A 288,358-nucleotide genomic window follows, 5' to 3' on the forward strand; every position below is an offset into this window, starting at 1 on the left:
ATCCCTGCTGCTCACTCTGAGGCCACATGGCTGAAGACCTGGTGGTGCCAGGCACAGCACTACAGGGGGATGATAGTGCTGCACTTGGGGAGCCAGAGGGGGAGCCGCCTGCCCCAGAGCAGCACTGGCCACTGTTGCCCAGGGATGATCCTGCCACCTACTAGGGTCTCTGTGGCCCTCAGACCCACAGGGGAATGGCCCACGCCTGGGGTGCAGACTGCCTGTCCCCAGGCTGTGCCTCCTAAGTGCCGTCACCCCATGGCCCCCCACTTTGGGACTCAGACAGATACTGAGATACTGTATAGTTTTCACTTTGTGAAGAGGGTTTTTTTGGTGGGTAGGAGGGTGCCGGAGAGGCTCTGTTTGTTGGGGTGCCCTGGCAGGTATGTGGTGCACCTTGGGCCATGCCGGGGTGGTAGGGACCTACCACTGGTGCTGGCACTGCAGGTCATGCCCCTGCTGCTAGGCTGCCTCAGCGTGGCATGCCTCCTCTGCCCAGCCTCCCTGAACATCTCTCCCTAAGCTTCACAAATATTGTGCAGCACGTACCCTGTGATGATGACCCAGGGGAGGTTTCTCTCAGTCACCTTGAGGCGGGCCTTGAGGGATCACCAATGAAGGTGCACTCAACCTGCCAAAAAATCGGTTAATGTGAATTAAGCTAATTCACAGTAAATTTAGTTGCGACTATTTGCACATGTAGACACACCCAATGAGAAGCAAATGTAAACCAATACAGTGGTATCTGTCTAGTCTGCAGCCCCTGGCATGACTGTTTGGAAAAGTGAAACTTTCCCAGTTCAGTTCTGTTAAATGCTGAAGCCAAATCATTTGTACTGCAGAAATAGCAACACTTGGCATGTCTTTACTGGGGGGACACTGCCTTCCTTTACCTCCTCCACACCTGGCCAGCTCAGCTGTTTGGTGTATGTTCAATGGAGCTGTGGGAACGAAGCCACAGCTTCATCTTCTGACCTTCTCTCCCTGTCCTGGCGTTGGTGAGCGATTGGGGTGAGGAGAAAAAGGCAAGATAGAAGGAGAGGTAGCTTTCGCTTTGCCCTGCCTATATGGCGTGAATTTTTACTGGCCTCTTTTTGCTCCTATTCCCTGGCTGGGTGATTATGAAAGGAAAGGGAGACTGTGGCAGGAGTGAGATCTCATATTGACTTCAGGAGTACCCCTGAACAGGCTTGAGCTGTGCTAATCATTTGAATGGGGGTGGGCGGTAGCAATCACCGGAAAATAAAAACAAAAAATAGAAACATTGGCTGAGACTGAATCAGCCAAAAAGAATTCTTTTGTTCTTGGTCATCCCCTGTCAAAATGTGCCAAAACATCCCTTTTACCCCAAATGAAAAGTTGATTTTTCTGACACTTAAGAAAAAAGCAAAGGCATGAAGATGGTAAAGTTTCTGAATGGGGAGACATTCCTGGATTAGAGCATGCATCAAAGATGTGGGAGGCTGACATTTATTTCCCTTCTCTGCACAGGGGATTTAAGTCCTCTTCTCCCTTAACCAACCTATTATAACTTTTTTTGGGTGGCAGGGGGGAGATCTCCATGTCTCCCATCGAGGCAGCTTCCACTTTGCATAAATGATTAAGCATTCACTGGAGCAAGGTCTGAAACCCAGGTGTCTCTCACCTCCTGGGTGAGCCTCTAACCACTACTTTGAGAAGCATTCATGCATGCACTCACTTGCTCTCTGACTGAACAAATACTTAAATGTTTTATACAAACTGAAACAACCACAAACAGAAGCACTGTGGGAGCCCCAGAATGTCCTACAGTCTTCTGGTCAGGGCAGTTTTCTGGGAGGTGGAAGGTGTAGCCTCAAGGCCCGTCAGTCCTCTCATCCATGGTGAGTGCTTTGTCAGGCTTATGCAGGGGAGGGAGGGACTTTCTCTGGCTTTTAAATTCCCTTCATCCCTCATGTCTAGGTGAATTTAAAAATACAGTATTTCCTGTGTGGCCACAACTTCAGTTTTTAAGATTTGACTGGGAAAAAAAGTGTTCAGCTTTACTGCTGATTATGACAACCAGGTATTCTTGTCTTGCTCCAGAGATGTACAAGCAGCAAGGGCACACCAGCATTTTAGGCACGAGGATAAAGTAGAGCTGTTTAATGCATGTTGGAGGAACCATGATGTCAGCTTCCTTACAGGAATGTTTAAGGAGTTGGCTGGTTACCTGGGAAGAAACAGGTCATTTGGGCATGGGCATATAAAGTGCTAAGCACCTTACTCAGCTTTGGATCCTGATCCTTAAAAAAGCACTTATGCACTTGCTTGCTTTTTAAGCATGTCAGTTGTCCCATTTAAAGACAAATCAGTTTGTACCCCAAATGTGTAAAGTTTGAGCTTGTATTTATGTGCGATGCTGGATTAGGGCAATCATGTTCAACAACCTTTTAGGATCAAATCCTTTCTAAAGAAGGCAAGATGGGGGTGATTTCTTGTTTTGGGGAGAAGGCAAGAGGAAATCAGCCTGGTTTGCAGATCATGAATTCTTTATCTGATTTAAAATCGATAGGAAACTCTATAGCAGTGTGTGTGTGTGTGTGTGTGTGTGTGTAAACACATGTTCTAAAAATATTTAAAACAGCCAGCCCTGCTCCCAGTAACGTTGTGGGGAAGGGGGGCAGAGGGAGGGAAATCTTATTTAAAAGGAATGGAGAACAGAAGGATCAGAGAAAGTGTCCTTCCTTAGGACATGTGTAACATCTTACTATGGGATCTCTAAAAAAAAAAAAGTGCTGATCTGTAAAGTGTTTAAGCGGCACAATGTGCCTTTGATGCTTCTGCAGCTGAAGAACCGTTGCCAATTTGATCAGCATTAACTTCAGTTGCAGAGGTCTGGCACCTCCTAGAGCTATTGCCTTCTCTTACCTCACTAGTAGTGGTCCCTATTTATTCTCCCCTCAACCTTATTTCCTCCTGTCTTGCATGTCTTTTCCCTCCTGCTCTCTGGTGTATTTCCCCTCTTGTGACTGCTGCAAGCTCCTCCTGCAATCTGCAAAAGGGAACTTCCCTGCATTAGAGGCTTGGATCTCCTCTCTGATCCCAGGTCCCTTTGCCTCAAACCCCAACCTCACAGAAACACCCCCTCCCACCTCCCACCCCAAACTGCATAGCAGCTCAGTGCCACATCCGATACTCCTCCTGAGCTGCGGCTTCAGGCTGTTGCTGTCTAGTCCAGGCTACTGTATATCAGTCTGGTTTGCTGCTTTCTTCCCCACTCGGCAAGGTAAGTGGTTTCTTTTGTTTAACTCCCTAAGATTTTTTGACCAGTAACTGCATCATCCCTTCGCTGATCTGCTTTCAGCATGATCTGAAGCGTGCTGGCGTGGAGCAGGCAGCCTCACTGCTGGCTAGTGCTTGGAACGATTACATTTTTCAGGCAATAACTTAGTCCCGTTCTGCAGTAGGACAAACCTTTTGAGCCTGGAGGTTACAATTCAAGCATGCTAAAGGAGCAGCACCGGAGGGTTAGAAGCAAAGGTTTCGGTCTTCTCCCTTCTGAACTTTGTGACCGGATGTTTGGGAAGGGGGCTCAGAGCAGCTGAGGACCAGACCCAGGGGTTCATATAATCTGGTATGACAGCTGTGAGAGTTGCCAGGCTCAGGGATGTATACTGACTCCCTAATAATTAGGTAATAAGGTGCACATAGGGGAATTTCTCCCCAACCCCATGCTGTCAGTGGTTGTCTGGTGGCCTGCTGAATGAGAATTTATAACCTTTTAGAAACGAGTATTGTAGCTATTATAAATGCTGGTGGGATTAGGCATATAAATGTCTAAACCATTTCTTAATCTTCCTGAGGTCTTGCCCAGTGAGTTAAAGCTCATGAAATGATAGTCAAGGAGTTATATGGGATTATCTCCTGTTTTAAGCAGTTTCTAATGAACTAATAAATGGACACAGATAAAACACCAAGGTCTTCCGGTGTCTGGATATAAAAACAGACAGGATTTCTCATGTCTATAAACATGCTGGCTAAATAGTAGTTTCTAATTGCAAGGCATAGGTTCTCCCGGTCATTTCAGCTGTTCCTGTTCTGTTAATGGGCTAGTGAATGACTTGATCACAAAGGTAATTAATAAAGTATCAAAATAGCTTAAGCTCTAGGGACAGGCCAGTTAGTGCTTCTCTTAATGGAACAATGTTTTGCCCTTTTTGATGTTTAACTTCACAAAAGCGCGTGGTAAAGACTAGGGTTTCTTATGTTATTTTTTTAGAGGACTAATGTACAGTAATTTCTGGCGTTATGCTTCCAAAACTTTCTGAAATCAGCTTAACTAAAAGCAAAACCTGCACTCCTCTTCAGGGTCCATATGTCAAAGTACTTTAAAGATGTTAGTTAATAAGAAGCTATAAAGTGTTACATAACAAATGCTCATAAAGGATATAGCAGTTGACTTCTACAGTTGCTGCTGATTGCTTCAATGTAATGTGAGGACATCACAATGGGATCCTCTTTGATGGCCATTATCATAATGTCAAACATCCCAGGGGCTGGTTTTTTAGTTCATTAGGAGAAATGAGGTACCAATTCTCGCAGCTGCTTTTTGCTGTAGCGAAAGGAAAGTGCCCTTCCCACAGATTCCTTGGTCCTCTTCTTCCCCCAAAGAGAAGTTTTAGCTTTGAAAAGATTTCCTCTTTTTGCTTAGGATTTGCATGGACTGCCCAGGCCATTCAGTTTAAAGGCAATGGTAATAATCAGAAGCGCTTTGTTGCCTCATTTCACTGAGATTTTTTCAGTCATGTGAAATATGAAATTAGGATTCCAGGGTGAACCAAACATCTGGAATGGACCCTGTGATCTGAAATGTCAGGAAAATCCCCAACCAAGCTAAGGTGAGTTGAGTCCATGTTATTCAGGCCTAACTGACAAAAACATGCAGTTTTTAACTTTTGACTTCAAACTGATTTAAGTACATGTTTAAAGTTAAGCTTTTTTGACATTAAAGTTAAGCTTTCACGTATTCACGTTAAAGATCATTAAAGTTAAGCTTTTTTGATTTGGGCCTAAGCTTGGATGTGAATTGGTGGCTGGAGGATCTCTAAGCTGTGGAGACAAAAAATAAAAAGTTAGTCCTATATTCAGGGAAAGTGGAAGACAGCAGGAGAGACAGTAAGCCAGTAAGAAGTAATCAAGGAGGGGGGGTGTGTGTGCAAGTGCAAGTGTGCATGTAAATCTGCTGTCTGTTTTTCTGTGTAAGAAATTTATATCAATTGCAGATGAATAAATCACACTCCAGTCACGAAACCTTTCTTGGAAAGATACCTCTCCTCCCTTCTTTCCCTGTTCGCTTTCACGTTCAACTCACTGTGCACAGTAGTTTCCTTTCCAAGCTGCAGTGATCAGACCCTAGCCAGTGCAGAGTCTGATCCTTTGTGTGGCCCCAGTCAACATTTTTTTTAGTGTGAAAAATGATCTAACACTTGTCTAACTCATACTTTCTGTATAACCACTAATGCCTCTTGTTCTGCAAAGGGTTTCTTATGCCTTCTAAATTTCTAAATATCATTTGCTGCTATTTTTTTTTGTGCTGCTCTTTCTGTTTTTCTCTCCATTTTCTGTCCATTTGCCTTCCATGTATTGCTTCTCCATACACTGCCACCTCTAACTTCAGAACAATTTTCATCCCTCTGAAGAATGGAATACAGTTGTAACTATTTAGGCTCTAATCCAGTAGTAGTTACTTAGGCACAGGTGCCATTGATCTCAAAAGGGACAGTGACTAAATAAAGGTTTCAAGATCATACCTATAATCTTCTTCAACCAGTATTTCACGATTTCTTTTTTGTATGCTTATATGCAGAGCTCTGTCACTTTTAATTGAACCAGCAATGTTGATTTGGCAAGGAACCTGTTAGCTGGGTTTCTAGTGGGCACTACCAAGAAAAAAATACTTGCATTTTACTCTGAAATGTAATTTGAAATATCTCAGTCTCCTTCAGAACCTGTCCTTTATGGCAGAATTTCTCTTCACTCTTCCATGGATTACACATACATCATATATCTCTTATTTTAATTTTCATGCAGTGTATATTGGGAGCAAGGGAAGTGGTATAAGAATAATTATGCCATAATACAGATGTAATTTTATACAATATGTATGTCAATTTGCAGACAGCAGAATATAATTTAGCACTTGTTACTGATGGCAAGTTGTTGCTTTTCTCATTTTCTAGGACATACAAGCAGAAAGTACCAGAGATCAACGGAGTACAAGCTCGATTAACATTTACTTTGTCTCTCTTCATTCCAAGATGATGTAATTTCATTAGAGGTGTTGGCAAAATTCACTATGGGTGCAACCACCTCCAGCAAGCCACCCGTCTTCGAGGACAATGAAGAAGGTAAGAGAATGCTGTAATTGTTACCTCTTGGGAGAACAATATTCAGCAGGATTGCTAAGGCCTACAACAGTGGACACAGCAGCACACCCCAACTGTTACTTCACTGCTCTTCCTAAACACCAACATGGTTAATACGTGTGCATCCTATGGATGGGTATTGGGAGACCATGTGAACTATGGTTTTGAGAAGTGATAAGGTCAATGGGAGCCTGCGGGTGACCTCTTGTGACTGTCAGTTTTGAAGATGGAGAGTACCTGTTTGGAGTTTGGAAATCCAACCAAGGAGTGATGTTTTTTAGGCTGGTGGGAGAACAGCTTGGGCATAGGGTATTTCCCTGTCCATTCGGTGCTGAAGGTTCTTGGAGATGCCAGCCAGCAGCAATGGTATTAGAGCTTCTTGATAAATTTGCCCTCCCAGGCTACCATAGAAGCTATTGTTATGAAACCAGCATTCAGCACCGATAGCTCAAAACATGAAAATGCAAATGCATTGCCATAGTATTAGCCTTAATACTTAGTGTCAGGGTCCAGTCCTGCCAAGGGTACAGATGCAGAGTTAGAAAAATGCTTGTATTTCCTATCATATGAGTTGATTTATTAACTGCCACTTGGGATGCCACATGAAAGCATATATAAATAAACACATAAGATAGTCACTCGTCATTATAAACTACGATTGTCTGAGACATTTAAAATAATCAAATACTGAAAGATCTTGGCACTTAAATGGATAAATATTGTCTCCTTCTGTAAGGCCTCAGTTGTGTTCAGTGACATGAAATATAATTGATATTTATCAGTTGCAAAATGAAATCTTTACGGTAAATTTCCTTCAACCTTCATAATCACCTTCCACATTCTTCATGCATGATGGGAGGAAGCAAAACATTATATGTTAAAAAGGCAGACAGGCAGGAGTTTTTGAAGCTGTACATGCACTGGAACCTCCAAAAATGTAGGACCCAACTTTCTGATCCATATGTAGGGGGGGCAGTAGTCATGGGACCAGCTATGGCTTCCTGATTTCCTTCTTTGGTTTGATTATGTCTTTTATTGGACCAGCTATATAGTTAAGAAAGATTGTAGACAAGCTTTTAGACACAAAATGGCATTCTTCAAGTCTGGAAAGAAGATACAGCCTAAGCTAAATACCCTGGAGAATAATTGTTTTTATTTAACTCCAGTATGTAACACAAGGCTGTTCAACTGCCGGGCTACAGGTAGCCTAAGAGAGGTTAATTTGTGTGTGGTCCCCACCAAGTTCCCACCCAGCTGCTCTCCAGTTTTCTGTCTGCAGGCTCCCCGCTCCATCCTCTGGCTTCCAGTTTCTGCACCGAGGAGCAGGGAGGAGTGGCACAGCACAGTGCATTGCAGCCCACGGTGCCAGGGGAGCCTGCAGCCGGGGGGACCTGAGCATCATGATGCTGTGTGGGGGTAACCAACACAACACGTAGCCCAGGCAGCCCAAAGCTTGTCCTGGTGTGGCCCACGTGGTGTGGAGCCAGTGGCCCTTAGATGTTGGGCAGCCCTAATGTAAATAAAAAGGGGGATATCAACTTGAAAAATAGGGGAAGTGGGCAGTAAACCTGTAGAGCAAAGAGGAGTGGCAGCAGAGCTGGTAAAGAGCAGCTGAAGTGGATAGAACTAATTAGACCATTCAAAAAGGAAGAGAGTCATTATTACCTGTGGAGTAAAGATAGGCTAGTAAGCATGGATCAGAGCACTGATCTGTTATTACAATGGTTAAGGACAGTACCTGCCTCTGGTACCTAGTGGTACTCCATGTTGAATCCTATATTGCTAGAGGTTAGTGCAGTGTTTCTCAGCCAGGATATAGGGAAACCCTGGGATGGCACTGCATCCTTTGAAGGGTACCAGGAGGTGTGAGGAGACAAACGAGGTGTGTGGAGATAAGCAGATAAGTATATAACTGAAGGCTCAGACTTGTCCCTGCCTGAACAATCCTCCACCCCTGTTGCTCAGCTCCTCTTCAAGGGGGAAAGCACTATACAGTAATATATGAATTAGTTTTTGAAATTGGGTGATATTCAATTCTTAGAAGGGATGGAGGGTGCCTTGAGTCCAATGAAGGGTGCCTCGAGGCAGAAAATGTTGAGAACCACGGGCTTAGGGGCTGCAGCAGATGAGTGGGAGTCAGGAGCGTTGAGATTTATTCCTGATTCTGCCAGTGCTGTTTGACCTTGAACAGCTTGCTTGGCTTGTCTGTGCTTGAGTTTCTCCTAGTTTATCTATCTGTAAAACAAGGATTATAATACTGCTTACCCACCTTGTCCTTATACCACTTCACACACATATAACACTCCAAGTGAATTTATTTTATTGTTATGACCAGGTTTGAGATCTACATTTGGATAAACTGGTGTTTTTCTCAGTGTTTTCACAGAAGCAGCTTAGCAGTGATCCGCTCTTCCTAGTGATGTCTTTGCTGATGCTGCAGTTTGGGTCTTGGTCCAGTTTATTACAAGAGGACTGCTGGGGGGGAACCACATGTCAGAAACAAGCTGTGCTCACTTAGACACTTGGTCATCAACTACAGTAACAGCTCAGAAAGATGAAATGAGAGGTCAGTGCAGTGATCTGGATAGGGAACAGTCAGGCAGCCTATGAAGGAGCACATTGCATGCATCTCAGCTGAGGAGACAACTCAGTAGTTCCAGGGTGACAGAAGATGGGAGAGTTATAGGGGGTTTCAGGTACAAAGCATTCCTATAGCACTCTTACCCCCAACCTTCAGGAATGACATTGATGGGCTTTTTCATAAGCCCAGTTCACCTCTCCATGGTTAGTGGATGTGGAAATGGATGGCTAGTGGACTGACTCGAAGCAATGAGCAAAAGGCTGGCCCAGCCTTTCGCTGTGCTGCTGTGGGGAAAAGAGAACGAAGGCAGCCGTTTACCCTTCTGGTGCCACCATGGAGCAGAAGGGCAGAATTCGAGCCTGGTAGTCGGGACATCCCTCTCAGAGAGGCCAGGATTGAGCACCATGGTTGCAAGGGAGTATCTGGCTGGCCTCTGAGTATGCTTGTTGCAGTACACAGCGCACAGTGGTTGGTGAAACATGCTGCTCTTTTTTCAAAGGAGACCCAATTCTGTGTGGCAGGGTGTGTCCACCGCTATCTAGAGCCATTTTATCCCGATTCTGTAGCCCCAGTTCCATTCTCCCCTCCAAACCCTGTGCTCATGAGTGACTGGTGCCTCCTGAATCCGGGGGGGCTCCTGCAGAAGCTGCTGAGAGCAGTGGCCCTGTCGGGGGGGCACCAGTCCTACCGACAGCATCAGTGTCAGCCGTCGGGGGGAGCATTGACCCTGTCGGGGGGGTACATGCACCCCTGTGTGCCCTCTACCAGTCGCCTGTGCCTGTGCTGTACGTTAGACAGGATTTTGTACCTCTGAGCTTATTCGGAGAATTAATTTATGATGATATCCTCCAAACATAATGAGAACATGATGCACCATTTCCATGACTACATTGGGTTGCTAGACCTGTAATAAATGCTGAATACGTGCATGGACAACAGTAACCTCCACTTTGGCTAAAGTGGCTCTTGGCCTTGCTCCCAAATTATTAGTGCAATTGTTTGTTATTTCGCATTAAAGTAATTGGAGAAAATGATGGACAACCTACTTCGCAATGAGGTTTTCCTGGAGTTTGCAAATTTTAATCTTTTATGTTCAAGCACTTGGTATCAGCATCTGCCATAAATAAGTAGCAGCACTGACTCAGCAGTACAGATGACTGATTTTCCCCTTTTCTTCCTTGGAGTGATGTGGTCTGAGTGGGAGATTCTGCCTGTCACAAACAGAGGTCTCCTCCTGCTGGCTCTTTCTCACTTGGGTGGATTTCACCTTTCTTAACACCAAGGGTTGATTTTAATGACTGAAGAAATTCATACACCTATAAGAAATGTAGGTTTTCTTTTATGGCAAAGGGAATGGGGCCCTTTTCAATGGTCAAGCAGTAGTACCCCACGGCCAAAAAGTTCACTAGGTTTGCAGACGGTTTCTTTTTTATCTGTTGACAAATTAAGAAAAAGGGACTTCCCCTCATTACTGATCACACCTCAAGGGATCAAATATATTGGAATTACTTATAATCACTGTGAAGGGGTGGGACACCAGAGGAAGCCCAGGGACTCCCTCCCTAGGGGATTATTCTCCAGACAAAGGGCTCCATCCTGAAAAGCATTAAGCATGTTCTAAAATCCCTCCCTTTTCAGGGAACTATTTTCATATGTTTGTAAATGAACTGGAAGTTCTTGCATAGAGTTGAACACGTAGAGTATTCCTTGAATTTGTTTCTGTCTTAGATCACGCTATATTCAGGGCTGGACTCAATGATCTTGCGAGGTCCCTCCCAGTCCTAATGTCCATGAAATCTAATGTCTGTATTACATACCATAGCAGTATAAAAACACTAGTTCTCTAGCACTGAGGTGGATGATTTCAAAAGGTGGATTCTGATCATGGGACCTTTGTATCATGGTGGTCATGCTAAATACACTGACAAAAATCATTCATCCACAGTTCTTGGTGCACTTGACACGCCACATAATTATGCCTGTTATACAGTTAGGGGAACTGAGATAGATAGAATATAAGTGATCTGCCCAAATTCAGTGAGAGCTGATCTTGTATCCATTTGGAAACGTCCCATTCACTCCAACAGGACAGGATCAAGCCTATCACAATCTGTTGGCAGATGCTGAACTCAAAGCCAGGTATCTTTTTCACATTCCTAGCAGGCTGTTGTGTCCAGTATATCCCAGTGTCTCTCTAAAGTCAATTTAATATTCTTCTACCAAATATGGGAGCTAGAAGTGACTGCAAAATGAATAAATCATTATTCCCATGTTTGATTGTCCAAGACAGCTAAAACCCAGTGCTTTCCCCCCATGATTACAATAGGTATCTGTGGTGATATTTTGCAATGTGTTTTGTTCTTTTTTTATCATAAGTTTTTGGGCCACACTGTCTTAAAGCATGCTTAAAAGTGGGTCACACAATGGTGTTGTGATCTCTAATTTGGTCTGTAGGTATTACTACAATAGAAATGGATAGTAATAGGTAACATGCAAACATGTAGGCATTTTCTATAAATCCTGTAAATATGATGATCAAATAAAATGAGCATATTTATTCTTTAAAGGCATGGTTCTAGCTGTGAAATTAATTTACATTTGATAATGATTTTTAAAAGACGTTGTTTTCCTTAGCAGGTATTTTCAGTGGGTCTTGTTTTCACTAAATCTCATCAAAGGCCTGATCTACAGTCCTTGGAAGCCAGAGGAAAGATGTCCATGAGCTCATAAGTAGCTTTAGGTTGCTTTATAACTATAATTGTTGCTCCATGTCACTCTGTCCTATCCATGCTGACTATCTTTATCAATGCCCTCCTCTTTGTTGTAACCCCATCTGGGTTTGCCTTTCCATTTGTGCTGTAAGGAGAAGAACGGGTCTTGGGCACTGTAAAAAACCGTAACAGCAAATCCTCCAATCTCTGGAGTGCTAAAGAAATCAATGCAAGTTCAGGGCACTCAGTTACTACTGAGGGGAGGACTTCAGCCTCTCACAGAATTCATCCCTAAGTGTATTTTCAAATCAGATAATTGCCTGCTCAAATATATTTTCTTCCACATGTTGTTAGACTCAATTAGCAGGGAAGCACAAAAGCAGTTGCAAGATCCTGAATGTCAATTGCATGATAAATTACTCTTGACAAGTAATTAGATCCAATAATTTCCTTATAAAGTAATTAGACCCTATAATTTCCTTATTTAAGGCCAAACTCTGCCACCCTTAGTCACATGGAGTATACAGCTCCCTTAATTTCAATGGGATTATTCCTGGAGGAGGATCCTACACAATGTGAGTTAGGCTGTGGACACGAGTGGATTGATTTGTGACAAGTCAAGCTGTGTGCTAATTTTAAAAAGCTAAGAACACATGATACAAGCCCAAAAAGCAGAACATCTTACTCCATTGGGATAAATTGGGGCTACATTTCTCAGGCTTTCCAGTGCCTGCTTTTCAGTCCCTCCGTGCTGAGTTCAAAGCCAGACTGAACTAAATAATATTACAGACAGCTTCCTAGTGAAAGGAGGTTAGGAGATCTAAGTTAAACCCAAGTAAATCTAGCTAGATATGAGCAATGTGAGAAACACAGGATTTGAGCCAAGAGCACAAACTTTAATGAATTAAAGGATAAAGCCATTTATCAATTTCTAACCAATAATGTAGAGGGCCTACTATGACCTCAGAGCAATCCCTGCATCCTACAGAGAGTTAGAAATAGAAGGATAAAAAATGACTGATACCATAACTGGTTACTTCCATAATCCTTGGAGGTCTGGAAAGGAAAAATTGGTGAAGTGGAAAAGGAGTGAACAGAGAGGTAGATAGGAGAGAGTTAGTTAGGAGATTATGTTGGGAAGCTGCAATGAAAACTGTTAACTATCAATACTATGCAGTTGTTATTAGGCAGGGAAGCATTATGTGCTGTGGACACTCACAAAACCTAGTCAAATGTTTGAACGGCTTCTGGTTGGAGTTATTTAAAATAACACCATTTCTCAATGGAGATAATGTAAGGAAGGTATAGCCAGAGGAAGGAGGATATGGTTTGCTTTCTCTTTTTGTTGTTGAGCTTCGGGATTCATTCAGTAAAAAAGAACTGTTTCTCTCTCCTAAGATGCTCATTCAGTACATTGACTTAATATCATCAATAATTAATCCTTCATGTTGTTGACCTGACATTAGCATCAACATTAGTGATATATGTCAGCTAAGAACTGGCAGTAGGTACCAAGACACTGAAGGAAGAGAGATGCTGGTGAGCCCAAGAATAAGATAAAATGGAGGCTACTTTTACCAAGACATTCATTGTGCTCAGTGGTCTGGCAAATTCCATATTTGCTGATCTAACGGTTAGGAATAATCATTTCTGGATCCCGTTCCTACCCAGTGATTTTTCTTTTATTTGACCTTTGGAGGTCACTGAACTCTCCCTCTGACCCAAACTCCACATCTATAAAACTGAGACCAAAATATGTATGTCAGATTATTTCTGAGACATCGGAGGTAGTGCATGAAAGGCATGTTGGAAGTACAAACTGGTGAGGCTTATTGTTGTTTCAGGTATATAAGAAAATAGGTATTCACAGCCAAGCTTCTGGGGTTTGGTCAGCTCAGCACCAAATTAATGGGACCTTGATCCTAACTAGGCACACGGGGACAAAACCACTATAAATATTATGCAGTATTTGGGTCTGGCTCTCCAATTCCTGCAGTTTCTGCCCAGTTTCAGGCACACACATAGCTAATGATGGGTATGACTCATTCTGTATCCGGGTCTTCTTTAAAGTAATCTTTAGTCCCATTGCCAAGCTGCTGTGACAAGCAAGGATTGTGCTTGATTTTTACTCATTTCATCAATATATACCATTTTGTTAATATATTCAGGGCTTGGTTTTTTTGCATTGCTTTCAAGAGTACCCAAGCATCCGCTGTGCTGAGATAGGCATTTTGTATTTATAGAATTTGATTAATGGCTGGAAACACTGGCCATTTCAGTAATGGCCATTTCAATAATTGCTAATCAGTGACTAAAAATCTTTAATGGCTTCTCTCTGCTGGGGCTGTAATTCATAGAAATCTTTTAATATTTCCCATAGGGAGAAATTTACATTTTTTTCAAGTGATGCTATAGAAATGTACCCTCCTCTATTTAGGAAGCAAGCATTTAAGAAAGGTGTTAGGAAAATGAATAATGTGCATACAAATGCACAAACCCTTGAAGTTGCATTTACTCATTCACTTAGCAGAGAATGTATATTATAATAATTAATGATTTAAATATTCTGAATGTTTTTTGTTTAATTTGCTAAATAAGAATGAGTTGATCTGCTTTCCATCAGTACTTGTTACGGCCTTGGAAATCTTTGAAATTGGGGAGTGAGAGATAGCGGGGTCTCAGCTGCCTTTGTCCCCTGCCCCTTGGTCCTGTACTAGGTGTAGCTTGTTTGTATCTGATGACTGGACCTGTAAATGCCACTCCTTGTACACCATTGAGAAGGGGCCTGGGTTATTCTGTGGCTGTGGGAACTTCTGTGTTGAATGACAAGGAAAAAAAATAGGATGACATTAGTCCACCAGGTGATGGTAAATGGTGCCCAACTGACATAAAGTTGAAGGGACAGAAGAGCCCGTCCTATAAAGTGTTTTCTCTGGGATATTGCTCTCTTCTTGCTCCTGCTCATTTCAAGAGAAGCTGAGGCAGCCCAGTACCTTGCAGAATGAAACACTGAATGCTTTCTTCCTTATCCACACAACTGGCACAGCATAGACATTGCCGCACATTGCCCCACACAGTGCATCTCCACTGTGACCTGGTTAGTGAGAAGATAGTTTAGGGTAGGATTTTCAAGGTGGCTCAGCAGTGGCTTAGTTCTAGTCCATATGATGTTGAAGATAATTTTACCACTGACCCATGTGAAGGCAGGATTAGGCCAACAGATTCTTAAATCCCCTTCTTCTCCCCTTCTTAAATTCTTTTAGTCCTTAGTTTCTGTGTTAACCATTGTGTTGGTCATGGGTTTTATTTCCTCTGTAGTGCTGGCATTTATAGTTGGAGCTCATGTCGTTCAGTTGTTAGAGCATCAGATCCTTAGGATTCACAGCTTTGATTCAGATGACAAGTTGTAATTTGATGATAGAAGGTTCTGAAATTTATCAGAGAAAGGTATAACAAAAATCAGTGATTGGAAGTTAAAGGTAGATACGTTCTTACTAGAAATGAAGGGTAATTTTTTTACAGTAGCCCAAGCTAATTATTGGAATGATTTACCGAGGGTTACCGTGAAGTCTCCATCACTGAAAAACTTTTCAAGCGAGAGGGAATGTTTTTCAGAGGTATGCTGTAGTTCAAACACAGCTATTGAAATTGAAGCGAGCAAGAGCTGGTACTGGATGTCAGACTATACATTTGTCGTGGTCCCTTTTGACTTTGGGATCCATGAAACATCTGTCCAGTAGGAATTGGAGTTAACTTGGTTCAGGTCTTCAGATTGTAACAGCTTTTTTCCATGACTGACCTTGGGCTGGATTCAAGCTAGCAGCTAGAATTTGGGGAAACGTTCCAAATGAGTCAGAAATAAAGTCATGATATGTGCATAAAGAGAGTGTGTTTCCTCTAGATACATAGTTTAAGCCTGTTTTTCACTGGTGCATCCACAAAACTCTCAGTGATGTTAATTAAAAGCAGGAATATATTTTTATGGAAGGAATGGAAGCCATTACACATCGTGTCCTTCTTTTGCAGTAGTGGGATGGATGACTGGGTGATGGATATTAGATAATATACACCCATTCGAGTAGTGACTGCTACTTAATAGATGGGATTTTAATGAGGCTTTTGACAGGGTTAATGTGTCCTTCATGAGGCTGTTTCTCAGGCTTCCTTAGCTCCTTCATTTTTATCTGTATCATGCCCCTTGAATCTGTATTCAAATACGATATACTACAAACCCTTGCTTAATGTTTCAGGCATATCATTCAGCGTGCTCTTAACTGTATACACAGCTGTATAGCTGTATATTTGCCCGAGCTTATCTGATCATATGAATTCTTTCTTTGATGAGAAGGATTTATCCAATTATATCTAAAAAGAACTGGATTAAGGTTTGCATTGTGCATGGGTCCAAATGTAATGCTTTAGGTTTTATTCCAGATTTTTAGCAATGCAAAGCTTAGTAGCATTTAGGAGTGAGGCTTTTGGATTGACCCACTGTGAAAATAATATGAAAAGGTAGGTAGGATGGAGAGATAGAAAGGATGATCGTCCCTAATGAGATGTTCTACAGATCAAAACTGTCATGTTATTTACAAGTCATACCCGGATTAGAATCTATTTAACAAAAATCAAAACTACAATAAGATGAAAGAAGGGCAAAGCAGCTGGAGAGTGTGCATGTGTGAGTGCTGTGGTTAGGTTTAAGAGGTTCTTAGACTTTCGTATGTTAAGGCCTGATGGGACCAAGCTGAGCAGGTGGCCTGACTGTGCATAACCCAGACTGTAAAATTTGAGTGCACACCACAGAATTGTGCAAAGCTTTCATGTGTTTGGGTCACAGTCTTTGACTTACTCATTTCCATTAAGTAAGCAGTAAAAAAAAGTGTGCAGTTAGACCAAGATACTCTAGAAGAATAAAAATCAGCAATGGAAAATACCACTGGACTCATCTGGTCTATCTGGTTTATAGACTGCTTTCAGCACAGATTACCTCCTTATGTAGGTTCATTTGGTCTCTTGAGAGAAGTAAGAAATTTCAAAATGAAAGAGTGACCATCTGTTCTGTGTGTGTTTTCACCTTCCTCTGGAGCTATGTATACCGGTCAGTGTTGGAGGCCAGTACCAGTCTCCACAATATGGCAGGGTAAGTTCTCTAATGTGGTTTATCTTCAAATAAGATCAGTTGAAATTATTGCCATGTTTTCTTTCCATGTGATCTTCTTTTTAAACAGTGTAAAGTCCAGTTAGGACTTAAATCCTGATGCTGCTCTGATTTGCTTCTACTGTTATATACAGGGTATGCTGCATGTTCTTTAATGCACTGCAGTTACTGTACATTAAGTTTAGTACTTGGATTACCAAGTACTAAATCAATGTGCAGTAATTTGTGCTTCTGTACAGTAGCACCAGTACACAGGTTTTTAGTGACGCTTACTTCACAGTAGCCTAATATTACTGTACAGTACTGTATTAGCACACTTTTTGCGTGGCACGCTACTGCACAGTGTTATTGGGCTACTGTGCAGTTAGCGTCTTGTGTAGACGTTCCCACTGTGAAGCTGTAGCCTAATGTCAGTCAGCATCTGTCATGGTCATTATCAAATGCCCTTGTTTTGCGTCACAGACCAAACATGAATTTGGCTGTGATGCTGTATGAATCTTCGGTGAGGGACAATGTGTTTTTTGCGGTGGAAGTGTGAGTTACAACAGTCTTGCTGAAAAAATCTCGGTTGATAAAATGTTTGGGGAACAAATGGCTCTTGGTTTCTGTGTAGCTCAGTTCAAGGTTTGAACTATATTCATTACGGATGGCAATCACAAGAAGCTGGATTTCCCAAAGCAGCCTTTGATCTAGGAGGCAAAGGAGGAAGAAAGTTTAGTAAGACATGAACAGAAGGTATTCACACACCAATGCCCCCATGAAAACAAGACAGTGCTTAAGTAGTCTGCAGCGCAGACTAAGGGATGTTAACTAAGAACCTCATCTATGGCATTGTAGCCAGCCCTGTTCGTTCTCCTGTGACAGGTTTGGCTGGAAACCCATCTGGGAAAAGAAACAGTAAAGGATGTCCTCAAGGTGTTGAACTTGGGTACAAAGAAGGCTTCTGTGGTACCATAAATGACACCATTTTACACTTGGTATAAATTTGCTGAATCAGACCTTGATTTCTGGGTGAAGCCCAAGAAGACAGACACTATTTTCTCCAGGGATATTTGGGATTTTGTTTTGTTGCTAATCTCTAGTTTTAATGAGACACCTCAGAAAAGATTTCCGAAGAACTATAGGGAATTTGACACCTAATCCCCTTAGGACAAATCTCAGTGCAAGTACGCAAAACGACTTAACCTGTCTGCACCAGACAGATATGATAGATATGATATGGGCATCCATTTGTTCTGTTTTGTGAAGCAAAGCCTTTTCCTTCTGATTTCCTGTAAGATTTCAAACAAAATGCAAGCGGGATGGTTATTGTGAAGGGCAGAGTCCTTTGGTTTTCTACAAGCATGAAAGGTCAATGTGACACCTTCCCAGGTGAGATTGCTCAGGTGTTTTCACAATCTGGTAAAGCACTGTACACCTTATACTAAATACAAGCCACTAGTTGTATCCGGATGATGACACGATAATACTGGCTTGCAAGAAAGAGTTTGAATCCTTTGAAGTGGAAGCAAAATCCAGTTTTATTTGTGTCTAAAACCTCACTGTGTGAACTCTCAGAGAACGGGGGATGATCACTATGGAGAAAGCTGTCTTCTACAGTAATTAATAAAATGCTAGCCTCACAGCTGGCAGTCTCAGCAGAGAATTCAGGGATTGAGCATGGAGAGAAAGCTAAGCCAGTTTTCACCAATTCCTATGCGTCCCCACCACAACAGTCAACACTAATTGGCTTTCTTCCTGTTACTCTCCACAGAGAGGCCACTGACTAAGTGGCAGCATGGAGTACTTCTCCTCCGGGGCCCTGGGGGCCATCGCGGTGGCACAATGGTGGAGCCAGTGGGGAGAACTTGCCCTACTGCTTCCTCCACTGCCTGCGCTCAGTGGGGGAACAGAGGCTGTCAGTGTCCAGCGCTGTCAACCTGGCACTTTTCTGCAGTGTGAAACTCGCTTTATAAATAAAATATTTTGAAAGTGACTTTTTGTGAAGAAAAAAAGTCGTCTGACCCCAATGCAGAAGTTTGGTATTGTTTCTTTTAATGTGCGGAACAATTTCGAATGCAGCCTGCTCCCCGGCTAGTGGTGCAACAGGAAAAAACTGGCATGAATGAGTAATCAAGTGTCTTGCTCCCTGTCAGTTTGAATCCATCATGGACATCCTCGCTGGGCTGTATTGTTCCATTTAGAAAGGGCTTTCTGCAAAGCAGGTCAGGCACATGGTCCTCTCCTGTCCAAGCACTAATTGATTGGAAATGAGTGGATGAACAATGCAAATTAACTCTGTAATTTCAGGCCCTCTACATCCATGGTGCTTGATCATTTGGGGGCCATGCTAATTAAATCTGATGCATTATTAGAAATCTATCAGCAGCCTTCATTTGGTGCCTCAAATCAGCCATCTAATGAGGTTTAAGTACCTTTTAAGTAGTTATCAGTAGCTGCTGTAAGGAATGGGTCTCTGGTTTGGCATGGACTGTTCTTAGTTAATGGCTACATGGTCTAGTGCCAGATGGGGTCATGAACACGCCGTAGCAGGACCCTATGATTTTGAAATTAGTGTTCAGTTTCTTGTCCTGAAATGCGCTTATGATTGCTGTTCACCCCAATTTCCAAGACGATGGGAGGTTGAGTTAATTTGTCTCTTCATATGCTGCCCATCTAGAAATCCCATTGTCATTTCAGGTGACAAACACATTGATATCTAGGCTGATCACAAGCACTCAGTCTATATGCTTCATTCTAGTTACTGCTATGAGAATCACCTGCATATACTTCCTGGAGGCAGCTGGGGAAGCATGGCTCAGTACTCTACCACTCTTCAGAGGCCAAAGAGAGACATGAAATGGTCATTAGGTTTTTCTTCTTTTAACTGTATTTCACGTTCCATAAAGCCGTGTAGAGTAGGTCGGAGGCTCCTGGCTATGCAGAGACCAGGCATACTTAGTGTTGGGTGACAGCAAAGTTTGAAGCTTTTGGTGTTGTTGCCTTCTGCTGTGCCATTAGCATAACAATTACCTAAAGCACAAGGACCCTCTGAGCTCAGGCTCCTATGTCGGGTATTTGTTTCATAATCATCAAACTCTATAGATACTTAATGACATGGATGGTTTCATATTTGGCCTCAGTGGAAGCAAATCCTCAGTGGGAGAGGTGGTGTGAAAAGGCTCGGGTGACGGTTTCCTGCCTCATATGCCATTAAAGAGAGATGTGTAAAAATCCCAAGAAACTCCCTGCTTTCACAGGCGAACAGAGTACAACATAATCAATGCAACTACTGTGAGTGACAAAGAGCCATCTTTACATGACTCCCGCTGTCCATTATCAACTAGAGGAAAGAATTGCCTAGAAATTCTTTTCTTTTTCACAACAGTCTCTGTTCAGGGAAAAAAACTAGAACAAAATCAAATTGTACATCAGATGATTAATGTATGAATATCTGCTGTTTCTTGCAGTCACTTTTGACCATTTTGAAATTTTGCGAGCCATTGGAAAAGGCAGCTTCGGAAAGGTAAGCTTCTTGAATACAGAAGTAGTGTTTGCGTGCCTAACAAAGCCTGTAGCAGTTCAAGGAATACACACATCAAAAAGGCTTACTTGTGACAGCTCACTGCAGATATATGGAATATTGCTCTGTCTGACCTGAACTTCAACTCCTAATAATGCAGGAAGAGAGTAAGGCTGACTTCTCGACTATTCAGAATCCCCAAACTATATTACAGGATATTAAGTTTTAGTTACTGATGAACCAAATCAGCTGAATGGGTGCATATCCTCAGAAGACAGATTACCATGACATAAACTTGAATGTGGTGATGTCTCCTTGGTAAAGAATTGAGCAGTACTGCAGTGTGTGGTGAATATTGAGCAGAGGTGTGTTTGAAATGCCACGCTTTTTATTTAAACACTGTATTAGCTTTTTTGTCCTCTCCCCCTTCGCCTTTCCTGTTACAGTGATTTCTGTAAGGAAACCCATGTCTGGAATTGCCAGAAGTTATGATATTGGTGGGTTACTTGCTCCGCACAAGAAAAGGTCTGTCAGTCTCTGTAGAGAGATCATGCCTGACAAGCAGGGAGAGGTGAAATTTTCCAGGAATTACATTAAAATGCCATGTCAGGTTGGCCCAAACTTTCTGCTAAATTCTGCAAATAGTTTCAGCCAAAAATCAAAAAAGTTTGTGTATTACATTTTAAAAACTTCTTAATTTTTTTGTTTGGAAAGATGCTTTGTTTGAAGTCAGTCTACATCTGATTTTTTCAGTTATTTACACATCTCACAAATCCACCTTCTCTGAGGGGCAATGACGTGTAACACAAGGAAAATGGATGATTTGGGGATTCTTTGAGACTCCCTGACCTCCCAGCTTTGTCCCCAGCTAGAAGAATAACAGTTATTCTTCTATAAAGTAATGTGGAAGATCAAATCTTAATTGTGCGGAGCTGGGATTTAGCAGCATGAATCTCATTATAGCAAACAGTAGGGTGCTTCTAGGACCACATTTTACCTGTACAAATGCGCTACATTGTTTTCTCCTACCAATTCTACCCCGTCTTTGTGTCTCGGTTTGCTTCCGCATAGGTCTGCATTGTGCAGAAGAATGACACGAAGAAAATGTACGCCATGAAATATATGAACAAACAGAAGTGCGTGGAGCGTAATGAAGTGCGAAATGTGTTTAAAGAGCTGCAGATTATGCAGGGCCTGGAGCATCCCTTCCTGGTTAATTTATGGTAAGTCATTTCACTTGTTATTTTCACACTTTTGGTTTCCTAAGCGTCCTTTGCAGAAGTGCTGAGCCCCTACATTACCATTGACTGCACTTGAAGAGGTGGTAGTTCAGTAGTTCTGAAAACCTCAGGGTTCTGCTTTTTTAATATAAATCCATGTATTTAAAAATGTTTATTTTTGCTTACTTTTGCTTATTTTTCTTTCCCTTGCAGCTCTTTTTTGCTTTTAACCCAGTTTTAACACAGATTCTTGATAAAAGCAACAGTTTCCAGTATGATGTGAAAATACAGTTGGATTCAAACCGTGCTCACATAATGGGACCCCTCCCCTGTCACAACCTACTTCTTTTATAGCTGAGTGGATGCCCACTGACTTTACACAGTGAGAATCGACTCCATTTATCTTTATTCCTTTCACTATAGAGGCTGCCTGGCAGAAATAGAAGTTGCCCTTGGCCTTCTTTTCCTCAGGAACATTTACCTTTAGTGCCAATGGCTTTGGCAAACACCAAATAGGTTAGATTAACTCTGGCCTCCTGGGTGTATCAAATAGTCTACATCAGCAAACTCACTGCAGCTTTGTCATTTAAAATGCACAAGTTGACAAGCATGTGAAGCCTCTGTCTGCGAGGTGTGAAGTGCCCACAGTACCTTGTGCCAAGACTGGCCCTTTTGAACTGCTTAAACAGGTGCAGATCCCAGAATGGAGACATAGTATTGCCTTTTAACACAACACACGTTGATTTTCTGAGCTATAATGATTAATAATCTTGGTGAAAATAACTGGATCTTGTTCAAACTGGATCCAGCTTGGCAGGAGGTGTCCAGAAATTTCATATTGAAGAGAGCGGGTGGAAGCATGCATCACCCACTAAGTACTTCAGGAGACCAGTCTTCATTTTAATCAATGTTGCTTTCCTCTCCCTTTCTTCTCTGCCACTTTCCAGTTCTGATTGTCTGGTTTATCTTGTGCTATGAGAGGCCAGCTTTAAAACCTTATTGATATTTTCCAAAGTAATGCTAATCAACAAAGATAAAAGGACTTTTGTCATGGAGTTAGTGATGAGGTTGAGGGGAGGGGTGAACCTTGTCATCCAGATTTTATTGCAAAACCCCAGCTATCTCTTTGGAAAATGTGTACATAAAATTATGTCTTTTCTTAAGAGGACCTGATACATGCAGCCTACACAAGCTGTTTTCAGTAGTTTTCCAGCATCAGGATTGATCAGCACAATGATAAAAGGCATGCTAACCTCTCCATCTTCATTTGGTCCAGCATGTTTTCCTGCAATGGAACAGGAGAAGGAAGCTTTAAATAATACTCTGCTAAATCCAGACAGTAATTTTATTAGGACATCGGTAATGTTTAAAGAGGCATGTGACTTCTCTTTAATTACATGGCAGCTTAGTAGGGTCCAAGGTAAATAAGATCTAATTATGACATCCCTGCAGGGTACCAGGTAATTAGGTTTATTAGATGTAAGGATAATTTTAGAACAGGGCAAACTTTTCAAACCAAAGCACAGCACCATAGGAATGCTACTGGATTAAATCCTCAAAACTCCACCGAGGATCACAGGTTGTTGAATGACGCTGGGTCCTTGGTGGTTTTTTATTGAAATCCTCTATGTGGATTGAATGCTTATTTTGACTGCATATCCATTTTACATTTTATATTCATTTTAATTAAAGGTTAGGCCACAGCCAGACCCCTGGATCCTGCCACCCCGAGCTTTGGGAGTGGTTCCAGAAAGCAAAACTTGGAACTATCTCAAGTTTCAACAGAAAACTCAAAGCAAATTCACAATATGATTCTGTCCAGCTCATAACCAAAGATACGTGCATAGGCAATGGCATGTCTTACTGTATCTTATTGTTACATCACCCGCAACTCTCCCATATGGTCTTTAGCTTCCCATCCCGAAAATGAGAGAGTTAATCTTTGCTCTTGACCTATTGACAATGCTGTTTAGTAGATTTTTTTTTCTTGTTGTTGGTTTGTTTTGGTAATATATGTTATCCCATCAACAGGATGGGTTGCCAACATGAAAAGCCATTAAAAAGATGCAGCCCATAGGTGATCAATAGAGCTGTCTTGTAGGGATACTTAGGAAGCTGTTTACAAGATAAATGAAGACACTCCATGGGGCTTTTAAAAGTGGAGTGGTGAATAATATATGCATCCCCAAACTATCTGGGCAATGGGCAGAGCGCTAGTAAAAAGCTGCTGGCAATCTGTACAAGAATACACATTATAATTCCTGCACAATACTGGCTTCTAGCTGTTTTTCTCCATTTCTGATTGCAGCTGCAGTCAGTTTTTGGGATTTCCCTCTGTGTCATCTCTCTACACTCTCTTCCCGCTCCTGATAGGCTTCCTTGGACCTATCTGGGGCTCCAGAAAAAGAGAAGTCATGTGAATCCATCGTGAATAGCAGAGTGAAATCTGTCCAGACACTCTTCCCATGTCCTAGTGGTCTCAGCTCTAGCCTTCAGAGCAATGTTTCCACAACACATTTGGAAATACCTGAAGAGGTGGCTCATCTCTCTCTCTTTTTTAAAGTAGCTTTTCAGGCTCTGCTGTATTGTGGCAGTTGCTGGAAGCTGCCATATGAAATAGTGTTGTAGTAAAGGCTAGTAAAGGCTTGTTTGTCTCCCCCAAGGGGATTTTTAAGTTGCTCCTTAAACCTTCTAGCTTGATAAGGGTTTAAACAACACTTCCTACTGGTTTGACTGCTGAAGTTAGCGCATTCTGCTTTCCTTTTAAGCAAAGGCATAACCTGATTTAGCATCATATTGCTTATGCTGTTTCCCGTGGGAATCTCTTGGCAGAAGAGCAAACACTTTTCATCTCTATATTGAAGGGCCTGCTGTGAGCACTGAACATTCAGAGTCCAGGGAGTATTGATTATTTGAGTCCTCATTTTGATTTGCCATTTTGACTGAAGCTGATAGACTTGCCTACAGTTAAAGTAGTCTGACATTTCCTATTATAGTCTTATTTTCAGTCTGTGTTCCTATGCTAGGTGGATACCGGAGCATACCAGAGGAAATCTTGAGAAAATTTTAGGGAAAATGTTCATTCATTTCTAAGAATGAATTTTGGGAAAATTCATTATTTTATATACACTAAATGTTCTTAGCTTATATAAACTCAGCTGTTTCTTTAAGAAGCTTTAGTGCACCCATTCTTTTAGCAAGGACTTGAAACTTGACACAAGGTTGGACTTTGCCAAATTCAGACAGATTTTCATGGAGTGGGATTGTTTTCCCACTTTCCCTATGGAAATCCATAACCTTTGAAAAGTCTTACCAAACTGAGACTTGCTTGAGTTTTGGCACCTAAATTCTCTGGAGATCTGATGTATATTTTAACATGTTCCAGCCTGGAGATGCAGGTGTTGAACAGGATTTTCTCATCAGTTGCTACTCCTGTTTAATGTGGGCTGCATTATGAAAAGTAGACATCTCTTTTAAAACCTGCCTGATGATGATGTAGGAGTCACACAGGGTCAATGTCTCTTGTATTTATATTCCTACAGTGAGCTCACCAGCAATGGTTTGACAGATGCTGGTCGTAGAGTCTCAGCTGACTTCATTATTGATGCTGTTGCACAAATGAGAATAAATAAAGTCAAGCTGCTGGGAAGTTACAAGTTTGGGAAGCATGGTTGGGACTAGGTTTTAGAGGCAGATAGGAATGGGAGGAAAAAGACAGGAAATCAGAATCTATCTAATGAGAAACTTAAATTGTTAAAGAAAAAATATTCTATTATTGATCCCTTATAGCACCATGCAAATACTAGAGAAAATAATCTTGAAAATATACAAAGCATGTGGGAGTTTCTTTTCTTTCTATAAGGGCAATAGTCTGATGACCCTGACCCTAAATAGGACTATTACAGTTCATTCTGGCCACTTTTAAAATTAACATAATTTTATTCCAATGAAAAAGGAACTTTCTATTGCTTAATATGATCTTGCTCCCCAAGTGTTGGAAATGTCTTTATATCTAGAAAAATTACCTTTAATGTTTCTCGTCTGTGAAGCACTAAACGAATATTTACTAGTTGCCTTCAAAATACCTTTGTGAAATAAGCAGGAAGGAAGATCAGAACAGTTGATGTAGCTATTCCAGGCAAACTTTTTAGTGTAGATGAAACCTTAGAGTAGGGATGGCTTTGATTTCCATGGTCAAATATCCCACTCTTTAAAATGTGATGGTTATGAATCTTGGGGTGGGTGGGTCCTTAAGCTGGCAAGTTATCCACTGGAGTTTATAGAGACTATGGGAAGTACACAGCAAACCATGAGGGTACCTCTTGTTTTTGTGCCAGTATTTATTCAGTACCACCTGCATCAGGTGAAATGCTACAGTCTTGGTCTCTTTGGGATTAGTTAATTGGATAAACAAACAGATGTGACTAGATCAATCCAATCATGACTTTACCACAGAAATGTAAATATGAGTGTTTGATTTAGGCATAATTGCAAAGATTGGTATGCAGTGTGCCTTACTGATATTAAAGAAGACACTCCCCAAATTACAACATTGTCAAGGTCTCTTCATAGGTCTTTAATACTTTTTTCTGTTCTTCTTTGTAGTAACTCCTTAGAAGCTTGAAACCAAAATCAATTTTTAGGGCTCTTTGTCAGAGGACTCTAAATATTCTTCTTTCTGTTTCTGCATAATATTGCTAAATTAGTTCCTTGCTGTATGGTTGCTTCTGAGCACTGAATGACTGACAGAGTGGTGTTATCTTTTGTTAATAACTGTGAACCAATTACTTTTTAAACATAAGCGTATGCCGATTTCTAAGAAGATACACCAAACCTGAGCTTTTAAAAATATATATTACATGTCTCCTTCCAACGGTCTTATAATCAGTACATTTTTTCTGAATTTGATTAGTCTTAACACGATGAACATTTTCAACCTTATCAAACAGTTGCTGATCTGTTTTGAAAAATTGTGGACCCAGTGGCATGTGAAGCTGAGAGCTCTCAACTTGGAGTTGTTTTAGAAGTCCAAACATTATAAGTGATGCTGACAAAATCCCGGGTAGATCTGGGACCGTGACAATTTTGGTCTTAAATGATGCAGTTAAGCTTTGATAACAGAACTTGAGGACAATATATTCTATTCCTTATGTTGGTGCTCCTCGAACTGAGATTTGTCTTTAACATGTTGTTTGTACCCTTCCAGGTACTCATTCCAAGATGAGGAGGACATGTTCATGGTGGTGGACCTTCTTCTTGGAGGGGACCTACGCTATCATCTACAGCAAAATGTCCGATTTCAAGAAACCACTGTCAAACTCTTCATCTCTGAGCTAGTGTTGGCTTTAGATTATCTCCAAAGCAGATACATCATCCACAGGTCAGTCACAGATTTCAGAGCTGGATTGAGATTGACTGTGGGCTATTGTGGGTGGCCCTGTGTTATCACTTGAGCTGGTCAGAGCCAAGGGAGGAGTTATATTTTAAACTATAGACATGATTAGAAGTCATTGTATTAATGAATGCTGGCATCACTGCTGCTTACTTTACTGAAACAAACAAGTTTTGACACATGCAAAGGTGTAATCCTTTCTTCCTCATGCATCATGGCCCCAAAACTAGTTGCTACATTCCAGTACATACATCTTGATGGCAAATGATGTAGGAAGCAGAAAGAATAGAGCTTGGTTTTATTTTACAATTAAAAACCTTGTTTGAATTTGAAAACAGATACACTGATGAAGAAATCACTGTTGGAGAATAGGTAAGATATGTTCAGGTAACAGTATCCATCACTTGTATGGGTGATTTCCTAAGGTAACTATGTGTGTTCCCCCCTTTTAAACATGGAGAAATTGAAGAACAGCGAGTAAACTACTTGCCTTAAGCCTCACACAAGTCACTGGTAGAACTGCATCTCCTGACTAGAGATTTCACAGTCCAGCCACCAGACTGTATCAGTATCTCAGCTGCCATTTTCACCGTTTTTAAATTGGTTTGGCTTTGCGTGTTCACGTCTCACTCAGGATTTTCCAGGTTCTTGGGCTGGGGAATACTTTTGAATAAACATTGAAAAGAGGTGCATCAATATCAGTCCACCTCAGCTGTCGTGGAATATGCAGCCTCTGGACTGTCTCATATCAATGAACAGTGAAGTCTTCAGGATACTTGAGCAGCATGGGTAGGTCATTAAGAAACTCCTGTCTAGGTTTCCTTACCTGGACGCAGAGTTTCTACCATGTGACGCATAAGAAAAGTAGAGGTAAAGCTGGAGAAAATAGAGAATCCTTTAGTCTGTGTAAGTGTTTGAAGATGGCTCTTGTTTCTTGACTAATGAAAGTGGATTTACTAGTGATTTACCTTGTCCCTCATCATGTGAAAGGAGAAGCAGTTAAGGAGTGGGAAAAGTTTCCCACACACAGTTGTATCAGCCTGAAATCTTTCCTGGGGAATCTCAGGGGTTTTAAATATTTCTAAAGTAGAAAGCATATTATTGCATTTACTTGGAAAGATTGTTTTTCTTTTCTGCAAAAAGTCGTAACTGTTAGGTTTCATTAGTAGCAGTTCATTATGACTTATTAATCCAGTGAAGAGAAAGCATTGCTATCAAGTATTCTGTTGTTGTATTTGGAGGCGTAGTTCTTTTGTCTGTCACAAATGGAAAGAAGAAGAATGGAAATAAATGCTAATAAATAAATGCTGAGCATTGTGAGAGAGGCATTTCTTCTGTATGGCAGTGCCATTAACATGAATGGGAACTCAAGTTGTATGCATGGCAGCCGTATAAAGCTGAAGAAAAAACCTTCAAGATTCTCAGTATAGTATCTATTTGTTATTAGTTTTCTCCAAAGGGGAAAAAAAGACGTGCTAACACATGGTCTTAAAAAGAACCTTGACTTTCCAGGTCTTCTGATCTTTCTTTCCCATAGAATAGATAAAAGGAACTTACAAAATTTGGAGAAAGCGATCAGTTGTTTTTAAAATACTCACAAGAATAACAGAATTAATTACAATCAGCTCTTGGATACAATTCCTGCCTGATGTACTATTGATTGCAACCATCTCTGAGAAGAAGAATTTAATGGAAACTAATTATTGTGTTACCAAAGAAGAATGCATGTGTTTTTTGATGTCTGATTTCTTTTTCTTTTGTTCTCAGTTGAATTGCTAACATGTGAGAGAGAGTTTATACTGTAAAGAGCAGTGATAGGTCACCTTCCATCATAATTGCATCATGACAGATGTATGGTCTTTCTTATTCAAAGAACTAATAATATCAAGTTCCAAAGATGTAACTCATGCAGTTATATTGCAATGCATGGGGAAAATGATGCAATTTAGTTACATGAGTTATAAAAAATGCAGTAAATTTGATGCTGGGGAGGCTTCTGAAACTTTTGTTTTCTATGTAAACCTGATTATGTCAATTGAAATAATAGGAATTGGTTAATATGCTTCATTTGCACAACGTGGCCTGTATTCCCTGCTGATCTTAGTGGGCAAAGCTCAGTGAAGCTTCACGCAATGCTACTCCATTTTTCTGTCATAATATATTTCCTCTACTCCTCAGTGATTATTAATAATGTCACATGCTGATATTATACACTAGGCACAGTGTATATTGAAGTCATTCTATATTGCAATGCAGCTATAAGTGGGGAAAAGCACAGCAACCCAAAAACTTTACTGTGATTATATGCAACAGTTTGAAGTCAGGAAGTAAAAAGTACCATGTTCAAGTCTAATTGCTTTGGGAGTGTATGTGTTGCTTAGATACTACAGTGAGTTGGGGAGGTGCAGAGCATAATGCTTAAATAGAAAAAATCAAGTTAAATCAAGTTAAGTAAAGACTCACAAATTAAAGTTAGCAGAGAACTTTGGTAAACAAGTCGCCTTTGACATCACAGAAAGGATCCCCAAGCAGGGCATGGTTCGCTTTCTTCGGCCTCCAGGAATTTGGATCCGGTGCACTTTAGAATTAAGAAAACCACTTACTGTGAGTGTCAGGGTTTCCTTAACGACTGCAGTTGATCAGAGTTTTGCTCCTAATAGTTTATCTAAAACCTACAGTGGCCAAACCTCTTGGTAAGACCTTGTTTCAGTACTGCTTGAAAGGGAAGAGCTACATCTAGTGGATCACTAATGCCAACCCTGTGGTGTTCTGAGTTTTTTAAATTGGAATTCTCCATTTCCCTTTAATAGAGGAACAGAACATCCTAGTGATAGCTTAATTAAATGTCTTCTTTGAAGCCTCTTAAGTTGCTTGACCATACAAATTAGCTCATGTCACCAATGGTAAACAGCAGGGATGCTGAAATCCTTTAGCTGTAAAATGATCCCTAGGGATACGTAGGCTCTTCTCTTGTTCCTCAGTGTGATCTTCTTTTATGACTCGATCACTTATTCCACATAGCAAAGTCCCATTACTTGCTTACTGTTTCAAATGAGTATCAGCTGCCAAACCATTCATTTGGTTGGCATTGGTAGTACATGGGTCCATGGTGCATAGTATTATTATGAGCACAAATTCAAGTTTTGACTGTAGGATTTGATTATTTTGTCAAGCTGTTGCTCCTTTTTCTTGCTTCTTACTGCTTGATTACAAGTGTAATATACCTGAGCCCCTTTGAATTGGGGTCTGTTAATAAGGAAGAAAGAAGGAAAGAATTAAAATTTGGCATGAAAATGACTTTTATTTATAAAATCAGCCTAGCAAGGGATGTGATAGTATGAAAATTTAAAATGCAGTGGGTGCATTTACACAAGATGTTTTACTGTGCAGTAGAGCTAATAACTACCCAGTATGCATCCATGTCTACATATGCAAATGCTTACTGCACAGTAATTAGCTCTAATTGCAAGTTAATGCAAATACAGGTAGCAAATTTACTTGAGATTACTTACTATGCTCCTGCCCCCAGGAGCTGCCTGCTGCTGGGGCAGGCTCTACCACCAGAGCCCAGGCAGGGACAGCGTCCCCCTACCCTGGCAGCAGGAAGCTCTCAGCTCCCACTCTGCGATTATGGGGCTGAGGCTGGGAGATCCTTACCTCCCAGCTTAAGCCCAACAGTCAGGGGGCCAGGGCTAGGAGACCCTTCTCTCCCAGCACCAGCTCTGTGATCATGGGGCCAGTGCTGGAAGTTCCTTATCTCCCAGCTTCAGCCCTGCGGTCATGGGGCCTGGACTGAGAGATCCTTCTCTCCCAGTGCTGGCCCCGTGACCGCAGAGCTGGCACTGGGAGAGAAGGGTCTCCCAGCCTGGGCCCTATGATTGTGGAGCAGGGACTGGGAACTCCATGCTGCTGGATCAGGGGGACATTGTCCCCACCAGGGCTCCAGTGGTAGAGCCTGTCCCAACAGCAGGCAGGTCCCAGGGGCAGGAAGCAATGTCTCAGCTCCCGCCAGATGACAGCTGTCTCCTGGCCCCTGAGCTAACACCAGGGGAGCTTAGGGTCCCCCCACCTTGCTGCTGCAGGGGCCCATTGCTGGGCCTCGGGGAGTCGAAGCAGTCTGCTGCTAGGAGCAGCAAATCTGCTTCCATGTCCCTACACGTGTAGATGCATGCCCAGGAGAGTTTACTCTACTTGAGAGTAAACTGGACCTGGATTATTTGCACATGTAGATGTGCCCAGTGTGATTTAATACTCCATGTCTACATATGCAGATGCCCACTCCACTGTTTTAATGGAAGTAAGGTGATGTAGTATCAATAAAAGGGACAGGAATATCCTAGAATGGGACTAAACATGCTTGAAACATTTTTGAGTCAGACTCCAATATCTGATGTTTTTGAAATATCACAAACAACACAAAAAGGGCTGACTTTCAGTACTCCCAGAATGGCATTTTCTCCCTCTACCAAGAGAAGTTCCGCTCTTTTTATCTAAGACTGGCACTGCCATGTTCTAGCTCCTGGCTTCTCAGGAGTCTTACCTTTCATGTTTTGTTTCTTGCATGATGTCTGCTTTGTGATGAGTAGATCACTTCACTTCAACCAGGAAAACCCGACTGCCCCTTTCAAACCTAACCACAAGCACCACTATGTTCTGGGAAACAAAACTGCAGCCCGGTAATGAGGGTATTGGATTAGCTTTCCCTGCTCTGCACCTGGTCACAAAACCACCAAATAATGAATGAGGATGAATTAAACATTGTGAAATAAGAGGCTAAGGTTTCTTTATCCTAGGAACTAAGGGGCAAGGCTTCATGCAAACACTTAGCTTGAATAGCTGGGCTAGCCCTGGTCACAGGCAAACAGTAGAGAAAGCCTGATCCTCAAAGTGAAGTTGTTTACTCTTAACATTTCCAGTACCACTTAGAGACTCCGATCAAGTGCTCCGGAAAATATATAAAAATAGGCTGTTCTGAAGAATTTTCCATTTAAATATATGATAAGAGGTATGGGTTTATCCAATAGAAAAGAAAGAACAACTGTAAGGCTATTATGATTTGGGTAGTATACAGCAAACTGCTGCTACTCGACTTAATCCATTTTTATGAGTTATGCTGACTTCTGAGCGTAGGTGGGTTTTAAGGGAGAATGAAACCTTGTAGAATTGAAACCTTGGCCTTGGAGAATTTTAGAGCACTCCGTTCATTCCTGAGTTGTATTATGAGAGAAAGCAAAAACCAGCCTTTTACTCACTTATGTGTCCCCATTGTCGAATAAGGGATCAAAGAATCCTTGCTTCAGTTCTGCACCATCCCACCAGCTTCCATGTTCCTAGGAGCCTAGGACTGGAGAGGGCCTCCAATAACATTGAGTCTGTCCTCTATGTTTGCTGGCAGTTGTTAACTCAAGGGCTCCCCAAATGTGTCACTTCAATTTGTTATTTGCAGCTACAAGGAACATCCAGAACATCCTATAACATGTCATAGGTAAAAGCAGGGAAGACAAGAACACTGCCAATACTTTTCCATTGCAATGACATGGAAATGGATTAATATCTGCTTAAAAGACTCTAGGATAAGGATCATGTCACAAGTTATAGAAGGCAAAAATATTAAATATAAAATATAAATATTAAATATAGTTATAGAAGGAGAAATATTCCTTCCTGATTTCAAATTTGGTGACCATTCATGAGTCCTCCTGTGGGCATTTCATGATTGGTTAGTCCACGGCTGTCCAACTGACAGCTTGCAAGAGGTTAACACCCAGCCCATGGGCTTCTGTCCAACCTCTACCTCTCCCACCACTCCTGCTGCTTCTGGGGTCTCTGGGCTCCCCCTTCCTCCTTCAGCTTCTGCTTCCTGCCCCTGTCCCTGGGTGCAGGGCATGGGGGCCTGTGGGAGCCCATGAAGTCTGTGATGCATGTAGCACAAGGGTCCACTGCCCCAGCAGTCCAGTATTTGGACAACCCTGGGTTAATCTATGCCAACAGTTACCCTGAGAATTCAATCTGCCTTCTGTAGGCAATGGAAGCAAATAGCAAAACTGATCCAGAATGACATTATTCTGTTATTCTGGAATGAGGAAAACCCACAATTCAGCAGGAGAAGGTGGACCACTGCACATATACATGCAGTGCGTTACTAATTAGGAGACGATAGCATATTGGGAGCCATTTGTTTGCTAGTCACTCTCTGATCTCTAGTAGGAGGATTTTCTCTGGGATAGAAAACAGATAAAATTAAACTGCAGCTTTCCTCACCTACATATTTTTTTTCTTTTCCAAATATACTTCGGAGCATAACTCAACAGCCTGTCTGACTGTTCAATGCTGTTTGGCAATACTGAGATTTAATCCCTAAAGCATGAGTTGTTAAAGAAAGAAAACATTTGCACAAAGTAGGCTCTATTATAATTTCATGGCAACTTGCCAATAGTTATTTGATTTGTGTGGCGGGGTGTTTTTCCTGCAAATGCAATGATGAGAATACATGCAACTCGCTTATGTCAGGTCAAAATGTAGCCTAAAAGCAAGAACATGACAACAGGAGATGGACTTTTATGTTTATTCTCTTCCAGAACAAATGTGGGTCCTTTACATATCAGAGGGTTTGGGTTGTGATAGATTGATATGTGGGCATGGACACCCATCTTGGTTACTCTCTGCTCCTTTTTAAAGGAGCAGCGGCATAGGTCAGCCCAAGATGAGTCTTCAAATATATATCAAGCTCTGGACAAATATGTGTCCTCATCTGTCTAGTGTTCAAGGTTAAGTAAAACATGCGCCCCTAAACTGGGGAAAAATTCCCACAATCCAACTCTTCCCCGTCCATCTTCTAAGCTCACAGCTAAAGCTAAGTTGGCTGGCATTATTATACCGTCACTAATTAGAGGGTTAGGAATGTCTGGCCAGGCAAGTGGTTGTGCTGCTGAGCCAACAGTTTGTATGGCTTCTGCTCTTTCAGCCCATAAAACAAAGACGAAATATCCAAGCCCAGAGGAAAAGAGCCTCAGCCTTCCAGAAACAGTCACAAAAGCAGAAGCTAGTTTTTAGGGGTGCAACGTACAGTACACGCTGTAGTCGGGTCTTTTTTGAGGTATCCCTAAGACGGTAAAACATCTTTAGCCACCTGCAGTTAACACTGTACCCAGAGGGGAGGACATTAAATTGATAAAATGACTTAGCTGAGAAGTATGACATCTGTAATTGGAAACCTCAGGAGACAAGCAGGCAATTGTTTATTTTGTATGAAGTTTTGCAGAGGCAGCAAAGATGAAGACTGATGGCTGGAATTATTGGTGCCCTTACTTGTAAGGAAAAGGGAAATTATTGGCGAACATTCATGTGCTAGGGTACATAAGATATGAGGGACCTATTCAGATCTCTGTAACAACACTGGTGTCACACCCTAGGTTGCATGCCATGTCACAGGGAGTAAGAGCAGAACTGGCTGCAACGGAATAGATTGACAAATGGCAACCCAGTTTCATGAAAAAGTTCCGATTTGGAAAGTGTTTTGTCTCAAAGCATTAAAAATGAACCCCTTTTTCACTTTTTAGAGGATTTTGTCTTATCAAAAGAATTAGAGAAATGGGGTCAACGTCTTTCATTTGCAATTAATGTCTATTTTGACAATATGAGTATTTGATTTAATCTGTGATATAGCATCACTGTGCTCTGTTTAAAAGAAAATACCCAGTTGCTGCCACTGCTCAGAAGTAGAATTCCAGTAGCTGATGAAGGAACATTTGTATGTCTCTGGCCTGATCCTCATGGGTATTTCAGGACTAAGTGAATTGGGGTTTGTGAATCATTCTGAATTGCTTAGATGAAAAGATGCCATATAAGGGCAAACAATTATATTATGATGATGCACATTTTCTTTTTCCAGACTCAAATGACTCTGTGAATTCTATTTTTATATGGAGAGATTGCATGTTTAAAAGGGCTAAATCTTACATGTGTAAACTGTTCTCTTTGGAGCCATGAGCCTGGTGGAAGGCACTAAGCAGTGAAAGGGTTAGTTTTGCTGTGCCTGCTTGGTGTTTTTCACAATTTCCATATGCTGTATTAAATTGCAAGGTGCACATCTCAGTTTTGTAGCAGGTGCTGGGAAGTGATGTAATTAGCCTATTAAAGCCAGGTAATGTCTTGTTAAGTCACTCAAGTGCATACAGAAACCATATCAAATGTATGTTTTCTGCCAGAGTGGGAAGTGTTCCCTTTCCTCACTGGTTACATAGCTACTTCCTCATATTTCAGTGCATGCATTGTAGGCAATGCATTTGTGCTTTAAAACAAGGTGAAGTAGATCATGTATAAAAATCCCTTCTACTGGGGCGCTTCTGTGCTTTTTTTTTCTAAAGAAAGCAAATCTACGTGTGACAGCAGCCTGTGTTTTTTTCAATGGCAAATGAAAGATCATATTTCTGCACCGACTGTACAGAAGTGACCTTCAGTAGTTTTGTTCTGTCAAAATTTTGGCTTCCATTAGATTCCCTATGGTGGGTCAAGGATTTCTGTGACTTCTGCTCAGATTGTTTTGTAATTTTTTCTTTCCACAGTTTTATGTTTCCTTTTTCAAGTTGTATTTCTCTAGTTAGCATCTCTACTAGATCTCAGATTTTGTGTTGTTTCCACAAGTGAAATGTATTCAGTAATATATCCAAAGTTGGTAACTAACATGAACATGGAGAGATCTTTTCTTTCCAAGCAACCCATAGTTGTAAGAGGGTAGGAAACTGGTTGGAATGGCTTGCAGATTTATACTGTCTTTTTCCCTTTCCAAAAAAAAGATAGATAAACATCCAGGTACCTATGTTACAGCTGGTGCAGAATACATAAATGAAAGACTGAAAATACAAATGGCAAACTACTTAAATGGTGATTGAGTGCAGCATTCCCCCTAAAACATGAAACCATGCTTTATTTATTACAAAATTGACGTTCTTTGGAATCAGCTAATCCACGCAAGGTGTCTCAACATATCTCAATCAAGAATTGAACATAGTTTATGTGCAAATTTAGTGTTCAACTGGGAGGCGTTCTGCAAAAACGGGTTTTCGCATGATAGAAACTACCACAGTAGTCTTAGCAATGTGTTTATGGACTTGTCTGGCCACATTCCTGTAGGCAATCTGCTGAGGACAAGGTTGAGACACGCGGCAGGAAAGCAGGTGTCAAAACTGTGTTGACTCTGTGATTAACCTGTTTTGTTTTGTTGACATCAGAGAATTTCACCCAATATTGCCATCCATTTCTCAAGATCTTTTCAAGATGCTGTGGTTATTTATCACAAAGTCCTTAATCTAACTTAAGTATGGGTAATTACCTTGTGCCTTCCTAGATTTCCTCTGCAGATTCAGCTGGATCTTTCTATGCATTCTTAAATAGCACCAGAGTTATATCCCAAAAAGGGCTTCATTGCATTGGCAGAAAAAGCGATCTCTGTGTATTTCACGAGTATACGTTCACTGCATTAAGAAAAGTGTTTTGGGGCTAAAGGCTCAACATCATTGCAGATATGGTAATTTTATTGCTTGTGTGAACTTTGTAGGAACCGGAATTTCATTGACTTCATAACATGTGAAAACAGAAACATAAAACCACTACTTTAAGAAATGTACATTGGAATTTAAGAGTGACGAGCACTTCGTAAAGCCTATTCATATCCTTTCGTATACAGTCTTCATAGACACCATTTTAGATAGTACCACAGAGTTACCAGCAGTTTCCCTGCAGCTGGAAAGCTTATGCCACTTGGCTGGAAGTTCCCTTTTGGCTATTTCTCTTGATAAAGGAATTTACAAACAGCCAAACTCCTGAGCTATAAAAGAAGCTGTAACACAGCTGGAAAGTTCAATCTCTGAAACAATTCCAACTACTTTTATAGGTAGAGCAGTAATTCAGCTAGCATCATGAAGATAACATGGTCCACCCTCAAACTTTGTAAACTGTATGGACTGCTTCATTGCCTCTGTATCCTTTCTCTGCAAGCCACTGCCACCTCTGTTGTTCTGTCTGTTGTTGGTAAAAGTAGAAAGTGTGTTGATTGTATTTACTGTATAATAAGAGTCAGTAATCAGGCTTCCTGGTTAAGCGTGTTCTTTTCCATATGGGGAAAATTCCCCTTTGTAAAGGAACAATTTAGTTCAGGACTAAAGAGACTTAAGCTGCTCATTAAGGGGCAGATTTTACCAGTGAAGAGGGATGCCATGTATAATTGATTCCAGATGACATGTCCTTCCACTGTTATGATACATGTATCTTTTTCTTAGATTTTGTCCCATAACACTGAGTTCAGACACAAATTCTCTGACAGTTTGGAATGGTTTGACTGGAGTTTTATATGATTAGTGTTTGGCTTTACTGATCCAGAGGAAGGCTTCTTTATGCCAATCAATATAGTTAGATATAAACAACCCTTTTTTGTCTTTAGAGCATTCCTAACCTTGCACTTTACATGATGGAGGCTTTTTATCCAACAGCATAAAAGCACCTTCATTGGGCTAAGCATGGTCTGAGATGGGTTCTTTGATGCTGGGCATGAGGACTTTGATGATGCATTAGGGATAATAGCTGAAAGCTGTGGTGAGTTTTCTGCTTCATTCCCAAGCATGATTCTCTTCTGTGCTTAGGGGATGGTTCCTAATACAACGCTTCGAGCATGTATATATGCAAGTATGATTTTGTTTCATCTTATGAGTGTTATTTTTAATGGAAGTCATCTTTGTGAATTATACACTTAACATAGACTGGGGAAGTTACTCTACAGAACATCAAGGGCTATAGGCACTGAGCAGCTGTCCTCTGTTGAAACAGTGGGGTTATTACGGCTGGGCCATTGACTTTTGACAGAAACCTGTCTAGGAGTTACTATAGGACTGTAAGTTTCCCTTACACCTCTAATACTTCAGTTGAGCTGTTTGTCCACCTGTCCAGAGAGAAAAGGGGATACTTCTCTATACTGAAGTAGGGACAGGGAGGACTCTGCTTTCTTTAAGGAGTTCAGGAGTTTGCTATTTTCCATTGATATTTTTCTAACTTCTTTTTTTAAGAGAAAGGTGTTTGTGTTCAGTTATGAAATTTCCTTTCTCATCCTGTGTTTCCTTGCTTCATTGGTTACATGGTCCATGAAGAGTTTAAGGAGCTCCCACAGCTACCTGGTCCTGGGATGCCTTGATGTGTCCAAGCAATTAGAGGGCTGAGGCACTGATTGTGGCACCTAGATGACAGAGTTCAGGGTCATTGCCAATTGAGGTCAGAGGTGGGGTCTGCACCTGTGAGCTGGGAGCCGTGATTAGCAGGGCTCTGGCTGGTGGGGTGAGGGGCTGTGGGTCAGGAGCGAGGGGCTCCAGTGGGGATGGGGGCTGTGGGTTGAGAGTAAGGGGCATCAGCAGGGATGGGGGCCTGGGGGCAGGAGTGAGGGGCACTGGCAGGGCCAGGGGGGCTGTGGCTTGGGAGGGAGGGGCACTGGCACTGGCTGCTCAGCACCACAAAGGCGGGGGGGAGAGGAGTACCACCTGCAGCTGGATCTGTGTCCTGGGGAGTGAAGGGGGCGGGGAGAGGTCTGGTTTTCTATGATAAAAAACCCCAAAATCAAACATAAAAATATATACGTATTTAGAATTTATTTTATTGTAAGGATTGAGGCACTGGTAGCTTTCCAAATTGCTTTCAAATGGTAAATATATTAATAAAACATTATGCTCAATTGATACCCACATATATAGTAACGTTTCATTTTAATCACAGAAAAACACGGATTGGAGGTGTTTTTTAATGAGAGAATTTTGAATTTTTAAAAAGAGGAAACCAGGATCCTTGTTCATTAGTCACTTTCCAAAAAATAGAAATTTAGGGGCATTGGCAGCCAGGGGCCAAATCCTGTCAAAACAGTTGAGTGTCCACCAAGAACAGTACTGGTGCAGACAGTGGTAGACAGTTGATCTAAACCTCCAGCACCCTGGTTGTATTAACTTGCTCAGGGCATGGCAAACCAAAGCCAAGAGTCATATCTCTGTTATCATAATCTTTCCTTCCCTTGTTTATCGTCATTTATTTATAGCCAAATTACACATCCCAGAGGAAGTATTATGGAAGGACCATGCTCAGAAGGTCTCCAAGGCAGAATGCCTTGAGGAGCTTGTTTGTACTTGCCATCGAATATAACAAAAGTCTTGCTTCCGCAGTTCTGCTGCTTATCACCGGTCTTTGTTGACATCCCTTTCTCCTCTCTTTGTCTTTTTCTAGGGACATCAAACCTGACAACATTTTACTGGATGAACATGGTAAGTACCAATGGTTTTGTGGTAATTTGGTAATGTTTGTGAACCTGGGAGCACAAGGTACATGACTAAACTAGGAGTGGTCTTAATTGTATTGTCTTTTGTGCTGCCCCATCTATTGTAGACAGGGCAGCACAGATTGTAATGATATACGAGAGTGGAATTGTCTTTTGAATTTTGCTTGAATTTAGCACCATCCTGCACAACACAGTGCAAGTCCTGTAGTGTTGCACTGACACCAGACTGTCTTCTGCATCAGTGTCCCATTTTACCTAGTCTTTCGTTAAATGCCACCAGTGACTGTAATTCAGTGACTACTCTGGAAGTCATTATTATACACAGGTTTTGCTGACTGCAGTTAATGTTGTCTGATGCTTTCTATTATGAGACCTTCTTTTCAGTTGTTTACAACTTAGACTAATCATTTGGGCTGAATTTTTTCATGCCACATCATGTCAGAAAAGTTGCATGATAATGCATACAAGCAAGCAGAATGAATTTTGACCAGGAAATCTTATTTCTGCCCTTTCCTCTCACTTTTAAGTGCTAAACTTAGCAGCCTTAATGTCTTTTAATCTAATTGTGTGCATGTGCGTAATACAGATATCACTAGAGTTGTTACTTGATTCTGTCTCAGCCATGGCTCAAACTGAATTCCTGCATTACTCTCTGCAGTTTTTTTTTTAACTCTGACAAAACTCCCAACAAAGGCTTATCTGGTATTTATTAGCTTTTAAGACGTCAAAAAAGTACTTTATGCTCTTTATTACCTGCTGCAAATCCATGTAACTGGCTCATTTGTGAGAACTCTTTATTAGCAATTGCAGTAAGCTGCTTGTATTGAAAAAAAGCTGTTGCAGAGATCATGGGATATATGAAAGTCATTATCACTTTAGACGGTTTGATCATTTTTTGTACAGAGGCTGAAACTCCTAGAGAATTGCTATTGTTCTCATTTGTAACTAGGTTTGCCTGGCACCACCTGAGCCCACACTATACCTATTTTGCATATGACCTCTAATTTCAAAGTGCTGGGTAATTATTTATTTAAGAACTGTCAGGAAAGCTTTTCCTGGCTTCCTTTGCAAAATGCACATCTCCCCTTGTCTTACTCAGTAGACTTCCTTCTCTGCCAAGGATGTAAATAATACAGCAAGCCAGATTTTCTCCTCTCCCTTTCCGTCCTCACCTGCCCCAGTTCCTCAGGTGGCACAAATGGTCATAGTGTCCAACCTGCGGATTCTAGGAATGGCTTAAATTCCTCAGGAAGCTGTGCCTGGCTCCAGAGTTGCTTGGTGCCTTTTATTGTACTGAGCAGAACTTGTTCCCAAGAAGAATGTGGCTTAGTTCACACATCCACATAAGTACAATATTTTCTAGATTACTTATATGTATTAACTTACAGTAACATTTCAAGGCGCATTTGGTTTTGGTTGAGTGATTGACTAGATCATTATTGCAAAGACTAGTAAATTGCCCATCAAGAATGATGAGGAGAAGGGAAGGGGAAGATGGAGGGAGAGTGGGAAACTTGCTAGCTCTAACCCTAACCCCCGCCCTGCACTGCTGCCACTGCCACCTCCCAGGAGCAGAGGGGAGGGGGGAAGGGGAAGCTTGCCCCACTGTCCCCTCTGTCTCACCCCTCTGCCAGCACCCCGCACCACCACTGGCTCCGAGGAGTAGAGCTGGGGGGTGAGGCCAGCTGGCCTTTCCCCCCTGCTCCATCCCCACCATCACAGCGGCGCTCTGCTGCCTCCAGAGAGCAGGGTTGATGGGAGGGGGAGGGGCAGCCCCCCCCTCTGTCCCCACAATCATGGTGGCACTTCACTGTGGCACTGCCGCCTCCTGTCCATAATGGTCTTGGAGCACTCTGATTGGTTGTTTTAGTAACCAATCAGAGTGCTCCAAGAGCATTACGGACAGACTGACAAGCTAATTCAGCCTAGGGAGAGAGAAATATTTTACCAGCTCATGCAATTGAATTTATTTCTTGCGTTTTAATGCTCATTTTAGAAGGGTCACACCAGTATGGATATAAGAGTCCGTTCGAGTCCCCGCACCAAGCAATTTTAGTGGAAAAAAATTTGTAATTTTGTTAGTTGTTAAGAATTTTCTTCAGAAATATTCCCTCCCTTTGCCGCTCTGCCCACCTCCTCCAAAATGGCCATACTGAGCATTTCCTGTTTCTGCTTTAACAAAAAAGCCATTTTTCATTGTGGAAATGTTTCAGAAGAAACCTTTTAACCAACTAGATTAAATATCATTAAAATGAATTGATATATGCAGAAAGATTTAATTCAATTCCTTGTGTACTAAGAAGCTCTTTGAGCTAGCAGAGAAAGACATAACAAGAATAAATGGCTAGAAGTTAAAGCAAGATATACTCAAAGTAGAAATAAGGCAAAAAAAAATTAACAAGAAGATGATTCAGCATTGGCACAAACTCCTGAGGGATTTTATTATGCTTGTCTTCCGAGGGCTGCCCTTCAGAGAAAGACGTGCTTTAGCCAAATGCAAGATTTGGGGCTCAATACAGGGGTGTGTAGGTGAGATTCTAGCCTGACCTCCTGTGTAACGCTGGCCATAGATAATCTAATGGTTTCTTCTGGTTTAAGCATCTATGAATAATTAATATGGTATTTTTCCCATGAATTTGAGACTGCTGGTGACATCGTCAGGATATTTGATCCATTTCCTTTAGTCTGCGACTTACTACTGCCAAGAGAAGGATTCCTTTAGTCCATTTTCTTGCTAGATTGCACACAGGTGGTGAAGTCCATTTCTCATGAGCTAATATTGTTATCCTCTCTTGCAAGAGTGATGGGATACTTTGATATTCCATTGCCTCAATACTGCATTAGGGAGTGCTGCAGTGAAGCATGAAGTATAGATATGCCCTAAGTGCCATTTGGGATGATGATAGGGTCTAAGCAGTTTTTATATTTTTCTCAGTTGTATGCAGACCAATCACTGGGGTTTCCTTCTCTGCCTGAGCAAGGTGCTAGACTTCCATGTCCTTTAATGAAATTAGGGAACTTTACCACACTTCAGGTTTCAATCTTCCATGGTTAATTTAAAGGGAGGTTTGAGCACCCAAGCTTAGGGCCTAACCTGGGCTGAAGACTTCTCAGAGGCAAACAGTGCTTGAATTTGGGATTTTTTTCTACCCACTTTACAGAAACTTTTAGCTGTCCTCAGTGTCTCTGCAGTGGAGAGTAGTGTTTTGACCAGGCTCTCTAATTCAGTCTGAGGTTTCAGCTGATTTAAGGTGATGACTTGTTGGCTTCAGAGTTATTTTCTGCAGATGTGCCCTTGACTTCAGTGTCCTTCTGGCGGTGACTTTTCTATGCTCTCTTCCTCTCCCTGCGGGTCTTCCTTCACGGTAGCTAAGGTGTGTAATTCCATTCATGCGTGTAGAAAGCTTTTTACCTACAGTTCAAATTTTTCTTTTCCCCTGAGCAATTATTTTTGCAGCATCTGTAGCTATATTTAGGCTGGTAGATTATGTTTGTTTTTCAATGTCTGCTTCCCTTTGGGATGGAGCTGCAGATGCCTGTTCCATGTCATTTTTTTTTGCCAGATTCGTGAAAAAACCTATCCGGAGGCAGTCCAAGAAAGCTTTGTCTTTTTTCATGTTGATTTTTTTATTGTTGTAGGCTCTTGAATAAAGCCTGTGGGCTAGATTCTTAAAGGTATTTGGTTCCCAGCCTCAGACTCTGGCCCTAAATGCATTTCCTTACACTTTGCTTGCCATCTGTCTAGCTTGGGGCATCCAATCAGCCAAGTTCAGCCTTTGGCCAAATTTTACAGCTGTGCAATGTGTTTCTGTGACTTCACTCAAACATCCCCATGTGCTTGTACCAGAAGAGATTAGTGTTCATGTTAGCAAGCAAAGCAATTGTCATCGATATCTCTCATTGACTAGGTCAAGGAAGTTCTGGGTAGCCTGTGAGTATCACGTCATCCTTGTTTATCGTGCTTTTCTTTGCAGATCTTTCCAATCAAGCCTATATGGAAATAGCACTACAATGTTACTCCACAAAATAATTCTAGATAAGGACTTAAGTGGGGCATAAATGGCACAGGCTATTTGCATAGGGGAGACATTTCTCCCTGTTTAATAAATCAGGTCTGATTCTGCTTCCACTGAAACAACTAGACTTCAAGGGAGTTGGAAAATTTGGGCATAAAAAAAAAATCCTGCAGTACTTGGACATCCTTAAATGATCATTCCAAGCATGAGATGCTTTCATTTTTAATTACAAGCATGTTGCTTTTGGATCAATGACACCACAGGCTCATCTGAGAATGACAGAATGCAATTAATGTACTTTCACAGGAGTCATGATAATCATTTAAAAAGATTTGTTCAGTTCACTACACTAACAAACTGAGACAGTGGTGATGGCCTCTGTTTACATGTATTTCTTTTGTTTTTTTATGGCAGTTATTGTTCATCCCGTCCCATCACCGATACTGTTCATATATGTATACAACCAAGTAGATCCTAGTGCGGGCGATAAGAATATTTCTTGGTTACATCACTCTCGGTTTTATCTGTAATGTGAACTACGCTAGCAATTGTGAAGACTAGCTAGAATTATTAGGTTTAAGTTCTTAAAACCTTTGCCTTGTACTCATGAGGTTCCTTGGTCTTGGAATCGTGTACAACTGACCGTGGCTTCAACCAGCGTGCATGCAAGCCAAGGGTAGAATTCAGCCCAATACATTTATTTCTCAATCAGAGTTGACACTGGTAGAGAGCGTTGTGGTTAGTGCATGGGACTAGCTGTCAAGCCTCCTGGTTTCTGGTTCTGGTTCGACTTGTTATTTAAATCTGGGCATTGTAAGTGTCCTTAACCTTAGGTGTCTCTGACTTCAAATTCTCCACAATAATGGTAATAGTTAAAGCAAAGGAGTTTTGTGAGGTTTCATTAATCAAAGTGGTTTTTTGTCTTAAAATGTTGTGGGTGAAAGAAGCATTGGAGGGGCAAAGGGACTGTTATGTAATAATGGGGTGGTTACATTTGACTGAAAGGTGAAGTTCTTTGCTTTAACATGCGGCACAGGTTTAATAGTTGCAAGCTACATTCTTTCACCGGCCACTCTTATTTAAAGGTCATTTTCAGAAGAGCTGAGGCCTAGATCTTCACGAGGTCTGCCGGCCAAGTTCTTTGAAAGAGTTCAGCACCCAACTTGCTACACTTTTTTGAGGACCTGCCCTCATTTGTAGATTCTGAATTGTTTTGAAAATGTTGGGCACACTGTAACCTCTCACTCCTGCCTCCCTGCAGGTGATGTCTTTTCTGCTCTATTCTAGTTCTCCTAGCATAACCATTGCTATTTTACCTAACTGCATGCAGCTTCTGACAAGTTGTGTTACATGTTTTCCTGCAGACAATTTATTGACATCATTTGACAGAATTGTTATGTCAAGTGTTACAGAGGGGACATCTTTGCCTCACAGAACCCCGCTTCCGAGTTGATTTCTCCCCTGATCAGTCCACATTTTTCAGTAGATAAAAGTTTCTAGAAAAGTTATGATTTGTGTAAATTGTGCACAATTATGTGCATTATGTAAAATAAATGTTACATACCATTATGTAAAATAAATGATGCATCCACAGGAGCAAGGGTTCTTGCTTTGAATATGAAAGACTAATAACAATAACCTCTATCATTCATATTTATTAATGTAATTTCCTTCAAAGAGGAGATGAGAGTTAGAGAGAAAATGAAAGCTGACAAAGGATGGGAAAAGGACCATGCATTTGTCTTGGCTGTACTCAGCGTCTTCCTTCAAGTGCTTTCCAAGGATTTGGTGCTGTGGTTTTTTGTTGAGAGTCAAGTGTGCAGGGGACTGTGGCCTGCCTGTTTTTGTAAGGCTATCAAAGTAGAAAGGGTAACACATGTACTGTCTCTCAATCAGTCGGAGGCTGATAGATGAGCTCTGACAGCTCAGTCATGTTTTCTGGCAATACAGATAGCAGATTAGAGGGACAAATGTTCCTTGAGTTTTCTTTTTTTCTCTCAAGAGGGACTTGAAACCTCACAACATTCAGAAGTTACTGCCTCAGGCAGGATTACCCCAACCAAGGCTACGTACAGACAGTCAAAAAGCCCAAGCCTGAGTTGATTCAATCTGCTCAGGTTAGTCGAAACTTCATAGATTGAACCGATAAACAAGTGAACAGACATTCACCCTTGATTCTGGAAATGCAACCACATGCCTCCAATGGCCCAGGTGCCTGGAGCATGCTTCCCTGCTCGGCTGGAGCAGACAGCTTGAGCCAAGGCTAGTTTACCCAGCCTGCGAGGAGGGGGTTTGTGGAGAAGGTGCAAAGCATCCTGGGATGCTGGGGGACTGTGAGTTAACTTGAATTTGGAGGAGACTTAGGACAAAATTCAATAAACCAATTTAACCTAAATCAGTTAAGTCTGATACTACATCCAAATTTATCTTGAACTGGTTTTAGCCATTGAAAGCAGTTTATGTGCACTGAACTTTTGTTCTCGTGCTGATTTGAACCTGTTTCTGATCACTCATGCTAGTTTATGTGTAATTTCTGACCCTAGCCCAAATGATCACTAAACAGCAATCTGGTCTTAATAAAGCTGTTAGCAGAGATGCATTTATAGCAATCAGCATAGACACTTTCCAGCTTCAAACCAGGCAGACTGTCGGTAGAAAGTACAGTTGTAGAAATGCTAGAAAATTACTTAGCCAAATAACTTAAAAACTGTCAGCTCCTAATGGCGCCAAATGAGTTAACCAATAAGCTCTGATCCCAGGACATTTATTCTAAGATATTTTCTGGAATAATATTTTAATATTTTCTGGGGCTATACTGCTACTTAGGGGTTATAGTGCTATCCATTCTACTCAGACCCCCTCTATCCCAACCCCCCCAAGACCTCCCCGAAAACCAAAAAGAAGTGAACAAAACCCTGCTGCATGGGAGTTTACTGTCTAATCAGTCATTATGGTGAGGTAAGATAGCATAATGTTGTCCATTTAAGGCGTGGTAGTGATTCTGCTCTTCAAGTCTGTGGTGAAACTCTGATTTGTTTTTTATGTTCTTCTGTCCATACGTGTGTCTGTATTTTATATACGTTCTTATGTACTGTGATTTAAGTTGGCTAGATAGGGGATAAACTTATTACATGACCTTTGAATGTCATTGTCGCGGGGCACTCCCGCGCCCCGCTCCTAAGGAGATGCCCCAGGAAGAGGAGAGGTGTAACAGGGCACCAGGGTGTCTGCTACTAGCAGGAGGAATAGGGCTGCTGAAACACCCTGGAGCAATACAGATGGGGGTTGCTAGGGCAACCAGGCAGGTCATGTGGCCAGGAGGGGGCAGGGCCAGGCCCTTATAAACAGCTAGGCCGAAGCCTAGCTAGCAGTACCCTTCTGGATGCCACAGGAGCAGGAGCTCTGTGGCTGAGCTGAGCGGCCAGAGTCGGGGGTTGCAGCCTTACCTTACTGACCGGTTGCGATGATGCTAGGGACAAGAGCACCCTGATAAGAGGTAGGGCTGGGAGCCCGAGAGGGGCTGAGAGTTGGCTTTACGAGCGGGTAGGCTCTTTGTTGGTTTTGTTACAGCCGTTCGGGCTTGGCTTGAGTTATAGTTAACCGGAGGACCGGGTGAGGCTGTAGGGGAGCGAGGAGGCCTCAGCGGGGCTCCCTAGCAGTTTGGGGGCTCCGGGTGCCCAGTAGGGGCACAGTGCCAGGGGGGCACAACGGTTTGTGCCGGAGTGGCACGGAGCACGGGGTTGGACCCCGGCCCGGAAGGGCGGCACTTTGCCCAGTGGGGCAAAAGACCCAAGAAAGGGTCAAGGGGGCCAGGCACGGCTACGGCCACCTGAGCCCCAAGCGCGGGAGGCGCGCAGCGCGGAGAGCGCGGTACAGGCCCCAGAGAGGGCGAGGCCCGGAGAGGGCGCAGCGCGGAGAGCGCGGTACAGGCCCCAGAGAGGGCGAGGCCCGGAGAGGGCGTAGCGCGGAGAGCGCGGTACAGGCCCCAGAGAGGGCGAGGCCCGGAGAGGGCGCAGCGCGGAGAGCGCGGTACAGGCCCCAGAGAGGGCGAGGCCCGGAGAGGGCGCAGCGCGGAGAGCGCGGTACAGGCCCCAGAGAGGGCGAGGCCCGGAGAGGGCGCAGCGCGGAGAGCGCGGTACAGGCCCCAGAGAGGGCGAGGCCCGGAGAGGGCGCAGCGCGGAGAGCGCGGTACAGGCCCCAGAGAGGGCGAGGCCCGGAGAGGGCGCAGCGCGGTACAGGCCCAGAGAGGGCGAGGCCCGGAGAGGGCGCAGAACAGAAACGACCCAGGAAAGGGTCAAGGGGGCCAGGCACGGCTACGGCCACCTGAGCCCCAAACACGGGAAATCCGCAAGCGCGGAGGACGCGGCAGAGACCCTGAGTGGGGCCGCAAGCGCAGAGGGCGCAGCGGAGACCCTGAGAGGGGTGAGAGGAGCAAGAGAGACCCAAGGGCGTCAGAAATAGGCCGGTGGGTGAGAGCCTGGCCCAGGGGCACCAGGTGGGTGACGAGCCCAGGGTGCCAGAGGGAGAGCACCAGAGGGGCAGGGGACCAGACAACGTCCCCCGGGACAGCTGCGAGGCTTGGGGCGTGCTAAAGGGGAGGTTTTGGAGGCACGCATTTGCCCATAAGGCTGGGGTGAGAGTACCCCCACTTTGGAGCGGAGGTGATACCATCAAGGTGCCGTTAGGTGTAAGTAGGCAGCCTCCCATTCTGAACCTCAACAGCAAAGACGTGGCGGGCGAGTAGAGGGTGTCAGACCACCCTAATTGGCACGGCAAGGGGGCGCTCGCGAGCTCACGGCCGCTCGCGGGGCCATCCGTGACAGTCATCAAGGCCCTGCTTTTGTTCTTGAATTTAGCCAGGTATATTACAAAATACTTGTGATGAGCAAAATGTGCTTTGGCTTTGCAAGAAATTTTTAGCTAGCATTGTGGAGATGCACTTAAACTCTTTGTCATTGTCCAGCCACAAAACAGTAGCTAATTACTGGAGGTTTTGTTCTTTTTCATCAAAAGAGGGTGGCCTTATTTTAACATATTAAATAAAAACAGCTGGGAATTCCTAGGGATGTGTAAACTATGAGATTCAACTTTCATAAGCCATCTTGTTTTGGTGATTTAATATCTTTGCTGAAGAAAGGAGAAACGATAAAAGTTTTTTTTTCATCTAGCAGAAAAGAGGTAATGCATCTGCAGAACACAGTCCATACCCAGAGCCTTGGTCTGAAGCACGCAGCTCTTGAGAGTGTAATCCTGCTGAGTGCTAAGCATGCTCAACCCCCATTGAAGTTTACAGGGGCTGAGAGTACTTATCGCCTTACAGGGAGATGCATGAACTCACCATGAAGTGGGGACACTCTCTAAGTGCTGACTGCTTTGCAAGATTGGGCTCTATGTATTTGAGGATTGGGCACAGAATGAATTTCACTGCCTTGTGTTGGCCATCGACACCAGTCTGCAAGGTGGTCTGCCCAAGTATAGCCAGCTGAGGTGCCTATGCACTCTCTTGTATACTACAGGAGGACTCTAAGGATCTGTGTAAACTGCCATAGAAGACCACCTTTGGGGCACAAGGGTGTTACACAGCTGTATTTATATGGTTCCACTGGCCCCAATTGTTATCAAGTTATCCAAAAATGTATTCAACCAACTTTGCATCTCTCTAGTTGGAGAAACTGATCCTATCTTAAAGCCAATGTTGTCAGGCTTAGAACGTTAAGAAATGAGAATCGGATCAACACAGAAAATTACCATTCATCAGTGTTCAGGTTATGGAGCAAGTATACTCAGGATCATATTTCTAACCTGTCAATGTACTAAAAAATTATGTATACAGCTCTCTTTGGGCCAGGTGTTGCTGGCCTCATTATAGACAGCCCCTGCACTCATCTCTGCCTAGGAATAACTCATAGAGTTTCATTCTTGCCCTTACTTTTGAGGGTCAGGAAGAATTGCCTAGTTTATAATCCCATAGGAGACATCGGTAATCCAGCTCCCTATCCCACCGGTCCCTGTGCTCTCTGTCTGCCAGTCCTGAGTTCCTACAATCTTGTTTGAAGCTACCTTTACCTTTTGGGAAGACACATATTTCCATTTTCTCTCTGTGTAGCCCTAATGAAAATACTGTGTACTGATGTTTCCCACTCCCTGCCCCACAAATGGATTTCACAAGAATTAGTAAACACATCATGTCCAACTCCCTAATTTTGTTGCTAAGATTTCATCTAAGCAAAAATATTTGGGGCAGATCTTATGTCTTTCTAGAAACAACTTGGGGAGTAGTATTAAATGCATGATATTACAAAAGAGGAAGATATTAGCTCAGGTAGAACGTTGTTTGTTGCTTGAACATGAACATATCTGAGAATTGTGGAACTTTCTACCTAGAATAAATGTTCTGTCCTGGGATGTGCTGAACACCTGGGAAAAAAGTCATCTTTCTGGCCTTGGCAATTGAAGGTCACTAGGATAGGTAGAGACAGCTTCCCTGTAACAAGATCTGGCTAGGACAGGATTAAGTTCTTTCTTGATAACACAGCACCTCTTGGTTGTCTTCTTTAAGTGGGTGGTATTTGCTGTAGCAGATCACTTTATTTGGAAGCCACAGTGACCAACCCTAATATAACATGGCAACAGAGCATATGAAATGTATAAAGAATACATACCTTCAATCAAATTGTCTTTCAACTGGAATGGCCAAAGGGAGAGTGGAAGGGTGAAATAATCAAGAGGAATATATGCGTCATACGGGGTCAGTTCTCCCATTTGTCGGAGCTATCCATATGCATACGTACCAAGATAAAAACTCTTCTATAAATTGGTGGGTGTTCAGGTGCTATATTTACTTTGATTACTAAACATTGGAAAAATATCACATTAAAACACACTTCCCGTTGAAATTCTGCCTACAAGGCAGGCTGTCTCAGTCACCATTTCTTCCTGGCATTCTCAGCAGTAGTGATGGGGCTGAATGAACTAGTCTTGCCACTCATTTGGTTTCTATGGGCTAATACCTACCCAGAATTTGACCACAGCTCCTTGGCTTGTATAGTCCAAAGCGATTTCCCATCCCAGTACAAGGCAGGCCCAGGATTTCTTCCCTTTGGGATCAGAGGGGGTTTGTTTCAACTCAGCATAGCTGATTTTGCATTCTGCACTGGCTTTAATTTTTGAGTGGTTTCAGCAAGTAGCCTATAGCAGAACACATGGTAATCCAGTGCCATAGTCTGGCTATTAAATTGATTGGCTCCACTTGGTGTTTGCAGTTTTCCCCAATTATAAATAACATAGCCTGGTGCACCCCCTGCCTTGCAAAGTTTTAGAGGCACTGGGCTCATTTGGAATGGCCATGCATTTGTTCTCCTTCTCTATGGGCCGTCACTCTTAAATGAATACTTCCAGGAAAAATCCTGATTCATTTGAATGGGATGATTGTGGTATTTAAACAGTATTTTAATTAGCCTTATTTCTTGAGATTTAATAAGAATATAATAATTCAGCCATCTATTACACTATTACCATGGTCTTAGTAATGACAGTTATGCTATAAGATACAAATTTAAAAGCAGGGCTTTGGATTTGAACATTTGGATGTAAATTCTCTCTTGTTGAATCAATATTTCCTCCAGCTTTTGTCCATTACCAGCATAGCCATTTTTTCTCTTATGTTCTTACCTCCTGAATGCCTTTTTCTGTCTCTTTCCATCATTGTCTTTTATGTCGCATGTTCAACTGACTAATATTCCATTGACGTTCTTTATATTCCTTTGGGGAGGTGTTTCATGGCATGCATCAAGATAAAACTACTGCTAGGAGACCAGAAAGCCTGAACTTCTCTGCATCACTTATGCTGTTTAGGTGGAAATTGTAATATTTTCCTCCTTTAAGGTCTTAGCCTAAGCCTCTTCTACTTGACCTCCCATATTATGTCTTCCTGAAAAGGCAATAAATTGGTGCCATTTAGGAAATTAGCCATTGCTTGGATTCCTGGATAGTATAAAGTGTATATCATTTAAGAGCCCCATTCACGGACCCAAAGCCCTGCAGTGCTAAGCGCAGAACAAAAAGACTGTCTGTGCTTTGTTTTCCAGTCTGCAACATGTGCTGTTCATTTTGGGCTGGAGAGTTAAGCCTTATATTTTTACCAGCAGAATAGTATTTTGTTTTCTTATGCGCTTTGAATTCCTTGCTAAAAGAAATGCTAAGATAATGTACATATTTTCTATAAAAGTATTTTTCTCCTCTTCACCTTCATATCACTGATGAACGTAGGTTAGGTCTGGACTTAAACTACCAGCAGCACTAGAACGCAAAGCAAGACAGATAGTAGAGCTGCTTGAACATTTTCCAACAGAATGATTTTCATCTGAACAAAAATGTTTGATGTCGATCTAAAAATGTTCTCCTGAAACAGAGTGCAAATTATTAAATGCATGAGATCACAAATGGGCAGGATTTTCACCAGGCTAGGTGGTCATTGTTCATTGCTCAAATACATTTTGGGATAGTGGAAGGTTTTTCATAGGAAATTTTTATTTTCCTGTGGGGAAAATCCAAGTGACAGCTTCTTGCCTCAGAAAGTATTCAATTCCTTTTTTACCTGCAGAGAGGCATGTGAACTCATGAGACCGTGCCGTAGCCTACAAGTCAAAAACATTCTGCTCCTTTCCCAAAGCGGAATTTTTCAGGAAATCCTTTTTTGTAAAAAGGGTGTTGCTGCTTTTACTTCCATGTTAATTCTGGATGATGATTATTTTTCAAAGTGTGAACATTTTCCTGGAAAGAGATGAGTCATTTATTTGTTCAAACTTTTTTTTCTTTCAGGACACGTGCACATCACAGATTTCAATATTGCCACAATGCTGACTAAAGAAACGCAGGTCACAACGATTGCTGGCACCAAGCCATATATGGGTAAGAATTTAGAAAGGTCGAGGCTACATAAGTAGCTATTCTTTGTTAATACCCATCCTTGAACCAAAGACTGGGCAGGGACTGAAGCAAAATCCTTTCGGAAAGTTTGAGTTCCTTTTGTTCTTTTTAAGTAGGAAAAACGTGTTGCAGTTTTAAATGAGTGGATGGGAATGAAAAAAAAAGCAGGAAATCTTGATTTCTAAGATTTTTCCCCCTCATGTCACTGAAATAGTTTCTCACTGGTTTAGAAGTAAAACTAATGCTTTACACAAAGGAAGAGCCTAGCACAAGTACTAACATCAGTTTTGTACAGTCTGTTCAGTTTTCGTGCGTCTTCATTCAGTTTTCTTGTATCAGTTGGTTGTAAAATAAAATCATTAAATTCTTTTTAGGCTCTCAAAGCATTGTATGTAGATTAGTCAGGCTTTACAATATTTCAGGACTCAGATGCTGTACTATATTACCCCAAGTTATAAGTGGATTAGCTGGGGCACTAAGGGCTGTTTCTCAGTTAAATCAAAGTAATGGCCCAAGCCTGCAAGTATTTGCTGGGAGTTGCGGATGAGTACCTGCATGCCCCCATGAAGGTCTAAGCCTCCTTTGAACTCCGTTTTATTACTCTGGGTTTAGACCAGTTGTAAGTGGAAATGAGAATTCGTCTTGAAGATTTACAAGTAGAGATCACACTGAATGCCGGGGAAAAGATGGGCCCAGGGTCCATATTATCGTTCGATGCTGGCGTGAATTAGGAATAACTGAATTCCTAGCAATGAGCTTTACAGGAAAGAACGGGCTCCAGCTGTGTGTTTGACCACTAATGCAGCGTCCTCTGCCCTGAACTCCATTCTGCTCCAGGGATGAAATGAAAAGGGAAGAATAAAGCCACTTTAGCTACATGCTGCTGTATAGATGTTATTTCAGGTGAAAACATGCTCTGCGTACATAAAAGAGAGCAGTAAATTGATGCGAACTGGGTTTCAATCTCACACGGAAGACCCTCATCTTTGCCTTCTGGCTGTCAATGGGCTTGTCACCACCTATCAAGCAATCAGCTGGCCTGTCATCTGGGAATCAGGTGCACAAGGGAGAGAGTTTGTAAAGGATCAAAAGGGAAATGAGGACCAGCAGGATGCGTCCATTCCTCAGTGCATGGTACATTTGTGCACTGACCTTCTGCACTTCTGTGTATTGAGTGTAATGTTCTTGTTAGGAAAAGGTGGTACAAGTCTCTGGGTTCCCACTGAGCAAGTAACAGGGCTGGTTGCTATAGTAACAAAAAGGAAAGGGACAACCGTTATTTCTTCTTTTATTGGTTCAAGAAAAATCCAGTTGTTGTGTAAATGTGTCCTACAAGGTAATGCCACCGATGGGCTGGTGCCCGTTGTGTTAAAGACTCAAAAAAGAGAATGGATGAGCTGCTACCCCCCAACCACAGGAGCTTCTTCGGTTCAAGCAGAGCCCTGTGTTTTTGAAGTTGAAGGATCAGAGTTGTGTTCCTCATGCCCTGGACATTGATACAGTAACAGTGAGGGGAGGACTCTGTGGTTAAGCCAGACTTGGTGAAGTCAAGCCAGACTCAGTATTTAAATGGTAGGAGAGGCAGAAAGAAATCTTGCTACTGATTGGGATATGGGGCGTCGCTGAACCATCTTTGGAGCACAAATGCTCTTTCTTGCTTCCTCTGAATGCTGTTTCCGAAATGACTAACTTTTTGGCTTTGAAATGCTTTGCCTCACCCCAGTGACACAGAGAGCATTGTATGTGTTTTCTTAGTGTGGAAGGGTAATCCAGCTCTTAGTACAAGGGCAACCCCTGTTACCTCCGAAGCTGCTTTGCCCTCACGTGGGCGCATTGCTGCATTTGTATGTATGGAGAAAAATGCACAGTCCTTTTCAAACAGAGCTTGCTTGCCTGCTGCTCTCGGTGCTGGATATGGTCCATCTATTGATTTTGTTTCCTCTTTTTTCTCTGGACACTAATGCAGAAAACTGTTAGTTATGCTCCCTTAATAGTCAAATCATTAAAATAACTAGTTATGCACAAGGAAAAAAAGAAGCCCATCTTGTTGTCTCCCTCACTGGCAAAGGCAGTGGAGCTACAGCAAGGTAAAACCTGTGTAAGCAAGAAAAAAATCAGATCAGGAGCGCAGAGGGAATGGATCAGAGAGGAAGATTCCCAACACTGAGGTTGAGAAAATTGAGAGGTTCCTAATTTAACGATAGAAAAAAGTGATGGGTTCACTTACAAAAGACCTTAAATCTGGCTAACAGTAACAGGCAGGATGAAAGCGTTCAGAGCATTTCAGTGTGGACAGCACAAGGAACAAGACTTTATATATAGTAGTGTGGTTTTATAAAGCTGCATGAACTGGTGATTAACCAGGGTTTCTCCTACAGATGCTATTTCACAATTATATCCGTCTTCATCGGGAATCTTATTTTTTGTCAGAGTAACACAGCTGGTTTGTTTTTTAACCTGATTCAACCCTATAGTTTAAAAAGAAAACTATAGAAATAGCTGGTCCCACCTTCAGCTTCCCACCCCACTTCATTAATGACAGTCATCTCCATGTCATGTCCATTAATGACAGTCATGACCACCCCACATGAAGTCACTGGCCTTTTTCCTTAATCTTCACAGCAATCTTAGCTGAAGATCAGCTTGTCTTTGCCTGGCAACCTGCCCCAGTGAAGGGATGGCTATCACATTAGTGCTCACATCAAGTCACTTCTTGCTTCCAGGAAACAGCCAGAATCCCATCTGTGCTTATGCCGCACAGGATTTACTTTCTGAGGCTTGGGTTTCTTTTAGGTATCCTCACACTTAAAGGAGTTTTAAATATAGATGAAGGGAAAATGGTGTAAGGGGGGAAATCAATCCACTTAAAAAACCCACCCAAATCCACCTTAGTTTTGAGAATGGGGAAGTTTCCTAAGGGATAAAATGGTTCAGTAGACCAGGTTTCGGTTCTGTGCTCAGGCACCATATGTCACCTGGGGCAAATCATTTAGTTGCTTAGTTCATCAGTTCTCCACCTGTGAGGAGGATAACATCACTGGCCACTTCAGAAATTATTCTGAGGAAAATATCTTAAAGATTACGGGGAGCTCAGCTATGACTGTATGAGTTGCGGGGTGTGTAAGAACCTAAAAAAGAGCGACTTCTCAACCCCCGTTCTGGGAACATGGGGTGTGTTGACAGGGTGTTCACAGTGTCTGCAGAGGTGTGGGTCCCATCTACCCAGCTGCAAGCAGGTACCTGGTTACTTGATATGGCGCTATAGCCACATCACTGTCTTGTGTGCCATTGGCTGTAGAAAATGCCATCCCTAACCATGCTAATTATTTTTTCATCCCTAACCTAACAATTACTTTGCCAAATAACTTTAAAAAGTGCTAGCTCCTAAATGCTAATCCTCTGGGCTGCTAAGCTCAGGAAGACCTTTGAGCTTGTGATCAGCCTTATGTAATACAGGAAATTAGTTCAAGTCAATGCATTTCAATGTTCTTCATATTTTTAGGAAAGGCAGCAACCACTTGGTAACTTTTAATGAACAGTTTTTATGCACTGGGCATTTATGTAATGATCCCTGTTCCTACAGTATGCTTTTCATTCAAGACTCTACATACAGTTATGAATTAAGTCTCATACCAAGCTTTCAATGTAATGAAGCTATGAATTGTCTCATTTAAAAGATAGGAAAAGCAAAGCCTGACATATCTGAGAGGAGGAGGCTTCACACTGATCCTAATTATAACCACTGCTCTCCTGAGATGGCAGGACCCAAATACTAATCTGTGCTCAGTCCTTGGTGTCCATAAAAATATTTGTCCCACTGACTTGCTATGATCCTTGTCAGCTGCTGGGTCCATACTGAAAAGCAGCGTTTTAGTGACTGATGGGAATTAGTATCAAGTAATAACCCCTGTTTAATTACAAGCATTAGCAATGGGCCCTGCTACACATTCGCATTAAAGCTGGATAGACACCAGCTATGGAATCATAGAAAATGAGGGTTGGAAGGGACCTCAGGATGTCATCTAGTCCAACCCCCTGCTCAAAGCAGGACTATCACTGACTAGATCTTTCCAGCCAGGGCTTTGTCAAGCTGGGATCTAAAAACCTCCAAGGATGGAGATTCCACCATCTTTCCAGCTAACACGTTCCAGTGCTTCACCACCCTCCTAGTGAGAAAGTTTTTCCCAATATCCAACCTAAACTTCCCTTGCTGCAACTTGAAACCACTGCTCTTTGTTCTAGCTATAGAGTTTTTGCATGTTTTCAAGCACCAGCTTCATAGTTGGTTGGCTTTTTTTATTGTGTGATAATTACTTTGGAGGTGTGGCTGGTTTAAATTTATTGCATGGTTAGCCAGTTAATTGTGTAACATATGTAATGTGTAGCAGGGGCCTTACATACTTTATGATCTCAAAACATTTTGCACATGAGCACTTTCCTTAGGCCCCTGTCCCTGTTTTGCAGCAGTTAAATGTTACTGTCCCTTGTTCAGAGAATGAAACTGAGGCAGGTTTCTCAAGGGTCAGTCAGCAAATCAGTGGTAGATCTGAGAAGAGAATGGAGGACTTCTGATTCTCCATCCCTCTCAGCAGTATGTGGGTGATGGGAAGCTTAGCCAGCTTGTTACTATCATCTTGTTAAAAAAAAAAAACAGGAATAATTAAGAGAAAGACAAAGCAAGGGGGAAGGAACACATTAAATATATACTAAATGCATTTGACTGGAATGGTAGCGTTGGAGTGATGTAGCAGTCGTTAGATTACAATGTCTTTCATTCCTAGGATGAAAGCTTTAAAGACTTCTGAAAACAGTAATTTCCGTGTGAGACTGAAATAAACTATTTCTCTGTATTTTACAGCTCCTGAGATGTTTAACTCAACAAAATCTATCGGCTACACCTTTGCTGTGGACTGGTGGTCATTAGGAGTTACTGCATATGAACTACTTAGAGGCCGGGTCAGTGCAGTACAGCTGTATTCATGTTCTTCGTCTCTAACAATGCCGTGGTGAAAGTGTACATGCTTTATAACAGGGATGGAAGAACTCAGTGTCATTCTAAAATTAAAAGTTTATTATAATAATGCGGACAGCAGAAATCAAATATCCATCCAGGTTTTGATGACAGATCCATATGATTTTGAAAATAAACTATTGCAGCACAGAGTAATTCAGCACAACAGGTTCTCAGCATGTCTGAGGACCTGTCAGTTAATATAGCTGGGCACTGGAAACTGAGCCTAATTGATGAATAAGAATTCCTAAACCAGGGACTGTAATATAATTTACTCTGAGCTCAGAACATGCAAAGAAAAAGATTTAAAAATCATTTCCCCATTGTAATAAGACCCTGTAGGTTGAGCATAGCTAAACTACTGTGTGTGAATTATTAATAAAACACAATTCATGCCCTGTCATGTCTGATACTTTGACAGTAACTCAGTTGCAAAATTTAGTGCTTCTTGGATTGATTCTTGGATAGCTCCTTTTAAAAGGTTTATAAAATGGGTGGACAAAAGTGAATTAAAATAAACACCATTCTTCCAAGCAAAAAGATTACCTGAAAACTTGTGAGATTAATTTTTTTAAACCAATAAGATTTATAGTAGATATCACTTTTTAGGTTACTGTAGGTATGTCTACATGTTTGTTATTGTAGAATAGTTACTGCGCATTTAATTAAGTACTTGCTTAATCGAGTACTAAGTAAATGCAAGGTAACTACAGTTACTGCGCAGTAGCACCAATGCATGGTTTTTTAGTGACATTTACTGCGCAATAGCCTAATACTACTGTGCAGTAGCATATTAGCACGGTTTTTGCCTGGCACGCTACAGCACGGTGTTATTAGGCTATTGTGCATTAAGCGTCCTGTGTAGACATGCCCTGCATATGCTTTAACTACTCATTCCTCACAGAACCCTTGTGAGAGAGAATGTATTTTAATCCACACATATAGATACCAATTTTTTCAAGTGATCTTAAGAATCGCAAAGTTCTGGTTGACCAACTTGGTACACATTAAAATATTGTTGGAAGGGCTAAGTACCCTTTCTGAAGCTGTGCATCCAGTTGCTTTTGTAAATCTAACTTCTATCTTAAAGTATATATGCCTATTTTATTGTTAGAAAATAAAACAGATTGCATTGCTATTATTTACTATTACTGTCATGTACTGTTCCACAGCTTTTGATTTCACTATGTTATTTCCAAGCCTAGATATAGGAAATATTAGAGTATACCCATATATCATGGCACAGCAAAATACTGCTAGTGGTAACTATGACGTGTAATAAATTTAAAGGAAGGTTTGCTTTTCACCTCTTGACAGGTAGTCAGCGTAATACACTGTGGTGCGTCTGTGCTCACATATTTTCTTAAACAGCCTCTTAGTGTTGAGAAATTGCAAAAATCTGGGAATTACAAGCTAGGGCTGTGCCAAATTTTGCTGGGTGTTTCATTTCGAAGCTGTTTCAACGGGTTTCGAGCTCAAAACAGCGAAATTGAAACAAAACTAAAGGCTTTGAAACAGCTTTGAAATGAAATGAGGGCACTCGAAATGTTTTGAAAGTTCTGAAATGCTTTGAGTTGAGAAGCCCAGCTTACCTGGCTTCAGTGCTGGTACCAGGTGGTGGCTTCAGTGCTGGTACCAGGTGGTGGCTTCAGTGCTGGTACCAGGTGGCAGCAGCAGCCTCCTGTCATCATCTGGTGCACAGATCCAGGGGCCAGCACCCTTGGGAGGGCTGCGGGGCTGTGCTGGACTCCTCCTGGGGGTGTGGGCCCCCAGATCTGTGCGCCAGATGACAGGAGGCTGCCGCTGCCACCTGGTCCGGCACAACTGAGTGAGTCTGGCACAGCCCTGCAGGCCTCCTGGGGGTGGGGGCCCCTGATTTGTGCGCTGGATGAGAGGAAGCTGCCGCTGCCACCTGGTACCAGCACTGAAGCCACCACCTGGTACCAGCACTGAAGCCAGGTAAGCTGGGCTTCTCAACTCAAAACATTTCAGAACTTTCAAAACATTTTGAGTGCCCGCATTTCATTTCAAAGTTGTTTCAAAGCCTTTAGTTTTGTTTCAGTTTCGCTGGGGCAGCAATCTTCTCGGCACCGGGGTCAGGATGCACCCAGCGATGGTTGCAGGCGGCAGTGGCAGCCTCCTCTCATCCCATGCTCAGATCCCGCACCCCTGGGAGGAGTCCAGCACAGCCCAGCAGCTCTCCTGGGAGTGCGGGCCTCCAGATCTGCGTGCCGGAGGAGAGGAGGCTGGCACTGCCGGCAACTGTCACGAGTTTCGTTTCGAACAGTTTGAGGTGCAGTTTCCCAGAAACCTCTACACCTATCTCTTTGAAACATGGGAGGCTTCATGCCCTCAGAAAGGGATACCATCCCTGCAATTTTCATCTGAATTAAGGCAAGAAATGACAAAGTTTTATCCATTTTCATGATTCCCCATTATAGCCTACGGGTGAAAAGTTGAAACTGTTTCGATGAAATGAAACAGAACGGTGGTTTCAAAATGAAATGACGAAACAAAACACTGTCCCTTTGAAATGGTGAAATGGCAGTCGAAAGGAAACAAAACGGTGCTGTTTTGCACAGCCGTATTACAAACCATCTGCTGAAATGGAATATTGCAGCAATCTTGTCTTTTCATGCTCTCCACTGGCTACTGTCAAGTTAAATTATAAGATTCATGGGGCTGCATGCATCAATTAAATAAGTGAGTGGTGTCCACTTGCATGAGTTGTAACTGGGTTGTGCTTTGCAAGCTCAGCTTGCACAGATGGCAGATTAGACCTAGACCTCTCCAAATGCCACGTTACATCAAAGCTGTTGAATCCTTCCCACCTTGCATGTGCACCTTAATGTACACAATTCAGACTGATAGCTGAAAGAAAATTAAGAGCCTGTTTATTCCTGCCTTAGGACAACTGCCATACAGGAAGGAGGAGTTACTTTGCAGCCTAGGAGTCACTTTACAGGACTTCGCAACCATGTTGCGTATTAGTCTGAACAAGACTGCTGCATTACTGTATTGCTATACTGCTTCTGGTACTGGACCTAGCTGGTTCAGGGCTAGCTCCAGTATTTCTGGGTGACATTGTTTTGTGTCATGCAGACATACTCTGTTCAACTACCTTTCTCTAGGGAGGTTGAACATAACTGTCTTTTCTTGTACTGTCTTTTTTCTCTTTTTACTGGAGTTGTCACCTTTTCCAAGGAAAGTCAAAGGGGGGCAGAAAACCCACTAGCTTCTGTTCTGACAGTCCCATATCAAACATAAGAAATTAACAGAAAAACGCTATTTAAAGTGTGCAGAGAATGAGGAATAAATACTGGCCCTTACACTGCTACTAAATTAATTCCCTTTTAATGGCCTTCTAGGGTATAAATATTAGCTGAGCCAGGGGAAAACAGATTGGTAACAACTCTACCTTTGCTTTTCCTTCCTATTCATCTTGCTGCTCATCTTTCCTATTGTTGTTGTTGCCATTATTATCATTATTCAGTTTGTAGTAACTATTCACTTCAGTCTAGTTAGTCTCCGCAGTGACAGATTTTCAATGGTTCAATCTAGAGCAGCAACGGGGGGCTGAGAGAATGTATAAAGAAACTCTGTTTGGAGACTTCTTGCCCTGCAAAGATTTCCAATAGTGGTTTGGGGTTTTTTAAAAATAATTATAATGATTTGCTTGTGTTTTCAGAGACCATATCATATTCGCTCCAACACATCAACAATGGATATTGCTCATGTGTTCAAGACAGCAACAGTCATGTATCCTGCTGCTTGGTCTAAAGAAATGGTGGGCCTACTAAAACAGGTGAGAGCAAACTGGGAGGAGGGCAACTCAGTAGATGCCATGTCCAGGAGCCTGAACTAAAATCCACTAAAGCCAATAGAGTCTTCCCACTGGGATCAGTCTCCTTTGAATTGAGCTGTATGTGACCACTGCAGATTCTGTCCCCTAGGGCTGTGCAAAGCTTTGGTATCTGATTCAATTTGGAGGAGATTCGGCTCGATTTGGTGGCCAACTCTCCAAAGCTGAATCAAATCAGGAGGCCCATTAATCTCTCCAAATTGAATCCAAAGCCTCTGAATCGGTTTGGAGAGATTTGGAGGTTTGGCCGTAGACCGTACAGACAGGTACTAGGCAGTGCCGGCAGGAGCAGCTGAGGGAGCAGCCAGATGAGGAGTTTCTCCCTGGCCTGCCAGCTCAAGCCTGGGCTCATCTGGCTGCTCCCCGAGCTGCTCCCACCGGCACTGCCTGCCTGTATCGTCTATGGCTGAATAAGATTTGGTACCAAATATCTTCAGATTCAGATTTGGCTAAATCAAATTGGGACAGTGATTCAAATCACTGAATCGAATCACTGTCCCTCTGAATCCAAAGCGAATACTTTATGCTTCGTGCAAGCCTACTGTCGACATCCAATGCTAACAACCTTTTCATGACTCATGGTGCCATATCTAAAATATTGACAATCCAGTTTTTAGTGGGAAGGCATCTACATTAATATAGAACAGCTGGGAAAGTCACCTCAAGGTCAGGTACTTGAAAGCCCAGTGGTAGAAGAGCATGGACTGGTAACACAGTTGCTAATGTTGTGGCTGCTCTAAGGAGACATGAAGTGTCAATCTTTGGAAGTGTCATTTTAACTTGTATTGACTCTCTGAAATAATGATCTGTTTCATTGTTACTGATACCTGTAAATATCAATAACAATGAAATGGTCACTTCCATTGTCATTGTTCCATACCTATAGGCTATAGGTATCAATGACAATGAAACGGACCATTATTTTTTTCCAAAATGAATACCCACCTCTCCAAAATACTGACTCTGTCAAAATGTTCCATTTTTTTCCATGAAATGTTTGATAACTTTCTGCAACAATTTTATTGAATTTTGAGGAAAATAATTTTCAAAATCATCATCATTTTTGATGATCATAACTGTGATCCAAAGCAAGGTTTTTATTGAAACTGGATTTGCAGCAAGCACAAACGTCATTTTGTTATGGAAATCATTAGACTAAAAGCAGGGACTGAAAAAAGATTGTGGATAATGGGGTCACATACTGAAACCTTTTAAGAAACTTTCCTTGGTTTTTGACTAGATATGGCTGACAAAATACCTTATGTTTTTATCACACCTTTTTTTTCTAAAGGCTCTGTACAGTGTATAGTATGTCTTTCCATCACTGAAACACATTCACTTGTGCTGTAGGAAATGGGCAGAAAAACTGTACTAAAAACCACCACAGCAGATGTAAGACATTTACTGCTTAATTAGAATGAAATGGAAAATTTAGGTGACAGGAATAGTTAGCATTGGGCTGGAATTTGACCTTGAAACAGTAACATAAGGATATTTGTTGCAGGTGTCCTTTACGTTGTATGTATTTTTATTTTTGCTGAAAGTTTTATCTGAACCATGACATGCTTGTAAATCCTATAGGCTGCCTCATAAATGAATAATGCAATGTCATGCTTATTTAAATGTCCATGTGCCCTTTGCATCTGGCTTAACAGCCATATGTATTATATATGAGACCAACTGGGATGTTAAGTTTTGTCCTGATTCAAATATCTGCAATGACTTTTTCCATTAGTGTTTAATGTATTCAATCATTCAAAACAGACCTAATCCACTCACATTTGGGCTCAGATATCAAGCTTTTATGAGGAAAATAAAGAGTGAATGGTGTTAACACTCAACTTGCCTATCACTGTTACTCTCGCTACATTGCCTTTGCACCTCAGGGTAATACCATTCACACCCTGGTTGCAAGCACTAACAATGAGCAGGTATTTAAAGGTGTTAGTTTGTTTATTAAATTTGAGGGTGGTTTTTGTGGATTTTCTTCTCTTTTTTTCTTTAAGAATAGGCTGCTAGAGGTTTCTTCAATACAGAACTATCAAAATTAAAACTCAGAATTCAATAATCATTCTATCATGTTTCAGATGAAAAATCCCTAATTAAAAAAACTGGAATCAAATAGCACAATTTCTATGGTTCCATAAAATCTCTGAAGTCAGAAAGGAAGAATGGTCCAGTGAATAGGATATTATACTGGGAACTGGAAGATGAATTTAATTCTCTGCTCTGTTACAGATTCCTTTTCTGACCTCAGGCAAGTCAGTTTTTGCCACCCTGAGCGCCTTAGTTCCCCATTCTAAAAATGGATTATAACACTTTCCTCCTTCACACAAATGTTGTGAATATAAATATGCTGAGGATTATGAGCTCCTCATATATGTGGTAATGGAGCAATTTAGGTAACTTAGTTTGAAGGAAGAGAAATATTAGCCAGCCCGCTGCTTACCTACTTGTGTGGGATTGTTCACTATCTGTATTGCTCAGAGCTCTATCCAGTGTATATTCCACCACTGGTCTTGGGAAACTGTGCTACAGTCTAATAAATGTCACAATTGGAAAGTTGTCTTGGTATCTTTCTCCACATTTCAGGAAACATTTCAGTTCTAATTATACCCCCTTGCTCCAACACTAAACAATCCCTTTTCTTATTAACTTGGTTTCATATCTTATGTTGAAATATCTGTTTAAAAATACGTCTTTTTGTGGTATAAAGTTGATTTAATTTATTTAATGCAAACAAACTCTCTAGCAACAAACTATAGAAATGATTCCCAGACTTATTCTTTGAAATATTAGGGGGGAAATTCTGGTGCAAAGTCCAAAGAAATGAATATGATTCTGGTCCAGCTGGAATTTTATTAAAACTGGATGACTGGAGGAAAAAATACTGTTAGAAAAATGGAACAGATTTTACAAGGTTTCCATGCGAGAGAAAAGGACCTATTAAAACAAAACCTTTCACATGATTTGTTCTCACTCAAGGACAAATGGTGACATTCAGCTAGATACTCGGCTCCACTTGCTAATAAGAAAGACCTCACTGGATCATTACTAAAAGGAAAGTCTTCCTTGTTTGCAGCCAAGTAAGCATCCCAGTGGAAGAAGTCATTAGTGATGAGGTTATCTTGGCTCTGATTTGGAGTCTGTTTGCCAGACACTAGCCTGTGTGATGTATAGGACCAGTGAATGGGTTGAGGTCTCTGTGCTGTAAGCATTAGGACAGCACAGGTTAAAACCACTCAGCTTTTGACAATACGAAAAAAAAGGATCCCAAGCAAATGTACATTAATTTCTGACACCAGGCTGCTGAACCCAGTCCTGTGGTTATGGTGCTGGTATATTTCTCTGACAAGGAGGACTGTTCCTAACAGTTTAGGAGGGTGGCCAGCCACCAAGGGTAATGGCAAGATTGCACAACCCTTGCACCATCCTCCCAGCAGGAGGGTTAAGGTTAGGTTGGTTCATCCAGGTATCAAAGCCAATGAGGACCACCCTGAAGAATGGAGTCTTAACTGAGAAAAGGTGAAGCAGAATGAAAAGAATGGAGGTGAAAGGGCTGGAATGGATCATTTAGGTATGGCCTCAACAAGAGAACCAGTGCATACATTTCAGAAAATCAGGAGTAGCCCCGAGATGCATTGCAAGTCAGAAGGTGATTCCTGAATCCTGCTCACCCACTTCCCTTTTCCTCTGGGAATGAATATGGTGATGTGCTACCGTTCAGTAGCAGATTACAACAATCCCCATGAACTCAGCCGGGCTGACCGGTATACTGAAGAGCGAAGGCTCGTGACTCCACCCACTTCTGTTTCTCTTCATCTGCTGTACTCGGCTCTGGGTTGCAGTCACTATTGCAATCTAGCCCAAATTCTATTCTATTAAACTACACGCTGAAAAATCACACGGCCTCCGGTCAACCCTTGTGAGCAAATACACTTGAGTGTCCTTTAAAACTTTTCACTTGCCTTTTGTGACTGTGGTTTTATCAGAGTATTTGAAAGCTCCCATAGGAATTCACTGAATAAAGGGAAGAGGGTACATAAAAGGAACACCATCTAATTATCAAAGGCATAACTAGTACATTTTAAGGCATCTGCTATATTAAGTAGACAGATAAAATTTCACAAATCTTAGTATTATGTATGTGTCTTATAGCCTTTTTTGTGTCAAAATTTGCAACAAATGCATGTCTACAGACTATCTATTTAGATCGTCTTCCCCTGGCTCTGTAGCTAAGTGCTGTCTCTTTCTCTTTAAATTTTCATTGCCAGTTGCTTGAGCCAAATCCTGAGAAACGTTTTTCTCGGCTGAAAGATATCCAAGACTTTCCATATCTGGCTGATGTGAACTGGGATGCAGTTCAACAGAAGAGGATATTACCAGGATTCATTCCCACTGTAAGGCAATTTTATTTAAAAACCCTTTAAAATGCCCTCACAACCAGGACACCGGTCTACACATTACCCATGATCCTTCACTCCTATGTACCCAATCAGAATGGCAACATGTGACACACACTTAAAACAAGAATGCACTTAAAACTAAAGGGGAAAGGCAATGCAAAATGTCCTGTATAATATGATCAGGGCTATTTAACGGAAAATTATGACGTTTTGGATGTCCAGACAAATGTTCTGTTGATCTTATGTGAAATATTGTCCAAGGTGTAGTGCTCTAGCATGTGTACCCACTGTTCATGAGCATTCCTGCAGCAAACAACTCAAGTGAACAACCATGATCATGATCATGACCCATTTTACAATTAGAAGAGATGCATGTCATCCCAGGCTCACAAACATCCCTACTATAATAGTAAAGCATGTAACCTTGTGGTTACCAGCTGCTTTAGAATAATAGCTTGTGCCTGGCAAATGATTTGTCATAACAGACCCTGCATGTGTGCAAGGGAAGAAATCATAATTAACCAAAGGACTACTCTGGATTTCACTTTGAAGCATCCAACGGGCAAGTATAAACAACAGGCAGTGAAAGAGAAAAAGATTTTTAGAATAATGTGAAATGCACCTTGGCAATGTCCTCCTCACTGAGGGAGCTGATAAAATATGTAAAAGGTGCAGCAGGAGCTCTGGCTGTCATTGTAATTGGTTTACTCATGACAGAGTTCAATTCCAAAGCACTGTCCTATTGGTAAGAGGTAGGCTGAGTTCAGCTCAAGTGTCCTTTTTTTCCCCTATAGAAAGGGAGACTGAATTGTGACCCAACCTTTGAACTTGAAGAAATGATCCTGGAGTCCAAACCCCTCCATAAAAAAAAGAAACGTCTGGCTAAGAAGGAGAAAGACACCAATAAATGCAGTTCTTCACAGGTGAGAGCAAGAAAGACAAGGTTTTTGCACAAAAGCTAGTTAAAGCACCCCCCACTGCCATTTTTCAGCATGAGGATGCTGATACACGTGACGCTTCAGGTGGTTTAATTAGAGCGGCTCTAATTAAAGTACCCCGCTAGCCCCTACTCCCAAAGCTCGCGTATAAATGGCTGATGTGCTGCACATCTAAACTAAGGAAAAGGTTGTGTTTAAAGCATGTTAGCTAGCGGTGATTGAAAGGAGTCTTAACAAAGTCCTAGGGCACAATCCTGGCCCCACTAATTTCCTTTCTAGAGCACAGAGAGCTCTTGGGTTTTGTTAAAGCTAAAGCTTCTAATTAAATAGACAGTATGGTGTCTCTTTTATATTAAGTTATTTAAAGGTCAGCTGCATTTGAACATCTTAAATATTTTATCATAGCCTAAGTTAACAGCTCTTTCAGGACCAAAATTGATTCTGTTCCATCTGTACCAATGGCAACAGGCTCAGAAAAACAGCCTGCCCTGCCCATTGCAAGTCAGCTGCGCAGAGCAGGTGTTGCCAGCAGACTGAGTCCTGTCAGCAGAACCAGGACAGCTCCTGGATATGGTTTTGTGCAAGCATTAGGGCCTGTGAAAGTTGTTGTGTAAAGGAAAATGTATTCAGGAAAAGAAACACAATGTTCTAAGGAGGCTGGTTGCTCTGACTTCCCCATCGTTAAAAACTACTGTCTAGATTTGATTCTGAATCCTGCTTTGGTCTTCACTTGACACTTTTTCCACTTCTAGCATGCCCTATCTTGTTTGTGGATTGTCTGCTACCTGTCCTTTTCTTATGTGACTGGCTTACCTCATATTCATTTTGAAAGGCCTCTCTTTCTTTCCTCACTCCAACTCCTGTACCTGCTTTGTATCCCTTAACGGTAAAGATCCCATTCTTAAATGTTCACCACTATAAACCTGATTTTGTAACACCCTGGAGGTTTGCAGGGGGGATGAGGTGGAGGAGTCTGTGGTATCTGATCTTATCATATCAGATCCTATTATTTTTTGATGGGGAGACTCTTGTGATTGACAAGGAGCTTCCTGTTTAGAAAGCCCTCCTGAGCTCTTGAAGCATCCTTACAAAAAATCAGTTTATAGTACTTGAAATGCTTGAGTCTGTTGGTTCACATGTGTGCACTGCACATGTGTGTAATGTATTTAGAACTGTAGCTATTGGTTATGCATTATTTTTTGTGTCTGCTTCTCTGGTTGTCATTGTGCATGTAGGACAGGTGTTTACTGACACTAGACTTCATTGAGGGAAACCTTCATGATTAAGGGCTTTCTAAGCAGGTAGTAATAGAGCCTAGCATCTGCAATGGTCTCTTCACTGCCTCTTGTGTGAGAGAATGGTAGCTCTGAGGAACACAGATGTGTAAAGAAGCAACAGTTGAGTAGGGTACTCAGGTGGCATTAAACATGATATGGATGGCTATGAATTCTGCTGGCTGCTGTTGGCAAAGCTGGAGCCTGTCATAGAAGAGTGAAGCATGTTGACTTGCAGCTTTGGGGAGCATTGCACAGTGACAGCTAAATGGTGCTAGAGCAGTCCTCTTTAAGAACTGCTGTCAATGCCTGGCTCGTACAAATGGTTCAAAGAAGGGATCCGTCACTTTGCATTTCATCATGCGCAGGTGACTGGCGTGCAAGTGGCTGCTGGCAGCCCAGTGGAATACTACCTCTGAGATAAATGAACTAGCTGAACTTCAGAGCTCTGAGAGCCAATCTGTCTGATCAGGATTAGGGTTTTGATAAATGTGTGATTTGCTCTTTGCTGTTCTTGGTCTGTGAATGCATGGATGCTGGTAGATGGTGATTGTGCAAAACTGATCCTAGCCTAAGCTTTGCTCACCTTGAAATTGTTTCCAACTTCAATGAACTCAGTAAATATGATAGATGCTTGGTCCAGATCTTGGCATGTTTGACCTGCCTGACCATGGCATGAGGAAATCCAACTTGGGGTTTGTTTATAATACTTTGCCTTTCCAAGCACTTTACTCTGCAAAGCAGGGTAGGGATCTGTCTGTAGGCTCTACAGGCTGTGAAACACACTGGGCGCATCTACATGAGACACTTTACTGCACAACAGATTAATTTGCTGCACAGTAAAGCATCACTGTCTACATGTGCATGGCAATTAAAGTGCAGTAGATTAATTTACTGCGCTGCCAGATAGTCCCATCAGATACAAGTGGTATCTGTCAGCGTAGTAAATTACTGCACTTAAAAACAGATGTAGTTGGTGATGTTGCGATTAGTTTACTCTGGCTCAAACTGAGCCAGACTACATTCAGTCATATTAATTGCATGTGTAGATGCGCTCACTATGATCAAATAATACTAACAATAACCCCTAGCTTCCTGCCTCCCAGTTCTGTGTTGTGACTACAAGCCAACTCTTCTCATCTAATGAATGAGGAGACAGACTGTTTCAGACAAGATATATTCCAAAGGCAATTTCTTACAGGTATACTTAGAAGCCCAACTGTCTTGGTGAAATTTCAGGTGAGAATTTAGTATTTTGCCAACTTAAAATGTCTCCTGTGGTCTGGTTGAAATATTTATTTCTCACTTCCTGCTCAAAGTTGTGCATTTCTTGTGCTGGTTAATATTATTTTCCTCCCTAATGTGAATGGAGCGAATTTCAGTCACGGGTGAAGAGGTGACTCTGTATGTTCTGTATGGGTCTGTGGGTGTCTTCAGCATACAGTTACCATGAACAGTCTTTGCTCAAGTTATTTCTCATACTGAGTTCAGACAAGTGAAATAACACTTGAATTACTGTAATGTTAGCTTTCATGCTGGTGCTGCATGTAGTCCTGTCTAGCACTAAGACTGATAGGGGCATATCCTATGATTCAGAGCACTACAGGAAGGCAAATTGTTCTATAACCTTAGATTTGATATCTCCTGCAACAGCCAGACACTGTAGAAGTGTGGGTGTCTATGTGTGTATCTATATCTATACAGAAATATAATTAAATTTTCATTAACATTCTTGTAAATTGAGATACAAACACATTTATGCCTCATGAGTGTGGACTTGGTAATAGTTTCCTGTGTCAATTGTGAACTTTAACTGTCCCCTCACCTGTCTCTCTCTTCTCCTCCCCCTGAATTTGGAAGGCCTGCCAGCTTCAGAAGCACCTAGAGATACTCCAAAGAGACTTCATTGTTTTCAACAGAGAAAAGTAAGTACGGTAGAGCAGAAACTCTCTGAATTTCACCCAGCAGCCACAAGTTGTAAGGATCCTCCTGATGCAGAGCCTTGTTTCGGGAGTAATTAATAGTCCCTGTTAAACAAGGCTGACTTCAGAACCCCCTTGCAAAGGGGAGAGTAAATTGTAGAAGTGACTCTGAAAGGGGATGGGGAAGCCTGTTAATGTCTCTAGTGACCATGCCGGTTACACTAAGATATAAGCAAGACTACAGAACTCACTAGAAGAGAAACCTGCTGTAATCCGGCTTGCGAATATGATAGCAAATACCCACCAAAATAGCAGTGAAGAGAATATAAACTGTTGCATTATGTTGGCTTTGTCACTTAAGTTTGAATGTTTTCTTCTTTTTTTGCAAGGATGAGACATCACCATAATGAAATCCAGGAGAGTCTAATGCTGGCACAAACCAAAGACCCAAAAGAAGAGGATGGCCAGAACAACAACCTCTGAGACTAGTTTATCTTCTGCGCTGGTGTCTTTCCCTTTGAGTTCAATGCACACCTACACATGTTTGTGAAGCTTGGCAATAGAATTAGCCCACTGCTACAAGGACACTACAGATACCCCAGCACAGGGCTTCTGAGATAGGAGCTTATATGGCCTTCCATTCCTCCTTCCTCCTGCATGCAGGTGAATACTAGGGGCAGTGATGGTACAGCTTTGATACTGCCCCCTGGAAAAAGCCTGCCACAACAAATAAAGGCCAGCTTTTCCTCCCGTTTGGCCTGGTTGTAGGAACTTGACCATGAATGAGAAAATGGATGAGACCTTTTCAGGACAAATCCTGAGTGCAGGAAATAGGTGCTTCCTTGGGACAGGATCCTTGCTTGCACAGCATTTGGTACTGAGTACTTTATCTGGTATCAGAATCAGTTGATTACCAATGGGAAGTTACAGAAGGGTATTTAGTGCATAGATAGTAGGTCTGTCACATAATGTTGGTAGTAGCGGTGGATGAGCACCAGAAACAGCCTCAAACTGTAAGTTTGGATTCTCATGTGGGCTTCTTAGTTTGGACTTGCCTTTAATTGTTACGAGCAAAAGAGGATGCTCTGAGCGGTAGACTCAGAGCAATATATAAGAAAGGTGTTTTTGGAACTTGGAGTCTTTCTAATATTCTTAGTTTGTGTTGAGAAAAACAATTCAGTTTCTTCTAGCTTTAGTCTGTTTTCTAGAGCAGGCAGCAATACTTTTTCTCAGCCATCCCTGTTAACATCCTGACTTCCCATTAAAATAGTGAGAGATTCATCACACTTGCCTATTGACGATAATGTAAGTAAGAAACAAAGTGAAGAACCTGATAATCAAATACACAATCAATCCTTTAAAGTCTTTTTTTCCCTCGAAGATTTGGCAGTAGCAGCCAGCATCTTTAGTGAAAGTTGCTTTTCTTTGCTTTGATACACATGAAATTGTTTGGCACCTTTTGAGATTAGTAGTCTCTGTGGTTAGACTTTTTTGAAATTAAAGCAAGACCCCAGCAATGAGGACTGTGCCATCATCTGATGTAAATGTCTTCCCAAACTTAAGCTTTGAAAAAACATGTTCTCTACTTGCAACACATAAAATTGATGCTAATAGACTCTTGAGTGTGATGGATACATTTGGAAACAAGGGTAAAAATGTATTTTTGCACAGAAATTCTAGTGCGCCTTTTGGGTATGTTTCAGGTTAGAGTTGCCTGCTGAGAACTTGGTTAGTTGTGGAGACCCAGGGGATTTGTATCAGAGATGTCTCTTCACCAGACTGTTGGCATCTTCTAATGGTTTGCTTAACATGATGCATTATTGCTGTAATTCTTGGCAGGAAAAACTATGATGTTTCAGAGGCATCATTAAAAAAAGTGAAATAGTTTATGATTCTTCTCACGTTTGAAAAAGTCTTATTCAACTATGGTAGAATTCAAAGCCTAATGGGAAAAAAATGACTTTATAGTTCTTTTCTGGCCAGTTTATGTCTAGCCTCATAGTTAAACATTGTTTTTTGGTTCATTCCTTAAATTGTGTTTCTTGCAGGAATCTGACTTGGAGTTCTCCCTTATCAGCTCTCCCTTACCAGTTCCTTAGCATCTGTCGGGACGCTTGTGAATCAGACTGGTAGTTTACAATGGAATATATCCTGGCTTTTAGATGATGTGCTGTTTGTTTAATATGCACTTTTGCTTCTTGAAGCATTTTACTTATGAAGTTGATTTCATAAAGGATATCGTGCCAAAGTACCACAATGCACAAGAATTTATTGTTGCAGGTTTTGAAAGCCAGCAGTTCGGCATCACTTCAAGATTTGGTTCCCCCCCAAGTTCTTTTGGCTTTGAGTCATTGGCAATTAAAACAAAAGGATCACAGACTTCTGACAGTTGTTAATATATGCTGCTTGCACCACTTTGTCTTTCCAATCATTATGTGCGGGTTTAGGGAACAGACTTCTCATATATTGGTGTGATAGAGCTGAGCACTGAGCTCACAAAAAAGGATAAACCCTTTGAACTATGAAGAAATCACAGCTTTAGTGCGATGATCATTGAGAACAAAGTGCAAAGGATGTGCATTGCATGAGACAAAGAATGCTTTTTCAAGTCCTGAATTCTCTTCTGAATGCTGCTGCCTTTGCTTTTCATATTTTCCCCATTGTTTTCACCTTGACCTCTCATATTGCAAAGTGAGATTTCCACATCTTTTAACTGCCAAAGCATAGCTTCTTTCATTCTGGAGTCAATAGACTCTGTCATATTCAAAATGCCAATGAAGCGATGTTTCTAGTGCTGCCTTCTTTCACCTCAGTTGCTGCTTGTTTCTGAAGAAGCAATTCTCACAATCATTGTTGCCGGCTCTTGCTAACTAATGTCTTTATAAACAAGTCAAATATAATAGAAAATACTTTGCAGCCTTGAAGGCAGAAATAATTTCTTTGTTTGTATTCCCAAAACTAATGTTGTTTTGAGTATTTTTGCTTGGGTACTAATGATAAAAGTCCTTCAAGGTAATTTGTTGGAAATGTCCTTTCATTAGAAGGTCATATTTTCCAAGACGTGCCACAAATTTAAAGAAGGTCCTGTCGTGGGATAAATAGGATTCATCTATTGCAGCCAAGGGAATGGTTTCTATTCTATATGGCCGGGTCAAATCAAAAAACACTTTCGAAAACAGCTTGACAGTATTCCATCAGAGAATTAATTTGGCCTTAGTTTTCTTTACTCATCCTATGATGTTGCTTTAGACTGCTTACATGTGTTCAAATCATCCAGGACAACTCTCCCAGGTTTGTTTTCCTGAGAGAAAAACTTCCATGCAATGAATGACCTGTACTGAAGTTCAAACAGGGCCTGTCTACATGAGACATTTATTGAGGATTAGGCTAATTAGCTTAGCAGTAAACATCTTGGCATTTACACGTGCGAGACTATTAGGCTGGAGTAAACTAATAAACTCTGCAGCAGGGTAGCACTTGTAAATACAAGTACTATCCTGCTGTGGAGCATTTACTCTGCAGTAGCGTACATGTAGACGCTGACACGGCTGGCAGAGGCATGAGGTTGCTACAGTGCGGGGGGCTGCTTGCCAGCTAGCCCCACACTGGAGCACCCTTGTGCCCCCACCAGCCCATCGAGCCAGGTCAGAGCAGCCCCAGGCTGGCAGGCTGACCCCCTGGCCCCCCTGCCAGATGGGGCACTCTGACCCAGCTCAATATGCTGTGGTCCCAGGCACGCACACAAACAATGTGCCTGGGAGCAATATACTTTGGCGCATTATGGACTAGCGTTTATTGCTGCCATGTGTAAACACGCTCCTAGAGAAGCAAAGAGACGGCAGTGCAGACACTGGGCAGCCATGGGGCCCTAGAGCACACAGGTATAGCCTGGGTCTCAGGGTGGGAGGACTGGCTGGGTCAAATGTGGGCAGGGATCGGCAGGAAAGGTCGGGGTGGGGGGGAATCTGCACCTGTTCTATGCACAGAGTCCTTCTGCCCTCCCCTCCCGCATGCTGTGCTGTAGCCCAGCTGCTGCCAGGCAGAGAGTATGCTTCCTGGCACCCAGATGCTGCAGTGTGATCTAGGCAGGGAACAAGCCAGGAACAGAACATGTCCCCTAAGTGCTTCAACACTGGATGTTTCCAGCCCAAAAAGCACTCTGCTCCCTGCTTGGCTGGGACTGCCTCATACTCTCTCTGGCCCTGTGTGAAGGGGAGAGAGGAAGCAAAAGTTGCTGGGTTTGTAGAGGATTCTCTGGGCAGCCGCTTCACTTGTATTGTTCCAGAGTTATTTTTTTCCCAAAGTGGCCACTTGTACTTTGGGATAAAAATTACAAAGCATGTACACTCCTGATTTCTCCAGACAGAGTAGGGACTCTTCCCGGCGAAACTGAACATCTGTCCAAGCCCTTGGTTGACATTTTGGTATACAGTACCTGTTCATATGACCTGCCAAGCTTTGGTTTAAAATTCATAAATGATGCCACATCTTTAGGATCATCTGCTATTCTTTTATCATAACGTCTAGAAAGAGGCTTCCCTTTTTTGTAAGAGACCATAGTTTCAGCCAGGACAATTTACAATATGAGTGAAGATCAGTAGCTAATCTAGGAACTTCAGAACCGCCGAGTATGAGCTGACTCATCCAAAGACAAGTGCTGCCTGTTCATGGCATGTTGCACAGCATTGCCAATCTCTACAGAAAACAGTTGTTGCTGTTAAATAATCAACTTGCTTTTTAGCCACCCCTGACGTCTTCTTAAGGTAGGAAGCTGCCTACTTTACCTACCCTTAATTCTGGCCTAGGTAATAGCAGGTGGGGCTGGTAGGGACACAGCTGATTGGGACGAGGCAATGTGGAGGTAGCAATCCATCCTAAGCAGTAAAAGGCAAGTGTGGCTACTCACTTAGGATGTACTATGGATTAGGTATGCTGCTGGCATAAGCAAACACAACTGCGTTGAATCCAGTGGGGTTCTGGCCCTTTTGCATAGAAGTAAATTTTAGCTTTCGTATTTAACTATGATTGAACCTCAGCTTCTTAGGAATAACATTGGACCAAGTTTGATATCGGTTTAAGCAGCCACACATCCCATTGCACTTGTGTATGCCAAAACTGAAAACTAACCCAAGCACTTACTTTATAGTAGTGCTATGAATTACATACTTTAATGCATTGGCAGCCTTGAATGTTCACCTTTCTTGACTTCTTTCCTGTTCTCATTGAGTGGTGAGCAATTCATGTCCTCGCTGCAAAAGCCATTCTTTGCCTCTCCCTGTGCTTTCCTTTCCCCTTCTGTCTGAATCTGATCAACCAGAAATCCGAATAAAACAAAATCTGTGGCTCCTTCCCAGACACTCAAAGGCCAGTGTTGTTTCTGAGGTCACTTGCATTTTGAGCCAAAAAGTGAATTTCCGTTGCTCTGAGCCAACTAGATCTCTACTTGACTTTTTATTTGAAATGGGCTTTTCTCCTTCATGTAACTAAGCTTTCAAAATCTTTCAGCAAATGACATCTGGAAACTACAACCTGAAGCAGGACTTTGTCCCTTTTTCTGATGTATTCAGAAAACTTGAGGGGGAGCCAGGTTTATTTTATCATGGGATGACGTGGCAAAAATGAACAAATAATGGACAATGCAAGTGACTGATTAATATTATTAATAAACCATGTTCCAGGGTTTAAACAGTGGCTGTACTATTTGCTTGTGAAAGAACCACTTCATCCATATGCTTTAGTAAGCAGCTGTCCCTGTGGGTGCTAAAACCTCTCATCAGACCCTGTATGAGGTTGAGTTAAGGTATCTCATTAGAGCAAGTAACAAGATTTTGAAGCCATTGTCTTAATCTGTCTGATGTCACCCCCCCACCACTCCACTATAGAGACTATTGCTGAATCCTCTCCAGAGTCTGTCCCATATTTGAGTACTTTCTCCAGCAAGCCTCACTCCATGAGTTCCTCCTGTTTTCCTTGTGCCAGTAACTTTACATTCATAGTTCAACCCAGGCTGGACCCTTCTGATGGAGGCAGGTTAACGAATCTGCTTTCTACAGGCACAATAAGGGTAGCTGGGGCCAGGGAGGGGGTTAGCAATCCAGGCATGTCGGGAGTATATGGAGGCGTGTACTGTCATCTGTTAGTCTGCTTCTTTTTCATGATGTTATTTAACACTTATGTGTTATCAGAATGAGCCTGTGTTTTACAGCACTAAAGAAAACCAGCCCCGTGATCTCAGAGCACTGAAGGCACTCTGTATGTCCATTAGTCACAACCTCCTGCTGTGAGCAACTGAATGCAGTTCAGGAAGTGGCTGGGGCTACTCAGACGCTGTGCTTTGATTTGCTATAGCACGGCCTGAATTCTTGATGCCTCTAGATGAGTACCATGGCTCGTCTGCAAGGAGCACAGCCGCATCTAGTGTTGAGGTGCTTTGGACAACATCTTGCCCTCCCCACGTAGGGCCGTGGTAGCCATGTGTGTTCTCAGAGGTTATGCTTTGGGAACAGTTACAAGATGGTGGGTGTTCGTGCTGTGTCTTTGCACACTCCTAGCATGACCCTCCACTCATTTCAATAAAGCTGTCAGAGCCAGCAAGGAATTATTTCATCATTAAAATTGGTCCTGTCAGGACATGTCTATATGGCAAGCTTGTTGGGTCCGGCAGTCACATCCTCGAATCTGCTGTGCTGCTCTATGTGGCGTGCTTGCTTCCCAAACCAGAAACAGCATTACCGAATCTGTGCAGTGTTTTAACTGAGCTAATTAGCAGTGCCAAATTATATTGCTAGTTAGCGTGCTACCATACCAGGGTGTCACACGGATGTGGCCACACTGGTTCTCTCACACTGCAAGCTGGTGACTGTTGTGAGGGTGCCATTCATTGCCCGGCACGGTTAGCTTGCTACATGGAGCTGCCCTCAGGCAATTAAATAGATCATGGTTACTGGAAAATGTCATCTTTCTACAGTTAGTTTTCTATAGTCATTCTTAGTTTAGTACATGCTTAATGAAGTACTAACTAAATGCACAGTAATTACAGTTACTGCACAGTAGCACCGGCGCATTGTTTTTGACCAGCATGCTACTGTGTAATGTTGAGCTACTGCACAGTAAGCGTCTTGTGTAGATGCACCCACTTAGGAGTGTCTGGTTCAGTTCCTGACTCTACCAACATTTCTCTACAACTTGCTATATCTCCCAGTTATGCAGCTGTATGAAGGGGACTGCTCAAACTCTAGAGGGGTGTGGTGGGATTGTCTGCTAACATTTGTGAGATGTTCTGATACTGTGGAAATGGGAGATCGCCAAAAGTACTTTGAACAAAACCCTAACAGCCGGTATCAACAAGTGCCAGGCTTAGCGGTCAGTCCTGTGGTTTTCTGTCTTATACGTGCTACAAAACTGCTACTGCATCTTATGAACAAGCCCAGGTAGGATTTGGGGTCAGGTTTGAAACTGGTTTTGGCAGTGCTTCCACCAAGGCATTATTAAACCCTTAAATGTAGGGACCTTGTGTCAGGAGGTTGATACAAATCAACAGGGTTAGGTGCTTCATGATGGAAGATTGCCCAGCTCCTGAGCTTGAGGTATTTCTCGGGCTAGTAGATGTTGTCGAGTCCAGAGCTGTTTTGAGACCTGGAGGCTTTTGTCCTTACAGCACCTTCACTGCTTTATCAAACCTTTTTTTTTCACTGGGGGGAGACTCCTGACAGAAGAGACTGTTCCCACGACCCCAAGGCTGAGCCCTCTACCAGACACTGGACAGCCCTTTTGTGCACTGATTTCTGATCTTGGAGCTGCCAAGAGCTCCCATTCAACCTGAGAGAGGATAGATATGCTGCTCAAGCTAGCGCCCTAGCTTTTCATCCCTGACAGCTGAATCAGTTGGTTTACACAAGCTGATGCATTCAGTGTTTTAATCTACAGATGTTTGCAACAATTTACAATGCAGCTGGTCACTGCTCAAGCAGAACTTCTAGTTACATGCTGTACCCATTCAAAAAATTAGTTAGCATTGGTCATGTCTCCGTAGGTATAACCTACCTAGCTGTTGCATGTATAGTTATGGTATGTGACGATTATCCTTAGCCTTTGTTCCTCATCTTCCCTCACTTTGTAGCAGATGTTTCTTTTCCTAGTCTCATTGTGTATTATACAGTTCAGAAACCTTTTGCCCCAGAAACTGGTGTACTTCTTAAGTTGACCATTCCAGGGTCAGCTCCCAAGAAAGCATTGCCTCCTGCTTTCTTGTTGTCACTGCGAATATTTCTCCTGAATACAGCTCCTCTTTTTGAAGAGCAGGGCGACCAAAGAGTTGCTGTGGTCCTGACCTAACTGGATTCATGTCTTCGATGATAAAAGTAGAAGTCTGGAGCATGACAGCACATGTTAAATGCACAATGTCTCTGGTTTCTATCACTTCCAGTTTCTTCAAGAGTTTCAGGTTCTAACTTCAGATAACATGAAGCTCCTGGATTTTGCAGTGCAGGTATATTGCAGGTTTTTCTTTCTTTTAATAGCCCTTCTGTAGTGGGTGCTATATATCTTATATACCATGACCAGCAAGCTGTTTCCTACACCTCAAAACTGGCCTGTAGGTTCTACTGATCCATGGCAAGCCTAGCTGAGGTGGGGTGTGCTGTCTGGGGTAGACACCTTGATGGTTCTTTTGCAGCCTGTGCTGACCTCTGTGGCAGTGTAACTCTGCTGGGAACAACGCCTGAGGTAGTTATCCAAAGCTAGCTATCCAAAGCTAGCTTCTTGTACATATAAGTCTAAGCATATGGTTGTTCCTGGACTTGAAGCCTAAGGCCAGTATGCTATTTCATATTACATGCCAAAAATGATTGTTAGCCAGCCATTTTAATTGCTAGTTTTTGGGATCTTTGCACACTGAGTGATCCCAATTCTTTCTGCAGTAGGCGCACATTGCCCAATAGGCTGCACCCTCACTAGGTGCTATCTGTGTGCACCTGGGTGGGCACAATTATTACTGTAACCTGGTAGTCAGAAGGCCAAGAACAAGCTAAGGGGGATGTGGCTCAGTAAGATGGCTGCTAACCTGGAAGGAAAAGGACCTTAGGTTAGAGCCTGGATCCTTGCACCTAACTGAGCAGAAACTTCCCTACCATTCTCCATCTATTTTTACATGCAAAGTCCAGTGGCTCATGGGTTAATTTAGTTGCATTAGTAAACCACACAAATGCTTCTGGTTTCTCCTGCTCTGCAATACAGAGTATAACAAGTCCTGTATGTTGGCTTGCAGCTGTTCATTTCTGGTAGCTCAGTGCCATCTTGCGGTGGCACATTAGTACTGCTAAGTCTTGCTGCTGGCATCCACGCTACATCCCGGATGTGGAAGCTTCTCTAGACACAATACAGAACTGTTCTCAGAATAGCGCTTAAGGGGTCATTGGCCAGTTTTGCCTGTCTCTTGCTGTGAAAGCAGCAGCATTAAGGTCATGCATGAAAGCAGCCAGTCACCCAAACCAAATAGATAGAAAAATGAGAAGGGCTCCTTGTTTGCTCATTAAACCCATAGAGATGAGAACTCCAAAAAAATTTTGCAACGAAAGCCAGAGAAGACTGTATTTCTCCCTACTGACTGTTTCATGGACAGCAGCGATGAGATGAAGTTACTGTTAATCCTCTACACAGTCTTACACTGTCCTCATCATTATGGCCATCTTCATCTTGCAATACCCACATCCCATCTTGGACCAGAGTTATCACACACTTTAGCAGCCTATACCACATTTGTTGTCTGGTTCACCCCAAAGTCTTTCACAGATGAGAGGCGCTTCTGTGGTTTATGCTTAGGACAGAAAGTATAGTTGGGGGTGGGGGGGAGAGAGAGATCTCCCACCACAGTACTGGTATCAGATAGTAACTGATAGTATGGTGATGGTTGCAATCACTGTAAGACAAGAACTATTATTATACCTGACAGTGGCATGTCAACCACTGGACCACCTGCTGCTGCACACACTCCAAAGATCAGTATTTTCAGAAAAAGAATTGAGCAATGCCTGGAAAAGGGCTCCCAGCATGCTGCATGAGTGGACCCATCATTCAGTCTTTCACAGCAGTCTGGGAATGTCCCACATTCAGTTCAATGCCAAAAGGCTTTGGCTTAGAGCTCACCATTGTCAGTTCTTCCTCTCTCCTGTGTGAAAAAAAGTCCTAGCCAAGGATTTCTAGACCAACAAAAAACAGATTTGAACACAAAAAGTGTATAGTTAAAGATTCCAAAACACCCCGTGTACGCTGACCTGATGCTGCAATCACATGCGGAGCAGGTTATTTAACAATGGAAAAGCCTTACTGTTCCTGGGATATGCTGCGGTTAATATTCTAGCTGTACTGCTGGTGAAACCTAGGTTTGGTGAACACAGTTAGATCTACAGAGCAGTAAGGAAGCAACCTTTAACCTGCCACCATGCGGAGAAGGCTCAGCTTCACAAAATAGCCATCATCTCCGTTCTGTGGCTGATGCTGGTTCCCTGCCATTGTACAATAAGCCATTAAATGAACATGGACAAGACCAGACAGCAGCAATTGGAGGATGTGAACGCGTGTGCTATTTAGGGAATGTATTAAAACCACCAACTTTCACCTGACGAACTCTGCAATATCAGGGAGACAGTCCTACCCTGCACTGAGGAAGACAGGGCGCAAATCAAGAACCTAGCTGTGAAAGGCTGAGACTGCAAACAAACTTCCAGGAAAAGTGGCCAAACACATGTGTATTTACTGGGAGATGAGGCAGGTGTAGGAGGAGATCAGCCCAAGTGCAGCCTGCAGAGCCACAGAGCTCACAAAGGAGGATTGCTCTTAGTAGCTGCGACTCCCTCAGATCCCAGCAGGCACTTGAAAACTGAAGGTTGGGGCATAGAGGAGAAGGCACAAGCTCTATCTGAGATGACAGAGGCAGGTTTGTCTTGGATTTGGTAATCCTTGGACTTCCTTACAGAACAGAAAGGGAGTCAGGGACCGAGAGAATTTCCCTTTTCGTATTCTAGAGACGGAAAACAAACTACCATAGCCAGTCATCTGGAAGGAACAGCTGCTTTCTGTTTTTTAATAAAATGTACAAAGTAATAAAATCTCTTACATGAGGCGATGCAACAGAGGTGTTACAGAGATGACTCCAGGCTTCCCAACAGGCCTCAAGGCATGACGCCATGCCGACTACATCTGACCAGTACCGAGTGGCAAGAGAACACCGACACAACACAGACCCACCTTGTCCCTACTCACCTCCCACTAACCCGCCCCCCCGCGACCTTCCTCCCCACCCACCCCGCCCCACACTAAACTCCACGGCTGATTAGTCCCACATAACCCGCCTAGCTAGTTTCTTCATGTCACGGTCGTCCCAGCTTTCTCCGTCCCCTTCTTACGATGCGGCATCACACAAGTGTTCAACATGTATATTACAGACTCTTAACTTAGTGACCGGTCTGATTTGCATGCATGTAAAAATAAAAACAACAACAACAAAAAATTAAGGCTATGCATAAACAAAAAAACCCCAAAGCAATATCTTTAAAGCTAGGTAGCAAGTAGCATTTGTGAAACATAAGGCTTGAGGCTTATTGATTCTTCAGATCTGAATGGTTTCCATTTGTTTTTCCTTCTTAAATACCAAGGTACCATTTTTTTTTTTCCTTCTCTTGAATATGGATTTTCCTTCCTGGCTTGGGTGCTTAACTCAAGGACGTTATATTGGAACGGCCTCCAGGGGGTGCTACAATGCGCTTGCTTGCTGAACGCACACCCTCATCAACCTGGGTACCTGTAATTCAGACCAAAACAACAACCAAAGAGAGGGGAGGCAGGCAGGTTAGAGGGTTTCCTTGAGGACCATGCCATCAGGAGGTGCAAGGTCACTGCATACCCCACCGGAGGCTCTCCTCCTCTCCATTTGCCTGCTCCACCCTAAACAATCCCTTACTGCTGCCCGACAGCCAGCAGCGGCACTGACTTCCCCCTGGAGCTCCCTCCTCGACAGAAGCCGCATCACAAGGAAGGAAGGGGCTTGGGGCCAGTGAAAAGGCCTTTAGTAGGTGCGTCAGGCTTGTGACCAGAAATCCAGTTACTTTAGGGCAAAAAAGGGTTTAAGGTGTGCAGATACACTGTAAGCCCCCAGGCTTTCCTTAGGCTGGGCAGCTCTCCTAGTCACCTCCACCACCATTTATGCTAAATCCAACTAAATCCCACCTTATATATCCTCTGGGACATGGTGCTGTGGGATAATTCAAGCAGCAGCACCTTTCAGCTCACGCTCACCTGACAGACTAAATCCAGACTGATGGAGATTCCTGACCGGAGGAGTCTGTCGGGTGGGGGATCCCTTGGTGGAGCCTGCAGGGGTTCCCCCTTTAGGTGTGGCAGCCAGGTCGAACACAGGCCCGTCATACATGCCCCTGGGTACAGCATGCATCTCGGCCATCTATTGCAAGACAAAGCACAGAAGAAACAATGACACTGTTTCTCTTAGGCTGATGAGGACCGTTTCTCTTAGGCATTTAGGCTGCAGACTTCAAAGCACTGAAGTTAGCTCGGACAGCTCTGCAAACAAACTGGCTTAGGAGCTAGAAGCAATCTAGTCATGGTAGCACGTACCTCACCTCAGGACGGCCTAGTTTGTCTTGCTTCTTGGTCACTAACTGGCTTGTGGGGTTTACAGCACCTTCTCACCCACCTCAGATACCTTCTAAAGACCTTTAGCCTGCCATGGATGCACACACATACCCCTTGTCTGTTGACAGGCTTTCTATGGGACTTATGCCTCAGACTTACTATGCCTCAGGTCCCCATTTATAAAGAGTTATAAAGTGACCAAGAAGCAAGGCAAACTAGGCTGTGCTGAGGTACATGCTACCATGATTAGCTTCTGGTTCCTAAGCTGGTTGGTCTGTGGAGCTCTCTGAGCTAACTTTAGAGCTTTGAAGTCTGAATGCCTAAGAGAAGCGATGAAGCACAACAGAAAAGTTCTTCACTGTGGAGTAATGTCACAAGAGGTAGTTTGAGGTCTCTCCTGCACCCCTGCCTTTAGACATTTTTTGTCTACTCTGTGCCCTTCAGCCTGGCCTCCCGGAAGAGCTGTTGTACATAAACAGACCAATGATACACCCTGTCCAGTTTCCTTCCTTTGGGGGTGACACATACACCATTACATTCAGATGTCTGGGCTGCTGGTTTTAAAAGTGTGGCCCTTCCAGCACAGTTACTATGGCAGGAAATTCAACTACCAGGGAAGAGAATGATTCAGGAAGGTAGGTCTGCTGGTGCCACCCATTACGTCTACATGAAGGCCCTCAGGAAGTAGTAATTTCTTCCCACACCCAGCGGCTCAATCTCCCATGTCCTGGGCTTCCCCACTTCCTTACCTTCCTCCTGGCTTTAATGCGTTTGTAGACATAGTCTGGGAAAGGACTGCAGGGGATGAAGCGCCCAGTCCCCTGTGTCACATGCAGGTTGCCATCCTCCAACATGATCTTTCCTTGGCATATGACAACCAACGGGACGCCATGCAGCTCCATCCCTTCAAAGATGTTGTATTCAGCTGCCTGTAACACACAACCAAAGACAACAGGAGCAGGAAATGAGGCACCAGGAACAAGAGGAACTAAACCATGTAGCAGGCTGTCCAGCCTCGGGCATTAACCAGCACTTGCTGCTTCAGAACTGTGTAGGGCCAAAGACTGGAATGAGCCCCAGCCAAAAACAAGAATAATGGGGGATAGGATGTGTTCAAGCTGCACGGGCAGAACTATGTGAGGAGCCCGGTCCTGCATTATCAGATGGAGGTCAAGAGAAAGTTGCACCAGCTGAGCTGTGTCAGGAAGCCTAATGCGGGCTGCTTCAGATCAGGATAGACAGTTATGTGCAGCCCTGGACTAAATGAGCAAGAGGTGGTGCCAGCCTGGATTCGCTGTTAGTACTGCCCACCTCCCAGCGCTAAGCATCTTAACTCTGCCATTTTGGTCTTTCTTCAGCTGCTGACATTCAATTAAAGGCATGCAGGGACCTGATCTGCGATTGCTACAATTTTGCCTCCTACCATGTCACACATACATGGCAGGATACCCCAATTTTGTGATTGGGGATCAGACCCCCAGTTGTGCCCTGCTTGCCAGTAGGGGGAAGCCAGGGATCATGATCCTGGGCTCTCTCTGCACCTGCAAAGGTGCCTAACAAGTAGCAGGTTGCCAGCTGCCTAGATCCACCAGGCTAGTCTGAGCTCCACCAAAGCTGGCTGACAATCAGTGGACCATCGGCTGAACCAGAATTGCACTGAGGCTTGAACCAGCCCGTCAAACCACGGTGCCGTGTGCACACATTCATTTTGAAGTGTGATGGAAACCAGCCACAAAATGATTACACATTCTTTAATAATTTGTGGCCGGTTTTGCTTTTTGTCATGCTATTAATTGCATGAACATGTAGCTGGGTTACACTTTAAGATGCGATTAACTGGTTAATTGCATCTTAAAATAATGTCTGCCTTAGATTCAGGGCCCTTAGATTCAGCTCTCCTGGATGGAGGTACAGAACCACTGATAGTTAAGCTACCCTTCTCAGACATGCCCAGTCCAAGTACTCTCCTGCCCAGCACAGGACTTACTGATTGGTGGCTTTTAGCAGTGACAATCTTCACTGCATCAGGATCCCATATGACCAGGTCACTGTCTGACCCCACTGCTATTCTCCCTTTCCGTGGGTATAGGTTGAAGATCTTGGCTGCGTTGGTGCTTGTCACTGCCACAAATTGGTTTTCGTCCATCTTCCCAGTCGCCTGTTTAGACAAAAAACAGAAGGGCCATTCCTAACTCCACAGATCAGTAGTATCTCAAGGGGAGGGGAGGAAGGATGGGAACAGCATCCAGGAAACAAGTAAGTCCCTTATGTGAGCTTTGAGACTAGAAATGCAACAAGTCTAAACCAAAACAGCAATCCCCTTTAAAGCTGTGAGAATCTACCAAGGATCAACCACTGAAAGCTAAGGGCAAAGCTCATCTCCTCACATTCGTGTAGAAAAGAAAACCCCTCTATTACGAAGTACTTGGCTTTTGAAGATGGGTATAAAGGCAGGGCAAACCTGGGGCCTAGCAACCCTCAGAGATGTTTGCTTTATCTGTATAATTCTCTGCAGTTTTCAGAGACCTTTCCATAGATTCAAAGCCATTAAAAATGGGGTCAGGAACATTATTCTTGTTTTACAGATGGGAAATCGAGGTGCCTTTCCTGTATCACCTGGGACACCAGGGCACGAGATGGGTCTTGCAAGTCTCCACTACACCATGGTACTGCTTCCTGCTTCACTGGTTTTAGCTCCTCTTACAAAATGATGTCAAGTGCTCATATGACACGGTCTTGCTCTCCTCTTTCCTTGGCTTATACTAATTAGCCATTGAGAAGGGACATTCAGACCATGTCTTGTTCCCTGGGGTAGTTCTTGCCTGAATCACCCTCCCATCATCCCGGTCTGTTTCTTACCACTGCCTTATCCCAGATAACAGACATCCGCTCCTCAATGCCATTGGTCCCTTCAGGGATTGCTGTGAAGTTGTCTTTTCCAATTGCCTTCTGTGCAGTGCTGAACGTACAATGAGCACTTCCTGAAACCTGCAGGTCCCCACTGCATGGGACAGGGACAAAATGGTTAACATAGGATATTTTAGCTTCAAGCATGATCTGCTCAAGTGCAGAGACAGGAGGATCAGAGTGATCTCTATGGTTGCCCGTGGTTCTGTCCATTTTCTCTTTCCAGGTCCTGCTCCTCCTCCATTTCTATTCTTTTCTATTTATACCTCTTCCCATTCGGCCAAGGCCACTTCGTGAATCAGAGTTTGGAGCGCTGTGACCTGTTTCGTCCAAATGAACCGCTTGCCAATGATGCAAGCAAACCTAAGTTTACAAAGGATGCAAAATACCTCAGGTGCTGGAATATGGGGGGACATGAAAGGAAGGCAATAACCCAACTCTGGGGAAAACTGCTGGCAGATCTCTTAATGGCAATAAGTGGCTAGGACCTTGTGACTTTACAGCATATTAGAATGGGACACTGACCTCAATCAGGACAGCCTTTACCTCCAAGGGGATGAGTCCTGTATTAATCCTTTGGAAGGAGCATTCCCCTGCTAGATCACAGATGTCACTCCCCAAAGCTTCATTATTTTTCTTATGTTAGACAAGGGGTAAAGAAAATTCTCCCAGATTTTTTAAACCTCTGGGTCATTCCCTAGGGATATTCCTCCCATTGCCGTGTCTCTGAAGTCTCATTCTCCTCCTAAACTTACTGGCCCTTCAGAACAAGAAACCTGTTGCATGCTCAGGACACTGCACAATAAGGAGGCTGTCATTAGCAAAGTCGAGAGGGATTCTCCAGCCCCTAGAGGCTTGTCAGTTTGCTACCAGAAAAGGCAAGGCTGGGGGGTTCATGCTGGGCACTATTCCCACTTCTCTTGTACAGCACACTTGAGGGTGCAGCACTCAGTCTCTCTACTGGGCAACTGCATCTCTCCCATATCTCTGCAGTCCCGCATCCTTCCCTTAGTACACCCTAGGCCACACAGGTGCCCTTTCCACCAAAGGCAACCAAGTGGGGTTCAAAACATGGATGTGAATGGTTAAATGATTAATCGTTTAACAGGTAAGACCAGTAACAAGTTGTTATAGCTAATTGGCTATTGGTTAGTGCAGGGTGGGGTGAAGTCTGGCATGGAAGTAGGGGCTGGGGAGGAGGGAAGCCATGCAGTGCCTCAGCAGGAACTGGAAGGTGGCAGGGCAGGCAGGAGAGTGGGAGGAGGAGGAGAGAAGAGACTAGTTTCCACTAAAGATGGAGCAAGCGGTCGAAAAGAAGCCCCACCTGTCTGTAGCAGCATGCAGCTCTGCCTCCCCCTGCACTGCAGCAGCCAGTCCCGGGCAGCTGTTTGCAGTAGGTTAGAGCCCGCTCGCCACCCTCTGCAGTGCAGCTAGGGGCAGCAGCACAGAGCAGCTGGCAGCCAGGCTGGAGCAGGCTCCCCTCCATCTGCACAGAGAGCAAAGGAGTACGCAGGGCTGGTCCCAGGCTGGGCTGCAGCAGGGGACAGTGTGGGGAGATGCTGCTGCTGCTGTTGCTGGGTGGGGAAGGGAGTGGGGGAGCCTGGCTCCACTTTGTGGGAAGTCCTGCAGGCAATGGGGGAGGAGGCAGGGAACACCTGCCCTACGTGTGCAATATGTGTAATTGATTAACCGATATTATTAGAAGAGTTTAAACAGATAATTATTTAGATAATATTTACATTCCTTGTTCAAATGAACCTCAGCTTCTCCAAGAAACTTTAATAACCATCAGCTTGTACAGTAGGCAGGCAAGCTACTTTGGGCAGAGGTGATATCTTTTATCAGACCAACTGAGTAGCTGGAAAAGAAAATTCCAACTACTCAGTTGGTTTAATAAAAGATACCACATCTACCCAAAAAAGCTTGCCTGCCTATGTCCTTAGACCAACACAGCTACAACCCCAAACCCTGCAGCTTGTACAGTCAAGTTAGAGCTATACTCTTCACTATCTCAAACTGCTCTACAACAGTGGTTCTCAAACCTGTTTGAGACTCCAGGCACCCCATGGAAAATGCCAACTTTTAGTTTCCACTATGGAAAAATATTAGAGTAATTCTTCTGTAGCGAAAAATTCAGAAACACAATAACAGGTCAGAGTGGTTCTGACACTGTGGGTTCCTATTTGAAATCTTTGGATTTCTCTTGTCAATCATGTTTGCACACCTAACAGTGCTAATATTTGCATGACACCCTGTAACAATCTTGAAAGGATCTCCAGCCATCTCAGGGTGTCACAGCAGCTTGATTAAGAATCACTGCTTGAGAGAGAGAGACTTAATAAAGCCCTCAGTGACTGAGCTCCTTTCTCTGGTTGGCTATATTCATATGTTCTGACAGCAGAGGGAAGTAGCGAGTATCTTTAGCAAGGAACTGTTACATTGTTCTCTAGAAACTTCCTGGCTCCTGCCTATGCAGAGACCAGAGGATGCACAGTAATTAGGAAGTCATTTTGGTGGAGTGGGAATAAACCCCGCCTTTAAGCCATGTCTAATGATAAGGAAACTACAGTGATTGCTGGGTTTCCAGATGGACCAGGCCTGAAGCAGAAAAGCAGTGATGCAATTATGCTGAGTCCACAGATTGTGTGTGCAAACCTGGGTTTTAATCCACTGATAATCTCCATCTTCCCTTTATAATTTCTGCCATATGTCTGAGCTGCTGCAAAGGCAGAAATCTAACAACAGGGCAAAACATTCCCTAAATGCACAGCCCCACTGGGGCCTCTTATTACACTAACCCACTCTGGACAAACAAAGGAAGCAGTACCCCGAGGTGATCTGTGCATAGCTCAGGACAGGCATGTGTGGGTTTCAAGGGCTACGTGGTTCTTCCTTCTTTCCTTTTTTCCAGCTAGTAAATGTGGTACTCATGTGACATAAGGGATGGATAAGGCTATGGAGGGGCCATGTTCACTATTTTACAGCTTAACCACAGGTCTGGCTATCTGCCTCCAATGTTAATCTGCACTATTTGAAACCATTTCATTTCTGGAACATGCAGGCAGCACTGCTGGTGCCCTCAGCACTGAACTGGGCTACTGCTGGCTAACCCAATCTTAGAACGAACCACAGCAATTGCAAATGCTTTAAATCCTGACCATTTTCCCCACACCCCTAGCAAAGCCTCTCCGTCTGGGCCCACACAGCATGGTCTTTCTGGAAACCATTCCTGTTACCAGTGCTTTGAACAAAAACATCATCTGATGCCCAACAAGCAGCACCTGCTCAACATACACACTCAGGAGTAAAGCCATTAATGTGTGTGTGTTGTAGATCTGGCTGACAAATGGTTTAATGTACTGCATGGCATTTCTGTGTATCCATGCAGTTAACACATCCTCCTGGGAGAAGGTGGGTACCATCCTTTGTGTAAAGCTTAATGGGGCCACAAGTACCAAGAGGTCTTGGTTAAATGTCATTTGCTCCATATTTTCAACATAGCAGAGGAGGAGATGGAGAATTCAGCTGCTCACTGAGTACCTCCAAGGCAAAGCTCTCTTTTCTGCGCTTGTAAGTTCAAACACCGCAGCTCAGGACCTCTCAGAACCTGGAGCATTGGAAATTTCAAATGCAGTTTTACAGCTGGCCACCAAACAGTCCAGGATTTTAACTGTGTGTCTCAGTTGAAACTCATACTCTCTGCCAAATCCACCCCTGACACTGATTCATTTGAGTCGTAGCCTTCACAAATGACGCTGACAACACAGCCACCTGAGGCACAGGCTCTCATGCCTGGGTGGAACTGGGTTCTCATGGCCCCACTGTATTCAGGGGGAGGGCAGGTAGATTTTTTTTCTCCAAATGCAAACCACTCACCTGGCCAGTAAGGAGTTGATGTAGTCAGGGGTTGTTGGATCTGGACTCAGGGGCGGGGAGGTCACAAATGCAGCAGCCTTGGCCCAGTTTTTGCTCCAGTAGTGTGTCCCATCCGTTCCAAGACTGGCTGTGATAGGCTCACCAAACACCACATTACCTGGTGGGGAGAGACACAGATGGACCTCTCAGCACGCAGTGTGATTTGGCTAAATTTGGAGACATTCCCCCTTGCGAACTGGACCTTCCACATTGGTCTTTTTTGATTTATGACCCTGAACACAAGAGGTTGGTGAGAAGCAGCAGTGGGGACTACCTGTGGCAATGGGCCAGGTACAGTCCTGGTCCTGGCACTCAAACACCTGGGGTTTCGAGCTGTTGGTACTACAGAATTTAGGGGTTTGTCCTGAAAGTGGTCACTTCTCTCTTGTAAGACTTTACCTGACTGAGCAACCTCACGAGTTCCTAGCAAGACAGCCTGGCCCCACCAGGAGGGCTGCTCTACTCCAAACTTCACCCAAGCACTCTAAGCAGCAGTGTGAATGCAGGAATCCTGCGACCTGGATTTGTGCCTGTTGTCTTGTTATCTCTGCCAGGTACCGTGATGAAAAGCATCCTGGAAATACCTGGCAGGAGTCAGGGGTCCTCCCGATTGGTTGCTTAGACTGAGAGATTGTTACGGGCAGAGGAATTTAGCTGGACCAGACACGGGGCAGCAGTTCAGTATTCTGGGCAAAGGCTCAACTTCTCGCATCACGATTCATTTCTATCTCTCTGTTACCTTTCCTTCCCCCACCCTCATCTCCTTCTCTTGACATTTTTCAGTTAGGTAAATATTTTCCAAATGCCGTAAGGGTCTGGCCAGCTCCAAGATCACACATCTAGTCTCTCAATCATACACTAGTGCCATTCAGCAAATGCTGCAGCTTGCTCCAAGTGAAGGACTGAATTGGACTGCCTGAGGCAGAGACCACCAGGCTTTCTACAACATTAATGCTGGTCACAATGACAGCTGCTCCACCTCCCAGCATTTCCACCCTTTCTACACCCTTGGCAGCAAACAGATTTGAGCAACACTCCTCAATGCTCTGTCTGATTGTTGTTAGCTCCACTAGGATATAAGTTTCTTTGGGATAATTTGTGGAGGCCCTAAATTTTCCTCCAAGCCTATCATTGTAATGCAACGGGCTGTTCTCTTTCCCTGCAAGGCCATGAATTGCGGTATTCTTTGATGCCCCTTTCATAACTGAGTAAGGATATATTTTTTCTCCTTCACTCGCTTGCCAAAAAACAGCTGAAAAGGGAACAGTGCAGCAGCCCTAATTATAGGAACACAGGGATATTGAACATAAAGGGACCTCGTTGGGGTCCAACTCCTAGGTATTGTAGGCAACCTCATCATCTCACCCCATTCAAATTTATCCAATCTCCATTTTAGAACTAGGTAGGCTGTTTGCCCGCACTGCTCCCAATGACAGCTGTCCCTAAGGCCACATTCCCACCACGAGACTGATCCAGCTTGGCTCTCAGGCATCCACACAAACGCCTGCGGAGTAGAACAACGGGGTAGATCTGGAGGTTGGGCTTCAATCCCAGATCCTGCTACACCCAACAGTGAAATGGGAAGGTCCTATAATTCAGGCCTCATACACTAAGGGCTGGCTCCAGTGAACCAAGACTTTCGAACACGAGAAAAGCACGTCTCCCAGTCAAAGGCAGAAGCAAGGAAGAAGAGAGGGGAGAGCCATGCTTTGGATAGGGAAAGGGAGAACAGGTCAGTCAGCTTCTTCATTTATCATGTCTTGGGAGGACAAGAGCAGGTAGGTTTGTACTGGGTGGGTGCAGGCAGTTTCTTCCCCTGCCAGAAGCATCCTGCCTGCCAGATGCAACTCTCCCCACTGCCAGAAAGGCGCAGAGGCACCCGCTGAAAGCCTCGGCCCATTGGGAGAGGCCGGGGATATTTTTAGCAGGTCAAATCACTTACATTAGGACAGTTCGTGTCCTCTTGGCAGAGAAAATGCTTTCTGGTCTTAAATAAACTTTGGTATTCAAACCATTGACCCACCAGCCCAGAAAATGTTGCTACCTGATGTTCTCGCTTCTGGCAGGCAACCAAAGGCAGATCCCCCAGGCTGAGAACAGGCCTCCCATTAATCACAGACATTACCTGGTGACTAGTGTTATGATGGTTTTTACATTCCGAGAGGTCAGAGAAAGACTGAACCTCTTTCTGTCTCTCTCTCTCTCTCCCCCCCACCCCCACACACATTCACATCAGCTAGTGACACAGAAACCTTGGTGATAGGTACTGCAGAAAAAACAGATAGGTTAGAGAGCATGCCCAAACACATACCAACGGTTTCCCATTTCATATAATGGTCAAGATAAGTTTGCACTACTCACACTTCACTAGCTCTTTGCAAAACCCCATGCTGACTGGCTGAGGTGATGTGGGAAGCACTAAAATAGGTCAAGGGACGAATCTCCTTGCTTGGAGCAAAGGCAAGGGCACAGGACCCTTCTGAACAGGGTGCCTAGCCACACAAAAACCCAAAGATGAAAAAGGAAATCTAGGAGGGATGAGACAAAGGCTGCCCACCTTTTTTCCTGGCTTGTGAGATGAGGTCTGCAGCACTCTTGCTCATCACTTTGGTCACATAGAGAGGACAGTTGGTCTGGCTAGCAATGGTGATGGCACGGAAAACAGCTTCAGCTTCCAGCTGGAAGAGCAGAAGTAACACACAAAGGTTGTAAATAACCCATGGGGAGGACAAGATACCAGCTACCTAATAAAGGCATGAATCCTACTAGTGCAAGGTCACTGCACATGTCCAGGGGCACCCTCTGCCACAAGAGCATCCACCCCCCATTGTGTTTAAATGGTTCACTGAATAAAACATATGCTGCCCATCATGCTGATCAACGTGGTCTTATTGCTGCCATGTGCTCTAGGTGAACCTGCCGATTTTCCTTCATTTCATTCTTAGTCTGTGAACAATTTGGGACAAGTGTCATTGGTTTTGTGGTCCTAAAGCACCTACAGTTTGTGACCAGGGCTCCCAGGAACTGCCACAAACCTACAAGATCAAAACATTGTGTAACACTTGGGCTGAAATCCCGATAGAGAAGCTTGACAGTTTTCAGCAATGTTGAATTAGATGCCGAGCCCTGAACAGAATCTAGATGCAGATCTTTTGCTGTTCACTACCCAAGCCCACCCGCTCCTTTGCACAGCTCTTTAAATTAGCTTTTAACAACGATATGCAACAATAAATCTATTAAATGCTACTTATCCAAATAACAGGAAGAGCTTTCAAAGGAGTATTATTAACCTATTTTTCAGTGGAGAAACTGAGGCATGGATGTATCAACTAACTTGCCCATGGTCACACAACAACCCAGAAACAGGGCCAAGCCTCCGAGTTCCCATTCCAACCCTCTTTCTATAGGAGTGTGCTGTCACTACAGGATCACTCTGCATTTGTTTAAAAATTAACATCTGGCTGTGCCTGTGGATGAGGCTATTTTGCTGGTAGCTCTGTTTCTGTCTAAGTCCGTTTGTGCTGCTAACCTGCTGCTCGGCAGTTCAGCCTCCTCTGACATCAGCCTACACTTGAATAGCTTGTTTGCTGTTAGGCCTGGGAAGATTTTCAACACTTTAGCAAGCAGGATATCTTTGGCATATTACATCACCTCCCGTTAAGCATGAGCTATACCTTTGTAAAGGGCCGGCCAAGATTTTTCTCCATGGTTGGTTTCAAAGCTTCAAAATTAGGAAGTTTAAAAAGAACCCTCCAAACCTTAAGATAACATACCTATAAGAAAAAGAGGCCTATTCCTCTGGCATTCAGAGGCTGCCAGCTGGCAACAATGCAGACAGAACTTCTTGGATCATGCAAACCCAATTCCTCCCACATACTAGGTAAGCTGACCAGCACACACACCTTCACACTATTTCCATCAGGGCTGTTCGACTCAAACGAGCCTTCCATTTAGGCTCTAAACCAGTTCTTGGGTTCAAAGAATAACAATGTAAACACTGAAATATTTGTACATGCACTTAAGAGCCAATACACTAGATTTGTATCTATGCAGCAAATCTACTGTATTCAGCTGTGGCACTTTCAAATATGTTCTGTGCGTGGCATTTGCTCATACATCCATTTTTCTTTCCAGCCTAGTGCTTAACAAATGGGTTTGTACTTTTTGATTTGACCATGTCTGCAGTGCAAAAAGGGAGCTTTTTGAAGCACCTGATATCCTGTCACAGAGAGGTTGTGCTCACATATGCAGAATGTGATTTGGGTACATAGTTCCTAGGTAAACAGTTGGTCCCTACTGCTTCTTCACCTGGTCCTAATCCAATCCCATCATCATCCCCTGCATGTCTGCAGAACTGGGCATGCTACAAAAACCCGTTTGATTATGCTCAGAAACCCAACCCTTGTCCAGTGAAGCTGAACTCTAGTAATGTTTCTACAATTGTTCCTTTACTGAAGGCAGAAAGGCAAAGTTCTTGAGAACCAAATGATCAAAGCAGCAAGGAGAAAAATATTTACCCACACAATTCCCATTAAGATCAATGAAAATCATGCTGTTAAACTCCTTGCACGAACAGTCTTTTATAACATTGAAATGTTCTATTCAGCTTCTCATAAATGAGCAGCACTCCTATCTCCTGCATTTTCATAAATGTTAGAGGCTGGAAGGGACTTTACAGATCATCGGTTTTTGCAGGGCTCTATCAAATCAACTGCCCGACTAAGAATCAGTGAAGTAGCTCATTGCCCATCTGACTTCACATACTCATGAACAAACTAGATTATGTTGGGTTCATCTGCATGTGTCAGTCATCTAGTCTCTATGAGGAGACAATTCCACACGGACAATGCTTGGACAGAGGAATGTAGTCCTATACCACTGTAACAGTGGAGGTGTCTTGGTAGATGTTGGGTAGTAGATGGCCTGAGCTCCCAACTTTGTGGGTTTGGGAGAAGAGAAAATACAGGAAATACATAACACCACAACCTTAGACTGATTGTCGCATTGGGGAATAGGTGGGATATAAACTTCTAGCGAGCATCACTATCAGAGACCATGGCATGTCAAATTCCAATTTTTCCTTCATGTTTAAAGCGCCGTTCTAGTAATAAAAAGTGGCTGCGTACAAACAGCAGTTCACTATCCAGCAGTTTTGCTCTCTGTGCATATCGGGAGAGTTTTCGCTCCTCTTACATCCAACATAGCTAAAGTTGGGAGTGGTCAGGCAGATTCATTTCTTCCCCTGTACCTCAGCAATTTCTAACCAAACTATGTAGCAGTTCATTCTTCAACACCCTGGTTTTGCTGAAGGTGATGGACTGCTGTTGGTAGTCTAGGCAGAGAACAACCACCAAAACAATCTCCCATGTGATTTTTCCCAAGAATAGATGGCATAACATTTGCCTGGAACGAATAAATAATACAAGCAGACTTTCTGATCACAGGCTCAATGTAGTGAACTAGGCATCTGCAGTGTAGGTACAACAGTTAGCACATCTGGAAGCTGTTAATGAAGAGACTCTTAAGTACTTACAAAAGAGAAAATAAGTATAAGTTAGGAAAAACAGCTTGTTCTGTATTTGCTAAGATGCTATGATATAGATTCAATTAGACAGTGTATATATATATATATATATATATATATATATATATATATATATATATATATATATTATATATATATGGCTCCTAGTGCCAATTTGACAGTCACTTTTCCAATCCATCACACTTCAAGACCAAAAAATCCACAATCTTTTACCAGTTTGGGACAATGAAAACTGCCTTCTGATGACAGAAGAGTTTCAAAGTCCTATCATAACTGCAACAGCCAAATAATGGCCCAGATTCTTAGGTGGTGTAAGTGGCATACTTGCCACTGAAGTTAATTTACACCAGCTGAACATATGGGTCCAGTTTTCTACGGAGAAAAACCTTTTCATGTCTCACATCTCAAAATGAGCAAGCTTACAATATGCAAATCTCAGGAGTAATACAATACTCTTTTCATTCCTCTAATTTAAGCCAATTTATTTTCTTCTGAAGTACAAACCTTCACAAAAAGTCCCCTCCCAACTCTGCTATTATAACAGCTTATAGTTATTTTTCTCTCTCTTTCATGTGCTGTGGAAAGCTGAAGGCAGCTTTCAGCAGGCAGCAACTACAAGCTGCCATTTCAAATATTAATCTAAGATTAGACTAAACTCAAATTAATGGGCCAAATAAAAATGAAGCCTGTATCCTAAAATTAGACATAATCCAATTAGTGTCTTAGCAATAATTCACAATTAGGAAATCCCCTAGTCCCATTGCCAAGGGTTGTGTGTGTCTGATTTTAACGCAATTAAGATTTGAGGTAGAGATTAGACTAGGGAAAGGCTGGAATTTGTGTGTTCATGAGTTTCCCTTACAAGACAAATAAACTTTGACACAGCAAATGATGCTTTTTTTTAAAAAAAGATGCTCTAATAGTGCACTTACTCTATGATCTCAGCCTTCTACCCAATTGCATGCTGAGCCTGAATGCCCCACAACTAACCTTAAATTTATGCTACAGCCAGACACCACTAATTTCCACTGTTTATCACATTTCAGGAAGACCCACAGGCTCCTGCTTATTACTTAGAAACTCAATCATTATTGAAAATGGTTCATCACTGAAGCTCCCCCTTCACCCACAGTGATGATGGTTTAACGGCTAGATACTTAAGATGCCATTATGCTGAGGAGGGCTGTGCTGCATGGAGAAAATGCACCCATATAACAGGATGAGTGCAAAGAGCTCCTTTTTTTCCTTATGCTTCTCTCTCACCTCCTCTGGTCTACTCAGCACGTGGCCTTCTGGGCCAGTTATTCCCATCTCCAGCATCCTAGTTTGCTCCTAGAAGAATGAAAAAAAGAGGGTATTAAGGGACTCTGATTTTGATAAAACAGTTCATGGAAAAACAAATACCATCACAAGCAGCACTTCCTAAGGGCTCGGACTATCCATCACACAGCACAATGGATCTCTCGCTGCTCAGCAGACGGTCAATACTTTGCAAAGTTGCTGCTGGTGGTTCACAAGCACACCAAAAACAGAGAGGCAGGGAAATGCAAAAGGTGAAAGAGGGACTGGTCACACACACGCCTCCTTTGGTATAGGTCTCTAGAACAAATGCCCATGAGGGAGGGTTACAACACACATGGAAACAAAAAAAAAAAATTTCCAATCCTGAAAAAATGCCCTTAATTCAGTTTACAATCCCTTTGTCCAAAAACAATCCAAACAGCCTGAGGCCACTGAGGAAAAGATATACAAGTTAAACACAATCCAACATGGGCCACACTGTCTTCTCAGTTATAGACATGCAACCCCTCTGACATGCCTAAGGTTGCACTGGCATGAATGGGAGCAGAATCTAGTCCCATGTTAAAATATTTACAACAGTTAGGGGCTTGGTCATTCGCCCTCAAGCAATCAGCAGAACAGTCTACTGCTATAACCAGGGACTACAGCCATGGATTAGTGGTGTTGTTTATATGGGTTAGCCTTGAATTTATACTTGCTGTCCAGAACCTGCATTTGTTTTCCATTTACCATTAATTCTGAATAAACCTCACTTGCCAGAGAACCAGAGAGGTGCTCAAAGGAAGACACAGTCATTCTCAACCCCAGCGTTCAGCATGCCAACTCCTGACATCGCTCTTTGTGCCATTGCTCGTCTTTGCTGAACCAGGTATCAGTTACATGGGGAATAGCAGCGAAGGCCAGGGGAGGCATCTATCTACCCATTAGTTGTTTTTGAATGTCAGGCATCCTCAAAAATGATCAAGCCATGAATGAGGCAGAAATTCTGAATCCTAACATTATGATATGAAACACCAATGTGCCTTTTGTGCTATCATGTAAGCACCTTTCAGCTTTTATAACCCTTAAGGCACATGCTACCTTTATTTTTATGTCTCATAGCACAAAATAATCACACAGCAGTTGTGAAGGTGTGACTCCAGCTGCGACTGACGGTTAATATTTGTAAAGAATTTGAACAAAGGTTGCTATTTGAGGGCTGTGCATCTTACACTTTGTGTCTTGGGCTGCAGAAAGAGAGGTGAAAAAACTATTCCTTTCTGACATTTTTATCAAACACAATAATAAAGTCTTTCATCCAGACTGTTTTCAAAACAGCCCTCGAAACTTCCTTCTTAAAAAAGGTGGAGGGTCCCTGACCAGCCTAATCTAATCCTAATTTGGATCCGTGGCCCATTTGTGTAAATATCATCTTATGGAGAAATAATTTCCAAATAGACAAAACTCGAGTAAATGTAATTTGTAACTTTTTATTTTTTTGTGGTCAGGATATTAAAGTAGACAAAAAAAACCTCTATCTAATTAAGGCTCATTCCTCGATCACATCACTTTCATGTGACAACACCCATGAACTTTAGATGTAGCGATGAAAAATATGTGGAGAGAGAAAGATTCTTGCATTCTGAAGGGTTCTGAGAGCTTGATTTGGAGGCTCTTTAAACCCCCAACCCACCAGAGAAAGGAAAAGCCAGAGTGAGGATGTGGTACAGTATACACCTGAACAAATTTCTCTCCTGCACCTCAAAAATCCCCCCCTGAAGAGCTCCTATTCCCCCTACATGCAACACCAATGATAATACACTGTGCCAGTGCAACCTTAAACTGAAGAAGCATCGTCCCATTAATCCAGCTCCACAAGCTGACTGTTTGTATGAGACATTCCCCTACTGCTCTGACATTTTGCACTCTGAGTTATAATGCAGTGGTGGTCTGGTGCACTATAAGGTCCTTTACTTTCTAATGCAGCATCCAGCAATAGTAACTCCAACCACAGCTGTGCCAGATTCAATGGACCACTCTGTTCCATTAGGTTAATCGCCAACTCTGGGCATCGAGTTTTCTTGCACCAAACTGAGATGCCCTCTATTGTGTTGTGGACTTAACAAGGAAGATAAATGAGCCTCGTTTGTGCATACGACTGAAATGCACAGGGCACTCTGAAACCTCTGTTGTTGCCTAAGAGCAAAAAACCCAACAGAAGTTAATAAAAACAACAGAAGCTCATCCAGATGGAAAATATTAATCTTCTTTTGATAGGGGTTGGATTTGCTAATGATGGCGACAACATGTCTGGAAAAAACAAAGCGCCATCATGCAACCAAGACTCTGGCACCGAAGAGTCTATGGATACAAAAGTAGCTCCTACAAGAGAAGTTCAGGTAGCAGCCACTTCCCAGGCACATTCTGCAGCTTGACTCTGATGAACCAGGCATATAAGCATTCAAAAAACAGCTGGCTCTAGGAAAGCAAGAGTCAGAAAAATCCCTTTCTAATACCTCGGGGATAAGGGATTCAAAGCATTTCTGAGAAATCATCTGGCTTCCTCTGATGAGAAGCAGCAAGCACACAGTCATGGATATCAAGTTTCAGAGAGCAACTGAATACACTCTCAGCAAAATTAGTACCAGCATTGCTGAAAACAATACTGTGGAGAATTCATCTTGCATCATCTACCTAGGTAACAGTTTGGTGCCCAGTTATAATACAATCTAGTCCTATTTGGAGAAGGTGGGGGAAATGACATCCATTTCCAAAGTGCACGTGAAAAAAAAGTAAGTTGGGAGATGCCACCCTGTCTTATCAGGAATCAGTTTAATCAGACAGGAGTAGCTGTACTACATCAGACCGCTAGGATATTTACTTTAGTTCTGTATAGTTCTTCAGTCTTCTACATGTTTCAGACAAGGCAAAAGTCTAATACACCCAATCAACCAGCAATTTTATATAAGAGGACGAGACAACGCCTTCCTGAACCACTGAAGCAAGAGATTTCACAAGGCCTTACATCACTCCCTTAATTTAAAGGGCTACAGAAGTTATTAACAGTACTGCGTGTGTACGTGCACGCAATCCTCTTTTAAATCCAAATAGTTCATGTTTCTTGCCAATGTCCTGTGACAGCAAAGTTCCACTCCATGTTGCATAAGGAAATGATTTCCTTAGCTGATTTTAAAAGCGACAGGCTGCTAATTTTGAATATCTCAGTCGATAGTTAACCAAACAACATTTTATTCCAAGCAGGAAATGCCAGAATACTTTAAAAATAAACACTGAGGCCAAAATAATTATAATAAAAACACTTCTCCTAAATCCCTTATCTATGTTGCAAGTAGCATCTTAAGAAAAGTTCACTTTTTAATGTTTGCTCTTTGTATTTCATTTTAGTTTCGACAACAAAATTGACCATTTAGATTCTGTTTGTAGACCTGGTTTTCCAACACAAAAAAGTATAGCAGGTTCTGCCTATCTACTAAGGAAAATATTACTAGTGAAAATATTTATAAATTCCTGAAAGCAATTTCATGCTCTTCAGTTTTATATATATATATATATATATATATATTATATATACACATACACACATATATATATACACACCCACACACATCCTCCTGGGTCTCTCTGATCATTTCTGTAGGGTGCCTAATACAACAGGCCCTGACCTAACTGGTCCTTAGCAGTCAGAATTACAATGGCATTTAGATGTATGCGGATAGGTGCTCTGTACGGCTACTCTTCACTGTTAGCTTGTGCTAATGGACAACGCTAAACTGCCTGTCCACCTAAGATTTGCAGTCCCAGCATAGACAGAATAGCAGTTACCTGTGCAATGATATCCCCATTTTCGGCATGAACTTGAGCTACTGCCCCCAGCTCTCCCAAGCAGCTAAATATTTCATACAGCTGAAACAGAGTGAGACAGAAAAATTACCACTGCACAGACATTTTCACTTGGTTGATGTTTGATGTTAAGGGACCCCAGGCTGTAGAAAAAGCATAACAGGCCTCCAGCTAAGGACAGCCCGTGTGGTTCCAGTGCTATGCAAGCCCCATTTACAGTTAGAACGAGGCTTGGTAAGGAAACATCTTGCATGGTGCTCTTGCTTATCTATTCAAGCACTCAAGGATCTCTCCAAGTCTTCAAAACATGTATCTACTACCCTCTGCAGCTCCACCCAACCTCCCGTGCTGGGAAGTGGACACACTCTCCGGAGATCCCACACTGCAAGACCCTGTGGAATACTACGAAGGTGCTGACTATAGACGGCCATCACCTCCACAGGCCAAGCTGCTGTACCGAGAGGGAAATGCAACCCACGGAGTAAAAACTGAGTGGGGTGAAACCTGATTGCCGTTCACTATCTTTGCTTAATACCAAGAATTCATTTCCAGCTCCTGTTACAAATAAAACAAAATGGGCCTGACGGTACCTGCACCACCAACAGAGTGGCCAATGGAGCTCTTACCTCTGTGTTTGACATCTGGTATAAATCCTTGTAGGCCATGTAAACCATGAAGGAGTTAACTCCTAGGGGCAGAGGAGGGAAAAACAGAAAAAGAAATGAACAAACAGGATTCCACCCCCTATTCCATCCTCTCCGTCTCCTTGTACATCCACAAGGCATGCGAGAATTACTCAGACCTAAAGGAATGGGAGCCTTTGGCAGGATCTGGAGGTGAAGCAGAGGATTTTCTGAGCTTTCTTTTCCCCGTTTGTTTATCTTCAGGGGACTATAATAATTCACTGTTCAAGGTTATAAAGTATCCCCAGGGAGGCCAGGAAACAAGAGGGACGAAGGCAGTTCCCAGAAACTGTACCTGCCACTGGGCTGCAGCTGTAGCTATTTAAAGCCCTTTGCACTATATGAGGACGGTGCAGGAAGCACTCTCAAGTCCAGGCCACAGAGGGAAGGGGGGAACTGGTCTGGAAGACATACAGAACGTGCTTGGGGTAGCAGACTGGATGGGTGTGGGCTTGGCTTTCCCTCTCAGAAGCAGAAGCAAAAAGGCCAGTCTTATACCTTTGGTTTGTGACTCTCTCTCACTGGCTTTCTTTCCAGGCTCTTGAGCATAAAATACCTTTCTGTCCTCCTCTCCTCACAAGGCCTGATCTCTGCATTTCACAGATGAGAAAAAGACGACACAGCCTCGCCTACACACAGAGTGAGCAGGACAGATTGCAGCAATCTCGTCTCCCTGTCCTTTAACCATGGCTCAAGCGCTTCCCAAGACTCTAGATGTGCTCAGGGCTGGGGCCTGGGGGGAATGTGCGCTGGAAAATGGAGGTACAGGTAAAGGGGCCTGAAGCAGAGAAGTCAAAGACGAGGGGAGAAAGCCCCTTTCTCTGGACAAACCTTTCTCCTTGATGAGTGTCTGCACTTCTTGTTTGACACTGTCATTCCAGTGGGTGACATCCACGTGAAGGGAGTAGTCACAGCAGGCCTTCCCGTCACCCCACTCTCGCCACTTCTCGTAGACTTCTGTCAGGCTGGACTCCGGCTCAGGGATCACATGGTCCACTGGATGCCGGGGCAGACAGAACGGAGGTTGTGAACGAATGCTTACACCCTGGGCTTGCCGGCCCATCGATTACCTGCACTCAGTGTCCCAGCTTCTCACTACAACCCTCTCTACTTGGTCTCTGTTCATCTGCATCGGGCCTCTGCTACTTTAGCCCTGCAACCACCCTAGAAATCATGCTGAAGTGCACTGGTGGTCCCAGACCTCTCTTCCCAACAGCTACACAGCACAAGGGGAAATGAAACATGAAGGGAGCTCCTAACAACTGACTCCCACCACCATCTCCTTAAGCACGTCCAAAGTGCACTTATCAGAAAAGAAATGCACTGAGCCTTGTCTTAATAGCCTTTGGCATAGCCCCAGTGGCTTTTACAGGCTGCCGAGAAATCAGCTGGAAGCAACAGGAGCCTCCATCCTCCCTCACCCCCACTTCCACCCCATTAAAACTTAGTCTCCTGCAAAGACCTGGCCCTAATGCATCTTTTATTGCCAGTTATATAATCCTCAGTCACCGCCACAGAACTTTTTGCATAACTGACATTGCTGCGACAGAGACAGTTATCCCCTTAGCCAAGAGGACAGAGCAGAACTAAAGGAAAGCCCATCTTTTAGCAGTGGGATTCAACAATTTTTTTTGCATCCCAAGTAGATCTCTGAAGTGCGGACAGCTGTGGCTGCCGCAGAGGCAGCGAAACCTAAACTATAAACCAGAGCACATCTGTGGCATCCTTCAGGGCGAGAAGCAGGAATTCCACTTCCTTTTTAGTCCGAATTGTTTATTTCTCTGGGCTGCGTGGGACGCCGGGGCATCCTCTTGTTCCTGTACTTGGATTGCTCTGGGCACGTTGCCCTCGTTTTGTTTTCTAACTGTATTGGCAGCACTGCATTCTGGTGAACGAGTCCTCAGGCTGGGTACTGGAGCAGAGCACTCGGGGTTGGGTTTGGACATGATTTGGTTTTGACCCATGCAAATTTGCCTATTTTTCTGAGACTGCTAGCTTCAAATTACCTGCTCCCCATAATTTAAACTCAGGATGGGGGAGACTGCAGCTTCCACTTACCATCACAGTGAAATTATGTCAGCCTAGGTTTGCAGTAAGCTCCTCAAGAAACTAGTGCACTATCAGGATCTTCCAGACAAAACGAGGCTGAGCTGTGAGACTGGACCAAACCTTTAAAACAGGGTGTCTTATTCCAACTGGGCATTGAGAATGCCTCACCTAGCTCCAAGAGGCATACAAATTTGTGGCACACAAAAGTATTTGGGATAAGGGCCAAGAAAAGCCAAATGCATTAGCTACATGACTGCCAACTCACTAAGGGTGCTGGGGCTGCAGACCTGTACAATGGCAGCACTTGGTCCTGCATTCTTCAATTTATTTTGCAACATGCTGCTCCAGAAGAGCTTGTGGTGCACCATGGTCCATTGGCATTTTAGGAAAGAAGGGTTTCTCCAGCACTCACGTGAGCCTCAGCAAGACAGGGCTGAAGCAAAACTCAGTCTCCCGTTTCAATACCTAAAGGCATATTGTGTCCAATCAGGGAGGCTTATCCCACAGCCCTCCCCAGTTAATTCTGATAGGTAAAAAGACCCTGCTGCTGTATTGTAGCCAACATCAGAGTGACACAAGTTGCTAAGAAACCTGGTGGGGTTCCACTTCTCATTGTACCTTCCCCTCTTTGACTGGGAGCGGGCAGATGGGGGCACTTCAGTGGTAAATAGAGGGTGATCCACATCTCTGCCTGTCAGACAGCAGACTGCTTCTAGTTGCAGGGGCATGGATGAAGAGACAGCTGCTCAGATGGCATGTTTCCCACCAGGATCTTCCAGCTTGTGGTATGATTCCCCTTCCATTCAACCATTCTTCCCCATCTCCCTTGATTCTCCCATATTCTACATCTATTAATACTCCCCATTTCCTTTGGTGTCAGCCCTTTCTCTACAGCTCCTGCCAGAACCCGGCCAACTGTTGAATATCCTCTCTGTCACATCCATCTACCTCCCTTCTATTTCTCCCCAAATCCCTGTCCAGCAGCTCCCTTCTCCTGGTCCACCCCCCTCTCTCCTGACCTACAGGAATACCTATGTCCATAGGCGTTCTCTCTCCCCAACTTCTTCCACCCAATTACTCAAAATAATTAAAGAGAAACCTCTCAGGAATCAAGGGAGCCAGCAGGTCATAAAAACTGATCTTTTGCAACTACAAGCTATTAACTATGGGAAAGACCCATTAAGGCACAGCACACTGCTTGTGTGAAGGCTCCCAATGCACTTACTGATCATGGTGGTTCCACCAGCCAAGGCTGCTTTGGTCCCTTGGAAGAAATCATCCACAGCTGTCATTCCCTTGTATGGCATCTGCAAGTGAGTGTGGACATCGATACCTCCGGGGATCACCATCTTCCCATTGGCTTCTATGGTTTTAACTCCTCCAGGGACAATCAGATTGTCTCCTATTTGCCTGATGAGATAATTACTCGGATGGTTAGCTGTGCACACATGCACACAAGTCCAATGTTCAACTAGACACGTACCATCTACCAGTACAACTACTCCTTACTTAACATCATAGGTACGTTCTTGAAAAATGTGACTTTAAGCAAAATAATGTTAAGTGAATCCAATTACATCACAGTAGTTACCTACTAGCAGGCGGCAGCCAAACAACATTAAAACTGAACATTGCAAGATTTTAAACGAGCATGGTCTCTGATAGATCAGTGACATAATAATGAAAGAACGTTAACCAGGATGACGTTAAGTGAGGAGTACCTGTACTAGAGGTGCACTAATACATCGGGAAGCAGCAGCGGGAAGGAGAGGAGTTAGGCACACGTGTGTCCCGCACGCACGTGTGCCCCATAACTAACTTTTGACCCGAGGCGGCGGCGGCGGCGGCAGCAGCAAGAGCAGCAGAGGAATCGGCAGCGGGGGCAGCAGCAGCTGATCCCCCGAAGGTAAGTGGGGCGGAGGGCCTCGGCACAGCTGAGCCGGATCCGGAGGGGAAGCCCTCCGGGTCCCATATAGCTGAGCCAGTAGGGAGCCGCGCTCCCGAGCCGCGCAGCGCGAACAGAGCGCGCAAACAGGGAGGGCTAGGGAGGGGACTGCCCCCCCAGGCCAGCAAGCCCCCTCAAGGGCTAACCCTTAGGGAGCAGGCTTCCGCGGCAGCGGATCCCCCCAGCAAGGGAGCGAAGGGGGCGGAACTGCCGGCAGGCACTTCCGGGTAGACCGAGGCGCCTGATTGGCCGTTAGAGCGGGGGCGGGTAATTCAAACCACAGGTTCAAAGCCGCAGGGTGACGTAGTTCCCTCACTCGGGAAGCAGCAGCGGGAAGGAGAGGAGTTAGGCACACGTGTGTCCCGCACGCACGTGTGCCCCATAACTAACTTTTGACCCGAGGCGGCGGCGGCGGCAGCAGCAGCAGAGGAATCGGCAGCGGGGGCAGCAGCAGCTGATCCCCCGAAGGTAAGTGGGGCGGAGGGCCTCGGCACAGCTGAGCCGGATCCGGAGGGGAAGCCCTCCGGGTCCCATATAGCTGAGCCAGTAGGGAGCCGCGCTCCCGAGCCGCGCAGCGCGAACAGAGCGCGCAAACAGGGAGGGCTAGGGAGGGGACTGCCCCCCCAGGCCAGCAAGCCCCCTCAAGGGCTAACCCTTAGGGAGCAGGCTTCCGCGGCAGCGGATCCCCCCAGCAAGGGAGCGAAGGGGGCGGAACTGCCGGCAGGCACTTCCGGGTAGACCGAGGCGCCTGATTGGCCGTTAGAGCGGGGGCGGGTAATTCAAACCACAGGTTCAAAGCCGCAGGGTGACGTAGTTCCCTCACTCGGGAAGCAGCAGCGGGAAGGAGAGGAGTTAGGCACACGTGTGTCCCGCACGCACGTGTGCCCCATAACTAACTTTTGACCCGAGGCGGCGGCGGCGGCGGCAGCAGCAGCAGCAGCAGAGGAATCGGCAGCGGGGGCAGCAGCAGCTGATCCCCCGAAGGTAAGTGGGGCGGAGGGCCTCGGCACAGCTGAGCCGGATCCGGAGGGGAAGCCCTCCGGGTCCCATATAGCTGAGCCAGTAGGGAGCCGCGCTCCCGAGCCGCGCAGCGCGAACAGAGCGCGCCGGAGTTTGCGCAGGCGTTCGCGCCGGCGGGCGGGCTGGGAGGGCCAGGAGTGGGACTCCTGTACAGGTAGGACGTAGACACCACACAGGTCTACAAATAGCAGCTTAGAAGGATGTATACGAGGAGTGCTGCTAGGGCCTCTGCCCAGGGGGACAAGGCTAACCGGGGCTGGTCTGAGGCCTCCACCCAGACTGAGCCCATGGGGGAGCTGATGTCCCCCTACCTCCCGGCCTGCGGGGGATCTCCAGCAGGGCTGGGGGGGGCAGAGATTGGGAGTCCCCACACCTGTCCGGCAGGTGCCCGGCTTAGGGCTCTGGAGGCGCAGGTGAGGGAGCTCCGGGAGGAGGTTAGCAGGCTGAGGGGGATCAGGGAGGCGGAGGAGGAAATTGACAGTTATTTCCTTTCCCTGCAGGACCAGGCACCCAAGGAAGAAGCAGCCCAGGGAAGGACCTCCACAGCAGAGTGGCAGACGGTCACAGCCAGGACCGGAGCGGCTCGCAGCGAGCAGGTACAAGCTTCTCCAGTTCGACTGGAGAACAGGTACGAGGCCTTGGCGACTCTGCAGGAGATGGAAAGGGAGGAGGAAACCCTTGGGCAGGAGGAAATGCCACATTCTTCACACTCCAAACAGATCAAGAGATCCGAGAGGACCCAGAAGAGGAGGAGACGCGTGCTCGTCATAGGCGATTCCATCCTGAGAGGTACGGAAGGGCCCATTTGTCGCCAGGACCCTTCAGCACGAGAGGTCTACTGCCTGCCTGGAGCTAAGATTCAGGATGTGACGGAGGTAATCCAGGCCAGGATCAAGCCCACCGATTACTACCCCATGGTCCTTGTCCATGTGGGTACTAATGATGCGGCCAGGAGAACCCCCGATCACCTTATGGCGGACTACCAGGCTCTGGGCGGCGTGCTGAGGGAATTTGGTGCACAGGTGGTATTCTCTTCCATCCTACCAGTGAACGGACGCGGAAGACGGCATGAGAACTGCATCCGAGAGACCAACTGGCGGCTTCGGAATTGGTGTCTCAAGGCAGGCTTCGGCTTCCTGGACAATGACCCACACATTACAACGAGGGACATGCTCAGCTGGGATGGGCTTCACCTGTCCCCCAAAGGTAAGCGTGTGTTTTCTTCCAGGTTGGCGGATCTCCTCCGGCGGGCTTTAAACTAGGCTCGTCGGGGGGAGGGGAAGATGAGGGTGGGGGAGGCTGTGGACCACCAAACCAGGTGGCACCCACAAGGACAGCCCAGCCTGAAGAAAGAGAGCTTTGGGAACGTGAAAGACAGGGGGTGGACAGCAATACGGCACAGGTAAGGAACGGGAAGGTTAGAGACAAAAAGCCCTTTAGGACTTGGAGCGAGGGGGTAGCAAAAGCACCAGTCACAGGGCTCAAGTGCCTATATACTAATGCTAGGAGCATGGGGAACAAGCAGGATGAACTAGCGCTCCTGGTTGCACTAAATGACTACGACTTAGTGGGGCTGACGGAAACCTGGTGGGATCCATCCCACGACTGGGCGGTACATATTGAGGGCTATAGATTGTACAGAAAGGACAGAGTGGGGAAAAGGGGGGGAGGGGTTGCGCTCTATGTTAAGGAGCAATATACATCAACCCTCATCAAGACAGAATCAAAGGATGAGGAAGTAGAAGGACTGTGGGTTAGGCTACATGGAGGGCAAGGAGAAAAGGATTTGGTGGTAGGGGTCTGCTACAGACCCCCACATCAAGGGGAAGAAATAGATTTGGGGCTCCTGAGGCAACTCTCAGAGACCATAAAAGCTAAAGAGGCGGTGGTCATGGGGGACCTAAACTACCCGGACATCTGCTGGGAGACACAGACAGCAAAGTCCCACCGCTCACGCAGGTTTCTAACCTGTGTACAGGACCTCCACCTGACGCAGGAGGTACATGGTCCCACTAGGGGGAATGCCTTACTGGATCTGGTATTGGCAACGGGGGATGACATAGTAGGGGACCTACAGATCGGTAGCCATCTGGGGGACAGTGATCACCTAAAAGTACAATTCAACATAAGGCGTCGAGTGGGTAAGGTAACCAGTAGGGTGAACGTGCTGGACTTTAGGAAAGCTGATTTCAGCGAACTCAGGCGATTAGTGAAGGATGCACTGCAGAGTAGTAGTTTTGAAATGATGGGAGCCCAAGAAGGGTGGCTGTGCCTTAAGGAAGCTATCCTTCTCGCACAAAGCGAGACGATCCCCGTGCGAGGTAAAAGAGGGAAAGGGGCCAGGAGGCTTCCCTGGCTGACCAGAGAAATCCAGGGCAGACTAAGGGCCAAAAGGGGAGCACATAAAAAGTGGAAACAGGGAGAGATCACCAAAGAGGAATATACCTCTTCTGCTCGTGCTTGTAGGGAGGCAGTTAGACAGGCCAAAGCTACCATGGAGCTGAGGATGGCAACCCAAGTAAAAGACAATAAGAAATTGTTTTTTAGATATATAGGGAGTAAAAGGAAGGCACAGGGAGGAATAGGACCCCTGCTAAATGGGCAGAAACAATTGGTGACGGACAGAGGGGACAAGGCTGAACTCCTCAACGAGTTCTTCGCCTCAGTGTTCCTAAGTGAGAGGCATGACAAGTCTCTCACTGGGAGTGTAGGGAGGCAGCAGCAAGGCACCAGACTTCCATGCGTGGACCCTGAGGTGGTGCAGGGTCACTTGGAGGAACTGGATGCCTTTAAGTCGGCAGGCCCGGATGAGCTCCATCCGAGGGTACTGAAGGCACTGGCCGACATCATTGCAGAGCCACTGGCGGGAATATTTGAATGCTCGTGGCGCACGGGTCAAGTCCCGGAGGACTGGAAAAGGGCCAATGTGGTTCCCATTTTCAAGAAGGGGAGGAAGGAGGACCCGGGTAACTATAGGCCAGTCAGTCTCACCTCCATCCTTGGCAAAATCTTTGAGAAAATCATCAAGGCTCACATTTGTGAGAGCCCGGCAGGACAAATTATGCTGAGGGGAAACCAGCACGGGTTCGTGGCAGGTAGATCGTGCCTGACCAATCTAGTCTCTTTTTATGACCAGGTCACAAAACGCCTCGACGCAGGAGGAGGGGTGGATGTCGTATACTTGGACTTCAGGAAGGCCTTTGATACGGTATCCCACCCCATACTGGTGAACAAGTTAAGGGGCTGTGACTTGGATTACTGCACAGTCCGGTGGGTGGAGAATTGGCTGGAGGGTCGAACCCAGAGAGTTGTGGTGGATGGGTCGGTTTCAACCTGGAAGAGTGTGGGCAGTGGGGTCCCGCAGGGCTCGGTGCTTGGTCCGATACTCTTTAATGTCTTCATCAGCGACTTGGACGAGGGGGTGAAATGTACTCTGTCCAAGTTTGCAGATGACACTAAGCTATGGGGCGAAGTGGACACGCCGGAGGGCAGGGAACAGCTGCAAGCAGACCTGGACAGGTTAGACAAGTGGGCAGAAAACAACAGAATGCAGTTCAACAAGGAGAAATGCAAAGTGCTGCATCTAGGGAGGAAAAATGTCCAGCACACCTACAGCCTAGGAAATGACCTGCTGGGTGGCACGGAAGTGGAAAGGGATCTTGGAGTCCTAGTGGACTCCAAGATGAACATGAGTCGGCAGTGTGACGAAACCATCAGAAAAGCCAATGGCACTTTATCGTGCATCAGCAGATGCATGACAAATAGGTCCAAGGAGGTGATACTTCCCCTCTATCGGGCGCTGGTCAGACCGCAGCTGGAGTACTGCGTGCAATTCTGGGCGCCGCACTTCAAGAAGGATGCGGATAACCTGGAGAGGGTCCAGAGAAGGGCCACTCGTATGGTTAAGGGCCTGCAGGCCAAGCCCTACGAGGAGAGATTAGAGAAACTGGACCTTTTCAGCCTCCGCAAGAGAAGGTTGAGAGGCGACCTGGTGGCTGCCTATAAGTTCGTCAGGGGGGCACAGAAGGGAATTGGTGAGTATTTATTCACCAAGGCGCCCCCGGGGGTTACAAGAAATAATGGCCACAAGCTAGAGGAGAGCAGATTTAGATTGGATATTAGGAGGAACTTCTTCACAGTTCGAGTGGCCAAGGTCTGGAACAGGCTCCCAAGGGAGGTGGTGCTCTCCCCTACCCTGGGGGTATTCAAGAGAAGGTTGGATGTGTATCTAGCTGGGGTAATGTAGGCCCAGCACTCTTTCCTGCTTATGCAGGGGGTCGGACTCGATGATCTATTGAGGTCCCTTCCGACCCTAGCATCTATGAATCTATGAATCTATGAATCTATGAATTGGTCTGATATTGGACTGGCACCAATATAAAGAAAATTGATTGTACTGGAAATTGGCCTGACGTGGTCGATAATTTGGCCAATAAACGCCTGTGCATGCACGCAGCCACAGCACAACATGTGCAGGCAATGAGGAGGACAGCCCGGCAGCTTGGAGAGCTGAATGCAGCTGGTAAGTCTATTGTGGTGAAAGGGGGAGGGGGAGGGAAGGGACATGGGGGGCAGATCAACCCCCCCTGTGGTGAGGGAGGGAGTGGGGCAGGGGCTGAGGCAGGTGCTACCCAGCTGGGGTGGGGTGGGGCATGGGACTGAGCCACAGCTCATCCAGGGGGTGCGAAGCAAGGGGGTGGCTTCTGCTGCTGTGTGCACTCTGGGAGGGTACTGGGGGGGGGGGGGGGGGGTGTCCCGCGGATTTGCACAGGGGGGTGGGGGTGCAGGCTGTAGCTGTGGGCTGGGGCCAGGGCTGCTCTGAGCTATTCCCAGCACGTGGGGGCTGCGCTTGGGGCAGGCGGCAGTGGTACTGGGAAAGGGGTTACGAGGAAGGCTGCAGCCACCACAAATTTCGCCGTAGCTCCCTCCCAGTACTCCTGCCACCCACCCTGAGTGCAGCCCTTACGTGCCGGGAAGAGCCTGGTGCAGCCCCAGCTCCAGCCTGCATCTGCAGCCTCCCCGCCTTGCACAGATCTGGAGGGGCATGCAACCCCCACCACGCCTTCCCGGGGCGTGTGCAGCAGCAGGAGCCAACCTCCTCCTACACTCCCCGGACTAGCCACAGCTCTGTCCCATGCTCCGCCCCAGCCCCTGCCCTACTCCCTCCCACATTGCAGGGGCCTTTATCTGCCCCCCCCCTTTCTCCTTCCCTCCCCACTCCCCGTCCACCACAATAGACTTACCAGCTGCACGCAGCTGTATCAGAAATTGGACTGGTATCAGCTGATATCCCTCCTTAAACATCAGCTATCAGTATCAGCCCCCAAAATCTCTGTCAGTGTACCCCTAACCAGTACAATACTCTCAGTGTCAATCCACCTCACTGAACATGAAAAAAAAATCAGGGCAAACTTCAGATAGTGCTTTACACCTTGTGGAGAGGCTGTAGTCTCCATGCGCGCACACAGACGCACACACACTCTCTCTCTCTCTCTCTCTTCCCCGGCCATCCCTCCTCAAAGCTTGCCAAAATTTTGTCATTCCACTCCTATCACAAGGTCCTTATGTAAACAGAAGCCTCCCTCTGGGAGCTGATGAGGAGTTAGCCAAGTGCAGGAACACAGCTAGAGCTTTAGCAACTCGCAGTATGGTTTTCAAGCACAGAATGTTTGCCGTGTTGTATTATAGTTGGGAAAGTCGCCTTCTAACTCAGGGACCTGCCTCACCATCGATGGGGTGGAAGGACATCTTTGCTAACTGCAGGATTATGCTGGGGTCTAGGCTGCTAAAAACCCAGGTACCTATAAATCTTCCTGAAGAACGAGAGCACCTAAAACCTTTTCGTATATCCTTAAAGGTTAAATCTCAAACCCAAACGACTTGCTTACGAATCCTTTCTTCACCAAGTCTCCTCCCTTACAAAACAAGATACAAGACAAACTGGCTTCAATGGGAAACCTTCCATCTCTTTGGGATGCTGGGGACTGAAGTCCTCACAGCATTTCTGTATCAGCCATACATCTCTTGTATACAAGTATTATATGTTCTGTGGATAGAATACTTTAGAGTACCAAAGCACAGATCTATCTCCAAAGCATCTGAATGCCTCTGTAGTTTCTTTAAGGTACTTATCCCTATGAATACCCCAGAGAGGTATGGACATGCTATTATCCCCATTTGTACATGCAGAATTTATCCAGAAACTGAAGGAACATCACCAGTCATGCGGTGCAGAGCAGGAAGTGCTGGTTCTCCCAATCTCCAGGCTAGTGCTTTAACAAGACTGCTCTTGTCCTCAAGATAAAACCACCTTCATACAGATGCCTCCTCTGAAATTATTCCCCCCTAGTGCTAGTTTTAAAAATATTTCATTTGTGGAAAGGCTGAACAGTTTTCTTCTGGTCGGAGAATAGGAAATGTATTTTGAAAGTGTTTGTGTTAGCCCTAATGAATTATCCTGGACTTGCAATCCATCAACCTTGGATTTAGATCCAATTTCATATGCTTTACATAGCAGAATTTAATCTTTAAACAATGGAGCCATTCCTGTGCCTCTGTGATGTGACCAAGAAGCCAGATGAGGCTCACAGCTTTGCCTGAAATTGCTGAAAACCTTCTAAGATAGTATGTCAAAAGCACAGATCCATCCTTGTTACCAGTAATAAATGGGATCTTGTGTCATGTCATTCATGTGACATTTAATCCTGCTAAAACCAGGACAAAATAGAAACTAAAGATAAATCCTGTTTCGGATGCAGTTAGACATTACTTCATTACACAATAGATGCTGTGTCATTATATCCCAGCAGTTTATCTGCATTTGATTTCATAGGGTTTCTGCGTAAACATGTCATAAGGTCATGAATGCTCATGCACAAATGTCCATACACAAATGATGGAGGCAGGGCCGGGCAATACTACTTCATTAGTGAGTGACTGAAGTGCTTTCAGAAGGGTCATGTACAGAAATCTACAGAATTCAAGAGGTGGAAAGATTTCAGCTTTTAAATGATGTGTAGGGAAGCAGATTAGAGGAACACCATACGTACTTTATGAGACCATCCTCCATGTAAATGTCAGCGTAGAATGACTGGTCATCGTTGACTATTCTGCCTCCTTTAATCAGAAGACGATCACTCTGTAAAAAGGAAAAAATAAAAGAAATAACGAGCAATACACTGTTCGTATATTTTCCACCTTATCATGAAGCATTTCTACTTTGCGATAAGTTTTCCTCCTGCGATATGGACATGCATAGCAAAAAGCCTGCCAAATCTAAAGAGCAAGGATCAGTTTAAAGCACAAGTGCTCAACCTCTGGCCTACAGGCTAAATGTATTCCACAGAGCCTTGGAATTTGGCCCGTGGGGCTCCCCAAGGGTCAGGAAATTTGTCAGCGGGGGAGCAACAGTAGTTAACAGTGCCAAAATCCCAAGCCCCAATCAGTGGGTCAGAACCAGGCACAACATCCCCCCTGCATGGCTAGATCAGGGCCAGGCCATGCCTTCTTCCCTCTGGATGATTGGTTTGGGGCCAGGTCATGCCCCTACCCTTGCACAGCTGGTTTGGGGCTGGCCCATGCCCCCTTCTGCTCCCCAGCCCCAATCTAGACCATACCCCATTTCCTCCCCATGGCCATGTTTGGTCTGGGTACACACTCTTGCTTTCATAGGGCCAGGCCATACCCCCTCCTTCTCTGGGGCTGGTTCAGGGCCAGGCAACACCCTCTTCCCTGACATGGATGGATTGGGGCCAGGTGGAGCCCTGTTGTGCCTGCCCCTGCAGTACTGGATTGGGTCTACTGGCCAGATCCATCTTGTGAAGGGACTGCTTATCTGGCCCACTGGATGCAAAGGTTGAGCACCACTGGCCCACTGGATGTAAAAGTTGAGCACCACTGGTTTAAAGGATACATTTAAACAACTGTTTAGAATTGCAGAGGTGAAAAGTAAAGGTAAGGATTGGAAAATTTACATTCATATGATTTTAAATTATTTCTTTATATGTCAAATTGTTACAGAAATAGAAGCCAAACAACATGGAGGACAGAGATACAATGTGAAACAGGTTTAAACTACAAGAGAGAAGGCAAAGTTTCCTAGATTGCAGTATACAAATAATGAATGCACATCTACTGTATATGCCACATATATACTGGCTGATCTAATATCCAGTATGAGTCTTTCCACTGACTTCACTAAGACTGTCAGCAATTGGCATAAAATAGTAAGAAAACTAAGACCACTTTAGATATTTTTCTTCTCTTAGACAAAAACTAGAAGGTTAATAGAATTTTACATGGGGTAACAGTCAATTCAGCTAAGATGGTAATGCCTCCAGTGCAGTACAGAAAATATCAGGATGAAATACTGTTGTGCAACTGTCCCTGGATACTCAGCCAGGCTAAGGGACAACTGCAAACCCCCCTCCAAAATTAAGTGGATCAGAAACTCTGGATTGTGAGTATATGGCATCAGCTGTCTTTGCATTGGGACACCCCCTGCCATGCCACAAGGATAGCTGGTAACCTACATCCCCACTGCTGTGCGCCCATCAAAGGTAGACAGTCAGGTTGGTAACACATGTCCAGTGACCCAACACTGTGAAAAACTACTGTTTTTCTTGTAGTGAAATAGGTCCCTAGCCACTGATAAATGTCATCAAGGCTAAGAGCGCAATGAACACAATAATGGTGGGAGCTGCTAAAGAAGCAGATCTCAAGCTTGCAAGCCAAACTCTGCTGTGAGGCTCAGTCTACACATATCACGGACATCCTGAAATAAGGAACAGAGACCCATTTTAATTGCTCAAGGCTGCCTGAGCAGCTGAACTACTGGGAAACAGTAGTTCCCTCCAGAGGCACTACAGCGTCCTTTAAAGGAAATACGTAGCAGGATCTAAACAGGCTGGCAAGGAGTCTCTTTCAGTCTTCCGAGTTTTGTAAGCCAATTGTTTCCTTTAAAGCCCCAAATCTTTAATTTACTTTTGGCTCCATCCAGTGCCCACGACAAAGTTTTGCACCTCCCCATGCAGAGAGAGGAGGCTTCAAGTTCCCGTCTACCATCAAGACATACAACAAACTAGAACTCTTGGTTCCAAAACGATATCTTTTATTAGACCAACTGGGAAATTGCAAGAAAACTGTCCTTTTCTTGAAAAGAAAAGGACAATTTTCTTGCAGTTTCCCAGTTGGTCTAATAAAGGGCATCAATTTGGAATCAAGAGTTCTAGTTTGTTGTATGTCTTCCTGTCTCAGACCAACACAGCTACCAAGTACACCCCTGTCTACCGTCAAAGCCCCCAACCAGCACTGACTGAAGGCTGCGGTCCCACCACTCAAGCGCATTCCAACCTCCCTCCTTCAGCCCCAAGGAGTTTCAATTCCTCCTCCTTCTCCAGGTTACTGGAGTGCTCTCTGGAAATATCACCATAGCAATGGCAATTTGCAACCTCATTTCGGTAGTAGCAGCGTGGGGGAAAATCCCCTGGGGGTCAACTCTTTGCAACAGTCAGAGCCCCCAAGAGCTGCACGTTGATAACCTTCTTGTTCACAGACATTGAAGACAAAGAAACGGGGCGGGGAAGGGATCTCAAATGCTCCAAACACTGACCGCATCTTAGTACTGGCCCTAGGAGAGAAAGCTCTTGGAAATTAGCCACTGTTTCACTGCATTTACCCTGCGAACACTCCCTTGCTGTACACCAAGCACTTGATTTCCAGCAGCTGACAGAGTATTAAACACATCACAAAGGCAGAGCCCACAGGGAAAAACGAAAGAGGTTCCAACGGAGATAAATCATTCATCCCATGCATCAAAATGGCCTCTGCAGAAACAAAGAACTATGCCTTCCTCTCTTCCATTTCTTGGCTGAATGAAGGGTAGGACATCAGACCAACCTGCTTGAAAGGGCTCATATGCTAGGGGAATTGGGGAGAGTCTGTAGGTTATACAGTTAGCTGAAGAAGCAAAAGGGAGAGTTTCTAATGGGAAATACGAAAAAACAAGCGTCAAAGAGGCAAAGGACTATGGGAGTCCCAGCAGCGGGTACTGAGTATGACACCAGGCTGGGAAGCAGAAGACCTGGAGTAAGTCACAGCTAGAGGTGCACTGATGCATTGGTCCGATATTGCATCAGCGCCGATTTTTGTGTATTGGAAACCGGCCTGATATAGCCGATAAATGGCCCATGCACGCGCAGAGCCGCAGCGCAGCATGTAGGTGGCGAAGACCACAGCCGGGCAGCTTGAAGAGCTGCATGCAGCTGGTAAGTCTGTGGTGGAAGGGGAGGGGGAAAAGAAGGGGCATGGGGGGTGCATCTCAAGGCCCCCGCAGTGAGGGAGGAGTGGAGCTGGGGCAAGCACTGCCCAGCCAGTGGGGTGGGTGCGGGACTGAGCCACGGCTCGTCCAGGGGGCACAGGGGGGATGTGGCTCCCGCCACTCATCCAGCAAACCTTGGGGGGGTGGGGGGGGAACATGTGACCCTGCATCTGCATGGGGCCAGGGCTGCACCAAGCTCTTCCCGGCAGGGCAGGGCTGGGCTCTGGGTGGATGGTGGTGACACTGGGACGGGGGCGTGGAATGGGTGGGCTGCAGCCACCCCAAAATTCACCGTAGCTCCCTCATTCCCCCAGTCCCAGTGCTGCCGTTGACCACCCTGAGCCCAGCCCTCCCTGCTGGGAAGAGCTTGGTGCAATCCTGGCCCTGCACAGATCTGGAGGCACCCTGCCTGCCCGGATGAGCGACGGGAGCAGCGGTAGGAGCTGCCAGACGAGCAGGCGAGTGCCGGGCCAGTGGCTCTCATACAAGCGGCGTGCAGAGGTGGGAACCTCCCCCCGGATCCCCCCAGATGAACCATAGCTTCGTCCCGCGCCCACCCTGCCCCAGTTGGGCAGTGCTTGCCCCAGCCCCTGCTTCACACCTCCCTCACTGCAGGGGCCTTGATTTGCTGCTCCCTCCCCTTTCCACCACACCAGACTTACCAGCTACATGCAGCTCTTCAAGTTGCCAGGCTGGTATTGGAAATCAGATCAGTATTGGCTGATTTGCCTCCTTAAAAATCAGCTACTGGTATCAGCCCAAAAACCTCTATTGGTGCACCCCTAGTCACAGCCACACAGCGCATCTGTTTACATGAGCCACCACTGCGCAGTTGGTATGCTGCATTTACTTAGTACTTGTATTAGCAAGTACTAGATAAGTGTGTGATAACCGGAGTTACTGTGCAATAGCATCAGCGAATGTCTTTTAGGTGATGCTACTGCGTACTAGCCAAATAATACTGCACAGTAGTGTATTAGCACCGTTTGTGCTGCAATGCGCTACTGCGCGGTATTTTTCAGCTACTGCACAGTCAGAGTCTCACGTAGATGTGCCCTTTCTCTCAATTTTACCATAGCATCTCCATATAATGAGGATATCAAGGCCTCGTTCACTCCTGTGGCTCTCTGAAATTGGTAGGTGAAAAGCACTACATAATGATTTAGTAACTGACTGATTCTGGTTTACTCCTTCAGCCAAGAAATCACGTCAGGAAAGCCGAGCTTGGTGGTTATGGCTATTGTAAACTTCCATTATCCGAATGTTTATCTGCCATCTCTGCTACGTCTCGAGTTCCCTGCTGCTGCTCTGCTTGTTTTGTATCCTGTCCAGTCTGAACAGATAATGACTGGACATGGGAACCAGCGGGAAAAGAGAACTTAACCCAGCTCTAGCAAGGGGGTTTAGAAGAAGGGCAGGCAAAATACGGCTCTGCGGGCTGCATTTGGCCCTCCATCTGCCCACCAGGGCCCCTCTGTAAACCCTGGTCCTTGCTGGCCCTCTAAGGCAGTGCGTCCCTGCAGGAGGTGCAGCTCTGGATGCAAAGCAACCACCCCGCACCCTGGCCTGGCCTGACCCACCCCAGCCCTGAGCTAGTGGGTGCTGGAGACCAGGAGCCTCTGCCTGGCAGAGACTTTTTATATTTTTGCCAGCGACCCTGTGGCTGTTCCCAGCCTCCCTGCCTGTAAAAGTGGGAGTTCAGCTGAGGGTCGCATGGGCCAGGGCCAGGGCCTCCTGTTGGGGGAAAGAGGGTGCCATGCGCTATGCAGCTGGGTGGGGCTGGCCCCACACGCTGCTACCATGGACGACTGGGGACCCAGGTGGGAGGACAGGAGCTGTGTGCCATGGGGCTGGGTGGGGCTGGCCTTGCACCCTGCCACCACATGTGGCTGGGACTGGGGAGGGAGTCCTATGCAGCTAGGCTAGGCTCGGCTCGCCCTGCATGCTGACACTACTTGAGGTGAGGGACACAGGCGGGAGCTGCATCTTATGGGGCTGGGTGGGGCTAGCCCTGCAACCTGCCACCATGTGTGACCAGGGACTCAGGCAGGCGTGCTATTGGGCCAGGTGATGCTGGCCCTGCACACTGCCACAACCTGTGGCTGGGGACTGAGGTGGAAGCACAAGGAGCTGTATGCTATGGGGCTGGGCGGGACTGCCCCTGCTCACTGAGACCACAGGCAGCTGCAGGGACTTGCACACTCCAGGGACAACAAGGACCCTTCCACCACTTACACACACACACATATATATATGCACACCCTTCCACCCCCACCATAACCCCTGCACACACCCACACTCTCCTCCATACATTCCCACACCCCCATAGCCCCCCACACGCTCCCACAGCCCCCACCCCAACCACATACCCCACACCCCTCCAAACCGACCTCTACCCACTATACCCACACTGCATACCCCCCACATACACACCTACTCCCCAACCACACCCTCCGTACACCTCCTTACCCACTCCCCGCCCCCCCACACAAGGGGAAGACTGTATTTTGAACTATTATGCCGTTGCCTCTAGACGCACAATGAAAACACACATAAAACAGGACAATTAAAAAAATTATGGAAGATATTTGATTTTTTTAGTATAATTTTTTTTTCCAGTTTAAAGATGGCAGCACCCTCCCTCCCAAAAGGAGGACTTCTGGGGCAAAAGGAGGGACTTCTGGTGGCAAAGGGCGGGTGTTAGGGGGCGGGATGTCCAGTTCCAAGATGGTGACGGGTGGGGAGGGGAGTATCTGTCCGCTGGCAGGGCTACCCTTGCAGGCCTTGACAGCTTACCAAAAGTCATTAAGCGGACCTCCAGCCAAAATAATTTCCCACCCCTGATTTAGAATTTACGCTGAAGGCAGATGAATACGATAGTCTATCCCCATATACCCTCAATTTCTGGCAGATATGACATGGCAAGGATATTTATATCTACCTAAAGCTCTGCCTGCCAAGATTTGGTCCCCATACTAGAGTTTAGAAGTGCACATATGCTATACACACTAATATGCCTACAGCACCAAGTTGGAATTTCACTGGATTATAGAAAATTAGGGTTGGAAGGGACCTCAGGAGGTCATCTAGTCCAAAACCTGTCCAAGGCAAGAATATCCCAGTCAAAGCTTTGAAAGCTGGGTCTTAAAAATCTCCAAGGATGGAAGATGCCACCACCTTTCTAGGTAACCTGTTCCAGTGCTTCACACCCCACTAATGAGAAAGTTTTTCCTAATAACCAATTTAAACCTCTCTCTCTTTCTGCAACTTGAGCCCATTGCTCCTTGTTCTGTCATCTGCCACCACTGAGAACAGTCCAGCTCCATCCACGTTCAAACCCCCCTTCAGGTGGTTAAAGGCTGCTATTAAATCCCCTCTCAGTCTTCTCTTCTGCAGGCTAAACAAACTCAATTCCCTCAGCCTCTCCTCATAAGACATGTGCTTCACCCTCTGAATAATTTTTGCTGCTCTCTGCTGGACTCTCTCCACCTTGTCTACATCCTTTCTATAGTGGGAGGCCCAATACTGGTTACAGTACTCCAGATGCGGCCTCGTAAGTGCTGAATAGAGGGGACTAATTACTTCCCTCAATCTGCTGGCAACACTCCTACTAATGCAGCCCCCATATGCTTCTTGGCAACGAGGGCACACTGCTGACTCTCATCCAGCTTCTTGTCCACTGTAACCACAGGTCCTTTTCTGCAGAACTGCTGCTAGCCAGTCAGTCCCCAGGCTGAAGTGGTAAATGGGATTGTTCTGTCCTACGTGCAGGACTTTGCACTTATCCTCACTGAACCTCATGAGATTTCTTTTGGCCCAATTCTCCAATTTGTCTAGGTCATTCTGAACTCTAGTCCTAGACTCCAGTGTATCTACTACACCTACCAGCTTGGTGTCACCCACGAACCTGCTGAGGATGCAATCCATCCCACCTTCCAGATTTTTAAAGAAGATATTGAACAAAACCGGTCCCAGGACCAACTCCGAGGCACTCCACTTGATACCAGCTGCCAACCACCCACTGAGCCATTGATTACTACCTGTTGAGCCTGCCAAGCCACCAGGTTTCTGTCCACTTTACAGTTCATTCCTCCAACCCGTACTTTTTCAGCTTACTTGCAAGAATGCTGTAGGAGACAGTATCAAAAGCCTTCCTAAAGTCATGGTATATCACATTCACTACATTTCCCACATCCACTTAGCCATCATAGCAGGCAATCAGGTTGGTCAGGCATGACTTGCCCTTGGTGAACCCATGCTGACTGTTCTCAATCACCTTCTCGTCCTCCAAGTGCTTAGAAATGGATTCTTCGAGGACCTGCTCCATGATTTTTCTGGGGACTGAGGTGAGGCTGACTGGTCTTTAGTTCCCCAGATTTTCCTTCCCCCCTTTCTTACAGATGGGAACTATATTTGACCTTATCCAACTGTCCCCTGATCACATGAGTTTTCAAAGATAATGGCTAGTAACTCTGGAATCACATCTGCCAACTCCTTCAGTAACCTTAGATGCATTGAATCTGGCCCGATGGACTTGTACACATCCAGCTTTTCTAAACAGTTCCTAAGCTGTTCTTTTCACCCCTGAGGGCTGCTCACTTTCTTCCCAAACTTTTCTACCCACTGCCATAGTCTGGGAGCTGACCTTGTCTGTGAAGACCGAGGTAAAAAAGGCATTGAGTACTTCAGCCTTTTCCTCATCATGTGTCACTGGTTGCCTCCCCATTCAGTAAGGGACTCACACTTTATTTCAACTATATTTCAGGAGTGACTCAAACAAGAATATCCTGTCCTTTTCACATACTTGAAGGCTTCCCTTATCTGCTTGCAATGCTTTTCTGTGAGTTATATTCACATCTATGCTAAGTTGCAAGAGTAAGGATATTCTTTCTCTGCCCATTTGAGAGGTACCATGCACACCTATGGAAGTACCCAACCAATCTCTCTACCCTGGTTAAAACTGAATTTCCAAGTCAATTCCTTTCCCTTTACAAAGACCAGGATGAAAGGAAGAAATCCCAGTTCACCAGAATGCCTCCTAAACGCCACCAACTTCATGCATGCGCATGGTGCTACTAAGATGTACTGCAGCTAAAAGAATTACAGCACTGGTTATCAAATTCTTTTTCATTTGCACACCCCTAAAAAATTTCAATGAAGGTACAAACCCCTTTGAATTGTAAGTGAATATTGCAATTATTCACATACTTTTGACTGATCGTCATCATCTTTTGCATAGTCAGTGGACCCCCACAGGTCTGCGGGCACAGGCTGAAAACCACTGAATTACAAGCCCTGAGATCCAAGTCCTGCAGAGCTGATTCAGGCAAGACTCTCACAGAAATCAAGGGGAATTTTGCCTCAGTCCAACTGGAAGAATCAAGCCCTACTTCTTGTGCTATGCTTTGGTTGCCAAGGCACAAAAAGCCCAATCCATAAAAATTAGAGGAGCCTTTCCACTGATTTCAACTGCGGGTGGATCAGGGGCATGAAAAGACAGTACAGCATACACAGGATACAGGCTTTGTTTGAGATGCACTGGATGCATCTACGTGTGCACTTTACTGCAGAGTTGACTAATTAGCTCTGCAGTAAAGTGTCACTGTTTACATGTGCATCAGCATTAGGGAGCAGTAAATTAACTAACTCTGCTGTAACAGTACTGTTGGAACAGTGCGATCTTATGGTGCAGTAACTGTGATGAAATGCACACGCGGAAGGTGTCAAGGGCTGCCTCACACACAAGGGTGCTAAAGTATTGGGGCTGCCAGCTGCACAGCTCTACTCTTTAGCACTCCTGTGCCCCAGCCAGTCCTTCCTCTGCCCGACATCACCACCTGGAACCCGGGGCTGAACCCCCAAACCTGCTGCCAGCCCAGGGCTGCTCCGCCCCAGCTCAAACTGCTGCTGTCCCAGGTGCATGACGCATAGATGCTGTGCCCAGGAGCAGCTGACTCTGGTGCAAACTGCACCGGAGTTTCTTTCATTGCCTTAATAGCATGTGTAGATGCACCCACCGCGTGTCATTCAGCTCTGTGGGTTTTCTGAAGGAGACCAAACCCTCCTTGACTAGAGAAGCTTCTGCTCACAATCAACCCTGTACTTGGAACAGGATACTTAGCTAGCCTCCCCTGTGATGGATCCACAACTCTTGTCATATTAACTACACTGAGGCTAAAAAAAGCTGCCAGTGAAGTGTAACATGGACCAACTGCCTGTAGCCTTTAAACTTAAGTGTGGTTTCTAGAGCTGTTCCACCAGAAAACAGGCCGTGAATGGAAATGCCATCAAAATAACTGCAGGTTAGCGAAGAGGGCAGGGATGCATAAGATGATGGGGTTGTTCTCCGAGAACAAAAATAGCAGTGAGAGATCCCTTGTCCTCACAGCAGCTTCGCAAGGAAATACACCCTTCTCTTTCTGTCCTCCAGCTCCGGTGGTCAGGAAACAAGGAGATGAGGGAGAGCAGGGCTTTCAAATACAGCGGGAGAATGGAGGATAAGTATACACAGGGCTACTTGGAAGCAGCTCAGACTTCTCAGGAATGAACCCAACTGTAAACCTAGCAAGTCCTTCAACCAAATCTGAACGGTGGCCAAGCTGCAGTCCCCAGAGACGAGGGCTCTGGGCCGTGGAATGTGTCAGTGGCAAACTGAAAACTGCAGGCAATTGTTCCCCGTCTATTTGTGGAGGCAACCAAGGGAGCCCTTCCAAAGCTGACCTTATACTTTCAAACTGGCAGCTAGCACTGGGGCTTGTGGCTTTAGACACATAAGCACTGAATTAGGCAATGTCCTAAATTAGCCCCAGGGTGTACATGGTCAGGGGGATCTGCGATCATCAACTTAAAAAACTTTTTTGCAGAGGGCTGTGCAATGTGCTTGGGGGATCCCTTGACACGGCAGGGAGGGCCAGGCTCGTTGTGCCTGTAACTTCTAAGCACTTGAAAATAGTTCCTAATAGATGTAAAATCATTCAGATGCATTGTTCAAGGTGTATGAACAGGATCTAGGCCTCCCCCTTCATTTCCAAAGCAAAGATTTTTCTACTCCTAGAGGTTTAACACCATCAAGTACATTCAGCTCATTTTGTTTTTTTCAGTAGAGCTGGGCAGCAGTCCTCTCTCAACCAGAAGTGTAAAAGCTGTAATTTGAGCACAAGACTGGTTTGAATCCTAGCTCCAAAGAGGCTCTCTCAAGCCTACAGCAAGTGGTGTATCACCACCAGGCCCTCACTTCTTCCCCCTGCAAACTGGAAAAGCGCAGAGAAAGCCCAAAGTCTAGCATATTTTGAACCCCAATCTAAACGTATCTGGATCAGAAAGTCATTTTAGCCACCTACTGGATAGGAGTCCTGCACAGAAGTTTTAGCATTAAGTAGCATACACTGCAGTGCTAGCTCTGGCTAGGATCCCTGGCACATTGGTTGACAATCCTGCCTTTTACCCACTTTCCTTTTTTTTTTTTTTTTTTTTTAAGAGCTCAGCCAGAACTTTCTCAAGGAAAACAGGACTTCTGGAGTCTTTCTATACCCATTAGCGTCACCTTGCACAAGAAAGGATTCATAAATCTTTAGGTGGTTCTATTCCCCTATTGGTTATAACAGGCCAGCTAGATGCTTGCTGGGTTGGGCTGGGCTATACCATTAAGTTGCATGTTTCAGCTATAGCTGATGTCAAATCCAGACAAAAGGTTTAATCAAAAGTTTATGATCTCGAAGACTTTTTGCTCTCCGTTTTCCTACCCCATATATATATTGGGTCAGGAAACAGTTCAAATACCCTTCTCAGCACAGACGAGGCTGGCCCACCTTGTCATCAGGAGCTCATATACTCAACCACCTGCCATCAGTGGCATGCTAAATAAAAATGGTAACCATGGTTTAAAATGAGAATATGCTTCTAGGTGACACAGTAGAAGGAACTTATCCTAAGGCTCTTGGTAAATGAAGGCATTTAGGACACCAGAGAGAAAGATGGCAAACAAAGAAAACAAATCACATCTGAAAAAAAATGAGGACGAGACATCACAACAGGAGAAATGCCTCTAGTCCGTTGCACGCGTGGCCTTACTGCTTGAAGTTCCCAGCACCCAGCAGCTCCCACTGTGACATTAAAGGCCCCATTTCCTCAGCTGCCTGACTGCCCCATACCGCGAGCATGTGTGAAATGATGGCACCAGCTGAAGATGGTGAAAAATTTGGCTGTAAATGCCACCTCCAGAAAAAGCAAGGCAGACATGGGACAAGGCAAGAGGCCTGCCATAATGGCATGAAGACCGTAGGAACCATGACCTCAACCATTACAAGTGCCTCCCACTGAACAGCACTGTAATACTTGCTGGGGATGATTTACAGAAAACAGCATAAGACACAAGCCCTGCCCCAGAGAGCTTACAGGTGGCCACCTACCTACCCCAATGAGTCTGCTCCACAAATTTTTCAGTTCACATGGCAGCTCTTCTCTCATTTACCCCCTTACCAGAATAATTCACATGCTGGCTAGGGGCATCAACCTACTGAGTCCTCTCCTGAGGAGGAGTTGACCATTCAACATGAGCAGATCCGTCCAATAATAAGACTTAAATGTCGTGGCAAGTTTTTCTTAGCATAGCCTGTCCAATTAAAATACTGCTGCCCAGATTCTCTGGGGCTAAATGCTGATTTGTACTGAGAACCTAATGGGTGGGGACCATTGCTAAGAAATGTAATAAAAGCATCGTGGCCATCATTTGAGTGTGAAATCCAATAAAACAGCCATCACGGGTGACGTTCCTACAACAGCTGCTCCACAAACCATGTGCCAGTGGCCTGATCCAACACTCCCGGAAGACAATGGCCAAGCTCTGATGAACTTCTCTAGGAGCCAGCTCAGTTGCCTATATTTCTATTCTGTACTGGCAGTCTGGTACTGCTGCCCAGATATGCTGCATGTACTAATATGTAATTAATTACCAGCCACACCCCAGTTGCTGGGGTAAGGGAGGAGGAGGAGGAAGTTTTCTAAGTGACAGAAGTATGCAGGTCATGAGAAAGAGAGTAGCGTGTTTCCTTCCCAGCTGTTGAAGGCATTTTACAAACACAGGAAAGTAAATAAAAATGACAGGGAGAAAATGAGAGCTTTTTGCTAAGTTCTCGGAGGTTCTGATTTCAATGTTGAATGTTACATGCGGGAGAGGAATTTTACAAAATGTGATCTGAACAGAAACCGTGGCATTATTCTGCAATTTAATTTTTGGTAACAACAGAATACACATCTCAGAAACCAGCCCTGCAAGCACTCTGTGCTCCAAGCACAGCTGTGCTACCCGAAAGAGCAGGATCCAAACACTGACACTGACACTGAGCAGGCTCATCGCACGGGCCAAACAAGGCAAAGAGCAAGAAACAGGTCAACCTGAGAAATATAAACTGACTTAATCCTCTAGGCTCAGATCTGCAATATAGGGCTCAATCCTGCAGACACTTCAAGCCAAGATCTCTTAAACTAAGTGACAATCACTTGGCTAATAGCACAGATAAGAATATTATATCTTTAAAAACAATCCGGATCGTGCAACCCCATCTTGAATCATGCAGGACCTTGTTAGCTTCAGTGGGTTTCCATTGTGGAGTTTGCCTGCCCAGATCAACACAGGACTAGGTCTTTCGCTATGTCCTTGTAAACTTTTGCAGCTCATTTTCATTCCTTGAAAGCCAGGGACATCAGTCAGTGGTGGCTGCAAGTACTGTGGCTGCAGGTGGCAGAATAATGAATCAGAGGTGCCTCCCTCCTCTGTCCCCCTCAGACATGAAAACATAATGGGAGACAGGATCAGCTGCTTCACCAAAAAGGAGACTAGAACACACTTAAGCCATTTAGAGGGGAATTTATTACAATTTTTATGCAAGATGATGACATGAACTGAGGAATACACATGCACTCTCTTTAAAGAGCCATTTTGTTGCAGATGTGAAGAGCTGGTCAGTACTAAGTGCTTCTACAGTCTGTAACGACTTTATTTGTGCATTATGTGCCAGAGCATGAATGCAACCTCAATTAAAAGCATAGCTTTATCAAGGGTTTATCCTCAGCTCTGGTGCCAGACACTCGCCTCACATGAATGAGTAGAGGAAAGGCTGCATTAAGTCCTATCCATTAACTCAAGAAAATAAAAATGGCATCTCATTGACAGGCCCTGGAATTGTCTAAGATGCATGGGAGGGAGGGGACAGGGGAGAAGGGACAGGGAAAACTGGAGGAGTTTTGAGAAAACGGACCTGTATTATGGATGGGTGTCTGCAGCACGTTCATCTAGAGTTGCCTCAGATTACAATAAACGCACTGTTTGCCCTGCCAAAGCTCATTTGTGCTTCTCCAAGCCCACTAAGTCTCCCTGACACTGGCCTTGCCAGCCAGTGTCAGGCCCCATCATTAACCATTGTTAGCCAGGGAAACTTCCTCCGCCGCATGCAGAGAGCAGGGAGAGGAACGCAAGTGAGAGGTCACAGGGATGAGAACGGGAGTCAGGATTCTTCGGCTCTTCTTTTACGCGCTGCCAGACATGCCACGTGCCTGCGGATAAAGGAATGGCACCTCTTCGTTGACTCAGTTCACCTACCTGGAAAAAAAAGTTACCTCTTTGGAGGATCAGTGCAAGACTTAAAGCACCAGCACATCTTCCAACGAATGGTGCTTGACAGGTTGTGTCAGTGGCAATGTCCTCTCTTTTAACAGGCAAATCTTCTGAGTAGCTAACTTGAACACTGGTAAAAATCAGGCACACATGGCAGCCCAGTTCTCATCCCTAGCTGTGCACCTGCAAATCCCACTCGGGTGATGGAGGCACCTCTGAAAACCCAGGCTGTAACGTGCTTTGTAGCCACAATAAGGTCCGAGTACATTTGTTTTACAGGCACAGACTGTGCCCTCAGAAGAGGTGGAGTTGAGTCTGGCCAAAAGGTTTCCTGTAGACAACTCCCTGAATCTTCAGGGACAAACAGGTGCCATCGAGTCAGGTCCAACATACCAGACAAACTCATTCTCAACCCCTGCCCTCTTTTTCCAGCCTTCATCCTAGCATTTTTTCCTGAAGTAAGCCAAGGCTTTAAAAATAACTCTTGTGTCTGTAACTTTCTGCTGCAGTCCTGAAGCAAAATACAAGGTACATCCTTAATTCTTCACTGCACGATGCCACACCGGAGAGAAACAGCACCTTTCACAAATGCAAGCCAACTCTAGCCAGGAATAACGCTCACCTTATTTACTAGACGCATGGGTGTAACTCAGCATTGCATGGAGGTAGATGTGTGATTTGATCCTTTCCTCTGGTTAAAGGAACAGCCCTAGCTAAAAAGACATCACAGACTTGATGTCTCCCTCACGTAGCAATTCTAATTTTTTCCTTGCCCCTTCACACAACAGTCCAACGGGTTTGATGAATCAGAGTAAGGCAGGCAGTGGGTAACTGCATCGGAGCAAACTACGCTCAATGGTGTGCACGAACGCCAAAGCAGTATTCAGCATAGTGCCAGGGGTCGGCATACAGCTGGCTGGTCACATGGTAGTGGGTTTTCTCCGTGTGTCCACAAACTAAACGACATTAAAAGAAACTAAAAAGCACCCATTTCCCACGGGAGCAATCCCTCTCCGGTGTTCCATGATTGTGAATGGAAGAAAAGGTGGTATTGGCACTTGTGAGCGTCTCATGGATACTCAAAGGCATGGTTTCCACTCTGAAAACAGCCTGGGGCACCAGTCTGCAGAAGAGAAAGCTTCTAGCAGCAAAAGCTTCAGGCAAGGCATGAGGACATGTGGATTCTCTCCACAACTTTACCAAAGAGCTATTGAATGAATCTGAATTAGTCGTTTCGCCTCTTTGGACTTCAGTTTCTCTTTCTGCAAAATGTGAATAATCAGAGAGGCAAGAAGAGTGAAATATTGCAATTATGTATGAAGGAGGTGATCAGGAACGACTCTGCTAATAGAAATTCAGGGACCAATGTGACTTTCTTCTGCGCTGCTAGCCAAAAATTAGAAACAACCTGGTCTACTACCTTCCCATTTACTGTTCTCTGAAATATCCTGACCACCTATGGTATTATAGGAACAACATCGCTTTCCATCCTAAGGTAACATCCCTGCCCCACAGACCTGCCAATCTATTTGGCTGCTCCTTTTCCCTCACATCCTATACAAGTGGTACTCTGGGCTCTTCAAGGCTTAGTTGCTCCTTATGTCCCACCCCACGCAAGCACCAGGGTGAGTATTACACAAGCCATCTATAGTCCTGCCTCTGTTTGGTCCCTCTGGCCCACAGGGAATAAATCCTGCACAAACACTGCACTCAGAAACCTGCCCCTCGCTCCCTTAGAGTCTCTGCTGCATCAGATGCTTCGCCAGACACCAACAGCCCTTGGAAGCAGATTCAGGAGGAAAATCCTGGGCCTTGCAAAACACCAGGCTGTCACTAATAATGACAGCGAAGACAAGGAGCAAATTATAATGCAGTTTGTTGTGCAGCACAGGAGAGAAAAAATGAAGTTAAGGAGTGGGTTACCCAACTACACAGATTTTACAAGCCAACTCCTTATGCCCACTCCTCCTTTTAGTTAGGGGAAAGCTGAAGACACTTGAAAGGCTAAGACAACACCAGTGTCTGCACGGTGCCCACGATTCCCGGTGCCCACTAGTCTCAGTGCCTCTCTCAACCACTTTCGAATTGTCATATCTACAAAGAGCTACCTCTGAATGCAGAATAATTCTGGTATTTGCCCTCACAGCCACAATACCAACATGATCCTAGCTGACATGATGCAAAGGGCTTGGAGGTATACACCAAAGGTGTGATATTGCCCCAAAGTCTAGGCATTGAGATGTCCTGCCCTGCTGCCCAACAGTCACCCATAGACGCAATAGATTTGGGACGAGAATCCTGAGAAAGAGAAGTAACGTCCATCCAAAAAAAAAAAATACACTGGTGGACTTGTCTCTTCTGGACTGCACTTGCCATCTGCATGAAGAATGACTGATCAGGTCTATTTCTCTCTGGAAACAGGTGGTGTGCAGGATGAAAAGTCCCGACCACAAGGAAGATGGTTGTGTTCCTTCACTGCCACCTTTCAGGCTCTTGTAGAAGGAAGATTTTCCTTCTATAAGAGCTATTTAGCATCCAGGAGTTCCCCCTTGCTCTCGTTAAAGACAAGGCTGGCTTTCTAAAGAGGATAAAAAGAGTCATTAAAAAGCTATAGAAGGGGCAAAAAAAAAGAGGATGGTTAGGAAGAGAAAGTCAACTATAACTGTAGCATTCACAGCTTCAGTAGCTCACTGAGAGAATTTAATAGATGGAAAAATGTGCTAATACGAAGGCTCTTAATTAATAGGCAAGATCCCGTTGCCACTGAAGTCAGAAAATTCCTACTGAATTCAGTAGGACCTGGATCAGGCCCAGCATTTGTAAAAGTACTTTAAGATCCTTGTAAAGACTGCCCTAGCGAAGGACAAAGCTTTATTATTTAAAGCACAAATTCCCTTTGTGCCACATTTAATTTTCTTTTATGTTTTTCAGGCAGGATTTTGCTCGTTATCTGTATGGAAAAGAAAATGTTTGAGCTTTCACGTGGAATTTCATTTTATGGCCAAATTGCTCCTAGGAGGAAAGTGAACTTTAAGAGGAAAATAAACAGCAACATGGTGGCTGGCTGTGGAGCGCGGGATCACCTTTGCAGGAAGAACACGTAAGCAGCCTGCTTTTTTCCTGTTATCCAGAAGCAAATGACACCGGAGACAGAGGCTGCAGCCTGAAGAGGATGTGGCGGGGCAGACCAGATCATGAAAACCCTTAGAGAAAGCCTGTCATTATGGAAGTACCGACAGGCCCCCCGTGCAGCTAGGCTGCCTGCATCTTCAAAGAAAACATGTCGGCCAAGGCTCCTTCTCCTCCTCGAGAGGCGGCACGAATGCGCTGTGTACCAGAGTAGGTGTGGTCACCAGCGCTGCTGCACCGAGCGCCAGGCGGGGGGAAATCGCTGCACCTGATGCAGCAAATAAAGAACTGGAACGGCAAGCACCAGCGATGAGACCGGCCTCCTTTGAAGTAGCAGCATGCAGGAAAATACGCTATTTTGACTGTAAAATGCACCGTTGTATTGCACTAGTCTGTCTGAAACACGCACCCCTTAATTATACCCCTCTTTAAAACAAAAGACGGTAAGAATGAAACACAGCAAGCTTCGGCCCCTTCCCCTCAAGGGCGTTTTAATGAACTGAATCATCTAGATGATCCGGTACCGTTCAGGACCTGTTATTTATACCCCGCTCTGTTGGGTCCCACGTCCCACACCGCCACTGCTGGGTCCCACGTCGGCATCAGCCGGAGCCCTGCTCAGGTTTCATAACAGCATGAAAAAAAAGGGAAGACGGTGGAAGCTGGTCTCTGCCGGGTTTGTCCCTGTCGCCACTCCCTGGAAATGCTCGGAGGCCGCCGGCACCCCGGCGAACCCCGTCGGCTGAAGGCAGCTGCACGCCTGCCTCCCCGGGGAGGCCGGGAGCCACCCACCCGCATGAGGGCCGCCACGCGCAGCCCCTGGAAGGGCTCACGCCCAGCGGCGCTGGGACCGCAATCTGCAGGAAGGCCCCGAAAGGGATTTCCCCCCTCAGAAAATCAGGATGCTCGAAGCCGAGGCGGGGAGCGCGGCAGGCGCCTGCCCTCCTTTGTCCGCCTCGCCAAGCGGAGCGCCCCGGCCCCGCGCGCCCCGGCCCCGCGCTCACCGTGATCCGCGGGATGTTCTTCTTCCCCTGGTAGGACATGGCGACCCGCTGCCGCCCCGAGCCGGGCTGGGCTGCGCCCGCACCAGGTGCACCAGACGCGGCCGCCCGCGCCCCGCCGCGCCGCGCACAATAGCGGAGCTCCCCGCGCTGCGGTGCCAGCTGCGCCCCGGCGCCGCGAATGGCTGCGCGGCGGCTCCTCCCTCCCGCCTCCCGCTCGCCCTCCTCCCCGCCGGGCCGCCGCCAGAGGGAGCCGCCGCCGCCCCGGCCCGCGCAGGGTCACGCCGGTCCTTTGTGCGGCGCCGGGAGCGGATCCCACGCCCCTGCGCTCGCCGCAGCCTTTGTTGTGCGCCCTGCCCCTCCCGGCCCTCGCCGGTTCATCCCCTCCTCTCCGCGCCGCCTCTCCCCAGCCGGCTTCCGCGGACACAAAGGGGCCGGGGCCGGGGCCGGGGCCGCGACTGCCCTGCCCTGCCCTGCCCTGCCCCGGATTTGCTTTTCCCCTCTCTGCTCTTGAGGCCGGCGGCTTGGCCCTGGGACGTTCAGGACAAGAAAAGGCGTCTGCGCCGCATGCGGGGAGGCACAGTGCCATTTCTAGCCTGATAGCGCCGAAGTGCAGATCTGCAAGCTGATTTCCGGCCTGGGGAAGGGATGCTTTCAGAGCTTTGTTGCGTCCTGGTTTTTTCCCCTCTCTCTCTTATGCCCAGAGGCCGCGGGGCTGGGCAGGGGAAATAAATAAAGAGTCTACGTGCATATTTTAAGGGGACAGAGATGGTGAACAAGCCCCTCTCTTCCTTTTGTGAGTGAGGCCTTGCTGGTAGGAGAATTCCCTTTAAGGCGATGTCAGGCCGGGTGCAGACCGATGCGCAGCTCCCTAGTTTGTCCGATTTAGTCCTAAGCATACAGGGAGCCAGGCTTTATGTGCAAACATGCAGGCCACCTAAGGCGAGAAGGCAGGTGGCAATGAACTAGCAGACAGTGGGGCACAGCAAATTCCAGCCAAGAACATTACCCAGCAAATCAGCTTTTTTTCTTTTTTTGCAACTGAACAGCATGGACATTTCAAGATCAACGAATCTTTCATGGTTTAAAAAACACCGTCTTGGTTATTACAAACCTACTCCTGAGATCATTTCCTCCGTGTGTGCCTAGTAGCGATAACTCACTCACAAGGCTGTACTGCCAACCCTAAACATTCAAAATCCTGAGACGAGCTTCCAAAATCTTGAATCAAGAGATTTAATGCATGTGGGAATATTTTCATTTACTGTCCCAGTTTTGACTTTAAGGGGCAGTCAAGACACATGGATTGCAAATTTTGTTTTTTGTTTTTGAGCAAAATCTGAGTTGTATCATTACCCAGGAGCTGGGGCTTTATGTAACACATCAACTCCCCTGAGTTGGCAGCACTAACTGATCTACATTTTCTCAGCCGGCTGCAGGATCTTATCTCATGTGGCAGATTTAACTCTCTGCAACTGGAAAAGTATTTGGTCCGTGTTTCCAGCTACTAGGGTAAACGTTGCTATACACGTCATCCTGGCTCGTGATCCCAACTCTTACCAGGCCAGAATCTCTCTCTTGTGCCAGTTGCTCAAGTCTTGCATTTCCCAGCACAGCTGATTACATGAGAAAGTAGCACCAGGGTGTTTCATCCATTTGTGTTAGCTAAACCTAGGGAATGCCCACTGCAGATCAGATGCTCAGACATCAGGGAACAGAATATTCAACGCATAACTAAGCATCACCATCACTCATCTTTTGATTTGTTTTTAAAGCTGGAAACTTGAAACAACCCTAACACAGCTGTGATCGTCCAAAGCATGTTCTGGGTATAGGCATGCAACGAACAGAGTGATGATGTTAGTAACAGGCCCCCCTAACCATGAGGCCTAGCCCATCTATTCAGCCTCCTTTACCATGTGTAGACCCTGTCTGGGGACACAGAGTGGAAAAGAGAGACTTTTAAACAGCAAACAAATTTGTATGCCTTGTGGGCAGCATTATTAACGTATTTCCCTCTTGCTCAAATGTCAGGGACCTACATTTCTGGAGCAGAGAGATCAGCACCTCACCCTGCTGTCATCGCAAGCCTTGATGTTTGGCCATCAACTAGGCCAGTAGGAGCCAACCTTTTTTTTGGCAGGTGTGCCCCAAATTAGCCCTGAACCCTCTCGGAGCACTGCTCCTATCAGGAACTTTTTTGTCTGCTCTGCTGCTCTGCTTTCTGCTCTGTGCTCCCTGCCCAATCCTGTCCCACCTGCCACTGCTGTCTCTCATCTCTCCTATCTGCTGCATGCCATACACGTTTGTGGCATACGTGCTGCAGGTTGGCCACCCCTGGACAAGCTACGGCTGTCCAACCAAGCAGCTCAGCTGCTGCATGCCGCATGGCATGGGTGCTCGCCTTCACAGCTGGTGCTCCCCTGACCTGCGCTGTGTCGCACTGCACGAGGGTCCTGGGCCTCCCTGGGCTGCCTCTGAAGGCGGGTGCAGGAAGCAGAAGGTGGAGGGAGTGGGAGCGCGGAGACCAGACAGCCGCAAGAGAGTGATGGGGAGCGTTGGCTGGACCCAGAGCCTGGGAGGCCAGGACTTAACCCCTTGCAGACCACATGTGGCTCACAGGCCTCCAGTTTGGCAGGCTCAAGATCTACCTCAAAGCTCTTAACAACAACAGCAACAACTTATTCTTCAATAGGCCTCTCAAGAACTCTGTACTACCCACATCAATTAATCCAAAATCCACAGCAATTTAACAGATGATGAAGTCCAAGATGCATACGCTGAGCAAGGAGCGGGCAAATCAGCATACGTGATCGCTTACAGTTCGGCTGCTGACTCGAACACTTGGGTGAACACCAGGGCCCAGATGTGCTCCTGTGTTCTCGCTGCCAATTCTTGCAGTTTTCAAGCCAAACTTCCTTCTAAAAGCTGCTTCTTCCTTCCCAGTTACTATGTAACACTCATACAAACAAAAGGCGCAAAGTGCTGTCAAGTGCACAAAGTACACAAAAAGCAAACAAAGGTTTCTTCCTGCCCCCCTTTTTCTCCCAGCTGTAGTTCACTTAGGAGTGGCTTGTAAGATTTAATAAAAATCCAGGGAGACATGTCAGTTTAAGCTGACTCAAAGGAGATTCTCACATAAATCAATATCCATACAGTTTATCGTTTTAGATTACAACTCGAAATTCCAATCAGACTTTCACACAGCTTTGTTACTGGTATTAGCATGGCAGAGTCCAAAGGCCCGATCAGGTCAAACACCCAGGAAAAGGTGGCGGCTTCCCCAAGGGGGGAATAAATGAACCTCACACCCCTAACCCCATTTTATTTATGCTCACAATCCAGTTGCAACACATCCCAGTAAAGGCAGTCATCCAGCTCTACTGCAAGGGCTGACTGGATGCTCCCTTGCGGTCCTTTCTGGCACTGCACTTCTCTACTGTCTGGTACAGATGGATATCGAGTAACAGGGAGCTTGAGCAGCCTCAGAGAAAGGCAATGGCAGGAACAAAATTAGAATTCAGGAGTCTGTTCTGTCAGCGTCTCACGATAACCATCCCCACCATTTTCTTTTATACCTGGTATCTACTCTTTGTATGCAACCACTCCCTCTTCTTTTCCAGCAGTCACACTTCCAGAGCCCCTCTCCTCTGCAAGAGAGTGCACAGAGCATCAAGCAGCATTGCCTGCAGGTTGGATCTCTACTGCAAAACCCATGGATGGGGTCACTGAAGGGCCTTGCCATGGGAAACAGCTGGTACCGTTCCCCCATTCCCAGTCCAGAAGAGGAGACACACAGAAAGCCCATGGAGAAGAGATTCTGTGGGGTTACTTGGGGAAGAGGGTTGAGATCTCTGAGCTGTGATTCCCCTTCTTTAATATCTCTCTCTCCCAAAATCCACTGGGAATGCTCACTAACTCTAATTTCAAATAATTTTAAACCTGAAAGCTTGCTAAATTTTTTCCCCCCAACTATTTAAGTTGGTCTAATAAAAGATATCAGACTCATCCAAAGAACCTTGTCTGCTACTAACTCTAATGGCAGTAGAGGAGCTGAGCCAGTCCTAAATGATTAGCACCAAGCACTAGCATTGCTTATCACATAAGGCCCGTTTCAGACCTTTCTCCCGCTGCCATTTCAAGCCTGATCTTGAAGAAACGAGAAGGCCGGGCTTTCTGGTTTCAGAACAGAAATGCGTAAGGACCAGGCTGGCTTTCACACCCCCTGTGAAGTACAGGTCACCTCCCAGAGGCAACATACAGCACATACAGGCCCCAGAACCTTTAAAAATCAGAAGTCCAGAGGGAAGCAAGACCAGGCAGGAATCTGCAATGCAGTCATTCAAGTTGGACGCATGTGACTTCTGCCAGGAGAGAGAGAAAGGAGGAGGAAATCTTGGTATGGGTAGGCTCAAGAGGATGACCCAAGTTTTCTGCAGTGGAGAGGCTCTGCATACTTTCTCCTGGTTTGAAAATACTCCAGGGCTTTGGTAGTGAAAACAAGGATAAAAAAGATCAGCAGATCCAGTGCCTGGAGCAAGCTAAACTCTTTCACTGGACCTATTATTTTGAAGGAAGTCTCTTCACAACTGCTGTGAATCCAAGTGGATTAACATAGTCCTCAGGCAAGGAGATTCAAGCATGACTGCCCTCATCATTGCCTCCCCAGTATATGCTGCGTAGTTGTTAAAGCAAGGCGTTATTTGCAGCCTTGTTTGGATAACCAGGAATTCAGGTGGTTTTTGAGGCCCTGGGCACATCTACATGAGACACTACATTGCTGCAGCGATGACCCACAACATAGCATCGGCGGGCACTAACCATGATACTGCCTATACTGCGCAGTAGGGATGGAAACAACCTGTGTATCACTGCGGCTGCGTCGTGCCAGTGGGTACTGCACAATCATTTAGGACATACTAACTAAAGCAAATACTTAGCAAGTACTAAGTGACTGCGCAATATCAACTACATGTAGACTAGCCCCCTGACTCACACCTCCAGGAACACTTAGGCTGGATACAGAAGTGCAGGCATGTGTGACTTCTGGCACGGCAAACCCCTTTCCCACAAATAGCACAATTTTCACCTTAATCCATGTGCAGCACTGCTAATTTGCAGCACCAGGGCAAAATTTGTTCTTGGGGTCTCTTGATAGCAAAAAAAAAGATAACCTGGAAAAAAGCAGCGCAAACCTTGTCACAGTGGTAGGTGCTGGGACAAATGCAGAGATGGGGGAGCATCTCCATGCACTGTGGAGCCCCTGCACTGAGGCACATAGAGACAGGGGAGCAGCCAGAGCCCAGGGCTGCTTGCTCCCCAGTCTCAAGGCACACTGCGCCCCAGAAAGCCAGGGAGCGGCTGGCTTGGGTGCAAGGTGCCTCAGTGCTGGGGCTCCACATGCCACTCCCTGGCTGGTCAGGGCACAGGATGCCTAAGCACAGAGGCTAGCCCCTGTGCCCCAGTCAGCACCCCCCTGCAACTCATGGAGCAGTGGGACAATGTGTCCTGCTGCACAGCACACAGGCAAGGGCATGCACTGCGGCACAAAGTAGTGGCACAACTTTGGCTGCTGCTGCAAAGGCACGTCCCTGCTTGTGCGGGCCTTAGAGGCTTTGTAGGACAACACTGAAATGGTGGCAAAGCACCTTTGGTGAATGATTCACAGAACCTAACAGAGGCCCTGGGAGGAATGGACTTCCAGGGAAGTTAGTTAGGCATTTTCGGTTTAAAAGCCGCTCCATAAATCCCGCTGTTTCTGAGTAAGGAGAGATTATTTCAGGGACTTCACAGACATTTTTGATTACACCAGAATCTATCGAATCACAAGTTTCTGAGGTTGGTAACATCAGCCCAGTTCCTCCCAAGCTGTTGGATATTAAAGCCTTTGCTGGTAGCCTGAGCAGAGGAGCTAGACTAGCAGTGTCCGAGATTAGACTCCTTTATCCCTCAGTAGATGTCTACCTTCAAGTCAAGTTGGAGCTTGTTCCTCAACGGAGAACAGTTTGGGCGTTTTTTGGTCAGCATTAAACAAGCCATAACATTCACCTTCCCCTGCCAGCCCATCTCTCCCTACCATCCTGTCCCATAATGGACTTGTATCCCACAGTCTGAATTAATTAATATTGAGATCAGTTAGACCAGCAGACATCACATACATAAAATATCAGGGAGGGCTACATGATCATCATTCAACCAAATTTCCATCACACCAGATCCTACCACCCTAACTCTCTCTTCACTCAAAGAGCCAGCTGCCTCCTCTTTAACCAGAAAATCTGTCTGGCTGTTGCATAATGTCCCCAAAGGAGAAAATAACAGCACCTTGCATTTACATTACATGGAGACAAGAGGTAAGATTTTCAAGAGAGACATAGGTCCCAGAGGTATGTATGCCTCTTCAGGTATGTATGCACCTAAGCGCTGATGAAACCAACAGGAGGTGCATGTCAAAATACTGTATTTCCTCACATATAATCTCTGCACCTTTTTCAACAAAAACAGCTGGTGAAACTCGAGGTACACATTATACACAAGAAACCCAGATCCACACAGGCCTAGAAATTTGGCGGCAGGGGAACAGTGGCAACATTAATTGCCATCACTCTGAGACCCATAGCAATTCATATTGCCACCACTCCCCAGCCAGCAACTTTCCAGACCTGGGAGAGCCCCGGGCCAGATGACACGACCCTGCATATCACACTGGGCTGGTGCATGGGGTCAGACTTGGCACGTGGCCCTGGATCCGGCACACAGGGTCAGAAGCACCGTGTGGCCCTGGACCTGGCATGCAGCCCTGGACCCAATGTGCGGTGTCAGACTCAGCACATGGACCCAGGCCTGGGCTCAGTGTCAGCGCCTGGATCTGGCAAGCGATGTATGGTCAGACTCAGTGCACCAGGTCAGAGCCAGCATAGGGTTGGATTTAGCACACCAGATCAGACCCAGCATGTGGCTCTGGACCCGGCACGTGGTTTCAGTCTGTAGGCCCCATCAACAAGTGCTGATAGCAGGCTTGGCTTCTTACTGACTGCTAGGTGGTTTCTTCAAGGAATAGTTTTTTTCCTTGACCTGGCCTCTTAAAACAGGGTGCATATTATATATGGGGGTGTGGTGTATGAGAAAAAAAATACAGTACTTCTGTGGCCTTAAAAGGCAAAGCCTTGTTGAGAGTCAGTGTGATTTAGCTTCCTGAGTACCAAAGTCCCTACAGAAAAGACACTTTCACCGTCGGAAACATACCAACCAGACTCCCAAATTCAGAGGGGCCCCATGAAACCGTGATACTGTTTGAGAGGGTTATGAAGCCCCATCTTGCATGAAGTTAACCCACCCTGCATCAGTTATTCTCAAAAGAGTTCAGTTTTGCATCGACACAAGTAGCGTGTGTGAGCAGCAGTAGAGCTAGAGCTACTTCCCTTCAACACAGACAAATGTAGTTCAATCTCTCCAGCTTCTCCCTTCAAAAGGGGAGAGTGGGGCCGATGTAGGTGTGTGCCTTGGTTTTATTAGTGGTTATCTATATTATTCTCTGCCTTTCTGTTTCACCCCTGCCAAAGTCTACTACCCTCCACCTCTTTCCCCAATCCTTTCTTCTGTAGCCTGCAAGCCTTGGAAAGGCCAATCCAGTTTGAAGATTAAAACTCAGCTGAGGACATCCATCAAAATACCCAGGGGAACAGCTTATAGCAAGATGCTGCAGACGGTTCAAGGAAGCAGAATTCCCCCTCCGCTTCCCAAGCAGGTGGCCAGCTCCTCAGGCATGAAACAGCTTCTAGTCACAGCAGGCAGCTGCCGTTAACCTACAGCTGCAGGGATCTCCTCTTTGGAAAGGTCTCTGGCTCTAAAGACTGCAGGTGAATCCCAATCCAAGACCACTACAAAGGGGAGTAGGCACTAAGGCATCTCACTAATTAGAAGCATTTGTTATTTTTACAGGGCAATAACCTTAAAATCTCAGTTCTCCCTGCAGCGGGGCTGCTGCCCTGCAGCATGAATTCCACTGAAGAAGACTGAGTTCCTACCCAGAGCTATAGGGATAGGGAGACTATTCAGATCCAAGCGAGGGTTAGTTGAGGAAGGAGTGTTTCTGAGGGAGAAGAAACCTTGGGGAGGGAAAGGAGGGTGCCAGGTTGGCGGAGTAAGGGGCAATAGGAGATGAGATACAGGCAGGATTAGAGCTGTGAAAGGCCTTGGAGGACAGGAGGGGTTTGAGTTTGATGCAGAAGTGGTTTCTTAACCAGTGCAGGGATTTGCAGGGTGATAGGAAGGTGAAGGGCACGTTCAATGTAGCAAGCAAAGGATAGGAAAAAATGAGGCCTTTTAAAGAGATTTCATATTGATTCAGGAGGCCTGTTATTGTCTCCCTTTCTGGGAGTCATCTACGTCAGTGTTTTCCAACTGCAAAAGTGTGCCACAGAATTTTGCCACGGCAATGTGCTACAATAGGTATGAGGATGGGGAATGCCTTAACAGGTGTACCAGGGAAAATTTTATTAATGTAAGTGTGCCTTGGGCTGGAAAAGGTTGGGAAACACTGTCCTAGGCTGAGCTGGCTGGCTCTAGTGGCTTGTCCTCATCTTGATCCTTGTCCTTACCCACTCGATCATGGGATTTGATCTCCCAATCCATACACTGTGCCACTACAAGACAGCCCATGCTGGTTCTTCCTGAAGGCTCCAGCATTGGAGTGGTTCATTTAGGAACAACAGACTTGATAGGACCAAAGCAGCTCCCACTGACTTCACTGTGACCATCTCAGGATCAGGCCCGACCTCTAAAACAGGAAAGCTGGACTTGCACATGCACAACAGGTTTAACATTAGCACTGACTCTCATGCAATCAAAAGACATACTTGATATATGTGACTCCCCCACCCCCCACCCCCCGCTGCTGCCAGGTGGGCAGGGGGTGCATGGCTGGTGTAGGGCTCCTGGATGGAGGGCAACAGGGTAGGGAGCTCCGAGGCTGCAGCTGGCAGCCCACATTTCCCCCTCCCTGTTTGGCTCTGGTCCATCCGTGCAGTCAGCGGGGTGGCGGGCATGTGTCCCACCTTCCAATTTGCAAAAAGGTGGTCACCCTACCAGGAAAAGGCTCTTTTCTATACTACTAGAACAAGGAGGCCTTTAGCTATATTTAAAAGCAATTCATTTAACATGGGCCAAAGGAAACATTTATAAAAACCACTCTTCAAACACAGTTTATACATGGAGCCCACCGCACAGGATGCTATACCTTCACGGCAAACAGGTTACCTAGGGCCTAAAGCAAGAAAGAAATGCAGGATCTGCAGTGACAGCAAGAGCTTGTCCTTGCTAGAGGAGCCTCTGCCAGAATAGCTTTATCTCAGTGGCCCCAGTGTAGATGCAGTGTTTGCTGACAGAAGCGGGGTTTCTGCTGGTATTACTTTGCTACCTCCTTGAAGGATATAAGCAGACAAAAGCTCTCTTCTGTCAGTAGGGCTTTTGCCAGCATAGCTAAGATGTGTGGTTTTTTACCCTCCCTGACAAAACCAACAAAGCCTCGGTGTAGAAGCGCTTATATGGTCTCAAAAGCCTTACTACCAGACTAGCTTATTCTGTTCAGGGATCTGCTTTAAGTTATGCTAGTTTCCAGGCTCTGCCCGCCAGTCATGAAACAGATTCACATCTCCTTCGAGTGTGATGACTTGCATATAACATCTCAAGCTAGGAATAAGTTCCTAGCCAACATATTCATAAAGACCACATTAATCTTTGGAACATGCGTTCAAAGCCGGCTCAGCACCCACAGCTTCCATCTACTTCCATTGGACTGCTTTGCACCACTGTAAATTATTAGTTCCCGGCTCTTATATGGCATTTTTCATCATCAGATCTCAAAGCACATTACAAAGATCAGCATCATCTTTCCCATCTGTACAGTGGGGATACACAAGTACAGATGTGATTTGCCCAGGGTTATCTAGTCAGCTAGTGGCAGAGCCAGGGACTGAACCACATTAAAAGTCCTAGGGGCAGAATCCTGATTAACGGGTCAAAGTTAATGGAAACGGTACCTGGCTGACAGTTGTTCCTTTGATGATCCCTCTAGAAGGAGTTTTAGAACAGGCACCCCAAACAGTGAGGGCTCTCTAAATTCAGCACAATCTCATTATAACGAACCCTATTTATACCACCCTCCTGCTTTCAACAATCCCAACAGCAGGAACGGATATTTTTATTATGAGGATGAAGGCAATTGTCTAATCCTATTGTAACAAACACCCTCTTTTACTGGCCTTTTCTCATGGTCCCATGGATAGTTGTCATAACAAGGCTGCAGTGAATATAGCTGTAATTGATTGTAGCCAAAGCCCCGTCTAAGAACTGGAGAGCCAAATGTATTTTAAACATAAGTGGACCGAAATTCTGCCACTTGACCAGCAAGTTCAAAGACAGATGCAGTTCACGGCTTCCTTCCCTGGTGTTTATGTTCACTCAGCGTAGCTACCTTTGCTTTAGGGACAGTCTACCTTATACAGCTTTCCCATTCCTGCCCTTCAGAGTTCCCCATTCTGTTGAGGATCACTTGCAATACAGCAGGCTCATGTCCAGCAGGCAGGCTTTGGCTGCCACCCTCCAAAAACTTCCACTGTGTGGCATGTGCTCCTTGCAATTCTCTCTGGGTCAATTCACACTCCACTCCACTAAGTCTTCCATATGCAACACTAGCTCATAGCTCATTTAACTGGTCTCTGCCAAAAATCATATTAGAAATTCAGTGTACTCTGTGCCAGCTTTATTTCAGGAGGACTTTCTCTGTTTGGTGAGGTGTTTGTTAATGTGGACCTTGCGTGACTCCAGTAGAGTTAAAGTCAGGATAGAGTTGGGCAGTTTTACAGGGTCAGTGCTGGTCCTGTATTCTCCTACGGTCTTGGGCTAGTAAACGCTACCTGCTTTTCTTTGGTTCAAGACAGCTCTGCTGCTTCCTGATGCCATGCTCTGCTGACCACCATCCAGATACTTCTGCACCTCATTCAAACTGTCAGTAGATGTGGAGAGAGCAGCTGGTTCCTCTCGCATTTGCTTACTTCTGAGACCTTGGCTTGGGGCCAGTTCTAAGGGCCTCATCTGCACATACCACATCCAGGAAAAACTGCAAAGCAAGAGGGACTGCAAGTCAGCCCTACTGCTCCAAGCTTTTACTGGGGGAGCTTCCCTAGCCACCCTGGGTTGCTACTGCTAGAGATGTTTTATCTGTTATAAGGGGGTGGTGGGAGAGGAGGCAAGCCAGGTGGATGGAGCAGGAATAAGCTTACTGGGGGCAGAAGCTAAGGCAGCAGGAGATAAAAGGGAGAAGAGGGAGTAAATGTACATGAGACAAGGATCGTAACAGGGTGGAAGAAGGAAAGTACTCATGGAAACAAGATGTGGCCTGTAATGGCGAAGGAGCTGGATTTGCTGGGTAGGAAGTGTAGGCCAACCAGAAGTGGTATGGGGGGACCAGGACCCAGGTGTAGGGGACTGTGGATCTACATGGAACCACTCACTGAATGAGTGGTTTGTGATGCTTGCAAGAGATGGTGCCGGGAGAAGGCATTTCAAATGACTGGATCTATTCCTCTTGCCATGGAAGTCCATTTCTTAGCTATTTCTTGCACTTGCTGGGAAGATCAGTAAGAGTAGCTCTGCTAGTCCCGGGTTTGAAAGAGCCATTGAGAGATGGCACAGCCATTCTCAGCTGCCTTCTCAACTCGTAGGGATGTATTTGGTAGCCGTGTTAGTCTGAGACAAAAAGAAATGCAAACCCTAGAACTCCTGGTTCAGAGATGATATCTTTTATTAGACCAGCTAAGACTCCTTCTCAACTCATGCTTTTATTATGAGTCCACAATATTTGGAGTGGTCCTTACAGCCCCAGCTCGCTGTCACGTGACAGTGTGAGAACCACACTATTAGTTTAACCAAGTTGCTAGTGTTCATGGTTGTGGATAAAGGGTGAAAACATGAGCCATAATGGTACACCAACCACTAGGCAAATAACAAGAACACAACATTTATTGTAAAAAGAAATCATGATTTTTAATCCAATCTCATGATTTTTGAGGCCTAACACTTGGTATCTTAATGCTCGGAGTTGGTATACTGGATTCATCAGATAGTGGTCATCATTTAGGCATATGCAGCTGCCATTGCTGCATTTTACTGTACATCGGGTGTATTGTAAGAAATTTATAATAATCTCTGGAGCCTTCAGCCATGGCCAGCAGCTGAGACATGATATCAAACTAGATGATGTGTACCAAACTACCTGTTCTAATAAGGCAAATGGTAGGATAATGGGCTTAATGATCTCCCGAATCTAACTGGTATTGACCCTGCTATTTCCAGAGCCCTTTAAGTGTGGCCTCTCCCATGTGACCTTAGTTTTGATGGGCAGATACAGCAGTGCTGCCCCATGCACACAGGCCACTTCTGAGCCATTCACTGCTAGCACCCAGGAAAGGGGGGATCAGGACTATTTCACACTGAACAAATATAGTGGCATCTGGATTTTCATTGCCATAATTCAACTCCCTTGCACAGCTAAAGGGTGAGTCCAAGTTTGTAAAACGCATCTGTCCCCTTCCCCTCTTAATTACATATCACAGTGGAATGGCTGTGTTTTCTCCTTGGCATTGTTTCTTTTCTCCCTTCTGCTGATTGGAAACATATGTTATTGACTCCAAGTCTATCCATGTTAAAAAAGAATCACAGCTATTTCCCAGATGAAGGATGGGAAAGTCACTGCTGGACACCACCTCGCAGCAGTGAGCCAGCCCAGCCATACAAGTTAATTGCTTCAGTTATATTTTCCAGCTCCTCAGCCCCGTCTCCAGGAAGGCAGGCTGGATGTTTGCTTTTTGTTTTTTCCTCCCATTTCCTCCATCTATCCATAGCAACTGCTCCCTGGCTCAGGAAGCCTAACAAGTGCTATCTTCCATCTCTTGGGCAGCAGCAGCATTTGAAGAACTGTATCCAGAAAAGGCCTCCTGGCAAATATTAATTGGGGGATGCAAGCTGAGAAGTGAGGCATTCTGTTTCTGAGGATGCAGAGTAAGGCCATGGCACTCTGTTAGGAGCCTTGCTTCCCTTACCAGACAGATTCTATACAGCAGAGTCATGCACTAGACATTTTGCATGCATTTGCATTTTGCTGGCTACCAGTCCACAAATCTTGCTTCAGTGACAATGGACCTCATACTCCTTGATGATGTCTTCATCATCAAACGATCTCATACTTTGGTACAATTTATAACAATCATGTATTTTTTGGTCAGGAATCAAGAATAAAATAACAGGAATGAATTTGAACAGCCAGTTGGTACTCAGGTCTGGAAGAACAAGTCAGCCCTGAGGGGTGATAATAAAACTGATTTGTGGTCCCTGAATAATAACGCAAGCAACAGAGCAGGTCAGGAGCGAAATGCATTGACAGCACTGTACATAGGAAGCCCACACATGTGCTCTCTTTAGTAATCCCTGGCCCTGAGTAGTATGTTTAGATTATGTCAGAAGCAAGAAATGCACCCACAAAAATAAAAAAAACCCAATTCTGTGCTACTTGGCACAACTGGAGAATCCACAGTCTCTCAAACAACACTAACCCTTGCTGCATGGACTACGCAGATATCCAGACTTTACCATGGTGGTAGTAGATGGAGCAAAATTGCCTAAATAGAAATTTGCCTGTCTCTTTCTCTATCATCCATATGGTCTATTAACTCTGTAATATTTGGGCTCCATTATCATTGCTAATTGGATCAACCTCATTCTCTATGTACAAAAGGCAATGGGTGAGGTCGGGGTGGGGGGATGGGGGACAACAAAAAGCACATAATGTTTTATCTTTGGCATCCAGAATACAAGGTTACATGCTGACTCCTTGGCTTGATTAGGTGGAAACACCAAAGGCTAAGCATCTGTAATGTGGCTGTGCGTGGATAAAGTGGGTACACGCTAGGGGGTAAGGTCTAATCTACTGGGAGAAGAATCTAGCTGGGTCAAGCTCTGTGACATTGAGGACGACACAGCTGGGATGTGGTGTGTATCCACTAGCCTGAGTACAAGACTGTGAGCCAGAAACTCTAGCTGTACTTGAGTTACTTCCTCTGGATTCATCAGTTAAAGGACTGCTATCCTGTTAAAAATCAGCGATGTTTTAAATCCCGTGTGGCCCAACATCCTTACTGTTTCCTTTGATTAGGAAATGGAAAGAATTTTAAACATCTGATTTGCTTCCCATTATTTGAGATGCTGTTTATTTATGTTGGTATTTCATTTGCCTTAGACAATGAATTTAGACATAGGCTCATAGGTTCACCAGTTGGCTTTATGTGTTTGCTGTCACTAGAACAATTATACAGGCAGTCCTTGGACTTACAACACCATTGGTTCCTGAAAACTGTGTCTTAAATCAAAACATTGCAACTCAGAACCAATTTTCTCATAAGAAACAATGTTATAAATGGGGGGATCGGTTCCTGAACCAAGGCCCGATGCCCTATTTTCACCAAAAATACTCCAGAATTGTGTACTTGATCTATTATGGATGAGTAATATAGCTACATTAATGTATTTGTATTGTAATCATATTGATTTGGAAGGACTTCTTTGAGGTGACTTTGCTGGACTTTTTGAAGGTGGCTGGAGTCTTCTCAGGAGTCTTGGCTGCAGGTTTTTCTGGAGTCTTGTCTGCTTTCTTAAAGAAAGTGTCCAAGGGAGTTTGGACAGATGTTCTCCAGGGAGATGGGTGACGCAGTGAACTTCTTTGCTGGCGTGGCATTGGATCAAGCGCTGTAAAGTTGAAACTGATATCAGAAAGTTGAAACTGGGTGTCAATTTATAAACATTGTAAGTGCGAAATGTTGCAGCTTGAAATGTTGTAAGTCGAGGACTGCTTGTACTGTGTTTTTGTGGCAAATATTTAAGCAGGAGTAACAACTCTGAACAGAAAACTATTTTCACTGATTTCTTTAGAAATATTACTTACGTTGTGAGTAGCCAGCAGTGGTGAAAGAACAGGTTAAGGACTTTTTAGAAAAACTGGACATATACAAGTCTATGGGGCCAGATGGGATGCATCCAAGGGTGCTGTGGGAGTTGGCTGATGTATATTTAAGAAAGGGAAAAAGGATCCAGGGAACTACAGACAAGTCAACCTTACCCCAGTTACTGGAAAAATCATGGATCAGATCCTCAAGGAATCAATTTCTAAGCACTTGGAGGAGAAGCTAATTAGGAACAGCATGAATTAGGATTCATCAAGGGCAAGACATGCCTGACCAACCTGATTGCCTTTTATGATGAGGTAACTGGCTCTGTGGACGTGGGGAAACCAGTAGATGGTGATATATCTTGATTTTAGCAAGGCTTTTGATATGGTCTCCCGTTCTAGCTAAGAAACTACAGGCTGGATGAATGGACTGTAAGTTGGACAGAAAACTGGCTGAAACATTGGGCTCAGAGGGTAGTAAATCAATGGTTTGATGTCTAGTTGGTAGCCAGTATTAAGTGGAGTGCCCCAGGGGTCAGTCCTGGGGCTGGTTTTGGTTAATATCTTCATCAATGACCTGGAAGATGGCATGGAGTGTACCCTCAGCAAGTTTGCAGATGAAACCAAGCTGGGGGGAGTAGTAGATATATTGGAGGGTAGAGCTAGAGTTCATAGTGACCTAGACGAATTGGACAACTGGGCTAAAAGAAATCTCATGGGGTTCAACAAGGACAAGTGCAAAGTTTTGCACTTAGGACAGAACAATCCCATGCACCGGTACAGCGTTGGGACTGACTGGTTGAGCAGCAGCTCTGCAGAAAAGGAGCTGGGAGTTATAGTGGACAATAAGCCAAAGATGAGACAACGGTGTGCCCTTATTGCCAACGGTATCCTGGGCTGCACTGGTAGGAATGTTTTCAGCAAAGGCACGAGGGAAGTGATTCTTCTCCTCTATTCAGCACTGGTGAGGCCACATCTGGAGTACGGTGTTCAGTTTTGGGGCCCCCACTGTATAAAGGATATGGACAATTGGAGAGAGCCCAGCAGAGGGCAATAAAAATGGTGAGTGGGCTGGGGGGACATGACTTGTGAGGAGAGGTTGAGGGAACTGGGCTAATTTAGTCTAGAGAAGAGAAGACTGAGAGGGGATTTAATAGCAGCCTTCAACCACCTGAAGGGTGGTTACAAAGAGGATGGAGCTGGATTGTTCTCAGTGGTGGCAGATGACAGAACAAGGAGCAATGGGCTCAAGATGCAGCAAGGGAAGCTTATGTTAGATATTAGGAAGAATTTTCTCACCAGGAGGGCAGTAAAACACTGGAACAGGTTACTCAGAGAGGTTGTTGAATCTCCATCCTTGAAGGTTTTTAAGACTCAGGGGTTTTTAAGCTAGATAAAGCCTTGACTGGGATGATCTAGCTGGGGATGTTCCTGCTTTGGGCAGGGGCTGGATTAGATGTGACCTCCTGAGCTCCCTTCCAACCCTCATTTTCTATGATTCTACATTTTTCTATCCATAGTTAATTAAACTGTCCTTAATTAAAAACAAAACTATGGATAATAGTACTTTGCAACCTATGTCTTGAATAGGAAAACCTCAGTATAAATGCTATGTACTGTATTAAAACTGTCTAATTAAAGGAATAGCATGACACAGCATAAATAAATCGAGTGCATTAAGCATCATCAGGAAGTGCAAGGAACAATAATACACATTAGATGAGTGTGTGAGGAGGGCAAAGACTACGGGAACACACTTCATGAACCTTGTTAGACATGATATAATTGTTCCCAAACATAAATGTCTTCCAGAAAGAGGTAGGGAATAAAAATGAATATACTTCTGGGAAGGGATTTTGCCAGTAACCCCGAAGATGTATTGTTAAAGCTTTAAGAACTCTCAGGACTACCAAAATTAAATGCCTTAAAAGCAATAGCAACTGGAGAAAGTATGATGCTATAAACAGGGAAGTCTGCTACCATGGTGATGTAAAGCATGGCTGTCTAACTTTTAAGCAGCTGAGAGCCCAATGCTCCAAGGCCTGCACCAGCAGGGCTTGTACACTGGGCTATACCAGGGCATGTTATGATGCCCTTTGGTAGCGTGCCATGCATGACATCCCTTCCTAGGTGGCTGTACCACCTCAGGCTCACCCCTTGCTCCCAGCACCTTGCACAGCACTGCCCCACCCTCCAGGGCACAGGAGGCAGCAACATCCAGAGAAAGGAGGGGGAGCCTGGGGGCTCCTGCTGCTATTATAGAAAGAGCCATGTGAGGGGAGGAGAGTTAGGCAGGAGCCCAGGGGCCAAAACTTAATCCCTCACAGGTGGCAATTACTTGCTTGAACCTGTAGCCAGGCTATTACTTAAGACATCATTAACAAGTCAATCCTGACTTCAGTGTAATGTCTGTCAGGGGTCTCAGGCTCTTGTGAAATGCGATCCATTTCATCCTGGTTCTTCTGTAGCGCCCCCCAAACAAATCTTCTACATAATGCAGGAGGATTGTCCTTCTTGAGCCTCACGTAGCTGCATTGCACTTAACGAGCAGCATGTATCCCTGATGGCAGTGCACTGAAATGGATGGAATAACACTAAGGGCATAGCTGTCCCAAAATATTCTCTGAATCCTGCCTCAGAGCACTGCCCCCAATCCTCCAGTTTGTCAACATCTCTCTCTTACTGAACCTAATGACAGCTCTAGAAACACGGGACTGGAAAGGACCTCCCCAGACTCCAGGACCTCCCCAGACTCCAGTCCTCTGCTATCACAGACAAATGCATCATATAGTAAACAATCAAAATATCAAAGGTCCCCCCCCAATGCCAAACAGCTCTTTGGACTACCCTGGTTAAGGCACGCAGTTCCTGTGGCAAGTGGCACACCGGGTGGCGTTGTGTTGTCCAGGTGACTTTGGATCTCCCGCTGAAACGACTAGGTGGGACAGCTGGGGTGACCTTCAGTATGAGTCAGGAGCAGAGCTCAAACTCAGACCTGTGGTCCCGTAGCAAAACACCTTATCCTCCTCTGATGGTTAGAAACTTGCTATTTTCCACTATCAATTTATTCATGGCCAGTTGATGTCCATTTGCTCTCGTGCCCTTTAGCTAAAATAGCTCTTCTCCCTCTTGATGCTTACTCCCCAGATGTATTTACAGAGAGTAATAACATCACTTAGCCTTCATTCTGGTAAATTAAACAAGCCAAGCACTTCTGGCCTCATCTCAAAAGATAGGCTCCCATTTCCCTGAGCATTTCAGCAGCCCTGCCCTGAGTCTATTTCAGAGAGCATTTATCTGTCTTAAATATGCATGACCAAAGTGGTCCATAGTCTTCCAGACTCATACTATGGCATTACTACTTCCCTATCTCTACTAGAAATACCTTGACCATTACATTGGACTGCATTGGTCTTTTCAGGGCCACATGACATGAGAACCTTATAGTCATTCTGTGCTGAGCTAGTGCATTTGGATGCATTTTGTATTATAGCCCTTTTTCCAACCTTCTTCCATGTCTTTAATGGAGCTTTCTTTCAAAATTTGTTCTGAAACATTACAGACTACAGGGGTCAGGCAGAACAAGCCAGTAATTATCTGGAACACTCCCCCTCTCCCTTGAGTATGTTATTTGTAAAAGTTTTGGATGCAGCCCATCAATGCCATCTCAAAAGGAAAACTAAATCACTAAATTCTCACTTCATCTTGTCACACAAGGCCTAAAAACATAGGAGATGTCATACTAAGTCAGATCACAGGTCCAGCTAGCCCAGTATCTTGTATCTCAGTGGCAGAGAGCAACGTACCCAGGCTGATCTGTTCCCTGGCCCTTTCCCCTTAAAGCTACTAACACTTATGAGGCCTGGAGAGTCCTACTTTGGACTGGCTCCCAAAATCTTTTTTGCATGCCTACTACAACTTGTTTTTCACCATCACCATAGGACTTCCTTGCCATTAGTATCTCTAACACAGATGATACCTGTGTTTTGGATTAGTTTTCCCCAGATATCTTTGCTTGCTTTTTTCCCAGATTTGAATCCCATTTTTCATTTCCTGCTCATCCCTCTGTATCACGACGCTTTCCTCCCTGTGTTTGTAGTGCATCCCAGTCTTCTGCAACTGTAATTTATGTGCTATTTATCTCTTCTTTCCGGTCATGAATAACAGTTTGGAAAAAAACCCATCCCTAACAATGATGCTCACATGAGATGCTTCCCATGAGACAGTTCCCTCTTCTCCCCCCTATGGTTGATATCATTATTCTTTTAGCTAATTTTCAGTCCATGTAACAGTACTAGTATCCAAGCCAATGTGATCTGACTTTTCCAGTAAGATTTCATGAGGCAACACAAATCTCTGCTTAACTTCTCTTTGAGCAAATCAACTGCATGAAAGGGATAGATTCTCACCATGTAGAAAGAGAAGAAATGGGGTAGGTAAGAATTTATCATGGTGGTGGGGTAGGAGCAAAGGATCACATACTCCTGGAAGGAAGATGTTCAAGATTACACAGAACCACTGGTTGCAAAGGAAAGGCCCCAGTTGCATGCTTCATGGAAAAAGGGGTCAGGAAACCTGGGCTCTATTGTGCTTCAAGCTCACACGTGGCATTTTACAGACTACCCAGGCTGCAGGGCGACCTCTTTTATTCAGCTGAAGGGCAATAATGGGTAATAATGAAACTTTTGTAACGTGCTTTGAAATCTGAGAACTCTCCAGTCTATCCGTAATCTCTCCTTTCTTTGAAAGAAACTCCCGCCAACTCTTTCATGTTCCTGCCTGGGGTAGGCCATCTCAGCAGCGAGATCATGGTGAAACTGTGCAGAGGGAAAGCAAACACTACAAAAATGCCATCTGCGTCGTCCCAAGAGGGACAAATAAAGTGTGAGTTGCCTTGGTGGGATGGGATGGAAAATAAAGAGTAATGGGGAAGGAAGCGCACACATGCAATTACTGATAGGAAATACACAAGAACTAGACCTCAGGGCCAGCTTTGTAGGAAACAAAATCCAGATCCAGTCCTAGCACCCGAGTCATCAGGTAGTAGCTGGCATGCCTGTGCTTTCTCCTGCCCTCTGCTGGAGAAAAAGCTGGAACTGATTTTTTCACTGAACAGGGGGCTGAGGTTTCCTCCTTCTGACTTGCTCTTACTCCCCTCTCCCCACACCTAAACTCCATGTAGTCCTCAGATCTAAAGCCCAATCCGTGCATCCTCACTGAATCATCTCACTACAAGGTTGGTTCTGCGCTTGTGACGCATCCAGTAAGTGCTCTGCCTGCAGCATGTGCGCCAGGTCACAGTGGAGAACTGAATGAGTGCAGACAGTCAGAAGGCCTGAGGCTGAATCGAGTCAGTCTTCGCAGGTCATTCTAGCTGTGTAGATTAAACCGATAAGCAAGTGAGCAGACATTCACTTTTGATTCCAGAAATGCAGCCACCTGCCTGCACTGACCCAGGCCAGAAGCCGGTGGGGCGGGGCGCTAGAGCATGCTTCCCTGCTGAGCTGGAGCAGACAGCTTGGGCCAAGGCTAGCCTGCCCACCTTGTTATCTTGAATCTGGAGGGGATCTGGGACAGAAGTTCAATCAGCTGGTTTAACCTAAATCAGTTAAGTCTGATATTACATCCATCCAGGTTTATCTTAAACTAGTTTTGTCCATTTTGAAGACGCTTTATGTGCACTGAACTTCTGTTGTGTTACAGATTTGAACCAGTTTCCAATCACTTTTACCAGTTTATGTGCAATTTCTGTCTGTAGCCCAATGGATTGCACAGCACCCCAGGGTGCCACAGCTCCCTGGCTGAGAATCACTGCTCTATACCCACGTGCTTGATGCCAATGCCCAATACGTTCAGCTTGACTGATTCCTATCTGAATAATAGTGCACGTGCCCCAACCTCAGCTGGCCAGAGGTACTAACTTCAATTGCCAGTAGCAGAGGACAGCAGTAGCAAAGAGAGACAGGGATGTGCATGAAGAAATGCCCCTTGCACATGGGAAAAGCTCACTTGTGGAATTTGCACTAGAGCTTCACTAGATCCAGCCAGCGGGGCAGAGAGCTGTCTCATCCCAGACCCTGCCCAGCTCCCTTCTACAGACAGGCCTCCCCACCCTTTACATTGCACTTTCATGGAGTCTCTCTGGTGTTTCGAGATCGAGTGTGTAAGCCTGTGAATTCAGAAGCTGTGGGATGAATGTATTTCCCCCCATTTCTGATTCAAAGCCGGGAATCCCAGATGCCATGGTGGACAAAGCTAGCTGCTGGAAGTGACTCCTCCATGAATTCTTCAACCATCTGCACACAATAGAACCAGGGAAGTGGTGTGTCTTGGCTGAAAGACCCATTGACAGTGAATATTTAGCAGCAACAAAAGCCAACCTTGAAAAGCCAATCTGCTTTTTCGATAGATGATTTCATCCTGTGGATCTGGGATCTTGAGCTGGGTGGTAGACAGTTCATGAAACAGCTTTGCAGATTTCCTGGAGGCTGCCTCTCTATCCCCCCAGGCTAATTCCTCACTCTCACCCATATATGCTTGTTTAACTTGATGCAGGCCAGGGACGGCACTAGTAACTGGAACTGCGTTCCTTCACAGACCCACCCTCTCTACCCTGCCTTTTGAAAACTGCTCTTTGGAATTTTTGTCATGTTTTGGGTTTCCATTTCCTTATATTCCCTCTCTGACTGCTGCTTCTTAATACAAACCACTTATTTTGGTGTGCATGCTTCTTTTTTTTTCCTGAGGAAATGTAATTAAAAGAATATGTACTTCTAAGTGCTTCCGCTCTGGAAGCAATGCAGATTCTGCTAAAAGTCATCCCTGCTGTGGTTTCTAGGGCAACAAGGTGAAGGCAATAAATTCAGAGCCAGACCCAAGACAAAGCGCTGCACTCCTATATGCCGCCCCACAGCTCTGAGGGATCTGAAATCCAGTGCCAGATTTTGTACCTCGATTCTAATCTCTCAGATGTGCTGTCTTGGTAAGCAAAGGGTGAGGACACAGCTAAGCAACTGCAGGGTTTTGTATAGCTAGTGGACACAGTGCAAACAATAAGAGGATGTTGTTTTTCAAGGAAGATACAAATGCTGGATATGGCAGAATGTTCCAATGCATTAGGATTTTAAATACCTACCTTATTCTGGAGTATTCAGATCTTAGGTTTTAATTCGGGGGCCATCTGTAACAAGAGGGTTTGTGTGTTTTGTCCAGATGCAGTTATCAGAAAGCAGCGCGTGTGTGTACCACTGCCCTCTACCGGGTAAAACTAGAATAGATCAACTCTGTGTCATAGCCCTCTTCTAGGAACAATGGCTATACTCCAGTTGAAGTGAAAGGCACTTGCAAGCATGAAACAGGCGGATTTGTATTGTCTGTCCCCGCAGCTGTGGTGTGGAGCAGGTGTGGGCTGTAGTATCATGCATCACCACGCTACTAGACGTGAAAACCAGGCTGAGCCTTTTGTTTTTTAATCTATGAGGACTGGGCTCAAAGTGATGCCAGTCCAATCCAGGCCCTGCTGGCTGATATGCTCCCTCTGAGATGCAACTCTCTCTGCAGTACAATGACACCGAAGTCAACACGACACAAGGAACTTAGGTCTCAGTTGAATAAGGATTTATCCAGTTTCAACTGCAGAGGGAAATCCAAGTGAAAAGACTGCAAATATCTGATTTGGATTTTATGTCCAATACCAAGGCTAATTCCTGGCAGATAGTGCACTGGACTAGGATGCAGGAGCCCTGGCTTCCTTTCCTGACTTTCCCATTTCCTGCCAAGGAACTTTAGGTAAGTCACTTCATCTCTTTTCACCTCAGATTCATGGATAATAATACAGACCTGGCCTGTAAAGGACTTGAGATCTACAGATGGAAAATACTAGAAAAGAGCAAGGCAATACTGTTTGTTCGAAATTGCCCCAGGACCTATAATAGCCACAAATGTTGGGGGCCAGACCTTAGTTTTACATCTCACCCCAAATCCATCAACCTGGCAGCTGCACAGAATACCTGGGCACCACACATTCATTCAGCACCAGCTCAGAGAAAAGAGCGGATGTCCTGATTTCCCAGCACCATATCCTGAAGTAACTGGATTTCCCCCATCCAAGTATTGACCCTGACCATGCCTGAACCTTGGCAAAGGGAGTAACAATCTAGACTGATAGGTAAGCTGGTCTTGGGAAAATACAAAGAATGTTTTTAAGGAACCAGATGTACAATATAGCGTGGACACCTGGTGTGACAACTTCTGACAACTCGTGTTAATACTGCAGGTTAAAACAAGAATCAGATCTTGGAAGTGGTGCTATTGGAAATGGCTATTTCTTTTCCCCGTTTCCATCCTCCGTAGAATTATGTTCCCCAGAACTGCTATGTGATCTGCATAAAATAAAACTGAGAGGACAGGAAAAATGTAAAAGTCTGTGAGTGTGTGAAATACTAAGTATGAAAGAAACCACCCAAATGAGTAAGGGCCTGATTATGTGATGTAGTAGCTACATCCTTTACACTGTCTTGCTGACTGTAACACTGATGATGCATCAAAGCCTGTCTACAGTCCTTAGGTAACTGTTAGCTTTCCTGTGACATTAGGCTGGGTTTTAGATTACTTGCAGGCTCTAAGAAAATATTTCACTGTGATTCTATGAATACAAATCCTTGAAGGAGTCTGCTTATATGTTCGATTGTGTCATAAGCAGACAGAATAGCATAGAAAATAGATGTCCACAAAGTAGGGTCAGCCACATTCCCAGCATCATGTTCAGTTTGAGTCATACCATGTCAGAAGGACCCAAAAGAGATAAAGAGCTTAAAGCTACCTGCTGTAACTAACCCTTCTAAGACATTCCCAGAGAGAGTCCTGGGCAAAATTATATCTTCACACTTTTATAATTTAACTCTGTGAATGAATGGACACATTTTACTATCACTTCTGTATCACAAGGGGAACCATTTACAGACTTCCTTCATTTCAAGAGGAAGAAAAGGCCTCCTACTTCCGTTAGCTCAGCTCTGGCTTCTCTGAAGTAGTAGAGTTTCTGAAGACAGTAACCCAGGGGTGTACTGTGGGCCCCCGGGACAAATGAGGCCAATGGACCCAGGGACCTCCTCCCTCCCCACGCCAGATCCAGGAGAGGCTGGAACGGACACCACAGGCAGAGGAGTCCAGCCAGGACAGGTGGCGCCTGTAGCATGGGACCAAGACCAGCTGGTTGAGGATCTGGGCCACATCCGGTGTCCCTGGCATGTGGTCAAGGACTGTGCTGCACAGGGTGCCTGCTTCAGCCAGTCCAGGACCCGGACTGCGGTGGTGTCCACATTTGGTGCGCATCCCAGGTCCTGCCTGTGGGGCTGGTCCGGGTCAGTTCAGACTCAGGGGCAGCACCAGGGGCCAGAAAACAGTAATCTAACCTCTCTGTAAAAATAGGAAGAAACCCCTTACCTCCTCCAACTGCACAGGGGGCTGAAAGGGTGAGTTAATGAACACTATCGAAGTGCTTTGAGATCCTCACAAAGGGAATAAGTATATGCAAAAATTATAGTATGCCAAAAGATTATGGTGATCTTGGTGCGTCTCCTTGCAAATTCATAGCAGCAGACAGAAAAAGCTTAAAAGTGAAGCTGTTACAAACTTTGTGCGAGTCAAAAGAAAAGAAAGAAACTCAAGCTTCCTCCTTTGCTCAGGTCAGTCTCATTCACTTTGGGGGTTTTTAATATATTACATTGTGTCACACATTCAGATTTGGGGGGATTATGTATGGTGTGGGCCACTTTTAGAGACGAGCAGCATCACTTGAGTGAGGGGAAAGGTAACTCAATTAGATTGGACTTTGCTGGTTGGTTTTCCCTGCACTTTTGGCTTCCAGTGGAGGGTGGGAGCCTTCTCCTTTGCAGCCCCACTGACCTCCTTGCCTGAGCTGCCGCTGAAGTTGCAATCCTATGTTTGTGGGATTCTAGCCAGTTGCTATGGACATGACGACTTCACTGCAGAACCATGTATCCAGAGGAGACAAAAAACCTGGAATAGGGGCCAAATGTTTCTTCTCTACTTTCTTGAGGAAGGATGCAAAAACCAGTGGATCTGTAGGGCTGGAGGAGGGAGGAGGTAAGGAAGAGGCCCATAAAAGAAGTGACCATGCCTGTTGTTAAGAAAAACAGTCATGTGTTGACATTGTGTTTCCAAGAATCTGTTCACTCCATCTAACTGCAAGTAAGAAATATGAATGAGGAGGAGAAATTTGGCCTGGGGTCCCAGAACTAGAATTAGGAAACTGCCAGTGATTTACCAAATGTCCTTGGGAAAATCTCTCAGTCTGTATCTGTTTTCTTACTTGTAAAATCATTACAAGGAAGAGTTCAGTTTGTATTGAGAAATCATGGTTTCTGATTTGGCAATGAATTCGACTCAAGTAGACCCTCGGCCCAGCACAAACCCACGCAGGAGTCAAAGCAGCTCCATATGCCAGACTAGAGTCTGTCAATGGCATGGGACTTTGGAGTATATTTCCCAAGGGCACCTCTTCTGGTCTTCAGACTTGAAAATGCAGAGCTATAATTGCAGGGTACAGGTTACATCCTAGTCATGGGCAGTGCTGGAAATTACATATGAGGCTTTCTGCCTTGCTAGGCAGACGTTCAGATACAGAGTCTCTACTGAAAGGTGCTCTGTGCTTGTCAGGTAGAAGCCCGGAGAGGGAAAAAGGTTCCCAGAGCAGGAGACATCTGGAAGAAAATCTCTGCTGGGGAGAAGTGTGAAGCCCAGAAGACAAGGGCTGAGACAAGAGCCTACGGGCCCTGAGACTGTCTGAAACCTTCAGCTCTATAGTAATATAGTAAGGCCCTGAGCAAGGCCTGTGCATGGGCTACTCCACTGTCTGCTTCTGCTCCAAACTTTCCAGACCAGCAGAATGAGACTAATGATACACTAGTTCAGTTGTGCAGTTGCTTTTCAGAAGTCTATGGGCAATGCGAAACTACTGGTTATAATGTTCATTTCATGTGGTCTTTGGTAAAGCCATGCCCAGCAGCTTCATCAGGTACTGGGAACAGAGTAGGAGGACTTAAAAAGAGAGGCAGAAGGAAGACGAGAGCCACGGAAATAGCTCACGGCTGAGTCCTCTCTGGAGGGAAGGAAGAGGCAAGAGATCATTCCAATTTATTGATTTGCTACTAACTAAAAGCTGATGTCAAAGATGGAGTTCATGAGCCGAGCCGAGAGCTAGCCCCACTGAAAGAAAACCCAGCACTTTCCCAAAAGCCAGGGAAGCCCCCTCCCTACACCCATCCCCCTTCACTTCCCATCTCTGGCTGGTAGGTTTAGTCCTCTAGCTTGCAAACGTCTTAAATTTATCTTAAGCCTAGCATTTATGTCCAAACTTGGGCATATGCAGAGCTCAGATACCCAGTGCACTTCTTAACTCTTAGCAACAGGTCTTCTGTTTGCCAAACGTAACTTTTCCCATTTTTATACATGTTTTATTACCTTTGTGCACACTGCAGCCTTTACAGATTGGCCCAGGGTAGGCTGTAGACATTTCTGTCTGCTATCATTACTTATTTAAAAAAATAGCAATCTCTAATGTAGTCACTGACTTGCAGCATTAATGATGTCAGAATGACTTATCATGATCCAATCCCTTCACAAATTAGGGACTTTGCTGGTGATCTCACTTACATCAAATGTGAAATGGCAGGCGGCCCAGTGAATCAGTGGAATTAAAGTGGTTTCAGTCATCTTCCTGCTGGTATACTTTGGCGTGAACAGGACCACAACTATGGAAGCATCCTCTGACAAAAAGCCACATGTTGCCCAGCTTGAGGGAACCTTCGTTTCTGAGTCAGGGCTGAGTTTAGAAACGTTGAGCTTGAGGACAATTTCACTTATATCACTTTTATACCTGTGTGCCTCCACCAGCGTGGAACGACTCCTCATTGATGCCAGGTTCCAGCTCTTTTCATTTAGATAACACACAAAGGGTGCGTTTGTGAGAGAGCGAGTGATTTCCTTCCATGGAATAGTATAACGAGGCCAACCCTGGTGGCATGCCGGTTTACCACCTTTAGTACAGTACAGATCTTTTAAGTCAGATGGATCTTCTAACTCTGCATGGATCTAAGGAGCTCCAAGAAATGCTTTAGGGTGGTTGGTTGTAGCTGTGCTGGTTTAAGGACACGGGCAGACAAGTGCTAGCTTCTCTCAGACCAACCAAATGGCTGAGAAAATTGTCAGACAAGGTTCTTTGGGTAGATGTGATGTCTTTTGCGGGACCAACTCGAGAGTTGGATAAAAGTGATCTTTGCAAGCTTTCGGGTGCGCCCAAAATTTTTGCAAAGAAGAATTTCCCCAACTATGGAGTTGGTCTTGTTACAGATATCACATCAACCAAAGAGTCTCGTCTGTCCAAGAACTGCTGACATAGCCAGGGGCACGGTACGGCACAAGATGACAGCGAAAGCGTCCCTCTCTCTTTCTCTCCCCCTTTTTCAGGGAACAGGGAGCCAGCCCGCTGTAGACCCTCCTCTCGGTTAACCACAGCATGTACGAAAGAGTATGCCCCGCAGTTCCCCCGAGTAACAGCTTTCCATGGCCAATTACTCACCAGAACAGCAAAGGATAATGATTATATTCGAGACATTTCACGAGGAAGGAGTGCCTGCCTTTGCCCTGTGCTATTCCCTAGTCTGAACATTTCTTTTCTCCCCCCCCCCGAGCCCTGCTGCCCTCCTGGCAGGAAAAACAAGGAGAGGAAAAGCAGCATCACAAGCGCGGTGCTGGAGCAAGCGGCCCCGGGCAAGCCCTGCCCGGGAAGCTCAGGAAAGTTTGGGCCAAGTTTGCTCCTGGGGAAGAGCCCAAAAGGCGGCGGGGGCAGCCGCGCGCAGGAGGCGGAGGCGGCGGGAAGGGAAGGGAAGGGAAGGGAAGGGAAGCGGCGCAGCCTAGGGGGCGCCGCGGCTCCTACCTCGCCGTCCTGCGGGCCGAGGTTCTGCAGCCGCTCCTTGGCCGAGGCGCCGCGGATCTCCACGCCGGCGGCGGCCGGGGCCGGGGCCGGGGCCGGGGCCGGGCCCGGGGGCTCGGGCGCGGGCTCGGGCGGCGGCGGCGGCGGGCGCTGGGCGCGGGCTCCGCGCTGCCCCACGCTCAGGGCGCCGAAGTCCAGCGTCTTGCTCTCGAAGGCGCCCTCCACGCTGCAGAACATGCCGCCGTACTTCTGCCGCGGCACCTGGGCCGTCGTGCCCGGCCGCGCCAGGTACACGGGCAGCTCGTCGTCCTCGCGGCCGCGCCGCCCGCCGCCGCCGCCCGAGGCCATGGGGAGCGGGAGCCGGTCCCGCCGCAGCCAGCGCGCCGGCGAGGGGAGGCTCCGCCCGGCGAGCGGAGCGGGGCCGGGCCGGGCAGGAGCGCGCCGCGGGGCAGGGCACTAGCGGGGGCCGCGGGCGCCGGGGCGGGGCGGGCGCTCCCGGGCCTGCCGGCGGGGGAGCGCCCGCTCCCGGTGCGCTCGGGCGGCCAGGGGCGCAGGGCCGGCCCCCCCCCGCCCCGAGGTGCTCGTCTCGTGGGTGCTGGGCCGGACGGCACCTTCCCGACCGTGCCCTGCGCTCGGGCGGGGCTTTTTCGAAGATTGCCAGGGTGCCCGGCCCGTTTCCCCTGCACCCAGCGACTGCCAGACTCCCGGCTTCGCAGCTGCCGCGGCGGGAGGGGACCTCACCGGGTCGCCGAGCCGACCCCCTGCCCCGGGCAGGAACCAGGGCTCGGGCGTGGGATGCCCGGGCCGAGCAGGGGCCTGCCCGAGGAAGAAGCGTGGTGCGCTGCCGGGCGCTCGCCCTCTGCCCGCGCCCTTGCAAGTGCGAGTACCCAGAGCCGCTGGCACCGAGACCCAGCTCTAGTACCCGCCACGAAGCCAAGGTGGGCCTGCAACTCAAGACGTGAGGGTGGTAACGCCGTGCCAGGGAGCACGAGTGTTTCCCAGCCCTCGCACCCACTGGGAGCTGGGCAGGGCATTTAGTGCGCGTGATCATTTGCTCCGAGAGAGGTGGCACGTGTGCTCCTAAGACATGGGGCTGGATCCTCTGAAGGAGTGTGCTAGCGCGTGTGAGCCGTTCCAAGAGTGGGCGCCCATCCTTGCTCATGAACGTGAACCCTGGTGAGTGCTCGTGCACTACCCTCTGTCTGTCAGTGCATGCCTGAAATGGCTCCCCGAATGTAATCCAGATGAGGAAGGAAGAGCATCTGGCCTTGATTGGGAGTGCACATGAGCATTCACACTCAAAAAGAACAAAACGTAATCCTTAGGGGGTGCTCACATGTTATGGGTTTGTGCATATAAGCACAGTTACTCATACACAAGGTATGTCTACACATGTGTCGTCCATATAAGTCAGGGCTGAGGGATCAGGGTTGGATTCACATGCACATACATACATAAATATGCATCTGGGTCCATTGCTGTGCATGTGTCCTCAAATGCACAGATGGATCAGAAATGGAGCACAACTGTGAACACACTTTGCAGTCCTATGGGAACAAAGCAGGGCCCACACTAGCAATTATACGCTCATAGGGAATAAGGCTGTTGTGCTAAAAGGGCCAAATGCTGGCACCTATGTTCAGGTACTGATGGAATAAGACCCTCTTCTGCATCAGTACATTTAAGGGCTGTGCAAACTCAGGCATTCACCGGTACAGGGTTGTGTAGACTTGCATTCAAATTTATATAAAAAATTATGGCTATGAACAGTCAACACACTCACCCATACACTAATCACAGCAGTGCACACATAGCCACTTGATCACACTGGGCAAGTGTACACATGCATTAACATGTTTTAGCTAACTCACATTAAATCTAGTACCTCCATTGTGAGATACTAGGAACATGCACATATCCTGTCTTAATACCATTAACTAAAGAGCATGGGATGTTTATATGTTTGCTGGGGGGTGCTTTAATTAGCGAGCTGTGCTAATTAAAAGCACCTGAGCATCACATGTATCAGTGCCCTGCACTGAAAAATGGTGGCAGGGCACTTTGAACTAAAACTCATCAAACGAGCTTTAAAGTGCCCCACTGCCATTTTGTAGCACTCCAGTGGACTTGATTAATCGAGTCTGCCCCAATATGCTGGATTTACAGCACGTCAGAGCAACCTTGCTGAATGTCTGTAGGAGCCCACGTTTCTTAAGCAATGCTTAATGCAGATTCACCTATTTTAATGCGCATTAACTAAATAGCACTTTCAGTAACTCTTCAATGCACATTAAAATAGGCTAGTGTGCATTAAAGTGCACATGTAGATATGCTTTCACTTTGTCCTACGTAACTTGTCCTAGTCATAACCCCACTTTCTCATTTATTCACACTGCTAGACCCTGTACACAGATCCGCAGAGACTTCCAGTGGTACACTCGTACATGCAGTTACGTAGACACACACAGTCCTGAACCCACAGCCAGTCCCACTCATACAGTTTCACATACACATATCAACATCCATACTTATTTAAACTGCACTGATAATCACACAGAGGCTTTGGTTTAAAAGCAGAGACCTTAAAGACAGATACACAGCTAGAAGTGGGTCTTAAATATTGCAGAAGATTGTTTAGCGGACTAAAGCAATAATCTGTGCAGTTTCTCATACTCTAGTAAGTGTGATCATACAAGGATGTTGCTTTTATCCTTTCACTTCTTTTTTCTGATCATTGATCTCCTACAGAGTGTCTATATATAGCATCAGGACCTTCCATCATGTCAACTAATTTGAAGCACATCAGGAACTGTATCTATATTTGTTGCCAACTGTCATGTTTCCAATTTGTTTCTCTCACAACATATGAATAGTTTTATAGCTATAAATGTAGGGTCTGATACAGCCCCGTATTCTGCTGGCTTCTGGCAGCCTCCAGATATGTGGGGTCCCTAAATAATAGAAAATATACCTACAGCACTGAGAGCAATGCCCAGAGAGATTTCTGGGAGGTTCTGGCTGAAAGGGGTTGAGTGCTAAGAGCTTTTCTCTTGCATATAGGGAAACAGGACCTTGCCCACTTTTGTCAATAGAGAGAATAGCATCAGAAGTACCTGATTCCATCATCATCGTGTTGAGTATCTGGCTAGCCATTTAGAGCAAGAGGGGCAGCAATGCTATCAGGTCCAGGAGCTGCTAACAATAAATCCAAAGGAATTGCATATTGATGATCTTAGGTGAACTACACAGACAGTATCTTGCTTATTATCACACAGAAGAATGAAATACCAATTATACTAGTGCAACTCTACAGAGAGTCTTATTAGTTTTCCTGATCATAAGCTATCTTCACTGCAAGCTTGCACCACATCTTCTGATTCTGGGGAAGTATATCCATATCTGCTTTGTCCATGCAGCTTGATTAAACACACATGCTCTCTTTTGATGACATGACCAACTCCTTGAAAGAAGCGTTCTGTGGTGCTGTTGCACATACGGTGCTATCTATCACCATTTGCATGCAGTGACAGCAGCAATGTTTAACAGTCTTTGCATGTGATTGGGAATGAAGTCGCAGTTCTGGGAAGCAGAGTGGAAAACCTCAGGAGTTTATGGATAAGTAAGACCCATAAGAAGTCACCTTGGGAAGCAATGTGGTCTGGTGGATAAAGCACAAGACTAGGAATCAGGAGGTTTGGGGAATCTGTTGCCGGCTCTCATACTGACATGCTGCACCCCCTTGGCTGTATCATTTTACCTCCTTGTGCTCCTATTTTTTCATTTGAAATAGTAAGGATAATAAAGATAATAAATGACACTTATCTGTCTTGCAAGAGTGTAGAAGTACTAATGCTTTGCCACTTAGCTGGAAGGCATAATGATTTGCAATTCATTGTTATTTATGTGATCATTAAAGCATTGTTGTTATTATTTTAAACCTCGCATTCCTAAAACTGTTCAGAAATGTCACAGCCCATCTGCTACCTCTGCCTAGTGTGCAGTAAATGCATTTCAAGATCTCCTTAAGCCTTAAGTAATATGTGACCAGTCTGATGGAGGTGGGAGGGGGAAGGGGAAGGATCTTAGAGTCCTGTCGTCTATTTTATCACAGGAATTAAGACGGGGAAGAGATGGAAATGCTGATTGTCCTAAGCATTGCCATTCAGAGGAGAGGAGGCCAGGCCTGTTATTCTGCCTGCGGCTTTTGCTTGCTCACCCCACCTTACAGACTATAGGAGAAATGGAAAATGGTTGAGAAGAAAAGACCTATTTTTATGCAGCCACCACAGAGCAATCCCTGAGAAAGGGACCTTTTATCATGGATGGGAGTTGTGCTCCACAGACAGTTTTGAGCTGCTGATCATACTGAGGTTAGGATTTGTTTCTAAATTTGGGCTGGGGATTCTCTTGGAGTCTGTAGCCTTGCTTATAGGGTAGGACCTGTTTGGTTTTGAGTCTTAACAGAGTCAGGCACATCCTTACCACTGTATATACATTAGTGACAACATTTATTTTTGGCAGGATTCTGATGTTCTTTTTTATCTTGGTTAGTGCCTTGCTCCGTCAATAGTGATATCAAAGTCATCAGGACAGGTAATGATTAGGGGCCTACCTAAATCACAGGGGGACCTACCAATTTTTGCAGATTGATCAAGGCATAAATTTCTAATTCCACAGTAATTTGTGGTGGCCCCACCCCACCCTTTGGCACTGATTGGCATCTTCTGAGGGCTGGTGGGGTGGAATGAAGGGGCAGCCATCATCTTGATTGCTGGCTGCCCTTTGTGCCACCCTGTCCCTCAGCACTGATTAGCAGAGAGGGACAAGGGGTCAGCCACCATCTCGTCTGCTGCCCCACCAGCTGGTGCCTTCACCTCCTGGCAGTGAGGATTGCTGGCACCCACAGGGGAGCATTTAATTTTTTTAAGTTTTCTTTTTTTTGGTTGATTTTGTGGATTTTGCAGACAATCCTGGATTTCATGGATTCACAAAATTCATGAATTAAGTAAGTCCAAATTAATGGTGTAAGGCACTAGTCAGGAAGTATAAGAGCATTATAATCTCATCCTTACTGGCCTTATCTACATGTGCACTTAACTGTGGAGTAGACTACTTAGCTGAGGAGTAAAGCGTCACCATCTCCACGTGCTACACTATTAGGCTGCAGTAAACTAATTATTACCACCATAAGCTACTACTGTTGGGAACACAGTCTACTATCTAATCTAAGCCTTCCAAAATCACTGAATACCATCCAAGGAAAATCCAAGGAGATTATTTATAGACAGTACTGTTGGGAACAGTACTATCTTATGGCAGGGTAATTAACTGTGATTAAATGCATATGTAGAGATTGATGCCCCCCGCCCCATGCCTCTGGCTCTGGTGTAAACTCTTCTACCCTGGCTCAAATTGCTGCTGTCCCAGGCACAGTGTCTACCTGTACACCCAGGAGTAATTTACTACAGCTCAAACTGCTCTGGAGTTTATTACTTTAATTGCACATGTAGATCTACCCATTATGTATTTCTTATAGAGGATAAACCTTGATTTTCTTCCTGTGCCTTCTTTACGAGCTGCTCATTAAATCAAGTTGTTCATTTTTAAGAGGTATTTATATTACCCCAATACTAGGTGTCTGAGGTCTTTAATTTGAGGCTGCCATGAAAATAAATTGTATTATTAATATTGCCCAGGTTGTTATTTTTGTCATTGCAGTGTTTATTTTCAGAGAACTTAGTACAGCATATTTAGGTAAAAAATGGTGTTTATTTTTAAAGAACAACAACATATTTAACATTTAATAATTAACATAGAGCAAAGAAAAAGGCAAGCATCAATATAATAATGACAATTGAACTGAATTCACCGCATCCAAAATGGAGTGGTGCCAGTTTGTTATCTGAAAAGCAAAGTAATTCCAGCCAATGGGTGCCCCAAAAAGGGTCAAGTGAAAAATAAACTGTCTATAATTTTCCTCGGGTGGTAATCAGTGATTTTGGAAGGCTTAAAGTAGATAGGCCCAGCCATTCTTGAGTTATAAGCAAACATGCATAATACAGACACACACTTCATTTTATAGGTATAGATTTAGTTTTCTACATTAATCATGTTATTTTTTTACTTGAGCCCAAAGAAATGCACTCTCTCATGTGCTACATATGTACATATATCAGACCTGCTTAAGAGCTTTTAATTCTTGGCAACCGTGAATCCTCTGGATCATGGTTTATGCACAAGAGGTCTATGCAACCATCACAGCAAGACCCTCAGTGCATACACCTAGGCAAGACTCTGGAGGAGTGGAGGCTGCCTTAGACCTACTATCCCTCTTTAAACTGAGACAGAGTCCAAAGGCTAGACTGAGTCCGGATATTCAGGGCCTGGATGGTTGTAGCTTCTGCCAGAGAGCAGCAGATTGGAGCCACTGGCTGACTGCCTAATACCTTAGCGAGGGGGCATTTTTGTCAGGGTGATGTCCCCTAGCCTTTTTCCAACCCAGGAGTACCCATGGGGGGGCTAGGGTTTTACTCATCTTACTCTGGAGATGCAATATTGTGGCATTTTATAAGACCTAGCCCATCATAAGTAGCGCCACCACATTGTCACCAAGTCCTCCAGTCAGATATAGTTTATGGTCATACCCAGCTTTTAATTATACAGTTATAAAATTACCATATCCTTTAATCAGGGACATTTTAGTGTCTCTAAATCAAATAGGCTAATTTCCCAAACTAGCCTTCAGTCAAACTAATCAATAGTTCAAATCAATTAATGTCCTGGCTGCAAGGTCATGCTACCAGAGTTGATCTCTTCTGTTTGGTGCATACAGTGTGGGTAGAAACAGAGAAGTGAAATGGATACAAGATAATGAACGTGGTCTGGAGCACAGCCATTCAGCGATAGTAACCCAGCATCTTCTGAGACACAGTAGGATCTGCAATGCCTCATTCCCACCTTGAACCAAAACAAACCATAATACCAAGCAAGGAAACGTTTTTGTTACCGTTGTGCTATGTGAAGTCCTGCAAGAACATCACCTGATTTAAAGAATATGGATCCTAGCATAAGACTGACTTTCAGCATGCAAGATACTGGGTCTCGGCTGCTGGACAGGCTGTTTTGATCACACATCGGAACAAATTAATAGGCTAGCATTGAAAATATATTGGTAGCAAACAGCATGGAAAATGATCTCCTGCATTGAGGTACATACTGTTTATTTCTGATTAGAGCTGTGTCTGACTTGGTAAGAATGTTTTCATTAAGCCTGGCAAAAAAGGAAAAAGGAAATTATCCTCCAATTGTGTTAAACAGCAATAATTATGAATGGGGGAGTGAGGTCCAGCTTTCCTGGAAATGTTCTTTAAGTAAATCCTTTTCGGCTACAAGATTACTTAATCAGATGGGACATAAGCACACTGTCTGGTGGGGACATTTTCTCATTTTGTGCACCCTGACCTTTTGTTTGTTTCCTTTGTTGTTCTTGTTGCTTGTTGTCAGACCAGAAACTGGGAGTCCTGATTGTACCTATGTAAGGAAATTAGGGAGTCAAAATGATTGCCAACCCAATATGCTGAAATGCCCACACTACGTTGGGTATAACATCAACACACACGTTTCAGTGGAACAGATCTGTTTGCTGTGTGCAGTCCTTTAAACATCAACGTGGCATTAAAACTGCTAAAGTAATCATATAAGTAGGAAATCATTGACAGACTTATTAGGACATCCCAACAGAATTGTTCCCTACTTTGTATTTTCCAGTGTTTTGTCTAATCCTTTTTTCATTTTGTCGGACAGGCGGCAGATGACTTGATGTATTAAGCAATGTGCCACCAGTAAACACAGATTTTTTTGGTATCCTTTGTTCCCAAATGCCCCATAGTAGGTGAAAATGTCTGCCATAAAAATGGAATGGAGTTTTAAAAAAAGAAATGTTCCAAAGCATCAGCTTCCTTTTCACATCAGCACTTCTAGTAGAAGCTGCTAATTGCAGCAGGAGGGTAGGATCTGTTTTTCTTTTCCATTGTCTCATTAACAACATAAAATGTACATGCATCCTGGTTCTAAGGGCACAAACACATTTCTGGACAGAGAAGCAGAAACTCAGAACAAAAACTAAATCAAGCCCTGTGACTGGATTTTATTGTGATGGATAATTTTATGACCAGTCCTAATCAGTAGTTCTTTAGCAGGGTGATTTTCCTGTGTAACTGTGTATTAAGCAGGGCATAAACTGACAAACTGGAAAGGATCAGGAAGAAACATTTTCCTCCATGAATGACATTTGCCTGCATATGATAGATTTTGCCTAATTCTGAAGCATCAAGTGACATCAAGATAATGAATCAATGATCTAAGATGATACATATTAGGGACTTCTGGGGCTCCGTCCGGCATGGAAGCAGAGCGGGGCTTAGTAGAGATGCTAGGGAGGCAGGCCAAGGAGGCTGCTAGGTCACTTCCGTAGATTTGAAGACTGGAGGGGACCACTTTGATCACACTGTCTGGACCTACCTAACACAGGCAAAAAGATTTCCCTGAATGAATACCCTACTTCAGGTCTAGTAGCTGTGACTGATCTGCGGCACCAATCTTAAAAACATTCCAGTGACCAAAAATCCCCACAATCCTTGGTAAAGTGTTGCATTTGTTAATTATTCTTACCATTTTAACATTTCCCCTTTCTTGGAGTCTCAGTTTCTCTAGCTTCAACTTCCATGTAATTTTCTGCTAGATTCAAAAGTCTTCTATTGGCACATTTCTCTTTCCTAGTAGGTACTTACAAAGCATGAGCAAGTCAGTGCTTTAACTTCTCTTTGATATGATAAATAGATAGAGGACCTGGAGTCTCCCACTGTGTGTTTTTATACCCGTGATTCTCAACCATGATGCCAGGGCACCCAAGGGTGCTGCTAGATCCTTTGAAGGGGTCCCATGAGGTATGAGAGGATGAAAAGATAAATTAAGCAGATAAGCTCAGGCTTGCCCTGCCTGGACAGTCCCCCATCCCACTCCACTGCTCAGCTCTCTGGAAGGAAGTAAGCATTATAATATATTAGTTTTTTAAATTGGGTGCTGCTGACCTTACAAAAATTATGCAGGGTGCTTCAAGTCCAGTGAGGGATGCCCGAAGTGCAAAAAGTTTGAGAACTGCTGGTCTACACTGGCAAGGCAGCATGTCCAGCAGGAATATTTTCAAGCATGCCCTGTCCACTTGCTCCTGCTGACATCTTCCAAACCTGGATGTGTGATGGTGAATCTGCTCTGGGGTGATCCCCAGCAGCTGCTCTAGGGCACATCCGAGACTCAGCTCCTTGTAATGATAATGGGAGGGATGCCCCTGGAGTAATTTCACCCCAAAATTTCCACTTTTAGAGCATATGAGTAGGGCGTATTCAGGAGTGTCCCATAGAGGACAGTCTATCATCACACAATAGATACACCCTTTCAGGCATACATTTCAGTCCTTGAGTCATGCTTACATGTCCTCTGTGATCTGTTCCGATTTTTTAATGTCCTTCCTGCAGTATACACACCAGAACTGGATGCAGTATGGCAGTAGTTGTCACACCAATATCACATAAAGGTAGTGTAACCTCCCAGCTTCAACTTGATAAAGCTAAGTTTATTTATCTAAGAGTCATGTTAGCCCTTTTAGCCACAGTGCCATACTGGGAGCTCATGTTCAGCTGATTATCTATCATGACTCCCCAGTCTTTTTCCAAGGGGCGGGCTGCTTACCAAGATTGAATCCCTCATGGGTAATTGTTCTGCATTCCCTGGTCCTAAAGGTACAATCTTACATTTCACCACCCATAGCTGAATAAATCTTGTTTGCTTTAGCTCAGGCTTTCAGGTGCCCACCCGCATAATCTTTGTGTTATCCGCAAACTTTATCAGAAAAGATCTTACCATTTCTTCCAAGATATTGAAAAATGATGACATACAATAGGGCCAAAAATCAATCTGTAGGTCCCCACTAGGAGTATGACCACTTGATAAGGATTCGTTGTTCAAAAGTGGATTTTGAGATTTATGTGCTAGTCAGTTTTTAGTTCATTCAACTTATGCCAGGCTGATTTGATCATTCTTGTGCACCTCTAAATGTGCAATTAATGTTAACTGTCTTTTTTGGACACGTCTAGATGAGATGCTACTGCGCAGTAGCATTGGCAGGCACTAACCATGATGCATCTGAAAAAACCCGTGCGGGGACTATATTGCGCAATAATGATGGTTACTACACAGTCATTTAGTACTTGCTTCTGCATATGCAAGTACTAAATGACTATGCAATAACAACTGCACAGTCCACCACTCATGTAGATGTGGCCACTGGGCAGTTAATTTACTGCACAGTAGACTAATTTACGGTGCCTGCATGTGTGGATGGAGGCACTTTACTGCACAGTAAATTTGTCTAGTGTACATTAAAGCATCTGGTGTAGACATGGCTCTTGTGATTCAATGCAGATGTCATGGGATAGCAAGTCAAAAGCCTTACAAAGATCTGAGTCTGTTATACCAACACTATTACCTTCTCCATCAAGCTGATGATTTCTTTTCAAAATGGTGACATTTTAGTTTGATCTGTTTTCCCTAATGGCATAGTGGATTAGCATTAATGATTCTGCTCTTCTTTAATTCTTTATTAAACAAATCTCTTATCAGCTATTCACCTTGTGGCTGACCCTGCTCTATTTCTGTTTCTAAGGACAATGGTTTTCTAGAGAATAGCTATCATAGTTTCATAGTTAGTAGGGTCGGAAGGGACCTGAGCAGATCATCAAGTCCGACCCCCCTGCCATGGCAGGAAAGAGTACTGGGGTCAAACGACCCCAGCGAGGTGATTGTCTAGCCTTGTCTTAAAGACCCCCAGGGTAGGAGCCAGCACAACTTCACTTGGAAGTTGGTTCCAGATCCTAGCCACCCTGACATTGAAGTCTAGCCTAAATCTACCCTCTGCCAGCTTGTGACCATTATTCCTAGTCACTCCTGGTAGTGCTCGGGGAAACAGGAACTCCTCAATGCCTGCTGGTCCCCCCTGACTAGAGTGTAAAAGGCCACCAGATCCCCCCTCAGCCTTCTCTTGTGGAGGCTGAGCAGGTTTAGGCCCCGTAGCCTCTCCTTGTAGGGCCTGCCTTTCTGCCCCCTGATCATGCAAGTGACCCTCCTCTGGACCCTCTCCATGTTGTCCACATCCCTCCTGAAGTGTGGCGCCCAGAACTGGATGCAGTACTCCAGCTGCGGTCTGACCAGTGCTGCATGGAAGGGGGGTATCACCTCCTTGGACCTGCTCAAGATGCATCTATGGATGCACGACAAGGTGTGGTTGGCCTTCCTGACTGCCTCCCCACACTGCCAGCCCATGTTCATCTTGGCATCAATGACTATTCCAAGATCTTTTTCTGCCACTATACTGAGGAGAAGGGAGTTCCCCAGCCTGTAGGTATGATGCTGGTTCTTCTTCCCCAGGTGCAGCACCTTGCGCTTGTCAGTGTTGAATCCCATCCTATTCTCATCCGCCCACCCCTGTAACCTGTCTAGGTCTGATTGCAGCCTATTCCTCCCTTCTAGCATGCCCACTTCCCCCCACAGCTTAGTGTCATCAGCAGATTTGAACAGGGTGCTTTTTACCCCTCATCCAAGTCACTGATGAAGATGTTGAACAGTGCGGGCCCGAGGACCGAGCCTTGGGGGACCCCACTGCCAGGTCGAAAATGACCCGTCCACCACCACCGTCTGGGTGCGACCCTCCAGCCAGTTGGCTACCCAATTGACTGCGTGGGTGTCTACACCACAGCCCCCCAGTTTCTTAATGAGAACGGGGTGAGAGACAGTGTCGAAGGCCTTCCGAAAGTCCAGGAAGACTATATCCACTGCTACCCCTGCATCTAAGGATTTGGTGATCTGGTCGTAGAAGGCCACCACGTTGGTCTGACAGGACCTGCATCTAATGAACCCGTGTTCGTTGCCTCTAAGCATAATCTCCCCCGCTGGCCCCTCATGGACATGTGCCAGAATAATTCTCTCAAAAAGCTTACCCAGGATAGAGGTAAGACTAACTGGTCTATAGTTTCCTGGATCTTCCTTCCTCCCTTTTTTGAAGATGGGAACCACATTGGCCCTCTTCCAGTCCTCTGGCACCACACCAGAGCACCACGAGTGCTCGTAAAGCTGTGCCAGGGGTCCCGCAATGACCCCAGCTAATTCTGTCAGTACTCGGGGGTGGAGATACTTTGGACCAGCTGATTTGAATACATCCAGTCCTTCCAGAAGTTCCCTGACTAGTTCCTTACTAACCCTTGGCCTAGGTGCACCTCCCCTGAGGTCTAAGGGGGGCCCAGAGGGGGGGTGGCTGTTCCGGTCCCTGCTCAGGAAAATGGAGGCAAAAAAGTCATTAAATAGGTTAGCTTTGTCATCTGGAGTGATGACCAAATTTCCTAGCGTGTCTTGCAGGGGCCCCACGTTACCCGGTACCTTCTTTTTTCCCCCTATATATTTAAAAAAGGACTTCCTGTTGTCCTTGATCCGGAAAGCTAGTCCCAGTCCCTTGGCCTTTCTGACTGCCCCCCTGCATCCCTGAACAACCGCAGTATAGTCATCCCTGGTGATGGCCCCTCCCTTCCATTGGGTGTGCGCCTCCCTTTTAGCTAGGAGACATTCCCAGATGCTTTTGGTGAGCCATGGGGGCTTTTGCACCCTCCTGCCCCCTTTGATCCATGTTGGGATTTCTTCCCTTTGGGCTTGGAGGATTTTCTCCTTAAGGAGCAACCACTTTTCTTGGACACCTGGTTCCCCTCCCCTCCGGGACCTCAGTGTCTCCCCATCTATTCTCCTTAGCTCATTGAAGTCCACCCTCCTGAAATCTAGGGCTGCTGCCTTGCTGCAGGCCTTTGCCACCTTGTGCTGGATGGTGAATTCCAGCAGGCGATGATCATTGTTGCCCAGGTGATCAAGTACCCGCAGCCCCTTCACCAGGTCATCACCCACAGCAAGCACCAGGTCCAAAAAGGCATCTCCCTTGGTGGGGCTGTGCACCTCCTGGGTTAGATGGAGGTCCTGCATTCTGGTTAGGAACCTATGTGAGCAGTCAGACCTGGCTGACTGCTCTTCCCAGCAGATGTCTGGAAAGTTCAGGTCACCCATGATCAAGTTTCTTATACCCATTACTCTATCCATCCATAGTCTTCATCTAATTCACCTCCTTTGGGGTCTGTGTGACTACAAGTTAGAGAATTTGGGTGTCAGTGTTTCCACACCATGCAGAGCATAAGACGTAATTAATTGGTGTTATGTCATTGCAGGAAGTTGTAGTTTGGCAGGTGCACTTCACTATATACCAGCCAAGGGGCTGGAAAAGCTCTTAAATATATTTATTTTACTATTCTCTTAAATTATGATGGGTAGGAGAGAGGAACCAATGTAGGCAGGACAGGAAATGGCTTCTCACACAAGAAAAGCTAACATGTTTAATGATTTCTTTGCCTCCGTCTTCCTAAGTAGGGACCCGAACAGCCTCCTCCCTGCTGGGCCCCCCTCAGGCCCCGGGGGAGGCACACCTGGGCCATGGGTTAGCGAGGATTTAGTTAGGCAGCTTCTGGAGGGGTTGGACGTATTCAAGTCAGCTGGTCCAGATGATCTCCACCCTAGATTTCTAAAGGAACTGGCCGAGGTCATTGCAAGTCCCCTGGCACAACTTTACGAACACTCGTGGTGCTCTGGTGAGGTACCAGAGGACTGGAAGAGGGCCAACGTGGTCCCCATTTTCAAAAAAGGCAGGAAGGAGGACCTGGGAAACTATAGGCCGGTTAGTCTTGCCTCAATCCTAGGCAAACTGTTCAAGAAAATTATGCTGGCACAAATCCAGGAGTGGCCAGAAGGGGACTGCATGCTTAGGGGCAACCAACATGGGTTCATCAGTGGCAGGTCCTGTCAGACCAACCTGGTGGCCTTTTACGATCAGATCACCAGATCATTAGATGCAGGGGTAGCAGTGGATATAGTCTTCCTGGACTTCTGGAAGGGTTTTGACACTGTCTCTCACCCCGTTCTCATTAAGAAACTGGGGGGCTGTGGTGTAGACACCCACACAGTCAATTGGGTCACCAACTGGCTGGAGGGCTGCACCCAGAGGCTGGTAGTGGATGGGTCCTTCTCAACCTGGAAGGACGTGGGCAGTGGGGTTCCGCAGGGCTCCGTCCTCGGGCCCGCACTGTTCAACATCTTCATCAGTGATTTGGACGAGGGGGTAAAAAGCACCCTGTTCAAATTTGCTGATGACACTAAGATGTGGGGGGATGTGGGCACACTGGAAGGATGCAACAGGCTACAATCAGACCTAGACAGGTTACAAGGGTGGGCGGATGAGAATAGGATGGGTTTCAACACAGACAAGTGCAAGGTGATGCACCTCGGGAGGAACAACCAGCACCATACCTACAGGTTAGGGAACTCCCCTCTTGTCAGCACGGTGGTGGAAAAGGATCTTGGGGTCATCATTGCCTCCAAGATGAACATGGGCCGGCAGTGTGGAGAGGCAGTTAGGAAGGCCAACCGCACCTTGTCATGCATTCACAGATGCATCTCAAGCAGGTCCAAGGAGGTGATCCTCCCCCCTATGTGGCACTGGTCAGGCCGCAGCTGGAGTACTGCGTCCGGTTCTGGGTGCCACACTTCAAGAGGGATGTCGACGGCATCGAGAGGGTCCAGAGGAGGGCCACTCGTATGATCAGGGGGCAGCAGGGCAGGCCCTATGAGGAGAGGCTACAGGACCTGAACCTGTTCAGCCTCCAAAAGAGAAGGCTGAGGGGGGATCTTGTGGCCTGTTATAAACTAGTCGGGGGGATCAGCAGGCATTGGGGAAGTCACTGTTTCCCCGAGCACCGCCAGGAGTGACCAGGAATAACGGTTGCAAGCTGGCAGAGGGTAGGTTTAGGTTAGATATCAGGAGGCGCTACTTCACGGTCAGGATGGCTAGGGTCTGGAATCAACTTCCAAGAGAAGTGGTGCTGGCTCTTACCCTGGGGGTGTTTAAGAGGAGGTTAGGTACACATCTTGCTGGTGTCGTTTGACCCCAGTACTCTTTCCTGCCATGGCAGGGGGTCGGACTAGATGATCTGCTCAGGTCCCTTCTGACCCTAGAAACTATGAAACTATGAAAATGGCATGGGTTTCCTAGAGCAGTTTGCATCATCTTATTTCAGTTGGGGGAACACAGGAAAATATGGATCAAAAGTTAGGAAGAAACGCAAGCAATAAACTATTCTCTTCTAATTTCTGATAGGGCTGCACTTTAGTGCAGAGTAGACTAACTAGCTGTATGGTAAAGCATTACCATCTACATATGTGCCAGCATTAGGGGACAGTACTATCTTATGGTGGAGTACTTACATGCACTGAAATGCATGTGTCGCTGGTGACAGACTGGCTGGGGCACGAGGGTGCTGAAGTGTGGGTGTTGCCTGTTGCCTAGCCCTGCACTTTAGCACCCTTGTGCCCCAGCCAACCTGTCTGCTGCCTGATACTGCTACCTGGAACCTGGGGCTGACCCCTTGGGTCCCCTCCCAGCCTGGGGCTGCTCTGCCCTGGCTCACTATGCTGTGGTCATGGGTGCACGTGTAGATGTTGTGCCTGGGAGCAGTTGACTATGGCATGAACTGCACTGGAGTTTATTGCTCCACCATAATTGCATGTGTAGATGCACCCATCCTAGAGCATCTCTGGAAGGGCTCAGAACCTGTTCCAGGGTTAGATGATCTTCTCTCGATAGGGAAGCACTGTCAGCAACAGCTCATTAGCAAGGAAATAAGAAGTCACTCTTTCTGTTAAGAGTCACTGAGCTAGCTATACCGCTGTCTTTTCTCAGGGCCCCACTGGGAGCTCCCTAGTATGTGTCAGGCCCTCATGGGTCCTGGGATTGAATGCTGCACCAGGGCCTGGGCTCTGGCCTCCCAGGAACCAAATGTGACACGTCAGCAGGTCGAATGGGAAATGGCCACGCAATAGTTTCTTTTTGGGAACCTTTGACAGCTGCTGGCTGAAGTAACTTAAAAACAACTTCTCCTATCAAAGCACTCTTTATTCTTTCAACCAGAAGGCCAAGGTACAAAACAAAGAGTCCTACACATACACATGTATTCCCTTACCCAAGTGTAACCTATCTATCCATAGCTCATGCACGTCCAGCTTATTTCTTACCGCTCCAGTCTGCTCCCCGTCTGAGCCTGCCTAACCTGTCAGGACTTTTTCACTGACAGCCTCTAAGTAACCTCTTCAGCCCAGCTTCCACCTTTCTTTGACAGACTGCCCACCCGGTAAGGCTCAGTCTAAGGAAGGGTAGAACATCCTAGTCTGAAAAAGTCAAGCTGGTATCCAGTTTTATTGTAACTCCCTTGAAGTTTATGCCTTTCTGAATAGGTTAAGGTGCCAGCCAGCCCTGTTTTCTTCATTTGAAGCTGTGTGTCTGAGGCACTCTTAGCTGTGGCATTATTTTACCTTTCCTGTGTAGGTTCTGTAATAACCTTTTTCAGCCTTTTTTGATTTAACTCTATTCGTTCTGGGCAGGTTTGTTCAGTAAGATCTAACCAGGTTTGTTTGGTAATATCAAATAAATTTGGTTTCTTACATACTTCCCTAGGCCATCATAGCGATTACAATACCCTGACTCCACTTCATTCAGGCAAGCAGCACTACAAAACTGAATAGGGAAACACCCACGCACAGCATTCATAAAAGTACTTTCAATATTTCCCCAATACATCACACACTTCCTAGCTCCATTATCTCATTCAGCACCTGGGCAAAGCACAGAGGGGAACAAACTAGGCAGGAGCTATTGCACCGAGTCAAGTTAGCAGCTGTTCTGAACCAAACACCCTCAGTCTAGATTATTTTCTCCACAAATGTTCTTTGATGCTAAATATACTACTATACCCTAAAGCAATGACTCGGACTCTACAGCATACAGTGCAATTACTAGAGGACAGTACAACATTATTGTAGAACTTTGTTCTGGGTATTTGCTTGTTATAAGAGGATGTCTTGCTGTTTGCTATTAATGTCCAAACCTTCAAGACTTATAACCTAAATAGTCCTACTGAATTTAAAGGGAATTCTTGCCTAAGTATGGGTTAAGTCAGTGTCACGCATACTTTTCTGACCTTTGATTTGTAAATTAAGTATCGGTACATTCACGCTTTGACATCATTAGCTAACCCTCCTGGTGCCAGGTAAGAGAATACCGTGGGGCTCATGCTATTACAGAAAAAAACTGAGCTGAGATGTTTGGGGCAAAAAAACTGGACCCAAGTCTGTATTTAAAGCCAAAGTTTGGGGATAGTTAGCTCTGGACTTCCAGTTTTGACTTGGCACAGTTGGCTTGATTCGAAAACGATCTGAACTTCCTCAAAGACCAGCGGCACTGGATTTCATAATACAGGGTTCCATAATTGTCATTCTTTTCATTTTTGTTACTGCTTCTTTTACTGAGCCATGGCAAAAATGATCACACTCTAAACGAAGCAGAAAGATGTTATACACCATTTAAATCCATTGACTGTAGTTAATGATTTTGTTTTTGAATTCAGTGAGAGCTGCAGTAGACACAATTAGAGGTGAACTGTGGCTTCCTGGTAGTATTTGTGAGGGCTGTGACCTAGATGTTCTCACAGCCATCGCAGTTATTGTGCAGAAGAGCCCTTGATTTTCATACCTGTGGCTTCAGGTTTTTCTCGGTGGTTTCACGGATCAAGATGTCTCCCATATCCCATACGGGGGATATGTTTCTTTCTGTGCAGAAGCACCAGATCATTGCTGATGCCAAGGCTTCTTGTGTTTTTCATTCTCCTCTGTGCTGGCAAGCAGGTACCAGGTCACAATTTGCTCCTAACTGCTTATTAAGTACTTTGAAAGGAAAAAGTGCTACTGTTATTATTGGCCTGATTCTCTACCTACCACACACAAATTGCAGCTCCGGAGAAACGTGGCATCACTAGAGCTGGCTTTGCGGTAGCCAACATCTCACCCTTGTACTTGCTCAGTCTCTGTTGGCACAGCCTTGCTTCTGATTATGCCTTTTATACTAATACAAGAAAGAGAAGAGATGTGGCAGGTAGAAAATCATGCCTGTGATTTTTAACTTTTTACTTTTGCTTTCTTTTTTAAAAATCATCCTCTTAAAGAGGATGAGGAAGTGGCTCCATGTGTGTATGTGAGGAGGGAGGATGTATTTTGCAGGCTCCAGACCTGCTTTCTTTTCACCTTGCTCGTTAGGCTCCAAGAGTGTTGCATTATTTGAAGGCAATAGGTTGACATTAGTTCAGCTTTGATCCCTTCCTCACCTTCTCTTATCCTAGCCCCTGAAAGTCATGTCCTGAGTGAGGACATTTCCTTCCTTGATGCCAAATCAATGTAAAATGGGTTTTATGTTGGGTTTCCTGCCAGCCAGGAGGCAGCAGTCCTTTATAATTGTTCATGGAAAGAACATAATGATGACATAACCCTGTTAGCATGATTGATACACATCTGGCTTCCTAGACCATTTGTTGCTGTATGCTAGATGATTTATTTGAAAATGCAACAAAAAAGATATGAGGGTAGTGATGGAGCACAGTTTCACGATCATTTCCACCCATTTCCTCCTCCCTCACTTACACAGGGAATTTTCCTAAAAACATAACTTGGCAAAACAGGAGCCTTACATGTTATGTGTGGCTATTAACAGCAAAAGGAGTTTGTAAGAGTTATTTCATTTGGCTGTAAATTAGTAGCTCCCTTGCAGTGAGACATCTTTCTCTCTGCTATCTGTGTATGCAACATGGTGCCACGTTCTTGGAAACTGCGTAGAGAAGCAGAATTGTTTTGCTGATTCATTCAGGTAACAAGATCGAGGACAAAGAGCAGCCCTACAAAGAGACTAGCTAAGGAGCCAGTACTGACGGGAGACTGTTTGCTGTCAAGTGGAAATTAAAGTGAACTCCAGGAAGGAGCTGTCATTATTTTACCTTTTTATTTTTAATTTGATAAGAAATGTGCTTATGAAAAGCAAACCTGGAGTCTGTCCTGGAAACTGAACCCCACCCCTGGCCTTTTCCCATAAAACAGCAGTAGCACACTTTCCACCCACACTCTAGACCTCTGATTCCCAGAGTTTCATAAGGTCAGAAGAGTTGGTTATGATCACTTAGTCTTAACATGTATAACATGGGCTATCAAACTCCACATAATTAATTCCTGTGTGAGCTGGAGCATAACTTTAAAAAATCCTCCTATCTAATTGATCCTTCTCTGTTTATGGAGGGCAGCACAGTATAAGTCTGGCAACTCATGTTCTTTTGACTGCCCACAACAACCTTCCCAGGCCTTCCTAGAGTCATTGCTTCTAGGATAGAGTCCTTACCCCATTAAGGTTATGTTTTTTCTAGATGTATGACCTTATATTTGGCTATACCGACCTGTACCAGTAACCTGTCCTTTTTGTTCTTTATTCCTTCATCAAACTCTGTGCCATAAGCAAACTCTGAAAGTGTCAATTGTATGTTTTCCTCTGGGTCATTGATATTAACTCTTGGGAAGACATGCTGTCTATTTGCTAATTTTAGTTTGGGGAAGGTTTCTCTGCAGAGGCAGTTTCAGGAGAGAAAGAATCATGTAAGGACTAGGAGAATTTCCTGTCATCCTTGGGTCCTGATAGAAGTGAATCCTTGAGGAAAGATCCCTGCGGGGGAAGTGGAGATTAGTGTTAGACTGAGGTGCCTTGAAGATGAGATGAGCTCCGTTTGCTTTTTGCCCCTCTCATTGTAGGACTGGGTATATACATGTAATTAAAGCAGTTTGTCTTTAGAGTTCACCCAGCCTCTTTGGGAAGCCAGCTTGCAAAACCCTAGTCATATGCCATCCTCTTCACAATACCCTTTCAGTAACTGGAAGACAATTATTAAATTTCCCCTCAGACTTCTTTTCTCTCGACTCATTGATCCCAATTTGGCCAACCTTTACTGTTATATCATGTTTTCTAGGCCTCTAATCATCTGTGCTGCTCTACTCTGGACTCTCTCCATCTTGTCCACATCTTTTTTTGCAAAACTGGACACAACAGAGACCTCACCGACACAGAGTAAAAATGAAAGAACTATTTTTCATGACATGCATAGGATGTTCTTGTTAATCCAACCCAGTACCCTGTTAGTTTTTGTTTTTTGGGTTTTTTTTAAAGCCGTATGAGACTGCTGGCTCCCATTCAGCTTGCAGTCCAGTATAATTACCCCCAAATAAAAAGCAACATTCTCATCTAAGATTTGAAGCCAGCCACCCAAGGCAAGAACCCTCCCTGTAGACTAATGAGTCAGGCATGTGCTCGACTTGACTAGATAGATAAATGGATGAGACAAGTAGGACAAATCTTACGTGTTTAATCATCCACTAGTAAATGATGGGTCCAGACTGGCTGTCAAACATGGGAACAATGGGAAAATAATATGCAATCCCTCCTGAGGAAAAGGCATAGTGTTTGCCCTTGACCTTAGCATGTGGGGAGCTGGGGAAAGATTTCACTGTTTGTCCATGGTATAGTTGTGTGGTCAGCTTAAAGAAAGCCTTAACAAAAGCCAAACCACAGCAGACTCATAAACAAAAACACCCACTTGACTCCGTCAAATGACTATTCAGAACGTAGTGTCAAAACCAGAGGGGAATTGGAGTTGACAGCATGTTGGCTTCTGCTGCAAACTGTTGGTTCCTTGTTAGCTGCCTCTAACATATTTTTTAAAACTTATTTTGTCTTATGTACATTTGGAGCTGTTAATGCTACCATGTTCACATAGATTATACAGTTTTGAAGAGCAAGTGAAATGGGCTTATCATCTTCATCACTGGATCTCTGCTGTGTTGTTCCATAAACCTCGGCTGGTGTTGCAGGAACAGATATCATTGCCAGGTTTGTTTCGTGTTAAGTGTGAGACATTGCAGCATTTCAATATCATGTCCCATTCTGAAATATTATGAAAAGTTGAAGTTTCAAACTCTCAGTGGAACCGAATTCTTGGAAATTTCCATTCCGATTGCTGAAAATTGTTGCAGTGTCTACTGGGGGTGATTAGTTTGCGGCTCAGTTGTAGGTATTCAGCATTGCAATTTTAAAATCAGGTGTCAAATTCCACCAAAATACCTTGCAATGTGGACAGCACCTGAATGTGTGGTATGTGGCACCATAGACATGTCTACGGTGCCACATACGGCACAGCCATGCTCAGGGATTTTAAATAGGAATCCATAGTGTCCAAAATATTTTGCCCTGTTCTGCATTCTTTGCAACAGAGAAATTGTTCTTTTATTTTATTTTTCCATAGTCAAGAAAGGAGTCAGGAGTCAAGTGATGGCATCTCCCAAGGGGTGCCTTGAGTCTAACAAGGGGCGCTTTGAGTCTAAAATGGTTGAGATCCACTACTGCAAGTAATGCAGTCAGACTATCTTCACAGCAGTATGGCTGCTGCAGATGGCTTGTTGCTGACACACTTGTAGAAACCCTTCTTGTAACCCTTCACAACCCTTGCTAGCTGCAACTCCAGCTGAGCTTTGAACTCCCTGACCTCATCCCTGAGCAATACTCTTATATTCCTCCCTCGGTGTTTTTGCAAGTTTCCACTTCTTATAAGCTTCCTTTTTGTGATTAGGTTACTGAAGAGTTGGTCTTCTGCCATACTTGCTAATCTTCCTGCACATCGGAATGGTTTGTTCCTGCACTCTCAGTAAGGATTCTTTAAAATACAATCAGCTCTTGTGGGCCGGCTTCCCAGGGGATCCTGCCCATGAGTTCCCTGAGTGAGTCAAAGTCTGCTTCTATGAAGTCCAGGGCCCTTTGCTGCTCTCCATCCTTCCTTTCCTCAGGATCCTGAACTCAATCACCTTGTGGTCACTGCTGCCCAAGTTACCATCCCCACCAATTCTTCCCTGTTTGTGAGCAGCAGGTCAAGAAGAGCACGGCCCCTGGTTGGCCACTACAGCACTTGCACTAAAGTCTTGATGGGGCTAGAATCTGGCTCTGCAACGAATAAGTCTCCTTGTTAATTTGCCAGCAATTCAATTGCTGGGAAATAAATAAAGGAAACGTTATCTGATCACATGCAAAGCCAGACTATACTCACTTGACAACACTGTACCCATTGTGCCAAGAGCGATTAATCCTTTGTGTCTGTGTATTTCAGCAGCATAAATTTCAAGGTGGCATAAAGACAGAAGCCTGCTTTTCTCCTGTGTAGTTGTGCACCCTGGCTCATTAACTAGATGTAAAATCACTGACAACAGCAGAGCAAAGCCCTCCTGTCTGAAAGGAGGGAGAGTCAGCTCCAGCTTGGATTTAAAAATCTGCTATTCCCCAATAAGCCATGAATTTATTAGGATTAATTCTAATTAGAAACATAAATGAATGGCTAATGATATGCATGGTACATTGAGGCAGCAGGCTGACCAGACCAACTCATTGCAGGGTGATCCGTAGATCTGAACTCGTTCTTTACTGAATAGAGTGACCGAGATCTTAAATGTCAACAAAACTATTGCTTCCTTTCAGTGAATGCCTTGTGCTTTAGAAGGAATTTATGTTATCAGGGATACATAATAGGAGGAAGCAGTGTTCCTCTTTACCTGGGGTTGATTGAGGACAAAAACAGATTGCACAGTGCAGTTCTTTGGGAAGGTGCTTTGGAAACTGTGTATAAAATGTAGGATGTTTGTGTTGTTTATAGCTAAAGAATAGGATGGGGAGTCAGGACTCCTGGTGGGAAATCCTTACTCAGTTGAAGTCTATGGTGAAACTGCTGCTGACTTTACAAGTGCCAGGATTTCATCCTTAAGTAGCACTGCCAATGACTCTGCGTGATGGATTCTGAGTAGGTCACTCATCTACTTTGTGCCTGAGTTTCCCAGCCTGTAAAATGGGTGAATCAGAACCACTTTTCTCACAAGAGGAGATGTAAACATTAAACAATGGCTTCTAAGATAACTTATGCATTGTCCTTTCTAAGGACAAATTATTGTTAACTTTTTCGAAAGGCAGGTTTCTCCACTTCTCTCTTCTGTTATCACTCAGGTCCATTCTCCTCATGGGGGTTGATGTTAGATGTTTCAGGAGACAGAAAAAATGGTGCTGGGTTGTTGGCGGTGGCCGTGTTGGTCTAAGGACACAGGCAGGCCAGGTGCTTTGGGTAGATGTGATATCTTTTATTAGGCCAACTGAGTAGTTGGAAAAAAAAGTTCTTGGCAAGCTTTTGGGTGCAATCACCCTTGTTCACACAAGTAAGAATCAGACCTGCCCCAACAGGGGCTAGCTACACAATGATCCAAAACCCCAGTGGTTAGATCACCAAGCTCCAACACACACAGCATATTATGTTGCCCCTCGTGTCACCATTTACTTCTGTGCCCATGCCCTTATTATCTCTGCGATAACTCAGCTGAGGAGACTTTAAACCTAGGCTGTTCATTCAACACTGTGGGAACACTGCATTGTGCTATGAAGACCTTGGCTTTCAACAGCTGCTCCCTACCTCGCAGTGTGTCACGATGAACAAAACACCCAGCTCCCTATTCACACTTATCTTTTTCAGATTAAACTGTCTTTGAAAGTGGTAAGATTCCCTATGGCAGGCAGCTGAGAGTGCTATTATACTCCCACCACTATTTCTACTCACTACTTCTCACGTCATAAACTCCTCTCTCTGAGTTCATCCAAGAGTTGTATTTTGCCAGTAGTTTCCCATAGGCCTGATTCATGATTGTGCGATTCCAGTTTTACACTTCATGTCAAAATGTAATGCTCAGATGAATTGCAAACCCTCAGAAAATGGGGCCTTGTCCATTACTATCCTCAGATAAGCACAGGGCTCATAAAATATAAAGCTTCTGAGTTTCACCTTTCCAAACCCCCCTTGTGTCAGCATTATTTCCAGACTAAAACACTTGTGATGTGAGGCCATTAGGACTGAGATTTAAATGACTCGCCAGAACCTGAAGCATTAAAATAAAGCCTATTGTAGCAAGGCGGCTTGCCAGTTTGGGTCCAGGACCAAGTTTCAAAGTATTTCTTTCCAAACCATGCAAGGGAATCATATACTTATGACTCTGGTTTTGTCTTCCATCCATCTGAAAGCAGAAAGAAAAGCAAAAACAAGCGGGATGTTTATATTTGTTGGCCAGAGAATGAACCTAAGTTTTGGCTGAAATTGCTTTTTGTTGAGAGAAGACACTGCAGGACGGAGCCATCACAGCTGAAATGAAAAATTTTTGCAGTTGTTATTTTAAGCTAAAGCAGAGATTTGGGGAGATTTGCACATTAAGGAGAGCAGCAGAAAAGAGACAGAACAGATGAGATCCTTCTTTTAGAGTCTCAGATCTGACATATTAGCCCCTCGTCAGCTGAAAGTGCTGCAGAAGTTTCTCTAGCATGTTGTTTCAGGAATCAGGTGGCTCAGGGAACTGGGAGTAATATAGAGATGCTTTCAATGCTAAATCACAGGTTCAAATCTAATATGTCAGTAGTGGCCAAAAGACATTACAAAAATAGTTTGTGCTGCTTCTTTTGTCTGAAGATCATGAGATCCTTTTTATATATTTTTGATGTAAGTCACACAAGACACGTGTGTGTGGCAGGTAAATATTTTTATCCCTTTTCATCAGTGAAGGAACTGCAGTATAGTAGGTCAGATTCTAAAGGATTTTGGCTTTCATTGAAATCAGTGAGAGTTAGGTACCTAAATACCTTTAAAAATATGATCTAATGTGCCTAAGTGCTTAAACAGATAATCAAAACATACCAAACTGCAAAGGGAAGGGGATTTATCCCCCATCAGCTGCTCTGCAGTATCTGTTTCATGTGTTTGCTCCTATCGTGCAGAGTGTGTAAGCTAAACCGTGGAAACTGAGTCCTGTTTCATTCAGGATGAAGCTGCCCTGATTAGCTTCCACTTATTGTGCAGAAGGCGCAGGCAAAGAAACCTGTCCTTCAGAAGAGCTGATATGGGGTAAGTCCCCTTTACTTTTTTCTGTGGTATCATTTGTTTGTCTCTCCGTACCCAATTGATCAGCATAGGGTTACATGATGATGAGCAGGGATCTGGGTTTTCTGTGGCCTGTGGAAAAATGTGGAAAAATGAGGATTTTCCCTTTTAAAGGAGAAAAACCTGGATTTTCCCCTTTGACGCATGAAACTGAGGGTTTCCTCTTGCAGCCTGGCAGCCTGCAATGAGCTGCTTGGGGCTGGGTGGGAGTGCGGGGATGGCAATCGGAGGCAGGGCCAGGGAGGTAAAGGGAAAAAAAAAAATCCTGGGGCTGCGGGGCAGGGGGTGCCATGTGCATGTATCCCGGATGACACAGGGGTGGTCCGGGTACACCAGAGCTTGAAACATAGTCCTGATGGCACAGGGCTGGTCTGGGCCATCAGGGGCCAAGCTTTGGCGAGTCTGGAACAGCCCTGCACCACTGGGGAAGGGGCCCGGCTCCAGAAAGCCCTACGCACCACCTGCCCCACACACCCACTTGTGGGTCCTGCTGGCAGTGGTAGGGCAGGGGAGTGCAGGTCCTGCTGGCAGTGCTAGGGTGGGGGGCAGAGTGGTCCCAGCTGTGGCCCCAGCCTCCCATCACTCCACAGACCCCAGGAGCCTGCCTGCCCCGCTCCCTCTCCACATCCTACATGCTACAACTGCATGAAGTGTTAAAGCAAGTTTTGGAAATGGGCATTTAGAACTAGGTGACCTGAAACCTAAGTGGTTGTAAGGATAAGAATGAGTCCACTAACTGAGAAAGCAGTAGTATTTATTTACAGCTGTTTACCTCCATTTAAGCCCATTCTCTGTTAATCAATCATATAGATTAAAGGAGCCAAAGAGAAAAAAAAAGCGCCATAGAAATTGCAAGTTCAGAGAAAATCCTGAGGATTCGTGGTAGAGCAGTGAGGCGTGTCTTTGTGGCAGCAATGAGTATGTCATTTTTATCTTTGTGTGTCTTCATGAGAGCCAGTGGTTTTTATAGTTTAAAAAAATGTTACAGGCAGTTTTAATGAAGACTGAGCAGGTCACCTCAGTCTGACTGGTGGGGTAATGGGTGACTCCCATTTAACCAGTAACCCCAACCTAACCAGTGACACAAATCTAACTGGTGATCCCAATGATTTTTTTGCAGCTTGGTTTCCATTGTGGTTCAGTAGGACAGGACCAATGATGGTTTGGTTCTGGCTCAGGGTCACGTCACAATACCAGTTCAAACCAGTTCTTAGGTTCTGATTCAATTCCAGTTCAGCTCCCAGTTAGATCAGAGTGCATTGGCACAGACACCCGGGGAAGCTGTGAACGCTCCAGTACTGGAGGCATTCAGGAAGAAGATGGTTAGCCACTGGTTGGGGATATACCAATGCGTCTGCTGAGATTCAGCCCCAGAGGGTCCTGTTTACAGGGTCCTGCCCGTCTGGCCGAGAGTTAGACCAATGCTGCATTGAGAGGTCAGGAATGAATCTTCCCCTGATAAGATTAGTACAGATGCGGGGGGTGGTGGCAGGGTTGCCTTCCTTTGGAGCAGGGGCATGGGCTTTGCATGGGAACTTGCAGCAGCTGCTGCTGGGGGGCTGCACGGGGCAGCCTGGCAGTCCTGTGTTACTCCTAGGTCCCCGACCCTGTGTCCCAAGTCTCCAATATGGCTTGCTGCAATTTGCTGTAGGGTGTGTAGGGGCTGCAGGTTGGGAGTGAGGGGCACTGGCAGCACTATGGGGCTGTGGTTTGGGAGTGAGGGGCAGTGGCACAGGTAGGAGCAGGGGCAGGGTACCAGCATATCAGGGCTGCTCAGTGCTACAAAGCAGAGGGTCAGTGGGGGGACAGCTGCAGTTGGACCTGCATCCTGGTGTGTGGTGGGGGAGCTGCTTCTGGGAGGGAGTGAGTGGGGGGATAAGTAGGGGCTGTGGGTCAGGAGTGAGGGGCACCAGCAGGGCTGGAGGGACTGTGGCTTGGGACTGAGGGGCACTGGCATATCAGGACTGCTCAGTGTCACAAAGCAGCTGGGGGGTGGGGGGCAGTCACAGCAGGACCCATGTTCTGGTGAGTGAAGGGGGCAGGGGGAGTTCTGATTTTCCATGATAAAAAAACCAAAATCAAACATCAAAATATATAGGTGTTTAGAGTTTATTTCATTATAATGATTGAAGCACTGGTAGTCTTCTGAATTGCTTTAACATTGTAAATATATCAATAAAACGTTGTGTTCAACTGATACCCCCATATATATATATAATATTTATATATATATATGATAGCATTTTATTTTAATTGCAGAAAAATGCAGATTTGGGGGTTTTAATCAGAGATTTTTGGATTTTTTAACAGAGAAAACCAGGATCCTTGATAATGAAGTGACATGACTAGAACCCGCCCCAGAGTTGTCACTTGCTGATTTCAGCCTTAATCACTAAACCACACTTCCTCTTCCCGGTGGAATGAGCTGATCGTCTAGTCCAGCTCTTAGAGGACAGATGTGCATATTGTAGGAATCATTTGGGCATTTGGCCCCTTGCTTGCCAGTCTCACCAAAAGGGCCAAATATTTAAATCACTATGGAGACTTCCGTGTATAAAGGTGGTCCCTTTAGAAAAGGTCAGAAGTACAACACTGTGGGAGGGCTCAGGCAGTGTTGTGCCTGCTGGCCTTGCTCAGTGTATAAATTTCATCCTCAAGTACTATCCCTCTGGAACTTTTCACTCCAGTTAATTCACTTACAGTGTCCCTTAGAGATTTAACAAGGGGTTGATTTTATCTTTGCATGTCTTCATGTGAGCCAGTGTTTTTTATAGTTTTAAAAAAAAAATCGTTATAGGAAGTTTTAAAGAAGACTGAACCGATCACCTTTGCTAGCGAAGATCTGCTTGGAAAGATAGGCACAAAGTGAGAGGCAGCAGATTAGAAGACCTGAAGGCACATCTGCAGGACGTTGCAATAACAGAGCCACTGCTACTTCCAGCTCTTCCTTTGCTTCCACCTGTGAGGGGTCTGTCCAGGCAGGACCACACACCATTGAAGCTTTCACCTAAGTCCTGGTTTGGTGCTGTGCAGACTGCGGCTTGCAGATTCCCTCCAGTGTCAGCCAGGTGGGGGAGTGCCTGCAATATGAGAGGCAGTACTCCTCAGGGAGAAGGAAAGAGAGCTACAGGAGGAGGTAACGAGGCTCTGAAGCATCCTCCGTCATGAGGACGTCATCGATTCCATGCTAGAGGAAACGTCTAGGACAGTGGAGGAAGGACTGCCAGAGGTGGTCCTAGAAAAGGAAGAGGGCATGGACTTCCAGGAAGCTGAAAGCTCATATCTTCTGGCAGCAAGAAGAAGTTGTCATCCCCATGTACAGTGGTTTGCCTGGAGAACAGATATGGAGTGCTAGCAACAGAGGAGGAGAAGAGCATGCCAGTGGTGGAAGAGGCCAGGCCAGGAATCCCCAAGGTGGGGAGGATCCAGACCACTGCCACGAAGAGGAAGTGATGGGTGGTGGTGGTTGGAGAATCCCCTTTGTGGGGAATGGAGGTGTCCATCTCCTAGCCTGACCTGTTGTCCCGGGAGATCTGCTGCATGCCTGGATCCAAGACGTTATGGAAGGGTTACTGTGACTTGTCCGGCCCTCTGACTACTATCCCATGCTGCTTATCCATGTGGACACCAATGATAATACCAGGGATGACCCTGAGCAGATCAAGAGTGGCTACAGGGCTCTGCATGCAAAGGTGAAGGAGACAGGGGGTGTTCTCCTCAATCCTTCTGGTCAAAGAGAAAGGCCCTGGCAGGAGCGGACACATCCTACAGGTCAATGAACGGCTGCACAGGTGCTGTTGTGAGCAGGGATTCAGCTTCTTTGACCATGTTGTTCCATGGAGAAGGATTGCTGGGAAGAGACAGGATCCACCTGGTGAAGAGGGGGAAGAGCATATTTGCAGACAGGCTCACTAACCTGGTGAAGAAGGCTTTAAAATAAGTTCACCGGGGGATGGAGAACAAAGCTCTGAGGTAAGTGGGGAAGCCAGGGACCAAGAGGAAGCACAAGCAGGAGGGGGCAACAGGGGAAGCCTTCTCATTGTTCCTGAGACAGTAGGGCAATTGGCTTCTTTCCTCTGATGTCTGTACACAAACGCACAGAGCCTGGAAAACAAGCAGGAAGCATTGCAAGTCCTCGTACAGTCAGGGAGTTATGGCATGATTGGAGTAACACAGGCGTGGTGGGAACTCACATGACTGGAGTACTGTCATGGATGGGTACAAACTGTTCAGGAAGGACAGGCAGGGGAGAAGAGGAGGAAGAGTTGTGCTCTATGTAAAGAGCGGTTTGATTGTTCAGCGCTCCAGTATGAAACTGGACATGGGACTGTTGAAAGTTTCTGGATTCAGGTTAGAGGGAAGAGCAACAAGGGTAATGTTGTGGTGGGTGGGTGCTCTAGACCACCAGAACAGGAGGACAAGGTAGATGAGGTTTTCTTCAGGCATCTAGCTGAAGTTTCCAGATCACAGGCCCTGGTTCTCATGGGGGACTTCAATCGCCCTGACATCTGCTGGGAGAGCAATACAGCAGTGCACAGAAAATCCTGGAAGTTTTTGGAGAGCGTTGGGGACAATTTCCTGGTGCAAGTGTTGGAGAGAACAATTGGGGGGCATGCTGTTCTTGACCTGCTGCTCACAAACAGGGAAGAATTGGTGGGGATGTAGATGGCAACTTGCACAGCAGTTGATGAGATGATTGAGTTCAGGATCCTGAGGAAAGGAAGGATGGAGAGCAGCAGAGTATGGTCTCGGGACTTTAGAAAAACAGACTTTTACTCAGGGAACTGATGGGTAGGATCCCCAGGAGGCCAAAAAGGGGAGTCCAGGAAAGCTGGTTGTATTTTCATAGACATTAGGGCTGAAAGGGACCTCGGGAGATCATCGAGTCCAGCCCCCTGACCAAAGGGCAGTAAGTCAGCTGGGGTCATAGGATCCCAGCAAGATAAGCATCCAATTTACTCTTGAAGGTGTTCAATGTAGGTGCTTGAACCACCTCCGATGGCAGACTGTTCCAGACCTTGGGGGCTCGGACAGTAAAGAAATTCTTCCTTATGTCCAGCCTGAAACGGTCTTGCAGAAGTTTATGACTGTTCGACCTAGTCATCCCTTGGGGCGCTCTGGTGAACAAACGTTCCCCCAGATCCTGGTGGTCACCCCTGATAAACTTGTAGGTGGCCACCAGATCACCCCTGAGCCTGCGCTTTTCCAGGCTAAAGAGTCCCATGGCTCTCAGCCTGTCATCGTAAGATCTGTTTTCCTGACCTCTGATCATGCGCGTGGCTCTCCTCTGGACTCTCTCAAGCTTCTCCACATCCTTTTTGAATTGTCGAGCCCAAAACTGGACGCAGTACTCCAGCTGCGGCCTCACCAAGGGCGAGTACAAGGGGAGAATGACGTCCTGGGATTTGCTCGAGAAGCATCTATGGATGCAAGCCAGCGTTTTGGTCGCTTTACTAGCCGCAGCATCACATTGGAGGCTCATGTTCATCTTGTGGCCAATGATGACCCCCAAGTCTCTTTCTTCTGTAGTGCTATCCAACGTAGCACTGCCGAGCCTATAAGGATGCTGCAGGTTTTTCCTCCCAAGGTGGAGAACCTTGCATTTTTCGGTGTTAAACACCATCAGGTTCTCGTCCGCCCATTTGCTGATCCTGTCCAGGTCAGCCTGGATCACCCGCCTATCTTCTGGCGTGGATGCTTTGCCCCAAAGTTTGGTGTCATCGGCGAGCTTGGCCAGTCCACTCCTGACTCCAATGTCCACATCATTAATGAAGATGTTGAACAGGATGGGTCCCAGGACAGAGCCTTGAGGGACCCCGCTGGTCACAGGGCACCATGATGAGTGACTGCCATCAATTACAACCCTCTGGGTCTGACCATGGAGCCAGTTTCCCAGCCAGCGGATTGTGGTGGACCCAAGGCCACAATTGGCCAGTATGGCCAAGAGGTGATCATGGGATACCAGATCAAAGGCTTTTTTGAAGTCAAGATATATGACATCAATCTCTTCTCCCTTGTCCAGGTGATAGGTCACCTGGTCATAGAAGGAAATGAGATTGGTCAAACAAGACCTACCCGCAACAAACCCATGCTGGCTGTCCCTCAGGATGTTAGCCTGGGCCAGTCCATCAAGGATGGCCTCCTTAATAAACTTTTCTAAGATCTTCCCCAGGATAGATTTTAAAGAAGCCTTACTGAGGATGTAGGAACAAAACATCCCAGTGTGCAGGAAGACTATCAAATATGGCAAGTGACCAGGTAGGCTTAACAGAGAACTCTTCAGGGAGCTTAAACACAAAAGGAAGCTGAGAAGAAGTGAAAGCTTCGACAAACAACTAGGTATAAGAGCATTGCTTGGGCATGCAGGGATGAAGTCAGCAATTGGAGTTGCAGCTAGCAAGGGAAGTGAAGGGTAACAAGAAGGGTTTCTACAAGTATGATAGTAACAAGAAGAAGGAAAGGGAAGTGTGGGTCCTTTACTGAATGGGGGAGGCAACCTAGTGACAGATGATGAGGAAAATGCTGAAGTACTCAATACCCTTTTCACCTCAGTCTTCACAGGCAAGGTCAGCTCCCAGACTACTGCGCCTGGCAGCACAGTCTGGGGAGGAGGTGAGCAGCCCCCAGTGATAAAAACAGGTTAGGGACTATGTAGAAAAGCTGGATGTGTACAAGTCCATGGGGCTGGATGCAGTGCACCCAAGAGTGCTGAGGGAGTTGGCTCATGTGATTGCAGAGCCACTGGCCATTGTCTCTGAAAACTCATGGCCATCAGGGGAGGTCCTGGATGATTAGAAAAGGGCAAATATAGTATCCATGTTTAAAGAAGGGAAGAAGGAGGATTCAGGGAACTACAGACCAGTCAACCTCACCTCAGTTACTGGAAAAATCATGGGGCAGGTCCTCAAGGGATCCATTTCTAAGCACTTGGAGGAGAAGGTGATTAAGAGCAGTCAGCATGGATTCACCAAGGGCAAGTCATGCCTGACCAACCTGATTGCTTTCTATTATGAGATGACTGGCTCTGCGGACGTGGGGCAACCAGTAGATATGGTGTACCTTGATTTTAGCAAGTCTTTTGATACAGTCTCCCACAGCAGTCTAGCAGGCAAGCTAAGGACGTGTGGGCTGGATAAATGGAGTGTAAGGTGGATAGAAAACTGGTTGGAGCATTGGGCTCAGAGGGCAGTAATCAATGGCTTGAAGTCTAGTTGGCAGCCGGTATCAAGTGGAGTGCCCTCGGATCAGTCCTGGAGCAGGTTTTGTTTAATATCTTCATCAGTGACCTGGAAGATGGCACAGAGTGCACCCTCAGCAAGTCTGAAGATGATGCTAAGCTGTGGGGAGTGGTGGATACGCTGGAGGGTAGGGCTAGGATGCAGAGTGACCTAGACAAATTAGAGGATTGGGCCAAAAGAAATCTCATGAGTTTCAACAAGGACACATGCAAAGTCCTGCACTTAGGACAGAACAATCCCATGTACTGGTACAGGCTGGGGTCTGACTGGCTGGGCAGCAGCTCTGCTAAAGGGACTTGGGGGTTACACTGAACAATAAGCTGAAGATGAGCCAGCAGTTTGATCGTGTTGCCATAGAAGGATAACAGCATACTGAACTGTGTTAATAGGAGCATTGCCAGCAGATTAAGAGAAGTGATTATTCTGCTCTGTTAAGCACAGGTGAGGCCACATCTGGAGTCCTGTATCCAATTTTGGGGCCCCCACTACAGAAAAGATGTGGATAAACTGGACAGAATACAGCGGAGAGCAATGGAAATGGTTCAGGGACTGGGGCACATGACTTTTGAGGAGAGGCTGAGGGAAGTGGGCTTATTTAGTTTGGAGAAGAGGAGACTGAGGGGATTTAATAGCAGCAGCTAAGGGGATGGAGCTGGACTGTTCTCAGTGGTGGCAGATGACAGAACAAGGAGCAGTAGTTTCAAGTTGCAGCAAGGTAGGTTTAGTTTGGATATTAGGAAAAAAATTCTCACTAGGAGGGTGAACCACAGAAACAAGTTACCAAGCGAGATGGTGCAGTCTCCATTCTTGGAAGCTTTTAAAGCCCAGTTTGACAAAGCCTGAGCTAGGATGATCTAGTTGGGGCTGGTCCTGCTTTGAGCAGGGGGTTGGACTAGATGGCCTCCTGAGGTCCCTTCCAACCCTCCTTTTCTATGATTTTATGATTAAGAGAACGACCAATACTGGCAAATCTCAGAAGACTTTGAAACAGCATGACTAAATCATTTATTATTGTGGTTGTAACTATTTCTAAGTGTATTCCTTATGTGCCTCTCAGAAAACATGTAAAGAGATGTGTGCAGGGTAGGAATTCACCTATGTCAGATACCATCCTAGGTTTTGCATTTGCTAACAAATGCAGAGAAGAAAGAGACTTGGGGGGTCATCGTTGACCACAAGATGAACATGAGCCTCCAATGTGATGCTGCGGCTAGTAAAGCGAGCAAAACGCTGGCGTGCATCCATAGATGCTTCTCAAGCAAATCCCGGGACGTCATTCTCCCATTGTACTCGGCCTTGGTGAGGCCGCAGCTGGAGTACTGTGTCCAGTTTTGGGCTCCACAATTCAAAAAGGATGTGGAGAAGCTTGAGAGAGTCCACAGAAGAGCCACATGCATGATCAGAGGTCAGGAAAACAGACCTTACGACGACAGGCTGAGAGCCGTGGGACTCTTTAGCCTGGAAAAGCGCAGGCTCAGGGGTGATCTGATGGCCACCTATAAGTTTATCAGGGGTGACCACCAGGATCTGGGGGAACGTTTGTTCACCAGAGCGCCCCAAGGGATGACACGTTCGAACGGTCATACACTACTACAACTACTACATAAACTACTACATATACTACAGCCTGTCCGTTTCAGGCTGGACATAAGGAAGCATTTCTTTACTGTCCGAGCCCCCAAGGCCTGGAACAGCCTGCCATCGGAGGTGGTTCAAGCACCTACTCTGAACACCTTCAAGAGCAAATTGGATGCTTATCTTGCTGGGATCCTATGACCCCAGCTGACTTGCTGCCCTTTGGGCAGGGGGCTGGACTCGATGATCTTCCGAGGTCCCTTCCAGCCCTAATGTCTATGAAATCTATGAAACAAAGTAGTGGTGTGGTTGAGATTGACTCTTCCCTCTTGAGGCAGTGGGACAAAGATAGATTTATCTCGTTTATTAGACAGGATTTTCCTCTCTCAGAGGTGATGGTTCTGGAGGTTGACAGAAACATTTGTTTTGATTTTGTTTTCAGGATAGATGGCGAACTGAAGAGGAAGTATTGGATTTAATCTGATCAGACAGTGATGCATTTCTTTGCACATTATCATTTCCAAGTGGTTCCTTAGCAAGGCCTTCCTTCCACAGCCTGCTTTTCTTTTGATGAAGGCATGGTGGAAGGGGATACTGGCAGCACTAATGGGGTTGAATCTCAAAATACATTGCCCTGAGCCTTACTACTTGTTTTCACTGCCATTCTGCTTCTTTTCTACTTACTGTCAGGAAAAGATATCATAAGAATGAAATCTTGAGAGGAAAGTGGCAGCTTCAGCTCTGCTGCTTTTGGAGTGAGATTTTGATCAATCTTATTTCATTTTACTTGGTAAAAGAGCCTGAATTCATGATACACTAGAGAAAGGGAGAAGAGTCTGTTCTCGCTTTCTCTGGTGTAAATCTAGACTAATTCCATCCATTGGGGTTATTTCTTTCTAAGGGGTTGTTTTAGATTTAGATGTGTGAAGGTGAGGTCAAAAGCTGGCCCAGTAGAGATATGGTAGCGTAAAAGTGAGCCAGGAACCTAAAACTACAGAAACAGTCACAGACTCCTAATTATGGCAGCAAATGAAAGCTGTCTGACTTCATCAGTCAAGCAAGGCAGCTAGGCTTTGGGAAGAGTGAGAAACGAGACAAGGGAGAAAGGAATGAGCTTGAGGTATCTGGGCCTCATGGGAGCTGTCTGGGTATTACACCACTCAATATGGGAACAAAAGCATGAAAGGCAAAGCAAGCAGCAAAAACAGAGCCCCCCTGCCTGATCCAGTTACAACAAGCAGTACGCCTACGTTGTCTGCCCATGTTACACTACTGTTAATGTTCTTGTTCAGTCTGCATTCATTTTCCACTGCCTTTTTCCTTTGACTTGCTCACTGGAGCAGTTGTCAAAACATAAATGATCAGTGGGCCCCCTTCAGTAGAGACATTCAAATTAAGCCAAAGACAACCATACCCCTGTACTACCTGCCAAATGGGTACTGGAAGGGAGTGAACTGCCATCCATCCACCCTGTGAAGTCTTGACTGCCGAATCCCATAGTCTGAGCACACCCTGCCCAGCTTCTTTTTAGTCCTCTTGGTAGGATGCTGTTACTTAGTTTCTTCTTCTATTCCCCACCAAAGCCCTGTCACAAGACCAGATTCCAATCTCAACTGCATTTGACCAGCAGGCACCATTGAATTGAATACTGTTGTTATTCCAGATTTCCTCTAGGTTAATTGTATTCAGTTTCTAGCCCACAATATGCAGGGGAGCAGGTGGAAAAGCAGGCTATGCCAGGTTTCTGCCACCCTGGGGAATCCCATATGCCAGGGAAATCCTCATTCGCCTGTTCCAGCTGCATTGTGCTGTATATAGTGACTGAAGACCCATCCCTTTGTGTTTGATAAGAACATCCATACAATGAATCATGAAAAAAGCAGGATAGAGTCATACTCCTAAAATCCCACATTAATGTTTCCACCGGGTATTTCCTTTGAAGCCAAAAAGGGGTGCAGTAGTATTTTTGTCTGTGTGTCTATTTGCTCTCTACCACGCTCTGTTCAGCTGAGTTGTCAGTCATGTTTTTGTGATTGCAGTTCCCACTTGAGTATCACTAAGAAAATATCCAGTGTTTTATCTTGAAGCCTCCTTTGCACACGCTGAAATAGGATGAGGGAGCATATGCCACATGCTAGAACCAGACACCATGTGTGTTTTCCTCTCCACCCAAGCAAGTTGGTGTGCTTCGTGCCTGCTGGATTCACCATTTTTAACACATCAGTACAAAATAAGTGAAAGGTTCTCGCACACCAGACTGATAACACTGTACCCAGGTGTAAACACTGCACAAAATGTAAGGAAGTGGCAAATCAGGCTGTCTGTGACATTAGGCACTGGTCATTTTGGTTTGTATAAGGTGTGCTGTACTTCTGCAGTATCAAAATGTTCCCCTACCATAGAGCAACATGCATGTTTTCTTCTGAAGCTACATGACTCATTCCCTCCTTCCTCTCAAATTGAGGGGAAACCTCATAGATTTTTGCTGAATTTTGTCATCACATCTGCTTTTATCCCTAAACCAATGGATTACAAGTATAACATCAATTGCAGACTACAGTGCAGGGAAAGAAACCAGCTCATCAAGCCACAAACCTGGCCCACATAATAATGGATTGTGAGGAATGCCACAAAATGCCATCATGCTGAGTACCGTTACCCTATGCATTCTGATATGTATGGGATCTAGAAAAAAAAGAGACAAGCCCTATCTGGTGGAGTTTGAATCCAGACCCAAACCTAAGAGGTTCTGAATTAGGGTTTTGGCCTGTTATGGACTTCTTGCAGGCTGCTGGATATCAGACTTTCAAAATATAGGAGTTGATCTGGGATATTTTGGGTCTAGGATTTGGGATTTTCTCAACTCCTGATATAAAAGTTGGTAGATTTGACTTTCCTCCAGAAGACCCACAGTTATCTCCATCCTTGAACACCTCTCTGAGTTTGGAATGGATCTGCACCCCAGATGCAGATCTGGCACATCCTTATTTACAGTATGGCCTTACATCCTATGAGACACACTGGGATGAGATGCTTACTGCACATTGGCCTAATAACACTGCTCAGTGGAGCGTCATAGCACAAACCGTGTTAATAGCCTGCTGTGCAGTGTTATTAGGCGAATGCACAGTAAGCGTCACTAATTAACTGGGGTGTAGGTTGTAGCCATGGTGGTCTCAGGACATAGGCAGACAAGGTTCTTTGGGTGAATATGATATCTTTTATTAGACCAACTTAAATAGTTGAAAATCTGTTTTATAGCAAGCTTTTGGGTTTAAAAAGCCTTCAGTGTTAATGTGCAGCAACTTTAGGTACTGTACATTTAGTTTACTACCTCCTTAATAAAGGACTAACTAAACGCACAGTATCTAAGGCACATTAATGAATGTGTAGATGTGCCTACTGCTCTCTAAAATTCATAATTCACGAACAAAATATCCCTATGATTCTGAAGCCCTGGCTGATAAACACAGATCCCACGTGCAGCTAAAATTCTTCTTACCTCCATATTTGACCAGTCGTTGCAGGCCCTTCCCTGTGGTAAGCAGGGACAGATACAGGCATACCAGCCCTGAAGTCCTTACTCACATGAAAACCCATTAACTTGTGTTTCAAATTTCTCTGCCCATGAGCTGAGTAAAAGTTTCAAGAACCTAGACATACAAGTCCACAGAGATAATGCACAGCCGATTTCTTTTTAATTGGGGCTTACTGTCTGATTATGTTTTTCTTTCCACTATTCCTCGGTGTGAGTGCTTGTGAGGATGCTCTCACAGGTCTTAGAGCTATATAACCAGTCATTAAAGTGTTCAAATCCTTTATGCATTTCTAGGACAGCTCCCCTGCCAGGCAGGGGATGCTACGGTGAACTTAGGAAATTGTCATGAAATATATTCAGAATGCAGGAGAATGCAGAACAGACGCTTGCTTTTGTGCCAAGCTAAAACGTCTGAATTCTTTTTCACAGCCTGTATCAATCAAGCAACTGCAGCAATTCCAGCCTATTAACCTTGGACTTGAAGAGGAATTTTTGAAAGCCAGCTACTTTAAGGTTCCCTGCCTCATATACACAGGAATCCAAGCTATCTAACTATTGTAGGTAGTTGTTATTTTAATATAAATATTTGGTGCATATTGCCATTCCTAGGAGCTTAATCAAAATGTCCCAAAGGCTTCTTATCTCCTGCACTAAATCTCCATTCCCCAAAGTTATAAAGAAAGCATAACAGCGATGCTCTCCAGCTATGTCTAAAAACAACAGTGTTGTCTGAAAGAGCGTGTTGGTTCTGGATGAGAAGATTTCTGAACTTTAGTCTTGGAACTCATAACTTCTCAGGGGCCTATGAACGTTATCTCACATAAGCAACCATTTTTTGGTCTGTTTGAAACGCCTGTAGGATTGTATCAAAACCATGTTCAATGATCATGCATTTTTTTCAATATTTCCTATAGTTCATGGCTGCAGCTTATTTGTATCCTGAACTTTGCACTGTAATATTTTACACTTCAGGTGTGTTATCCATCTGAGGAACTCATAGCACTTTGCATTCTTCTCCTGATTAGGAAAGGTGGTCTAAGAGGCCCAATTCGTTCTGCAGTGCCTCAGCAACAAATAGGCCTCCAGAGGTAGAGGTGGTAGCTGTGTACAGCTAGATTAGAGGGGTGGGGACAAGAAAGCCCATTGCAAACCAAAAAAGATATTGGGAATGGGAATATGGTGAGGGCACCCTGGGGATATACTGATTCAGACAGTTGTAAGAAACTAGTCTCAATCCTGAAAATGTTCTAGGCTGTGTTTAAACCCCTAAGTAAGCTTACTGCCATCCATGGGAGCACATGCTTTAAATGGCTCTTATGTGAGTACTGCAGGAGATTTAAAAGATTTAAATAACTAATGCTTTCTTTAGCTCAGAGGTGTCTACAAACAGATTCTTAAATGTCTGTTTAGACCCCTACATAAAAATGGCCGGAGTTTCTCAGGCGCTGAATACCCGCAGGCTTGCTGACTTCAGTGGGAGTGGTGTCCATGTTTCAGTACTCCTGAAAAATCCAACTTTATTTAAGTATTTCAATGGGATTTTATGTGCCTAGCTTTAGGTGTCCAAGCTGGAAAAAGCTGACCATCAGTTTTATATTTTTGCAGCATCAGTGGGACCTCCCAGTGTCATATGCTCCCTCACCCTACTTCAACATGTGCAACGGAGGCTTCGAGATAAAATATTGGATATATTTTTGCAGCATCAGTGGAACCTTGAAGGGTGGTGCTTTCTGCTTTCAGATCTTCTGTATATCTCTTCAGAGGTGATTCTCAAGCCTCTTTATGCTCCCACACAGCACTGCAAGCCATCAATATCATGGCTGTTTTTCATGCATTTTGTTTAGTGTAAAAACTTTTGAAGTTCTATGCTAATCTAAGACTGAAAAGCTGGTGGAAACAAAACCCACCCATTTCTGGAATGGGTCTCCCAGCACATCACCTAATTAGGGATATTATAAACAAATAAGAATAGATGGACCCTTAGCATATGGTCCTTACTGAGTGATTTTGCTCTTTATTTATGTGAGATTGCTCAGACATGAGCCAACAAAGGCATCAGGAAGTCATGAGCAGATGTGCAGCTCTGGTGAGATTTGCAGACCTGCAAGTCTTGCAAAACCCAAGTCAATAAAACCACTGTATGTGGCATTGCCATTGACATCAATGAGACTGTTCAAATGCCTAAATAAACTGGGGGTCAATAAGGGAAATAACTAATTTTTCTGACATTTGATACGCTTCAGAAAAGTTTCATATAAATCTCAGATTCTTTCCACTACTAAATAACCTATTGTAATGTGACTATAACATGTATAACAGCAGGAGAAACTAGGGTGCAGTCTTCAGTGCTGTGTTGATGGTTCATTTGGACTACGGAAACATCATGGGGTTGGGGGGCAAGGGACAAAAGAGGAGGAAGCTTGAGGCTAGAGTAAATGGAAGAGGCAGCAGCGTGCCCAGAGAACTTGCCCAGCCCTACGCATAGGAGTGACAGTGGAGCTGGAGATCTCACTGGCTTAGCTAGCCAGGACTGTGGGCTGAAGGAGATGGACTCAGGCTTGGGGGCAGCTGCAGACCAATGTTTGAGAGCTCTAGGGACTAAAGCAGGCTTGTCCAACATACGGCCCGCGGGCCGCCACACAGCCCTCCAAGTGTTTTCTGAGGCCTGAGGTGCTGCGACGAGAAATGAAAGTAAACATTGTACTTTTGTTTCGAGGGGTGGGGGGGGTGATGTGATATTGCTTCCCGTGAGGTCTTTGAATACGGCCCTCCAGCCTACTGGGTGATAAAAAGTTTATGATCCAGCCTCACATTCAAAAAGGTTGGACACCCCTGGACTAAAGACTTGTTTGGGGACACTGCGGAAATTAAGATGAGGTGGAAATTAAGGTGCTGAGTGTATGTTACCACAGTATTGATGTTTCCTTACCTTTTTACCTGTTCCCTCCCTTTGGCTTGTGACCCCTATATGAAAGTGGGAACTCCCCCTTGCTTCTCATACCAGTTTCTGGGGCTGCACGGTTGGCAGACTATGGGGCTCATATTGGTGCCCCCTTTACTGCTGTATTGTATATCCAGCAAAGGGGAGACCTTAAAATTCAGGCACAGTTACAGGATTCCTAGAAGATCGCTTTTGGATGGGTAAAGGATAGTTCAGAGTGTGTTGTAAAGGCTTAAAATAAAGCAGAAAACCACAAAATAATCACTGAAACAGAGTTAAACTGGTGGTTTTAATGTCTCCAAACAGAAGAAAACCTAGAGATACTACAGCTCCATTCCCTCACCCCCTCCAAAAGAAATAAACCAGCAAAAAACCCTCCAAAAACCAGAGAAGAACTTTGGTGTTGTAATCCAAGTGTCTGGTTCAGGCCTTTTACTGTGGGCAAGATATAATTTAACTGGCATGCAGTGTATGTCTGCTCCACCATTGGTTTAACACTGCTGCCTACAAAAGCTTATGCTTCTCTGAACCCATTAGTCTTTAAGGTGCCACCTTGTCCTGGCTTCTTTCATATTTAGGATTAGATTCTTATTCAGTTACTCCAGTGGACGCCAGGAAGGGTAAGTCCCTTGGTTTAAATACTGTTGCAGCTAGTCTAGAGAGGTCAGAATCTGGTTTAACATCAATATTACTTGTTTTGTAAACCCACTGACTACAAAATCAGCAAAAATTACGTAGCTTTGTGATACAGATGACATTAGACATTGTCTAAATTAGGTCTCGTACACAGGGATTTTAGTTACTTATGCCAATATAGTTATAGAGGTACATGTACCCATTTTCCTAGCCTATACTGCAATGTAGACCATGTAGACAATACCTTATTTCACTGTTTAAGTTTCATCCTTCCTTCAGCTTCATGGCATCTGAAAAATCAGTGCACAAGGATGATTTGAATGGTCTCCTCCATATCTCATGGAAGAAGCTATTTGTTTTGTGAAAGAAAACTCTTCCATCTGGAGAGGGTGGATTATTAAGATTATGAGCAGGCTGCTCTCAGAGGTTAACAAGACTGCTTGTGGCAGTTGCTGTGGTGACCATGAAATGCAAACCCGGGAGTGGAGAACAGTCAGCTGTGTCTCTGGACTTTATAATATGATTTTGTGTAAGACATCAAAAAACAATGCAGTTATTCAGCAACTCTGCTTTGTGGGTCCAAAGGAAACCGGATGAAGCAAGGCAATCATTTTTGCAGCCACACATTTCTTCTGCAAGTCACCTTGTTTTATTGTACAGAGCTCTTAGAGTACTTCGAGTATCAAACACTGGCAAATGCATGCATGTGCTTGTGGATTTAATGTTCATGCTGGGTGCAAGAGCTCTGGGTAGGTTCCAGTCCTCAGAATGAATACAGCATAGGCATAGGCATTTATAGAGTAAGCTTCCTCTGCACACTGTCCCAGCAATGTACTTTACTCTTAACATGTCAATGGTGCCTATAGGCCAGGGAGACGTGCATTATTCATTCAGTCCCTGGCTGTCAGTTGCAACAATTGATGATTACTTCTTAAACTGATGCTAGTCCATTGGGCAGTGGCCAGAATCTACCAAACCCACCTCATATTCAACAAAGTTTGCTAAACGCTGCTCATTTTTTTATTATAAATATTTATTCCTACGTTTAAGACATTTGTTTGGATTCTATTCCTGCTTATTTTGTGTTTCCGTAAATGTTCAGGAGAACAAACTTTTCCAGTATAGCTATTCAATGCATTATAAACCCATCTGCTCAAAGACAAAAAAATACTGTATTTTAGAGCTGATATTGGTGTGAATTTTTAGTTGCACATTGTTTAATGCAACCCTCTGATACATGCTGTGAATTTTGTGCTGTTGTTGGTTCATTGATATATTTTCAATCATAAAATGGAAATAAATCCATGAAACGTATGTGGGCAACCTACATGTCACACAAATTGTGGTTTTCAAATATTTATAATGAACGGTTGATGAATGATCTTCCAACCAAGAGATATTTGCTGGAGAAAGTCATAGTAATTTTGAATAATGAACTGTAACGGTAATAAAATGTGTCAACCAAACTATTATTTATAAATTATTTTTCTCCCCTTAGTGAGCATGGATCAAATGATAACAACATTATATTACTCCTGAAAAAAGGTGTAAGGTTTGAACTGTTGATCAGAGGTAAAAAAATAGATGTAGATCAGAGGAAAAAAAAATAGATGTCTCTAGAGTCTTTTGAGTACTTGTAAATTTAAAAGGGAAATTTCTCTGAGTATTTAAGGTTTCATGAAGGAAATTTCTCTGATTATTCATTTAGAACTTGACTTATCTCTTTTCCTGGTTAACTAGTTGAATTGGAAATGTAACTATAGCCATATGGCTGGATATAAGCCCTGATTACATCATTTTATGAAGGCAGAATCCAGTGCGCTGAGCTTTGTTGAAAGAGTCAAAGGAGATGGAAAAGCACTTTCAACTTCCCCTGCAGGAGTGGTCTAGCTCAGTGTTTCTCAGTTGCTGTGTTGAGACCCAAAAGTGGGTTGCAAGAATATTTGAGAAGGTCGCAAACAAGTCCCAGAAAAATGCGTGAAAGAGCGGGCTTCCCCTTGCAGGCTGGCTGTCTGGAACGATTGGAGGCCGCAGGCGTCTGCACACGTGGCAGCGGCCCCAGCTGCTGGACGCAGGTAAGTGCCTGGGGAACGGGGGTTGGAGGTCTAGAGGACTGTCCGGAGGGCTGGTGTGTGTGTGTGTGTGGGGGGGGGGGGGCGGGGGATAGTCCTTTGCAGAGGGGAGCTGCATGCCTGGGCCGGCGGCACAGGGCTAGTGCCCATACATGCAGGGGCCTGCACTCGCTGCTCAGGGGTAGGATGGGGGCAGCACTTGCTGCTCGTGCTCCACCCCAAGTGGGATGGGGGCAGCTGGGGACCCCCTTCGGTCGGGCTGGAGTGGGGGGGCAGGGGACTGTAGGTTGGGAGTGAGGGGCCCCAGCATGGCCCATGGGGTATGGATCAAGACAAGATATCAATGTTGGCAAATGGGTCCTGGTACAAAAAAAGTTGAGAACCACTGGTCTAGCTCACAGCTCAAACAGTAAGTTGTGGAGCATGTCTTGAAGGTGCTGGGGAATTTGCTGATCTGCAGGGTCCTTGGGAAAAACTTTGTGGGATTCTGGTAAAGCCCTTAAATGCAATCTTACTTGCCTCTCTGGACAGAATCTCTGAGGATAGCCACACGGTAAGGAAACACTGCCTGTCTTTTTTGTTTTCCCAAGACGAAATAAATCCCTGTTGATTAGAAGTGATGCAGTCTGCATATGTATGTGTGAGCACCTGCGCATGTAATCGCATACACAGTAACACCAGTCAGCAGAGGTGAAATGAGTGTAATTTAGAAACAGGGATTCATGGATAAGAAGTACCTGTGGATTATAACTATCTGGATTATCTTGAGTGCAAATGTTTTATAGCTTCCATGGGAGGTTCTGCAACTCAGACTAACTAATTATATGCCTAAGTACAACTCTAAGAGCCTAACATTAAGCACCCAAGTGTGAAAATGATAGCCCAAATCTGCTCCAGTGCCTGGCCACCAACTGGCAGATACATACTGGCCACTTTGCATGAACAATTAAAGCCTTATGAGAGGCTGAAATCCTGTGAACCTGAGCATGAGCAGGCCCAGAGATAAAATGCTTTCAATGTGCACAACAGATGGGGGCTTTAGAGTGAGGAGCTGATAATCTGTGGATTAGAGACTCCCTAATTACACCCTGACACTTCAAAACCATGCCAGCTCCTGTTGTTTCAGTGATATACCACCCTCCAAGTGGAAGATCCTAAGGATCCAGCACTCCTTTAATGCCCGCTGACATGCTTCAGTGCTGCTACAGTGTCTGTGTGGCATTAATCTGCAGATCTGGGACTCCCTGCATCCATACCAGGGAGGCTGTGTGTCATGCTTCCAGGAAGAAGTCCATGTCTATGTGAAGACCAAGCTGAGCCTGAATGGAAGAACTAAAATTAAAATCTTGTCTTCTCTACCACAAGACCTCAAATCTGTTGCCAGCTTGTGCCAGCTAGAATACTAATGTCTGGATCATGAAATTGGATTCAGTGTCAAGCAACAGATTCATAAAGCTAGTAATTTATGTATTTTCACTGAACTTTGAATGGCATCAAAACACTATTTAGTTCAGAACTGCTGGGAAATATCTACAGTGTTTCTATTAACTGATGCCTATAATATATATTTGTTTCCCTGTATCTTAATACGTATTTTAAATCAATCTACCAGCTTATCTATGTAACTATGTTCTCATCACCAGTAATAATAACAGTGATTATAATTCTGAAGTGGAAATTTGTAATTTTGAAAGAAACATTTAAAAATTGGGTATGAACTGTTTTTCTGCATTTTTCCAACCATCTCTACCAGCAATACTTTACTTTGATGATCACCTCTCTCTTTGAATCAGCTACTGAATGCAGGTAACTGGTAGAGCTTTACAGTTTCCTAAAGTCCTGAGTGCCGATACTTTTCTGTAAGTCACCCATCTGAGACCTTCAGTGACGTGCACAGCATCTTCCTGACCTTTATGTTCCTAGCTGGAAATGAGGATCTAGCATCTGTTTTTGAAAATGGAGACTGACACTGCTCAATTGAACTTTAGGCTTAAGCATGCAGACAAAGGGTCATGTGAAACCTGCTCCTGGAAGTGAGGGCATGATGTCTAGGATGTCTTTAGCCCCATCCAGGACTGGAAGTGAAGCCTCTGTGAGTTGCTTCTATTGTGGCTGAACACAATGTAGCATAAGGGTCAGGGGTCCTACCTCCTCTCTTTCATAGTGTCCTCTTTCTTTCCCACATTTTCATGTGGCAGTCAGTCTTTCCATTTGAGAGAGACGCAAGCTTGAACATAAGCTGCCTACCAAGTCCAGGAAGCGCATTTCTTCTCAGTGGCATGGGGCTCTCCCAGCCTAGTCTGGATGCACTGCAAATGGCCCGTTGCCAATCCTTAGGGCTTTTATTGTGTTTAGATAAATGTCCAAACAATGGAAAACTACTGCTGTCCAAATTGGCTGGCAAAGTGGCATAGAGAAACCTTTTAATATGCAGATGGAATGATATTTCCTTTTACATGAGCTCTTTGTTTGGCATCTTTCTGCCTATCACAGACACAGACAGACACTGATGACTCAGTCCTTCACTCAACAGACCCTGTTTAATTGCAGTAGCCCGGGTAAGATCTGAGTCATGTAGGAATACTGCAGGATTCCTACAGTTTCTTATCTTCAAAACTTGCTGTAGCAGAACTAGCCCCAGAAATGAATGGCTGCTTGTATAAGGCTCACCTGGACATCCCTCAGTGGCTAGATCTAGCTGGGTAGAAGATAAAGAATTTGACTCTGACTCCAGATTTGTTCTTATTCTTTGCAAAAACACACTTTTGCATCTGATCAGCCTCCTGCTTTCAGAAATACAAAATTAGCATCTAAAACCAAAGCTGGGGCTCAGACCAATCTTCAGAATCTGATTTAGACTTGGGCACATACACATGCTCTAGGAGTGGAGGGGGAGGGGAGGTGCACTTAAATTCAAGGGGCTTTGAGAGTTGCTCTAATTAAAGCGCCTGGAGTGTCTTGTGCATCAGCAACCCCATGCTTAAAAATGGCGGTAGGAGCACTTTAACTAAAGCTCATTGGGCTTTTAAGTGCAGGGACACTGATACACAAGACGTTGGAGTCTGCTGGAGCGCAGTGACTACCATGCTCCAGTAGACTCGATCAATCGAGTCTGCTCTGATGCTCCATAATTACAGTGTGTCAGAGCAACCTCGCTGCTTGTGTATACGTGACCTATGTTTCTGGTTTGATATCACCAACCAGTACTTCAGTAAAAGTACTTCTGCTTGACACTGGTGAAAAAACAACATCAGGAGCTTAGTCAAAATACTGCCTACCTTCCTTACTCTGAAATACAGTCTGATGAAGTCTGCCCCATAATTTCTGGTTTTACAATACCAATCAAGGATGCATTGAATTAGATTGATCCTGTATGTTGATAGCTGTCAGAACAGATGCACAGCCCAGCCCCTGGATTGTGTGGTAGCGTGGCTGTTTCTTCCCACTCGAAATGTTAGCATGGAAGCTGCCTTTTCCAGGAAGAAACTGCTAAGTTCTTCTGTGTGGGCCATACTACTATGCTAATATGATGGCAGACAGCTTGCTGACAGCCTTTGGGAAGGAATGTGTCTTGCTGTAAGTCTTCAGAATCAGTGGCAAGGCTCCAGAGCTCGTGCTTTTTATCAGTCTAGTGCACGGCTGGTATTTTAAGTGAACAAGTCTGGCAAAGCGGAACAGTCCCTTATCATCAGGGCAGTTTCTCTCCCTCATGTTGATGTATGAGGCAGTATTTCTTGGAAGTCAGAGGTCCTGATCCCTCTCTTCTGTTTGCATATTCAGATGCTTTTAAATAGATTTAGTGATTTGGAAAAAACCCACGTCAGGGGCTAAGATTCTTTTTGTTTCAAAAGATGCATGTATTATGAACAAGAACAGTGCAAGTTCTCTTGTTCCTCTTTTAGTCTGCTCCTGTTATACCACCAAACAATTTCTACTGTGACCTGGGGTGGCAAATTGGGGGGATTACAGGCAATTTATTTTCCATGTATATTCAGTGCCTGGCCTGCTTACCAAAACTGTTGTAAGATGACAATGATCATGATGAGCCTTCCTTTAAATGGATGCCTGTCCACTTGGAGCTGGAGAGAGGGAGGACACTGCATGCCATTAAATTACTTTTGGCCCCTTAGCTCCTCATTGCAGTCCAGTGCACACCAATGCTCAAGGTCTTTACAGTCGTTACATGGAAATGGCTTCAACAAACATGGATAAAGCAGGGCTGCTGTGCAAATAAAATAGTGCAAAGTATTTCAGCCCTTAACAAGCTGGAAGGCAGAAATGACCTACCTAATTTAGGTGGCCCATTTAGCTAAATTGAAACTGGGTAGTAATCCATCCCAGTCAGTGTCCATTCCTAAATAATAATCAATAATAGATGCTTTGGAAGAGGGTTAAAATATCCCTATGCTGACCCTAAACCCAGGTTGCTCTGATGGTCTGAGCAGCTTTCTTGCAGCCTATTTATAGACAGAAAATAGATTCCCCCTCTCAGCCTTCCTATTGGTAGACTAAACAAGTCATGCTTGTTTCACAGCCCCTAGATTGCCTTATGTGCACAACATTTCCCTTTGATTCGATTGTAACTCTTGTTGCCTTTTCATGTCAAGGGCCCTTTTGGTTTGGTAAAATAACCGAGGCAAGTGAGAGCGTGTGTGGCAGGACCTCTTTGCTTCATTCCTTATTTAGGAGGGCTTTGTAGGTGGGCTTTGAACTCTTAGGAAGTATGGATCTGAATCCATATATAAATGTGTAGCCTTTAATGTACTGTATTGTCTTAGTCTGGCAGAAAGCTGCCATTTCACTTCCCAGATCCCAGTGGATCAGAGAGAAGAATAATGAATGGCTCTTTAAAGTAAATGAGACATCCTCAGACTGGGCTATAAAACATGCTTCATCTAGGGTTGCTATGGACTTCAGCATGAAAGATTGTAAAAGACATCACCCAGCTACTACTTTGAACTTCAAAAATGTGCTTTCCATTTGTCCTCTAAGACTGTCGTTGGCAGCTCCCCTCTACAAGGTCTCTGTTGTGGTCCACAGTGCCTCTACTGTTCGTGCTTTGCTTCTGCCTATGGGCTTATGGGCTTCCCCAGAAAGACAAAATAATATTTTGTCTCTCTGAGAACAAATGCAATAAAAGCATTGCTGTGCTGCTGCCCTGAGTAGGAGCATGAAGGCACTGATTCTTCTCTGCAGAATGAAACACTCAGCAAAAGTGTGACAGGCCCAATGTGTTTTCATGAGCAGAGGAAGGCTGGGAAGTGTCAGGAGAATGCCACACCCAAGGATTTTGTGGGAGGAAAAGCATGTCCACTGCATGTTTGAAGTGGAGGACTGTCACTTTAGCATTTCTGAGCCTCTGCGTTGGTGAAAGGCCTTACTTACGACACGAGTCATGCAAAAACTCAACATATCTACCACCTCCCGTGCAGGCTTCAGCCAAGTAAAACAGCCTTCAAAAAGGAGACCTTTTATTCTGTACTGTTGTCCGTGTCTAAGATTGTAAAGCTTCACAATACACTTGATAGATGGGAAGCTGAGGCACAGAAAAATGAAGTAATGTGCCCCAGATCAAAGAAAGAATCAGTGGTGGAGCAAGGAATATGAAGCCAGGTTTCCAGATTAACAGTCCGGTGCTTTGATTTGGGCAGGCACATTAAAAAAATATATTGTCCCAGTTAACCTGCAGCCTCTTTGCCAATATTTGTGTTGGAATGAAATAAAAGCTTTTTGTGTCTGTTCCCCCTCTACTTGGTTTTGGATCAAAGTCACTACAAGGTGTTTGTAACTTGCCAGTGCTTTGCTGTGCAGCTGGGTGGGCAGTAAGAGTCTAACAGAAGAATCAAATATCTCAGAACCAAATGGAAGGAGAAGATGGGTTGGGAAGGATGAAAGCTGCATGTAAACATAAGAGGATATATTATTACACATGGGTCACAGTCACATGTTCAGATTCAAGCAAGTCAGCAACATGGAAGTCCTTGACTTCAGGAAAGCTGACTTTGACAAGCTCAGGAGGCTTGTCAGTCAGGCCCTAAGGGACCACAACTCCAGGGAGAGGGGAGTTCAAGAAGAGTGGTTGCTTCTCAAGGGAGTAATACTCAATGCACAAGCTAAGTCTATTTATTCCATCTCACAGGAAAGGCAGCAAGAGGGCACAGCAGCCCCCATGGCTCTCCAGGGACCTAGCAGACCTCCTGAGGCTAAAAAAGAAAGGCCTACAAAGGATGGAGGATGGGATTCACCTCCAAGGAGGATTATTCTGCACTGGTCCAGTCCTGCAGGGAGCAAACCAGGAAAGCCAAGGCTGCAACTGAACTCCAACTAACTTAGAGCATCAAGGACAATAAAAAGTCCTTTTTCAGATATGTGGGGAGCCAGAGGAAAAGCAAGAGCAACACTGGACCCCTGCTGAACCAGATGGGGCAACTGACAACTGACGCCCAGGAAAAAGCCAACCTATTAAATGGGTACTTTGCGTCGGTATTTCATCAGTCCCATGGGACGCCTATGCCCACCACGGGACAGGGCAGTCCAAGCGAGGGAGATCCCCTGCCCTCCATTAATGCTGACCTCGTGAAGGAACACCTTGAGAAGCTGGATACCTTCAAGTCAGCCGGCCCTGACAATCTGCACCCCAGGGTACTCAAGGAGCTGGCGAGCGTCATAGCCCAGCCCCTGGCACGGATCTTTGAAAACTCCTGGCACTCTGGTGTAGTGCCCGAAGACTGGAAGAAGGCCAATGTGGTGCCGATCTTCAAGAAAGGGAGGAATGTGGATCCGGCTAATTACAGGCCCATCAGCCTGACTTCTATCCTGGGGAAGATCTTAGAAAAGTTTATTAAAGAGGCCATCCTTAATGGACTGGCCGATGCCAACATCCTAAGGGATAGCCAGCATGGGTTTGTTGCGGGTAGGTCTTGCTTGACCAATCTCATTTCCTTCTATGACCAGGTGACCTATCACCTGGACAAGGGAGAAGAGATTGATGTCATATATCTTGACTTCAAAAAAGCCTTCGATCTGGTATCCCATGATCATCTCTTGGTGAAACTGGCCAATTGTGGCCTTGGGTCCACCACAATCCGCTGGCTGGGAAACTGGCTCCATGGTCAGACCCAGAGGGTTGTAATTGATGGAAGTCACTCATCATGGTGCCCTGTGACCAGTGGGGTGCCCCAAGGCTCTGTCCTTGGACCTATATTGTTCAACAGCTTCATTAATGATGTGGACATTGGAGTCAGGAGCGGACTGGCCATGTTCGCTGAGGACACCAAACTCTGGGGCAAAGCATCCATTCCAGAAGACAGGTGGGTGATCCAGGCTGACCCGGACAGGCTCAGCAAATGGGCGGACAAGAACCTGATGGTGTTTAACACCAAAAAATGCAAGGTTCTCCACCTTGGAAAGAAAAACCTGCAGCATCCTTATAGACTCAGCAGTGCTACGCTGGCTAGCACTATGGAAGAAAGAGATTTGGGGGTCATCATTGACCACAAGATGAACATGAGCCTCCAATGCGATGCTGCGGCTAGTAAAGTGATCAAAATGCTGGCATGCATCCATAGATGCTTCTCAAGCAAATCCCGGGACATCATTCTCCCCCTGTACTCTGTCTTGGTGAGGCCACAGCTGGAGTACTGTGTCCAGGTTTGGGCTCCACAATTCAAAAAGGATGTGGAGAAGGTTGAGAGAGTCCAGAGAAGAGCCACGCGCATGATCAGAGGTCAGGAAAACAGACCTTATGATGACAGGCTGAGAGCCATGGGACTCTTTAGCCTGGAAAAGCACAGTCTCAGAGGTGATCTGATGGCCACCCATAAGTTTATCAGGGGTGACCACCAGTTTCTGGGGAAATGTTTATTCACCAGAGTGCACCAAGGGATGGCGAGATTGAACGGTTATAAATGACTGCAAGATCATTTCAGGCTGTACATAAGGAAGAATTTCTTTACTGTCCGAGCCCCCAAGGTCTGGAACAGTCTGCCAGCGGAGGTGGTTCAAGCACCTACATTGAACACCTTCAAGAGCAAATTGGATGCTTATCTGCTGGCATCCTATGACCCCAGCTGACTTCCTGCCCTTCGGGCAGGGGGCTGGACTTGATGATCTCCCGAGGTCCCTTCCAGCCCTGATGTCTCTGAAAGTCTATGAAATCCACTGCCTGATGCCAAGACCCAGAGCCTGGGGCTGACCCCCTAGCCTGCTGCCAGCCTGGAGCTGCTTTGCCTTAGCTCAAAATGCTTTGGTCCCAGGTGCATGTGAAGACACTGCTTGGGAGCAGCTGACTCTGGCGAGAATTGCACCAGAATTTTTGGAGACTCACTAATTGCACATGTAGATGTGCCCAATGTTTGTGAAACCAGCACATATGACAATTATTCTTGGCAAACTCCATTTCAAGCTGACTTTACAAAGTATTGACTTAACTGTGTGACGAGGCTTTGCTTTGTTTGATGAGGAATCCTCCTGCGTACCTGTAATCCCATGTGGAGGCCAGAGCAATGGGATACAGTTTGTGGCTAAGGTTCCAGTCCAGTGATTCTCAGCCAGGGGGCTGTGATACCATAGGGTACCCCAAAATCCTCTGAAGGGTGCTGTAGAGTGCCACACAATGTTAGCACTGGTAGGTGTGCAAACATGATTCCCAAAATAAACCCAGAAATTTCAAATAAGATAGTGTTAAGAAACCTTCTGACCTGCTGTCGTCTTTCTGAGGTCTTTTTTTACAACAGAAGAATTGGTCAATTATTTTTCTGTAGTCAAAAAAAAAGTGAAAACTATAAGCTGGCATTTTCTGAAGGGTGCTTTGATTCGAACGAAGTTGAGAAATACTGTTTTAGGTGAAAACTACAGTAGAACAGCTCCTTGGCAACAACTGGAGAAATTACTGCTGTTAGCAGGGATGAAACTCAATGTAGCAGTTCTAAAGTAGGCTAAGCTTCTTTTACAGTTTATTGTAATTTGAGCAAGAACATTCTATCTTGTTTGTTAATGTGAGAAGCAGAGTTCGCTTTGGAAAAGGTTTCTTGCTGCTGAATAGCCCAGGTTAAATTGGCAGCCTAAGTCACAGCAAATCTGTTCTGTGGGCGGAAAACATGACTTCATCCTACTAGACTGAATTCTTAGCCTCCCAGAAAAGGCCAAGACAACTTTTCCTGTTCTCCTTGATTACTTTGGAAACATTGGATGTTAAGTTACATAGAAGTAAAGTAAGATTTTTTAAAACCTCCTATGAGAGTTCAGTGTCCGCTCTTTGACTTTCAGTGGCAGTTAAGTGTTCCCCCAAATCCTGCCTTTAGTCATCCCTATTTGACTCTTTAAGCATGTGAATGTTTCAGAAGGGCCATCAGGAAGATGCCAGGATTCTGCTGACTATGGAAATCTCTCTTATTGTGGCCTCTGGGATGCCAACTTTGCAGCAGTATGTCAGCTGATGGTATAAGACAGTGTAAAATGCATTTTAAATAAAAGGGTTAGTTCCTGGGTCCGTCTGGTACGTTGTACAGTATCCTACAAAGAATCCAAGTCTGAAACTCTGTTTCATTCCATTTGCTCCCAACAAACCTGGTTCAGTTCTTTCAGAAACTGTGTTTATCCAATGGCATGACTTTATCATAAACAGTACAGTCCGCAGCAGTAACAGATGTCCATTCTTTATTCCCCTTCATATACAGAAGTAACATGCAGACAGAATCATCTGATTAGTACTACCAGCTCTAAGACCCATTTTCAGCTATGCCATACATCACTTTTACAGGCTTTTCTCTGCAGAGAAGGAGGAGAAGGTATTAAAGTATCTAAATCATAAGTCTGTGGCCCTTTTGGAACATTATTCAAATGAAATGTACTTGTGCACTGTTTGGGAATGATAATGGAAAATACTATCTATATCTCAGACTTGTGAGTCCCTAGCAACAGTGGGAGAAAAATGCTCCTCTTTTCTATCACTGCTATCACTGGTTTCATTAATATGTTTCCAGAACCAGATAAGCTACCGCTAAACATTTTTTCAACAATGGTTATTTAACAGTATGTAAATTTGCTTCATCTGCACTTTCACATATCTGTGTTTATCACCCACCAGCGTTCCAGCATACAACCATACGAGTTCGGATACTGGAGAATACTGTAAGAGACATAAAAGAGGTATTCCAAAGTCTTAATTTGGGAATGCGGTATTTCAAAGTCTTAATTTCCAAGTCAGGCTCATCCAATAGGAAACAAGACACAAGGGCTCATTCAAAAGAGCTAGGATTCTGATTGTTGAATATTCACATGCATTGACTAGAAACAAGCTCCAGACCACCAAGCATTAGTTGCAGAAACTATTTGGCTTATAATTTTAAACAACGAAGATATCTAAGGAAGGTGTGATCTGTGTATAGAGGCCACAAACAGAAAGAGGATCAGTTGACTCATTGGGTTATTTACTCAGCTCCACACAACTGGAAGGTCAGTAAGCCAGACACTGGTCTCATTTGCATTACTGTAGATACAGAGTATTTAGAATCAAAGGCACATCCAGACGAGCACAGCCTGTGGTGCTGCAAACACGTCTGCAGTGCCACATACTGCACAGTCAGGTGATCTTTGTCCTGCAAGGGTGCGCTGCCCGTGTGTGCACTGGTCCATTCTTTTTTCCGCAGATTTTTTTGACCCTTGAATATCCCAGGGTAAAAAAAGGTGGAAAAAAAAAGTGCAGCAGCACATGCATGGGCAGCGGGCTGCTGAAAACTGGATCTGGGCCACCTGGAGCCACATTGCGGCTGCCAACTAGGCTCCGCCCAGCAGGATCACTGCTGCTGCAGCCCCAGGAGGCCTCCAGGACCCCAGGTAAGTTGCTGGGGTCACCTACTGCCCCTGGGGTCACTTGCCATGTGCCATAGGCATTCTCTGGAGAACCAGAAGTCTGCACTTTTCTGGACGTGGCCAAAGGTATCATTCTGTATTTACCCCCTAAGTGTAACTGAGATTATAACCTGGCGCAAAGTGCATTAATGGCTCAAGCGGATGAGTCTGAGAAAAATCATTGGGAGGACACTACCGCAAGAGCATCCCACAGGAGAAAAAAAGCTAAACACTCCAAATTATTCTTTTATGTCTACAAACAGAGGCAAAAAAATCGTATGTCTTCACATTCTAAAAATTAGGGAGTGATTCAGATTGACCTTTCCCCTTTTTTTTTTCATCTGGCACAAGAGCGAGACTGAATTGTTGTGTGTGTAATTAATCAGTTCCAAGGCTCACTCTGAATGCTGAGTCTGTTAGATCTGGAAGTTAATTTACTGCATCTGCCCTTGCTGAGCCAGCCCAGTCCCCAACATGAGACATAGTAGATCCTTGCAAAAATGAGTCTATTGAGTAGACTTTTTTTCCCCCAAGCTGTGACCAAATATAGCAGCAGAATAAGCCAAGACTTGTTCTGTGATTAACATCTCTTTTGCACGTACACTTAAAGGGAGGAACAAATATACAGAGGAAATTGAGGGGTGAAATTGGGTTTTGAAACTCACAAAGAAAAGCTGCACAGACTTCTTTAGACTGCCAATGACCCAACCCATATCTAGGGGTGGGGAGGAAAAAGCTGGAAGAAGAATGCTGCCATCGTGTGATGAGGCTGAGGAACTTCGTCAAAGCACTGACGTAGCCATATTCATGGCCTATTTTAATGCCAGCTTGATGTTTCCTGTAGTCATGTCTGGGATTGCATATAAATAGGATATAACTCTGAGACAAGAGGAAGGGCAATATACTATTATTTGGGTGCTGAATCTCTGCATGGCAGAGACTGGTGTATGAGAAAGCCAACGCTGATTAGGAACACCACAACAGAAAAGATGAAGGTACATATACGGGGATGGTGCCTTGCTATAAAGGTGGTTAGAAGAAATACCCAAAACCAAGACCCCTGAATACTGAGAATGCTGAGATCATTGACGCCCCAAACCAAACCAATACCCACTTTTTCAAATAGACCCAGTTTTATGATGATGTGTCACAACAACACTCCAGATTTCAGTGGTCAAATACCCCGAGTTAAAATACATCTCAACTTAATGATCTCCTTTTAAATCAGAAACCTGCTAAGACTTTAAGGGAGCTAGCAGCTAATTGCTGATTTTGCTTTCTTGGGGATCAGGTAGATTAGAAATGCAGAGCCAGAGAGAATGAGCGTACACCATATTTAGTATAAACACATTTATCTTTTATGGTTTTTATTAATCATTGAAAAAGTAGCGCCCTTGTTCCAGTTATCACCACATACAATGCTAGATGTTTTGAGATACCACAACAAGCCTACAGTATTTATCAGATAATTTGTGTTGCTATAAAAAGTTGTCATAATCCGTTGCAACTCAGATCACACTCCCTGGGCATATAAAACTGCCCAGGATTTATTTGCTTGTGTGGGGGTTATAGATGTCACTGCCTGCAGCTGTAATGGGAGAGTACTGCTCCAAGATGTTTTAAGCTTTCTTTTTTGTAGTCACTTCAGAGTACAGTCACAGAGCTCTTTACTATGCAGCAGTAATGCGAGTGTCGAGGGTGCTGCAGAAACATGCAGCTGAGACAGTAACCTTGACCATAATGGAATGTACTTTTCAAAAGGAAGTTTCATTTTAAAGCCTCCATAAAAATTTCATGGACCTATTAGAAAGCCATTGGAGCCTTGGGAAGCCTGTGGCCGATTCACTCAAGGCAAGAAGTTAGTTAGGTCATAGCTATAGATAATGAAATCCTGCCAAGGATAAACCTGCCAAAGGAAATGTCTGAGGGAGAAGCAGGCAAGGCTCTTTGAATAGATGTGATCTCTTTTATTAGACAAACTGAGCAGTTGGAAACAAGTTCTTGGAAAGCTTTCGGACACAGTCACCCTTCTTCAGGCACAGGGAGTCTCTGCTGGCATAGGAAGAAGGGCGACTGCTCCTGAAAGCTTGCCAAGAACTTTTTGCCAACTACTCGGTCTAATAAAAGATATCACGTCTACCCAAAGAGCTTTGCCTGCCAATGTCCTTAGACCAACACGGTTACAACCAACAACCCTGCAACATGAGGGAGAAGCAGGATTGTATGAGTGGGACTATTGGATGTTCCTCCCAGCAATGCAGTCAGTCACAACACCCCCATGGCTACCATGTGATTGAGTTATTTATGCTATAGGTCTAGGTATTGCCACAGGCTGTGTGTTCAGTATTAAAAAGAAAAAGGATTATGGCACCAATTTTCCAATAGCTGCTTATCTTCATGCTTGTGTGATGTTTCCATGGTGCACACCAGCACAGACAGGTGACAGGAGGTATGCAACACGTGTTCCCTGCAGGAGCACTGGGTAGCTGTGACCATGCGGAAAGGCCCTGTGGAAACCCCCTTGGAGAACTCGATTTTGATTCTCCAAAGACAAACAGACTGCCGGCCCGCTCCTGTCTGTCTTGTCAGTACAAGCCTGGGAGGAGAGACAATTTCCACTTGCAGAGAAAATATTAGCAGGTTTGGTCTACACATAAGTTGGGGAGAAAAGAATTTCCCTCCCCTATCTTTTGAAACAGTTAGCCCCAGTGTCTCTACTAAAGTACAAAATCTGGCGAAGCCCAGCAGTGTAACTTGGGGGGGGGGGGCGGCGGCAAGCAAGGTATCAGCCCTAGGTACCAATTTAGAGGGGGCACCAGAATGGCAGCCCCAGGGAGCTGGTGCCACCACTGCTGTAGCTTGTGTTTCGGGAGCTTGTGTTGAGGAAGCAGCAGCTCATGTATGTGAAGAAGTGCTCATCACTCCTTCTCCCACCTCCCTGCCTCACCCCATTGCCCAGGGTGCCAAAATGATAAGTTATGCCACTAGTGAACCCCTTCATAAGGTTAGGACTGAGCCTGTGTTATGTTACCAGATCACAACACCTGACTGCCCTACTACAATAGCCAGGCCTTCCTCTCAGCAAGTGGGAGTGAGCAGGGAGAGGAGCAGAGTGCTTTGCCCCCTCATCACCACCATGTGCCAACCAAACAGATTCTGAACATGTCAGTGAATGTAAAGTGAGGTTTTTAAAAATGCTCCTGTTTTATTTTTTTATACAAACTAAAACACCAGAGGTCATTGAATCCTATATTAAATACATAAATTAAAAAATAACCATTCATAAAACTTTACATACAGTAAGGATTCTCATCTACACGTTAATACATATAATACATATACGTGTTCAGTGTTTATCAAAGGGTCATTCTGCTAATTCATTTACAGTTCTTTTAGGGAAGAGACACAAAAATGGGAGCAAAATATGTACAGGTGCTGATGCAAAGGAGAAAAGGAAACCCTACTGGGTCGCCAAAGGCTAGGAGGCTCTTTATTAAACCCAGCCTCAGTGAGAATGAAGGCCTGGCCAGTTCAGTTCACAAGAGAATCAATTGAACTGAAAATCTGGTGGTTCAGAGGATCTTCCCACTATGATTACAATGGAAGGTTTAGCACATACATCTCTAGGCATTTCAAAATGCGATCTCAGAACTGTGACCCCTGCTGACATTAATACTGCTGACCTGTGCACAATAGCTTATTGCCCTTTGGAAACCCTGTGTTTGCCATGCCAAAAGGCTAGCAAATAGTCATGACTATTTTTTTTTGGCTGTTCTACAAGGCTATTTTGAGAGAGGATTCTCAATACTCTGCTTCAGTGGACTTCAGGAACAACACAGAAAAAGCAGGAAAAACGCTGCAGGACAGTGATCAAAGAAAGAAAAAGCATCACATAGGTAATGGAATGAAAACCTAAACCACGAGGGGTTTATCAGTTGTGTCATTTGAACAACCCTTGGCCCAAGTCATCATTTCTAGGATTGGAAGTACACTTTTATAAGCTATAACAACAAACTACTATATACATCAGGGGTAGATATACATATATATGTGTATATATATATATATATGCACAACATACATATATATATAGATGGGTATGTGTGTGTGTGTGTGTGTCTGTATTAAAAGCTGAACTCATTTTGATCTGGCTGACCTTAGAAAGTTTGTATACTTGATGTCAGTGGGTGGGTATTAGGCACAGTTTGTTACAGAGGTGTGAAATAGCTGTTGTTTTTCAGGCTGCTGGAGGAAATCTAGCAGTTCATTGCAAGGGGTCTCTCACAGGACGTTTACAATCCACAAAGAGATGATGATGGATTGTTTATCTGATTCAGAGGCCTATCAAAAGGATAGTGTGTGTGTGTGTGTGTGTGTGTGTGTTTGAGAGTGAGAGAGGGAGAGCGAGAAAGAGGATGAGCCTGCACACACATACACCATGTAATTACCATGACAGTGTTGGAATACATCAGCTGTTACAGGGGGCTTCAAGCAATGGTAATTTTTTTCCTAGACTGATCCCAACATTGTCTGTTGCCATCATCAGGCCTCAGCTTACCTCCTCTGAATCCAAGGAGGGTTTAGCCACTGAAATCAATGACAGCAGGTCTGCTCTGTGAAAACTGCTTGTAACATTGCCTTTAAAACACAATGGGCCACATGCTGACCTTGGGTTAGTAACTTCCTTGGTCCCACTGCAGTCAGTGGGGTTGCACATATTTAAGAGAGGACAGAATATAATCCATTTAGTCAAGAGCATCGCAGGCAGAAATAATGCATTAAACCAAAGCCACACCCACACACAGGTAACAAATTAATGGCAAGATCTGATGTCAGATCAAAATCAGATAATTCATATGCTGTAAAGAAATAAATGTTATGTGCATTGATTGTGATATACCACAGGTGGGGGACACATGAGCTTCCAACAAGTTTGCTTAGATGGGGTTTGGATGTCCTGTACTGTGCATAGGAAAATCCAGTGTCCCATATTTTCAAAGGCATCCCAACTCCTGCTTTTAAGTTTGCTTCTCCAATTTCACATGTGCAACAACTTGCATTTACCATGAGTCAAACTTGCACATGGCAATTACATATGGAGAATTAGGTGTTTAGAGCTCGATCCTGTGACAGGCCCTTATAAAAAGAAAGTACAAAAAGCATGCTGCAGTAACGATCCAAATGCTCCATCATCCACAGGTGGTACTGCAGTATTTCTATTATTGTAACATTTTGCAGTAAGGATGCTCAACTCAGCTTTTACTCTTAAATATCCATGTACTTGATTTGGGTGTGTAAGTGCCATTGAAAATGTTTAAATGTTTTGTTTAGTGAACTTCAATTTTTTCCAACCCCTCTCCCAAGGGCCAAGCAGTTAATTAATACACAGAAGGAAAAAAAAAATTACTGAAGAATGAGGTACCCATCAACTCTGCCAGTGGAGAAGTCAGGAATGAGACATACAAATCAGAGACAAGGCACTGAAAGCAGATGCATTATAGGGTGCAGGAGGGAGCCAAAGATTCATTAGGATGTATAATATATTTCAGAGGATCTAAAGAGAAAAGCTGTCCCAAATGGATTCAAAACTTAATTCTGATACCTGGCATTTTTATATGCCTTACAAATGCTTGCTTTTATTGACTGAAACCAAGTGATCTGGGGTGAGATCAAAGTTGTCTTGTAGCAAAACTGAGGTCACAGGCTCTAATGAGGTAATGCAACATCACAGAACACAGGGTACCACTCTTGCTTATGTCTTGCCCGTGACTTTGCTGTGACTACTCACGTGCATGAAGATGGCAGGTAAAAGCCAGTAATATGCCACATTTAACCCTCAGCTCATTTGATTTCTATGCTTGGCCTGAGGTTTCACAGGACACCGAAAGACACATAGAAAAAAAAATAATGCCACAGGCAAAACAGAGGAGAAGGAACCCATCTTTGCAACCGATAAATATGCTTTGCAAAGCAGCTTTGCAACTGATAAATAGGGGCAAAGGCTGCTCGGTGCTATAACAGCACGTGAATGTGAGAAAATGTCATGGACCTGGATCCGAAGTTACAACTCTCTATTGCTACCAGCACCCACGGAAAGCACATATGGTAGGTTTAAGCTAACCTGATGCATAGACTCTTCTACACCGGGTGAGGAGAGGGGGAGGCAGAGAGGGAGTCTCCTCTAAACAGAGAGGTTGTAGTGAAATTGCATTAATTCAGCATGTCTGTCTAGTGGTCTGGTTTAAGAAGAAACAATAAATTCAAATCCCAGTGCAGAATTCAGTGCACTCTTTTTGCTAAACTAGTTGCTTATGAAGTTGAAGTTATTTTATTCTTTAAATTATTTTGAGGAGAAAAAAAAAAGCAATCATGCACAACAAGCTTCCAAACTGGATGCGAGGCCCAGCACCAGCATGTGGCATACAGCAAATGATGATGATTGGGCTTCCTGTAGAAGGAGATCTGGTATTGCAATCCACGTGGATGAATCGTCCTGATGTATGTGAGAAGTCCCATATGCAAATGTGGGAGGGTCTGGGCATCTCAGACTTGGTATGACGTAGGCTCCTTGCGAAGGGTCAGGTGCAAGACCTGAGCAACATGGACTAATGGTTGGGGCTCAGGAGAACCAGATTTTACAAGTGACCTGCTGGGGTAAACTTCAGCAAGTCATTTTACCTCTGTGCCTCAGTTTTTCACACCTGTAAAATGGTTTGGACCTCCTTTATAAAGTGCTTTGAGATCTGATGAAATGCTGTGTTTAAACCCAACATAAACCCAACGCTGAGGATGGAAATAACATACAGCCTGTATGCTGGCCCTTATTATTTTTTGGTATTACCACAGCACATGGAGGTACCAGCCAAAATCAAAATCCTATTGTGTTGGGCAAAATCCTATTTGTTCCCCTAAAAAACTATCAAGGTGGGAAGTAAAACAGGCTAGCTGAGGTGATGTGGCTTGTATGTGTCAAACAGCAAGTTAGCAAGAGACAGGCAGAAGTCACCTCTCCTGCTTCCCTCCTGATCTGTTAGATGTGTGGCCTCTGCCCCTTCCCAAGATGTAGAGTTAGTCCTTGATGTGCACTGCAGGTGTTTGGTACGTCTCAAGGTTTGGTTGCATTGATTTACTAGGGTGATGCGTGTGACCCGAGTTAGGGTGGGAAGATGGGATCCCATGCTTTGCAACTACGGAAGTAGGTCATACATTGAAAGGCAAACCGTTTCACCCTTCCTTAAACATGAAAACAGAACCAGCCTCAAAGTCTTACACATGGCATGCATTTGCCCATCTTTCACTTGTTTTTGGTTTATGTACTGTTGGTCAGGAAGCCAACTAACAAAATATTATTTTGACAAACCAAACTGAGATATCTGTAACAGTTTCAAATGTTTATCAGCATACAAATTTAGACAAACTGGGAAGTCAGCTTTTTGCAGGAGGGGGTAACACAAGTTTCTCCCTCTGACACACTTTCTCAGGAGCCATTTTTGAGCCCCATTTCTATGTTTCTACATGCAGTATTAGAAACATTAATAAAACCAAGCCTGGTCATTTTCTTCCTGTGCCAGCCACAAAACATTCAAAAAGTATCTACCAGTTAACGTGCTGTTCTCTGTAGAGGGATCGTAAAGAAAGGTAAGGCTACAGCATGGTCAAAAATCTTCATTAGCGTGGTTAGAAATCTTCATGATGTCAGTCATCACCTACATCCTTCCCTTCCCTTGCCACTCTTGGCGGTGGTACGGTTATGTCCCCACCACCTATCTGATGCCCAGGTTCTGCCCCTTCGTGAAACAAAACAGAGTGCATATTTTTTTTCCCCTTTGTTCACATTGCAGCTGTCATTGTTCCTGAGTTAAACCAAAAAGAGAGAGAGAGAGAGAGAGAGATATTCCCTGTAGTTAGAAAGCCAGATGTTTCAAACTGAATGTTTTACTGTCAGTATCCCCTCAAAGTTTTGAATGCATTTCTCCTGCTCTGTCCCTTTATTAGCGATCCTTTCGTGGGATGTCGTTGTTACACTTAAAATGACCCCCCTGCATGGCAGGGATAGCTTGTCCTGTTGTAACTTTGGTTCCATGCCCAAGACACAATTTTACTTGATCTGCTGAAAGTGATTCCTTGCTGATTTTGCTTCAGTTTTTAAAATGAGATACGTTCATAGGGTTTTTTTTTTTCCTTCCCCTTCTTTTTTTGTTATTTAGTTTGACATATAGAACTTCAATAAATGCAGCATATATTGTAGCTTTAGAAGGAACTGTCAAGTAACAAATCTTGAATGATGGCTTTAAAATACAAGGTGGTTGTAGTCTTGGCTACAGGTGGTTTATTTTTTAAATAGGTGTAAACAATGTTGTCTTCTTTGTGGGATTGGAAGCATTTGCCTTTCTAAGGACTTATGTATGGAGTCTGGCACTCTAAAAAATAGAAAAGAAAAACACCCATATCAGGTCATTGGAGGGGTCCATTTATCCCAAAGACTTTTGTAGTTATTCTGTTGTTGGCAAGAGACTGGGCGAGAATCTAAACACGAGCACTTCAGCTCCCTTTTTGTACTTTGCCTTCCTCTGCCACCCAAGGCCAGGATTTTAAAACCCAAATTCTACAATAAGGAAACTCTGCATCTGATTTCCTCACTAGGAGCAGGGCACATGTAAAGCCTCAGCAGGGAAACATCAGCGATGAATGCCGCAACTTCCACAATGGGAAAAACAGGAAAGTAGGTGAAGCTCTCGGGACTGCCTCAAGATCTGCGTTTGTGAAACCCTGAAATGAACTTGGGCTGTGGATCGAATGAACTGAGACCAACTTTTGGGTGGAGTTTCAAATGAACTCTTCCTGTTTACTACATTTGAGAAAGCCTTAGAGTTTTGGTTGGAAACCAGGAAAATCTTGGCATTTGTCTTTTGAATATTGCTTTCACCTTTCAGGTTCATTTAAGTTATAAGCAGAGTGCAATTCACAGGGTGAAAGATCCATGCAAACTAAATGCCTATGACATACCCCCCCCAAAACCCCACCAACCCTTCTGCACTGCAGGAATCCTATAGGAACACAATATAGAGAGATGTATATAGGCTGGATTCAACAGGGTTTCCTCCTATTATTTCATTCCAGCACATTTTTCCCCCCATCCAATATCCTGTGCTCTCTTCTTCCAAAAGCCACAATTCTGAGTGCTGCAATGATCCTGAGCAGAAGGCCATAAGCCTTCGTCTGAGAGTACAGCTCTATTTGCCTTCAGCTGCTTAAAGAGTCAGATGATGAGACTGCAGAAAGGTCTGGAGGAGCACAAATTTTTTGATCATAAAACAAGTTTCCAGGTACATTTCAAGGAGGTTGTACAGGATATAGGCAAACTGATTCCATACATCCCTTCCTGTCAAAGAAAATGAGGGCAATCTGCAAAAAAGGTACAGATTCTCTCCGTGCATGGGCACCCCAAAACGATAAGAACCATAATATTGTTATGTCTCCAGACTCCCGGAGCACCGTGCTGTGGAAGGCCTTTACTCAAGCTACCTCAAAACATGCACCACTAGTCCCAGTGAGTCCTGAGAAGGCAGTACAAGTTTCAAGGCAACCTGGATATATCCGTAGAGCTGACAGCACATAGAAAAGTCAGCTGTTAAAGAACAAGTTAATCTCACTGATAACAATGCTCCTATCCCCTGGCAGGACAAATATTTTGCTAAGCTTTTTTATAGCTTTTCCCAATATGCGCATGTGCTCTCTCCTACTTGTAATGAGAGCCCATCCTAGAGGAAGCAGATGGAGTGTAGGCCAGGACTAGTAACAGCAGATAAACACTAGTACCTACCAATGTTTCTAGCTTTATTTGATTTCAGGGGGTTGCTCTCCTTGCTGATTCTTGATGCTTTGCACCTGTAGAGCAATTGTGATTGTCTGAGCCTTCTGTAGGCATTGGGCTTGTGTTGCGGTCTAGCATCTACAGCAGCTCCCCTGATATCAGGCAATTAGGAGTGCAAAACCCAGCTAAAGGGAGTTTTCTCTCCAATCAGGAGGCCTACAGCTGGCCAGGACTGATCCAAGGCTGGGAAGCTTTGGCTAGAAAAATGGCGAATCTAAGGTACACAGGGAAAGAGCTAATTCAGTGTGTTCATCAATGTGATATTTCTGCATCCCCAAATACTGTGTACAGCTGCCTTTCTTATGCAAGAGGGTAGCACTGTAAACAATAGAAAGGGGAAATCTCCCTTGGGTGTAACACTTTGCTGCCGTGGATTTGTGTTCCTTCTGGCGGTAAGCTTGTTAAGCAACTCACCTCCTGAGAGGAAGGTATTGTTCCATTTTACAGGTGGGGAATCATGCACACTACAGCGCCTGGCAACTCCTGTTGATGGAGAATTCGCCCCTGTTTCCTCATGACCAAGGACACTGGGATCTTCACTGTTTTGAGCATTTTTCTTTTTTTTTGAATATCTGACCACTTCTCTTAGATTTCAGGGGGAAACAAGCTTTTTGAAATTCTGGCTGTAGTGGGAGGTGCTACCAAGCCTTTTTTAAAGTCAAAGCTTGGTTAGAGAAGGACCCAGCATAACAGCCAGCATTAGGATTTATTTCTTCTTATTTAATTTTAGGAAGGTTGCCATCTCTTCAATCCTAAACAGCCAAACCCGCTGAAAGGACTTGAGGCAGCTGTCAGATGAGCACCTCACCAGTGACTTTCAGAGTCTGAGATTTTTAAGAAAACAAGCTAAGGGAAACCCTTTTGGAAAGCCCTGGGTTTACATTCCCTTCACTTTGTAATTGTTCCTTTTCCCTATGAGTGGAAAATCCGCTTTGCTTCTTTCCAGTTCAGCTAAATCTCTCTCCCTATTCCTTCCCCTTCATATGAAGGAAGACAGGTGTGGAGTATTATTTAGGAAAAATTAACAAGTCCACACTTTGAATGCTACATCAAGGGTGCCCCAATGGTTGGTGTGGCCTTGGGACTGACTGGCTGGCTGACACTTTAAGTGGGAATTCATTCATTTGATGGGAAATCCTGGCAATGACAGATACTGCCATGACTGTACCCAAACATGAAGAAAAGGGGGATGAAAAAAAAAGTCCAAATAACATTTAATCTAATGAGATTGTCTAGATTGCAATTTCAGGTAATTACCGAGATTTGTACAGTCCCCTAACAGGTAATGTAAATCCTGCCTACTACATCCAGAATAACTTCACTGAGTCAAATTCTGCTCTTACTCTGGTGTGATATACAGAATAGCTCTGGTTACCTCAGTGAAGTCTCTACTGATTTATGGCAGGTAAATTTGACCCTATTGTAAAATCTGAGGATATGGGAAATATGTTAAAATAAAGGAGGGTGAAGTGTGTGGTACTAAAGATACTGCTTTAGGTAACATGAGTTAAAAGTCAGTCTTGAAACTGCTCTGATTTTCACTGGGATCATAATTCCAGCCAACCCCAGCACTGAGGGAGGCAAAAAAGTAGATCTGAGCTTTACAGACCATACTGTATTTCACAGTGTACAGGTCGACATGGTGTGATCCAAAAGTTAGGTTGACTTATACACCAGATCTATGACATTCGTAACTTCTTGGATGAGAAATATGGGGTTGACTTATACCAGTCCCTGCGCACCCCCACTGTGGGCCAGACACCCAAGGGCTGGACACATGCTGCAACACTGCTCACAGAGGCTGGCCTTGGCTGGCATGGCCCAGGCAGTGCCGCTCGCAGGGAACGGGGCTGCGCCAGCTGAGCACCGAGCCCGTCCCCGTCCCCTTGTGAGCGGTGCTGCCTGAGCCACTCAGCCAAGTGCTGAGCCAAGCTCCATCCCCTGAGAGCAGTGCCAGGCTCAGTGCTCGGCTGGCACGGCCCCATCGCCTGCAAGCACACTATGGAGATGCTGCTCAGCTGGGAGCTGAGCCCGGCCCCATGTCCTGGTAGTGGCGCGGCCTGGGCTGTGCCAGCAGAGCGCTGAACCCAGCACTGCTTGCAGGGGCTGGGGCTGGGCTTGGCTCTCAGCTGGCGTGGCCCAGGCAGTGCCGCTCGCGGGGGCCGGGGCCAGGCTCAGTGCCCGGCTGAGCAGCATCTTCATAGCGATGGCAAGGCCCTCCAGCTGTGCTTGGGCTGGGCCCAAGCCCCATGGCCTCCAGTGACAGGGATTCTTTTGGTAGGTGAAAAAGGTCGGGTTGAGGCTGGGCCAGGATTTGGCTGGGGCTGGGGTCAAAAGGATCGATACGGTGTATAAGTCAAGATTGAATTTTAAGAGTTAAAAACTGGGCTTCAAAACTCGACTTATAGCATGAAATACGGTAGCTGAAATGCCAAACCATTGCATCTGATTACAGCAAATATCTTGTGATTGTCTGAATGGCCTGGGTAGCAGGGATGAGCCACTTATAGGTTACAGGGCTTCTATGTGTGCGTTCAAGTGAACTGAAATGATAACCTTTTGATTGATCTTTACTAGACTGGTAATCTTAAACACCTCATTAGCTTTCTCTAGCCAATCACTGCCTATCATGATAGACAGACCGTACACATGGGTCACTACGGCATAAACATGACTTCTGTACAGAGTGATTACAAAGCATTTATCTTTGCTTCTGAGATTTACTTCCCATATATCTGTGTTTTCACCTCCTCATCTGAGCGGAGGGAGGAGGTGATGCAACTGTGAACAGGAATTCAGAATGACTTTGAATATGTTGTGGAAATAATTAGGAGACTAATTTGAGAGTCACTGTGTAATCTATGCATACAAATACCCTCCGAAGAGGTTCTTTTGGCAAGCAGCCATTGAATTTTAGAGGGTGTTTTAGATACTGGTACTTCCACCCTGAGACAACAAAGAGAGTGGGAGGCTCATGTAAAAACTGTAGGCACTTTTCTATTTTAGGTAACGTGTATTCCTAAGAATGTGAGCTTACATCCACAGCTTCTGAAAACCATTCTCTGCAATATTAATTCTGTTCAGTCTGCTATCGTATTTCTATACCCACTAATGTTCCCTTCCCTTCCTTGCTTCCTTGTGGTGCACAAACAACATATGGACAGTCTCATGAAATATTCATTAATCTCCTCACACCGGGAGTTGGAATTTCTCGATGCTAAGTGCTGATTAGAGGAGGGTTGACATTTTTCATTTGAAACATTCTTTTTTGATGAAAATGGCTTATCTGTTAAAATGAAAAATTTCTTGATGCATTTTTTACATCTTGGAGCTTTGATTTAAAAAAAAAAAATGGCTGATTTTTGTTTGTATTTTGGAATTTTCTTTTTAATTGACCACCATAAAGACAAAAGTTGATGACAATGAAAACATGTCCACCAAAAAAGGGCCAGGAAGAAAAGCCCTTTCCTGATCAGCTGTAGTGTCGATGTGCTATGCACTCTATACAAGGTTCTGCAATGGCAGGGCAGACTCTAAATGCAGAACACATTAGAAAAAGAAAAAAAACAGATGGTAGCAATATGCTTTCAGATATGCATTTTTAAACATCGTCAAAATAAGCCCCTGCCAGTTCATACAGTACAATATTAGTGCTAGGGCCAAACCTGCTTTTGGATAGATATAAGCGCTCCAATGTTACCAGTACAAACGCCTCCTTTCTGCTCCCACCATCCAGTCTGGAGGTGGGTATATTCACATTCCATAACTGAACTGAATTTTGCCCAGAAAGGCATATGCAAGTTTTGTGGAAGCAAATTGCACCAGCAAAAAAAAAAAAAAGGTTTGATAGGGACAGGGGTAACTCCTGATTCTGTGCATATACCTGCTTTGTTTCCATCTCTCCATTTGACAGATTCTTGCAAGTAGAAATAGGGTAAGTGCCTCTGGATTTAGAAATAGGGTACATGCATATAGATTATGCTGCTCAGAAGGAAAACCTGCATGAATTGAAAATGGTATTTGCAAAAATGTCTGTTATCTTGACTACTCTGTGAATTCTTCGTTCATATATGTCCAAGAGTCCTGACGTCTAACAGCCCCGCAACTTGATTTTTGTTATTTTGGACACAGTCAAACACTCAGCCATTCAGACAACATTATTTCTTCCTGATATTATTTGCTGGCTCACAAGGGAAAGCCATTTTTAAAAATTAGATCCAGACCCTTAAAGCAGAAGTTCTTTTGAAATTTCCAACTTCCTATTGATTTCTGCACAGAACACACACAAAAATTGTAAAATCCAAATACGCAGTAGTTATGGGCTACCTCAGCATATCTTTCTACTCCTGCATTAAGTCACTGTTCCAGAAGTCGTGCTCAGGAACTTCTGGTCAATTATGATGATACCGCAGTACTGAAGTATTCTCCTTAAATACTGCTTGTTATAGCAGAACATCATATTTTAAGTGGTGGCAACTCTGTAATAGTTGCGCCACGGATTACCCAATTTAGTCTCTTTCTAGCCAAGAAAGGAATAAAGTTCAGTTGATGTGGCTACATCCAACCCCTGGAATTGCACCTGGAAATGAATTGCAAACCAGTGTAAACTATGGAAAACAGTGAAGTGTCTTCCCCTTTGCGGTACCCCAGTTTGGAGGCAACAAAACTCAGAGATGCACTAAATTTGTCCTCTGTTGGATAGTTACGTATCTTAACCACAAGAGTCTTATCCTTCATTTTACAACTTACATAAGCTTAGAGACTCGGGGCCAGCTCTTCAGCTACTGTAAACTGACATAGCTTTACTGAAGTCACTGAACCCAGAATTATTTATAGGTTTTGCCCCTCAGTTCATAAGAATCTGTGCGACAAATGCTAGCTTCATGACAATAAATCAAGCAGCCTTACCTTTCCAAGAGGCACATTGACATCAAGGCCAAAGAATAAAGGCAAGAGAGAAGAACAAGAATAGAAACAGAAACTGCAGAAGAAAAATAAGAACAAGATATAAAAGTTGTTGTAGGGTTTTATGGATCAGAGTTAGTACTGAGCAATTCAAGCAACAATGCTACACTCAGATTAGCATAAGACCTGACATTATTCTGTGTACAGAAAACATTTCCCCTCCTAGTTACTCCTGCAAATATTACCCCTTTTCCCAGTCTAGAAAGACCCACCATTCAGAAGCATAACGGTAGATCTACTGTGATAGGAATCAATGTAGCTTCACTGAAATCACAAAGCTGGGCTGATTTAGGCGCATTTGCCACATGGTTTTGAAAATGATGCTTCCAGTCCATACTGGCAAATGTATCAGGATTATGAATTTGTGGTGACCTTTAAAAGTGATCTTTAAAAGATCTATAAAAGTGATCTTTACCAGAACAGGTCCTTCAAATTACTGTTCCTTAGATACTCTTTATTATCTACTACATTTACTCAAATATAAGACAATCCTGAATATAAGACAACCCCCCCACTATCAAGATGTTATGTATGGACAATGGATAAATTAGTTATATTACTTGAAATATAGAATTTAATGATTGGAAGTTGGCCTTGAATTTTTCCCCTTCCCACTGCTATATGAGGGAAAATAAATCTGTCATTTCTTTTGATGTTACTGTTCACATGAGGCCAATCAATGCCCATCCTGCAGTCCTGGCTGACTTCATTAGGGGTAACAGTATTTGAATCTTTCCATTGAACTTACAGGGAAAAAGGGCACAAGCTTGAAATCTTTACCCATTTCATTCAGTCCTGGCAAAACTGTGGTGTTAAATGTCATTTTTGCCTGCATGATAACAGAATAATAACTGCAGGGTAACAGAATAAGGGCCGCAGCACTTAGCCCAGAATCTCTGGCTATTTAAGTCAGATTTAGAACAAGATATTCATAATTTAATAGAAACTAGCTCTTTCCTGAAGTGAATAGAGAGTTTGGAGAAAGGAAAAAATCTTGGCATTATGATCTGGAAAGACACTAAATGGAAAGAAAGTGAAGTAGAAAGAGACACACTAATACAGTCCAGTCAAATAAGCACATCTGGTGTTAAATTTAGTCTAAAACATGCATTCAAACAAAAGGAAGCAGATCAGATTATTTCAGAAAGTAGCACAACCAACCTTTTCCTCCAGGTCCTTGATCTGTCTCTTTTGGATGTCAGTTTTATCTTCTAAATCTCGGATCCTCTAGACATTGAAAAATATATGTATTCCAAAAGGAGAGAAATATTAAGAGTTTTGCTCAACTGAACATGCCACTTGTCTTGGGCACAAAATTTAGAGAGCCTGGAAATGAAGAGCTAAGATTTCTAGCCAGTTCTACAAAGACTGTAATAATTTGTACCTATCATCAGCTCTTCCACTGGATGGGTGGTTAGGTTACTTAACTGGGATTTGTGGACTTGGATTCAAGCCCCAAGTCTGAATTAGGAAGAGCTGTACTTTGAACCCAGATCTGTTACAGCTCAACCGAGTGCCCTAACCACTGGACCTTACCTCCCTCTAGCTTGGTGAAAATAGCTTGAAAAGTCTCAGTTTCATCCTGATAAGGAATGGGAAGCATTTTAAAAAGACTGAACATTTTCATGGGACAAGAAAATCATTTTCTATCCCCATCTCAACTATAAGCCTCCTTGGTATGGTTTAAATGTGCTGGCATGCTGAACAGCTTAGCAGTGACATACTGCGTGTCTCCGATGCCTGGAGGCCAACGCTTGCATTTGCGTGTCCGCCCCCCCCTTCTTGTAGCAATACTTAAAGTTTCCCACCCTGGCCCTCTTCGGTTACTTGTTTTGGCCAGGAAGGAAATGAAAGTTCTGGCACACTGGACATGGGGGGAGGAGGGGGGGTGGCAGCTGGATTTTCCGGCTGGAACAGGTAACTAAATATCCAATCCACAGAGCAGGTGGGCAGGTTATGCAACGACTGTGGCTGCCACTGCTGCACTGCTGTCCACAGGTTTTGCAGATAGGACGGGCCGGTCCCTGGTCACGTCGTGCGATAACTCTGAAGGGCCTGGCCCAGCCAGCCCCCTCCCCGCCCCCCCCATGCAATTCCCGGGGGTCATGGCTCCCTGCTGCACCTGCCCCCATGTCAGTCCACCACTATAGCTTAGCTCTCAACCAGAAAGAAAAAAAATGGGTGCAGGGGATTGGAGCAATGCTAGAATGAGTCCCTGCTAGAGTGTGGGAAGAACTGACTACCCTGGACTGGGAAAAGGAAGCCCAAACAGAACACCTGACAGAAGAAGAAAAGGGAAAATGAGGAGTTACACAGAGCTCCTGGTATTGGTTAGTTTTATATGGGTATGGAGACTTGGGAGGTCATTCAGTGCTTGGCATATTGCAGAAAGGTTATGAGGGGGACACAGAACCCCTAGTTCAGGGGTAGGAGGCAGGAAATAGGAAGAGACAGTTCCCAGCTTAAGGAGGAAGGAGAGAAAGGGCTCCTGTCTGGAGGAATTGCATGGGTTGGTTGTAAGGAAAGAGAGGGTAATGGGCGGCTGGCACAGAGAGGCTGTGGGAAGGACTGGAGGGATGCAGGGAGCCCTCTGGCATTTACAAGGCATTGGAGATACAGAAGCAGCAAAGGATACAACACATCAGTGTTTTCTTTTACTAATAAGTAACCTCTGGTTGTTCCACATTATTTCCCACCTCTGCAGCCACCTCCAGATAATTACAGGGTACAGAAAAGTTAGGTCTCAGGATCTTGTTCAATAGTTTTCAGACCCTTTTCTGATTGTTTTCCAGACTTTCCAGAATGTTTTCCCCGTGGGGTTAGACGTGTCATCTAAAGCACCAGGGGAAACTAGTTTTTCTCTGGAGAATTGTGGGGCAGTGAAGGCTGAAAACAAGCTTCTTTTTGTAAGCCTGTTTTTAGATTTGACTGGAGGGCTGCTACTCGTTAAGTCCCACCCCGCCCCCAACAGCAATATATAACTGTGATGATGTCATGACATTAAACATGTCATTAGCTGCCTTTTCCCCCTACCCATTTCTCCTTTATGTATGCAGTGGACATAACACTTGTAGGGGTACACCAATATACATTTTTGGGACTGACATCGATAGCTAATTTTCAAGGAGGATATCAGTCCAATTTCTGATACAGAGTGGAGAGATGCATGCAGCTGGTAAGTCTGTTGTTGTAGAGGGGGAGGGAAGAGGTGTTGGGGGGGCAGATCAACACCCCCACAGTGAGGGAAGGAGTGGGGCTGGGGCAGGGGCTAGGGAAATGCTGCCCAGCTGGGGCAGGGTGGGGATGTGGGACTGAGCCATGGCTCATCCAGGGGGTGCAGGGAAGGGAGGCCATTCCCGCTGCTGCATGCACCCCAGGAGAGCATGGGGAGGGGTGTGTTCCTCTGGATCTGTGTGGGGCAGGGCACCTGCTGCTGCAGGCTGGGGCCAGAGCTGTGTTGGGCTCTTCCTGGTGGGGGTTGGGTTGGGTTGGGCTGTTTTCAGGGCAGTTGGTGGCAGCGGTGCTTGGAGAAGGTTATGGGAGGGGTTGCAGCCACCCTAAAATTCGCCGTAGCCTCCTCAACCTCTTGTTTCAGAGCCACTGCCGCCTGCCCCAAGCTCAGCCAGCCCAGCCCAGCCCCTGCCAGGAAGAGCCCGCCTGCAGTGGCAGCCACCCCACCCCTCCTTGCCCTGCTTCATGCAGATCCAGGAGCACATGCCCCCATCCCGCCCAGGACACATGCAACGGTGGCAACCCCCCCCGAAATCCCCTGGATGAGCCATGGCTCTGTCCTGCACCCCACCCTGCCCCAGCTGGACAGCGCCTGCTCCAGCCTCAGCTCCAACCCTAACCTCAACCCCAACCCCAACCCCCGCCCCAGTCCCACTCCTTCTCTCACTGGGGGGGGTCTAGATCTGCTGCCCCCATGCCCCTTCCCTCCCCCCTCCCTGTCTACTACAACAGACTTACCAGCTGCACATAGGTCTCCAAGCTGCTGGGTTGTGCTCCTTACCGCCACATGTGGCTGCATGCATGCATGGGACATTTATCGACCACATTATTGGCCACACCATGCCAATTTCCTACACAGCAAATTTTCTTTATATTGGTGCCGTTGATATTGGACTGATGTATTGGTACACCTCTAAAAACTTGGCATACATAACACTTGCAGTGATTCTTGAGAAGGACATACAATACTTATGGTCCAGAGACACACCTTAGCAATCACTCACTCTGGGCAAAAAGAACAGAAAAAGACTTGAGGGTAGGGGGTAGGAGAGGGTAGAAACACCAAAGAAAATTTGATTTTTTTAAATAATTAATCCAATCTAATATTTTGAGGGTCAGGACTAGAACTGTGTTCTGTTCGTATTAAACTCAGATGCTGTTTACACAGCATATGTTGGTCTTTTGACTGTGAGGCAAATTCATTGATTTTTAAGACTGGATCATAGAATCATAGAATCAATGAGTGGGAAGGGACCTAGACAGATCATCAAGTCTGACCCCCTGCCATGGGCAGGAAGGAGCACTGGGGGTGGGAGGGGTCATAAGACCCCAGCCAGGTGCCTAACCAGTCTCCTCTTGAAGATTTCCAGGGAAGGTGAGAGTACCACCTCTCTGGGAAGCCTATTCCGGGCTCTGGCCACCCCTACAGTGAAGTAGTTCTTCGTAATATCTAACCTAAACCTATCCTCCCTCAGCTCGTGACCATTGTTCCTTCTTGAAGTGCAGCGCCCAGAACTGGACACAGTACTCTAGCTGCGGCCTGACCAGTGCCGCATAGAGGGGGAGCAAGACCTCTCTGGACCTGTTAGTGATGCCCCTGTTGAGGCATGATAGGGTGCGGTTGGCTCAGCCTATTGCTTCATCGCATTGGCAACTCATAGTCATCCAGGAGTTGATCATGACTCCAAGATCCCTCTCTGCCTCTGTGCTGCCGAGAGGGTCAGCTCCTAACCTATAACCATAATGCTGGTTCCCTCTCCCTAGGTGCAGCACTCTGCACTTGTTGAACCGCATCCTGTTCAGATCTGTCCACTTCTCTAACTTATCCAGGTCTGCCTGGATGCAGTCCCTGCCCGCCGGTGTATTCACTTTACCCCACAGCTTGGTGTCATCAGTGAACTTGAACAGGGTGCTCTCCACACCCTCGTCCAGGTCGCTAATGAAGATGTTGAACAGCACCGGCCCAAGGACTGAGCCCTGGGGGACTCCGCTGCCCGCACCCCCCAGGTCGACATCGACCTGTCCACCACCACCCTCTGGGTGCACCCCTGGAGCCAGTTTGCCACCCATGTGACTGTGCATTCATCAATGCTGCAGTCCCTCTGCTTGCCCACCAGAATTGGGTGGGACACTGTGTTGAAGACCTTCTGGAAGTCCAAGAAGATGACATCGACTTCCTCCTTCACCTCTAAGCTCTTTGTTACCTGGTCATAGAAAGAGACCAGGTTAGTCAGGCAGGATCGGCCTGGCATAAACCCGTGTTGGTTACCCCTCAACATCACTTCCCCTGCAGGGCTCTTACAAATGTGGCCCTTGAGAATTTTTTCAAAGACTTTCCCCAGGATAGAAGTGAGACTGACTGGCCTGTAGTTGCCAGGCTCTTCCTTCCTCCCCTTCTTGAAAATAGGGATCACGGTGGCCCTTTTCCAGTCTTCAGGGACTTGGCCCAAGCACCAGGAGCCCTCAAACAGCCATGCCAATGGCTCCACAATGACACCAGCCAGTTCCCTCAGTACCCGCGGATAAAGGTCATCCAGGCCCGCCGACTTGGATACACCTAAGCCCTCCAGGTAATCCTTAACTAGGTCTGAACTAACAGTCAGGGGACTTGCATCCTTCTTGGGCCTCTCTACGCTATCACCTGAGAGCACCCCATTGTCAGCGGACAGGAACATGGAGGCAAAGAACTTGTTGAAGAGTTCTACCTTCTCTCGCGCGTCCGTCACCAACTGCCCTGCCCTGCCTCGTAGGGGTCCAGTGTTACCCTGAGACTTCTTCTTGCTACCTATATATTTGAAGAAGGACTTTTTGTTATCCTTAATCCCAGAATCTAATCTGAGCTCCAGTGCTGCTTTAGCCTCCCTTACCAAATCCCTCCAACCTCGGGTCAGGGAGGTATACTCCTTCTTGGTCCCTGCCCCCTGCTTCCACTGCCAGTATGCTTTCTTCTTTGCCTTCAGGCCAGCTCAGCCATGAAAGTTTCATGCTATCCACGCTCAGCCATGAAAGTTTCTTGGACCCTCTTCCTGCCTTCCTGCACGGTGGAATTGCGTCCTGCTGCGTCCCAAGGATAGCCTCCTTGAGGAAGGACCACCTTTCCTGGACCCCCATACTAGCTACACCCTGGGCTCCAAGTGCCTTTCTGACTACTGCCCTGAGCATATCGAAGTTGGCTTTCCTAAAGTCAAGCATTTGCGCTGTGCTAGTTCCCCTCCCCACCTTTCTCTGAATAGCAAACTGGATCATTTCATGATCACTGTCCCCTAGCCTCCCTTGTACTAGCACCTCCCCCACCAGGTCGTCCCCAGAGGCTAACAATAGATCCAGTATGGCATTTTCCCTAGTGGGGATAAGTACCTCCTATACGAGGTGTAGGTCCTGTACGCACGTCAGGAACTGGCCGACTGCTCCTCCCAGTTGATGTCAGGATAATTCATATCACCCATGACCACAACATCCTTTGCATGTACGGCCTCCCCAGGCTGCCTGGAAAATTCCTGATCCAGCTCTTCCTCCTGATGTGGTGGCTTGTAGTAAACCCCTACCACCAGATCCCTCTCCCCCCGCCCTCCTTGAAGTTTGACCCACAGGGTCTCAGTTAAGCCTAGTCTGGATCCTCTAGCCTGACCTTCTCTATAACACCAGCCAGAGAACTGTATTCAGTGAACGTGTCTACATGAGACTCCACAAGCACGGTAGGCTAATTCTACTATGCATTAGCGTGACAGGCAAAACTCATACTAATGTGCAGTAGAATTAGTCTACTGTGCATTAGCGTCACCAAAAAAGCGTGTGCAAGTGCTAATGCACAGTAGTGTCAATTACAGTGCGTTAAGTTAGTACCTGTAATTATGTGAATACTTGAATAATGAACATGTAGACACACCCACTCTCTCCTGTACTGAGCCCAATAACTGTTTTTTAAAATTTATGTTACAAGTCTAGATTCTTGGAAATAGAGCGCCAAAATATGCCAACTGCTTTCACAAATGAATTCACATGGAATTGCAGACACAGAAGAGGCCTTTATATGCCCAGACAAGAGCCCCCCAAAAATGTATCAGGCTGAATAACTGAACCTGGATCTCTCATGCAAAGTTTGAGACAAGGCCAAAATGTCTTCTGATACAGAAAAACCATATGGATTTAATTTTTATCTATGACTTTAGTCATTGTGTCCTACCTGATGGGCTTGTTGCAGAAGCTCCATCCTCTCCTGAAGAATCTGACAGTCATATTCTCTGCTTTTTCTCAACATCTGCCGTCTTAACTTCTCCACAGCTGTCCTCAGCTCTTCCTGTTGTTTTTCTGTTAGTAGTTCCCCAAACTTTATCACCGTTTCTTGCTGTAAAGCATTGTACAAGGTGGCTTCAAGCTCCTGGATTCTCTAGTCGATGTAACATCAAAAGTTGATTAGAGACATGCTAGCTTATAAAATACAGGTGGGAATTCTTCTTTTTGGTCAGAGCTAACAAGACTTCTACAAAAGAAGATTGTGAAGTGTGTGCCAGACAGAAAAGCATAACAGGACAAGTGATCCTGAAAAATATCCAGGCTTTGCTTCTACGGAATTTCAGTGACAACTTTCACTGAAATTTCCAATTTTTATATGTTTCAAGCAAAGCTGGGATGGAATGGTAATGCATATTTTTACCTGAATATTTGGTTGTTTTAATTACAATTGGAAATATTGATGAAAACTCCATCAACTTTCCAAAAGGTGACATTTTTTATCCACTTTTAAATTGTGCTCCCAGGTGAAAGACCAGCACATCATGATCCACATTTTTCTTGCAAACCTTAATCCTGCTAATCAACTTGTGCAATCATTGGTAAAGGGCTGGGTAGCTCTGCACTGCTTGCTCATGACTTTCTAAACATAAACAATTCAAATTTGCATACTACAGGTATGACAGCTAAGTAGTATGGGCTTTGCTGTGCCAGCACTTCACCAATAAAACTGATCAAAATATGCAATGTTATCTTGCTAAACAGGCTATTTTAAGATTCTGGGATGTGACTAGTTTCAGTGGTTAATACTGACTCCATTGGGAAGGGTGATACCACTGAATAAGTATTTTTAACTCAAAGAAGATTTTCTGTTATGGGGTATTTTGTCTTTTTCAGATGCGAAGAGGCCAAAGCTATATTGTGCCTGCACAGGATGCACTTTGGGGTTTGGCAGAGTGGAGAAAAACAACTTTAACATGTTAGGAAGAATGAGCAAGACCTCCTATCCTGCTGTACCAGTAGAAATCTGTGTCCTCTTTTGGTATTAGCCAACATGTGCTGCAGCTATTTTCTTTGTACATACCATATATGCTTGGTCAAGAGCTTGCTTCCTGTAGTCTAATTCTTCCTCCAAATAACCTTTTATTTTGCAAAACTGCTCCTATAGGGCAGGATCATTTTGACAGAAAAAAATGAATTAGTTACTCCAAAGGCTGTGGGAAATATGTGTTGATCAAGTACAGATGTCTAATGGGGACAGGAATACGTGAAATCCATGAGTAATGGAGTCTTTGCAGGGTTGTAAATTCTTGAATCCTATGTAACAAAGCATGAAGGAAAAACAAGTGTGGCTCCTTTGTTATTATGGTACACCTAAAATGTGCTATAATGTACTCTTTAGCAACTCCTAGGTGTCTTTGGTGTCCTTAGTGGAACTGACTGGAATTACATCCATGTAATTTAAGCCTCATCTTCATATGGAGTTATTCTAAAATACCTCATCTGGAATAAATAATCCTGAACAACTCCAGGCTTGGACATTCTTTTTCCAGAATAAATGAGAAAGTGAATTAAACTTAAAACAGTAACAAGACTCAAGTGTGTCTACATTGTAGAGTTATTCTGGAATAGCCATTGAGTTTTAAATCACACCGTACCTCAGTTTGAATTAATTTTGAGTGTATACAACCCTGAGGTGCAGAATCTGAACCACTTTGATTTTTCTGTATTACATTAAAGTGTGTTCATTTTCAGGCACATTACTTCCAGTTAAGGAGGAGAAAAATGAGATCAAAAAGTAACTTCACTTTATTAAACTCCATGTGGCTAGGAATGTCTTGCCCTTAGGATGTTGAGGGCTTAAATCATGTTGAAAGAAAATAATGTTATCATTAATTTTTTTCCTCTTATTGATGCATGCAATAAATGCCTTCACAATATTTAGGCTGTGAATGCTATGTGGCAATGAATGCGTGTTTAAAATGTCAGAAAAGCACCCAGAAACTTCTGGACTCCATATATGCAACAGCAACAAACAATCAACACCACAAAGGGCAAGAATTTGAAAACAGGATCAGCGATGGCAGTCAAGTTCATTTATATTATTTAATAACTAAACAAAAAACCCCAGCAACCCCCTGCAACCCATTTCACCCTGCCGCATTATGAAATGCCAAACAAAGTCGTAGCAGCAAGCATTTTAAGGATTCACAGAAATCAGGTAGATTTAATTCTCTTTACTTAGCAAGACATCTTTTTTCCTAACCCACAGAGGAATCAAATAATTTGCCATTTCCAGTGAATTGTTATGTTAAGACATTTGCTCACCATGTCACTTTCCAGTTCGATCATCTTCTGGTGCAGAGCAGCTTCAGCGCCTTCAATTTGCTGGATCCACTAGAGGGCACACAACACAGAGATGTGACCCACGGCATGTTCAGCTAACATGTCTAATTCCAAATACAGCACAGGGGCCCCATCAGACAGTTTATGTGAATTTAGTAACCTGAACACCCAAACCTGGTCCTCACTAAGCCTGTGCTCCATTACCAGAGAATAATTTGAAAGCTGGCTTGGCTGACTACCCTGAGTGCCATAAAGCTGGCTATTGTCTCTGCCATATTTCCTTTGATCCTCACTTGACTTAAATTATGAAAATGAATCATGTTAAAAACACAAATTGGCTGAGATCTGCAAAACAAGGTAGGCGATCTAGACACACAGTACCAATTTCAATGGGAGCTACATCTTTTAATGGGCTTTGAAAGCCTCGTGTCCACTGCTGGCTTCATCTTGTATGGTTGACTGGTTTTGTGTCTACTATAGTTCTTCTAAATGTATACCATAGGCCATGTCTACACTGCTTGTAGAGCAATGTCAGTTAGCGAGGTGATTTTTTTAAAATTTCTGTAGCAGCTTAAGCCCTAAGGTACATGCAATAATACCAGCAAAATCTACTATTGAAGATACAGCTTAATTCATTTGGGGAAATGGTATTAATTATGTCAGGAAAAGCAATCTCTTGATGGTGTGAGATGAGTCTACAAAATGCAGTCTGATGATATAGCTGAACTGGTACAGTGCAGTCCTTATTAATTCTTGAGAGACAAGTAACACAAATTATACCTTTTCTGCCAGAGATAGTACAGTACTCGCTTGAATTATGGCCACTTGCTCTTCATTTCTTAAATTCTGTAAATGGAAGAAAAAAAGGCAAATTAGGTGACATCCTTTTTTCGAACATATTTATTATTTTAGAAGAAAATCTTCCTAAGTTCCATTCTCACTCTGCATTTAACATAGAATTAACAGAGCAAATTAACAGAAGTAGTAGAAACTGGCTGCATCTACATGCAATGCTGACTGCGCTGTTGTTACTATGCAGTCATTTACTACTTGTATAAACAAGTAGTGCTAAAAACGTCTTTTTGTGATGCTAATGTGCAGTAACCTAATACTGCTGTGCAGCAGCAACACGTCACAGTTTTTGCCATGCAACACTACTGAGCAGTAGTATCGGGCTACTGCACAGTCAGTGTCTCGTGTAGACATGGCCATTGAGTACACAGACTACTGACTATGTCTAGGATTCTCAAAGGAACCAAGTAGAGGCAGGTATCCAAATTTCAGTAAAATGCAGAGTAAAGCAAGTGCCTAATTCTCTGGGGACCCTTTGCAAATCCCAACCTATACCATTAAAGAGAGTCCTCTCTTGGAATAATGATAATCAGGTTGACTGGACACATCAATAAAATGGTATGTTATATGAAACATGGGACAGAACTAGATTCAGAGTAAATAGGATAGCTCTGCTTCAGAAACACTGGTTTTGTACTGATGTAACTTCATTAGCTTTGGTGTAGTTATTCCATCAGCATATGTAAAAGGAAACTCAGGTTGACACTTGATTACTGATTAATATGTTTTTCATTTTTTTCTTATACAGTTTCTTAAAGTAAACTATGTTATAAGACAGTCCTGGAGATAGGTATTTTTTATTTATTTGTTTGGCAAGACCAAATAAGCAGTAGCATTGTAGCGATTCATTACAAAGACAAATTCCTAAACCCAGTTTTGGTAGGACCACGAGTCCGTGTGGTAGGACAAATTCTTATAATTTTAATCCTACATCTCTCACCTGAATTTGCCAGCAGATATCACCAGGGTAGCAAATGTAGTCAACTCAGGCAAACCAATTCCATTAACACAGGCAATTTATGGCCTCCAAACACCAATGCATTTTAAACTAAAGCTATATTCAATTTGGTAACCTAGCGGTTTGTAGAATAACAAGTCTCTTTAATAACACAATCCTTATATTACATGACTAACAACTGTCTTGTGGGAAATGTATTATCAAAATTTTCTCCTGTTTTACTGGCAAAATATGAGAATATTGGGAAAAATACTTTATACTTTCACTTACCCCATTGTCCCCCAAGATGTCTAACTGCTTTATGAGGTCTGGAATGCTGACGTCCTATGAAAAGAACATAAAGGTGTGATCTGCACACTTCATTAGGATGGTGGTGACTGGTTCCATGAACATGGCTAAGAGCAACAAAACACTGAACATTTAACAAAGGACAGCCATCCAACGTCAATGGTTTTCAGACTTTGCTGATATTACCACATTTTGAATCAAGGTCTACCATTACGGTTGTAACTATAGACCTTATTCTCAGTCTTCTGTGACATCTCAAATTCTTACTTGATGTAGAACCTGATCTAGAAACTTACTTAAAGTTATGAGAAATGAAAAACTGAGCCTTACAAAATGGGATTTGCTGGACAACTTTAAACAGAGGTGGGGCTAAATGCTCTGTCTAGAATAATGTTAACATACCTTCACACCTTCCTTCATACAGTAGATCTGGAGAGCGCTTACACCATCTGAGAATGGGTGGATTTGGAGATTAAATGGTGGGGACCGTCTTTCTCTCTCCTTTAATTAAAGTGGAAACACACATGAAAATGTGTTGGAATAATGGACTCTGTAGGTGAACATGTACTGACTAAACAATTCTTCTCCATAGATGTTCATGCTTTACAGGTTATATGTTCTTTATCTCATAAAAAAACATTACACTGAATTTGATTACAATGGAAAAAAAATCAATGTGCTAAGCAGCATTTAATATTCAAAATTCAAATTGTATTGATTGATTTTAACTGCATGCACTGGTTATATGCTATGTTTCTATCCCTTGATTGGATGAGCATAACCCTAAGATAGGTGTTTGAATTAGAGCAGTCTATATATGTGCTTGGGGATGGGGGTGGGGGTATTTCAGGAGTTCCCAGAGAGTCACTTTAATTAAAACGCCTCACCATCATGTGTATTAAGCCCCCATAGGTTTAAAAATGGCCATGGAATGATTTACCTAAACCTCATTTGACATGGTTTAGATAAAGCACCCCAGCAGCCATTTTTAAACCTGCAGGAACTTATACATGTGAAGATGAGGCCATGCTGGAGCATTCTAATTAGAACACAGAGCATGTGTTGTAATTAGAGTGCGAACCAGCACATGTACAGGCAGCCAAGGTTTCTGATGAAAATACTTTTATTTACAATTCCCTTATTTTGTTAAAAATTGTTGTTCCCAGGAATATTAATTCTTATAAATTTATAAATTATAATACCTGTTGAGAGCAACAAATTCAAAATAGGCCTTTATCCATTTATATGAATACTTTTCAATACTTGCTCAACTCTGAAGATCTTAATCCAAGAGAAGAAGGTCTGTAAATAGATGTTCCTGTGCTTAGAAAGGAATGGAGTGGGGCCCAGTTTTATCTTGAAAACATATTTTAGTGTTTTGGGCACTTAATTGAGTGATTTTTCAATTTACTTCTAAACCAAACAGAAACACAGCTGTCAGCTGAAGCTCTAGGAAAGATTCATAACCAAGGAACTGTCACAACTCTGAATTAGAGAAGGAGGTGAGTTATCACTAAGCTCTGAATTATGAGCAAATGAAGCCCTAAGCATTAACTGAAATCTGCAGCAGAACAATAAAACAAAGATACTGCTGAAAATCCAAAACAAAGAAGGGCTTTGAATCAATAAGCAAAGTCAGCTCAGCTAAATATAACTGCAGATTCACTACTATAAAGGGAAATATAAGCTCACCTTGCTACACATGACAACGAACCTGACATTTTGCAACTTCAAGCACCTTTTAATACTTGTCACCCATCTTCAAACCAGACCCTTAAAGAACTAGGTAAACTTGGGTAGAGAGAGGTAGTTAGCCAGCCATGTTAGGCAAAAGGCAGGGTAAAGACCTTGTAGACTAACTAAATCAAAGAAACATAAGATTTTGTAGACTAAATCACAAACATGACAGCTCACATCATTAGACGCTAGGAGTCATGAATTAAGAATCATGAAAATAAACTACCAGTATGAGTCAAATGCAAAGAAAAGGTGCCAAAAATGGGAATCTGAAACTGAAAACTAAAATGGTGATCAACAAAACCTCTGCTCATCTGTTCTCTATCCCTGAAGGCACCTAACCATCGGAGATACATTATTTTTCTCATTTTAAAGTTCCCCCCATACCTAGAGGTATTCCTCAGTGCATGTCCAAACTCCCCCAGCTTTATCAAGGCTGAGTAGCTGAGTGCCTAGGTCATTACCAGGGTTCCATGTTTTCTGTTCACCGCGGTAAAATGCAGCAAAACATGGATTTTCTCATTTTAAGGAGAAAAATGTGGAAAGGTCAGGTTTCCTCTTGCAGGCTGGCAGAGTTCCAGCCTGCAAGGGGGTGAGGGGTGTGGGAGGAGGGCGATCAGGCGGGAGGCTCCACGTACATGTGAGTGCACACATGCACACAGCAGCCAAGCAGCATGAGAACAGCTCCTTCAGCTTCCTGTTTGTGCATGGGGTGGGGGTGGATGCAGGATGCCCACCGCAGGCTCAGGGATCCCTGCCCTGCTGCTCTCCCCCCAGGAGCCTCTACAGACCAGTGGGCAGGACCAGGTGCGGCAGGACAGAGCAGAGTGGGGTGGAGAGGCACGATGCCACTCTCGGGAGCCCTGCGCCTCCATGGCAAGGTGCTCCCTCTTGCCCAGCAGCAGTAGGGGGAACAAGTATGCACTGCCTGCCCCACTGCTTCCAGGCGGGCAGGGGGCACCTTGCCATGGCAGTGTTGGGCTCCCAGCAGTGGCACTGAGCCTCTCTACCCTGCTCTGGCCTGCTCATTAGGCCGCAGAGGCCCAGGGGAGGGCATCAGGGCAGGGAGCCCCAAGCCCACAGCTGCCAGCCTGCATCCACTCCCCTTCCCAACAGCCACATGGCCCATGGGGGAAGGGGAAGCCAAGCTCCATGCTCTGCTCTGTTGCAGCATCCACCACTTCCCAGCAGCAACTGGGGCTCATGCGCTGTGGATCCAGGTCCATGGCCCTGTAGCTCTGGCAGCTGTGGGACCCCTCCAATAGGGCAAGGGGGAGCAGGGCCCTGTGGGTGGGGAGTGAGGGGCACCAGCAAGGCCGGGGGGCAGTGACTGGGGAGCGAGGGGTACCAGACGGGCCCAGGGGGCTGTGGATTTGGAGTGTGGGGCACCAGCAGGGCCGTGGGGCTGTGGGTTTGGAGTGCGGGGAACCCGCAATGCCAGGGGCTGTGGGTCGGGAGTGAGAGGCACCAGTAGGGCTGGGGGGCAGCTTGGGAATGAGGGGCAATGGTGTAGGCAGGGCATATTAGGGCATTTTAGGGCTGCTCAGCACCACAAAGCAGTTGATGGGGGGCAGTTGCAGTAAATTTACTGTACCCTAATACCAGAACATGTGTGGATGCTGACGCTTTACTGTGGACATAATTAGTCAACTCTGCAGTAAAGCTCATATGTAGATGCATCCTTTGGATGTGTTTACAGATACATTTTAATGCATAGTAACCTATTCTACTTCACATTAAAATGTCACATAAAAAAGTGCAATTATGCTAATGCATAGTAAAATAGGCTACTGCACATGAAGTGCCACTTAAAAACCATGTGCATTCCTAACTGCGCATTAAGGCAGTACATTTCTTTAGTACTTCTGGAGGGACCTAAATTTAATGCTCATTAGAAAAAGTGCTTTAATTAATGCACTTAATGCACATGTAGATGTGCCCTGTGTGTGGCACTTTGTAGCGTCATGATTAGGGCACACACCTGGCAGCTCTGGATTCTGGTCCCTGCTCCCTGGCCTATTTATATATTTTATCCACGGACTGCTTGATTTAAAATACATATACTGGACCAGTGAACAAGGACTGGGATCCACAGTTCCCCTCTTCCTGGTAAGTATGATAGCCCCTAAGTTAGAGTCATGTTCCCTCTTGTGTTTTTTCTCTTTCTCACACCCAACACTTCTTCAGTTATTTTCTGCTCAGAGGCAAAGCATATCAGACAAGAGCATTTTTAACCAGGAAAACCTACAGGCTGCTGTGTAGGACACTGTTCTGTTGTCCTGTAGGATCAATATGTGGGACAATGAGCAACGTGTTTTGCCCAACAAAGTGATGGCACATCATACCAGATCTGTTTCATTTGGCAATGTCTGTTTATACCTTTAGACCCTTGCTCTAATTTCATGGCTCTGCCTCACAAATGGTCTATAGCATATGATAAGTGCTTATTGGCTGGCACTGTCACATCATGCCATGAGTAAGTTCTTTACATGCCATAAGAACTTACTCATGGCATGATGTGACAGTCTCAGCCACTGAGCATGTATCATATGGTAATTTTAGTATTGATATCTCAATAGACTGCTAATATGCAGAGCTATTCAGTTGTATTGCTTTATAGATCATGACCTATGTTTGGCATCTTTACTTCAAGCCTGCAATAAAAGCAAGACTGTCTTGTCAAGCTTGACAACAGCAGCTTGCTCCAAAAAATCAGAAACCTACATCCTCCACTAAAGTAAACTAGCAAAAAAAAAAATTCAAGTCAACTTATACATTCTCTGCTCTCTCCTATGCCTGATGAAGGGTGACTGTGCCTAAAAGCTTTCAGATAAATACAACTTGGTTGCAAATATCTAGTTGGTCTAATAAAAGATATCACCTCTTCCATGAGTTTTGATTCCTTTTGTCTCTAGACCAATACCTGATTTGGAGGCCGAATCTCTGAATCCAAATTGAATTGGGAGACCCATTTAAAGGTCCAAATCTAACTGGAAGCCTCCGAATTGATTTGGAGTTTCAGGTGGTCCCCGCTTGCCACCACAGGGAACTGGACCCAGGCTCCATGCTGATAAGTAGGGGGAAGGAGGGCTGGAGGAGGGGACCATGGGGGGGGGCCCTGCCTGGTCCCATCCCCTGCTGGCTCCCCTAGCCCCCTGAGTGCTCTCCCCACCCCAGCCCCCACCCACTTCCCCACCCCATGGCTTCCCTGCCTGGCCCCAGCATCCCAGCACTTTAAAAAAAAAAAAGAAAAAAGCCCTGCACTCACCAGCTGCAGCAGCGATCAGGACCTCTGGGGGCCTGTGGCAGAGCCCCCCATGCAGGGTGGGACAGTGGGGATTGCCCCCCCTCCCCGCCTGGCGCTTGTGAGGCACCTGCGTGATGTGATAGCTACTGTGTGGGTGCCAGGTGTGGGGGCTGATCCCTGCTGCCCCACACTGCATGGGAAGGCTCTGTCCTGAGCCCTCAGAGGCTCCAATTGCCGCTGCTGTAGCTGGTGAGTGTGGGGCTTTTTTTTTTTAAAGTACTGGGATGCTGGGGCCAGGTGGGGCAGCAGGAGTGGGTGGAGGGTGGGGCCTCACTCACTGCCACCACACCCCCACCACTGACACTGCTGCCGCTGCCTGTTTGATTCAGAGGAGATTTGGCCCAATTTGGTGGCCAAATCTCTGAATCTGAATGGGCCGAATTGAATTGGGACAGTGATTCGAATCACCAAATCAAATCACTGTCCTTCTGAATTGGTTGAATCCGAAGCTGAATCGAATACTCACTGCTTCGCACAGGCCCATTGGATGCCATTCAAGTCAATTAGCGTTTGCTTTTGACACCATGTGAGGCTCAGGGGAAGCATGCTGGTTAAACCTAGGCCTGACCATTCATAAAATACAGGAGATATTATGAGATCTGGGATTTTGGCCATTTCTTTCTCTAATCTATAATAATAATAGGCTTATTCTGTTTGTCTGGGGCACTCTGGTTGTCTTGGCAGCCAATCACAATGCTTACTGAAACAACCAATCAGAGTGCTCTGAACAGACAGAATAAGTGTGTTGTTATTATAGAAGATCCTGAGGCATTTCAAACATATCTGCAGGCCAGTCAGAGCTAGAATGAAGCACTTGGCTCTCCCGCCGCAAAGTGGGCAGGCTCCACCGAAGGAAAAAAAAAAAAGCGATGAGGGGCCTGATCCTTTTTGTTTTTTCCCCAGAGCCTGCCCACTTCTCCAGGCACAAGCTACTGATGGGCCCTGAGCTGCAGGGGTCCCCGGTGCTTCTCTCCATGGTGGCGGCACCCCCTGGGACTGCCTGGGCAGGGTAGCAGCAGGCGGGTACTGCCCAGGGGGTGCCGCCACTGTGGAGGGAAGGACTGGGGTGCCGTGTAGCTCAGGGGCTGCACAACCCAGTGGCAGCTCACTTCCCAGCTGTGAGAGATGGAGGCAGCCTCCAGGAGGAAAAAAAAGAACATCAGGCCCCTCACTGCTTTTTTTTGCCACACAAGCTGCCGCCAGGTCATACAGCCCCTGAGCTGGGGGGGGCGCTGGTGCTTTCCTCAACGGCGGTGGTGCCCCCTGGGGCCACTTCTGCAATAAAAATTTAATTTGCAAATGTTTTGCAGGTTTCAGCTAGTTAGAAATATTGCACCTGATTCACCATTCCGTTACACTCATTTTAAACTGGAGTAATCCCTTGCTTAAATTCAAAGTCCAATTCACAGGCATTTTGGCTTTCAGTTGGCGCCCCCGGTCCCACCGCGAGGAATGACTGTTCATTACTTCAAGCTCGAGGTTCCGGAACTCCAGCAGCTCATTCTGGTCTCGTGCATCCTGAAGCTCCTGTTGTAAGCGGCTGTTTTCTGCTTCCAGTTTTTCTATCTGGTAGAAATATTTGAATTCGTGATTTGTGCCGTCATTATAACAACACTGAATCTTTTTGTGAAACAGAGAGGAAGCAGCATCTCAAGGAACAGAGAGGATTAAAATATCCTGCCTGAAGTAGCCATGGTAAAGGCTTAGCCTAATGCAACACAACAGGCTGTTTCTGTCCCAGGTTTGGGTACCACAAAAAACAGAACCGCAGTTCATTAATGGAGATGAAGGAGTTAAAGCAGAACCTGCTCACTGTTCATTCATTAAATTCACAAATCCAAATTGCACATCCTGAATGTGAAGGTATTTAATGTGTCACCTCTTTAAAAACCAACACTTGAGGATTTCGAGCATACCTTTTCTAAAAGTTCTTGGTTCCTCTTAATGAAAAGTTGTTTATCTTCTACCCAGTGAGAGTCCTGTTTGATAAAGTAACAATGATAAATAAGAATCAAGTGACTATTTCAATACTTAGCCTACGAATTATGTAGTTCAGCATGATTGTTGAAACAAGCCACAAGTGCTTAGTTTAAATACTGTAGTAAAATGTTCTATAGCAGCTGTATTTCATAGCAATATGATAGTCTATTATTTAGCAGCAACACTGTTGAATCCACTGGGCTTTTTCATTAGAAGCTGATACCTCCCTGAAAGTCTATATTGAAATAATGTCCATTATGAAGTCAGGGACAGTGTTTTTAGTGACTGTGCATCCTCTTAGTGGGTTGTAAAATTGGATCCTGATTATTTGTATTTGCTCTGGTACAGTTCACAGGGATATAGGTATTAACCTTACTGTCTGTCCAAATTCTCATTGCGGTTTCGATTTTTTTCAATGTTCTTCATGCCGTCCTAAATTGTTCCATCCTGAAAACTAGGAAGCCTTTAACATGTGACAACACTAGACTCATTTATAACGTGGCAGAAGTGATGCACCCCCATACCTGCACTCGACAAGAATTTTTAGCTAAACTGTAACTGAGCTTTGTAAAGATCTGAAAATTAAGGGCCAGATTCTGATCTGTTACATCAGTGTAAACTCAGCATAATGCCACTGACATCAATGAAATGAGATACTACCAGCATAAAACCAGGCTTAAAATTGTAGAAATGCAACGTATTGTTACTACAAAGTGTCCACTTCTCTGTGTGTGCGACAAGAAGAGGGTGCAAGTCCTTTGACTTATTTTCTGAGTGACTACTACAAACTACTGCTACTAAAAATTCTGTAGTCTCTTGAATGGACAACTGTGCTCGAATCCCACTGTATGTACCAGAAACTCTAGACCTACCCATTCTGCCTCAGTACAATTCAGTGATCACTGGTTGTGTTAGTGTCCAGAATAGCTACAAAATTCTTGATGCGAATGTGATAGCCTAACAGGAACACTGATGGCCCAGCTTCATGAATACGCAGCAGCAGAGATTAGCTACAACAAAAGCAGAAGTTCATGCCCAGTGCAAAATATATACCTGTCCTTTCTGTGCCAGTGTTTTTTCCAGATCTTCAATTTTAGCTTTATACCTCTGGACTTCTGCCTGGAGCTGCTCCTGTGCCTATTAAAATCAGTTACATCATTACACAGTAGAAAGAAGAAATGTATTTAGGGGATTTTCAACAATGAGAAACTGGACACAGGAGATAGCCTAGTCCTATGTCATTATTTACACCCATAAGACATGTGAAAACATTGCTGTGTTACTTAGTTGCATGTTATGCCCTTCTGCATTTGTTTGGCATTGCCATGAATGATGTCACAAGAGCTAGGCAAAAGTTAAGAGGAAGAAATTTATCAGGCCCCACATTATAGATAGAGACTCAGGTTTGGAAGATTTAGTGTAATAGATAATTTGCAACTTTGTCTAAAGTATGTCCCCATGTGAAAGACTCTCAAATGTGTTTTCAAAGAAGGGTGCAATGCTTGATCTCCCAGAAACCTACAGACATTCACTGTGCTTGGAAAAACCTGTGTGTGGCCACCTGCACAACCCGAGGAATTGTACATGCCACTATACAGGATCTTCCACTTGGACACGTCTACATCAATAAAGGGTTTCCTGACTCAGTGGAGGGAAGGCATCTTACAAGTCGATCCATTGTGTTCATTTTTAATAATCTTCTGTTTTACATGGGCTCAGCCAAATGAGTGATGCTGCCATCTATTAAACTGCACAAATATGCTGGTCGGATTCCTTAGATGTTACTTCACTTTTCCCTTTGGGAGGCTTGTATGCTCTGCTTTCTAGCTTCTGCTAAATACTTTCCCTCCCCCAGACAAATACTGACCTTGGCTTCCCTTTCAGCATCTATGATGCCCCCTGTCTGCTCCTGGAGCAATGCATATGCCCTTTGCAGAGCCTGGTATTCCTTTGTTAGCTGTCGAAATCGCAACTCTGATTCTTCCACTGCTAAACTCTGAAGAAACAGAATGAAGATGCTTTGTAAGAAGAAAACATAGGAGCACTGGAAAGGGAAGGAATGCCTAAAATGGGCTCTCATGGTTACTCCTGGCTATAGTTTCACCATGTCTTGACAACCAACATTGATGTAAAATGGCTTTTAAATGCGTGTGTTGCAGTGGTAATAAGGGTGTTGAGTTTAGAAACCTAAATGAAACATGTAGTTTTATATTTTTGTACATTATGGCCAATCTGGCCTTGGGTTAATTTTGCTTCAAATTTAGCTACTTTGGTCACAGACAGATAAGCCAGGATAAACAAAAAAAATTCCACTACTCCTTGCCACACTGTGGGAAATCGGTGTCTTCTACAATGACTGGCATCTTTAATTTTTTGATACAAAGACTTGTTCATGAGATTGACCATTGCTAGTGGATTTACCTAGCAGCTGGACAGTCCTCTAGCATCTCACTACTAAAATGCTTATCTTTTTAGCTTAGGTGATAAGGTTTCTGCTTTCAGTGCTGAAGGCTCTCATGTACTATCTTTGATGACATTCAAGGTATTTGTAGGCAAAGGCAGCCGTGGCTCATTACGAAGGGAAACGTGCTTCTGTGATGTCAGTTAATGAAAAGAGCCTAGTGACAATCTTGAGAACCCCCGGACTCAAAATCAAATGGGAGTGGATAGTGTTTTGGACATTCAGGGAGAACTGTAAATCAGGACTTGAGGAAATACCCGAAGGAACAGATTCAGGGCTCTATTTCCTGCCTGATGGAAGTGACTGATGAGCTTGTTGACCAGACTATTATCAGTTAAAAGTACTGTTTAGAAAACCATCTGAGCTTAGCAGTCACAGGCTATTTGGATATTCATTTATTTTTATTCATATCCAAAATTAGTAATCCTAGGTTCTAGAAGCTAGATTTTCAAAATTCTTCAGGGTTTGAGTTTCAAGGTCTCAGCATACAACTGAGGCAGCATTTACAGAAGAGCTCAGTACTGCTTGTGAATCTAAGCATCTGAAATATTTTGGGATTCTAATCACCTACGCTCTTGAAAGTTTGGCTCAAATTGTGGAGAGGAAAGGAAATCTTACTTCATCCAGGTCATCATCTGGCGTTGCTGGTGTTCTGTCTGTTCTAAATGAGGCCATGGATGAGGTTTCTGAGTCCATAGAATCATCATCATACCCGAAAACTGTATCCACTACATGTCTCTAAAGAAGGAAAAAAACACAGGGAGCTCTGAACATCTTCTGGAGGCAAATAGCATGGGTTTGCATATTGGGAAAATATAAATCAGTTCCAACAAACATCAGGAAGCACTTTAAAAATGTAAAGAGCCACAAGACATGAAAGGATGACAACAGGCTTATATCCCCATCAGGAAATGTGTTTGGAAGGATTCAAGCACAGGTCCGAATCATCAGCTGGTATACACCACTTTACTCCAGTGAAGTCAATGGAGCTGTACTGACTGCACTATTTGAGAATCTGACTCATATCAGAAAATTAATGAGAACAGCATTTCCTTCTTCACCCCATTAGAAGGATATAAATTCATACATTGCTATCACATAACAATGCTCAGAACAAGACCGTCAACATTTAGGCCCATGAGGATAGGGTCCGATTAAATACCTGTTGTGCAAAAAAGAGACAATGGGCATAATTCTTCTCTTCCTGACACTTGTGTGTATTTGGGAAAGGCTTTACACTAACAAAACTAATATAAAGGAAAGGAGAATTAAACTTCATATTAGTTTTCACTACTATGGTAAAGACTGACTTACAGAGAATGTTTTTTACAATACGTGTTCTGGATGTGTAGTGTCTAATATCCCACTGTTTCACTGAATTAATGACTCCAAAGAAACATTCTGAGTTATATCCTAAGATTGCAGAGCTGCTTAACCAGCAGGTTTGGGTTTCAGGACACAGATTTCAGCATTTAAGACTTGGCACAAAGCATGGTAGTGGTAAAGACAGACTGATCAATGAGTATTTAAGATGCATTTTCAGTAGAGCATTTTTCTTCTTTTAATGCTGTCAGATTACAGCCTTCTAATGAATTCCCAGAATTTGAGTCATGCAGAAGGATGAACTGAAGATGCCAAGAAATTCTGGTGCACATATATTTTTCAGAAATGAAGATCACTGCTGTATCCTCCTGCATGGGATAATTTCTGGTTTATTTATGTAGAAATAAAGTTAAATATGGACATACGGGGCACATCTACACAAGATGTTTTACTGCACAGCAGAATCATTTGCTGTGCAGTAAAGCATCACTGTCCACACATGCACAGCAATTAGGGCACAGCAGACTAATTTACTGTGCTGCCAGACCATCCTGTCAGATACAAGCTGTATCTGGCAGCGTAGTTAATTACTATGCTTAAACGCACATGTAGACAGTGACATTGGGATTAGTTTATTCCAGCTCAAATTGGTGGTGTTCTAAAATATGCCAAGGGACTAGACTAGACTAGACAAGACCCAGCATCAGGGCAATATAACAGTGGCCTAAGTCCTTTGCATGTATCTACAGAGGTGAGTTATTAACTCCGTGCTGCTCAGCTGCATCTCAAGATCTAGGCCAGAGATTTCGGTTTGTAAAAATGAGAGTCAACGTGACTTTTACTTCAATAAGGATGTCAGGATTGGCCCTGAAGGCTTAGGATAAACTGACAGAAGCAGGTAGAGTGGAGAGTCTCTAGGGACATAGATAAATCTGTACAGGCCTTGATAATGGTATTTATGGAAAAGATGGTGGCAAGTAAATCTAATATGATCTAGAAAGGAAAAAAACCCGCCACTAAAAACAAAATGGGCATTTTCAAATAAATCTTGGAGAAATAGGGATTGAAAACATTTTCCTGAAGAAACTGAAACTCTTATGAGCCCCACTGCTGAGAGTGCTCAAAGGTATTGTTGAGTTGCAATAATCATGATATATTATCCTGAAAAGCACACTGGCATTACTATATAATAACCTACTATTCCTCTTACCTTAATGGGCTTTGAACTTCTTTTATGTTTTCTTCGACGAATAAGCTTTTCCCTGTCCTGAGAAATAAGGTTAATGGTTAGATGCAAAGTTTCTAGTTGTATTCAGACATAAACACTCAGATACACAGTCGTGCAGTGAATCAGTGTAGTTCCACTGACTCCAAATAACTCACGTTCATTTGGGAAAACGGATGATCCATTTCAATGTGCATCAAGCAGAAGACTATTCTCTAAGGTCAGTAGGGCCTTGTCTGAAAAGAGGTCCTAGATACTTGTCTCGTTGCCACATGTATTTATTAAACAATAGGGCTTGATCAATCTCCCATGGAAATAAATGGAAGTCTTTACTTTGGGAGTTTGCTGGGGCCCAGCAGGTTTGAAATGTACTATTTGCCCTGTCTGCAGATGTGCTACTTAGGTGTCTCTTCTTTTGAAAAGATTAGTCTATGTTATTGATTACTTCACAACCGTGTCCCAAGTAGGAAAGAGGTCTTAGAAGACTTTTTTAGAAAGTTTCTTTCATATTATTATGCAAATATATTTGAAAGGTACATTTCACACTAAGAGCTGCAACCAAATTACTAGTGAAAAGTTGTCTAACAACATTGGATCCTGTGTCACACTGGAGAACAGTATCGTTTGTATTTTTCTTAAGGGGATTCTAATATCTGCTCTCCTCAATGTACCCAAGATTCAAACGTACAGTGTTACAGAGAGGGCTGAACAGTGAAAGGGAGAACGCTTTCCTTTGCTAGGACTCCTGTTCTATCTGTTAGAACCAGTCTTGTCACCGTGGGCACAAAGAGCGTGTTTACATGTGCTCTGGGAGTGGAGGTGGCACTTTAGAGTGGCTCTGACAGCCACTCTAATTAAAGCGCTGCCAGCGTCTTGTGTATCAGCGTCTCTGCACTTCAAAAAGGTGGCGGGGTGCTAAAGGTCATCCAACAAGCTATAGTTAAAGCGCCCCACCTTCCATTCTGAAGTGTGGGGACACTGATACATGAGACACGGAGGCTGCTGGAGCACACTAATTGCATGCTCCAGCAGACTTGATTAATTGAGTCTGCTCTGGCACGCTGTAATTACAGCGTGTCGGAGCAGCCTCCCGGCATGTCTCCAGACACCCAAAGCCTTTTTATCTCCTGCTTACAACATTTGGAACTGTTTTCTTTGTTTTTCTGTCTTCCTTACACCTTTTTGCCTCAAATTTCATCTGCAAAACTAATTTCTTTCTCCCTTCCCTATACAGAACTCTGAAACTTTATTCTAATTGGAATAAATCTAGTTGCATTAGACATTCTACAACTTCTATATATGTTTTAGGCTTATATTTTTCTAAGTTATTGAATCTTGAAACCATATTACTGACCCCATTCATTTTATGAGACTGGTTTGTGAAACACTATAGGTGCCTGATATTGAATGAAACCTCTGTTGCACCCTACAAAGAGCTAAGTGTGGGCTACGCACCCAAATATTTGTCCAGCTTCCAAAGAGGGCCTTGCATCCTATGTGGAGCTCTGTGCTGCTATAGTCACAACATTGTCTGTACTGGAGCTAGTTAAACTAGTTTAAAGTTATCTTGGGTATGTTTATGAAAGCTCTTTTGCATGCTGTGGGATTGCAGTGTAGGGAGAGAGTTAGACATCAAATTACAGATTATGCATGCCTATGAAATGATACAAATTATACTCATACAACAAGTATATAGGTTATAGCTGTGTTGGTCTAAGGACATAGGCAGACAAGGTTCTATGGGTAAATCTGATGTCTTTTATTAGACCGACTCAAATAGTTGCAAAGAAGATTTTTTTCCAACTATTTGGGTTAGTCTAATAAAAGATATCAGATTTACTCAAAGAAACTTGTCTACCCAAAGGCTTGCCATAAAAATCAAGTCTGGATTTTAATATATAAATATATATTAAAATCCAGACAAGAGAGAGAGAGAAAGAGAAAGAGAGATGCATGTATGTATAGCACTATATACAGCAAGTCTGGATATATACATTATAATATCTTTATATATATATATATTTATAATGTTTATATAGATATATATAAACAAACATTATAAATGGTATAGTATAATGTATATATGTATGTATAAGCACACATACACACACTATTAAATAATATATACATCTTCAAAAAATATAATAAGATATAACAACACATTATTATAAAAACATATGTAGTCATTCAAATCTTGTATGCCTTAAAATGGAGATACTATTTATCTAGGAAATTCTTTTAATTCTTGATGGTCTAACATACCCTTGTCAACTCATCAATTATGTTCTGTTGTTCTATAACCTGCAGCTTTAAAAACTCAGTTTCTTGCTCTTCATTTGCTTGATCCAGGTCATTGAGAGATTTTAATTTCTTTAGAGGAGGATGTGATGTCATTTTTTCTCTCTGCGGTAATAACATAAAATAATAGAAAGGAAATGAACAGATTCAGAGCTTAAAAACAAACAAGCAGAAATCTTCCTCTTTGGACATAACTCCTCTCCTTCCCCCTGCCTAAAAAAATGTCTGTATTTTTTCAATACAACTGCAAAACTGTCATGACTTAACTACTCATTAGCACCACTTAACTGTAGAGTTATACTGAATGTCAGGAAATTAAATTCTGTGTGCAGGTATGTACGCGCACACACGCACACACACAATCACACAATCGCACATTCATCATACTCATTCCCCCCAGCCCCCTCCATTGACATTGCTGTCTATAAGGAAACTATTTCTTTAAGTTAATGGAGCTCCTCGATCTACTGGTATAGAGACATGTAATTCTACAGGTGTAGAAGGGTTCTAGGCCAGGGGTTGTCAACTGGGCGTACACGTACCCCTAGGCACATTCCCACATGTTGTCTCTTACCCAGGGGAGGGGGAGGGCATGTCAGGTGCCACCGGCTCCACACGGCACACCATGGCATGTCCCTGCCCCCGCACCCCTCCCCCAACTTGCTGTCCTGATTGGCTGCTGGGTCATTGCCCTCAGCCAATAGCTGATGGCGAGGAGGTACCCCTTTACAGACAGACGTGGGGCAGTGGGGTTTCACGCAGTCACCCACCACTCTGCACTGCCACCTCCCAGAAGCAGCCAGGGAGGGTGAGGGCAGCGGCTCCCCTCTGCGGGCCGCATGGGCACTGCCCAGCCGAACGGACGTGGTGGGATGGGGCTCTCCATATCCAGCTGCTACCACCAGGAGGCTTGTTAAAAAAGGTTGAAAAACCCTGCTCTAGGCTGTTGTCTACATATATTTCACCTGTTGTTTCGAGACTGTGGATTAGTTATGAAGTCCTAGGCTTCAATGTCTGATTAGCTGCACGTCAAATTATGCTTGCATACATAATGACTCATCTTAATTAGTAGTCTGATAGAACCAAAATGACAAAGCAGTCAGCCTGCTCAAGACAAGTGTAGTAGGTATCATGGGTCAGGGATGATATCCATCAATGTGCCATGTGTGGGACATCTTCTCAGCACCTATCTGCTGAAACTGTAGTCAATGGCATTAGATCTCCATTGTATTAATACCAGAAACTCCTAAATGAATGAGAGTCAAATACAAGCCTTATAAATCCAGAAGGATTTCATTTAACAAATCTATAAACAGAAAAGCTTTTCCAGCGTGGAAAGAAAGAAATAGCAGGTACAACAGAACCAATATTTGAGGTGAAATTTATGGCCTCTTCCATCAAGTTTGCCTGCCCACCTTTCCACATGCATCTAGCTATGCCCACATAGAAGTAAGTTCACAATTGCCTGAATTACAAATTTAATGTATATGAGAAGTAAGGATTTTTGTGGGTGGGCGATATCTTCTTTTGGACCACCTGCATGGCTAGGATGAAGTTAGACAAGCTTTCAAACACAAGATATTCTTCATCAGGTTCATCAGTCTCCATAATTCCTGCACCATGATGGCTACACTATCAGTCCAACAGTACCAAATTTAATTTATGAAAGACCATATCAAAGTCCTGGGGTGGGTGAACATATGTATGCACACACACACACATGCATGCGCACACACACGCACAGTCCTTGACTGGTGTTCAATAGCATTCTACATTCAATACCATTTCTACATTTTCTTTAGTGACAGCTTTAAGTTTTTCCTCCATGCGCTGTAAGGACAACATCAATTCATCGTTTCTCTTGGTGAGGCACTTGTTCCTTTCCAGGAGAGGTTTGCATTGTTTTTCAGCTTCTCGGACACGTTTCAGCTGTAATAATAATGAATAATGGCCTGGTTAAAAAAATATACTCCCTTTTTCCTCACTATGAGCTCTTGGTTTAGCTCTCTTTCCTGGGGGATTGTAGCCCTTGCTAAAGCAAAGTCCCATAGGAAAATTATCAAATGGAAGTGACAAAAAATAAAAATACCTTGCTGCTATTTAACACTTGTTATCCACAGATTTTAAAGTACTTTGAAAGGTAGTAACACTGAAGATGGGGAAACTGAGGCATATACTGGGATGAAATGACTTGCCCCAGATCTCCCAACAGACTACTGGTAGAGCTTGGAACAGAAACCCATTTTCTTTAGTCAAGGCTCCACGCCCTACAGACAAATGATACAGACCTTTTCACCAAAAGGAAGATTTGGATGTCTGCAGCTTGTCCAAAACACCCTAATTGTAAATACTGCATCCATACAGTGAGTCCTCAGTGGACAACAGAAAACATTTTTATTTATAACACAGTGGATTTTTAAAAATCAAATCATTGTTTAGCAGGGAAAAAGCATTATAATACATAGTGCTGAATTCTACTACTGTTAAGTCTAAATTCCTCTATATATGAAATTCCCCTTTCCTTAGAAGATGAGGTTCTCTGAACAACACTATTAAAAAAATCCTTATTTTAATGGGAAGGAAGACACATAATTATACATGAAGTTGTACTTTGCCTGTAGCAGTACTCTGGATCATAATATATTATTTAATAAATGTGCTCATTACAATCAAACTCTCTAAGAAATGTTTACAGTCTTTCTTCTAAGAAATGACATTGTCTCATTAAAGAAAAAAAGACTTTGGCTATTTAAAAGTATGCATCAAATTATAATCAATTAGACTGAATATTCAGGCTATTATTTGCTAAATGCTGTAGGAACTTGGTTTTTGAGAGATGTAACTAATGTAAGCAATACACGTTAATGCATTTTGCTGTATTACAATTGTGATAAGACATGATTTTATGAGCTTTAGTTAATTAATACCACTGATGTGAATGAGATATCTACACTGAAGCCAAATGAGTCAATTATGATTCCTGTGCTCACACTGAATACAATGGAACGGCTCTGCATTTCAAAACCTTAATCTTTAACCAGAATTGCAGAAATGCTGATGGTCAAAAAAGTGCAGATGTCCACGGCAAGGCATACCTATTGCATGCTAAAATAAATCTGTCAAAGAAATGAATTTACTGTAATCCATTCTCTGTAGATCTGATATTTATACTGTCCTCAGCCTGCATAGTCGATATGCCAGATGCTGAAATACTGTCATTGTTTGATTTTTCAAGAATAGATCTGACCAGAAGCTGCTATGTGCTTAGGAGTATCTGATAAGAAAAGGTTGAGTCAGATAATATAGAAACATTTAACCAGAATCCTACAAACCAGTTTTGATTGTGAACTCATGATAGTAAAACCACCTTGAAGTCAATGGTTAACTGGTCTACACTCATTGTGAGTAAGATCAGAATCATAACCCTACAATTAATTGTTACAGTGTCTACGCTGGGTTTAGGGATTATAGATAGTTTATATACACCACACTAGTATAAAAGCACACATCATTATTCTAAGAGGAAATTGATATCAGATTGGGCTACATTTTTACTATGAAATTTCCTATGATAGCTCCCAAGAACCCTGTAAACCAGGGGCAGGCCAAATACAGCCCGCGGGCTGAATCCAACTATTTCACCTGGCCCACAGGCACCCCCCAATTAATTATACCCCACCCAGCCAGTGCACTTTGCTCCCACCCTCATGCCGGGGAGGGCCCCGGCTCTGGCCCTGGCCAGCAAGCACAGCTTCTGGGTGGGGCCACTACTGCTACTGCTGCAGCCACCAGGGGAGTTGCTTGGCTTCCCCGGCCTCCAGCAGCTCCTCCTTGTGTCCATGCTACAGCACTTGCTCCGGGCAGCAGGTAGGGAAACGGTGGCGGGCAGAGGGAAGCTGCAGCTGGGTGGGAGTGTGGAACATGGAGACTGAGGCCTGCACCCAGGGGGTGGCGGGAGTGTGGAGTTTAGGTAGGAAGGGTGTGGGTGCACATGTGTGATGGAGAGTGGGGGGGGAACCCCCCCCATGCCTCTCCCCGTGCTGCACATCCCCTGCCACTGGTGAAAGCAGCAGGCAGCGGACCCTCAGGGTTGCTCATGGCCCATGCAGGCGCAGCTGCCTGGTAGCACACGGTTCAAGCCAGTTCCAGGAGTTGCATGTAGTGGAAGGAGCAGAGCCAAACTGGCCCGCCTGTATCTCACGGGGCTTCCCATGGCTCACATGCAGCTCCTGGGACTCCCACACCACCAGGGGAAGCCCCACATAATGAAACTGGCAGCCTGGCTCTGCTGCCCCGTACTGCTCCTGGCACTCTGCTGGACAGGAGCTGCATGTGGTGGCAGGGAGTCAGGTGAGGCTGCTGCCTTCATCATGCAGGGTTTTCCCCCAGTGGTGTGGGAGCTGCACATGACCTGCAGGGAGTGAGAGAGGTGGGCAGCCTGGCTGCGCTCCTTGATGCCATGTGCAACTCCCAGAACTGGCTGGTACTGTGCAACATGTGAGTAGGCAATGAGTCTGCTGCTGCTGCTGTTAGCAGTAGGCGCTGTGTGCCTTAGGGGGGCATGTGCAGGGTCCCCACACCCCCACCCTACTTCACACCCCACACGCCCATACCCCCCCACAACTACCCCACATATACACATATTAACACCCAAGATACTCTAGACTCCCCACACACAGCCACACCCCCTCACCAACCCCTCCCCACACCCCAGCATATACACATGCCCACCTGCCACCCACACTCCACACACTCTCCACACACAAAATACAGGAGTAAGACCTTATTTTTGACCTATTATGCAATCATCTCTATATACACTAAGCAAACACATGTAAGTCAGGACAAAAACATTCTTTGAAATAAAATTAAAACCTGTTACAGTAGATTTTTGACTTTTACTATATGATTTGTCTTTTTTCTGGTTCCAAGAAGGCAACCCCCACTCCCAGAAAGACTTCTGATGGTCAGGAGTCAGGGGCTAGGGGACAGGACACCTGCCCCAAGATAGCAGCCAGGGGCAGGGCACCTGTCAAGGGGCAGGGCTATCCTTGGTGAGGGAGATGGAAGGGCTGGAGATTCAGTTAGCAGCAAAAATTAGCCCTTGTTACCTCTTATGTTTAAATACAACATCGCACCATGCTATGTTTTATGAAGCACCTCATAATGCATGGAACAGTTGTGTGTTAACGGATGTAGTGAAACAAAGACTAAAGCCCTGAGCCAAAGCCTACTGACATCAATAGAAAAATTACCACTGATTGCAAGGAACTTTGGACTGGGCCCTGAGGTTGCTGAGCACACCCAAGAACTGTGTCATTTCCTGTGCTTTCATATGAGAAGTTCTAAGCCTTAGGAGTAAAGGGTAGATACAGCATTAATCATGACTGCCTAAATCACCCTTCTTTTCTTTCCCTATGACTTCTTGCCTCCCCAGCATGACAAGGACAAGATCACAAACCAGTTCATTTCGTTCATCTACAAGTAGTGTGTTCCTGTCCTCCAGTTTCCGGATGGTGGCATTCAGCTCTGCCATCCTCTTCTGATTTCTGCGTAAATCCTGAGAATGGAGAAAAATATCATTTAGTTACTGGTTCACATGGAAGATACATTGGACAAGTCAAGTTAAATGCTTTAAAATATGACCACATCATCATTTTGTAGTGAAATGAACCCCCTTGGCCATATTGGTACCATTTATAGAGACCATCACAAGGGACTTGTGTGCTGGGAAAAAGTTAAAACAGCTTGGATCTCATTTCTGGACCCCACTTACATTTTGTATGGTCATTTACTTCTGGGTAACATGGGTGCAAATGATATGCTATTCCGCTTTGGGAGAGTCCCATATTCACTGCATCTGGTAGTGTTTCATAACCACATCGTGCAGTGCAGGGCAGAAATTGGCCCTTGGTTTGAACCCACTGGACCAGCTAAGAACCAGCTATTCAGAGGAAAGAAAACATCTGCAAAAACATATGTGCTTCTAAGGTATCTACAAAGGGCCTTTGGCAGACATAGCTAAGAATTTCCACTAGAGGGTACTTCATAGAGTTCAGAAAATGAAGCTTATCCTCTCTGTAGCAAATAGGAAAAATGATGCAGAAGGCTGGCGAGTTTATTATGCAAACCAAAGAGCCAAGCTTCTATATTTCAGAGGACAGGGAAACCTGCTCACAGGACTGCTGCAGTGCTCTGAGCCATCCCCTGCTCTCCCTGGGATCTCTCTCTTGGGACTGCTCATGTTACATTCTGCCTCCTTCACTAAGAAGAGCTGTTCATCCAAAGCTTCTTTCTGCAGCTGAAGCTTCTGTACATAGCCCGTCTGAGTCTCCAGTTCTTTCTCCAAGGAAAAGATTATTCTGTCTTTAGCTTTGATCTCATCCATCTAAATTAAGAAATACCAGAACAATATCAACACACAAATCCAACAGCACGTCAGCATTGCAAGAGTAACTCAGATCACTTCGATGTTGTCGTTTACTATTGTATCTGCTGTTGAGTATCACACCAGATTCCTAGATAATAAACTTGATCAAGGTTTTACTATAAACAATACAAAATATGAATCATTATTGCCTGTGGCTTGTCAATTAGCAAAGGGCATCACTGAATCTATACACAAGCTCTTTTCAATGGTGTTCCACTTCTGTAGCCCCTACTGACATGCTCAAGAACTGCAGAGGATTAAGATCTGTGAAAAATCAGAGCCAAAGTTACAGTTTATCACCTAGCACCTCATGTAATCATTTACAGTACAAAATACTATGGCTAAATGAAGATATGTAGGCTCAATCCCTGGTAGAGTAAATGGAGTTATATTGATTTACATCAGTTGAGGATATGGCCCTGTTTAATCAATACAGAGTCACTGATTTACATCAGCTGGGGCTCCGTACCCAATCTGACAAACTTACAGTCCAGGGGCCGACTCTGTATTGGAAGGGTCATTCTAATCATTCTTGTTTCTTTGGATATCAATTGCTCCATTGCTGTGTAATGTTCCAGATTCATCTAGCCCACAATAAAGCACCTCACACTTCATTTCCTTCACTGTAATCTTGATGCATGATGCTTGGCAACCAGAAAAGGAAGGGTTAACTCAATTTTGGAATAAGATCACTGCACACAAGCCCTAAAGGATACAGAGATTGGCAGAAGGCAGCTAATGCCATTGAGCCTAAGGATGTTCAGTGAACCAGAATTTGCAAAATTTTCAGAAAAAGTGCACTGCAATCTGTGAAAGTTGCATGAGTCATTTCCCAAAAGCAAAAATACTATCTGTGCTGAATTGTGTCTACAGCCATCAAAGACACTTTACTGAACCTGTAACCTTTTAAGCATACTAAAATGCCTTTAGAATTATATTTTCAAATTAATGGGCCAGATTTGGATTTCATTTACCCAGGTGTCAATCTATTGCAACCTTCTTGACACCAGGGCAATATAGTTTTTCCACTGAGATTTTACTGGAGTACATGAAATCAAAGCCTGGCCTAGTGCAATGCACATATGCAAATAAATATTCTGGAAACAAATTTCTTTTCCTTATAACTTCCAAAAACTATTTCACATCCCATATCAGTCACAGAATATACACAGGGTGAAACAGAGTTGAATGTCACCAACTTGCACAGTTCTATCATGGAGCTGGAGGAAGACTATAAGTACTTGATGCCAGACGAGAAGTCCCCCCTCCCCACGCCTTTTAGCACAATAGCGAGGTTAGGATTCTAGAGCAGGGTTTCAGGCAACCCAGAGGTGGGTATGAACTTGCATTTCCAACTTCCCAGCAAAGTCTCTAAACATAAGGTCATGGACTCTCCTCACCAAAAGCATGCAGTTTAAAAAAATGTACGGGAATTGTTTTGACTTTTCTGGCTTTTTTTTCTTTCTGGGGGGAATGAAAGTGTTCCCTGAACGCCACAAAAGTTTGCCAATAGTTTCAGTGCTTCTTCCGTACAACATGTTTCGGCTCCATGATGCTTACAGAGGTTCTTTTAACACACATTCGTTGGGGAATAATAGCAAAAGAGACAGCAGTAGATGTATAACAACTACTCAGTTCACTGCAAAACAGAGCATTAGCTCATTTACTTAAGGCCCATGTTAAGGCCATTTATTTAATCTTGAACAGTTGCCACCTACTGCTGAAGACCTATTTCCTGGGAGGGGTGATAACTAGACATTTATCATTTGTTTTTTAAACTATTTTGAGCTGTGTGGATCTAAGTACCACAACAAGAGGCAAAGGCTAGAAAAAATGACACAAACTCTGTGGTATATGGTGGGAGCTACTAACCAGTCTGCGGATATCCCGCTCACTCTCCCATTTGATCTTAGAGATGGCTTCCTGGTGGGATTGATGCTCACTCCGAAGATCACCCGCTTTGATCTTGTCTGCCTGGATCATGTTATTAAGGGCCTCATCCACCTGCTTTTTGGCAGATTTTAGTTCAGTAATTTCCTGCAAAAGCTTAAGGCGCTCAGAGTCAAACTGTTTCCTGGCCTCTTCACGAGCCTCAATGGTCAGCGCTGTCCTTACTTTGTCACTACTCCCGTCCCGCAAAGCGCACAGTGCTGACTTGAGGCGCTGGATTTCACTGTCTCTGACTTTGACCATCCGGGTCATCTCTTGCTCATGCTGTTTGATTAGGTTCTCCCGCACTGCCTGCAGCTCCTTCATCTTCTCCTCGTGGAGTTTCGCCTTGAGTTCAGTGATTTGTACGGTCTGCTTGCGTTGCTCCAGTTCTCGGATCCGTTTGGTTTCTTGAGTCTTCTCCCTCTCAAGTTTAGCAACCTACGTGTTGAGAAGAAAAGAAAGTCAACAGCCACAAGCAAGATGATACACAAGCATGTCTACCCAGGATGCCTATAAAGTGCTACACCCAAGGGACAAAACACATTCAAGATGCCCCTATCTTCCTCCACCCCCAGTATGACAAAAATACAGGCATGTTTAGAGGCATTCTCCCAGCAATTACCTCTTCTTACCTCTTCTTACTCCGGCAAAAATCTTATTGGTTCCATTAGGACATTTGATGGAGTAAAGTCTTTATTATTTGTCCCCATATATATTTTTTCCCTTAAGACTAATGCCTCATTGCTTTTCTTTGAAAAAACCCCCCCAGCTACTTCCATCCCTTGTCCATCCCTAAAGGACAACCCTGCAATAATGAGGTAACCCAATACACTTCAGAAACCAAACACAGACCTCAGGAGCAAACACAATTGCAAACTCATGTGAATGTACAACGGAGGAAAGTGATTTGATAAGGAAAAAAAGAGATTTCATTTTGCTGCAAACTCAGTGGGTGTGTTCTAAGGTTTATGAAAAGGAAAAAGGAGGAGTTGAAAGATTAAACCTCCCATGACAATTTCTCCTCAAAATAACTACTATAAAGAATCAGAGTGTGCAAACCTTTTAAAGTGAGAAAGAAAAAAAAAATCAATAATAATAAATAAAAGACTAGATCAGTTGAAAGCTCTCCAAGAGACACCAGTGGTGCCTGCTTGTGGTCATAATTGATTAGAAGAATGAGATTTGCCGAAGATAGGGAAAGCTATACGCAAGATGTACTGTCTTTGTCTTCTGTCCCCAAGTGGTCTCAGATATATGCTAAGCAAAATAAATCTCCAACTGAGAAATAAAGTCCTAATAGTGTGATTTTACTTTGGCTTCAGGTCCCCAATGTCATCCTGATAAGTGTTAGTCAACCCTTGAAAATAAAGCGGTGTCTTTCTTCAAAGTCTCCTTGAGAAAAAAACCAGCTACCTCCCTAAAACATCAGTGTTAAAGCTTTTGCTGTTCAAGAACTCAGGCAGAAATGTTAACACCTGCGTGCTAAGATAGGTACTCACCCCAGTATGTATATGCCGAAATAAAAGGAGGCCGATTCCAGAGGCACTTGGCACTCAGCTCGCACTAGAGATCACTGTTGCAGTAGCAACATCTAGCTGCTGTCACTCTATACAAAAGGAATAACCCTATTGTAGCACTATTCCACTGACAGGCAGAAAGCAGGGCATGACTGATTGCTGTCTAATACAGACAGGTACGTAGGGCTAGGGAATAAAAGTCAGTGTCTATCATCACTTCTGTATGTCGCACCCTAAGTACAATTACTACCACTGAAACTAAGGCCAGTTTAACTTAAGATGCCTAGTTGTAATCATCCAGACATGCAGATCTGGGGTCTCTCTAACCTCCTTTCCCCTGCCCCTCTGTTTCATGCCCTTTGCACCTCTCCTCGACTAGGGAAAATGAGTAGGATATCTTACCTCTCACATCAGCATGCTTTATCTCATTGATCAAAGAGAAGTTTTGATGGGCTATAAAATGACACCCACTTAGTCCTGCTTTGAGTGTATTTACATGGCAGTCAGGCTTCAACTCCTACATGATGTTCAGCCTGCCTTGAGATACCTTTCGACTAGCTAGTTCTGGTACAGATAGCCCACACAGAGCGGTGTTGCCATGGCTACCCTGTTATCAATACCCAAGTGCTCTAGTTTAGAGTTCACTCAGGTGTGCCTACAGGCGCTGCAGTCACACTTGACTGCAATGCTGACATGCCCTTTAGTGCATGGGGGAGGGTGAAGCAAGGTGCTCTGCAGGAAGAAATTTCAGTTCAAATTGGTGAAACAAAGTTATGCAAAAAAAAGGTCCCATTGTTCAATGGCTCAGGTTTTTACTCTTCTATGTGCTCACCTGAAAAGGTGAGGCTGTGACAGGGAGGTGCAGCAGAAATTTTTACCCAAGCTTTTTGGTGGGAGGAAGAGGAACAGTCCCTTCTCACTCTCCCAGGCATCTCAAATGATTGGTCAGCCACAAGATGGTCAATCTGAACCAAAACTTTCAGTCTGAGCTAAGTTAAAACTCTGGGGGATATAAGATCTGAACCACATCCAGAACCAATTTGGGAGTTGGGTACTTTCATAACATGGGCCCAACCAAAAGCTTTGATCAAAATGCACTTCAAATCTGTGTTCATTCAAACTTGAGATCACTTTTCATGTGCTGTAGGCCAGGGATGTCAAACAGTTGGCCTGTGGGTCACAACTGGCCTGTGGAGTTGTATGCTATAGATTGGTGGCCTGATCCCATTTGCTGGCCCCAGTCCTGCACGCTGCATGCAGGCAGCACAGGTTTGGGGTGCTGCATGCAGACAGTGCCCCAGACCCTCTGTGCCACGTGCACCACTGGGTCCAGCCTGCACGCCATGGGCAGCACGCACCCTTTACTGACCCCAGGGACCATGTAACAGCAAGCCATGTGTGCAGTGCATGCGGCTCATGTGTGCGGTGCACAGGTTGGAATCAGCACCACGGGCACTCCAGAAGGGGTTCGTCTCCATTTGGCCCATGACCCTGTTGTAGGCCACTCTTGAACTCCACTGTTACTCTTTGGGTCTAATACTGTGAGCACTCTACATTGCATGCATGTCATTGGGAATGCAAGGCATTCAGCACCTTTCAGGAGATGCTCAATATCTGGTGGGAGCTACTGAATGTGAATTAATCTTTTTGGTTTGTTCATATTCTACTGATCTCCCTCCTAGGGACTGATGTTTTGTAAACAGCTTCACATGTTCAGAAGTCTTTAACAAGTCTTGCTTACCTGTGTAAGTTCCGTTTCTTTGTCACCTCTAAAGTGAAAAATGGCAATGAACCTCAGGGTACTAAAAGTATACAGCCACAGTAGAAATAGAGCATCAGCAAGCAGCTCTTTGCTCCATCAAGTTTCTGGCAGCTAGCCTACATTTCCTACAGAGTCGATAGCCTCTGCTCATGTGCAAAACATCCATGCCAATGCCTGAAAAACTACTTTGCCTACAGCCAGGATCTGCGATCAGCCTGCTGTAGAAGCATGGGATGCAGAATGAATTCAAGAGAAGGTGTTGGTTCCCTCACAGTTTGCAAATCAATGGCTATACATCTCTTTGAAAAATGAGGGAAGAAACCCCCAAGAGATCATCAGCTCATGAGACAGCACAGAAATGTCAATTCTTTCTTTCATCCCCCCCAATTAAAGAAACTGATTTTCATGGAATCAGCTGATGGTCGAAGATTCCCATTAACCCTGATATATGGACAAGAAAGGCTTTCACAACAAAGGGCCTCATGGAACCTGGCACCCTTGGTGTTGTTCAATGGTGGCAGCTAGAAACAGCTCCGCCTAGGTTTGTTTGCCTGAGGCCATGCTTATTTGTGAAGTAGCCAAAGAGTCTGGTTCATAGGTTTCAATTACAATTGACTGGGGGAGCAAGGGTGGGGAAGAAGAGATGGGCAAACCCATCAAGACATGATTGAAACACCTTTTGAAATGATTTTGATGGCTGGATTGCAGACCCAGGGAGCTGGGATGTGGGGAGAACTGTCCCTACCTATGTGACTGGGTGATAGGAAGTCAACACTAGCTATAAGATGGAGCATCTATTTTATCTGCTGCTCATGAAGAGCACATTGTAAAAATTAAAGAGAGATTATGCTTATCCAGTGTCCAAGGAGCACTTAGCTCTGTTCATACAACTGCTTTATGGTATGAAAGCAGTGCTCTGAATGGTATCTGCATGAACATTGGTCACTCCCAAACACAGATACAATGCACTGTCTATTTGAAGCACCTCTCAACAAACAGGAAAAATGCCATAAGATGGTGGGGTGGGGATGAAAGGGGAAACAATTCACTGTGTGCACACCTCAGTATAACAGAGAGGTTGGGTTAGTGCTGGGGATTTGGGATAAGAATGCCTTCGAGTGGGGTCAAAGCCCATGCCACTGGCACATCAAGGTAGTTTTAGACCACCTAGTTTAGGCACCAACAACAATGGAGCAAAAGCAGCAGCACCAGCAGCAGAGAGGACAACTCAGGTACTTAAATACACGTGGCAATTTGCCCATAGTAAACTCTGTGGCATTGTGGCTACATAGCTATCAGTGCCTGAGCTAGGTAGCCTAAAGGTCTACACTGGATGCAGTCACATCCTGGACAACCATGCAGACTTCCCCCAAAAAAGCACAGTATAGAATTCATACTATATATTTATGGAGGGCTTCACTCATTACAGAAGTGCAACCATTTTTGGTATGGATGGACAGTCAATCCTTCAAGAATGCGTAACAACACTGCACATTAGTTACAGATAGAAAAAGGGTATTGTAGTTAGAGGACTTATAAAACCAGCCGGTATATGGCCAGGATATTGTTAAAGCCAGCAAATCTCTTCTTCATGGGCATGATGCTTCATTAACTTTGTTAACTAAGTCAATTGAGAATAGCTCCACTAAAGTCAGTGGCATTACCTACATGGAAAAATGGAAGGTGGGGGCAGGGGAGGCTTCAGTTCCGGAGGAAAAAATGCATTTCATACATTGGTTTTCCACAGTGCAGTTTTTCTACATGCTTTACTACCATAGAGAGACTGTCCCTGATATGGACTCTTCACTCACCTTAGACTTCTCTTGATGTAGCTCAATTTGAATGTCCGTTAACTTGGTCCTGAGTTCTTCATTGGCAGCCTGCAGGGCGACTAGCAGTGCCTCAGGCTTTTCGCCTTTGCTACGACTTTTTTTTGACATGGTTTAGGATTAGTGAGAGTCTGCGTGTTTAATTCGTTTCAAATCGGGACTGCCATTTTTTTATTTGTTTCAGTGCAAGTTGTCTCAGCACCTACTGTGTGACATTCCTTAAGGTCCCCTTCTCAGCTGTGTTGGAAGCCCTGCGAGAAATAAGACATGGTGTCATTGATCAGTGGGTAGCAGCAGTGCAATGGCTCACATGGTTACAAAATAATCACAGTTCATTTCTCTAAACACTGTCACCTCCACCCAGGGCCTTACAAGAGAGGTTCTAACACAATCAGATTGCTGTGTATGAGCTTAGCCATCTCCAAAGCATTCCAAACTTTCTTCTTCTTACAGGGAGTACCCTCAAAAAGTAGAGATTATTTTGGTATTTCATAAAGATTTATGCACCTGGCAATAGAGACATGTATTTTTAATTTGTTTTAGTTGCAATGATTGGCATTTATTGACAGACTTTGATGAGGTTTTTTTGTCTAGCCATACAATAAGTCCAGTAACCGCAGCAATAGAGCAAGGTTCCTCTTGCCTGGTCAAGGTATGTCTGTCTGTATGCAAGGTATGCGTGGCAGATCCATGCCACTCAGTCCCTGGCATCGTTAATGGAAACTTCACACAACAATGCCTCTATACATGATAGGGCGACCTGAAAGAAGTTGAAGACTGAGACTAAATAACATGTACTTGCTGGGTTCCCCATCCTTTGTACTAACCCATTTTACCTTTTCCTCCTGATCACCCGTGCAAAAGAAAGGAGAAAGTTGGCTGTATGTGCTGTAGAGCAGGTAATTCCAGAGCTCTTTCTCTAGTAGATGATGAATGAGAGAAAGATTCGGCAGACTTTCCCAAGGGGGAACTAAACAGTCACTAACAATTACTGTATGTCATGGAGTGAACAAACTGCGCCACATTCATTCCTGTTGCTTTTAATTCACTATAGTTTCAGCCAGTATAATTTCATTGTTTCACAGTTTCTAGGGTTGGAAGGGACCTGAGCAGATCATCAAGTCCGACCCCCTGCCGTGGCAGGAAAGAGTACTGGGGTCAAACGACCCCAGCAAGGTGATTGTCAAGCCTTGTCTTAAAGACCCCCAGCATAGGAGCCAGCACCACTTTGCTTGGAAGTTGGTTCAAATGACTCCTGAATACATAATCCTGTAACTCCATTTCTCTTGGCATTTCAGATGCTACTTTCAGCTATGCTGGAGTTACTCCTTCAAAATCACTGAAGTTGGTTTGGATTCACAGTACCGAGACTGGCTAGCATTACTTCTATAAGCTACTTATAAAACTGAAGACAAATGGTCTTTTCTATACAGTGGGCTAGCAATGGTATAACAATCAGAACTGAGCTCACAAGTTGCAGTAAGGCTTGTGTAGTCTGTTTGTCTGTGAACTAGCTATTATTGGGAAAGAAAATGTGCTTTCAAAACCCTACAGTAAACACAGACTATTCTTGTCATATATATTGTACGGCAGCATCACAAAAACGACGTTAGACCAGCTAGTACAAGCTTAGCAAAATGAAAGCTGAAGGACATGGGAATACTTAAAAATGAGGGAAGCTTTGACTGCCTATGTGATATGAATGCTAATGCCTTTGTGATTTGTTCAGGTTCAGATGTTGAACCTTCCATGAGATAAAATATGCAAGGGATCGATTTGGGGAGAGAGAGAAAATAAAAAAGGGGGTAAGCTAAGCCAGGAAAGAAAAGAGACTAAAAATTCACAGGGAATTGTTTCCTGCAGGGAAGTGGTTGTTTGGTGTGTGGTTTGACTTCCTACACTACATTTAAAGCATACATTTCAAGTACAGGCACAGAAACCCACTCGGCAGAGAGCAGGAGATAGATGCTGTAGGCATGCTGCAGGTCTGACTGGTCGTGGGTCATCTCCTGGCTCACACACCCTAATAGCACAGGAGAGAGCATGCATCACTGACTGCAGCCCTGCAATAGTAGCCGAGCTTCACCACAAGAAGCCCTACTGCCTGTAGTGTGATGCGCTAGTTTAAAGTCAGCCTCCCATAGAAAGGCAGCAGTCCATAACAAGATTGATGCTTTTCATTCAGGGACTGGGTACCTTGGATGATTTTTCTTGAAAGCACAAAGAATAGTTACGATTACACATATCAGTGCTACACAGATGGGATGTTTCAGTGACATCTGCTGTGCATGAAGCTAGAGCAGGCTGGAATAACAGTATTCCAGGCAAGAAACTGCAACAGAAGCATAAACTCAGGGTTAGAAATGAGGGGTAACCAGGGAATCTCGAATGAGGTATGACATACACTTTCCCAACCTTCTCCAAATGGGTAATTTATTCCCTGCTGCTTTATCAAATATGCATTATATATTTTTTTCTGTGTAGATAAACATGTGAGCTTTAGTGTCTGGATAGCAAGCAGTTTGCAGAGGTGGCTGTGACACTTTGAACTGCTGAGATAACAGAAACTTTAGCTAATGCACTGGGCCACTTCACTTACAATCCCAAAAATGCTGATGCAACGTTATCATCAGCCACAGGGCTGGGTTTACTTGCTAGCATGCTGCTATAAAATGGCTTACAAAGGGATTATGAAGCTATATGCAAGAACTAAGAAACAAGACTGGGAACAAACCCAGGGTTACACTGTTACAGAACATGCGTATAGCTGGCATCAGTACAAAAAATGGTAAACACTGAACATCACCTTATAGTTTCTAGGGCCAAGTTTCACAACGGATTATTCCTGGTATTACCTACTGGGGCAGGCTCCTTCAAAGTGTAGTAGTGCATGCAGTGCTTATTATGAGTAGTCTCTACTGAACTCAATGACCCTATTCACTACTGATTCTGCACCAAGACTACAAGTAAGTGTGTGCAGTACTGTGTCTTAATTATAGTCTCTCATAAGAAGAGCAGAGCATTATAGATTCTTATCAATCAATAGGGCTTAATAGGCATTAAAGCTTGCTAGTTCAGTAGTTTCCCTACTGGCTTAATACATAACTTAATAAATAATGACCAGAAAGCAAAATGCTCTGTAATTTCTTTTGTATTAATACACTTTCTCTATGGCAGAGGTGGCCAATTTGTGGTATGCGTGCATGTCATGTAGCGGATTGGGGAGTAAGCAGGGTAGCACAGCCACAGATAGGGCGGGGAGCAAGGAGCAGAGAGCAGATTAGGCAGGGAGCACAGGGCAAGAAGCAGAAAGCAGAAGGGCAGATCAGGCAGAGGAAGGGAATCATAGCTGCACTTGGAGAAGGTGTGTGGCTAAATTATGGGCACCTGCCAAAAAGGTTGGCTCCCCCATGGAAAAGGTATGTATAGATCTTCAGCCACTGAAAGATAACAAATTATCAAATGGAAAAGAAACAATTTCACCTTTAAATTAATTCTTTTTTAACTTACACAAGTGCAATGGAAATATTCAGTCAAATATTATAGTCCCATCATAGTCTGCTATTTTATCATATCTCCAACTGATTATAATCTAGGAGAGACCTACATTATGTCTGTTAAATTGAGCTGAGCTTATAATTAAAAGCAAACAACATATTGGATGGATTTCCCTTCTCCCTATACTCAAAGAGAACTCACTAGCCTATCACAGTTTCAGCCACTGCATACTTCGATGACTTTTTAAACTATGGCTGATCATAAAAAGCTGTGGGAGCATCCACTGATCATTCTGCATCCATAAGTTGGGTTGTGAAGCATGTACAACAAACTGGTACAAGTAGTAATATCTGCTGTTTTGTTTCTGCATTTAATTATGGGCATGCAAATAAAACTTTAGTTTCAGAAGTAAGGTTGAGACTCAGCAAGCTCTTCCCGTTTCCTGCAGGCACCCAGGTCCTTTACACTCTTCCTACAATCTTCCTACTAGATGCAACAAGCTCCAAACCCTTGCAGGACATTACTGACTCCTTCTACACCTTTCATACAGAATCCCAGTGGATTGCTGGCATCTCTGGGACTAGTTGTGGACATGCCAATCAGCAATGTACTCTCACACACTTTGCCACTTTGATCATATGTATTCCATCACATCCAGTAACACCCTCTTCTCTTTTCTACCCTTGATCTTCCCAGTTTCGAGAAACACTGAATCAATAATTTGGAACAGCCATCTAACATACTACCGGAGGATACAAGCACAGAGGTAGCTTGCTGAATTTCAGTGGGGCTACTTGCTTAACAGATTTAGATTTAGGACACTGCTAAATTCTCATCGAGGAAACTAGGGTAAAATATGTACTGAATACATATTTCAGATAACCTTGTGGCTAGACTGACTGTCTGCAGCAGCACTTAAGAAAACTTGCAGTAATATGATCCTGGTTATAACTGACCTCTCCAGATCAAAGCCAGTTCTGAAAAGAGGCTGTTTGGTCTTGTGGTTAGAGTAACTTTTGGGGTCTTTACTTAGCTCTCCCACTCTGTGCCCGGGTGTGTGACCTTGGCAAATCCATAATTCTTTTCTTCTCTTTAGCCATCTCTGGAACAGATATTATAATAATTACCTGACTTATGCAGCTATCTAATTAATAATGACATTGTTAATACAACAGGGTAGTGAAGAGCATAGACCCTGAGACTACAAGTCTACCAGATTCATTGCAAAGCCTCAACTGATGTAAATCAGTGAACTGATTGAACCCCACCTGAGGATTTTCCATCTTACATAATTAATATAACAAAGTACTTTGAGATTCTTCAGCAAAACTCCTCAATGCACTGAAAAAAGTGTTGGCATTTAGGCCCTTAAACCTGGGAGCAGTCCCACTGAGTTAGTCTTACAGCTTATTAACTGGGTTGAATCCTGAAATCTTTACTGGCGTAAAACAGAAGCCCCGAACTAGTTGCAGAGGATGAGAGGTTGCACTGGTGATACATTCACCCTCAGGAAAGGGCTCTTTCTCTGTGGTAGTGTTAAACTTTCAATCCATAGTAATGGGATTAATGATAAATAAGAATCAGGCTTCATCAAAACTTCATCAAAAGAAGCGATGATAGGGCAGATCTCATTACAGGCAAAGTACCTATTTTGGCAAAACTCTTCAACCACTGGTCTCTCTCCTTGAAAATCGGAGGCTAAGTTTTCGTCAGGTTTCCATTTATCCATCCAGTGGGGGAGTGACTGAAGTGAAGAATTAGAGATCTTGCTGGATTTCCTTAGTTCATAACAGTCATTTCTGCCTGGCTGGTCCTCCTCGCTCCTTCACTGGCCTCCTTCATGGCTTTACTAAAGTCATGACTGCATGTTAACTGGCTCCTTAACTAGCTGTCCTTAGCTAGCTGTTCAGCCAAACAGCTCAATTTACAGATACAAAGAGGACACTCACACTTAATGTACCAGATTGTTTAACCTAAAGCCTGCTGTTACCCTTGCTGGCTGTGGCAGATCCCTCTGCTGTAAAAGTCTATCACAGTTGCAGAATTGAAAACAAGCTGGTGCAGCTGCTCTAGGGCAGTGGTTTTCCAACTTTTTTGGCTGAGTACCTCTTTACCTGAAACATATTACTGCCCTTACCCTCTACATCCAGTGCACCTCTGCACATTGTTCTAATAATGGTGATGAAGCTTCTGATTGATCAGTGACTGGTGAATAATGGCATTGCTGGGCATTGATATTGGAATGAGAGGCTTTTATGCCTTGCAAAGAGTCATGTACCCCAAGGGGTCATTTTCTGTGGCTACTTTTGAGAGGAGGGTGTCTGGCATGGTTGAGAACAGCTGCTGATAATGACTCCTGACCGGGGTTGGAACATGCAAATGGGAGTCAGTGGGCCTGGGAAGATCCTAACGAGGATGATGTGTAGACGTGCCCCAAGAATCCTGACTCCTGTTTCCACGCAGTAACTACAAGATAACGCAGAATGCAGTTCAACAAGGAGAAATGCAAAGTGCTGCATCTAGGGAGGAAAAATGTCCAGCACACCTACAGCCTAGGAAATGACCTGCTGGGTGGCACGGAAGTGGAAAGGGATCTTGGAGTCCTAGTGGACTCCAAGATGAACATGAGTCGGCAGTGTGACGAAACCATCAGAAAAGCCAATGGCACTTTATCGTGCATCAGCAGATGCATGACAAATAGGTCCAAGGAGGTGATACTTCCCCTCTATCGGGCACTGGTCAGACCGCAGCTGGAGTACTGCGTGCAATTCTGGGCGCCGCACTTCAAGAAGGATGCGGATAACCTGGAGAGGGTCCAGAGAAGGGCCACTCGTATGGTTAAGGGCCTGCAGGCCAAGCCCTATGAGGAGAGATTAGAGAAACTGGACCTTTTCAGCCTCCGCAAGAGAAGGTTGAGAGGCGACCTGGTGGCTGCCTATAAGTTCGTCAGGGGGGCACAGAAGGGAATTGGTGAGTATTTATTCACCAAGGTGCCCACGGGGGTTACAAGAAATAATGGCCACAAGCTAGAAGAGAGCAGATTTAGATTGAATATTAGGAGGAACTTCTTCACAGTTCGAGTGGCCAAGGTCTGGAACGGGCTCCCAAGGGAGGTGGTATTCAAGAGAAGGTTGGATGTGTATCTAGCTGGGGTAATGTAGGCCCAGCACTCTTTCCTGCTTATGCAGGGGGTCGGACTCGATGATCTATTGAGGTCCCTTCCGACCCTAGCATCTATGAATCTATGAATCTATGTATCGCTGCTTTATAGATTTTATGACCAAATCTATGATGATGAGCTCATTTAGTCTGACCTCCTGTACAACACAGGCCAAAGAACCCCATTTAGACAGTCGTGTACTGAGCCCTATAATTTGTGTTTGGCCACTGCATACTTTCAGAAAAGTTTCTGGCTTTGATTTTCTGACTTCAGAAGAATCTAGGACATCCTTTGACAGCTTGTTTCATGAGCTAATCTGTGTTAATCTTTTTCCACTCCTGTAATTTAAAAATAGTGTTGTATGGCTAGATTGCATTTTCATGCTATGCATGCAGAATGTAGATTTGTTGCCTGCTTTAATATGCTGCTACTCAACAGGGTTTAAATGGCAAATAAGGTTTAGACACACAGAAGTCCTTGCAGGAATCACGATCTAGAGGATCATGGATAAAAATATTTCATACAGAACCTCATGTTGCCCGTGCTATTGTGTTCTACCTCCAGGCATCACTGACTTGTTGAGTGCTATACTTCTCTGGACACCATCCAGAGAGCAGCCTATTAGGGCAGGCTGAACTCCATCGCACACATTGGACATTGGCATTGTCTCACGTTGGCAATAGACAGTTCTTAAAATACTGTTTCATGGCTTTGTTTCCTCAAAAAGCCCAGGGCAAGCTTTAACTTTGTTAACTGGACCACTGAAATAGCCAGACTGCACAGACCCCAGCTGAGTCCCCCTTCTCACAAACCCCTTTAACCTTAGACAGACATAAAAGCGCCTGCTCTTGCATTGATAAGCATTATCTGAAAATATTTGAATCATCCTGCTCCCCACAAAGTGGTCTGAAAATACTTCCTGGATGGGGAGGCAGGAATAATCTGGGACATGCAGTGGCAGCTTGTCAGATTGTCTTATATACTGACTATTTGCTGCCTCTTACAACCCAGAATGACAAAGACAATTTGCCCAGAAGAATAAGCATTATGTGATCCAACCAAAGCTGTGCATGTCTCTCTCAGGCCAGTTTAGAACATGGCATGAGCACTAAAAAAAGAGAGACTGCTGCTAAATGCACAGCAATTGGCAAACTTTTCTGTGATGCTCCATTGGCCACAATATGGTGGAAAGGATGGCCCTTTCAGTCTAAAAATAGCCCTGAAGTCTACTATTTATCCTACCGATGCATGAAAGAGAAGTGTTTGCTTATCAGGATTGTCTCTACTTATATATACTCAGCCTGGATTATTTATTGTAAGGCTGTCAATGAGGGATAGGCTTCTGGTGTTAAAAGTTGCATTTCAAAAGAAAAAAATACTTCTGAACCAGCTGTTTTGAATTTGAAAAGCAAACAAAGAGATTTAAGAATAGGCAGGAAATGAGGTAGGGTAGGGGTCTTCAACCTTTTTTAACAAGTATACCCCTTCTGTCTCAAAGTTTCAGCTCATGTAACCCTTTATATTTTTTCCTTGTTTTTAAGGGGGAGGCTGGGGCAGATAGAGGTCCCGCAGTCAGGGAGGGAGTGAGGAAGGGGCTGGCTTTGCTCATCTGGAGCGGGGCGGGGTGGGGGATGGAGCTGCAAGCGGCTCATCTGGTGGATGCGGGGGGCAGCTTCTTGAGCTATGCACACCCCAGGGAGGGCGTGGGGCATGTGTACCCAGATCTGCATGGGGGTGGGGTGAGCTGCTGCTGGGGCGGCAGATAGTGGTGGGGGAGGGAGTGGGGCTGGAGCATGGGCAGGGGCTGCCTAGCTTGGGCAGAGCACAGGACTGAGCTGCGTGGTGGGGGGCAGCTCCCAACGCTACATGCACCCTGGGAGAGCATGGGGGGGCATGTGCCCCCAGATCTGTGCATGGGGGGTGGGCGGGCTGCCACTGCAGGGTGGGGTGCCGGGTTTTTCCCGGTGGGGACTAGGCCAGGCCATGGTTGGGGTGGGCAATGGCAGTGCTGGGAGGAGGATTGGGGGGGCCACGGTGAATTTTGGGGTGGCAGCATCTCCCCCTGTAGCCCTGCTCCCATAGGCCTCCACAGTGAGGGAGGGAGTGGGGCTCGGGCTGGGGCTGGAGCAGGGGCAGGTGCTGCCCAGCCGGGGTGAAGCACGGGACAGAGCTGGAAGTGGCTCATCTGGGGGGCACAGGAGGTGGTGGCTCCCGCTGCTGCACGAACCCCAGGAGGGCATGTGGGGTGCATGCCCCCAGATCTGCACAGGGTGGGGCAGGCTGGGGCCATGTTGTGCTGGTCTGTTCCCGGCAGGGGCTGGGCTGGGCTGCACTAAGGGTGGGTGACAGCAGCACTGGGAGGGAGCTAATGAAGGGCTGCAGCAACCCCAAAATTTGCCATAGCAACCCCCAACCTCTGCTCCCAGTGCAGCCCATCCCAACACCCCTGCCAAGAACAGCCGGGCACTGCCCCGACCGCAGCCCACAGCCTGCTACACCCTGCTTGCAGATCCAGGGGCTTGGGCCTCCTATGCCCTCCCGGGGTGCGTGCAGCAGTGGAAGCTGTCACCCTCCATGCCCCCCAGATGAGTCACTCGAGGCTCTGTCCCACACCCTGTCCTGTCCGGGCAGCACCAGCCCCTGCTCCAGCCCCAAACCCAGTCCTCACTGTGGGGGCCTATGGGAGCGGGGCTATGGGGGGAGGGCTGCAGCAACCCCCCAATTCACCATAGCCTCCCCAACCCCATTCCCAGCACCACCGCCACCCGCCCCAAGCACAGCCTGGCCCTGCCCCCACCAGGAACAGTCTGGTGCGGCTCCAGCCCCAGCCTGCCCCTCCCTGCATGCAAATCTGGGGGCACACACCCCTCATGTGGGTGGAAGCCCTGTGCAGCTCAATTCCATGCCCCACACCAGCTGGGCAGCCCCTGCCCCAGCCCCACTCCCTCTCCCCACAACAAACTTGCCAGCCGGACCTGGCTGGTCTCCACGTGGCCAGGCTGCGTTCCTGGCTGCCCGTGTGCTGCACTGCAGCTGCGCACACCAGTGTGGAGTACTGCATGCTCCCTATGATTCTTTGAAGTTACGTGTACCCCGTGTTGGTGACCACTGAGGTAGGGCATTTGAGCCTATGGTATACGTTCCTTGTAACTTCCATTTTCATGAGTGCTTTTTACCTGTAGCTGCTGTCAAAATACTTGTCCTTTATTTCAAGATGGGAGATGGGTGATTTTGGGCCTTAAAGCATAATGCAGTTGTCAGCTGATATTGATTCTGCTCTTGAATCTGCCATGTGATGTTTGATAGGACATTTAATTTTCAGAGGGAGCTGATGCATTAATATCTTTAAAAAGATGGCATTAACTTCTCTCTTTGCCACATCTGCTGCATCTATACAGAGCAATTAATAGTATTCCCATTACCTTACAGTCCCAGAGAAGAAAATATATTATTGCAAGGAGACTAATTGGAAAGATGGAACTTTTATCCACAGGAAGTTTTGACACTTGAAAATTGGTCTTCATGCTGAATTAGAATAAATGTTAAATGTCAGCATTTTTAAAAGGTACTGTGGAAGAGAAATTGCCTTCCCCACCTACTTCCCAAAAAAATCATTCAAACCCTGAAATGTTATTTTAATGATATCAAAATATTTACTTACAGCACAAAATATGAAATACTGCATATTTATTATATAAATGCAGTAATAGCATTAATTCAATTTTAAAGGAATATTTTTTCAACCAGATCTATAGGGAGCCTTTTTAGATATTCTCCTGATGTTGCACCCCAGCTTGATTTCTCAGCCTAGTAAGTTAGCCTGTACAGAGCTACATAATGTAAAACTAGATGGCTTTTGGTCCCCATATTAGCTCATCCAGAGGACTTTTTAGTACTTGAATTTGCAGCACTAATAATATTCTTTAACATAGTGCTTTAGTGAGCAAACAGTGGCTTTTACATCTGGCTCTCAAATAGCAGTTGCTTTAGTTCTAGTCTTAATAATGCTACTAAAATAGCCCTAACAGGTTGTCTCCTGTAACTCTGAAATCAGGAGCATAAAAAGGGAAATGTAAGATTTATAATAAATTTTCCTGAAGTTAGTATAAGAGGAGGTTTGTCGTAATATGCATACTTTTAAATTTAGCTTACTGCAGAGCAGTAGGCATGCTGGACACCAATTGCTGTGCTGTATAAAGCATTCTTAAATGTTAAAATAACAAACATTTAGTCAAGGCCTGATATATATATATATTGAATGTATAAAATTAAATTGGGGAAAGGATTAAAACATAAAGATGATCAGTCCTCATGAGCCTATTTGGAAGGTCTCTTAAGAGAAAAAAATATTTGCATAAGTGTTTCAATGAATTGGTTTCTATGATATATCACTAGAAAATGACTCAGGTCTGGATGATAAACCAGGTTTTTCTAGGACCCAGGAATTTCCAGACATCAACAAACACAATCAAATTACTGGGGGAGTAGGAAAGACTGCCTAGATGACTCCCCATGATCCCTTTAAGAACATTAGTGAAATATCCTAAATTGAAACAGATACCCCAAACAGAAAAATATCCTTGCAAAAAGAAGCGTGCCTTTCTATGTAAGATTTCTGTCCTCTTGTCTCCTTCTGCAGGAGGTGATCTGTCGCCATCCCACCTTGCCAATACCAGATGATGAGCACATTAGGGACAAGACAGAGGAATCGAATGTTTTGCTCTGCTGCCCTGTTATCTATTGTGATTTTTTGCACACAAGCAAACGGCAGCAAGTGTCACAGGCTTACGAACCGCTGGAATATACCGCTCTGGCAGCAGAGATTCAAGGAGGCGGGGGGAAAAGTGTGCACTTCAGCTTGACAAGGCACGTTTTCCTTCTCTCTCTCCCCGAAACAGCTTGAAGTGGAAGGCCAAACAATCATAACTCTGAGGGAGCAAAGTGCTGGAATGGATTCTGCTACATAAGCAGAAATTTTCTCCTTCGCATTATTCAGAGGCTGCCAGAGACATGTTTTGCTTTCTAAATGGATTTTGTCAAGGCTGACAGGCTCCAAATATAACCCCCTTTTCTTAAAGTCATAGCAACCTTATATCATGAAAACAGGAAGGCTTGGATCTCCTTATTTATTTATTTATTCATATTATATTATATTATATTATATTATATTATATTATTTATTCCAGTGTAAATAGCAAATAATTAAACTGAAATCAGTGGAGTTATTGTTAGATGTAACTGGGAGAAGAATCTGGCCCTTAATTTTTTCTACCTCTAAATGAGGAGATGTTGTATTACTGAAAGGATGTAGCGTGTGATGCCTGCCATTCTCACCCAGCTCTTCTTGCTAGTGAAGGCTGACTGGAACACCCCAGTCGATGCTATCCTTGAAGTCCCCAAATGTAAATCATCCTGAGAAGTCAATGAGCCTTTCAGGCATGTATCTCCTGACATGACCAAGCCCATGAAGTGCAAAGGAGTTTCTCAGGAATCTTGTGAGTAGGTGTGCAGCACTTTCTCATCCTTTGACTACCTTCATCTATACACAGTCAATCATCATATGCTCCTCTGTGCTTATATCTACATTTATATTATACAGTTTACCCCACATACTCTTCACAAGCACAGCAAGTAGGCACAGCAGTCGTACTCCATTTTCCACTTAACTGCATGCACCTTTGTGTTGAGATACAGCAATTGTTGCATCTCAATCCCACACAACCATTTAGGAGAGGAGAACAAGAATACCATATCCAGTTTTCACTGATGAACACCATTAAGTATGTAATGGTTATGGCTAGTTAATACCTTGGTTTTATAGCTGATGCAGACAAGATCTCCAACAAGGCAGCATCTTTCCAACATCGTCTTGGAAACTGGTGGAGTGTTGACTCAGAAGAGTGCCAATTATCATTGCATCAATGCTGCTCACTGAAGCATCTCAGGATGCCAAGGACCAGGCCTAGCCAAGTGCCTAGTCAGTATGATCTTACTTTGCTTGTGACATGTGAGATGGTCAATCTCTTGTTGGGGAAGTTAGGGAAGCATATTTGGAGCTCTCTCATTGAGAGAGAATTCCTTTTATAAGGCATGCATGTTGAATTTCAATAAGCAATATCAGGAAAGGCGATGCCCAAAAAGCATTACTCGGATCTGAAGACATTTCTAAGACTAGAAAACTTAAAGTCTGCAGAGCACCTAAACCGGAACTAGAGCAGAAAGAGGAAATATATTCAAAGCATGCACACAAATTACAGTTCTGGGCCTTCAAAATGTCCAAGCAGTGGCAGACTTCTTAAGATAAAGGATTACCTAAATTGAATAAAACTGGACATCTTTTAAAACAAAAAAGTCACTCTTTTTGTATGGGACAGGCAGAAGGAGCTCTAACAGACTGGGACAATAAGTATCACCTGGGGCTTGAGGAAAAACACCTGCTAAAAAAAGCCTTCATGCAAGTCCCCTTTGATACTTGACTGTTGAAATTTATGAGAAAATTTATGATTTATTTTTGCATTTGAATCTTGGGAAACTATCTAGAAAGGTGGTATTTCAGGCTAAGTACCTGTAGGGCCTATTTATGTTATTCCTTTTAATGTCAATTATATACAAGCATGTGTAGTATAGCCAGCAGCTGCCCTTTCCACAACTACTTTGTCCATGCCAGAACTTAGGGAGCACCAGGTGGCAATATGCAGCAAGGTCTGTCTGTTTCTCGCAGCTACCATGAAGAATCCCCCTTATAATAGCTACAAATTAATTTTAGTTCTTTGCTCTTAAAGGGGACACTACAGCAAGTACAAAGGTAACGGATCCATTAAAAAAAACCAACATCAGATCAGAAGATAAGAGAAAATGCTTACAAGAGTATTCTGTAGGTATCAAAGGTTAGCAAAAAGATTCACGGCTCTGAAAGCCTCTCGCAGCAAGTCTCAGAATGCTCTGAGCATCCTTTTTTCCACTTTAGCTTGTTAAAGTCAGACTATATATTAAAACCACTCATTTTCACACACATAAATCACTCTTACTCTTCCTTCGAAAACCCCCCATCTGATTTTCCCTGCTGTCAGACCAGTTCTGCGCTCATGTAACTGCACTGGAATTACTTCATTAAGCTAAGGTAGAACGTGTGCAACAGATTAAGGAATTGAGCCCAAGGTTTTTAATATTTTAGCATACTTTGAGAACAATGAAAGGAGACTGCTGCATGGCTCCCACAGTTACAGTACTACTCCTCAGTGATTTCAATGGCATCATGTATCAAAAATGCCTCGATTTTATTTTCACTCATGTAATTATGCTCTTCTGAACTAACATGCCTTCAAAGGCTAAAATGCATTGATGGGACAGGGGCCCCAATGAGAGTTGATTCTCAGGACTGGGGGTCGAAAGAGAGGTGTAAATGGAGAACAAGTGTCTGCAGTGATGGGATGTGCACCAGGGAGCACTTGTTATCAGGGATTTTGCTTCATTCCAGGCATCAAGGGGTCAGAGTTCAGGCGTTGCTCTATCATTACTGTGTTGAAATTCTACTTAGGGTCAACTGTGAAGAATTAGTAGCTGAGTAGTGGCAGGCTGGAAAAAAATATCTGATGAAGACAAAATAGACATGATATTTCTGTTTGCATGGAATTCCTGCTGGCAGTTTTTACTGTATCAGCATAATGGATCATTCAAGGAGGATATCGAGAAAAGATCTCCCAACAGTGGGAAAGTCATCTTCTACTCCCAGTGGACCGCTTTTACTGAGGAGCTCCTTTAAAACAGGACTGGAGAAAAAAAAAAGTATTTAAGAGTGTAGTGAAAGGAACAGTACTGCTTCGGGAAGAGGGTTGGATGGGACTTAATTGGTCTGCTTCATCTACAATTTTTATGCTTTGCAATTACTGAAAGAAAGTAATTACCTGTCAAAATGCCAGCTCAGCATTTCAGCCAACTGGGAACAGCATTAGGTCTAGAATACATAAAAGCATCCTAGTACATAGGAACAGTCTATGTAAATGGGCACATACATATACACACCCAGAGAAGAAAGAATAAAAGAATCCTAGATTTTCCTCTCCCCTCCTGTCCATGTGAGGGTAGCTACTCAGATTATGGGATCAAAAGTCTGCAATTTAAAACAAATGATCTCCCAGATATAAAGGCTGTTGTTGTCATATACCTGATTTGTTTTTTCAAGATTGTTTCCTAGGATCTCATTAGATTTCTTTATTAAATCATTTTGATCAGTCCAATTCTTCTTTTTTGACTTGTTCCAATATACTTCTCTCAGATTAGTGGCCCTTGGGAAGACTCCTCAAAGCCTTTGCGGAAATGAGCCAAAAGGCCCTCAAAAACATAAATTCTTATTGCTGTTCTGTTCTCATCTGAGCCCCGAGTCTTTATGTCACTTCAGCAGAGCCTCTGTTTCAACTTCTTCAGCCTGTGGTCATGAGTATCAAGAAGCAGACATATATGAACATACTGCATCTCTCTAATTCACTTACTGTCACCTGACCCAGAGCACTGAATACTCATTTGGCTTTTCCACTGGTCCAAAGGCTATTCTTTTCTTCTTCCCTACTTTGTATCACAGCAGTAGGGCTGTGCTAGGCTTTGGACCATGCTTCGGATCCGGAGAAGCTTCAGACACTTCAGTATCTGAAGCAGCACGTCCGGATCTGAGCGCTGGCCTCGTTAGGCTTCCCGAAGTGGTTCGGAGCTTCCGAGGTGGATCTCCCAGGTGGCTCCGAAGCTTCAGAGCTGCTTTGGCGAGATCAAAATGGGAACCTGGTCCAGAGCTGTGGATCGGATCTCCAGCATCTGAAGCGGCCGGATCCGAAGCTGGATTGAATAGCTGCCTACTTGCACAGGCCTACAAAACAGCACAGAAGCTTCTCTCTATATTATACAGTTTGCCATTCAGCTATGTGGGGCAATCTCAGGGGCTGAAGTTTCATTGCAGGCAATGGGGGATGGTTTTCAGAAAAGTGGTGGGGATTTGTAGGAACAAACAGGCACTGAGAAGATATGTAAATTTATCTTTTAAAACATAGAGATAGCTGAAGAGGAGCAATACACCATAAAAACAGCAATCACAGAAACTTACCGTAACTTTAACTTATCTCCCACCCAAAGAAAATGCTGACTTTGCTTAAAGATTTTATTTAGTCAGGCATCCATGCTTACACCCACATAAAAATCACTTCTGCCAACTTTGGGCAGAAACCCAAATCACAAATTTTTCTCCTCCCAATCCCTATGCTCATTTAAAACCTGGAACTATTACTTTGCAGGTGACACCTGACACTGCCATTTGCTGACTCTGTGAGTGAGTAGGGAGAGTAAGAATGGGCAGGACTTCATGAACTCCATTAGTAGACGAAGAGGAAAACTTCTGCATTAGTATGAGAACAGCTAGCTCAGTGTACCATTACAAAATATCAACTGTCAAATTGGTTTAATAACTGAGGGTATTGGTAAAAAGAATACAGTCACATACGAACCAAGAAAAGTTTATGAAAATTGCAGCAGAGACCTCAAGGTGAACCTGAAAAAACAATGAAAGGATCTTTAAAATGTATGCTCAAGAGGAATTTCTTTTTCTTTGGATATTGCCATCATCTGTCTTTTGAACAATGCAGACAGATGCTTAGAGCAGAGGTGTAGCAAGCAAGGTTTGTGTCATGGGCAAATACACAGGACAGGAGGGTCAGGGAGGTACTAGTGAGTGCTGGGGAGGTGGGGTTTCCAAGAACTTAGTTAAAGGTCAAAAGAGAGACAGCAGGGAGGAGCTTTTTCCCAATGGTTGAACTGACTGGCTGGATGTCTCCTTCTTAACCCAGGTGCCAAGGTGTTGGGGTTGGTCCATGTTCCTTGTACTAGAAAGCTTAGGTTAAAGGCGGCTTTGCTTTGTGTGGCTTGATGGTTCCCTTGTCAATCGCCTCAATTACTGTGCTAATTTTGCCTGCTCATATGACTTTGGGCAAGAATTGCATCCCTTTTATGCCCCCCATTTCCAGTCTGCTTTCCTACATTTAAATCATCACCCGAGATAATCAAATTCAGAACCATATTTCCCAAAATTTTAGTCCATCTCAACTAATTATAAGTCTGGTTATTTTTGCCCCTTATTTCCTCATTCAAAGCCTTTAAGTCTTACTGCTTCTATGGCATACATACAATATGAGCCAATAATTCAACCTACTATAAAAATTTCCCCTCTGGCAGCTGACCACCCATAATACACATGACTACGCTGAATAACCACATGGTCTTATCCCTAACATGCCTGCTTCATGACCCAAACCCATGTAACCGTTATTACCATAGGCACTGTTATGTGTCATTTTAGACTCTTTCTTCTGAACAAAAACTGTCTCTTTGTATCTGTGCTCCAGGGTACCTAGAATATGATGTTATGACTAATTCTATGACTATTATTACTACTACTACTAATTCGATAATGTAAATGAGGTATTTTAGCCCTGTAATGTATATCAATACACGTTTGAAGAACTGCTCTGGACAAATACACTGTGGGCACGTCTACATGTGCATATTAGTGCAAAGCAATAAATTCCAGTGCTTACTGTGCCAGAGTTTATTGCTCCTAGGTGCATGTTGAGCTGGGTCAAAGCAGCCACAGCTGATAGGAGGCCTGGGGGCTCAGCTTGCCAGCCTGGGGCTGCTCCGACCTGACTCAATATGCTGCAGAGGGCTGGAGCACGAGGGTGCTTCAGTGTGGGGCTAGCTGGCAGGCAACCCCTGCACCGAAACACCCTTGTTCCCCAGTCAGCCGTGTCAGTATCCACACATGCAGTGCTGTGGAGTAGGGCTATGCAAAACTTCGGGTGGTGATTTGATTCAGAGGAGATTCGGCCCGATCGGTGGCTGAATCTCTGAATCTGAATCAAATCAGGAGACCAATTAAAAGGCCCAAATTGATTCAAAGCTGTCTGAATCTTTGGAAAAGATTCAGAGAGCTTTGATGATTCGGACAGTCCCTGGTGGCTGCAGGGAGCTGCAGCCGGACTCAGAGCTGGTAAGTAGGGGTGGGAGAGGAGAGGCTGGAGGAGGGGGGAGGGGACCATGGGGGACCCCTGCCAGCCCCCATCCCCTGCCTGCTCCCCCCGCCCCCACCCACTACCCCAGCCCCCCCATAACTGCCCCATCCACCCCAGCTCCCAGTGCTTTAAAAAAAAAGCCCCGTTTCATTGGGTGCTGCCAGGTGGGGGGGTGATCCCCACTGGCTCCCACTGCCCCACACTGCATGGGGGGCTCTGCATGAGCCCCTGACCCCCCCTGCTTGCTTCCCCAGCCCCCCCATGGGGTGGGTGGGGCAGCCATGAGGGGGAGCGAGGGGAGGGTTGGGGGGCTTGTATTGAGCCCCCTCCATGTAGTGAGGGGCAGTGGGGGCAGCGGGGATTGCCCCACACCCAGCATGACCTGATGAGTCGGAGTTTTATTTTCCTAAGTGCCAGGAGCTGGGGTGGGCAAGGCAGCCATTGCTGAGCTGGGAGAGGGGGTGGAGATGGGCCTGGCCTGGCTGATTTGGAGATTTGGCAGCATCTGAATTTCCAAATCAGATTCAGCTGAATCAATTTTGCACAGTGATTCGAATCACTGAACCGAATCACTGTCCACTGAATTGGTTGAGTCTGAATCCGAAGCGAATGCTAGCCACTTCGCACAGGCCTACTGTGGAGTAAAAACCTATGCAGCAGGATAGTACTTGTATTTACAAGTAATACCCTGCTGTGGAGTTTATTAGTTTACTCCATCCTAATAGCCCTTCATGTATAGATGCCAAGACATTTACTGCAGAACTAAGTAAATGCCTCATGTAGATGCAACCTGTGTTATGCATGTCCTAGTCTGTGAGTGATAATTCCCTGTTTATTATTTTAATTCTGTTTGGCATTGAACATACTGAGTCAATAGGACCAAGATAAGAGTGAATAGCAAAATTAAGGACACATTCTCCTTGATCTGTAGAGATTGAATGCAGGAAACCTAGAAAGGATGTTTCAATAATGTAAGATCAGTGTTGTGTGTGATTTCACTGAAGATGAGCAAACCACATAACATAAGGCTGAGACAGATGTCAACTTGACTGATGAATTCACAACTGTTCTTCATCACTCAGGGAAAACAGAGTATACAAATAGGCCCTGATCCTTCTCCCATAGATACTACTGCTGACTACCATCTGCCTTCTCTGAAATGCCTGCCACAGAACTCTCAGTCGGCCCAAAAAAACCCAGTCATGAATGTAGAATACTCCAAGGAGTATCGCTTTCCTCATGGCTTTCTAAGCAGGAACTGGATACAAATCATTTTCTTACGCGAGTTGTAACAGAGATATGCTGAAAGTTTTTGAAGATGTTTTCCTCTTTGTTTACTAATAGAGTCCATGAAGTCCTGCCCATTCTTACTCGCCCTTCTTACTCATAGAGTCAGCAAATGGCTGTGTCAGGTGTCACCTGCAAAGTAACAGCTCCAGGATTGGAATCAGCTAGATTAGATTAGCTAGAAAGACGGTAAGTTGTGTATTTCTTCCAAATTACAACAAATACGACTCGACTTGGATAGGACCTCTATGACTAATCCAGGGGTGAGTGCTGATCATAGTGTAAAAGGAAGGAGAAAGGAGCAGCTTGACTGTTCAGACATGAACCTCAGATCTTGCTTCTGGGAACAGATCTTTCCCTTCCCTTCAAACCTGGTGAATCAAATACCTTTCTTGGTAGTATAATGTATCTGATTTTAATGTCAGCATAATGGTGGGAGATACCACAGAAGAAAAAAAAATAAAGATCTGATCAGGCTTGCAAATATTGATTTATATAGACTGAATGAGTGCCCTACTGAAGCATACCTGCTGGGAGATGATTCCTGTGAAGACTGTAGTGACCTTTCAGTATCAGAATATTTCACATTTGAGTCAATATTTAAGTGTTTTGTTTTCCAATGAAAGGTCAAGACTTTTCCCAGAACACAGACACTTTTCATTTAGTCAAAACACATGTTTTCCATCGCATGACAATTTTGGTGGTCAATTTTTGACTAAGACTATTCCTTACATCAAAAGGAATCAAATACTCAGTGTACTTTCCGGGCTGGGCTTCTCTGCTGCCTTCATTTCCCATGAAACACCATTTCCCTTGACCAAAAGAGAAGACTTGGCAGATAAAGCTTGACTGAGAAGCCTTGCCCATAAAGTAGAATCAGAGTAAAAGACACCTGAACCGTAATTCCCTTGAGGCACTGTGGTGTCATTTCAGAATCCATATATTCTGGTTTGATTTTTCACCAAAAAACATTTTTTCCTCAAGAAAAAAATTCTGGCCAGTTCTTGTTGGCAGTTTTTCCCCATTTGTTAGTGAGAAGAATGCCAGAAGGATCTAATAGAGAGTGGCTCATGCTATTTCACTGCATCATTTTCATGCATATAAAATAAAAGCCCTATTTGGGTGCATGTGTGGTAAACAAAACACTGGAAAAGGTCAATGCAAAGGCATGGCTAGGAGAAATCAGTTTGATCAACATGACATCCCAATTCATTCAAGGAACTGTGCTGTGTAAGAGTATAAGATGGACATAGCTGTTTGGCATATAACTTGTTATGTGCATGTCTTCATAATGAAGTCAGAGTTTGCAAAGGAGTTCCACTTCCATCTAGGCTCCAAAATAAGTAATAGGAGCATTTTTTAAAGTGTAGTCTTTATGTTACTGCTGAACAGAAGTCCTCTCTTTCTCTCTCCCCTAACCCCTATGTTTTCTACAGCACATTTATACCCCTTGGCACACCTCATTTTCTGAATAAACACTTCTTAAAATTTGATAAAGTACTAGAAGTTACTGTAGGAAGATTAGTGTTAGCTAACTGAAATATCACATATAAAAGGGCAGCATAGTTTCAATCAGCAATGAATCTCCACAAGCTAAAAAATAATCAGTTAAAATATCTTACAAATTATAGGCGAAGGAATAGGAATAGTATATATTTAAGGTGAGACTGAAATTAGTAGTACCAGACATAAGCTTTCATGACTATATGGGATACCATGGGGAAAGCAATTTTAGTGCATTGGTCATAATCCTTGATGAATACATTTATAAACCTATCAACTTTTGTAATCTCCCATTCCTACAAAGCAGGTATCTATTATTTTTTTTCTCTTTCAAAAAAGCTTAAAGTTGTTATTACTTGTAAGCACCATCAGCAGAGTCACACCTCAGCAACAGAGCTGGCTAACGTTCACAAAAGAATATCCTATAGACAGACATAAATATAAGTTTCTGCAAATAAAAGAAGGAACAATGCATAGTTTTTTCAGTAGATGGCAACATTAATAGCACAGCTAAAGGTAATGCAGCTCTTGTTATCCTTAGTGTTAAAATTATAGGTTATAAGGTCTCATTCAACCAAGTTAAATTTAATTTTTTGTATTAGAGGAAATAGCTTATAATTTCCAAGAGTTATACTGGCTGTGTCTACATGTGCAAATGACCTGGGAGCAGTTTACTCTTGAGTAAAGTACTCAAGAGTAAACTCTCCTGGCCATGTGTCTACACATGTAGGGATGCAGAAGCAGAGTGCTGCTCCTAGCAGCAGACTGTTCCTGCTCCCTGAGGCCCTGCAACTGGCCCCTGCAGCAGCCAAGGGGAGCTCTAATCTCCCCCTGAGTGCTAGCCCAGGGGCCAGGAGACTGGGACATTACTCCCTGCCCCCAGAAGCTGCCTGCTGCTGGGGCCGACTCTGCCACTGGAGCCTAGATGGGGAC

The 288,358-nt window shown here is 44.7% G+C and overlaps 4 protein-coding genes across 11 annotated transcripts in view; 2 read left to right on the top strand and 2 right to left on the bottom strand.

The window, feature by feature from the left end:
* The first annotated feature begins 1,785 nt into the window (after nt 1–1,785).
* On the top strand, nt 1,786–75,441 carry STK32A (serine/threonine kinase 32A). Of its 4 annotated transcripts, XM_090065333.1 has the most exons (14): nt 3,132–3,247; nt 4,785–4,859; nt 6,279–6,368; nt 20,286–20,341; nt 21,410–21,561; nt 26,765–26,938; nt 39,203–39,240; nt 52,091–52,180; nt 57,057–57,154; nt 60,898–61,014; nt 65,346–65,471; nt 66,272–66,400; nt 69,550–69,614; nt 70,001–75,441. In XM_090065333.1, the coding sequence occupies exons 3-14, from the start codon at nt 6,317–6,319 to the stop codon at nt 70,092–70,094; spliced, it is 1,191 nt and encodes a 396-aa protein (XP_089921459.1). In that variant the 5' UTR covers nt 3,132–3,247; nt 4,785–4,859; nt 6,279–6,316; the 3' UTR covers nt 70,095–75,441. The 4 variants fall into 4 exon arrangements, with proteins under 4 accessions (XP_089921457.1, XP_089921455.1, XP_089921459.1 ...); XM_090065331.1 differs by lacking the exons at nt 3,132–3,247; nt 4,785–4,859 and adding an exon at nt 1,786–1,862 and having other exon boundaries at nt 6,201–6,368; XM_090065329.1 differs by lacking the exon at nt 4,785–4,859 and having other exon boundaries at nt 2,889–3,247.
* Nucleotides 75,442–80,662: 5,221 nt separating this feature from the next.
* DPYSL3 (dihydropyrimidinase like 3) lies at nt 80,663–158,880 on the bottom strand. Of its 2 annotated transcripts, none has more exons than XM_090020539.1 (14): nt 158,479–158,880; nt 112,512–112,600; nt 103,723–103,907; nt 101,280–101,444; nt 100,392–100,453; nt 99,748–99,828; nt 95,887–95,955; nt 91,636–91,756; nt 89,040–89,196; nt 85,116–85,257; nt 84,244–84,414; nt 83,006–83,185; nt 81,903–82,065; nt 80,663–81,408 (listed from the first exon to the last, which is right to left on the bottom strand). In XM_090020539.1, exons 1-14 carry the CDS (start codon nt 158,821–158,823, stop codon nt 81,320–81,322), a joined length of 2,019 nt encoding a protein of 672 aa, XP_089876665.1. In that variant the 5' UTR covers nt 158,824–158,880; the 3' UTR covers nt 80,663–81,319. The 2 variants fall into 2 exon arrangements, with proteins under 2 accessions (XP_089876665.1, XP_089876666.1); XM_090020540.1 differs by lacking the exon at nt 158,479–158,880 and adding an exon at nt 130,526–130,766.
* LOC149856285 (uncharacterized) lies at nt 105,434–109,156 on the top strand. 2 transcript variants are annotated; one of them, XM_090020542.1, is made up of 4 exons: nt 105,434–106,058; nt 106,182–106,251; nt 106,510–106,668; nt 108,599–109,156. In XM_090020542.1, the coding sequence occupies exons 1-4, from the start codon at nt 105,663–105,665 to the stop codon at nt 108,664–108,666; spliced, it is 693 nt and encodes a 230-aa protein (XP_089876668.1). In that variant the 5' UTR covers nt 105,434–105,662; the 3' UTR covers nt 108,667–109,156. The 2 variants fall into 2 exon arrangements, with proteins under 2 accessions (XP_089876668.1, XP_089876667.1); XM_090020541.1 differs by having other exon boundaries at nt 105,434–106,251.
* A 56,559-nt stretch (nt 158,881–215,439) lies between the features above and the next one.
* JAKMIP2 (janus kinase and microtubule interacting protein 2) overlaps nt 215,440–288,358 on the bottom strand; it is a 125,660-nt gene continuing 52,741 nt past the window's right edge. Inside the window, exons 2-22 of one of the 3 annotated variants that reach the window (XM_090064689.1) lie at nt 266,912–267,180; nt 261,762–262,259; nt 259,638–259,847; nt 258,921–259,019; nt 255,242–255,388; nt 253,424–253,564; nt 251,147–251,203; nt 249,232–249,351; nt 248,020–248,148; nt 247,206–247,289; nt 246,089–246,151; nt 245,640–245,738; nt 239,531–239,629; nt 239,111–239,164; nt 237,811–237,876; nt 237,013–237,081; nt 235,769–235,846; nt 234,638–234,841; nt 228,385–228,450; nt 227,167–227,239; nt 215,440–220,804 (exon numbers count right to left, since the gene is read on the bottom strand). In XM_090064689.1, coding sequence (XP_089920815.1) covers nt 227,189–227,239; nt 228,385–228,450; nt 234,638–234,841; nt 235,769–235,846; nt 237,013–237,081; nt 237,811–237,876; nt 239,111–239,164; nt 239,531–239,629; nt 245,640–245,738; nt 246,089–246,151; nt 247,206–247,289; nt 248,020–248,148; nt 249,232–249,351; nt 251,147–251,203; nt 253,424–253,564; nt 255,242–255,388; nt 258,921–259,019; nt 259,638–259,847; nt 261,762–262,259; nt 266,912–267,040 — 2,463 coding nt within the window. In that variant the 5' untranslated portion in view covers nt 267,041–267,180 and the 3' untranslated portion in view covers nt 215,440–220,804; nt 227,167–227,188. The remainder of the gene's footprint in view (nt 220,805–227,166; nt 227,240–228,384; nt 228,451–234,637; nt 234,842–235,768; nt 235,847–237,012; nt 237,082–237,810; nt 237,877–239,110; nt 239,165–239,530; nt 239,630–245,639; nt 245,739–246,088; nt 246,152–247,205; nt 247,290–248,019; nt 248,149–249,231; nt 249,352–251,146; nt 251,204–253,423; nt 253,565–255,241; nt 255,389–258,920; nt 259,020–259,637; nt 259,848–261,761; nt 262,260–266,911; nt 267,181–288,358) is intronic. The other 2 variants (XM_090064691.1, XM_090064690.1) reach the window with 2 other exon arrangements.

Source organism: Crocodylus siamensis, chromosome 10 (genome assembly GCF_052110815.1).
Source record: "Crocodylus siamensis isolate JL-2025a chromosome 10, ASM5211081v1, whole genome shotgun sequence".
Lineage (NCBI taxonomy): Eukaryota > Metazoa > Chordata > Crocodylia > Crocodylidae > Crocodylus > Crocodylus siamensis.

What these genes read in the sequence shown, in the direction of transcription:
- STK32A (XM_090065329.1), top strand. Translation starts at nt 2,947, where the DNA reads ATGTCTTTTCCCTCCTGCTCTCTGGTGTATTTCCCCTCTTGTGACTGC. An exon ending in CATTTTACTGGATGAACATG is followed by an intron (nt 39,241 to 52,090) that starts GTAAGTACCAAT and finishes TTTTTCTTTCAG; the next exon opens with GACACGTGCACATCACAGAT. An exon ending in TGGTGGGCCTACTAAAACAG is followed by an intron (nt 61,015 to 65,345) that starts GTGAGAGCAAAC and finishes TTTCATTGCCAG; the next exon opens with TTGCTTGAGCCAAATCCTGA.
- DPYSL3 (XM_090020539.1), bottom strand. Translation starts at nt 158,823, where the DNA reads ATGGCCTCGGGCGGCGGCGGCGGGCGGCGCGGCCGCGAGGACGACGAG. An exon ending in ACCAGATGTCAAACACAGAG is followed by an intron (nt 99,829 to 100,391) that starts GTAAGAGCTCCA and finishes ACTCTGTTTCAG; the next exon opens with CTGTATGAAATATTTAGCTG. An exon ending in ATGGGGATATCATTGCACAG is followed by an intron (nt 95,956 to 99,747) that starts GTAACTGCTATT and finishes TCATTCTTCTAG; the next exon opens with GAGCAAACTAGGATGCTGGA.
- LOC149856285 (XM_090020541.1), top strand. Translation starts at nt 105,663, where the DNA reads ATGTATACGAGGAGTGCTGCTAGGGCCTCTGCCCAGGGGGACAAGGCT. An exon ending in AGGCGATTCCATCCTGAGAG is followed by an intron (nt 106,252 to 106,509) that starts GTACGGAAGGGC and finishes CCATCCTACCAG; the next exon opens with TGAACGGACGCGGAAGACGG. An exon ending in GCTTCACCTGTCCCCCAAAG is followed by an intron (nt 106,669 to 108,598) that starts GTAAGCGTGTGT and finishes TTTTATGACCAG; the next exon opens with GTCACAAAACGCCTCGACGC.